This window comes from Sminthopsis crassicaudata, chromosome 1 (genome assembly GCF_048593235.1).
Source record: "Sminthopsis crassicaudata isolate SCR6 chromosome 1, ASM4859323v1, whole genome shotgun sequence".
Taxonomy (NCBI): Eukaryota; Metazoa; Chordata; class Mammalia; order Dasyuromorphia; family Dasyuridae; genus Sminthopsis; species Sminthopsis crassicaudata.
Window position 1 is genome coordinate 61,258,910 of NC_133617.1, and position 247,911 is coordinate 61,506,820.

A 247,911-nucleotide genomic window follows, 5' to 3' on the forward strand; every position below is an offset into this window, starting at 1 on the left:
AGTTTGATAACTCTTTGAGTATAGTCCAAAATTGTTCTCCAGAATGGTTGGATCTGTTCACAATTCCACCAATAATGTATTAGTGTCCCAGTTTTTCAACATCCCCTCCAACATTTGCCATTATTTTTTTCTGTCATCTTAGCCAATCTGAGAGCCGTGTAGATGTCTTAATTTGGATTTATCTGATCAATAGTGATTTAGAGCATTTTTTCATATGACTAAAAATGGTTTCAATTTTTTCATCTGATAGTTTTCTGTTTATATCCTTTGACCATTTATCAATTGGAGATTGATTTGAATTCTTATAAATTTAAGTCAATTATTTATATATTTATATATATTATTTATATATATATATATGAATATAAAAACATTTTGCCTGTTTATTGCTTCCATTGTAATCTTGTCTACATTAGTTTTGTTTGTACAAAAAATTTTAAACTTAATATAATCAAAATTATCTATCTGGTGTTCAATTATGAGTTCCAGTTCTTCTTTGGACACAAATTCCTTCCTCATCCATAGATTTGAGAGAGAAATTATCCTATGTTCTTTTAATTTGCTTATAATATCACTTTATGTCTAAATAGTGAACCCATTTCCACTTTATTTTGGTATATGGTGTTAAGTGTGGGTCAATGCCTAGTTTCTGAGATACTAGTTTCCAATTTTCCCAGCAGTTTCTGTCAAATAGTGAGTTCTTATCCTCAAAGGTAGGTTTTTGGGTTTGTAGAACACTAGATTGCTATAGTTAATATTTTGTCCTGTGCATCTAACCTATTCCACTGATCGATTATTCTGTTTCTTAGCCAGTACCAAATGGTTTTGATGACCATTGCTTTATAATATAATTTTAGGTCTGGCACAGCTAGGACATCTTCATTGGCATTTTTTTCATTAATTCCCTTGAAATTCTTGACCTTTTGTTCTTCCAGATTAACTTTGTTATTATTTTTTTCTAGATCTGTAAAATAATTTCTTGGGACTTTGATTGGTATGGCAATAAATAAGTAGATTAATTTATTGGGTATTCTTGTAATTTTTATTATATTTGCTCGGCCACCCATGAGCACTTGATATTTTTCCTACTGATTAGATCTGTCTTTATTTGTGTGGAAAGTGTTTTGTAGTTGTGTTCATATAGGTCCTGACTTTCTCTTGGCAGAAAAATTCCCAAATATTTTATTCTATCAACAGTTATTTTAAATGGAATTTATCTCTTTATTTCTTGCTGCTGGATTTTATTGGTAATACATAAAAATGCTGATGATTTATGTGGATTTATTTTGTATCCTACAACTTTGCTAAAGCTGTTAATTGTTTCTAGTAGTTTTTTAGTTGATTCTCTAGAGTTCTCTAAGTATACCATCATCTCATCTCCAAAGAGTGATAATTTGGTTTTCTTATTACCTATTTTAATTCCTTTAATCTCTTTTCTTCTCTAATTGCCAAAGCTAACATTTCTAATATAATATTGAATAGTAATGGTGATAATGAGCAACCTTGTCAGAATTTATTTTAAGGAAAAATTCAAAATAAAGTTTCAATATATATAGTTCATGCCATAAATTCATGAAAGCATACTAAGTGGGTTCCTATACCCATAAAATTTTCTTTTTTCTTTTTTAAAAAGCCTTTTATTTTCAAAACATATGCATAGGTAGTTCTCAACATTCACCCTTGAAAAACCTTGTATTCCAAACTTCTTCTCCTTCCCTCCCCCCAATCTTTCCCTTAGATGGCAAATGATCTATATCAGGGGTTCTCAAACTATGTCCCGCGGGCCTGATGCCATGGGCTGAGGACGTTTATGCAGTCCACCAGGTTATGGCAAATGGGCTGAGGAGCAGAAACAGAGTGTGAGTTTTTGTTTTTACTGCAGTACGGCCCTCCCACAGCCTGAGGGACAGTGAACTGGAGCCCTATTTAAAAAGTTTGAGGACCACTGATCTATATGCTAAATATGTGCAGTTTTATATGGATTTCCACAATTATCATACTGCACAAGAAAACTCAAATGAAAAAGCAAAAAAGAATGAGAAAAAAAATAAAATTCAAGTAAACAACAACAAAAAGTGAAAATGCTCTATTGTTATCTGTTATGGGCCACAACTCTGAACTTGAAACAAAATGCTAAGTCAGTGGAATTGACAGTGGAAAAGACAATGGTTATCTAGTTTAGCATGGTTCAGTATGATTGATTTAATCTTACAGCAAATAATGGTTTCCTAGTGATATAATGATTGGTTTATACTTAGTGTAGAGCATATAAGCTAGAAACCTCAGCTAGGTACATTCAGAGAGATTCATTCACTTCATCTCACACCACCTTGGTGGCAGGCTCAAAAATATAATGTTCTCTCTTTTGGTTTTCTTGGAGGTCTCTGGGAGCAGCCTTTGTTTTAGTTCAGTAATCACCACACAAATAGCGAGGGGTTAAAGTCCAAATCCTTTATTATCTCTTTCAAAGTTTTGTCTCCTTTCCTGGGGCCCAGTTAGCTTTCTTAAAAGCTTAACTCTCTCCTTGGTTCTGAGAGCTTGAACCTGTCTTATTTGCCCTCTGAATCTCTCCTAATTTCCAGCTCTGAATCTACCTACCTGAGGCTCCATTGTCTCTATAATTCCACTGACTTAGAACCTTGTAAGAATCCTTTGTTTCAAGTTCAGAGTTCTTGCACATAACAGTGATTCATACTCACTTCTCACTTTCCTCTCTCTCTTGGTGCAGATGGCTTTCTTCATCACAAGACCATTGAAATTGGACTGAATCACCTCACTGCTGAAAAGAGCCAATTCCATCAGAATTAATCATTATATAATCTTCCTTTTCACATGTAAGATGCTCTCCTGGTTCTGATCACTTTACTTAGCATCAGTTTATGTAAGTCTCTCCAGGCCTCTCTGAAACTATCCTGCTGATCATTTCTTATAGAACTATAATATTCTATAACATTCATTTACCATAATTTGTTCAGCCATTCTCCAACTGAGGGGCATACACTCAATTTCCAGTTCCTTGCCAGTACAAAAAGGGCCGTCACAAACATTTTTGCATATGTGGGTCTTTTCCCCTCCTTTATGATCTCTTTGGGATATAGACCCAGTAGAGACATGCTGGATCAAAGGGTATTCACAGTTTGATACCCTTTGGGCATAGTTCCAAACTGCTCTCCAGAATGGTTAGATAAATTTACAATTCCAGTAACAATGTATCAGTGTGCCAGTTTTCCCACATCCCCTCCAATATTTGTCATTATCTTTTCCTGTCATATTAGCCAATCTGAGACGTGTGTAATGGTACCTCAGAGTTGTTTTAATTTGCATTTCTCTGATCAATAGTGATTTAAAACATTTTTTCATATGACTTGAAATGGTTTTAATTTCTTCATCTTAAAATTGTCTATTCATATACTTTGACCATTTATCAAATGGAGAATGACTTGAATTCTTATAAATTTGAGTCAATTCTCTGTATATTTTAGAAATGAGGCCTTAGAGATTTAGAAAAATTTAGAAAAAATTTAGAAATGAGAACCCAAGGGTTCTGATAAAGGCCTCATTTCTAAAGTGGCAAGGAAACCATTTGCACACAAAAGGAAGTTGTTTATGTGTTAGGTTCTTACTAAGTGCTAATGAGATAATGAGATATTAGGTTCTTACTAAGTCGGTACTTAACAATTCTCTGGTTCCCACCTTTACTGGGAGTTTTACTTCTGTGACCTCCTGGGGAGGAGCTTGCATGCTTAGGAGGAGCAAGTTCATTGGTTGAAGTAATTTTCCCCAGAAGCCCTTGCTTTATGTCCCATTCTCTGAGAGGATAAAAAAGGGCAGCACTCCAGAGATAGGGAGAGTCTTGTCTGGACCAGACTTGAGGTTGCTCTCTGGAGGAAGAAGTCTCTCTTCTAGATCAGAGAGCGATCGGAAGTTTCTGGAGATAACAGCACATTACATTTATGTAGTCATGTATGTATTATATCCTATAATTAGCACATGTGCAGTATCCCATAGTTATGTAAGTATATTACATAAGCATATGGTATATAAGGTTCAGGGTTTCTTTGAATAAGCAGACTCTTGCTTGACCGTTCTCCTGATTCTGTCTCTTCACTCCTCACCCAAGATGAGGGCTTGGACTAGTTCCAAAGTCCTTATGTGAGCAAATCTGGACAGCCACCCTTCTGAACTTTGGAATGTGCTCATAGTTATCTGAAAGAATCTCAGGAATCATTAGAAAGATCATCATCCCTTAATTAATTAATGAGAGTCCTTTATGGCAGGTCTGTGTTTACTCTGGAAACTTGGCTAGTTCTTGGAATAAACATAATCCTTCTAAAGGAATGAACAAATATTTGTCTTGATGGGCCTTTTGCAATGGAATATTCTGTATCTGAGAGGACTACTCTGTCCCAGGGGTCACATATCAAATGAGAGTATTTAGTGTAGTGAATTCTTTGTTCTTAGCCTATAAAAAGTCCTTAGTGAAAAAGGACTTTGAGCATTCAGTCAAGAAGCCTTGTATGACTTGCTTAACAACTTCCTACTCAAGACTCTGAATAGCTGTTACAATGGATTCTCCTAGTCAAGGAATTCAGATGTTGGTGATTCCTTGTAGTAGTGATGATGTATATTGTATGTTGTCTATCTGTTTCTCATATTATCTTGGTGATCACCGCGTTTGTTAATTAAAATTTACTTTTATACTATGTTTCTTCTTTTCTTATATCTTGTTCAAATCAAGATTCTAAGCAGTAATAAACTTCTGTATTTCCTCCTTTTAAGTCTGTGCCTCTAAGTTTGTGTGAAGACCGCCATAGCTAGGTTAATCCTACAAGTGGAGGAGAAAAATTTAAAAATAACAAAAATTAATTTCAAAAAGGCAAAAAGAAAAAAAGTTTTGCTGTGTCCTATCTAAAACTATGTTATACATGTATTGGTCAACCTGCCATCTGGGGTAGGGGGTGAGGGGAAGGAGGTGAAATATTAGAACAAAAGGTTTTGCAATTGCCAATGCTGAAAAATTACCCATGCATTTATCTTGTAAATAAAAAGCAAAAAACAAAAAACTATGTTACAAAATTATAATCATCAAAACAACTTGACATTTGTTAAGAAATAATGGGCTGGAGGGACTTCTGGCCAACATGGCAGAAAGGACACACGCATCTACTTAAGCTCTGTCTTTTCTCTCAGAATAATTTATTTCATGACAAGTCTCAGAATTAGTGCTTGACTGAAAAAAACCCACAAATAATTACCAAGAAAAGGTATTGTCCAAATTCACCAGAAAAGATCTGTTTTTGCTCATGGGTGGGTTAGATTGGGCACAAACTGAAGGCAAACATCAGCAGCATAGCAGACAGTGAGAGTAAGGCAGGCAGATCACAGCTGAGCAGACTGGGGGTGGGGTGTGATCTCAGCCATTTCTGCAGGGAGAGATTTACTACAGTGTTGACTACTTTGCCCTGGCAGCAAGCCAGTTAGACAAGCAGAGAAGCTAAAAACACAGGGGGGTAAAGACTATAACCTTGAAAAGCTAGGGTCTCTCGGGACCTGGCCACACCCACCTGAAGTATCTCAGCACGTTCTCAGAGTCTCAGAGTGCAGGTGCAGTGCAGCAATTGCTGTCTTGCTAGTGCCTCATTGCTGCCCCCTGCAGTTTATAGAGGAAGCTCTGTAATACTATCCAACCCCCCACCCCACCCCCCAAAAAAATCAGACTGCATTTGTTTTTCCTGTTAGTTTGTTTTATTTCATTTTTCTTTGACAAAATGAGCAAAAAATTCAAACTGACTCTATTGATAGCTTCTATGCGGATAGAGAGCAGACTTTAAACCCTGAGGAAATTAAAAACAGACTGTCTCCAGATAAATCCTCAAAGGGGGTTTTGAACTGATTCTCAACACACAAGACTCTCATAGAAGAAATTAAAAAGCTCTTACAAGAGAGCTAGAAGGAAAATGGGGAAAGGAAAGGGAAGCTTGGCAAGAGAGTCTGGATACGTCATCCCACTCATTTAAAGATAGAGTGGATAAAGAAATCAAATCCCTGAAAAATAGAATTATTGAGTTGGAAAAAGAAAATAGCTCTTTAAAAAATAAAATTGGCAAAATGGAAAAAAAATTCCATATAATAAAACAACTCACTTAAAAACTCAATTGGATAATTAGAAAAAGATATAAAAAAAACTGAGTGAAAAAAGTAACTCATTAAAAATCAGAATCAAACAAATGGAAATGAATGACTCAAAGAGACACCAAAAATCAGTCAAACAAAACCAAAAAAATGAAACAATGGGAAAAAATGTCAAATACCTTCTTGGGAAAACAGCAGACCTGGAAAATAGATCTAGGAGAGATAACCTGAGAATTATTGGACTTTCCGAAAAATATGATGAAAAAAAAAAAAGGGCCTGGACACTATTTTCCAGGAAATTATCAAAGAGAATTGCCCAAATGTTATAGAAACAGAGGGTAAAATAAACATTGAAAGAATTAATCAATCACCTACTGAAAGGGACCCTAAAATCAAAACTCCAAGAAATATAATGGCCAAATTCTAGAACTATCAGAAGAAGGGAAAAATACTGCAAGCTGCTAGAAAAAATAAATTCCAATATAGAGGAGCCACAATAAGGATTACTCAGGATCTAGCAGCATCCACATTAAAGGATCGAAGGGCCTGGAATATGATATTCAGAAAGGCTAAGAAACTTGCAGCCAAGAATAACTTACCCAGCAAAAATGAGCATTTTTTTTCCCAAGGAAGAAGATAGTCGTTCAATGAAATAGTGAATTTCATCTATTTTTGATGAAAAAACTGGAAGTAAACAAAAAGTTTGATCTACAAATATAGAACTCAAGAGAAACCTAAAAAGGTAAAAAGAAATCTTGGGAAATATATTTCTACTATAAAGATATATAAAGAACACATATATACTTTTTTTTCTAGAAACTAGAGGTGGAAAGGAAATTGTACATGGAAAAGTATAAAGTGGGGGTACTACATCTCACAAAGAGGCAAAGGAAACCTATTATACCTCAAAGAATGGAGGAGGGCGGTGAACATAGTGTATATCTTATTGCCATCAGAATTGGTTTAAAGAGAAAAATATTAGACATATTCGATTTATGGTGAAACTTCTCCCACCTCATTGAAAAGTGGGACAGGAAAAGTGAAAAAAGAAGGAGTAAACTAATTGGAAAGGAATACAAAATTGCAAGGAAAAGGGATAAGATGGGGGAGGAACTCTAAGGTGAGGAGAAGGATACTAAAAAGGGAGGGCTGTGAGAAGCAAGTGGTGCTCAAAAGTTTAATACTGGGGAGGGGAGTAAGGGAGAAGGAAAAGAGAAAAGCATAAGAAGGGGTTAACAAGATGGCAAGTAATACAGAATTGGTAATTTTAACCATAAATGTGAATGGGGTAAACTCCCCCATAAAGAAGAAGTGGTTAGCACACTGGATTAAAAGCCAGAATCCTACAATATATTGTTTACAGGAAACACACTTGAAGCAGGCAATACATACAGAATAAAAGTAAAAGGTTGGAGCAGAATCTACTATACTTCAGGTAAAGTCAAAAAAGCAGGTGTAACCATCCTGATCCCAGATCAAGCAAAAGTAAAAATTGACCTAATTAAAAGAGATAAGGAAGGGAACTATATCTTGCTAAAGGATAGCATAGATAATGAAGCAATAACAGTATTAAACATATATGCACCAAGTGGTGTAGCATCTAAATTCTTAAAAGAGAAATTAAGAGAGCTGTAAGAAGAAATAGACAGCAAAACTATAATAGTGGAAGATCTCAACCTTGCACTCTCAAAATTAGATAAATCCAACCAAAAAGTAAATAAGAAAGAAGTCAAAGAGGTAAATAGAAAACTAGAAAAGTTAGATATGATAGATCTTTGGAGAAAACTAAATGGAGACAGAAAAGAGTACACTTTCTTCTCAGCAGTTCATGGAACCTATACAAAAATTTACCATATATTAGGACATAAAAACCTCAAACTCAAATGCAGCAAGGCAATAGTAAATGCATCCTTTTCAGACCATGATGCAATGAACATTACTTTCAATAAAAAGCCAGGGGAAAATAGATTTTAAAAAAAATTGGAAACTAAATAATCTCATGTTAAATAATGATTGGGTAAAACAGCAAATCATAGATATAATTAATAACTTCACCCAAGAAAATGACAATAATGAGACATCATACCAAAATGTGTGGGATGCAGCCAAAGTAGTAATAAGGGGAAATTTTATATCTCTAGAGGCCTACTTGCATAAAATAGAGAAAGAGAAGGTCAATGAATTGGTCTTACAACTAAAAATTCTAGAAAAGGAACAGATTAAAATCCCCCAATCAAACACTAAATTTGAAATTCTAAAAATAAAAGGAGAGATTAATAAAATTGAAAGTAAAAAAAAAACAACTTTGAATTAATTAATAAAACTAAGAGTTGGTTCTATGAAAAAATCAACAAAATAGATAAACCCTTAGTAAATCTGATCAAGAAAAGGAAAGAGGAAAACCAAATTGTTAGTCTTAAAAATGAAAAGGGAGAACTCATCATTAATGAAGAGGAAATTACAGCAATAATTAAGATTTATTTTGCCCAGCTTTATGCCAATAAATTTGATAACCTAAGTGAAATGGATGACTACTTTCAAAAATATAAGCTTCCCTGATCTACAGAGGAGGAAGTAAACTGCTTAAATAGTCCCATTTTAGGAAAAGAAATAGAACAAGCTATCAATCAACTTCCTAAGAAAAAATCCCCAGAACCAGATGGATTTACATATGAATTCTACCAAACATTTAAAGAACAATTAACTCCAATGCTATATAAACTATTTGAAAAAATAGGGATTGAAGGAGTCCTACCAAATTTCTTTTCTGACACAGACATGGTACTAATACCTAAACCAGGTAGGTTGAAACCAGAGAAAGAAAATTATAGACCAATCTCCCTAATGAATATTGATGCTAAAATCTTAAATAAAATATTAGCAAAAAGATTGCAGAACATCATTTCCAGAATAATATACTATGACCAAGTAGGATTTATACCAAGAATGCAGGGCTGGTTCAATATTAGGAAAACTATTAACATAATTGACTATATCAATAACCAAATTATCAAAAACCATATGATCATCTCAATAGATGCCGAAAAAGTATTTGATAAAATCCAATATACATTCCTAATAAAAACACTTGAGAGTATAGGAATAAATGGATATTTCCTTAAAATAGTCAGGAGCATATATTTAAAACTGTCAGTTAGCATCATATGTAATGGGGATAAATTGGAACCATTCCCAGTAAGATCAGTAGTGAAACAAGGTTGTCCACTATCACCATTATTATTCAATATTGTATTAGAAACACTAGTTTCGGCAATAAGAATTGAGAAAGAGATTAAAGGAGAAATAAAGGGCTGATTAGTAAAATAAACCAGGTATATTATATATGAATGTAAATAAGCATGAAGGCCTAGTATTTGATAAATCCAAAGATCCTAGCTATTGATGCTAAAATTCAATAGTTAGCAAAAACTGTTGGGAAAGCTGGAAATCAATCTAGCAGAAATATGCTTAGACCAACATCTAATACTATTAACCAGAGTAAACTCCAAATGGGTTCATGATTTAGACACTAACAGTGACATCATATGATAAACTATTATAGACTTGGTTCTTCTCATCAATTTAATGATCCAAGGCAATTTCAATAAACTTTGAATGAAAAATGCCACCTGCATCAAGAAAGAGATCTATGAAGTCTGAATGTGAATCATCAAGCATCATTTTTATCTTTTTTCCCCTTCTTTCTCATGATTTTTCCTTATTTGTTCTGATTTTCCTCTTCCAACCTGACTCATATGGAAATATGTAAAAATGAATGTACGTGTATAATCAAAAAATAAAAAATAAAAGTGACATCATAAACAAATTAGAAGAGTGGAGAAGAAATTACTTGTCACTTCTATAAATAAGGGAAGAATTGATGACTAAAAAGTGATAGAGAGCATTATAAAAAGTAAAGTGGACAATATTGATTTCATAAAATTTAAAAGATTTTGAGTAAACGAAGTCAAAGCATTTAAAACCAGAAGAGAAGCAGGTTAAGTAGGAAAATATTTACAGCAAGTGTTTCTAATAAATATCTTATTTCTAAGGTATATAAGGAAATTATTCCAACTTATAAGAATAGGAACTCTTCCCCAAATGATAAATGGTCAAATGATATGCAAAAGTAATTTTCAGAGGAAGAGATCTAACTTCTTGTTAGCCCTATGCAAAAAAGCTTCAAATCTCTAATAATTATAAGAATGCAAACTGAAACAACTCTGAGTTTTTACCTCTGGACAATCAGATTGGCAAAAGTCCTTCCAAATAAAATGTTGCCCTTATCATTCCTTACCCATTTCCTCTATCTTTATCCTATTCCTGTTAATACAAACACCCTTCTATAACCTCTATAACTTCTTATTCCCCCACCCTCTTATTTATTTATAAAATATATTTCTTCCCCAAAAAAGGCTTCTAAGACTTTTATACACTTCTAGATATATGTGCATCCATTCCTGATACCAGATCTCCTCCTCCATCTAATTTTTCTGTGTCATGCTCTCACATGTTATTCATATAACATAATTTTAAAACATTTTCCTACATGATTTTATTTTCTAGATCATAATACTCAACTCTAGCCCAATGTTTTTCCCCAAAATATTCAATTACTAGTGACAATATTAGACATATGGTTTACATTTTCATGTATAAAATATAAACTGTTTTATTGAATCCTTTGACATTAGTCTTTGATGCTTACCTCATATTTCTCTTGGATCTTGTATGTCAACTTTTCTATTAAGATCAAGTCTTTTCCCTACAAAATCCTGAAAGTCAGGCAATTCATGGAATACCCATTTTTGTTGTTCAGAATTATATTTAACTTTGCTGGGGATGATATTTTCAGCTGCAACCCTGAATCTTTTTCTCTTCTATACATGGTGTTCCAAGATTGGTGGTCTTTTAATGTTACTGCTGCTAGATCTTGTGAGATTTTAATTGTGACTCCAATGTGTTTGAATTTCCTTTTTTTCTTCCTGTTTTTAGTATTTCCTCTTTGACCTGGGGTTTTTGGAATTTGGACATTATGCATCTGTAGGTTTTCTTTGTTGGATCTCTTTCTGATAAATATCCTATTTCTAAGATATATAAGGAAATGATTCCAATTTATAAGAATAGGAGCCATTCCCCAAATGGCAAATGGTCAAAAGATATGCAAAAGTAGTTTTCAGAGGAGGAGATCCAACTTTTCAATAGCAAAATAGTGGTGACTGATGGATTTTTTTCTTCTATTTCTACTTTTTTCTCTTGTTTTAACAGTTGAGGACAATTTTCTTTAATTATTTCCTTTTTATTATTGTATCAAGATCCTTTTTTTGAGCAGCTTTCAGCTAGTCCAATTATCTTATGTTTTCTCTTCTTGATCTGTTCTCCACATCAGTTGTTTTTCTTATGAGATGTCTCACTTTCTCTTCTATTTTTTCATTCTTATTATATTCATTCTTATTTCTTGGTCTCTTATAACTCTTTGAATTTCTCTTGCCCAGTTCTAATTTTCTTTTGTTTTCTTTTTTTGTTTTTTTGTTTTTCTTTTTTTTAATTTTAAATTTTTTGTTTTTTTTTTTTCCCCCAGTTCTAATTTTCAAAGCATTTTCTTTCTTAAGATTCAGAATCTCCTTTCTAGTTGGTTGACTTTCTTTTTTATAATCTTCTTGTCCCACTGCTTCTTCACTCACTAAGTATGTGCTGGTTCCTTCTTGTCCAGTGCCTTCTCAGCAGCACAGCTGGACCTGGCATCCCTTATTAGCAGGGGTTCCCTCAATCTTCCACAATTCAGTTGTAGGAATTGCGAACATCCAGTCTAGCTCCTCTGAAGAGCTCTGAATAAGTCTTTGTAAGGATAAGCAATAGTCCTTGCCCCACGTTGTGGGGTGCCAATTTGTAAAGTTCTTGAATTGTGAGGGTCTGGTCATCTGCTCAATTATAATCCTTCTCTGGGAGGAGATCTGTAAAATCTTTTCCTCTGTGAGCAGGTTTCTTGGGAGCTCTGAATCTCCTCCAACTCTTGTCCTTCGCCAAATCAGACTGGTCTCCTTTCAGCCTGCCTAGAATGACAATTCTTTCTCAGAGTAGATTGATGTACTGATTGGAAGGTGAAAACTCCTGTGGCTAGTAGCCCCGGGAATCTCTCGTTTGCTATTTCAGTGGAGCTAATTTGAAGGTATTTACCCTTCACATGGGCCCAGCATCAGTCTTATTATCTTTCTTTAGATCTTGTTTGATTGTCCTAGGAGGATCACTGTTCTGTTCCAACTCTTATTTGTTTTTAAGGCTCTATGTTCACCCTGAGGTGCGATTTTGTCTTGTTTGTGGGGGAAATCTGGAGAGTTTGGAATTTTCTGACCTATTCTGCCATCTTCCCAGAATCCTTTTCCAGAGAAGAAGTTTAAAAAAAAATCTCAGAAGGAATAGAAAAAGGAGGGAGAGAAGCTTAGAGCAAAAGGAGTTTCAAGAAGCCAGAGGCTGAAAACATAGGATTTCATCTGAGACAATTGATTCTTTAGCATCTTTGCTGAAAAGTTTCTCATTAAAAAGGAGCTATTGCCTTGATGAATAGAAAGTCAAGGGAACTGCTGACTCCCACAGGTAATTAGAGAGCATTAAATCCTTACATTTTATGAGGAACTATTAGACCTTATGGCTCTTCATGGCACCTACAATTTTACAGAGTAGAAGACTCACTTGAGGGAACCTAACTGATCTATCACAATCTCTTCAATGAGAATGGCTTCTTAACCTGGAGCACATGGATCTACAATGATAATATGGATAGATATCAGATAGCTTGAGAACTCTCATTGGGAGAAATTACATACTTATTTTCACTAATTGCTAACTGAAATGTAACATTTACTTCAATTATGAATTTTGGAAACATTCTTTTAAAAATGGATTCATGGATTTTAATAATAGCTTTAAAAGGCTATTTAAGCTATTTAAATAGCTATGTAAGCTATATTTTAAGCTATTTATTTTAAGCTATTTAAGCTATTTTAAGCTATTATTAAGCTATTAAATAGCTATTTTAAGTTAGTAAAAAGTTTAATATTTGATGTTTCTTCCAATTCCAAAATTCTTTGTTTTGAGTGGGTGAGATCACCAATAGAGAGATCATAGAGAGAGATTGTTGTTTTATTCATCCTTCCTTCTAGAAGAAGACCAAGGACATGAGGAAGGTGATGTCTTGATTTGCATATAAAGTAGATTTAAGTGACTCAGAGCTATGCAAAGTCACCAATCTCAGTCCCTCCACCAGAGTTATCAGAGCTAAGTAGCAAGATATAGGTCAAGATGACTGGCAATAGCCTCAGGTGGGAGAATATGACTCTTTTAAGATCAGGTTTTTCTCAAGTCTTAGTGGAAGGAGAAGTGATGGGTCTAAGCACAGAATCTTGGGCAGAATATCCATAAAGAAGTGAGAGTCCAGGAAGAGAAGAAGGAACCAAAGAAAAAAATGAAAAGAATCAGTCAGAGATGAAGGAGAACCAATAGAACTATGTCAAAAATCAGAAAGTAAAAAGAAAGACATGCCCCTAAAATGAGGACTGATTAAGTAGGAAAAAGCTCACATATGCTGTATTTGAGAAAGGAATATAGAGTTGAGAACATAAAAATTGGATTGCCTGGGCATGGAGAGTGACTAAATGGGTGGCAAGTATGTGGACACTAAATTTTTTTGATACTCCAATATTATTCTATTTCTCCAGCTACATGCAAAGATAGTTTTCAACATCCTTCCCTTTTTAAGATTTTAAATTTCAAATTTTTCTCCCTCCCTCTTTTACCACACCTTCCTTCAAGACAGCAAACAATCCAATCAAAGTATCATCTTAACTTCCTTGATTTTAGGATTAGTTCTCCCCACTTATCTGTAAGCAGAGTATTAATTTTTTTTCTAACATTTCTCTTTCTTAAAACCCTTTAGTGAACATGATTTCTTTAATACAGAAATTCTTTTGCCTGACTTTCAAAGGTCTCTTTAAAAACTGGCATCATTTTACTCTTTCCAATTTTATTTATTAGAGATAGGATAAAAACTGTCTGCCTATACAAAGAGTATATAAAATATAAGAAATAATTAGAAGATATAAGTAGCATTCGGGCAAATAGATGACTCGGTGAACAAAGTACTAAGCCTGAAGAGATAAGACTCATTTTCCTGAGTTCAAATTTGGCTTTAGAACTATGTGACTATGAGTGAGCCATTCAAATTTGCTTGCCTCAGTTTCTCATCCACAACATAAGTTGAAAAAGGAAATGAAAAACCACTTTAATATTTCCACTAAGAAAAGCTAAAATAGAGTCATGATGAATTGGACAGGACTGAACAACAAAAATATCTTTTAGACTGTGAAGTACAAGTTGTAAATGAGCTTTTGAAAGACCAAAGACAAGAGTGAATGAGTTAAGGAGTCACAGGAAACTCCTTGGATGGAATGTAAGAGACAAAAATATATTAAGCAACTCAGTCTTCTCACTTTGAAAATATATAGAGAACTAAGTCAAATGTATAAAAATATAAATCATTCCCCAAGTGATAAATGGTCAAAGAATCATGAACTGACAATTTTCAAATGAAGAAGTTAAAGCTATCTACAGTCATATGAAGAAATGATCTAAATCATTATTAATTAGAGAATTGGATATTAAAAATAACTCTGAGATATCACCTAAAGCGTTAGGTGAGTTAGATAACTTAGATGAGAGAAAAGACAATGATAACATTGGAGGACATGTAGGAAAATTAGGACACTAATGCATTTTTAGTGTGAACTGATCTAGCCATTCTGGAGAGCAATTGGAACTCTTCCTAAAGGACTAAAAAGTTTGAATGCACACTACTTTTTAAAGAAAATGGGCAGTACTTAGTTTAAAATAGTAGAACAGAAGGAAATTTCTATTGGGTACTGGAGAATTAAATGAGTTTGTATACAGAAGCAGAAGAAAACACAAAATGAAGATAGATGGGATTGGAAAATACAAAAGCTCAAGCAGTTCAAAGAATGGAAATATGCCTTTATTATCACACCACATTCATATACTGTAATATGTTTCAGGATTCATCTAATTGTTCTTTCTGTCTAATCAGTCATTAATGCATATAATTTTTAAAAAACTGCTATTATTTATGCATTCATTGATATTGAGCTCAATGCTTTCTACATTCCTTCTTGATTCTGACACCTGGATTTCTTTACAAGACTATATCTTAATAGACATCGATGAATCGCCCCACATTGCTCCTTCTTTTAAATAGACCATCATTTTAGAGCTCTACTTTTGTCATGGATTTTACCCTAGTAAGTCTCATGGAAATCTTTGAGACCAAATGTGCCTCTTTGCATGAATAACTCATTTATTATGATTGTTGGCTATATTTTCACATTTTAAAATTGAAATCTGAGGAAATGAGTCTAATTTTTCTCGAACATGACTTTGAAATTCTGAGTGTTTTAATTACCAGTGTGGCAATTGTGGCAATTTTCTTTTATATATATATATTTATTTATTTATTTATGGAAAGACATAGAGCTCTTCCCCCTCTCTTCTTATTACTTTTCCTCCATAGCCTCTGACGGGAATATGAGTAACAATATGTAACAGTTACAGAAAGGTAGATTTTTTACTTAATCTAGTGTAATGAATAATTTTCTTTCAACCAAAGTAGTTAGTCAAATAATGGGAATTGCCAATTATAGCATAAGAAGTTCCCTATAATTGAAAGAATTCAAACGTTGAGTGACATTTTATCTCTAAAAAGGATTATCTCATTATATAAGAAAGTGGAGTAGATCCCAGATCTCTCCTATGATTTTTTGGAATTCATAAAAAAGAGAGCCAAGATTGATTCAAGTCATATCAAGCATTTATTAAATACCTACTTTGTCTTAGGCACTGAACTAGGTACTTTGCATACCAGACAAATATGAAGATAGATGGGATTGGAAAATACAAAAGCTCAAGCAGTTCAAAGAATGGAAATATCCCTTTATTATCACACCACATTCATATACTGTAATATGTTTCAGGATTCATCTATGAGACAGTCTTTACTTTCTAACAGTTTGTATTTTCTGGGGGCAGGAAAAATTCAAGATATATAGATTTATAGATAATATGCAGCAAATTTGATGGGAATGGGGTACAACATTAAAAATTGGGGAAATCAGAAACTGTTTTTGATGTTAGCACTTGAATTCAGCCATACAGCTCGGAATGGAAGATAGAAAAATGAGTATGGGCTTCTCTCTTTTCTATTCATGGCAATAGTTTTTTTTAAAAGATTATGAGGTGACATATGGAACATCCTTACAAGTAGGTGAGTTTGACTGTAATGGACAATATCTTGAGACAGTTATATGAAAACAGACCACAAACACATGTCGGACTTAGATTATGGGTAGTTTTAAATGTCACAGGAGAAGACATTTTATCCTAGCTATAGTAGAGAGCCAATGAAGCATCTTAAGATAAGTAGTTAAAAGATCAGAAGCATGTTTAAGGATAATGATGGCAAAACTGATCACAAAGCCATAGGGTTTTGTACAAATGTACCCATGTAATGTTTTATTGTCAAATGGAGATGATCATAGATTCTCAAAGGCCATATATGGTATCAGAATTCCAGTTCTGCCAAGTCCAAGTAAACTAGAAAGACTTTATTTATGGCATCAGGCAAAGGATAAATAAGCTTATCATGAAAGGCCTGGCCACCATGTGATGAATTTTTTGTTAAGCATTGGAAGTCATAATAGTCATCTGCAAAGGCCTGTAGGAGATGGGATCGAGATTCCTATTGATGAAATCCTTTTGATTTTCTTTATTTTTACTTTCTTTTCTGCATATATATATGTTTTACAGGTTAAAATACACTTTCATATGCAAAATTTGATTTGATGTACAGAGGAAAAAAAACATTTCATATGGTTAGGTCATAGGTCTTACAATTTCCATTTCAGAAGTCATGAAATTGAGGGATAAATATATTAACTGATTCACGAAGGCACACAACTTATAAATACTAAGCTGAAGTTTAAATCTTATCTTTGTTGCTTCATTTCCAGAAATTTTTTGAGCTGGAAAGTGTCATGAAGAAGCAGAAGAGATTCAGTCTACTATAATTATGGGGAAAATTTCAGGAATAAATAGAATAATATAATGGTCATATATGGTCAGCAAGAGAGACATGGCAAGGATGGTAGGGGCTTTGAGATTCATCAACCAACATTTATTAAACACTTATTATGTGTTAAATATTCTGCTAAGTTTTGGGCATTAAAAATGAGACAAAAGATGATTCCTGACCACAAGAATCTTACAATCTAATTGGGAAGACTACAGGCAAACAAATATATAACAACAGACTATATACAGATGAATAGGAATATTAAAAGAAAGAAGGAACTACAATTTAAAAAGACTGGGAAAGACTTCTAGTAAGAAAGGGATTATTTTTTAAAGTCTCTGAGTTAAAAGGAAGGAAGCCAGGAAGTGGAGTGGAGTGAGAGTCTTCTCGACATGGGAGACATCCTTAGAAAATGCCTGAAATCAAGAAGTGGAATATTTTATTCATGGAATGGTTAAAAGGCTAGTGTTTCTGGATATAATAATATATCATTGAGAATAAGATATTAGCATTATATACTTCAACAACAATACTATATGATGATCAATTCTGATAGACATGGCCCTCTTCATGAGATGAACCAAATCAGTTCCAATAGAGCAGTAATGAACTGAACCAGCTACACTCAGCGAAAGAACTCTGGGAGATGACTGTGAACCACTACATAGAATTCCTAATCCCTCTGTTTTTGTCTGTCTGCATTTTTGATTTCCTTCACAGGTTAATTGTGCACTATTTCAAAGTCTGATTCTTTTTGTACAGCAAAACAACTGTATGGATATGTATACATATATTGTATTTAACTTATACTTTAACATATTTAACATGTATTGGTCTACCTGCCATCTGGGGGAGGGGATGGGGGAAGAGGGGAAAAATTGGAACAAAAGGTTTTGCAATTGTCAATGCTGAAGAATTACCCATGCATATATTTTGTAAATAAAAAGCTATAATAAAAAAATAGAGAATAAGGTATTAGACAACTGGAAAAGTAAAAGGAAATTGGTTTATGAAGGGATTTGAATGTCAAACAGTGAATTTTATATTTGTTCCTAGATGCCATAAGGAATCACTGGCATTCATTCCTTAGGATGGATGACATAGTAAGACTTGCACTTTAGGAAAATCACTCTAGTGATCAAATAGAGAGGATGGATTTGATTGGGGAAACATTTCTGCCTCCCAATACTTTCCTCAGAAGTACTGCTCTCCTATATTTGGAGCTAACTCTTTCACTGAGAGAAGGCAATTCTGCTAATGAGCCTTCTAAGGGCATCTTTTATGTCTTTATTCCTTAGTGTATAGATGAAGGGATTCAACATTGGGGTGACCACAACATACATTGTTGAGGCAACTGTGCTCTTCCATGAAGACTTGGTAGTTGAGGAGCTCAAATATACTCCAAGTCCTGTGCCATAGAATAAGAAAACAACAGAGAGGTGAGATCCACAAGTGGAAAAAGCTTTATACTTCCCCTGGGCAGATGGGACTTTTAAAATGGAAGAACAGATCTGAGTATAAGAGAAAAGGAGTCCTGTGAGGGGGACTATACCCAGAAGCCCAGTAACCAAATACATCAAGAAAAAATTGATGAAAGTATCTGAACAAGAGAGTTTCAGAACTTCAGGAAGATCACAAAAGAAATGCTGAATTTCATGTTCTGTACAGAAGGAGAGCCGTGTTACCATCAGACTGTGAAGAAGGGAGTCTAGGAGGCTTATTATCCAGGAAAGCAGCACCAGCAAGCCACACACCCTGGGGTTCATGATGGCTGTATAGCGCAAAGGATGACAGATAGCCACAAAACGGTCATAGGCCATTACAGTGAGAAGGAAATGGTCCATACTAATAAAAACCATAAATAAGAACATCTGAGCAAGACAGTCTGCATAGGAAATGACTTTGTTTTGTGTCAAGATACTTGTCAACATCTTGGGTACTGTGGTGGATACCATACCGAGATCCACAAAGGACAAGTTGGAAAGAAAGAAGTACATTGGGGTGTGAAGGTGAGAGTCAGAGCCAATAGAAAACACTATGAGCAGGTTTCCAATCATTGTGACCAAGTACATACTCAAGAATAGCCCAAAGAGGGGCCCCTGCTGGTCTGTTTTTTCAGAAAATCGCAGGAGTATAAATTCACTGAATTTTGTTTGGTTTCCTGGTACCATGGGGCTGACTTTTCTGCTGTGAAAGAAAAACAAGAGAATAACATAAAGATGTAGGTATCCCTGAATATAAAACAGAAAGAACTCTGATTCTGACCAACTCTGACTTAGAATTTCTAGAATCTCCTACCTTTCCCCTTTATTACTTTTCTGATCTTGGAGAAGTCACTAATTCCACATTCTATCTCAATGCAAGACAAAGCACTTTGATCTAATGACCTCTAAGATTCCTTCCAATTCAAACAGTCTTTATAACTTGAACACACACATTTAGAAATAAATATTTTATGAACATCATCACAAATTTTCTCTAAGCATCAATGAACAAAGAACACTGAGATAAAGAAACTATAGGCAGGGCAAGATCATACCTACAGACAACAGCAGAGAGAGGACATTGATTTGGAATGACTGAAGATTGGACTGTATTTTTCAACAGAAATCATAAGATTACATGTGAATGTAACTGACTACATAGGTACATTGACTGTACCATGTCAAAAAAAAAAAGTCAACAACTACTACTCTACAACATGAATGTCAAGTGGGCATCTTACTTTTCTTTGACAAGTTCCAGGAAAAGGAAAATTCTCATCTTCCTGAGTCCATTCCATTCTGGATTTGCTCTTATTTTTCTTTCCACTGAGCCAAAATAGGCTTGTTGAAAACTTGAAAAGTTCTATCTGATGCTCTCAGTCTACCTTTGAGTGTTTGCAGAACAAATGTTTTTTCTCTCCCAGATAACATTACTTTAAAAATGTGCAAATTGTTTGCCCATACAGCAATATATTTTCTTTCCTTTATACTAAGGAACTCTTTAATTCCTTCAGCTGGTCTACCTAGGCTTTTGTCATCCTAATTGCTTTTTATTGCTATATTTATCCATAACTTGTAATAAGTTATATTAACCTTCCAATATTTGTTGAGTCTGTGTTATTCAGGTTTGGATGTGTTAGCTTTAGGCTGTAGTATATAAAAGGGCACTCTTATGAGAATCTGCTCCCTCAGCCTTGAAAGGGTTTGAGAACTACTTTGCAGTTCTGACTCCTATTCTCTAGGTGCTTCAAATTCAGATATTCTTCATTCTAAAGCCCATCCCAACTGAGAGTATATTTTATGCTCCTTTTCTTGTTATGTATGCGGTTTTGTAAAAGAAAAAAATTCTCACTGGAAGATAAGGCCTAGACTAACAATACTGTAGATTGAAATTATGTACAAATTTAAATAGGAGCACTTTGCCTAAAAAGGTCTTTCAAAAGGGAATGGGGTCAGTTTTTAAAGTTTCATGTAGAATTAACAACTTTATACATTTCAGGAATGCCTGATCTATTCTTTACACTAAGAAGAAGAGTGGGAAGCAGTCTGATTAAAAGAGAGAATTTCTAGAGTACTAATCCCTCTGAGCATTCCAGAAGCATATACTGAGCTCTTCCTACATGGTTAGATATTTATTTAACATTTACTATGTGCTAGACACTGTGCTAAGAGCTAGGGATACAAAAATAAGAAAAAAAGGGGGGTGAGGCAGGGAGGGAGAAATTACCAGTAAAAGGGCACAGATAGGAGACTCACAGGCACAGATAGGAGAACCAAGAGCAATTCACTGAGTTCTTTCCCAAAATGAGGAATTCTATGAAGGAACTCACCAATGGGAAAAGAAGAATGGTATGTAGGAATGTTTTCAGAGGTCCTGGGTACTGAGTCATGGCTTTGAAATCCAGAGGGTCAGAAACATAAGGAGAATGATGCATGTGCATTTTACAGAAAAGGTCAACACCTAGATGTTGCTTGAAGACCTTTCATGATCAGGAATCTACTATGTTCTGATAGAGCCCATTCATCTTTGGAAAGCTCCACTTGTAAGAAGTTGATTTCCCTGATGGATTGTTTTCTGAGATCAAGTTTAAATTTATATTTTTCCATGTCCTCTCTAGGCTAGGGAACATACATCTAATTTTATCAACTAGTCCTTCAGTTCAGAAGAGGTAAAAAGCAGAGCACTTATATATTATAGGTAGATATCTTGAAACCCAAAAGAGTTGAAGAAAAGGAGCTCTTCCTCAGTTTTGGGGTAGTATTGGTGGTAATAGCAAGACTAGACTCTGTTGGAATTGCTGGTCAATAAGAGAGAAGAATTCACTAGAAAAGTTGTCATGTCCTGGCTAATGCAGGTCCATACTGATTCATACTTACTTTATCTCCCACTAAGATCCTCAAGTCTTTTTCACATGTAGATATATTCTGGGTTTATTATTATAACCCATACTCATACCACCAAGTTAAAGCTCTAGAGAACAATGACTATCTTTCTAATAAAGGGTGTAACTCTTAAGCATTAGTGAATAGTTATCTAATAGAATTAGAAATAATGGAATCAGAATTTCATCTAATCTAGTCACTATCAGAAGCAGAAAGAGAGAAGAAAAGAAAGATGAATACAAGGTAGATAAGAGATGAGGAAATCAATCAAATTCACATTTGGACTCTAGGTAGAGAACCATAGGAAGTGGTGTGGGAGTTAAAGTGATAATAGCTATTGCTGAATTTGAGAAAACCAGAGGAATGTACATAGACATCACAATGATGGATCATATATCACATGTGTCTGTACAAAAGCAAAGCCAGTAGTCTTAATGACACAAGTAGAAGAGAATATAGGCCAATGGACTCAGTTTTCTTCCTGAATCACACTTAAATCATGAGGGTCAATACCAATACACACAAAAAAGGAAATTTTATTTTATTAATCTCCAAGGCAACTGTTCATTTTCCCTCACTTCAGAGTTGATTCTATTTGTTTGTCCCAACCATGTAGAGAGTCTCTGCCTATGTTGTCTCCCTAGGAGATCTAGATCCTTTATAAACACCTAATTTTTTTTTTTTTTTTCTCATCTTTCTTGTCATGGAAAATGGTTTGAGCCTGCCATCAGCTCCTATTTGGGCATGGAGTTTTTCCATTTCTGCTCTTAAACAAATACCCTGAGTGATGAACTCAGTTTACCATGCCTTTCAGAGGTCTGTGGAATCGGGGAATATATCAGTCATCTGTGGTTTGAATGGAAAGGGTATTACCATAATCTAGTACCCTGCGTTGAGTAGCTACATAATCCTTCTCTCTTTATTAAACTTTGCACTGGTGTAGTTGAGACTTACCTCTGACTAAAGTGTTTGGACTATGCTTGGCTCAGGTGCACTGGGCTAAAAAAATCTCTTAGCTTTGCTATTATGATAAAAATAAAATTTTGTCTTTCTGCAATGATTTAAGGTCAGCAATTCCACAAAAATGATCTAATTTGACTTAGAAAATACACTATGAACTCAATAGGAAATTTTTTATTCACCTAGGTGAATGCTTCCCACCTCTTCTTTCCTTCTTTCCCTTCTCAACATATCCCTTCTCAAAACACTTACTGAACATCACCAAGGGGAAAAGTTGACTATATCTTTGGAAGAGAAGATGAGGAAAGGCAGAATCTCTGGGTGCTGGAAAAAAATGGAGAGATTAAGGCAGTTGGATTGATATTTCTGATAGGTACAAGCAGACTTCCTCCTGATCTGAGTAGCTGTTATTTGGTCCTGTGCAGGAAGAATGAGGATGGGTGTTTGAATCTCTAATGCCTAAGAGGCTCATTTCCCCAAATTATTCATTAGAAAAATCATATAATTATAATTCTATTCCCTGTGCATCTAAGCTTCCAATGGGGCAGAAGACTGAGGAAAAATCCTCATAATATTGAAAGCTTGCCATCTTTGCCTGGGGAGTTAACAATACTGTGGAGATCTTGAGCAGGAAAGAACCTCACTTTAGTCTGAAACATCTCCTATGTTTCCAACAAGGAATCTACTGCTTTCCAGAGTATCCTATTCTGCTGTTAATTGCAAGAAAGTTTTTGTTTCTGCTGAGCCAAAATACATCTCCTTGTGGATTTGCCTCATTGTTCCTTAACAATTAACTTCTTGTTCCTATGATATAATTTTAAACCCATGAAGGCCTTGTTCAATTAGAGCCTTCTTTTATCTAACACATCACTAATTCATTTATTGGTCCTTATTCATTTTATTTTTGTCATTTGCCATTTCTAACATATTTTATCTAATTTAATTTGGCTCAATATTATAGCTATTTGAAGTTATTTTTCTTTAACTGAAATATTTCATGAATAGTTCAACATTGAATGTCAGCTCAAGTTGTTGATAACTCTTTTTAATAAATTCATTTCTTTTTTTGTTTTTTATTTTTGCTTTTTATTTACGAGATATATGCATGGGTAATTTTTCAGCATTGACAATTGCAAAACCTTTTGTTCCAATTTTTCCCCTCCTTCCTCCAACCCCCTCCCCTAGATGGCAGGTTGACCAATAGATATTAAATATGTTAAAGTATAAGTTAAATACTATATATATATATATATATACATATATATATATATGTATATATATATATATATATATATATATATACACACACACACACACACACACACACACACACACATATATCCATATAGTTATTTTGCTGTACAAAAAGAATCAGACTTTTAATAGTGTACAATTAACCTGTGAAGGAAATCAAAAATGCAGGCAGACAAACATAGAGAGATTGGGAATTCTATGAAGTGGTTCATACTCATTTCCCAGAATTCTTTTGCTGGGTATAGCTGGTTCAATTCATTACTGCTCTATTGGAACTGATTTGGTTGAAGAGGACCACGTCTATCAGAATTGATAATCATATAGTATTGTTGTTGAAGTATATAATGATTTCCTGGTCCTGCTCATTTCACTCAGCATCACTTCATGTAAGTCTCTCCAGGACTTTCTGAAATTGTCCTGCTGGTCATTTCTTACAGAACAATAATATTCCATAATATTCATAAACCACAGTTCATTCAGCCATTCTCCAAATGATGGGCATCCACTCAGTTTCCAGTTTCTGGCCACTATAATCAATTCATTTCAATTCATAAAGTTTCAATAATATTTAGTCATTCAAGTCCTTATTAGTAGGAGTAGGGTGTAATGGATAGAGTGGTGGGTTTTGATTAGAGAAACCGAGGTTTGAATATATTCTTTGATTACTACTAGCTATGTATTTCTGGGCAAAATGCTTAATTTATCAGAGTCTCAGTTTCTGAATCTATAAAATGTTAATAATAAACCCTGTATTGTATGATTTTTGTGAGGAACAAATAAATCTGTTTAAACCAATTTTATTGTTATTATTACTATTATTATGTAATGTGCTCTAGAGGCCCTCAAATCACCAAAATAATAGGCATTTTCCAACTCCTGGGGCTGACCCCACAAATATCCTTTTTTAAAATTTGAGTTGTTATGCCCTGGTTTCAAATTTTTTTTCCTGGAATTTCTCAAATGTAAGTTCCAGGTCTCATATAAAATCTCAAAGTAACAAATTTAAATTCTGTATGAAGCAACTGTTTTTCATTTCACAGAAAATCTAAAAGATACTAGGACTACTAGAAACTTTTAATCAAACACAGAAAGCATAAGAGATATTCAAACAACTCTGCCTTGGTGGTAATAACTAGAAACAGAAAACCCTCAGAAATCCTAGGCTCAGCTTGAAATGCAACTTGGTGATAATATTGGGGAGTGATTCTTTAATATTCTCTTGGGCTGCTCTTTCCAAAAATGTCCTGCATAGTTTCCTGTGGTTTGGAGATTCTTGAGAAAGGAAATATACTTTTGGGGGTGTCTGATCAAGTAATATCCTTTCCTGTATAGTCTGAACAGCTCTTAATTCCTTTTTCCCTTTGTAATTTGAATCCTTCAGCTATTGGAGTCCTTTAGGTTATCTTCTTTTTTTTTTTTAAACATATTTTTTTATTAATTTTTATAATTATAACATTTTTTGACAGTACATATGCATAGGTAATTTTTTTTTTACAACATTATCCCTTGTACTTTCTTCTGTTCTGAATTTTTCCCCTCCTTCCCGCCATCCCCTCCCCTAGATGGCAGGCATTCCCATACATATTAAATATCTTATAGTATATCCTAGGTACAATATATATGTGCAGAACCGAATTTTGTTGTTATTGTTGCAAAGGAAGAATTGTATTTGGAAGGTAAAAATAATCTGGGAAGAAAAACAAAACCAAAATAATAATAATAATGTTCACAGTTTACACTCATTTCCCAGTGTTCCTTTTCTGGATGTAGCTGATTCTGTCCATCATTGATCAATTGGAATTGGATTAGCTCTTCCCTATGTTGAAGATACCCACTTCCATCAGAATACATCCTTTAGGTTATCTTCTATCTCCAAAACTGGATGCCATTCTATATAAGCAATTTTCTTTTTCCTTTTGAACTTGAGAACTCTCAAACTCAGGCATATCCTAGAGCTATTCCTGGCTTAGAAAATCTGTCCTTGATGACTAGAAAGTAAGATTCTTGTCCTCTGCCCAAAAGTTTGGGATTAATAGTCATTGGGCTATCTGTAAACTATCTTCTCTGGCCATTTTGGCAAGTAGATAACCGTTTCCAACATAGGCCTTTCTGAATTAATCTCAATTAATGCCCTGATTCCTTCTGTCTCACTGTCTGGGTCAGTCTAATCTTCAGAACTCCACCAGAAAGTTCTATGATCTGTTCTATGCTGAGAAATCTGTGTAATTACTATGGTTCTAAGATAGCATTATCAGTTGTCAAGAGGGTTTTTATTCATCTATAGTATTAGAGATGCATTTTTTTCAATCTTTCCCTGAAGTCAAGCTCAGAGTTTAATTTAATTTTTATTTTTACTTACAGTTTTTTTTTTTTTGTTGCTGTTTTTTGTTTTACTTATTGGGCACACATTACTGTTTTCTTGCTTCTACTAATGTCATAGTGCATTAGTTCCTTCCTAGGTAATCTTTTAATGATTCTCTGAATTCTTCATATTCATCATTTCTTATAGTGGAGTACTGTTCCATTATATTCTTGTATTATATTTTATTTAGCTACTTATTTCCCACTTAAAAAGTATTTGCTTTGTCTCCAATTTTTTACTAATATGAAAAGTGCTGCTACAAATATTTTGGATGGGATCATGATCTCTGTTTTATATTTTCTTTGGGTTAAATTTCTATCATTGAAAGAAAATGGACATTTTAGATACTTTTAAAAATTGTAATTACAAATTGCTTTCCCGTTTTATTTGACTCAGTCAGAGCTCCATCAGAGAATATTAGCAACCCTATTTTCTCATAGCCCTCATTAAACTACTTAGATCTTTTAGTATCATTGCCAGTTTGTTAAGTGTGAGATGAAATCTCAGTTATTTTGATTGGTGTTTTTCCTTTTAATTGTAATTTATAGGAATTTATTCTATTATTGCCAATATTTTGCAGTTGTTTTTTTAAGAACTTCTTATTCTTACAAATTTGAATAAATTTACTATATCTATATGGGGTATCAGAAGTTTATCAGAAGTATTTATTAAAATTTTTATCCCAATTTTGGCTGTTTTCTTTCTCAATCTGCTTATATTGATTTGTTCTTGAAAAGTCTTCTTAATTCCATGTAATCAAAATTATTTTATCTTCTGATGTTTTTCTCTCTCCTTTGGTTAAAGAATTCCCTCTTTAGTTATTGCTTTTCATACTACACTGTCTTCTTTCTGCTCTTGTTGCCTTCTATAATTTTTTTTTAATGATGTGATCTTTTATATTCAGGTTAAATATAAATTTTGAGTTTAATGTTGTACATAGTTGTAAGGGCCCTTTAAATGGGCGGACACAGTGCATCGGGATTGAGGCCCAGAAGTAATTTCTGTGGATATTAGGACTGCCCTTGGGCGGGATCCTGGCCATATTGAGATAGCTTCGTAATGGGTGACTCTCTCGCTGATTGGCTGTGTGTGTGACCTCACAGGCCCTATATAAGCCCACTGCAGGCAGCAACCGCCCTCTTTAACCTCCTGCTGTTCACCCTGGCTCCTAGCCTGGGTGGCCAAGCCAAGATGGATAGCCGAAAGAGGTAAGGATTTTGGTAGTGAACACATGGGTCTTCTGACCAGGTGTTCACTCGGGAACCAACAAGTCAGGGCATCAGCTAGGGCATTATGTGAGTAGGTATAATAAAGGCTTTTAAGATTACACGTGGCTGTTCTTGAGTGCGCTACCGGTTATTAAGCTATAGATTCAAGAGATTGTGACCAGAGACCTTAGAAGGCCTCAGAGGAGGCGAGCCGGGTAGAGCTCACACTGCAAAGGACAGTGGTCAAAGGTACTCTGGTGGGTCTAGGACAGACTAGTAATTGTAACTGCCAGGAGAGCACGTTACAAATGGCGCCCAACGTGGTGGACGCATCAGGAATTATCAGGTTTTGAAAATATTTAATATTCAGAATTAAGATTCTGAAAGATCCGGTAGAAACGCCACTTAAGAGGGAAGACAGAGAAGCAATATGGACCCAGGTAAATCTGGGATCAGACTCAAGGACACAGCTGAACATAATGCTTATATCAAGAGGTTAAAGAGCCAGATGGAAGATCTTTTAACAAAGATCACCACTGAAGAACAGCAGGAAGCTTGTAATCAAGCTCCACAAAGGCTATCCCCACACCCAGTAAATAGAGCTAGGAGAGGGAGCAACCTAGAGCTAATGCGTATGTATGACAGTAGAGAGTATAAAATGCCACAGCAAGAGTTGCTGGAATTGCAGGTTAAACTACAGATGGAGATAGAGAAAGAAGAAAAAGCTAGGTTAATACAGATAGAACAGGAAGAGTTCAAACCAGTGGCTGAAACTAAGGAAGGAAATAAACGAATCACATGGACTTCAGTTGTAGAAATTCTTCTTAGCGTTTTGTTGGTTTACCTTGTGCATTGTTGTTTTAAGGAATTTATTGATTACTCTTTCATTGAGAAGAAGTTTAGTTCTTTTTATGTGCAAAGCTCAGGTTTGATTTTAAATCAGCCTTTGGGGAATTTTCCAATTCTTCTTCCCTCTGCCTCACCTTCTTGGGCCAAGGGAGAAGGGGGAGGAGGAAAAGGAAGGGCGATAATATCATCAGCACTGCCCATTAATCCATTCAAAACTCCTGTGTCTTCATTTCAAAGGACAGGAGTAGGCTTTATGCCCCAAGGCAAAAAGGAATTGTGGGGTATTGAGTATAATCAGAAAAGTTTTGAAAATACAGTTCAGTTAATTTCTAAGAAACCTTACAGGGATAAGACCTTGCAGTTAGAGAGAGTGGAGTTTTATACTTATAAAACTGCTAGGATCGTCTTTGGAGAGTTGGAACTCCTCTTTTCTTACCTCGTGGATTTTCCACTTCCACAGGTGAGCTTGATTTCCCAACCCCCTACGGGTACTTATAAAACAGTGTTTATGTCTAGAATGGGTTGGAAAATTGCTGTTTTAATCACTAGAATAAATAGACAGTGTGTGATCTTTGACCCAGGAGGAAAATATCAGATTTATTGATTCACACTCCTGGAGTACAATTCGGTATCAGAAACTCAAACTTTTATTTTTAGGCAAAAGAATTCAGGGATATAGCCAGAGTGTTCTAGTAAAGTCATTACTGCACAGACTATCCCCAAGATCTCTTCTAAACAAGAGAAGGGAATTTTGGGATATGTGATTGCTTACAATTTTAAATTTTGATTTTACATTTTTAAACACTTTTGATTTTACATCTTCAAAGTATTTTGATTTTACATTTTAAAGTTATTTTGGTTTTCATATTTTTAATATATCTATTCCGGTTTTACACTTTTAAACTATTTTGGTTTTACATTTTTAAATTCTTTGCCTTTTACCTTAGCAATGCACTTTGGGCATACACAGAAAGTGCAGCTAAGTGACAAACTGACTGGCTTTTGTCTGACTTTTGATCTTTTTGACAACAACTTTGTTTCCACTGTGATGTGGAAAGGCCTGGATGGCATTTGGAAAGGCCCAAGTTGGGCCCCGGGGACATTCCTTCCTAGGTGCAGATCCAGCAGCAGAGTTCATCCCCACCAGAGACATTTGTAACCTGGGGATCCAAGAGAAGGACCAGACAACAGTCCAGAGGGACCTGCCAGATGTCCGCAGCCCTTCAGACGCTGATGGCAGTGATGCCCCTCCTGACCGTGACCAGAGACACCAGACACAGTTCCAGTGTTGCAGCTGAAATGGACTGTTTTGGGTGATACGCAATATAAAGACTGTAAATGGACAATGGGCCTGCTTGCTTCTCCCGTGGCCACTTGCCATATGGTGGCCTGGGAAGAGGCTTTGCCCTATGCTTTCTATTGAAGGACTATGCTTTTAAATTAGTGGGTGAAAAACCAACACACCCACCTGCCGTTGTTATTGAGACAACGTTTCTGGACATGACTTTGCTTATGTGCACCTGTGAAACTAGAATTGCTCTAGGATTGTGAAAAGTGCAATAGAGAATTGTGATAAACTAGAATTGCTCTAGGATTGTGAAAAGTGCAATAGAGAATTGTGATAAGCTAGAATTGTTCTAGAATTGTGAAAAATGCAATTGAGAATTGTGATAAACTAGAATTGTTCTAGGATTGTGACAAGTGCAATTGAGAATTGTGATAAGCTAGAATTGTTCTAGAATTGTGAAAAATGCAATTGAGAATTGTGATAAGCTAGAATTGTTCTAGAATTGTGACAAGTGCAATTGAGAATTGTGATAAGCTAGAATTGTTCTAGGAGTGTGAAAAGTGCAACAGAAAATTGTAAGAAACTAGAATTGGTCTAGAACTGTGATAAATGTAACTAGAATTGTGACAACCTACCTACTAATATTTGTTAACTAGAATTGTGATGTTTTACCTTGTTGACTTCCCACCTCAGTGTTGACATCCTACCTCATTGGCATCCAACCTCTTTGGCATATTATCTCGAGTATGACTTTGATGAATGGGTTGAACACTTGGGCCACTGTTGAGCCTGGTTCTCATTGTCATACTTCTGTTTACTGATCTGCTGCTTTGTTCCTCCTTGGGCATAACACTCTGTCATCTCATGGACCAAGTGAACTACAGCTGGTGCTAAAAGTTTAGCTTGGTGAGATGTGCGGTTCCCGCAAAACAAGAGAAAGGGAATTGTAAGGGCCCTTTAAATGGGCGGACACAGTGCATCGGGATTGAGGCCCAGAAGTAATTTCTGTGGATATTAGGACTGCCCTTGGGCGGGATCCTGGCCATATTGAGATAGCTTCGTAATGGGTGACTCTCTCGCTGATTGGCTGTGTGTGTGACCTCACAGGCCCTATATAAGCCCACTGCAGGCAGCAACCGCCCTCTTTAACCTCCTGCTGTTCACCCTGGCTCCTAGCCTGGGTGGCCAAGCCAAGATGGATAGCCGAAAGAGGTAAGGATTTTGGTAGTGAACACATGGGTCTTCTGACCAGGTGTTCACTCGGGAACCAACAAGTCAGGGCATCAGCTAGGGCATTATGTGAGTAGGTATAATAAAGGCTTTTAAGATTACACGTGGCTGTTCTTGAGTGCGCTACCGGTTATTAAGCTATAGATTCAAGAGATTGTGACCAGAGACCTTAGAAGGCCTCAGAGGAGGCGAGCCGGGTAGAGCTCACACTGCAAAGGACAGTGGTCAAAGGTACTCTGGTGGGTCTAGGACAGACTAGTAATTGTAACTGCCAGGAGAGCACGTTACACATAGTAGAGGATATTGGTTCAGATTTAATTTCTGTAAAATTGCTTAACACCTTTTGTCATCAAAATTTCTTGTGAAATTAAAAACTGTTCTCCAAATATACCATATTCTCTTATTTATCACTGCTTTTAATTTGATTTTTGATTCTTATTTGTTTATAGCACAATTCTATTTTTATATTTTTATATGATAAATATAAAATAATTAGATGATTATTCCTTAAAAAATATAAAAAAAAATGCTATTCCCTGTTTTCATTTACTTTTTTCATTATTGTCTAAAAAAGGAATTTTTAAAAAATCCTGTTCTAGGAAGATTTATATGTGACTATATCATATCTTAAAAGAGCAATGGATAGTTATAGTTATGTAAAACTAATAAAGAAAAATTGAAATTTTCTTATGATTACAATTCAATAAAGTTAAAGCTAAGGAAAAGAACTATAGAATCTGACTACTAAGGAACATTGATAAAAACAACATTTATAATAAAATTTTAACAAGTCTGAAGTAGTATCCCCAAAGTTACTCATGATGACATGTGGTTTATGCTGCTGTTTGTGGAAATCATTAAACAATTAAAGAATGAAGTTATATTTTGACAGTACTTGAATCCTCCAGGTAACATTAATAAATATAAAAAATGTCTTGGATAAAATAGGACACTCATGTTTAAAACTCAGAAAGCAGAGGTACTATTGCAGCATTTTTTGAGAAAAGGGCCCAATTTGGACTTTTAAAATAAATTAAAATTTTTATTCTGAACTCAACAAATGGCTATTCAAATGGTCATTTCCATATGCCTACAAAATAGGGAAAGAGAATTATAAATGAAACTCCTGATCTCTATAACAGACATCACTTTCTAAAGTATATAAGATCAACTTTTAGTTTTCAAAGCAATATTGTTTTGTTTTATTTTTAGTTAGAAGGAAGATTTAGAATATTATATATGTATTGTAAAGGGCCGTAGATAGTGGGGAGCTCTGGAAAAGGTTTAAGACCCTTCAGCTCAGAGGGAACCTGCTGACAATCTCTGATTTGGCTCCCCATTTCCCTTTGGTGCCCAACTTCCTTCTTGAGAAGTCAGGGTGTGACCACCTGTATTCTACTTGAAGCAAGGGATACTTACAGTAAAGAAAGGCATTTACATATCAATAGTAGAGTGCTTATAGTTAGCACTCGTGCAGTAAGCTATGGTGATATGCTATAACAATCCAACTACCAAGATGAGACTTTATATACAATATGCAAAAATAAGAGCAGAATTGCTGTGGATGAACAAAAAAATTTGTAATCTCAAAGAAAATAATGGGAAAGTAGATATGAAGAGGGAATATCTATTTATTAATTTTTAGTTTATCTCCCTCTTTCTCCTTTGATTTTTAAAGTCTTTTTTGAATTTTATAATTTTTTGGGGGGGCAGATAGACATTTAATATTGTTCTTTGGGGTAGGAGAAGCTTTTTTTTTCAATGTCTTCCTTGTTCCTTGTAACTTTTTATGGTGGGGTTCTTTCTTTTTTTCCTACTCATTAAAAAATAAAAAAGCACTTATTAGTATAACTACCTTTCATCCAGGGATGGGGGTGGGAGGGAATGGTGTATCTGGTTTCACTTCAATTCTTCCTTTCTAAAAACTAGGAACTCCACCCTCTTATTGATGATGGTGGGGGCTGGGCCCAGATAGTCAAAGGGTGCCTTAGACCAGGATTTGTGAATCAAGGTCAGTCATGGGTTGGGCAATTAGAAAGGAATCTTAAAGGGCCCAATCCTCATCACTATGAGTGCCTGCTCTCAGCAGCTATTATGTTCTGAGGTTGCTACACTCATTTGTTGTGCTGGTTCCTTCTCACTCAGGATAACATCTCAGCAGCACAACTTGGACTTTCTTTTCCTTATCAGCTGAGGTTCCCTCAATCTTCTTGGATTCAGATCCTCGACTCTCCTGGCTGTATGGGAGTTGAAAGTTCCTGTGGTTCTGATTAGGCTATCTCTGTACCTCCGTAGTTCTAGGGCTCTTGCTTGCTGTTTCTAAGGAGCTAGCCTAGAGGTATTTACATTTCACCTGGGCTAAATCCAAACCTAAATCCTGGATCTTCTTTTAGTCTCTGTTCATGTACTCCCAGGATAACTTCTGTTTTGTCCCAAGTCTTATTTCTTCTTGTTGTCTTAACTGATGAGGTAACAGGGAACCTCAAAATGATGAGGTAAACACCAAATGATGAGATATATACCTCAATTGGATTAATTAAGGTCTAGTGGCAGGATTCAGAGTAAAGGGAGTCACTTGGAGCTCCCCTGCAACCTCCTTAGGATTCGGCGCAAGGATACAAAGTTAAGTCAGGTCTAGTGGTGCCGAGAGTCCCCTGTAAATGAATTTACAGGCTCCAAAACCTAGATGGGTAAAAAGATGTTTATTGCCAGGTTTGGAAGCAAGGTTAAGGTCTGGTTAGTAAAAAGCATTAGATAGAAGAAGATATACGCCAAAAGAGGCGGGGACAGAGGATCTCTGATGCAAACATCTTGGCTGGCATCTTTCAAATCTCTGACCAAAGATGATTCTAGCTTTGCTCTTTTTATCTGCTTGAAGAAGCCATATGGGCGGAGCTCAGGTTAATTCCTGGAAGGCCAGATTTTCAGCGGGCTTTTCAGATAAGGAAGAAACTGTTTTGGGGAAACCTGAGCAGATAGTTGGGATTTGGGTTATCCAAGCCAATTTCCTAAAATGGAAAAGAACAAGGAACAAAAATTTTTAAAAAATAAACTAAAACCTTATTCTAAACACATTTACAGGTGAATGATATCGAACCTTAAAAGAGCAATTGATATTTTTGTGAGATATGCTACTTTCAAAAACCGATAAAAGAAAAAAATATGAAATTTCTCTTGTGAGACCACATAATAAAGATAAAACTAAAAACAACAACAACAACAAAAAGACCTATAGGACAATATCACTACAGAATATTGAGTATTGTGATAGAGAGAGCCATCTACACCCAGAGAGAGGACTGTGGGAAATGAATGTGGAATACAACATAGCATTCTCACTTTTTTTGGTTGTTATTTGCTTGCATTTTGTTTTCTTTCTCCTTTTTTTCTTTTTGATCTGATTTTTCTTGTGCAACAAGATAATTGTATAAATAGGTATACATATATTGGATTTAACATATATTTTAATATGTTTAACATATGGGTTACTTGCCATCTGTTGGAAAGGATGGGGAAAGGAGGGACAATTTGGAACATAAGGTTTTGCAAGAGTCAATATTAAAAATTTATCCATGCACATGATTTGAAAATAAAAAGCTTTAGTAAAAAATAAGGAAAGGACATCCCTGAGAATTCATGTGAGTTGACCAGAAATGAGCAGGACCAGGAGATCATTATATACTTCAACAATGAAACTGTATGAGGATGTATTCTGATGGACTTGGCCCTCTTTAACAATGAGATGAACCAAATCAGTTCCAGTAGAGCTGTAATGAATTGAACCAGCTACACCCAGCAAAAGAACTCTGGGAGTTGACTATGAACCACTACATAGAATTCCCAATCCCTTTATATTTGTCCTCCTGCATTTTTGATTTTCTTCACAGGTTAATTGTACACTATTTCAAAGTCCGACTCCTTTTGTATGGCAAAATAATTGTTTGGACATGTATATATTGTATTTAATTCATACTTTAACATATTTAGCATATATTGATGTATTGGTCAATCTGCCATCGGGGGAGGAGGTGAGGGGTAGGAGGGGAAAAATTGGAAAAAAGGGTTTGGCAATTGTCAATGCTGTAAAATTACCCATGCATATATCTGGTAAATAAAAAGCTATAATAATAAAAAAAAAAAGAAAAAGGAAAAAAAAAGAACAAGCATTTGTATATGTCTGCAAGTATAGGAAGAGAAAACTGAAAATGAAACTCTAGGTCTCTATTAATAGACAGATTACTTTTTAAAAAATAATAACCACTTATTTTTCCAAATACACACAAAGTTTTCAACATTCACCTTTGCAAAACCTTGTGTTCCAAAATTTTCTCCCTTGTTCCTCTCTCCTAGACAACAAACAATTCACTATATTAAACATGGGCAATTCTTCTAAATATATTTCCATATTTGTCATGCTGTGCAAGAAAAGTCAAATCAAAAGGGGGAAAAACAAGAGAAAGAAAAACAAGCAGAGAAACAACATCAATATCAAGAAAAGGTGAAAATGCTATGGTTTAATCCACATTCAGTCTCCAAAATTCTCTCTCTGGATGTGGATGGCTCTTTCTGTCAAAAGTCTGTTGGAACTGACTTGAATAACTTCATTGTTAAAAAAAAAGTCCATCACAGTTGACCATTATATAATCTTGTTGTTGCTATATACAATGTTCTTTTAGTTCTACTTACTTCACTTAACATCAGTTCATATCTTTCTAGGCTTTCTATGCTTTTCTGAAATCAGTCTACTCATCATTTCTTACAGAACAATAATATTCCATAACATTCATATACCATAACTTATTTAGCCAACTGATGGGCATCCCACTAAATTTCCAGTTTCTTGCCACCACAAAAAAAAAGGGCTGCTACAAACATTTTTGCACATGTAGGCCCTTTCCCCCTTTTTATGATCTCTTTGGGATAGAGACATTGATGGATCAAAGCACAGATTACTTTTAAAAGTATATAATAAGATCACTGTTTAACTTTCAGAGTTATCCTGCTTTTCTTCCTTTATTGCTAGCTAGAAAGAACTTTAAAATGTGATATGTATATTTCTAAAAAGTTAGCATTTTTTTTTGCAGAGGAAGAAAGCTACAGGTATCCCAAATACTTTTCACCAGTATTTAACATCATTCAAGGACTGTTAATTACTGTCATAAGACAAAAGAAAAAAAAATTAAAGCTAAAAGCACTGATAGAAAGAAGACACAGTTTTTCCAATGTAAAAATGATAGTTTACATAGAAAATCCCAGAGAATTAGTTAAAACAAAAATAACGGAGGCAACAGCTTCAACAAACATGTCAAGATACAGATAACAATAAAAATTGTTAACACTTATAAATGTCAATAACAAAATCTAAGAAAAATAGTAGAAAGGAAAATCCTACTTAAAATCACTGCAAAATTTACCTGATATCCAGAAATAGATATACTAAGTAACTCTTAGGACAATGCAAACTGCTCTTTTAATATGAAGAATTACTTTATTGATGGGAGATATATTGATTGTTAGTAATTTGACTATGCCAACATAAAACATGCTAATTAAAATTAAATGACACATTTTGTGATATGGCAATCAAGCTATCATGATGGGACTTAATAGAATTATGTAAAATGATAAAATTGTTTTGGATAAAAAAAGAATGTAAACTCAAAGGAAATAATGGGAAAAGTAGTTGTGAAGAAGGAATGAAATTCTTACAATTTAAATTATGATATCAAGCAATAATTATAAAAATTATTTGGTACTTTTTCTATCAAAACATATAATTCAAAAAGAATCAGAAACAAATTCCATAGTATTTGATAAATAAAAGAACATAGTGCACTTGGCGAAGAGCTTCATTTCACAAAAATTTTTGACAAGTGCTTGAAAGTACTTTGACAGAAATTAGATCATTATCTGCCACTTCATACAATATTATGGTTAAAATATATATTCAACCTGAGTGAAAAATGTCATACCATTAAAAAATAGAAGACAAAAGTAGGAACAAGAAGACAAATAGACTTGCTCAGTCTATTGTTAACAGGTAAGCAATTCAGAATTATGATTAAAAATTACTCAACTGAATAAAATGTCTTTAAAATAAGAGAACTTGCTGTCATAAATGTGTTCCAAGAAAGCAAAGACATAAATAATGATTTTATCCATTAAAACTATTCATAATAGCATTTTTATATCAATAAAGAACTGAACAATTTCTCTTTGGGAAAAAGGAAGTTAAATAAAATGTGGTATAAGAGTGTAATTGAAAATCACTGCCCTATAAGAATGATGAGCATGGAGAATTCAGAGAATTATTAAAAGCTCATATAAACCAAGGCACTGTGACATAAGTACAAGCAGGAAAACAGTATGCAGAATGAGTTCAAAATGCAAATGGAGACAAAAACAAAAATGAACCTGACCTCTGAGCTTGGCCTCAGGGAAGAATTGAGAAAATGCACATCCTTTCTTTTTTAACAATAGAGAGTAGTATGAAATATCACATATTTTTGGAAATGATTGATATGTTTATGACCACTAGAAGTAGTTTTTTTTTTCCCCTCTTTCTGTTATAAGGTTAACCCAATGCATAAGTATGTATGGGGGAGGGTTGTGCATATATTTGAAAATAAATGTGATGTAGTTGTACAAAGCATAAAAAAATTCTCAAAAATATAAAAGTCTTCTCTAACTACAGATGATATATGATAAAATGATGAAATTGACATAGGCAAACATGAAGAATTCAAAGAAATATAGAGAGACCTTTATGAAATAATACACAATGAAAGCAGAACTAGAGGAAGTACATAAAAACTATATCTTATATAAGAGTAAAAATGACTGTGAACCTTTGGGCAAAAGAGCATAATAATGTAGAGAAAATTGATTAGGAATCCCTCTCTAATCAAGCAATTTGGTGAAGTACCCAGTCCAATTGTTGGGATAATATATCAACCTTTGTGGAGATGTAGCTGATGGGCACCTCTCCATCAAATGTATGTGTCTTAGTAAGATGTAATTGAGATGACACAAGAGTTCCTAATTAGTTTTTAACTGGAGTGGTCCCCAGATGCTTGGCTTGGCAGGATACAAAGTGACAAATTCTTGTTACCAGATCAACCCTTTTGTATTGATTTTTAAAAGAGAGTTATAGCACATTATTATCTTTATTTTTTACTTTTGCCCATCTTATCTTTCATTTGCTCAGAAACTGGACCAGCCTGGTTGTAAATAAATACAATTTTTTTATAATAAAAAAAAATAAAATTTGGGCCTGAACTCAGCCTGCCCTCAAACCTCTTGGCACCTGGAAATGGCTGTCTTTGAGCCATAGTAATTACATGCCCTCACCCATAGATTTCTCAGCACAGAACAGAAAGAAAGAGTTCTTAAGATTAGCCTGATTCAGTCCAAGAGAAGGAAACAATCAGGGCAATGATGGAATTCCTGAAAAAGCACATATAAAAACATATATGGGTTTGTCATTATGACCAGAAAGAATACATCACAATTTCTGTGATTACGACCTATATTGCAGAGGAAAAGAAAGTTTGAGTTCCTAGGCAGTATGATCCAGAATCTCACTTTCTAGTCCAAGATGGCAGATTTCCTGGTCCAGGATTAGTTTAAGAATGAACACTTAAGTTCAAGGGAAAAAAGAATGTTGTCTACAAAAGTTCACTAATGGAATCCAGTTTTGAAAATAAATAATAGCTAGAATGACCCCTGTAGATGTAGGGAGAGGAGAATTAAGAGCTTTGGATCTTGCCACCACAACTGTCTTAATTACAGAGAATCAAATTATTCAGGAACAATGGAAGGATGCAACTTGATTAAGAACTCACAAAATATGACCCCTTCCTGACAATGTCCAAACCACAGGGGACTATATAGGACTTCATGGGAAAGTGCAATCCCAAGGAATTTCAGAGGGTTGCTTCTCAATGGAGGCTTCCAAATTTCCAAATTGCCTTCCAAACAGAGTTTATTGCTATTGTGGGTTTTAAAGTGTTTTCTGCATGGACTTATGTCCTCCAAGGCAAGGTTGTTTGAATATGCTCTTAGTGTCTGCTTATAGGCTCCTGGAAATCCTAACATCTTTTACATTTCCTGTGAATTGAAGTAAAGATTGCTCCACACAGTATTTTAATTAATTACCTTGAGATTTTGTATGGAGCCTGGAGCTCACATTTGGGGAATTTCAGAAATTAACTACATCTAAACTTTATTATGAATTTTTCTTGAGAATAAACTTTGAGATTAGGGCATAATTATTCAAAGAAATAAGTTATATTTGGGGATTCAGTCCCCAGATTTGGATCAAGAATGTGTCATTTTGTGATCTGGAGGGGTCTCTGGATTAAATCATATAATATTAAGAAAAAAGAATAACAATAAAATGTATATAAAGATCTAGGTCATTAATTCCCTTAACATATATTATTTGATCATCAAAAAATTGTGTACTTTAGGGTTTATTATCAACATTTTATTGATTTAGAAACTGTGACTTAGATTAAATGACTTGACCAGAGCTGCAAAGTTAACAAATATCAAAAACTGCATCTTTCTAATCAAAACTCCTTTATTCACTAATGAGACCTTGGAATGACTAAAAATTATGGATTCTTTATAAATTGAAATGAATTTATTTATAAATGAACTTATTAAGCAAGTTTGATTAGTTGAGCAAATGATCAATGTTGAGTTTTTAATGAGACATTGAAGTGGTTTTTTTAAATAGAAAAAAAGATCTTGAACAACTCTGAAGGACTCAGGATGAAAAATGCTATCCATTTTAGAGAAATAACTGTTGAAATATAAATACATATCTAAATACATATTTTAACTTTATTTTTCTTCTTTTGGGGGGGAGTGGACTGTTTTCTTTTATAAAATGACTAAAACAAAAACACGTTGAGTATGACTATACAGATATAAAAAAAAAAAAATCTTGACATTGAGCCAAACTCATTAGATGAAATTTAATAGAAATAAATGTGTGGTCTTAGAGTTAAGGTGGGAAGGCAAATGATAAAGATAATATGTATGAGGATTAACTAAAAGAACTAGAGATGTTGTTCCTAGAGAATAGAAGGGTCAAGTTGGACACGAAAACTATCTTCATGGTTTTGAAATTATCTCATGTGGAAAAGTAACTTAATTTATTCTACTTGACCTCAGAAGACAGAACAAGGAAAAAGGAGGTCGATTTTGGCTTGGGAGAACCAAAAATTTTCTTCAATGAAAACATTACAATAATAGAATTGAATGCCCTGAGAAGTAGTGGATTCCTTATTGGGAACATAGTACAGGATTCAAATTGCACTGCAAAACCTCTGAAGTTCTTATTCAAAAGCTCCAAGTTTGGTAACTTCATGTTCAGTACTGGACCGCTCTCATTGTTATGAAGATTTCTGCCATAGTTTACTGCCCCTTAGGGACTTCAACTGTTCAAGGATAGGAAATACAATCATATTATTTTTCTAATGAAGAGTTGGGGGATTGAACTTCTCGAGCACTAGAAATATCACATATTCTTCCTATACCTCAAAGGATCAGATGAGAGCTCTCTCGGACCAGAAGGGTGTCTGCTTGTAGCTCCCTGAGATATCAACCCAACTACCTGAAAGTCTTTTCTGGGACCCAAAGCATCTTCCTTCCTTCCCCCATTACAATAGAGTCAGCCAAAACTGTCTTATGTGTACTAACTGGGAGGTAGAAAGTATTAAGAATGGAGTAAAAGCAGTGGGAAGTAAGAGAAAAGAGAAGAAGCCTATTGTTGCTCAGAAACTCCAGGAGATTCTCCCTAAGTCAACATAGATGAAATCATAGCCTGATATAGTTGATAGAGCAAGAAAATCAGACCTACTTCAGAGTCTACTGGAAAGTCTCCAAGTAGCCATAGGACAAAATTTGGAGAAAAAGCAAAAGAAAGTGGGGTAAGCCCTGAACTTTGAGATATCTTGAGATTTGATCCTTGTCAATAAAACTTTGTTCTAATTATTTTCATTTTTAGGCTATGAGTCATAAAATGAGGATCAAAATTTTATTATTGACTCCATGGTGGGATTTTTTGTGAGAGTCTAATGAAATCATCTTTGTGGAATTTCTGGGGTTACCTTAAATCATTTCATAAAGCTACATTCTTATTTTGTTTTGTGAAATTAGCAGAGATATTGTCCTATTATAGCTCAATCCATCTCAGCCAAAAGTAATCCAAACATCTTGGATAATCTTTAGCCAGAGTTTAAATCTCAGATGCACCAATGAGAAGTCTAGTAAAGAGAGGGATTATGCTCATAATCCCAGATAAAAGGTTGTAGGCTTGGTAAAGTCCTTTTCATATACACTGTAGATGATTCCTGTAATTCTACAGACTTCTGAAACATCATAAAGAAGTTTATCACTCAGGGCACAAGTCACAAGTAAGATAAGGACAAGGGAGGTAATGGAAGGAATTTCTACCTTGATAATAATTGATAAGTAGGCTGAAACCATTTCTAATCTGAAGGTAGTCAAAACATGAAATGGGATGGATTTCCTAGGGAAATTGTTAGCAAGAAATATATGAAAAGGACAAAGGCAGAGATTCTATAGCATTTGGAGTATAGTCCATTAATGTACCGATATATCTGATTGTCCTTTTATAGACATTATTATATGATTTATGAAAGATAACAGCCATACATACATATATATGCATACACACATACATATAAATGCATATTCCTTAGACTTTCTTAAATTCAGATGGAATAGTTGTCTTTTTGACTAACACCTCACATCCTATTGTCTGCTATTTATTATCCTAATGTAATTTTATTGATTTTGTCATCTCTAAATTACCTGGTCCATTTATTTTTTTTTCTTTCTCACTTTCTGCTTCTGAGAGGGGTTAGAATAGATGATGTGAAATTCTGATTTATTATTTCTGATTCTATTCTATTCATCTCTCCCAGTCTCCTTCCTTTTTACCTTCTACCCCTAATCCCATTCCTTTGTATGCTCAGACTTTTCTGGGAATACAGCTACAAAAGTAAATTTAAGAAAAATCACCAGTATATCTTGAATTCTACTATGAGGAACTATTTCTCTCCAGTAACTGCTTGGTACTAGGTTGTTTAGTGGTGCAACCATTCTGTGAACTAGCAACTTTGATCAATTGTCAGTTTTGTTTATGTTTATTGCCTTTGAAATTGTGGGAATGATTGGGCTTGGAGAAGAGAGACAGGGAAAGGAGTCCAAGGGATAGAAGAATTTTAAGAAATAGGTCAGATTGGATATGTAATATCATGATAAGTGGAGACAAATGCTTTTGAGCATTTGAAGGACTGTTATGAGAAAGTTTATATGTGTTTTTTTTTTGAGCCCAAACAGCAAAACTAGGAATAATATAAAGAAGTTGGAAAATAAAAACAAAACAAAACAAAAGTCTTCATTTTTTGTTCTCTTCCCATCTGTGCCTTTGAGTCTTCAGGCTCTTTCATCATGCCCTTGCACTGATACTTTTTATCTTACTGACTCACCCCTATTACTTCTTGTTTTTGTATATTCCTAACATTTATCACAGGGTCTATCACATAGTAAATGTTTAATAAATGTATGTTGCCCACTTAACTATGTAGGAAGAGTTCAATATGTGCTTTTAATAACTATATCGCATTTTCCATGGGTCATGTAGGGAGAATTCTTATTTAGGTATAGATTGGACTTTTGGGCATCCATTTCAAATCTGTGATTCAATGATTCTAGAATTCCCAGAGCTTTTAATGTTCTAGAAATTCTGGCTCTTTTACTCAGACTAAAAAACTAGTTACTATAAAGAACCTAGAGTGACCTTTTCCTTGTTTGAGGTTAATTCTACCCTTAAGTCTTAGATGTAGAACTGACTCCATTTTCTCTTGAAAGACCTTCCAAGGCTTACTAGTTCCATTGTTTCCTGCATCCATCTTCCATTCACAATATTATTAAGCCTTTGTCACATGTTCCAGTTATTTTTTTTTCTCTTTTCAAATCCATATACATCATAGGAAAGCAACTTAAAACATAGACTCGGTTAAGATGGACTTTAGAATATAGAATGTCAGTTTTGAGGGTTGATAGAATATGGTAGAACTAGAAGGTTTTATTGTTTAGAGCTCACAGAATACTCACTGGGCTTAGTGAGGTGCCCTTTTATATACATAGCCCTCAGCTATCACTTGGGAGCCTTAGCAACACAGGTCCATCAAATACTGGAATATTTGAATCTTTCCCACTACTAGCTATGTGTAACTACAGCATATAGGACAAATTAAAACACGCAAGCCCACAGATTCCTCCTCAAACAAGACTGGTAATTCATTTAAAAATGATTTGAAGATTTCTAGTAGACAATAAATTTCCTATGAGTCAACAAAATCCTTAACCTTCATTAAAGGAGTTATAACTTCCAATAAGAATCTGGAGGTGATCATCCCATTATCTTTGATCATAATAATACCTCAACTGAAAATTTGTGTCTAGTCCTGGGTATCACAATTTAGAAAGGATGCTGTTAATCTGGAGAGGAAGCAAGGGAGATCAACCATAATGGTGAATGGTTTATGTTGAAGAGCTGATGGAACTAGTTATGTGGCCTAAAGGAGAGAAAACATATGGACTGACTGTCTTCAAATATTGAAAGGGATTTCTTGGGGGAAAGAAATGGGATTTGTTTTTCAAAGACCCAGAAAGTAGATAGAAGGGGAGCAATGGATAGAACTTGAACACAGTCATATTTTGATTGAATAAAAAGGAAAGCGAGAGCAAACCCAGAGTGAAATAGATTGCATCAAGAAGCTGAGAGGTCTTCTTCTATAGAGGTCTTCAAGGAAAGTTGAAATGTCCACTTTCCAGGTATATTGTAGAATGAAATTTTTTTTGGTCATATTGTTTTATACTATGTGTCCTACGAGTTCCATTCCTTTTCTATGTGATTTTATGATTTCAGTTTAAAAATAAACAGTCCAAACTCTTCTGCCATGATAGATCATTGCCCTTTCTATTTGTTGTTGGCTACAGGAATGAATCTGCCCTACTCATCTCTTTCTTTGTTTAATGCCTAAGCACATTTTTTTCTGCCCCTTTAAAAATTTGTTTTATTTATTTTATTCCAAACTTAAGAAATAAGCGTTTCAATAACATAGTAGAATAGACAAAGCTATACATGCATTTGTAAATCTAAGTAGAATTTGCTTTTCTTTTAAAATATATAATATAGTTATTATAGTTATTGTATAATTCTTTTCCTTCTTTCTTTTTCTCCCCACTCCCATATCTCAGAGACAGCTACCATTAGATGCAAATATTAATGCAAATATGTTTTTGATGCAAATAAATATGTAAAATAATTCTCTCTATATATATATATTTATCAATTCTTTCTCATGATGCAGATAGAATAATTCTCCATATGTCCTTTGCAGTTAATCTAGGTATGTATAATTATCAAAATACTAGTCATTCAGAGTTGTTCTTAGAACAATATTGTTGTATGTGTGTTTATGTATATGTGTCTTTATACATATGCAAAATGGGAGAGGAATATCACTATGGATTATGAGATATACTAGGGAGGAAATCCAGTTGCCAGAGTCAATAATAAAAGTGGAGAGCACTGGTATAAAATCCATGGATGTATAAATAGAAAAAATTTTGTCATTATATGCAATAAAGGCTGATAAGACAGAAAGATGATTTACATGAGTTCATGAAACAGATCGTTGGATAGGAATGTGGCATAGTATTAAGGGCATCTTTCAGTTTTCTGGATTTCTGCTTCGCTTTTATTTTCTGAAAGTCTATATATATACTTGTGTGTTTGTGTAATGGTTTCTTGATTCTACTCATTTCATTCATTATTTTGTGCAAGTCTATCCATGTTTTTCTAAGATCATTGAGGTCATAATTGCTTATAGCAGTGTGGAATTAAATTGTGGTCATATATCAGAACATTTTCAGTTATTTCCCAATTGGTGAGCATCCACTGCTATAAATATTTTTGAACGATAGTTTCTTTTCCTTTATCCCAATTATCTTCCTTCCTTCCTTCCTTTCTAATAATAGCTTTTTATTTTTCAAAATGCATGCAAAAATAGTTTCCAGTATTCAACCTTGTAAAACCTTTTGTTTAAAATTTTACTTACTTCCTCCCTTCCTACCTTTCAGACAGCAAGTAATTCAACATATGCAATTCTTCTAAACATTGGCTGCTACAAGCATTTTTCCACCTGTGGGTTCTTTTTCCTTTTTAATGATCTCTTTGGAATACAGAAACAGTGGAGACACTGCTGGATCAAAGGGTGAACACATCTTGATAAACATTTGGGCATAATTACAAATTTTTCTCCAGAATGGTTGGATCAGTTTACAACTCTACCAACAATCTATGTGTCCCAGTTTTCCCACACCCCCTCCAAAATTTATCGTTATTTTTTCCTGTCATTTTAACTAATCTGAGAGGTGTGAAGTGGCATTTCATAGTTGTCTTAATTTGCAGTTTCCTTATCAATAGCTATTTAGAGCATTTTTTCAAATGACTATAAATGGCTTTAATTTCTTCATCTGAAAACTGTTCATATCCTTTGATCACTTATCAGTTGGGTAATGGCTTGTATTCTTAGAAATTTGAGTCAATTGTCTATATAGTTTAGAAATAAAGCTTTTATCAGAAACATTGGTTATAAATTTCTCTCAGTTTTCTGCTTCCTTTCTAATCTTGGCTGCATTAGTTTTGTTTGTACAAAATCTTTTAAATTTAATATAATCCAAATTATCCATTTTGCATTTCATAATGTTTTCCAATTCTTCTTTGGTCAAAAATTCTTTTCTTCTCCACAGATCTGAGAGATAGACTATCCCTTGTTCTCCTAATTTATTTATAGTATTACCCTTTATATCTAGATCATGAATCCCTAATTATCTTTCAAAACAGACCTAGTAGTGATATTGCTAGGTCAAAGGATATGGACAATTCAATAACAATTTAATAACTATCTATGCATAATCCCAGAGATTACTCAGAGATTGCTTACTAAAATTATGGGTAATTACAGTTCTACCAACAGCAAATTATATGTTCCATTTTCTTCTACATCCCCTTCAAAATTTTTCACTTTTCCTCTTCAATCATTTTAGCCAATCTGATATAAGTGATATCTCCAGGGTGCATTAATTTGCATTTCTCCAATCAATGATGACCTAGAGTCTTTTTTATATGGCTATAAATTGTTTTTACTTATTTAACAGAAAACTGTTTATAGTCTTTGATTATTAACAACTGAGGGATAGTATCACTTTCTTTATTTAGTGCTCAATGGTCATTGATGCTTTGAGAAAATTTGAGATTGTATTCATAAAATGTTCATTCCTAAATGTGATTTTTCCTAATTCAAAGACTATCTGAAATGGAAGGAGTCTTAGAGGTCATTTGGTCTAAGTCTTTCATCTTGCAATGAAATAGAAAGTAAAAATAGTGACTTGTCCAAGATCACAAAGGAAATAAGTAGTAGAGATAGGGATAAAATTGAAAAATTCTAAGTTGGAGCTTTGTTAGAATCAGAGTTCTTTCCATTTCATAAATAAAGATAACTGTATTTTAATATCATGTTCCTCTCATTTCTTTCCTTGAAGAAAAGTCAGCCCCATGATACCAGGAAATTGAACACAATTCACTGACTTTATCTTCTTGGGATTTTCTGAGAAACCTTATCAGCAGGGCCCCCTTTTTGGTCTGTTCTTAGGCATGTATTTGGTTACAGTGTTAGAAACCTGCTCATAATTTTGGCCATTGTCTCTGACTCTTACCTACACACCCCTATGTACTTCTTGCTTTCCAATCTGTCCTTTATGGATATCTGTATGGTATCTACTACAGTACCCAAGATGTTGGTGAGCATCTTGACAGAAAACAAGGCCATCTCCTATACTGCCTGTCTTGCCCAGATGTTCCTTTTTATGTTTTTTATTGCTTTGGATAATTTCCTCCTAACTTCAATGGCCCATGACCATTTTGTGGCTATCTGTCACCCTCTACGTTATGGAGCCATTATGAGCCCTCGGCTATGTGGCTTGCTGGTGCTGGTCTCCTGGGTAGTAAATTTTTTAAACTCCCTTCTTCACAGTCTGTTTGTAACATGTCTCTTCTTCTGTACAAACCCATGTAATTGAACACTTCTTTTGTGATCTTGCTGAGATTCTGAAAATTTCTTGTTCTGACACTCTCCTCAACTATGCCTTGCTTTATCTTGTCACTGGGGTGCTAGGTATGTTTCCCCTCACAAGGATCCTTTTCTCTTATACTCAGATCTGTTCTTCCATTTTGAAAATACCATCTGCTCAAGGTAAGTATAAAGCCTTTTCTACCTGTGGATCTCACCTCTCTGTTGTTTCATTATTCTATGGCACAGGGCTTGGAGTACATTTGAGCTCTTTTGCTAGCCACTCTTCCTGGAAGAGCACAATTGCTTCAGCAATCTACTCTGTGGTGACTCCGATGTTGAATCCCTTCATCTATACACTAAGGAATAGACATAAAAGATGCCCTTAGAAAACTCAGTAGCAGAACATCTTCCTCTCAATGATAGACCTGGCTCCTGGTACTTGGAATAGTATACTAACATTTCTGGGAAAAATAATGGGAGGCAAAAATGATAGATTCCTCAATCTTTCCCTACTTAAATCCATGCTCCATTCAGACAGTGACTTTTCCCTAAAGTAGATGTTTGACTCTGTCACCCTTCCCCTATTGAATGCCATTGGCTCCTTAGTATCTCTAGGATCACATACAAATTCTCCATCTGACATTCAAATTCCATCATAACATAGTCCCTCTCTACTTTTTAAGTCTTCTTATACCTTACTTGCTATTTCATACCTTTTTGCTATTCTGTTAACAGGACACCATTTCTTGGTTATAGGCATTTTCTTGGGCTGTTCTCCATTTCTAAAATATTATCTCTATTCAACTCCATATACTGGGTCCTTTTAAGTCCCAATTTAAAAAAATCCTATCTTTTACTTGAATCATTTCCAGCTCATCTTAATTCTAGTCTCTTCCCTTTGTTAATGATTTATTAATCTTTGTTAATATTTATGAACTTAATTTATTAATTATTATTATATTAAATGCTGTTAATATTGTATATGGTGTGTTTGTATATATTTGTTTGCTTGCCTTTTCCATTACTTTGTATGGCCTTTGAAGTAAAAAAATTGTCTTTTGTCTCACTTTGTATGCCCAATACTTAGCATAGTGATGACACGTAATAAATAGATGCTTAATAAATTTTGATTGATCAGTCTCAAGGTTCCTACCTTACTGGATCTCTCTGCTTTTATTGGTTATAAACAACCTTGATCTTTATTTTTTCCTATAGCCTAGCATTTCCACATTTTTGGTTGAACACATCCTATATCCTCAGGATTTTTTTCTAGCATAAAAAATACTGGATATGTAATAAGGAGGCCAGGATTTTAGTTTTCAGCCCACCACTTATGAGCTATGTGCCCTTGGCCAAAGTACTTAATATCTTTCTCAATTTCTTCATTTTTGAAATGGGATTTGGAAAATTGGTTCCTATCACCTAACTTTTTTTAGTACATCAAATTAAATATTGTATATGAAAGTGCTTTGTAAACTATCAAATGTAATATAACTACAAGAAAGGAAGAATAAATTAGAGAACATCTTACCTAATGAAATTTTCATTTCCAATTTTTGGCTGTTTTACTTCTCAGACAAATGTTCATTAGACGGAGTCAACCTACATCCCTAGACCTCAAGGGTACTAATGCTATCCTCAGAGGAAAATCAAAATGAAGAGAAAGGGTATACTTATATGTCTATCCACAAAGACAGATAGAATAAAAAGTTGCCACAAAATAGGAAGAGTAGTAATTAAAATATTCAGAAGTTCACAGTTTTGAGAAAGAGCAAGAGGATGATTACATATGTATAAACTCTCAGATTGCTTTCTGTCTTAGAGAATGGGAAGTTAAGAGATAGGGAGATGTAGAATTTGTAATTCAAAACTTTAAAAAGAATATTAAAAATTATTGAGGAAAATTTAAATATATTTTTAAAAGAGTAGAATCATTTCTTTTTTTAATTTTATTTAGAAATTTTTTTCCACAGTATAATATGCATGAGTAATTTTTTTTATAATATTATCCCTTGTATTCATTTTTCCAAATTATCCCCCCCTCCCTCTATTCCCTCCCCTTGATGACAGGCTATCCCATATATTTTACATATGTTACAATATAACCTAGATACAATATATGTGTGTAAATACCATTTTCTTGTTGCACATTAAGTATTAGATTCCGAAGGTATAAGTAACCTGGGTAGGTAGACAGTAGTGCTAACAATTTACATTCACTTCCCAGTGTTCCTTCTCTGGGTGTAGTTATTTCTGTCCATCATTGATCAACTGGAAGTGAGTTGGATCTTCTTTATGTTGAAGATATCCACTTCCATCAGAATACATCTTCATACAGTATTGTTGTGTACAGCGATCTTCTGGTTCTATTCATTTCACTCAGCATCAGTTGATGTAAGTCTTTCCAAGCCTCTCTGTATTCCTCCTGCTGGTCATTTCTTACAGAGCAATAATATTCCATAACCTTCATATACCATAATTTACCCAACCATTCTCCAATTGATGGACATCCATTCATCTTCCAGTTTCTGGCCACTACGAAAAGAGCTGCCACAAACATTTTGGTACATACTGGTCCCTTTCCGCTCTTTAGTATTTCTTTGGGATATAAGCCCAATAACAGCAATGCTGGGTCAAAGGGTATGCACAGTTTGATAACATTTTGGGCATAGTTTCAGATTGCTCTCCAGAATGGCTGGATTCTTTCACAACTCCACCAACAATGTATCAGTGTCCCAGTTTTCCCATATCCCCTCCAACATTTATCATTATTTGTTCCTGTCATCTTAGCCAATCTGACAGGTGTGTGTAATATCTCAGAGTTGCCTTAATTTGCATTTCTCTGATCAGTAGTGATAGAATCATTTCTTTAGCTATCAATTCAAAAATACACAAAGGTCAATAAGCAATATGAATTAGAAATTCTAATTCAAGGGGGAAAATTTGACCTCCCAGGTTTCTGTGAGATTTTGTAGAGAAAAATTCATTACTGGAATATGGCTTTGAAAAGGTTTGGTCTATTTTGATAAAACAGGATAAAAAAAAAGATTATGGAAAGAATGAAGGATTCCAAGAATCAGACCTGCCAATATTTTCCTCAGAAGTATCAGTATACTATTTCAGAGACCAGGACTCAGGAGACTATTCTGCTAATGAATTTCCTAATAGAATATTTTATGTTCTTATTTATTAGTATAGATGAAAGGGTTCAACATGGGGGTGACAACAGTACACATATTTTGAGTCAACTTTGATCTTTCAGAAAGTGCAAGTCGTTGAGGAGCTCAAAAATATTGCCCAAACATGCTATAGAATAAGGAAAAAGCATAGAAGTACACAGGGAGAAAAGACTTTATATTTATTCTGAGCAGATGAAAATTTTAAAATGGAAATATAGATCTGATTATAAGAGAAATGGATTCCTATGAAAAGCACAAGTCTTCTAAATTCAAGGCCTCAAGTTGTCTGCATGTATTTAAAGGTTAGGAGAACAGATTTGATGGGTTATGTTTGGTCCTAGGGAACAGAAGCAAAGGCCATAAATCAATAAAATAAAGTAGTCATATTAGATTCCATGAGACTAAATGAGACTAATATTGAGAACTATCCACAAACAGAATATACTACCTGGAGAAGTGGCAGTATGTCTATCCTCAGAAGTCTTTAGACAGAGGACAGGCAACTTCTTTTTGGATTTGTTATGATTGTCAGTATTAATTATATGCCAGTCAAAAATAAAATCAGAAATAAGGACAATCAATCTCTTGGCCATTGGATCTGATTCCCATCTCCACACCCCCATGTACTTCTTCCTTTCCAATCTATCTTTAGTGGACCTCTGTCTAGTATCCACCACAGTCCCTAAGATGCTTGTGAATATCTTCACTAGCTGTCAGAACATCCCCTATGTTTGCTGTTAAGGACCATGCCTAAGTGTGAAGAGACAAGTCAGTTCTCTGAAAACCCCCACTTCTGTGAATCATAACACACTTGAAAGAATTGCAACTCATGGAGGGGATGTGGGGAAATTGGGACACTAATACATTGCTGGTGGAGTTGCGAAAGAATCCAACCATTCTGGAGAGCAATCTGGAATTATGCCCAAAAAGTTATCAAACTGTGCATACCCTTTGACCCAGCAGCGCTACTACTGGGATTATATCCCAAAGAAATACTAAAGAGCGGAAAGAGTCATATATGTGCCAAAATGTTTGTGGCAGCTCTTTTTGTTGTAGCTAGAAACTGGAAGATGAATGGATGTCCATCAGTTGGAGAATGGTTGGGTAAATTGTGGTATATGAAGGTTATGGAATATTATTGCTCTGTAAGAAATGACCAGCAGGAGGAATACAGAGAGGCCTGGAGAGACTTAAATCAACTGATGCTGAGTGAAATGAGCAGAACCAGAAGATCACTGTACACTTCAACAACAATACTGTATGAGGATGTATTCTGATGGAAGTGGAAATTTTCAACATAAAGAAGATCCAACTCACTTCCAGTTGATCAATGATGGACAGAGGTAGCTACACCCAGAGAAGAAACACTGGGAAGTGAATGTAAATTGTTAGCACTAATATCTGTCTGCCCAGGTTGCATGTACCTTCGGATTCTAATGTTTATTGTGTAACAAGAAAATGATATTCACACACATGTATTGTACCTAGACTATATTGTAACACATGTAAAATGTATGGGATTGCCTGTCATCGGGGGGAGGGAATAGAGGGAGGGGGGGTAATTTGGAAAAATGAATACAAGGGATAATATTATAAAAATATATATATATATATAATAAAAAAAAATTTAAAAAAAAAAAAGAATTGCAACTCAGCCTTTACTGATGGAGATGTTGCTTATGAATTGGGAATGAAACACATTGGAGGCAAAAGGGAAGAGGAGGGAGGTCAGAGAATGCAACTGTCTCTCAGTCTTCTTGTATCATTATCATCCTCTCACATGAAGAGATCTGTTCTACTGGTCAGAAATATATCTCCAGCACCCACTAGTAGGTAGCTCTAGTAACACCCAGAAGCTACTAGCAAGTTGTTCTTGTAACAATTTGACATTAACATTAAACTGGCAATAATATAATAATCAATAATCAATAATATCAAAGTCATCATAATCTACTTATCAAAGGGCTCTAGAAGGATGGGCTTTGTGTAGAAGATTATTCTTGAGATGCTTCCTTAAAGAAAAGAAGGATTGAATTAGATATGAGGACAGAGTAAAGCTGAGAGTGAGGAATCAGTCAATGTAAATGTAATGTATGGAGTAGGGAGATACTGTATCTTAGACTGAAAAGATAGTATAACAGAAATTTTGTGCATATGTTGTTGTTGTATATTTGCTGTGAATGGTACCCTGATTGCCTCACATATCCAGTTAATCAAGTTTGTTCTGTAAGTGCTGATTTTTCTGAAGATGTGAAGTGTAATTACATATATAAAATAGATGATAGATGATTTTGCAAGGGATTACAGAATTTCTGATCCTTGGGAAGAATGTCCCTAAAGTGTTTAGCTAACCTGAATCTTCAAAAGAGTTAAATTTTGTCTCTTCTCTGTAAGGGAAAATCATCAAGAATTGTCTCACATGAGGCAAGATGTTAGAAAACTTACAAAGAAATTGAGAGGTGTATTGTAATAGAGAGCTTGTGGCTGTGATGATGTGAGAAAGAGATGAACTCCATCTGTCTATTGCCACAACCTGCATGATGGGCCATGATTGAAAATTTTCACCATGAAACAGAATCCAAACAATAGGTACCGTTTGAATGGGATTGAAGGAAGTTAGAGGTTTTGAAAATAACTCTACCTATTATACAACTGGGAATAGAATTGATGATCCTTTATTCCAGTCCTGTTTTTCTTCTGTTCCTACCATTCTTTCAATTGATATATATATATATTTTTGCTTTTTTTAATCCTTGTATCTGTTAAGAGTTTACTTTCTAAAGAACATAGTTTAAGATATTGTTTGCTTTGTACATATATTGGGTCTAACTAAAAGTACCCAAAAGATTGAGGATGGAACATGAGAGAACAACAAAGAGACGCCCCTTCTTTCTAAATTCCTAGAAAATTTCCTGGATGTAGGCTTGAAATAAACCAAGGATTTTAAAAATTGAAACATAACATTAAGCTTTCTCAAAGCAAAGAATCCCAAGTTAATGTGTACATAGATACTGAATCAATTAGGTTGTCAATAAACAGTTGTTAAATGTCTACTATGTGCCCAGCACTTTAATAAGTATTAGGAATACAAATAGTACAGTGAAAGAGAAAGCAGATCCTGCTCTCAAGGAGTTTACAATCTCATGGGTAAGACATCACACAAAAGGAAGCTAAAAGGCTGAAGAGAGGTAGAGGTAAGCCTTGATCTTCTAGATGGAAGGAGGTTTGATCATTAGCAAAAACTTTCACTCTTCTGTCATTCTGATAGTGCTGGCCTTAAGTAAATCTTCATTTTATTCTCGTGTGTGAGCAGATTTAAAAGAGTATTATTCTTCCCTCTTTCTCATGGGGAGGGAATAGAAGGGAGTTCCTGTGAGGAAAAGTCACTCCTATAGGAGACACATGAAGGGAGCTACTGAGAAAGAGAGAATGGTCCTGCCCCTAAGAACATGGGAGTCAAAGTCAGATTCAGACAAAGACAGAGAGATCCAGACAAAGCCACACACACACACACACACAGAAAGAGAGACAGAGACAGAGTGCTAATTTAGCTCTTCAGCTAACAAGTCCCACTTCCAATAATAACTAAAATTGGATTCTTGTGAAATTTTTGAGATTTCTGCTGTTATTCTTCCTCCATCGTAGGTGTTTTTAATAGTATCTAGGTTGGTGAACATGTATAAGCAATTTTCTCCCTCTCCTTCCTTTTCATTTTAAAGCTCATTAGATCAGATTTGTAAATCTTCAGAAAAATTCATTTCTCATCATTTCAAAGAAATTCAATTGAACCAATGTTTATTAAAGGCCAACTATATACAAGGCACTTTTCTAGGTGATGTGGATATAAAAACAAACCAAAAAACAAGTTCTTTCCTTAAGAGCTCATATTATACTAGGTAGAAAAAATATACAAAGATAGATACATGTACATAAAATACTTATGCATATAATATGCATATATACTTTAAATATACATGTAAATATGCAGATTCATAGATGCCTTTTATGTATGACCAAATCTTTTTTTATTCCCATGCTTTCTGCTTTATCCAGCAATTTTAATTATGATTTTTAAAAAAAAATTCTTCTTAATTTCCTGTTTCCAATATCTTCATTTTCCTTCCAAAATTCATCCTTACAATCCACAGTTACAATTATAATATAACTTGTGCTCCTAACATCATTGGTTTCTTTTTTTTTTTTTAGCAACTATTTACTAATTCCTTCAATTAGAATTGTTCCAAAGTGAATGTCACAAAGTAAATATTCTGCAGAAATTCATGGTTTTGACAAATCTTGGGAAGTTCTTTCATGTCCTGGATCTGTTCCTCAAAGATATAGATGTTTATGTTATTATTATGACATAGAGAAACCTTGGTACTCTTTACAGATAATTACTAACCATACTTATTTATCCATTTTCTCCTGATTTCTTCTGAGTGACCCCTCACCTTCCAGTGCCTGTATATCTCTGTCTTGAGGTAGAAATTGTTTCTTCTTCTTCAGAGAATCTAGCTTTCTTTTCCTCAAGAAGAGACACATATCAATTAATAATCTCCAAATGTTTGTTTAAATCTTTCTTATTTCCTTCCTTTTGGTACTCTCCCCCACCTTTCAATATGGTGAAATGAATTAGGCTATTCCTTGACTCTTTTAAAAAATATTTTATTTTCAATTTATGCAACAAAGCAAACATTTTCATTACACATCACAATAAAAAGATGATTACATATAAATGCAAATCAATCACATACAACTTGCTATTCCCTCCCAATATACAACAGTTATCATGCAAATTTCTTTTTTATATTTTTCTTCCCTCCCTCTCCATGCCCTAAAAATGATTACCATTAGAGGGGAAAAATATATATATATATATGTGTGTATATGTGTGTGTGTGTGCATGTGCAAAATTATTCTATCCATATTGTTTCTCTGGTTGCAGATAGCATCTCTCTTCATCTGTCCTTTATTTTTAATTTGTGTGTTTATAATAGTCAAAACGAATGAGTGATTCAAAGTTATTCTTAAAACAATATTGCTGTTACTGTATACAATATATTTTTGGTTCTGCTCACTTCACTCTTCATCATTTTATACAAATCATTCCATACCTTTCTAAAGTCATTGAACCTATCATTTCTTTTAGCACAGTAATATTTCCTCACAATCATTCATCACAACTTGTTCAGCCTTTCCCCCAATTTATGAGATTCTGAAATTTTTAGTTTTTTTGCCACCACCAGGAGAACATCCTATTCACATTCAAAGTTATATTTATAGTTGGAAAATTTCCCTTCATCTTATTTTTTTTACTCACTATTTTCTTTCTCAGACTCTCTTTTTCTTTGATTCCCCTTATCTTATCCCCTTATCTTATCTTCTCCCCTACCATTCTGTCCTTTCTTCACCCACACCTCCAAGATTCCCTCACCCTCTTCCTAATTCCCTAGTCAGCTTCCATGTACCCTTCAAAATTCCCCCCCAACCTCTCACCATATAGTCAAGAACCTCTCCCACCCTGCTTCCCAGTTCTCTTTTTTAATAAGTCATTTGTGTTTAAATGATTTGCAGAGCATCATGCAGCTAGTTAAGTGTCTGAGGCCATATTTGAATTCAAGTCCTTCTGACTTCAGGGATGCTCTATCTGCTGCACCAACTAGATGCCCCATCCTCTGGTTTTCTCATTTCTTTACTTGCTCAGAAAAGTTCTGCAAACTTCCAGATGAATGTTTTTTCCTCTTCAACCCAGATGAGAATAAGGGTTCAACATTTCCAGCCCTCCACTCCCACCTATTTCCTCTGTATTAATTTTTCCTTTCATACCCAATTTTTATAACATAACTTCTCATTTTTACTTTTTTTGCCCAATTTTTAGAATCACCCCATCATACACAACTCAACCCCAATTTTTCTTTCAAACTACGTTAGTAATGTCAGTTTTGAGAATACTGAAAACATTTTCATCTATATAATAAGTAAACACTTTGACCTTAATGAGTAACTTAAAATTAGATTTTTTTTATTGGGAGAGCCATCTGGTTTAAGTGATTTTCCCAAAGTCACAAAAAGCTATTTAAGTATTTAAGTATCAAATGTCTAAGGCTGGATTTAAAGTCAGGCCCTCTTGCCTCCATGATTGGTGCTTTATCCACTGTATGTATAATTAATCTTTAATGTTTTCCTTTTATGTCTTCTGGGCATCTTCTATTAAACTTCACTTTGGGTTCTGGTCTTTTTGTTAAAAATTAATCTCCAGTTTGTCAAACGCTCATTTTTTTTCATTTGGGATTATATTCATCTTTGCTAGATATGTTATTCTTTTATGAAACTTGAGCTGTTTTGATCTTTGAAATATAATGTTACAAGACACATTCTTTTAGAATAAAAGCCTGTGAAATCCTGGATCTATTTCTACAGTACTTCTATTTTTCCTGTTTTTTTTCCCCCAATATTTTCTCTTTTACCTTGGAATTTTGAAACAGCTCTTCCAGCTTTTTTCCCTTCAGTTTTCTTTTGAGAAGCTTGCCATCTCATTTTTATTTACTTTATTTCTTAAAATATAGTTTATTAATTTCATTAAATATTTCCCAGCTCCGTGTAAAATTTTTTTTAACATTCTTTTCTTTTTAAATTTGAGTTTCATATTCTTTGTCACTCCTGCACCAACCCTTATTGAAAACACAAGCAAAAGGCTATCAATTATACATGTTAAATTATGCAAAGCATAATTTCATATTAGCAATAATCTTTTGAGGTTGTCTACAAAAATTTGATCTGAATGCCGAAGTCTTTCACAACTACTCATTCTTACATTGATGTTACTGTGTACCACATTCTCGTGGTTCTACTCACTTTACTTTGCATGAGTTCCATTTTTTTAAAAAATAATCCTGCTCATCAGTCCTCATAACATAGTAGTTTTCTATCATATTCATTTGTAGAGTTAATGTTACAAATGGATGATTCCTACTTTTTGATGTGGACCAATGTATCAAGTTAATACATGACCAAATAAATAAAAATTGAAAAGGATTTCAAACCCACAATTTATTCAGCCATTCTTTAATTTATGAGCATCCTCTCAATTTCCAATTCTTTACCACCACAAAAAGAGCTATTATATTTTTGTACAAATGGTTCCTTTTTTTCATTTACTTTGATCTCTTTTGGGATACAGACCTATTCATGCTATTTTTGGATTAAAGGGTGTGCACAGTTTTTCTTTATTGTCCCTTCATTTTTAGGGAAACACTCTGTTATTTCAAATACCAAATAGAATATTGATATATTCTTTGAGACCCCTTTCTTTTTCTACCATGAATCAGACCAGCCTACATTTTGAGCATAGATAGAAATTACTTGTTTTTAGCAGAAAGACAAACTCTGTATAGTACTTAGGTCCCTGCATAATTCTGTGTTCTCCATACTTCCTAGGAAAAAAGATCCTCAGTCCTTTGTAATTTTTGCTAACAGGTCTTATAGTCATCTTCTATGAAGAACACATTGGTCAGAAACTTTTAACAATAGTGGTTTAGATTACCTTATGAGGTAGTGAGTTCCTCATCACTGTAAGAGGACAAGTAGGATTTAGAGTTACAAGAAAGTTCATGTATCATCTAATCCAACCTTTTAGATTTACAGATGAGAAAAATGAGGCTAAGAGCCGCTGACTAGTAAATAGTAGAATTCATATTTAAATCACATATAATTTAAGTCATACATAGTTAAAATTATATGTACTTGCTACAATTACACAGCTAGATGTTTGTATATTGTAAATACGATTCTTTCATCTGTAGGAGACTGACATAGAGGACCTTTAATGTCTATTGCAAAATTAAGATTCTGTGACTTCGTGTTTCCAAAGGGAAGGAGAAAGGTTCAATGGTAATGATAATATACCATTATTATTAATATTAACAATAATAGATGATATTCATACAGCAATTTAAAATTTCCAAAGCACTTTAAGGATATTTTTATATTTAATTTATACTTAATTATAATTTATAATAGAAAATAATAAATTTATAATGAATACAAATATTTAAAAATTTACAAGTATCTCATTAAACCCTCAGAATACCCTATTAGGTAGATCTTATTATTATTTCTACTGTAATAAATGAAATAAAGTGTTTTAAATGCCTTGTAATGCTTAAAGTACCATATAAATGTTAGCTATTCTTGTTAATTTTATAGACAAGAAATTGAGTATGTGAAGGGCAAAGTGATTTTCTTAGGCTGCCACATCTTGTAATAAAGTACAGTTTGAACTCACTTCTTTCTAGTGATTAGTCCACTATTCATTCCACTAGAAAATTCAGACTACTGGCTAATTCTTATGTTTTTTGTGCTCATAAAAATAATATCAATATCTAATCAGAACAAACAATTACACTGAATTCTTGAAGGTTTTACTAGCAAAACATAAGCTTGGGAGATTTGAGACATACTGGTGAAGCTTTGAGAATATGCTTAGATATAGACGAATATTCAAGGAACCATTTAATAAAAACAAGGAGACTGGCAACCAGTTAATTATTTTTTTGGATCATAAAGATAGTATATATTAAGGCTTCAGAAAATGGGCATTTGAGTTATTGGAAGAATCATGCATGGTAAAATATCTCAACTCTATCTTCTCTGTTTCTTTTGTTCTTCATGAAATTAGATAGAAAATTATAATTTTCTATCAAATTTCTAAATAATTTTTCATAATCATTTCATTTGCTTCATAGATCAGAATTTGTCCTATGGCAAAACAGCTGCTTTAATGTACATTACACAAAAGAAAAGATTGAGCTTCAGATGAATGGAATGACTTGCCTGAAGTACATTAATTATGACAGAGACTAGAACCAAGGTCTCCTACCACTAAACCTAGTGTTTCTTTAGAAGTAATAGGTGATATGACAAAGTGGATTGTGAAAAATAAGAACAATATTTTAAAAAAGTCCAGAAATAAAAACAATGAAGAACAGTTATTGATTGAGAAAAGGCTGTTCCGCTAACGAACCTCCTAAGGGCTTCCTTTATGTCCTTGTTCCTCAGACTATAGATGAAGGGGTTCAGCATGGGAGTGACTACAGAGTACATCATTGAGGCAACTGAGATCTTCCAAGAGGACTGAGTAGCTGAAGAACTCAGATACACTCCAAGTCCTGTGCCATAGAATAATGAAACAACAGAGAGGTGAGACCCACAAGTAGAAAAGGCTTTATATTTCTCCCCAGGTGATGGTACTCTCAATATTGAAGAACAGATCTGACTATAAGAGAAAAAAATTCCTGCAAATGGGAGAATACCTAGTAGACCAGTTACAAAATATACTAAGATGTTATTAATGAAGGTATCAGAACAAGAGAGTTTTATAACCTCACATAGATCACAGAAAAAGTGGGAAATCTCATGTTCTGTACAGAAGGACAGCTGCATCACCATTAGAATTTGAAGGATGGCACTTAGAAAACTAATAATCCATGATATCAGAATCAGGAGACCACAAATCTGTGGACTCATTATAGTGACATAGTGCAGAGGGTGACAGATGGCCACAAAGTGGTCATAAGCCATTGCAGTGAGGAGTAAATTGTCTGTAGAAACAAAAATCATGAAGAAGTACATTTGAGCAAAACATTGAGCATATGAGATGGCCTTATTGAGTGTTAGAGGGTTCACCAGCATTTTGGGGACCAAGGTAATAACTAGACACACATCTACCAGGGAAAGATTGGAGAGAAAGAAGTACATGGGAGTGTGGAGATGGGAATCAGAGCCAATGGCCAGCATGATGAGAAGGTTCCCAACCACAGTGACCATGTACATGCTGAGGAAGAGTCTAAAGAGGAGAAGGTGCTGCTCTGGGAATTCTGAAAGTCCCAGAAGGAGGAATTCTGACACAGTTGTTTGGTTTTCTGGTCCCATGCATCTGATATATCTGCAAGGAAAAAGATGTGAGAAACTGACAAAATGGAGATAGTTACTTCTCATTCTGTGATAGAGAAAACATTAGATTTGGACTCAGATGACTGAAGATTTACCACTTTTGTTATTTTAAGCAAGTCATTTCCCTTCCTGGGACTCAGTTTCATCTTATGTAAAATCAATTTGGACAAGATGATCCAAGGTACTTTCTGCTCTCACATCTTCAGAAACTCTTATAATTAGAACTTAGGTAGTTTATAAATGAAATTATAGAAACTCTTATTGATAATGTTCCTTTAAGGTCAAAATACATTGAGTTGAACATTATACTATATAAACTATAAAGTTACAATATGATGGAAGAAAGTAGAGCACAATATTTATCCAAATTATGAAAAGGAGATGACCAACAATTCAATGAAGAATTAATTAGAATCAAGTAAATACTCTTTTCCATATGAAAGAAAAAAATTAAATAAAAAATGTAATTAAAAAACCCCAATGAATTTAGGAAATGTATTATTGGTAGTTGTGGCAGATAATAACTTGACTTCAAAATATATAAGGATTTGTTATATTTAAAAAATAAGAGTGGCAGTCATCTCTGAAAACATTTTCATTTAATTTTCAAAAAAAGGTAATACAAATTGTTTTAAATTAAATATTATTTTACATTGAAATTTGCATTTTTTCTTCTCATATACCCTTCCCAGTTGAGAAAACAAGAAAACCAAAACCTGTTATAAACATGTGTAATCAAACAAAACAAATTCTTCCAATTCCCAATAATTATTTGAAAATACTTAATTTTGGAGCAGCTACTTGGTGTAATGGACAGAGCACCAGCCTTGAAGTCTGGAAGACCTGAGTTCAAATCTGACCTTAGACACAACACTTCTTAGCTATATAACACTGGGAAAATCACTTAACCCCAATTGCCAAAAAAAAAAAAGAAAGGAAATTCTTAATTTTACCAATAAAGAGAAAGATACAAATTAACATAGCTTTGAGGTACTATTTCAAACTCATGAAATATGTAGAAAATAACCAAAATTCAATACAAATAAGTTTGAGAAATGATAAGTGTACTCAGTTTTTGCAAATAGTATTGAATAATTTTAAAGTATTTTGGGCCAAAAATCTAACATTATAAAATATTGTTGTAACAGCTATATTTTGTGGAATAGACTTTGAGAGTGTTAAAAATTATTGATTCAAAGATTTTCATAGCATCATTAAATATAAACACAAGAACAAAAACATTGGAATAATTTTAATAAGACAATAGTTAAATAAATTGGGGAAAGTTATTGCTATGAAATATTACAAAGAATACAAAGAACTAAAGGAATACCTTTATCAAATTATGCAAAGTGAAAAAATAGAGGTACATGGTTGAAGAGCACCTTAGTTATTACCATATAAGAAGCAAGATGAATGTAAATGAATGGAATACTAATGAAGAGTTAGAAGTAACAAATGTTTTTATAATATTCTATACACTGAATATTATTAAGTGAAACTTTCCTATCTGGAAAGTTTATGCAATTGGTCAGACAATAAGCATTTACTAAATGCCTATTCTGTGGCAGGCACAAGTGCTATGAATGCAAAAAAGCAAAAATACATTTCCTACTCATGAGGAGTTCATAATATAAAGACAAAATAACAAATAAATATTTATAAAACATATTTTATACAGAATAAATAGTAAATGATCAAAAGAAGTATGGCAGTATGATTAAGAAGAATTGGGAAAAATGGAATTTTCATTGTCCTTAGTTTCCTGGAAACTAAAATTTGACATTTAGATAAAGGGTCCATTGGCTGTGCCTTCAGTCCTCTATTTTCAATCATTTTCCCAGAAAGATATTCTCTCCCACATCTCAGAGACAATACAACAATATTATTAAAATAAAATGATAGTAATATGTAACATTTATATAGTTCTAGCTATATAGTAGGTGCAGTGATAAACACTTTTCACTTGTTATCTTAGTTGTTTTTTACAAAAAACCTGGAGGGAAGATGCTATTATTGTTCTTATTTCACAGATGAAGAAACTAAGGTAAACAAGGTAAATGATTGGCCAGGATTATACAGCTAATATCTAAGGTTAGATTTGAATTTGTCTTTCTGATATCAGGGCAAGTGTTCTATACACTGTGTCATTTAGCTCCTCCATTTCAATATGCTTAAGGTGACATTTATTGAAATGCAAAACTAAATTGGATTTTATTTATGTTACTTTTAAATTTCAAAGTACATTAAAAAACAATATTCAAGTGAGCAGCCATGTAGCTTCAAAAAATATTTCCTGATGGTACAATTCCTTTCTTGAAGTCCTATACATGCTACCATCATATCAGTCTCTAAAACTTCATTTATAAAGTCATTATCTGGCAATAAATTTTGGCATAATCTTTCATCTTGACCATTTGCAAAACTATGGAGACCAACCTACAAATTTTCATATGTAATCATCCAAATTCTGCATTTCTCTAGGATATGTCCCTTTTCCCAGTGGGGACGGGGGCAACAACTACCCTGCACATGCTTCTTCAGAGTTTTAGGGACCATGTCTAGATTGCCCAAATCAAGTTCTGGGGGCAATTGGTTCTTATTTGTCTTTTAGTTTTCTTATTTAGAGAGAGAATTATGTTTTAAAGAACAATAGGTCTTGTTTCTAAGAGAAAAAAATTACTTTCCTACAATATCTGAAATGATAGAGAATCCACAGGACATGTGGTCCAGCTCAGACCTGAGCAATCAGTATTTCCTGATAAAATTTATGAAATCATCAGATTGATTTAGCCTTTCAAATGAGATTAAAATTATTCTAGTCCAAGATTCTAACTTTACTAATAATGAAATTCAAGTCCCAAGAAGTGAAGCTGCAGAAATGGGATTTAAATATAGGTGTGTAGCTCCAAATCCATTGCTGTCAAAACTCTCTGTTCATCAAAGATTAACCTTAAGAGTCTAGCTATTAGAAACTTATTATTTCATGAGATAATTAACTGGCTTTTAGAGCCAGAATAAACCTAAGCAATATCTAGTCCAACCTGTCTTTTGTTAGGAGTTCTCTATACTACAACTAAAAAGCAATCATCCTATCCTCTGCTTGATATAGTGATGAGGGAGCATTACTGGCTCCAAGGAAGCACATTTACAGATTTAAAAGATGTTAGAATCAGAGATCACTTAAGACTTGTCTTCTAGTTATAGAAAAAATCCTGTCTCCTGAAGCCCCAAGAGGTAATTATCATGCCTCAGCTGGAAGACTTCCAGGTTTAGTTCCATTGGTTCCACTGTCAATATAGGTCTCATTGTAAGCAAGTTTTCGTCCAGGACTCCCTGTCCTACAGGGATTTGAACTATTCAGGGAATGGAGTCTCAATGTATAATTTTTCTAATTGGGAGCTATGGGGATTCATCCTTGAAAGACCCAGAAACTATAAAATATTTATATTGTTCCACTTCTGTCTCACCTCAGGCCCTCAGATAATTTGTCACAGGTACTTAGGGATTGGAAAGACAATTGTATGAGTTTTCTAAAGAGAAATTGTCTTGAACAAGTCTGTATGTCCAATGAAATTTTAAATATTCTTTCTGTTTTCCACACAAAGCTCTTAAATAATCTGTTCCAAGTCAAAAGGCAATCTGCCTTTGCAGCCCAGAGACATTAGTCACCAAGTCATTGCTCTACCTCTTTTGGCGGGGTCAGCTACTGCCTTCCTTGTCTTTCCTGTCAACAATGCAGAATAAACAGAATAAGTCAACTCTGTCTTCTTGGTGATGGCCAGTAAGTGCTATGGGGGAAGCAAAGAGAAAAGGGGAAGAGTAGTGGAGGAGAGGAAAGGGTATGTAAATCTATTTTTTTTTTTTTTAGAAACCAAGGGAGTTAGTGCAAATCACAGTGTAGCCCAAAGCTTAGATCAAGTTAGCCCAGAGCCCAGGCCTGAATTTATGTGAAAGTCTCAAGAGTCTAGTCTAGGCTTGACTTTGGGATTGAGGAAGGGTTGTAAAGGCAGTGCCATGGAAGAAGCCCTAGAGTAGAAACTAAGAGATTGAGATTCAGCTCTCAGTCTTGCCACCAATTAGCCCTGTTCACTGTGGAACTGTGAATGAATCATTTTCTCTTTCTGGGTTTCAAAAAAGGATTCTGGGTTTTTTTTTGGTTTTGTTTTTTAATATAGATTTGCATGTGATCTCCTAGCTAATGGTCAGAATGAGTCCCATCCTTCATATGCTAAGAAAAGAACAATTGGCTCAAGTCATGTTCTCATTACCTGTTTGGACTATTGCAACAGTCTTGTAGCTAGTTTCTTTGCTCTTTTCACTCCAACACATCCTCCACTCAACTGCCAAGACAGTTTTTATAAACCATATATCTGACTATATCACTCTACTGTTCAATGAATGCCCTTGGTTCCCCATTGCCACAAGGATAAAATAAAGAAGTACTTTGATATTTCAACTGGCTCTTTATATATTTGGGTCTATTTATGCTTTCCTCCTCTCTGCATACTATATATTCCAGTTACACTTGCCTACTTGTTCCTTACACTTGGCATTCTATTTGTTCTCTGTGTTTTTGTACTAGCTGCCTCTACCCTTCCACTCCAATACTGGAATGCCCTGGCCTTTCACTTTCAGTTCAGTTTCCTTGGCTTTCTTCAAGATTCAGCCCCAAAGCTACTTTTAACAAGTGAACTTTCCCAGTTTTTCTCCACTTCAGTGCCTTCCCTTCTCAGGTGATTTCTCATATACTTTGTATATATTTTGCATATACTTGGAGATGACTTTTGCCTTCTTTAAATCCCTATCATTTAACACAGTTCCGGAAATTTAATTAGTAACTTTAACAAGCACATAATAAATGCTTGTTGGATGACTGACTGATTAACTCCCATACTTGGTAATTGAGTGACTCTAGAGAAGTCAGTGACCATTTCTCACTCAGATTTCTTATTTGCAAAAAAAGAAAAAAAGGTAAGGTAACACTAGTTTTTGAAGACCTTTGACTGACAGCTGGAGGAAATCATCTTTTATTTGGTAACAGAAAACCACTGAAGGTCATAAGATAAAGGTAATCAGATTTATGCCTAAGGCAAATAACTCTGGAGGGATATGAACAATGGATTGGGGTAGGTAAAGAGTGCAGTTGTGGAGAACTATTAATAGGTTGTTGTAAGAGTGCATATATCTGGTAGAGAAAACTATGAAAATAGGATTAGAGGTAAGTGTTAGAAATTTATATACCACCAAAAGAATTTGGCAACCTATTGGAGGGATAAAGGTGAAAGTAAAAAAATAATTCAAGCTAACAGTAATGTTTCAAACCTGAGAGATTTGTTGAATAGTATCACTATTTACATAAGCTCATCTAATTCCTTTTCAAAGACCTCTAGTAATGTGGAACCTGCCCTGCCTCAAACAGCCCATTCAATTTCTGGATAGAACTATTAGTTGTCAGGTTATTTATATAGAGTCAAAACCTTCCTTCTTGCAACTTCTACACATTGACCCTCATTCTACTCTCTTTAAAATGTCATAGTGGGAAATGTGTTTCTCTTGTGTGGAATGATGCTTCTTGGATTTAATCTTGGCATTAATCCCTATTCGCCTTGCTACACTGGATGCCAAATTGAAGCATTTCCTTCATTGATCTCAAGATCTTATTCTTATCTCCTTTCTTTTCCCCCTTTTTCCCCTTTGTGATGGGCTGTTTGCTTCATGCTTCACAGCTTGAAAATAGTCCCATTGCAGAATTACTGCTATGTATTCCATTGTCTTATGATAAAATTGTCCTTGCTCATTGTGAGGGCTCTCGCAGCTCAGGTAGAACTGACTTTCACCTCACTTTGTTAGGCTAAAGGGATGCTGATACTGTGAGCAGTTCTTGTATTTTAATTTATGTTGTCCAAGTTCCAAATGTGCTTAGTGGGAGTTTTGTAGGATGTGAAAGTAGGAATCTGCCTTTATAGAAATAAAAACATGGATAAGAGATATGATTTAGCCAGAATTCTACAGACAGCAAATGTTAGAGTTGAGATTCAAATACATATCTTCTAAATCTAAGCCCTGGATTCATTGAACTATGTAAGCAGTCTCAAGTTGTCTCCATAAATTTAAAGGATTATTAGGAGTACAAATTTGATTTGTCCTGTTTGTTCCTAATGCACAGAAGCAGGAGTGGTAACAGATTAACAAAGGAATCATCTTAGTCTCCATAAAACTTAATGAGACTAACAATAAGAGCTGTCCAGAAGTAGAATGGAGAGGTGATAGGAATCTATTTTTTGATATGCTAAAGTCAAGCCAATATTTATTATATGCCAGACACTCAAATTAAAAATATAAATAAAAATAAAGACACTTTATTCTGCCAAGGGACTTATATTCCAATAGTGAAAGACAATACATTAAAAAGGGCGGTGAAAAGCAGTGGGAATGGTGGTAATATGCCTTGATTAAAAGTATGGTAGAGAAATACCTATGGAGATGAGTCAGTAGCACAAACTCTACAAAAGCACTGGGCTCAGAAAGCCGTGATCTTAGGGGCCAAGGCTTCTGGAATTCTTTTCATAAATAGTTTGGAGTTGCTTGGTCACTAAAATCTCTTTTAAATCTCAAATTACATAACTTCACAATGACTGGATTTTAATTTCATTTTCTATTCTTATTTTTATCTGACACTTAAATCAATTAAATGGGACCAGGAAATAAAACAAGCATCTCAGAATTCTTCTTCAGGTTTCCCATAAAGCAAGAGCAACAGCTATTCATCTTTGGGCTATTCCTAGGTATATATATATATATATATATATATATATATATATATATATATATATATATATATATAAAATCACTGTGGTTGGGAACTTTCTCATTATGCTGACCTTTGGATCTGATTCTCACCTTCACACCCCCATGTACTTCTTCCTCTCCAACCTATCTTTTGTGGATCTCTGTCTAGTATCTACCACAGTCCCCAAGATGCTTGTGAATATCCTCTCCAACAGTCAGGACATCTCCTATGTTGGCTGCCTTACCCAGATGTATTTCTTTTCAGCCTTTGCTTGTATGGACAATTTTCTCCTTACTTTAATGGCTTGTGATCGTTTTGTGGCCATTTGTCATCCTCTGCGTTATGCTACCATCATGAGCCCACAGCTCTGTGTTCTGCTAGTTCTATTGTCATGGACTATTAGCCTTTTAGACTCCCTCCTTCAGAGTCTGATGGCTATGAGACTCTCCTTCTGTAAAGACCATGATCTCCCATTTTTCTTCTGTGATCTTCCTCAAATTCTGAAGCTATCTTGTACTGAAACTCTTATCAATAATATCTTAGTTTATTTTACAACTGGCCTGCTGGGTATTCTTCCCCTCACAGGGATTATTTTCTTTTATATTAAAATTTGTTCTTCCATACTGAGAATCCCATCACCTGGAGGAAAGTATAAAGCCTTTTCTACCTGTGGATCTCACCTATGTGTTGTTTCATTATTTTATGGCACAGTTTTTGGAGTGTATCTGAATTCCTCAGCTACCCACTCCTCCTAGAAGAGCACAGTTGCCTTAGTGATGTATGCTGTAATCACCCCCATGTTGAACCCCTTCATCTATAGCCTGAGGAACAAAGACATAAAGAATGCCTTGAGGAGACTCATGAGAAGACCAACCTTCTTTCAATGATGGGTCATAAACCTGAGCCTTGGAATGTGGTGACTGAAACCCAAAGCCTTGTATCAGAAATCTTGGTTTCCAAACATGAAGCCCAAGACTCTCTAGGATCATATCTTCCTGGCCCTGTCTTCTGTGTTTAATTTCAGATTTCATGAACTGCTTCATGACCTCTCTTTTTGGAGCTTCTATGATACTGACTTCTGGTTTGACAAATCCTGCCCCATCAGACAATCTGCTGACTACAAAGATATTTTGGACCTGAGATCAGAAGAACTGTGCTGTATCCCTGAATTCACTGTCTTTTCCTTGGCAAATTACTTGAGTTTCACAAACCACTATTTATTTATTTACCTTTTTAAATGAACATCTTAATAGCTCTCACCTTTCTTTCCTCTTTCACAGTATTTTTTTCCCTTTATTCTTGGCATTGCACGATATAGTATATGTGAAATAGTTTTATAAATTTCAATATAAAATATTTAATAAAAATAATAATTATTATTATATAGTTGTTATAAATATGACCTCATTTTATTTGCAAAATAACCATGAAAAATAGGTACTTTTAGTATCCTCATTTTACAGATGAGAAAATTGAGGCAGACAGAAGTTAAGATACTTATCCAGGATACTAGCAAGTTTCTGAGGATGCATTTGAATTCAGGTCTTCCAGATTCTAGGCCTAGCATTGTGCCATCTGAGTTTTACAATTTACAAGGCATTGGATTCAGCCAACAACAACAAACAAAAAGAACAACAACAAACATTTCCTATTATATTGAGCAATTCAACTTTTATACAGATAAATATTAGGTAAATTAAGGATAAGGGAGCACAAGGAACTAGTAAAATGAGAGAAAGCTTCTTATAGGAATTAAGTCTTGGAAGAAATCAAAATTTTGCATTAAACCATTAAAACCTAGAGTCAGGAAAAGCTGGATTCAAATGTGATCTCAGATATTTACTAGCTATGAAGTCCTGGGAAAGTTGTTTAACTTCTGTTTGACTTAGTTTCCTCACTTATAAAATGGAATTAATAAATTTCAGGAGACCAATCGAGCAGAGGTGGTAGAGAAGTAGTTCAGTGAGTCAGAAGTTGAAGATAGGAGTTGCAAAAATTTGTGTGTACAATAAAAAAAAAAAATATATATATATGTATATATATGACATAAAACATAATTATACATAATTATAAAGCATATAAAATAAATAAAATATAGGAGCACTATTAAAAGGGCTCCATGTAGAGAATTGTACATGAGATGTATCCTAAAGGAAGAGAAGGATTATATGAGTCAGACGTAAGGACAGATTAGAATTGATGGTGAGGGTTGGCCAATGCAAGTCATGGAAAAGGGAGATGCTGTATCTTAGAGTGTAGGAGAGGATGTAACATATTATGAGGCTGAAAAGTAGTATAACAACAGGATTGTGAAATACTTTAAAATATAGTCAGAGGAATTTATATTTTATTTTAGAGGCACTAAGTAGCCACTAGAGTTGATTGAATAGCTTGCTCAGTAACATAGATATACTTGTATTCTAGGAACATCACAATGGATACAAGAAATAGTAATAAGAGGGAGAGAGAAAAGAACAGAAGAATCCAAAGACTTCTCTTTAGTCACTCTTAAAAATGGAAGAAACAGCTTATCCAAGAATGAACTCTTGAGTATGACAATTCAAGTTATTCATTGTCAGAGTCCTCAGTGAAATGGTACGTATTCAATGAATCTAGAAACATATCACAGAGGAAACAAATAAAATTCTCTGAATATGTACTATAATAATGAAGCATATTTAAGTTCCAGGCAATGATGAAATACTTATGATTACAATCATATTGAAGTTCATTTTCTCCTACTCTAATCCATACTAACTTTAAAGATTTTCTCTAATTAGGCTCTTTTTGCTTGAAAGCAAGATTCAGTTTCTTCTCACATATACATATAGCATTCACATATATACATAGTATACACATATACTATTGTACAAATTCATAAATATCTATGTAGCTCTTGACAAATCATCTTTTCTTAAAATATATTCCTTACTAGTTTGTCCAGGCATGATGAGGTAAAGCTAATATTATTATTCTCAGAATTTCAGAAGATATATAGTGTTGCTCATCAAATTCTAGTGGCTTCCTGTTACTCCAAGGACCAAATATAAACTTCTTTCCTTCATAAACATCTAGACAAACTACTTTGTGTACAGGATAGCCTTTTCCATTCATTTGGACTGGCTATCTCCCACATCTCAAATGCACTTTCATCATCTATCAGAATCTTGAGCTTTCTTCAGGAATTAGTTCAAATACTATTTTATTTCAGTAATACCTTCATAGATATGCTTCTCACCATATTTACCAATTGATTATCAGTTAATTTCAATGAGTCAGCCAGATTTAATTATAAATGGACAGAAGTTTACTATTTAGATATGTACATAATATAAAATACACATCTATATTTTAAGAATTAGTTTGCTCATTTCTTCAGCAAATTATTTAATGCTTAAGCAAACTATTGAACTTAGGGGAAAACGTTCTCAAACTTCTAACTCTGAGTGTTCAAGAACTTTGGAGGGGAACCTCAACAACTTCAGTGAAAGAAAGGTTTCAAGGGACTCCCAGAACTGTGAACTCAGAAATTTTTTGAATTTAAAATCAAGTGTCTTGGATTTAGAATTATAAAATAATATGTCATTATTAATTAATTTATATAATTTATAAATGAAAAGTTGAAGATGACACTGAAATTGTGATCATGGATAACTGGGAGGACTTCAATGCCCTTAAAAATAAGAAAGTTGAAAAGAGAAAAAGATTTAGGGGAAAAGATAATGAGTTCTGTTTTAGATATTTTGACTTTGAGATCCCTATGGACTCCAACTGGAGATGATTTTAAAAAGATACTAGTCTCATCTTTAACTTTTCATTCATACTTACCCTAAATGTGAAGTCTAATGTCAAAACTTATCATGTTTACCCGTGTAGCACATGTGGTATATAGGCTGTTTTTTTCATTCACACAGTTCAGGCCCACATCACCTCCCACTAGTGCTTTAGCAATAGCTTCCTAAGTATTCTACTTATCTTAAATCTCTATTCATTCCAATCCATCCTCATCTCCAATGCATGAAAAACTTAGTAATCCTAGAGTTTACATTTTAAAAGGGGAAAAACACAGGTGAGTTTCAGCTCCATGATAGATGGAAAGGCCTTTTGATCCTTAAGGTATAGAAGCAAATTTCTTTAATGCCATTTCCATTATTAAGAACATATTTGTTTCTGATGTGGAACCATTTGATAGTACCCAAGATTTAGTTAGGGAGAATTTTCTTTGTTGGGTGTTAAGGAGGTTGAGCTTGTAGTTTCTGTGTTACATCTCTACATCATCCTTGATTGATGACTGAAAGAGCTTTGGTAAAAGAAGGGGAATAATATTATTACAGTACTATTGGTCTTGGGGTATCTTCATAAGTGATTTAGGAGAAGAGGGTGATGATGGTAGTGATCCTTGTATTTGTATTTCCAGTTATTGCTGTTGTTGTTGTTGATAGTCCTTGCATTCTCAGGTAGGGTAGGGGATATTATATTTGCATTTCTAGATGGAGGTGGTGGCCCTTGTATTTATATCTCATGTGATGATGGGGAGGGTTCTTTGTAAGAGGACTTGCCAACTCCCTTCCAGCCTTGGACATCACATGGGCTCAGGTAATTGGAGGGTAGCCTTGTAAGAGTGAACAAGATGGCGATGGGAGAAGCAATGTGGCAATTCCCAGGAGAGGCGTGCTGCACCTTGGAGGAAGTACCTTGAATACCCTTATTAGGAAAGGAATGCACACAATATATTTATGTGTAGCTTCCTGTAGAGAATCATTTATCTACTATAGGTTAGAATATGCTTATGTATGATATAGGAAGTAGGAGCATATATTGACATGATAAAAAGGACTTGCAGTCTTTGTAATAAATGGAGTCTTATGCCACCCTGGCTCTCGCCCCTCATTATTTACAGTTTTCGCCCTTCAAGTGGACAGGCAGTGCTGGTCACATAAGACCTGTTCCACTCAGGAGTTGGGGCTGTGACCCCCAAGAGCTTTAGGGGCTGGCCTGGAAGTAGAGGCATGAATAAGAAATTAAATTTTCTTATTAGAATTGTAAGCTCACTCAAATCTAACAGGCCTGAGCTTCTAAATTATGGGAATTTGACCGTTCCATGAACTCTATATGTCCTTGACAATAGATACCAGGAACTAGCCATTCCTAGGAATGTCTATGCTTAGGGTTGGGTGGCTTCCTCCCCGAGCATATACAATTACTAAGAAAATACGTCAAGATATAGACATATGGAATGAGTCAAAACACCAGATGGTCACACATGTATATGTGCCAGACTTCTTGGCTGAAAGCCCTCTTTGTCTAAGAGGAGCATATAAGATTAAGAGTCCTACATCTCCACTGAGTCTCATCCGTGGGGAGGACGCTTCGCCCGGAAAAATCTTTACACAATTCAAGTTGATTGAGGCTGAAACGGGACTCCCAGCCATTTGAGTTTTTGTGTAAGAATTGTACTCAGTATTGGGGATACAAATACTTAAGTGAAAGAGAAAGCCCTCAAGGAGCTTACAATTTCTTGAGATAAGGCTTCACACAAAAGGAAGTTAAAAGGCTGTGGCAAAGTAGAACTAAGCCACAGTCTTTCTGCAGTAAGGAGGAATTGTTATCAGAAAAGCTTTCACTTTTTTCTGCCATTCTGATACTGCTGGCGTTAAGTAAATCTCCATTTCTGTTCTCTCTGAGCAGACTGAAGAAAGTATTTTTCCTTCTTCTTCATAGAAAGGGAGCAGAGGGCAGTTCCCGAGAAGAAAGGTGACTCACACACACACACACCTCCCTAGAGCACTAATTTTCCTCTTTAGTTAAATAATTCCAACTCCCCGTAACTATTAAAATTGGATTCTTGTGAAATTCTGCTCATTTCTGCTGCCATTCTTTCTACATTGTAGCTGCTTTTAAAAATCATATCTAAATTGATGAACATGGGTAAGTTATTTCCTTCCTACCCCTTCCTTTCACTTTGAAGCTCAATTAATTAGGTTTGTAAATCTTTAGGACAAAGCTGTCTTATCATTTCAAAGAAGTTTAACAGAACCAAGATTTATTAAGGCCCATTCTATGCAAGTCACTTTTCTAAGTGTGTACTTACAAAGACAAATAAAGCAAAACAAACAAAAAAAAACCCCAATTTCTCTATTTAAGAGGTCACATTATACTAGAGAGAAAAAAAAGATACAAAGACAGGTAAATACATATATACACACACAAAATACATATGTGTATGATGTGATTATAAGCACAATTTGTTCAACTATTCTCCAATTGATGGGAATCCCTGCAATTTCTAGTTCTTTGTTACCACAAAGAAAGCTTCTAATAAAGGCTATTATTTCTTTGGATGATGTAATATGTTTTTATTTATATATATTCATATAAATATATTGAATTTATATGATTTATTTATATATTTAACTTATATGATAATTGATTTTGGAGAGAATCACAGAATTTCTGATACTTGTGGGAATGTGGTTAGGCTTTTACCAGTGTTTGTATACACAAGACTTTTAGAATCTTTAACACAAATCTCAGTCCCTCCCTTCCCTAAGAGAAAGAAGAACAGAAGATGTTTCAGAGAAAGTAATAATGTAAGAAAAAGTATAAACCATGAGAATTAGGAAGCAGAATTAGCAGAATGCAACAGAGAGAGGTTTTGACTAAAATGGTATGGGTAGAAGAACCTGAACATAGAAAAGTACTATGATATCAGGAAAGATCAAGATACAAATTTAGAAAAGGACAGCAATGCCAAAATAATTATGAGTGAAACCTCAAAGAAAAATGTAAATTGGTTTCAGATTAAAAAAAGAGAAATAACTCCTAGAAAAGCTCAAAAAAGATTTTAAAAGTCAAATAAAAAAGGTAGAATAAAAATGGAATAAAAAGGGAGTGTGCTGTAAGACTATCATAAAAAAAATATTCCATGGCTTTTTAAAAGAAGTACAGAAATGGAAAAGCATAGACAAAAATTAAAGGAAGAAAACAACTCCTTAAAAATAGAATTGTTGAAGAAAATAATTCCTTAAAAATGGGATTTGGCACGTTGAAGCTAATGATTCCATGTGATATTAAGAAACCACCAAAAAAGAAAAATCAAAAGAATGAAAAAATAGAAGGAAAAGTGAACTTCCTCAGTCAAAAAATAACTGACTTGGAAAATAGATTAAAGAGAGAAAATTTTAGAATTATTGGACAAGCCATGATAAAAAAAAAAAAAAAGAGTCTGAACATAATATTTCAAGTAATTAACAAGGAAAACTGCCATGTCTTAGGGCATGAGTGTAAAACAGAAATAGAAGGAATCTCCTGAAAGTGATCCCAAAATGAAAACTCCCAGGAATATTATAGTAAATTGCAGAGCTTGTAGGTCAAAGAGAAAATGTTGCAAGCAGTCTGAAAAAAAACAATTAAAATATCATAGAACTGATGACATGATGGTATACTTAGAGAACCCCAAAGACTCTGCTAAAAAGCTATTAGAAATAATTCAGAATTTTAGCAAAGTCGCAGGATACAAAATAAATCCACATAAATCCTCAGGATTTTTATACATTACCAACACAATCCAACAGCAAGAGATACAAAGAGAAATTCCATTCAAAATAACAGTCGATAGTATCAAATATTTGGGAATATATCTACCAAAGGAGAGTCAGGAATTATATGAGCAAAATTACAAAACACTTGCCACAAAAATAAAGTCAGATTTAAATACTTGGAAAGACATTCAGTGTTCTTGGATAGGCCGAGCGAATATAATAAAGATGACAATACTCCCCAAACTAATCTATTTATTTAGTGCTATGCCAATCAGACTCCCAAGAAACTATTTTAATGACCTAGAAAAAATAACAACAAAATTCATATGGAAGAATAAAAGGTCGAGAATTGCAAGGGAACTAATGAAAAAAAAGTCAGAGGAAGGTGGTCTAAGTGTACCTGATTTAAAGCTATATTATAAAGCAACAGTCACCAAAACCATTTGGTATTGGCTAAGAAATAGACTAGTTGATCAGTGGCATAGGTTAGGTGCACAGAACAAGATAGTGAATAAAAATAGCAATCTAATCTTTGACAAACCCAAAGATCCCAAATTTTGGGATAAGAATTCATTATTTGACAAAAACTGCTGGGAAAACTGGAAATTAGTATGGCAGAAACTAGGCATGGACCCACATTTAACACCACATACTAAGATACGATCAAAATGGGTCCAAGATTTAGGCATAAAGAATGAAATCATAAATAAATTGGAGGAACATGGGATGGTTTACCTCTCAGACTTGTGGAGGAGGGAGTTTGTGTCCAAGGGAGAACTAGAGACCATTATTGATCACAAAATAGAACATTTTGATTACACCAAATTAAAAAGTTTCTGCACAAACAAAACTAATGCAAACAAGATTAGAAGGGAAGTAACAAATTGGGAAAACATTTTTACAGTTAAAGGTTCTGATAAAGGCCTCATCTCCAAAATATACAGAGAATTGACTTTAATTTATAAGAAATCAAGCCATTCTCCAATTGATAAATGGTCAAAGGATATGAACAGACAATTTTCAGATGATGAAATTAAAACTATTTCCACTCATATGAAAGAGTGTTCCAAATCACTATTGATCAGAGAAATGCAAATTAAGACAACTCTGAGGTATCATTACACACCTGTCAGATTGGCTAAGATGACAGGAACAAATAACGATGAATGTTGGAGGGGCTGTGGGAAAACTGGGACACTGATGCATTGTTGGTGGAGTTGTGAAAGAATCCAACCATTCTGGAGAGCAATCTGGAATTATGCCCAAAAAGTTATCAAAATGTGCATACCCTTTGACCCAGCCATACTACTACTGGGCTTATACCCCAAGGAACTACTAAAGAAGGGAAAGGGACCTGTATGTGCCAAAATGTTTGTGGCAGCCCTTTTCATAGTGGCTAGAAGCTGGAAGATGAATGGATGTCCATCAATTGGAGAATGGTTGGGTAAACTATGGTATATGAATGTTATGGAATATTATTGTTCTATAAGAAATGACCAACAGGAGAAATACAGAGAGGCTTGGAGAGACTTACATCAACTGATGCTGAGTGAAACGAGCAGAACCAGAAGATCATTATACACTTCAACAATGATACTGTATGAGGATATATTCTGATGGAAGTGGATTTCTTCATAGAGAAGAGCTAATCCAATTCCATTTGATTAATGATGGACAGAACCAGCTACATCCAGAAAAGGAACACTGGGAAATGAATGTAAACTGTTATTTTTACCTTCTGAATCCAATTCTTCCTGTGTAACAAAAAATTCGGTTCTACACACATATATTGTATCTAGAATATACTGTAATATATTTAACATATATAAGACTGCTTGCCATCTGGGGGAGGGGGTTGGGGGAGGAAGGGAAAAAATCTGAATAGAAGTAAGTGCAAGGGATAATGTTGTAAAAAATTACCCATGCATATGTACTGTCAAAAAAATGTTATAATTATAAAATAAAATAAAAATTTAAAGAAAAAAAAATATCATAGAACTTCAGTGAGGATAATACAAGATTTAGCAGCTTCTACATTAAAGAATCAGAGAGCTGAGAATACGATATTCCAGAAAGCAAAGGAGCTAAGATTAGAGACAAGAATCACCTTCCAGTGAAAATGAGTTTAATCTTTCGGGAGACAATATTGATGTTTAGTTAAACAAGGACAGTCAAGCATTCCTGATGAAAAGACAAAGAGTTTGAACAAAATTTTGATCTTTAAATACAAGATTGAAACATAGAAAGAAAAACTAAGGATAATATATAAAGAATTTCAATAAAGTTAATTTTTTTATATTTTTACAAGGAAAGATAATAATTGTGACTTTTAGGAAATTTATCACTATAAAGGCAATTGGAAGGCATATATGTAGTCAGAGGGTGTGGGTGTGAATCAATTGTAAGGAGATGATATTCAAAAAAACCAAATTATTTCACATAAAAGAGGCCAAAAGAGGTATTTTAGTGGTGGTGAAGATAAGGGTCAATTACTAATAATCTGAAGTAAAATACTTGTGTGTGTGTGTGTGTGTGTGTGTGTGTGTGTGTGTGTGTGTGTGTGTATGTGTGTGTGTGTGTGTGAGAGAGAGAGAGAGACAGAGAGAGAGAGACAGAGACAGAGAGAGAGACAGAGACAGAGAGAGAGACAGAGACAGAGAGAGAGACAGAGAGACAGAGAGAGAGAGAGAGAGAGAGAGAGAGAGAGAGAGAGAGAGAGGAGAGAGAGACGAGCGCACCTAATTTTCCTCTTCAGTCAAGCACTTCAACTACCATCAACTCAGAAATTAATTTTTTCTTTTAAAATTCTGGTGATTTTTACTGCTATTCTTCCTTATAGTGTAGATGATTTTTATGGCAGCTAGATTAGTGGATGGATAGAGAGTTTTCTCCCTTCCCTTACTTTTCACATTAAAACTCATTTGGTTGGATTTGTAAATCTTCAATAGAAGAGATTTTTATCATTTCAAAAAAAATTCAATTCAACAAAGACTAATGTTTTAGATGCTTGGAGATACAAACACAAACCCAAAGTATTTCCTTCTAGTACTCACATAGTATAGAACAGATACACCATATATATAGATATATGAATATATGGCATATACAAAGTAATGCAAAGCTTGTTACCTATGCATAGCTAAATGTTCATCATTTTGAATTTAACCTGGTTTAGAAATCCTAATTATATTTTCAGATAGCTCCCTTTAAAATTGCTACTTCTTTCCAGTATCTGCACTTCTGTTTTAAAATTCATGCCTGCAATCAGTTGCTAGAATGCAAATATCATCTGTACTTAATTTTTTATTTCATATTTTCTCATTTTTAGCAGCTGTTTTCTAATTATTTCAGGCAGACTTCTGCCTAAGTGAATCTCTAATATTATGTAGAAATTGATGGTTTCTATAAAATTTTGGAATTTCTCCCTTGTGTTCTGAATCTATTGCCCAAGAAGACGGAAGATCTCTCTATTGGGAGAGATTGTGAGAGAGAATTCTCTTAGCAGGAAGTGATTAACCATATTGATTTCTCTCTTTGGCTTGTGTCTGAGAATGACTTCTCATCTGACAGTGCCTATAAATGCATATCTTGAGGGAAAAGAAGTTTTTTCCAACTTCCAATACAAGCCATTCTCCGATTGATAAATGCTCAAAGGTTATGAAAAGACAAGTTTCAGATGAAGAAATTAAAATCATTTCTAGTTACATGAAAAAATGCTCCAAATCACTATTGACCAGAGAAATGCAGATTAAGCCAATTCTGAGGTACCCCATACATAGTGATAAATATTGATTTTAGAAAACCCTTAGAGGAAAACAAAAGAGACTGATTAACTGAATTGGTGATTTAATGTTTTTCTAATAGTTGGTATATCAAAAAAGGAATCCAGATACAATTAATGACTATGAAATGGGATTATTATGATTAAACATCAAAAGGGATAGAGTTAAAACAAAGCTTTTTGAAAATACTATTAAATAAATTTTAAAAAACCCTCCAGCTAACTTGAGTTTTTTTTTTAAAAAGAAAAAAACAAAATTACCAAACTAAAAATGAACAAAATGAAGTCACATAAAAGAAGGTAAATTCACCATAGAATTTTTTCTGATAAAAAGAATTTTTATCAGAATGGAATTTACTATATATATTTATATGGTAGAAAAAGTAATAAATTAAAGAAAATACAATTATCTCTCCCCAAAAGATAAAATTCCCAAATTAATAGCACATGAGACAAACACCACAAGTGATTCAAACTCAAAATATACCATAAAGGTAATGTTAAGGGGATTGAGGGAAAACTGATCTAGATGGATGGAGAAGTAAATTGTATTAAAAACAAGGAAAAATGAATAGCTATGCTACATAAATTATTTATTTTTTTTTTTGTTGAGGCACTTCACAACAGTTAAGTGACTTGCCCAGGGTCACACCACTAGGAAGTGTTAGTGTCTGAGGCCTGATTTGAACTCAGGTCCTCCTGATTTCAGGACTGGTGCTGTGTCTACTGTACTACCTAGCTGCCCCCATAAATTATTTTCAAAAACTGAAAAAGAAATACCCTGTCAAACTCTTCTAACAGATAATTATTATCCTAATGCCTAAACTAGTGAGAGATAATGTAGAAAAAGAGACCAATGTCATTAATAAATATTGATGTAAAAGTTTCAGTAAAATCTTAACAAAAGAATACAGTATTAGAGGTTCACAAAAGTATTCACTCTGACCACAGTATCGTGTTTTTCTCTTTTCATCCTGATTCTTTCCCCTTACTGAGTAAAACTTTTGAAACTCAGACAAGCTCCAGGTTCTATCTTCTCTACCTGTTTGTTTAACATATAATGATAATGTTTTATGAAGAACAATAAAGATCAAGAAATCATTAAAAGGAAGACAGAAGATAACAGATATAATACAATTATCTTTACCACCACTCTTAATGCTTTCCAGTACTTTGTCTTCCACTACTGTAATATAAATTCCTTGACAGCAGAGATTGTCTTTATTTCTGCTTACATTTTTTTTTGAGTTTCAGGCATATATTAAATATTGATTTGACTATAGCATATGCAAAAAAGAAGCTGTCCACCTCTGCCTAAAGAAATCTAAGCACAGATACCCAACACCTTTTTAAGCAGCTCTTTACTCTTCTGGACAGCTCTCCTTTTTGGTCTCATTTAATCTCATCAAGAATAAAATGACTCCTTTTCTGTATCTACTCATTGACCTTACTTCTGTGCTGTAGGACAAGACAAATGTAATCAGTAATTTTTCTGACAACCCTTTAAATATATGAAAAACATTTGAGATTGCTCATACTATACAATGAATACAGGGTTTGAATTTAGAAGAGCTGTACTTGAATTCCAGCTCTAACATTTATTACCTGCTGTTCTGGGCCAGAACTCTGAACTTGAAACAAAGGATTCTTACAAGGTGCTAAGTCAGTGGAAATGATAGAGACAATGGTTATTTAGTTTAGCATGGTTCAGTATGATAGATTTAATCTTATAACAAATAATGTTTACTAGTTATATAATGATTGGTTTATACTCAATATAGAGCATATAACCTAGGAGCTTCAGCTAGGTAGATTCAGAGCTGGATATTCGGAGAGATTCAGAGGGCAGAGAAGACAGGAGGGAGCTCAAGCTCTCAGAACTAAGGAGAGAGATAGGCCTTTAAGAAAGCTTATCAGGCCCCAGGAAAGGAGACAAAACTTTGAAAAAGATAATAAAGGATTTGGACTTTAATCCCTGCCTACTCATGCCTGAAAAGAAAGCAAAAAAAAGACCCCCAAGAAAACCAAACAGAGAACATTGCAACCTGTATTATTATGGCCAACTAATCTCTCTTATTTATGTTTGATTTCTATAAAGACAACTACTAAATATATTTGGAATTTAGGGTACATGTATTAAAATGCAAAAAAACTGCTCTCAGGATGCACCCTTTCAGCCTATAATATATGGTGAGAGTCAGTTCTGCCTCAACTGCTAGAGTGCTCTATAGTGATCGAGGGCAAGTTTAGGATAAAATAATGGAGTATATGGAATTAATCATTCTCAGACTGTGAATAAAATAGCAAGTAATACTACCACAAGGGGAAAAGGGGATCAGATGGAGATTGCAGGGGTCTTCTTTGCTAACACAGAGACAGGAATCTCTTGCTTTGCACAGATTCAGATCTAGATAGCAGTGCTGAGTCACAGTACAGTTCCCTAGAAGCATCTCTGAAAACACAAACCCCTTATATAAACTCCCTGAACATTGGGACATTGCACCCTCCATAGAACCTTACTTTAACAAAGAGTTAAAAACCAAGTAATAGACTGGTGAAATAAGTAGACAAAAGAAAAAAGATTCTGACCAGAAAAAAAAAAACTCCATGGTAACTAGGAATATCAAAATACACATTCAGAAGAAAATAACAAAGTCAAAATGCCTACATCTACTTTTTTTTCTAAAAAAAAATTAGTCTCAGGCCATGGAAGAGCTCAAAAGGAATTTTGAAAATAAAGTAAGAGAGGTAGAGAAAAAAAATGGTAAGAAAAATGAAGGTGATGCAAAAGGAAGCACAAAAAGTCAACGAGGAGAATGTCTTTTTCTTCTTTTTTAAAATATTAGCTTATTTTCAAAATATATGCAAAGATATTTTTCTTTTTTATTAAAGCTTTTTATTTTCCAAACATATGCATGAATAAACTGGGAAAGCATTTCTGGTGTTAGAGACTCCTTATGATTCCACCCAGAAAAATGAGCTTTTTGCTATGCTCCATGTCTGTAAAAGATACCTTGAGCCCTTAATGGGCTCATCATATCAGACAGCTTATATACTGTCCAAGTGCTCAGAGGCACAGAGGATGCTGTCCTAAAACCTCAGAATTCTTCAATTGCTAACCTTCTTGCTGAACTGCAGCTGATTTTACAGACTAGGAAACATCCCATTTATGTCCTATATGTATATTCTCACCAATGCTGGGCAGGAGGCATATTTGCTGGCAATGAGATGGCAGACTGTAAGAACACTCCTTTTGTCATTAAACATTTATATACTTGCTTCTCTTCTCACAGAGCCCCTAATGCCATAAAGAATGACAATGTTCCAACTTATACCTCTAAGCAGATGGCCACCTTCTTCGCCACATTCGCCATTAAACGTGTCACAGGTCAGACCCTAGTGGAATGGGCCCATTGTACTCTAAAGGCTACCCTTATTAAACAGAAAAGGGGAGGAAGTAGACAGAACCCCCGATGGCCACACAGGTGGATGTCGATTAGACCTTATATACATTTTTGTGCCTAGACAGGGATACCAGCCCCTGTCCAGGAATGATACATTTGGCACAATCTTATAGACAGGACAGAAAATTAGGCCCCATGAAAACAGCACTTCAAGCGCCAAAGAACGCACAAAAGGTCATTTGGAAGGAAGAGGAAGGACATTGGCAAGGTCCCTCCTTAGTACTTTGGAGAGGTCTGGGTCTTGCAGGTCCTGATGGGGAAGGCTGTAGAATTCCAGAAAGAAGAACAAGGAAAGTTGCCCCTATTAAAACAGGGGCCAAAGAAGAAGAAAAGGAGATGACCCAAGAAATGCCCAAAACAGCCTCATAGAGGAGAAATGACTACTCTTGCCAGACTGGCTTAGTGATTGGATACAATATACTTCCCTTCCCAACCCCTTCTACTGTATCCCATGGGCTCTATGTAGCCATTTTTATATTGTTGTTTCTTTTGCTTTTGACTACTTTGCTAGGATGCTTTATATGTATTCTTTAAAAATTCTATAGAGGTACTTACGAAAGAGCTTCTCATTCTTCAACATGAGAACATTCAGTCTTATTAATAAAAAAGGGGGAGTTGTTAGGAGCAATGAGGCCCTGCTCTCTCTTTGAGATGTACCATGGAACCTGTACACCACAACAACAAATCAGTTGGTAGGGCAGCCCAGGAGGTAAAAAGGGGCTTGGCTTCTGACACAGGAGGTTGTGTCTGGCAGGAGTCAAACGAACTAATAGGCTTCTTTAGATGGTGAGGGGCGTGTCTTCTTGTTATATCTCCTCCTATGATGCAACAATAACGTCTGAGGGCTCTGCCTACTCAGGTCTGAGTGGGCTGGGCATGGGCTATCCTGAAGGAGAGATAAGATAAATAGACAGCCTTGTGCAGAGCTCACTCTCTTGTGCTCTTGTTTCCTGCTGCCCTTACTGAGAGGATGACTGAATAAAGACAGAATGTTTGCACTTTCTGGTGGGTCTGTCTCTGTGTGATCTGGGTTGGAGCCAAAAAGCAGGTGAGCTGGCCTAGTCACAGCCATTGAAGGATAGGCATATAGATTAGGCAATGGGCCAGGATACCAATATATGATATACAAGTTAAAATATATGTTAAATCCAATATATATATCAATATATTTATGCAATTATCTTGTGGTACAAGAAAAATTAGATAAAAAATAAAGAAAATGAGTAATGTTACACCCCTATGGACTACTCTAACCTGGTAGCTCCCCTTTGAGCTACTCTTAATGCCCATCCATCGACGGCACAGCTAGGCCACACTTACCCATCTTCGGGCACCAACCCGGATCCCACAGAGACAGACCACCAGGAGGTAGGGGTGAAGCAAAAGAGAACTTTATTCTTAGATAGCATATATTTATACCCCACTGATGATATGGGGGAAGGGGGAAGTCCTCTAAGAACCTGGCATAATGGGATTGGCCCAAGAAGAAGGAGGGAGGTGTGCTAGGCTTTGAGAGCACTAAGGAGGGAGGTGTGGTACTTGGAATCAGACAGTCTCATGGGGCTATGCCCCACCTTCACATAGGACTCGCCTTCACCTCAGAAACTGTCATCCTTCAGGTCCTCCCACATGCCTTGAACTGCATTCCTTGCTTCTAGAGGCTTTTTAATCCTTACAAGTAAGAAAACAAAATGCAAATGAACAACAACAAAAAGAGTGAGAATGTTATATTGTGATCCAGACTCAGTTACCACAGTCCTCTGTCTGGGTGCACATGGCTCTCTTCATCCCAAGATCATTGGAACTGACCTTAATCATCTCATTATTGGAAACATTGGAATTGCTGTTGCCAAGTACAATGATCTCCTGATTCTGCTTATTTTACTTAATATCAGTTCATGTAAGTCTCTCCAGGCCTCTCTAAAATAACCCCGTTGATTAATTCTTTTATTTCTCTTTCTTTCTTTCTTTCTTTCCTTTATTTTATTTTATTATTATTATTATTATTTTGCTGGAGCAATTGGGATTATACAGCTAGGAAGTATTAAGTGTCTGAGGCAAGATTTAAACTCAGGTCCTCTTGATTCCAGGACTGGTGCTCTATTCACTACACCACCTAGCTGCCCCTGATGATCATTTCTTATAGAACAGTAATATTCCATAACATTAATATACCATAACTTATTCAGCCATTCAGCAAGTGATGGGCATCCACTCAGTTTCTAGTTCCTTGCCACTACAAAGAGGGCTGCCACAAACATTTTTGCATATGTGGATCCCTTTCCCTCCTTTAAGATCTCTTTGGGATATAATCCTAGTAGTAACACTGCTGGATCACAGGGTATGCACAGTTTGATAACTTTTTGAACATAGTTCCAAATTGCTCCTCAGAATGCCTGGATCCATTCATAACTCCACCAACAGTGTCCCAGTTTTCCCACATCCCCTTCAACATTTATCATTATCTTTTCCTGACATCTTAGCCAATCTGAGAAGTATGTAATGGTATCTCAGAGTTGTCTTAATTTGCATTTCTCTGATCGATAGTGATTTAGAGCACCTTTTTATATCACTAGAAATAGTTTCAATTTCTTCATCTGAAAATTGTCTTCATATCCTTTGAACATTTATCCATTGGAAAATGGCTTGAATTCTTATAAATTTGAGTCAATTCTCTATGTATTTAAGAAATTAGACCTTTATCAGAATCTTTAAATGTAAAAATGTTTCTCCAATTTATTGTTTCCCTTCTAATCTTGTCTGCATTAGTTTAGTTTGCACAAAAACTTTTTAACTTAACATAATCAAAATTATCTATTTAGTGTTCAATAATGAGTTCCAGCTGTTCTTTGGTCACAAATTCCTTCCTTCTCCACAGACCTGAGAGGTAAACTATTCTACTTTGCTTATAATATAATTCTTTATATCTAAATCATGAATCCATTTTGACCTTATTTTAGTATATGGTGTTAGGTGTATATCAATGCCTAGTTTCTGCTATACTATTTTCCAATTTTCCCAGAAATTTTTGTCAAATAGTTCTTATCCCAAAAGCTAGGGTCTTTGGATTTCTCAAATACTAGATTGTCATAATTATTGACTATTTTGTCATTTTAATCTAACCTTTTCCAATGATTGACTACTCTATTTCTTATTCAGTACCAAATGGTTTTGATGACTGCTGCTTTATAATATAGTTTTAGTTCTGGGGCAGCTAGGTCACCTTCATTGGCATTTTTTTTTCATTAATTCCCCTGAAATTTCTGACTTTTTGTTCTTCCACAAAATGAACTTTGTTATTATTTTTTCTAGATCTGTAAAATAATTCTTGGGAGTTTGATTGATATATTGCTTTACGTATATAGATTGCTTTATGTAGGATTGTCATTTTTATTATATTCGCTTAGCCTACCCATGAGTACTTGATATTTTTTTTCCAACTGATTAGATCTGATTTTATTTGTGTGGAAAGTGTTTTATAGTTGTGTTCATATAGTTCCTGACTTTTCCTTGGCATATAGATTTCCAAATATTTTATACTATTGACAGTTATTTTGAATGGGATCTGTCTTTGTACCTCTTGCTGTTGGACTTTGTTGATAATATATTAAAATGCTGATGATTTATATGGATTTATTTTGTATCCTGTAACTTTGCTGAAGTTGTGAATTGTTTCTAGTAGTCTTTAGTTGATTTTCTAGAGTTCTCTAAGAATACCATCATATCAGCTATAAAAAGTGATAATTTGGTTTCCTCATTATTTACTCCAATTCCTTTAATCTCTTTTTCTTCTCTTATGGCCAAAGCTAACATTTCTAATACCATATTGAATAATAATGGTGATAGTGGTCAACTTTGTTTCACCTTGGTGATAGTGGGCAATCTTGTTGGGAATGGTTCTAGTTTGTCTCTATTCTATATGATGCTTGCTGATGGTTTTAAATAGATCTGATCATTTAAATAGTTACTGATCATTTTAAGGAAAAGTTCATTTACTCCCATACTCTCTTGTTTTTAATAGGAATTGGTATATTACATTTAGCAAATGGTTTTTCTGCATTTATTGAGACAATCATATGATTTTTATTAGTTTGTTTATTGATATAGTCAATTATACTAATAGTTTTCCTAATATAGTACCCCCCCTGCATTCCTCAATTTAAATCCTACTTAGTCATAGTTTATTATCCTGGGCATGACTTTCTGTAATCTCATCACTAATATTTTATTTAAGATTTTTGCATCAATATTCATTAGGGAGATTGGTATATAATTTTCTTTCTCTCTTTTACCCTATCTGCTTTAGGTATCAACACCATGTCTGTGTCATAAAAAGAATTTCTTAGGTGCCTTCTTTTCCTATTTTTTTCAAACAATTTGCATAGTATTAGAATTCATTGTTCTTTTTCACATGTAAATCCATCTGCTTCTGGACATTTTTTCCTAGGGATTTCATTGATAGCTTGTTCTATTTCTTTTTCTATAGTGGGACTATTTAAATAATTTAGTTCCTCTTCTCTTAACCTGGGCAATCTATATTTTTATAGATATTCCTCCATTTCACTTAGATTATTAAATTTTTGACACATAGTTTGGTTACATAAGTCTTTTCTATCTCAATTCAATTTTCTCCAAAGATCTATAATCCCTAAATTTTCTAACAGTCTATTTACCTCCTTAACTTCTTTCTTATTTATTTGGTCATTTGATTTATCTAGCTCTGAGAGAGCAAGGTTGAGATCCCCCACTAGTATAGTTTTGATGTTGATTTCTTCTTGCATCTCATTACTTTCTCTAGGAATTTGAATGCTATATCACTTGGTGCATATATGTTTAATATTGATACTGTTTCATTATCTATGGTACCCTTTATCAAGATACAGTTTACTTCTCTATCTCTTTTAATTAAATATATCTTTGCTTTTACTTGATCTGAGATCAGGATCACTACCACTGTGTTTTTTACTTCATCTGAAGTATAATAAATTCTGATCAAGCCCTTTACCTTTACTCCATGTGTATCACTCTGAGGGACTGGAAATGCTATGTAGTGGTTCACACTCATTTCCCAGAGTTCTTTTGCTGGGTGTAGCTGGTTCTATTCATTATTGAAAAAATGGAACTGATTTGGTTCATCTCATTTTTGAAGAGAGCCATAACCATCAGAACTGATCATCATATAATATTGTTGTTAAAGTCCATAATGATCTCCAGGTCCTGCTCATTTCACTCAGCATCAGTTCATGTAAGTCAGTGAATTTTTTCAATGGTATTTTACATTTTGATTCTAGGGCATTAAGGCAATACATAGGTCAAGGGCCCCTTTATTTCATAATATTAATGCAAAGACTTGAATTGGGGTGGCTAAGTGGTGCAGTGGATAGAGGATCTGCCCTGGAGTCAGGAAGACTTGAGTTCAAATCTGGCTTCAGTCATTTATTAACTTTGAGACTTTGAGCAAGTGACATAACCCCATTTGCCTCAGATGAAAAAAAAAAAAAAAAAAAGAAGAAATAAAAAGAAAGTAATAGAATTGTCCCAAATTACATAGGCAGTTAGTGGAAGAACAGAGACTTAAACTGATTGTTCTTAACTCTAAATTTCTCACTCTTTCCTCAAAACTGCACTAGCTTTCCATTGTTGGGCCATGGTAGATTCCGAACTTTCAGCTAGACCCAAGGCTGAATGAGACTGGACTTTGGGATAGATTGGGTGTGATTGGGTGTGATTGGGTTTGATTTGGATTTTCTTGGGGTCAATATGATTTTTCTGGATTTCTGAGGAAGAAAAGAATACCTCTTGCTTTTGCCTCCTTTCCTTGTAGATTGCCTTCCTCTACCTTATGGCACTTACTGAGCATCCATCAAGAAGCCACATTTCCCAGACCTTGCTTCTGTCATAGATTATTGTTATCAGGAAAGAAACTGTGGACATTAGCTATACTCTCAAGAAAGGATAGAGGCTTGACCTCAGGCACGAGCAATGATGTGTCAAGGAGGCACAAGTAGACTACCTTCCATCCTAGAACTGATGATTTCTTTGGGGGCAGTGTCAGGCAGGAAAATATTTGTGATTTCTAGTGACTTTGCTCAATGTCACACAATTGGAAAAGCCAGATTTTGAGTTCAAAACCTCAAATTCAAAATCCAGTTTCTTTTCCAGAGTAAAGAAGGAGAGAGTGGAGGTCACAATTTGAGGAGAATAGTAAAGTTATATAGCAGATGTCTTGTGAAATGTGATAGGGTAATCAGAGAAACTATAAACATTGAGATCCTATATAAGATTACACATTGATTCTAATTCAGAGTAAAAAACAACATATTTGTGCCCTTTACAACAAGAACTCCAGTATTGGTGGAATAGTCTGGGATTGTTGAAGGCAGAGATATGTAAGACCTAGAGATGAAATATATGATGCTGGGCACAATTGGCAGGATATGTTCACACCTAAATAAGGAAATTGAGAAACAAGAAAATGATCAGGTGAGAGTAATTGGGAAATTGAAGAGATTCAACATCATATTTCAAAAGAAATGATTAAAGAAGGTATTGCTGTTTTTTAAATATTTTATTTTTTTTACCTACATGAGGAATCTGACTGCACCAAATCAAAATAAATCAGAGTGGGAAAGGATAGCAACTTATTGTAATTCATCTTAAAACTGAGAAACTGTTTCTGAGAGGGGAAAATCCCCAAAGTGGTTCATCTACCTCTTGAAAAATAAATTATTAGCTAGGTAAAAAACATATTGCTTACTCTTCTTTCAGGAAATAAAAGGCTCAAGCAGAAGTGCAAGAAAATGAAGTATGTCCTTACTAATATACCTTACTCCTCTACTGTGGTCTATTTTCTTAAATTCAACTAATTCATCTTTCTGTGCAGTTGGGCGTTAGTGCATATAATGACATAATTCCTTGAACGCATGTGTCCATTGATCTTTATGACAATGAACTTTACTTTGCTTTTTCATTCTGGCCATTGGATTTCCTCACTCAAGTACCCTTGGTAATATAGAGGGTCAAAATTAAGTCACTTCATATCAAGCATTCTTTAAATGTCTACAATGTATTGAGTACTGGATTATGTATTTTGTATCCAAAATCAAATATGAAATAGTTTCTATTTTCTAAGAGCACATTTTCCATTGTGGAGTGAAAATTAAAGTTATTCACAGATAAGCAATTATGGTGTGCAATAAATTTGGTAGATGTGAAAGTAATACTAACAATGGTAGAAATTCTTGTTTTAATTAGCACTCAAATTAGTGATGAATAGAGCTATGGAATCCAAGATACAAAGATTAATATGGGTTGTCCTCTGTTCCTTGCATGAGAAACAGCCTGTGTAATGAATGGTTTGTGATTGGGAAGTGATGGGAACGTTGTTAGAAGTAGGTGAATTTGACTGGAATATAAAATATATATTGGTACACTGATGCAAAATGAGCCCAGGAACACATGTTGGAATAGATACTGAAGTGTTTTAAAAGTCTTAGGAAATGAATTTTTATCATTAAAATAATAGGGAGCCTATAAATAGGGATCTCCAGCTCAGACAAAGCACTTATCTAGAGAGTGGTGACCACCATGTGATGATTTTGTTTTTACCTTAGCAACTCATGATGACCATCAGTTTAGATATAAAGAAGATAGCACCTAGACCCACAATGATGAAATCTCATTTCATTTTCCCCTAATTTCTTTCTTCCATTCCTATAGGCTTCTATCCTTTCAAGTTTGCAAAATACTTTCATATATTTGATTTGATGTGTAAAAACAATGTTAGGTAGTAAGGTTTTCCAATTCTCATTTCAGAAATTTAAAAAAAATTGAGAAAGATATTAAGTAACTTGGTCAAGAACACATAGTTCATAAGTTGTGAGCTGAGACTAAAATCCTGCCTTTGTAAATCAATATCCAGTATTTTTTGAGGTAGAAAATATCCTGGGAAAGAGCAATGTGTTCAACCTGATGACTTTGGGCTACAAAATTCAGGAATAAAGGCCATGAAGGGAAAGATCAAGGTTATTTTTAATAAATAAAGGAAGAGTGAGTCAGTATAGTAGCCACTCTGAGATTTATAAATCAACATTTATTAAGAACCTGATATGGGTCAGTCATTGTGCTAAATTTTGGGGCGACAAAATAAGGCAACATACAATTCTTGACTTCAAGAATTTCACAATCTAATGGGGAAGGTAACATACAAACAAAGATATACAAACAAGCTACACATGAATAATAATGCTTAATATATTAATAAATAATAATAATGATTTGTGGATGGTTAACAAAGGTAGGAGACTAGAATTAATAGGAGTTAAAAGATGTTGCCAGTAAATGATGAGATTTTTTTTGATAATTTATAAATTTTATAATTATGATATTTTTTTGACAGTACATATGCATGGGTAATTTTTTTTACAACATTATTCCTTGTATTCACTTTTCCAAATTTTCCCCTCTACTCCCTCCCCTAGATAACAGGCAATCCCATATATATTAAATGTGTTACATTATATCCTAGATACAATATATGTATGTAAAACAAAATTTCTTATTGCTCGGTAAGAATTGGATTCCGAAATAATAAGTAGAAAGACAATAGTGCAAACATTTTACACTCCTTTCCCAGTGTTCCTTCTCTGGCTGTAACTGTTTCTGTCCATCATTGATCTACTGGAACTGAATTGGATCTTCTCTATATTGAAGATATCCACTTCAATTAGAATATATCTTCATACAGTATCTCTGTGAAGTATACAGTGATCTTCTGGTTCTGCTCTTTTCACTCAGCATCAGTCTCTCTCCAAGCCTCTCTTATTCATCCTGCTGGTCATTTCTTACAGAGCAATAATATTCCATAACATTCATATACCATAATTTACCCAACCATTCTCCAACTGATGGGCATCCATTCATTTTTCCAGTTTCTAGACACTACAAAGAGGGCTACCACAAACATTTTGGCACATACAGGTCCCTTTCCCTTCTTTAGTATTTCTTCGGGATATAAGCCCAGTAGTAGCACTGCTGGATCAAAGGGCATGCACAACTTGATAACATTTTGGGCATAGTTCCAAATTGCTCTCCAGAATGTCTGGATTCTTTCACAACTCCACCAACAATGTATTAGTGTCCCAGTTTTCCCACATCCCCTCCAACATTCATCATCTTTTCCTGTCACCTTAGCCAAACTGACAGGTGTGTCGTGGTATCTCAGAGTTGTCTTAATTTGCATTTCTCTGATCAGTAGTGATTTGGAACACTCTTTCATATGAGTGGATATAGTTTCAATTTCAAATGATGAGATTTCTTGAAAAAACTTAATTAAAAAAAAAAAAAAAAAAAAGCAAAAGAGGCCTGTAAGCAAAGTGGAGCAGAGAGAGCATTACAAACATGGAGAACTGCCTGAAAAAATGCCCACAACCAAGAAATGGAATAGCAAAAAGTCCAGTGACACTGGAGCCAAGAGTATGTGGTAGGGAATATGATATTAGAAGACCAGAAATGAAAATTGGGGCTTCATTATGAAGGGATTTGAATAATAAATGAAGGATTTTATATTTAATTCTAAAGGCAATTGGGATCCATTGGTATTTAGTGGAATAAATGTGACAGAGTGAGATCTACGCTTTAGGAAAATTACTCTAATGGTTAAAGGAAGAATAGATTTGAATGAGAGAAATGAAGAATTCAACTTTCTACCTCCCAATGTTTTCCCCAGAAGTAGCAGTGTTTCATTTCAAAGACAAGGAGTCATCCCCATCACTGAGAAGAGGCTGTTTTGCTAATGAGTTTCCTAAGGGCATTTTGTATGTCTTTATTTCTTAGTGTATAGATGAAGGGATTCAACATGGGGGTGACAACAGCATACATTGCTGAGGCAACTGTGGTTTTCCAGGAAGAGTGAGTAGCTGAGGAACTCAAATATACTCCAAACCCTGTGCCATAGAATAAAGAAACAACAGAGAGGTGAGATCCACAAGTAGAAAAGGCTTTATACTTACCCTGAGCAGATGGGACTTTTAAAATGGAAGAACAGATTTGAGTATAAGAGAAAATGATTCCTGTGAGAGGTAGGACGCCCAGCAGTCCAGCGACAATATATATCAAGATATAATTGATAAAGGTGTCAGAACAAGAGAGTTTTAGAACCTCAGCAAGATCACAAAAGAAGTGTGACATTTCATGGTCTTTACAAAAGGAGAGCCGTGTTACCATCAGACTGTGAAGAAGGGAATCTAGGAGGCTTATTATCCAGGAAATCAGCACCAGAAAGCTACACAACCGAGGATTCATGATGGTTGTGTAATGTAGAGGATGACAGATAGCCACAAAACGATCATAGGCCATTGCAGTGAGGAGGAAATTGTCCAAACCAGCAAAAACTATAAAGAAGTACATCTGGACAAGACAGTTAGCATAGGGGATGGCCTTGTTTTTGGTCAAGATGCTCACCAACATATTGGGTATTGTGGTAGATACCACACAGAGATCCACAAAGGATAAATTGGAAAGGAAGAAATACATAGGGGTGTGAAGGTGAGAATCGGAGACAATGGCCAACATTATGAGCAGATTTCCAACCACTGTGACCAAGTATATGCCCAAGAACAGCCCAAAGAGGGGCCCTTGATGCTCTGGTTTCTCAGAAAATCGCAGGAGAATGAATTCAATGAATTCTGTTTGGTTTTCTGGTACTATTGGGTCGACTTTTCTGCTGGGAAAGAGAAGTGAGAAGAGCATGGCATAAAAATACATTTATTCTTGTATCTTAAATGAAAAAACAGCAAACTCTGACTAATTATTTCTAGGTTCTTTCCCTTTCTCTGCAACTTATTGCCTTTCTGCTCTTAGATAAGTCACCATTTCTACATGCAACATAAACATAAGAGTAATGATGTGAACCTAAAAGTCTCCATAGTTCTTTTTAGTTCATACAACCTTTGGAGTATAAACAGCCACTTTTACAAATGAACACCCCATCAAATCATCTCTGAACATCAGTGACCATTGTGGAATAAAGAAATGAATACTATTCCCCAGTTGATCAACAGAAAAACGATATGAACAGGCAGTTTTCTAATGAAGATATCAAAAGAAATTGAAACCATAGGAAAAATGTTCTATACCATTATTGCTCACAGAAATGCAAAAACTCTTGAGTATAACTATACACCTATCAGATTGACCAAAGTGATTGAATAAGAATGCAAACATATTAGATTAGATGTAGAAAAATGGAGTATTAATTGACTATTGGTCAAACTATGAAGTGACTCCACCATTTTGAAAAGCATTTTGTAATTATGCCCAAGAACTTATTAAACCATCTATCCCCTTTGACCAAGCAATTCGATTATCAGGTCAGTTTGTAAAGAAAATTATGGAGAAAGGAAAACAACCTATATGTTGTAAAATATTTACATCAGATTGCTTTATGGAGGTAAAGAACTGAAAATTGTGGGTATGCCCAATAACTGGGGAATAGCTGAACAAGTAATGGTACGTGATCACCATCTGATATTATTGTGAAATAATGTTGTCAATGATCTTAGAAAAACATGAATGGGAAGAATCAATAGGATGTATAAATTAAGAGTAATAATGTTTTAAGCACAACTTTCAGTAACTAAGTTATTTTGTTTAAGTATTCACATTAATTACAAAGGATATATAAAGTAAAATTCTATCTGCAAATGGTGAAAGAATCACTAAATAAAAGCATGTATAAATGAATATAATATATGTAAATATATATATGTAAGTATACATATTTACATATATACACACACATTTTGGATCTAATGGTAGCTGTTTGTAAGATGAGGGAGGGAGAAAAAGAAGGAAAAAAGATACATGATGATTCTTACATATTAAAAAGAATAACACATTTTACTTAATAGATTTACAATTTTATGTATAGTCAGCTTTTTAAAAACTCTCCTATATTATGGTAATGCTTACTTGTTTCTTAAGTTCTGAATAAAATAGATTTAATTTTGAAATAGTACATAAAATGTACTTAAGCCTAAAAAAGGAAGACATGCTACAAGCAGGGCATGTCTACTTCTACATTCAATAGCAGAGTAAGAGAATGGCGAAGTTGTATGACAAAAAGTTTTGGGCTGTCCATTTTTTAATTTGAATCATAAAATCACATAGAAATGGAAAAGATCTCATAGGACACATAATATAAAAGGGTACTCACAAAAATTCCACTTTCTATTACACCTGGCAAATGGGCATCATATTTCCTTAAAAATCTCCATGAAGAAGAAACTCCCCTTTTCCTGAGAGAGCCTCTGAGTTTGGGTTTTTACTTTCCTTTCTATTGAATCCCAATATGCCTGTATTCAAGCTTTATATAATGCTCTGAGTCCTTGTAGAACAAATCTCATTTCTTTCCCATATAACATCTCTTGAAATATGTGAAACCATTCAGTGCATATTGCATGTTTTATCTCCTTTAGACCAAGTAACTCCAGTCCTTTAGCTCATCTAAATAGGCCCTTCAACATAATGATTGCTCTCCCTTTCATACTGTCCATATTTTCAATGTTCTTTCTAAATCATAGTATCCAGAACTAAACAGAAATTTCATATGAGATCTTAAAAGAACAAGATGATCACTTCCTTATTGAAAACTATAATTCTTCTATGCATTATTATCATTACTTTGCATTATATATCACTATTAACTCATATTAATTTAACTGTCTACTAGAAACCCTCACATCATTTTTTAAACTGAATTTCAGTTTTATATAAAAGGGAGTTTCTTTGGGCTTGTTTTTTTTCTTCCCTTTTTAATATACTATAGCTACATATAGTTGGTTGTAGATATATCAGTCTTCCAGTATTTTGAGAATCTGTATTGCTAAGGCTTTCCTGAGATAGTCAGACTATACATGAAAGGGCATTTCTCTGAGAATCTGCTCCATCAAACTTAAAAGGATTATGGGAGTTCCAGACAATATTGCCTTCCAGTTCTGGCTCATGTTTATAATACTTCTAAACTTTGACATTCTTCTTCATTGACCTTGTTCTTTAAGTTTCTTTTCCATTATGTATGTGACTTTGCAAAGGAAAAAAAAAAAGACTATAATATGTGGCTCTGGCTAACAATACTGTATATCGAAGAAAGATTGAGGATTAAATGGGAGTATTCTGTCTGGAAAGGTGTTTCTAAAAGGATAGAGTTAATTCTCCACCTAAGACTTGAGAGTTCAGTTAATTTCAAATAAGGACAGGACTATCTTGCATATTCTTTATGTTAGCAAGAAAAGGCAAGGACAATCTAAATAAATGAGACAGACTATCTAAAAGAATAATCACTCTGAGGATTCTAATAGAACCTCAGAATTGAAATGGATACCAGTTGCCCCTTAGTCCAACTAGACCTAAATAAGATTTTGCAAAACATGATCCATGGAAAATGTAATATGGCTTTTAAGGGCATATATCAAGCTCTTCCTACTTGGTTAGGAAGCGAAACTTTATTAAACATTTACTATGTGCTAAACACTGTACTAAGTGCTATTTACAAAAACAATAAATGACTGGGGGAAGGAGAGGTGAAGCATGGATAGTAAAGCATGGTGTCTCTCTTCCCCCAGCCCCTTAATCCCCACAATATTAAAAGCAGATAATTGTAAACTCACTGATAATTGATCAGAGTCTTTAGTTTACAGTATGGTTGCATTGTATACCATTAAACAACCTAGTACAAAACACTTCCTGGAGAGGAATAATTCCTCATAGTAGAATTCAAAAAATCTTTGCACAAACTGACTTTTATAGCTATAAACTCAGCATAAGCCTGAGCATTCAGAGAAATGGTGATAAGAATAGAAGGTAGAAAGGAAGGAGAGTGGGAAAGAGGAATATAAAATCGAATTAGAATAAGTCAGAATTTCAAATCATGTGATCTATCTCCTATCAGTACCAGGAAATGAGAAGGAAAAAAGACCAAGTAAACAAGTTGACTAAAAGATGAGAAAACATTATATTAGGATTATAGAGAGAAGACAGTATAAAGTGATGTGTGAGTCAGAGATAACTACTTCTGCTAAATTTAAGAAAATCTAAGGAACATTCATAAATATTCATAGTCATATATCATACAATATTAACACCCCTTATAAAAAGCCCAACCAGATATCTTGATACATTGGATGATACTCCAAGTACTATAGAGTTTCTGTCAGTGTCTTTATCATATATTTCTTCCTGAAAATCTCTCTAGGAATTTTAACCCATCCTATGAAAACTACACCTATTTCTATCTTGATATCATAAGAAATGGTTATCTGAGTAGGAAATCTGTCAATTATCTCACATTTGCTGATCCTATGACATGAAGCCTGAGTGACAGGTTTATTCTGCAGTGCATTTCAGAAGTATGTAGAATGACAGTAGTCATTTGGCTTTTGTATGAGAAAGGAATTAACATAATTTAATATCTTTATTATTGAATTAGGAGCATAACCCATATCCTTTTCTTGGGTTATCATTGATGCATCTGAGACTTACCTTTGGCTAAAGATTGTTCCTGGTGTTTGGATTATACTTGGCTGAGATGGATTGGGCAATAATGGAATCATATTTCTGTTATTGTAACAAAAAAAATTCTTTCTAAAAGAATTTAAGGTCACCAAAAAAAAAAAAAAATCCACAAAAAAAGATCTCATTTGAGTATTACAGAAAAAATACACCACAACATTAATAAGGAAATGTTGATACCCATTTTATGGCTCAAGAATCAATAATGACAATAATTAGAACAAGGTCTTATAAGCAAGCATAGAACCTGAACATGATTAAGAGTGTAGGGTTTATTCTACTTTCCTTTGCTTTTCCTCCAATCTTGGTCCTCTGCTGAACTCTGGGTTTGCAAGTAGACTCTGAATTAAGTGAAATTTTCTTGCTTTATCAATTTGGATTATGCTATTATCTGAACCATGTTGGGTTTGCTAAAATCTGCTTGAGTTTCTGCGCAACAACAGGTTCTTCTCTTTTCCCTTACTTTCCATTTCTTTTCCTCTCCCTTCCCAACAGTTCATACTTCCATTCACTTACTGAATATAACCAATGGGACAGATTTGCCTTACTGCATCTGTTGGAATGAAGGACAAGGAAGTCAGGTACTTGGTTTCCAGAAATAGTGGAGAGCTTTGGGCAGTTAGATTGATATTTCTTGGAAGTAGAAACAGAATCTGTCCTGGCCAGATAGCTATTATCTGTTCCTATAGAGGAACAAGAAGAATATTTGAAACTTCTAGTGTCCTAGAGGCTCAATTCCCCAAATCCATTATTAGAAAAATCATATAATTGTCATTCCCATCCCCAAACACCTGAAATCCCTATAGGGCAGGAAACTTTGGCAGAAATCTTCCTAACAGTTGGAGCTGTCCAGCTTCACACATGAAAGTACCAAGCCCTGGAGATTTGGTGAAGGAAAGTATCTCAGAGAGCCTTTAGTACAATCTGAATCATCTACTACATTCCAAATAAGGAATCCACTGAATCTCAGAGCATTTCATTTTGCTATCATCATGTTTTAAGTGCAATAAAGTTATTACTTCTGCTGAGCTCAAATCTTCTTGGTTTTTTTTTTTTTTTTTGTCATTCATTTTTGCATATGCAGCCCTGCAGAATAAATCCAATAACTCTTTCATGTTAAATAATTTCAAACCCATGAAAATGCTTATTATCTTAAGATACAGTCTTCTCTCTAAGAGAAATGTCTCCAATTTCTTTAATTGTTCTTCATACATATCATTTTGCCTTCCCAATCTGAGTCTAAGGGTATTTACTCCTATTAAATTTCATCTAATTAGATTTGGCTCAATATTATACCTATTCAAAAAATTAAATATACATATATTGTCATGTACAACACATTATATATGTATATAAAACTAAACATTATTATACATAATAACATGAAACATTTGTATTTTAGTCGTGTTATAAATAAAACTAGACCAGCCCAAAGCAGTTCTTTCTTTGGAACTCTTTCTCTGGATCACATTTTTCATTATGTCTTTCAGAGTAGTTCAACATCTTTTAAAATAAAGCAACCACTAAAATATTTCATTAACATTGAACATTTGGTCAATTAATCAAACTGGCTTGATTGCTCTATAGTTAAACCAATTAATTTGAATTCATAAAGTATCAACAACTTTTTTTCTTTTTCTTGCTGAGGCAATTAGGGTTAAGTGACTTGTCCAGGATCACACAGGAAGTGTTAAGTGTCTGAGACCAGATTTGAACTCAGGTCCTCCTGACTTCAGAGCTGGTGCTTTGTCCACTGCACTACCTAACTACCCGACAATTCATTCTTTTTTAAATTATATTTTCAAGATATATGCATGGCTAATTTTTCAGCATTGACAGTTGCAAAACCATTTGTTCCAACTTTTCCCCTCCTTCCCACCCCCCCAGATGGCAGGTTGATCAATACATGTTAAATATGTTAAAGTATAAATTTAAAAATATATGTATACATGTCCATTCAGTTATTTTTCTGTACAAAAAGAATCAGACAGAACAATTAGTCTGTGAAGGAAATAAAAAATGCAGATGAACAAAAATAGAGGGATTGGGAATTCTATGTAATGATTCATAGTCATCTTCCAGAGTTCTTGTGCTGGATGTAGCTGGTTCAATTCATTACTGCTCTATTGGAATTGATTTGATTCATCTCATTGTTGAAGAGGGTCACATCCATCAGAATTGATCATCATATAGTATTGTTGTTAAAGTATATAATGATCTCCTGGTCCTGCTCATTTCACTCAGCATCAGTTCATGTAAGTCACTCCAGGCCTTTCTGAAATCATCCTGCTGGTCATTTCTTACAGAACAATAATATTCCATAATATTCAAAAACCACAATTTATTCAGCCATTGTCCAATTGATGGGCATCCACTCAGTTTCCAGTTTCTGGCCACTGCATAGAAGGCTGCCACAAACATTCTTGCACATACAGGTCCCTTTCCCTTCTTTAAATCTCTTTAGGATATAATCCCAGTAGGAACACTGCTGGATCAAAAGGTATGCACAGTTTGATAATTTTTGAGCATAGTTCCAAATTGCTCTCCAAAATGGCTGGATGTATTCACTGTTCTACCAATAATGTATGAGTGTCCAAGGTTTCCCACATCCCCTCCAACATTCCTCATTATCTTTCCCTGTCATTCTAGCCAATTTGACAGTTGTGTAGTGGTATTTCAGAGTTTTAATTTGCATTTCTCTGATTAATAATGACTTGGAGCATCTTTTCATATGGCTAGAAATAGTTTTAATTTCTTTGTCTGAGAATTGTCTGTTCATATCCTTTGACCATTTATCAATTAGAGATTCTTGATTTCTTATATATTAGAATCAATTCTGTAAATATTTTGGAAATGAGGCCTTTATCAGAACCTTTGACTGTAAAATTGTTTTCCCAGTTTATTGCTTCTCTTCTAATCTTGTCTGCATTAGTTTTGTTTGTACAAAAACTTTTCAGTTTGACATAATCAATATTTTCTATTTTGTGATCAATAATGATCACTAGTTCTTCTTTCGTCATAAATTTCTTCCTCTTCCACAGGTCTGAGAAGTAAACTATCCTATGTTCTTCTAATTTATTTATAATCTCATTCTTTATGCCTAGGTCATGAACTCATTTTGACCTTATCTTGGTATATGGTGTTAAGTGTGGGCTAGTGCCTAGTTTCTGCCATACTAATTTCCAATTTTCCCAGCAATTTTTGTCAAACTGTGAGTTCTTATCCCAAAAGCTGGAGTCTTTGGGTTTGTTAAACACTAGATTATTAAAGTTATTCATTGTTTTTTCCTTTGAACTTAACCTATTCCATTGATTAACTAGTCTATTTCTTAGCCAATACCAAATGGTTTTGGTAACTGCTGCTTTATAACATAATTTTAGGTCTGGTACAGCTAGGCCACCTTCATTTGATTTTTTTTTCATTAATTCCCTTGAAATTATTGACCTTTTGTTTTTCCATATGAACTTTGTTGTTATTTTTTCTAGGTCATTAAAATAGTTTTTTGGGAGTCAGATCGATATAGTGCGAAATAAATAGATTAGTTTAGGTAATATTGTCATCTTTATTATATTTGCTCGCCCTATCCAAGAGCATTTCATATTTTTCCAATTGGTTAGATCTTTATCTGTGTGGAAAGTGTTTTATAGTTTTGCTCATATAATTGCTGATTTTCCCTTGGCAGATAGATTCCTAAATATTTTGTACTATCGGTAGTTACTTTAAATGAAATTTCTCTTTGTAATTCTAACTGTTAGATTTGTTAGTGATATATAAAATTGCTGATGACTTATGTGGGTTTATTTTGTATCCTACAACTTTGCTAACGGTGTGGATTATTTCTAATACCTTTTTAGTAGAATTTCTAGGGTTTTCTGAGTATACTGTCATATCATCAGCAAAAGTGATAATTTGGTTTCCTCATTACCTATTTTAATTCCTTTAATCTCTTTCTCAACTCTTATTGCCAAAGATAGCATTTCTAATACAATATTGAATAGTAATGGTGATAATGGGCAACTTTGTTTCACTCCTTATCTTATTAGGAATGGTTCCAATTTATCCCCATTATTTATGATGCTTACTGATGGTTTTAAATAGATCCTACTGATTAGTTTAAGGAAAAATCAATTTATTCCTATACTCTTAAGTTGTTTTTTTTAATAGGAATGGATGTTGGATTTTATCAAATGCCTTTTCTGCAACTGTTGGGATGATCATATGATTTTTGTTAATTTGATTATTGATATGGTCAATTATACTAATAGTTTTCCTTATATTGAACTAGCCCTGCGTTCCTGGTTTAAATCCTACTTAGTCATGTTGCATTATTTTGGGCATGATTTTCTGTACTCTTTTTGCTAATATCTTATTTAATATTTTAGCATCGATATTCATGAAGGAGATTGGTCTATAATTTTCTTTCTCTGTTTTAAACCTACCTGGTTTAAGTATCAGTACCATGTCTATGTCATAAAAGGAATTTGTTAGGATTCATTCATTCCCTATTTTTCCAAGTAGTTTATATAGCATTGGGGCTAATTGTTCTTTAAATGTTTCGTAGAATTCCATCTGGTCCTGGGCATTTTTTCTTAGGGAGTTGATTAATAGCATGTTCTATTTCTTTTTCTAAAATGTCATTATTTAAGCAATTTACTTCCTCCTCTGTTAATCTAGGAAGCCTATATTTTTGGAAGTAGTCTTCCATTTCACTTAAGTTATCATATTTATTGGCATAAAGTTGGACAAAGTAACTCTTTATTATTGCTCTAATTTCCTCTTCATTGGTGGAAAGTTCTTCCTTTTCATTTTTATGACTAACAATTTGATTTTCTTCTTTCTTTTTTCTAATCAGATTATTTACCAAAGATTTATCTATTTTATTGTTTTTTTTTTCATAAAACCAATTCTTAGTTTAATTTATTAATTAGTGGTTCACCCTCATTTCCCAGAGTTCTTTTGCTGGGTGTAGCTGGTTCTATTCATTATTGAACAAATGGAACTGATTTCGTTCATCTCATTGTTGAAGAGAGCCAAAACCATCAGAAATGATTATCATATAATATTGTTGTTGAAGTCTATAATGATCTCCTGGTCCTGCTTATTTCACTCAGCATCAGTTCATGTAAGTAGGTGAATTCTTTCAATGGTCTTTTACCTTCTGATTCGAGGACATTAGGGCAATTTTCCTTTATGATTTCCTGTAAGATAATGTCTAGGTTCTTTTGTTCATCAGCGCTTTCAGGAAGTCCAATAATCCTTAGATTGTCTTTCCTAGATCTATTTTCCAGCTTAGTTGTTTTTCCTAGGAGGTATTTCATATTTTCTTCTATTTTTCATTTTTTTTGGTTCTGTTTCACTGATTATTGAAATCTTATTGAATCATTCTCTTCCATTTGTTTAATTCTAATTTTTAGTGTATTATTTTCTTCAGTTACCTTTTTTAAAGCTCCTTTTGTATTCGGCCAACTGAATTGTTTTGTTCATTGCATTTTTTCCATTTCACATTCTGTTTTTCAATGAGTTGGTATCATTTTCATATCTATTTTGTAAGGACTTATTTCCTTTTTTTCATTTCATCAAATCTATTTTGTAGGGAGTTGTATGATTTTCCCATTTAATCAAATCCATTTTTAAAGAAGTTTTCTTCAGATAATTTGTTTTTCCTTTTTCATATCCTCTTGCAAAGATCTCATTCTCCTCCCTCCTATTTTTCTTTTAACTCTCTTTTAAGATCCTTTTTGAAATCTTCCAAGAAAGCCTTGGACCAGGTCATATCTTCCTTTGGGACTTCATCTGGAGTTGATTGGTCTTTTGGAACCTCAGAGTTTGTGGTCTGTTTTCTCTCTCTCTGCATAAAAATTGTCTATGGTCAGAGTTCTTTTTGCCTTTGTTCATTTTTTAAAAGGTTGAGATTTGCTCTTAAAGCAAAGGAGTGACAGTTTCTTTAGTTTGCCCTGGGGCCAGTATGTTTGACTGACTTCCAGTGCTGCATGATTATGGACAGGTGCTGAGTTCTTCCAGGGCTAGGCACCTTACAAGTTGCCTTTTGTAATTGCTTTAGGGTGATTTTAAAGCAAATATGCTAATTACCTGCTTGCAACCAGTCCAGAATAGCTGAAGACCCTCACAGAAGATTTCCTGGTGCATGGAAGCTGCAACACTCTGGCTTCTGGCCTCACCTACTTGCCCTGGTCTCCCTCTGCTGTGGTCTGAGTTCATCAGACTGTCCCCCTACCCATTTGAAACAGACCTGTTCTTAAATTTTTCCAAGGTATCTTTTTCTGGGAACATGTTGTACTCTAGATATTTGCAGTTTCTGTCACTCCAAAACCAGTTTAGAGGTTTAATCTACTATTGTTTTGAGAGAAGGTCAGTGGAGGTCACATAAAGCCTCTATTCTACAGCTGGGACCACAAATATAATTTTCAATTTAGTCATCACAGTGAGAAGAAAAAAAATCCAAAACCATGAAGAAGCATATTTGGGCAAGAAATTCAGCAGAGGAGATAATCTTAGAGGCTCTAGTGGATACTAGACTAAGATAAAAAAGACAGGGTGGAGAGGAAGGAATATATTGAGGGTTGTAGGTAGGAGTGAGAGCTAATGAACAACATGTTGAGAAGGTTCCCAACTACAGTTATCATATACTTGCCTAAGAATGGCCCAAAGAAGGGCAACTGCTGCTATGGCTTCTCAGAAAGTCTCATGAGGAGGAATTCTGATACACATGTTTGGTTTTCTGGTCCCATGCCTCTTGTGTATATACAAAGGAAAACATGCGGCAATAGACTAAAATTGAAATATATACTTCACATTTTGTAATGGAAAGAACATTAGATTGGGACCCAGAAGACTTATTTAAATTCCAAATCTGTCACTTAATGTCTATGTGATTTTAGGTTATTAATTCCTAAGTTATTGGACTCAATTTTCTCCTGTGTAAAATAAAGTTGGACTAGGTGAACTCAGTTTCTTTCCAGGTCTCACATCTCAGGAAATACTACTAACATAATTAGAATTTAAGAAATTATGAATGAAATGAAAAATCTCTTCTGAATAATAAAACTTTCCAAAATTACAAATGTTCTTTGAGCTAAACATTAAACACAGAGTGATAAAAAATATGAAAAAATGGAGCTTTAATTTAAAATTTGAAGCGAACATGATAGTCTTTCAACTCAACAAATTTTCAAATTGAGTTATATATAGATATATTCTCATGTATATGAAGTTTAAAATATATATATGAAATACAAAAAGTAAAAAGAAAAAATTGATAGGAGAAAGTATAGTAGCTAGGACAGAAAAAAGACTTTAAAATATATAAGGGACTGAGTTTTTAAAATCACAATGGTAATTTCAACAACAATGGATAAATGATCAAAAGATATGAGCAATTTTAAAAGAAATAAAATTCTAATCATTGAAATATTGTTCAATTTTATTGAAAATGAACGATGCAAAAATGTTTTAAAGATATAATCTCAATCCATAAAATGTGCTGAAAATAAAAAGAAACCAACCCAACATATGTAGTGTTAGGGATGAATAGGTATACACATTAATTGCAGTTATAATTACAAAGTTCTAAAATATTTTTGGATAGAAGTCTGAAACTAAATAATAAAAGCTTACAAATCAGTAACTTTTGCCCCAGTAACACCATTTTTGGACAATATCACAGAAGCACGAAAATATATTGATTCAAAGATTTTCATAGCATAATTCCATGTAAAAGCAAGATAAAAACACTGAATCACACTTAAAGTATGGGGCTAATTATTTTGTAATACATTATTGTTACTATGTACTGTTCATTTTAAATGATGCCTAGCAGAAAAAAAGGAGATCTATAAACATAGAATGTATTCATTATACTAATTCAAAAATAAAATAAATATAAATAAAGGCACAAAGAATCTTGATAAAGACTTCAAGGAATAAATTAGAATTTTTATATTCAAATAAATTATTTTAAATGTAAAGAGCACCAAAACAAGTTTATTTTGTCCTATTTACTTTATTTTTTATCTTTTAATATGTCCAAGCAGTAATTATCAACTGTGAAATACTTGGTTACTTTGATCAATATGATGATACATTTCTATTTCAAAAGACATCATAAAAATGCCATATACTTCCAGTAAGAAAAAGAATGAACTCAGGAACTTTTGAGTACAAATTGCAGCCCTTTGGGTTACTCTAACTGCCTACCTGTTGGTGGAATGGCTAGGCCAAACTTACCAGTCTTCAGGCACCAACCAGGATCCACAGAGACAGAATAATCAGGAGGTAGGGATGAAGTAAGAGAGACCTTTATTCTTAAGTAGCACATATTTATACCCCTCTGAAGAACTGGGGGAAGGGGAGGTCCTCTATGAACCTGGATGGGCAGGTCATAACAGGATTGGCCCAAAAGAAGGATGGAGGCCTTGCTAGGCTTTGAGAGCACTTAAGAAAGGAGATGTGATACCTGAGGTCAGACACCACCTCTTGAGGTTATGCCCCACCTCCCCATAGAACACACATGTGTCTCGGTACCTCTCATCCCTGATGTCTTCCCACATGCCTTGAACTGCATTCCTTGCTCCTAGAGGTTTTTTAACCCTCATACAAATGGAAGTATATATACATATATGTGAATGTATATATAAACAAATAGAAGTATAATTTTCTCCCATTATTTTTCTTACTATTTTTGAAAATATAGGTAATATGAGATGTGATTTCACAGGTATAATTGATATTATACTGGTTGCCTTCTCAGTGACCTTCTCTGGGGATTTATGTTTATGAGTCCTTTACATAAAGATTTATTAATTCACAGAAAAACTGTGCAATACATATGTCAAGGGCCCCTTTATTTCATAATATTAATGCAAAGACTTGAATTGGGGTGGCTAAATGGTGCAGTGGATAGAGGATCTGTCCTGGAATCAGAAAGACTTGAATTCAAATCTGGCTTCAGTCATTTACTAACTTTGAGACCTTGAGCAAGTAATGTAACCCCATTTGCCTCAGATGAAAAAAAAATGAAGAAATAAAAAGAAGGTAATAGAAATTATATAAGCAATTAGTAGCAGAACAGAGACTTAAATTGATTGTTCTTAAGTCTAAATTTCTCACTCTGTCCTCAAAACTGCACTAGCTTTCCATTGTTGGGCCATGGTAGATTCCGAACTCTCAGCTAGATCCAAGGCTGAATGAGAACTAGACTCTGGGCTAGATTGGGCATTATTGGGCGTGATTTGGATTTTGTTGGGGTTAATATGATTTATCTGGATTTCTGAAGAAGAAAATAATACCTCTTGCCTTTGCCTCCATTCCGTTTAGATTGCCTTCCTCTCTCTTATGACACTTACTGAGCATCCACTAAGAAGCCACATTTCCCTGGCCTTGCTTCTCTCATAGATTATTGTCATCAGGAAACTAGACATTAGCTATGCCCTCAAGAAAGGGTAGAAGCTTGACCTCAACCATGAGCAATTAAGTCTCAAGGAGGTACAAGTAGATTACCTTTCATCCTAGAACTGATGGTTTCTCTGGGAGCAGTGTCAGGCAAGGAAATATTTGTAATTTCTAGTGACTTTGCTCAATGTCACACAAGTGGAAAAGCCAGATTTTGAACTCAGATCCTCAAATTCAAAATCCAGTTTCTTTTTCAGAGTGCAGAAGGAGAGAATAGAGGTCAGAGCTTGAGGAGAATAGTGAAGTTATATAGCTGATGTCTTGTGGAATGTGATAGAATAATCAGAGAAACTATAAAAAATGAGATCCTACATAAGGCTACACATTGATTCTAATTCAGAGTAAAAAACAACATATTTGTGCTCTTTATAACAGAACTCCAATGTTGGTGGAATAGTCTGGGATTGCTGAAGGTAGAGATATGTAGGACCTATATGATGCTGGGCACAATTGGCAGGATATGTTCACACCTAAATAAAGAAATTGAGGAACAAGAAAATGATCAGATAAGAGTAATTGGGAAATTGGGGAGATTCAACATCATATTTCAAAAGAAATGATTAATGGAGGTTTTTTCCTAGATTAAAAAAGTAGGAAAGACCATAATGGTTGCCTTATATTTTAAATATTTTTACCCACATGAAGAATCTGAATGTACCAAATCAAATAAATCAGAGTGGGAAAAGATAGCAACTTTATGTAGTTCATCTTAAAATTGAAAAACTGTTTCTGAGAGGGGAAAATCCTCTGAATGGTTCATCTACCTCTTGAAAAATAAATTATTAGCCAGGTAAAAAACATATTGCTTACTCTTCTTTCAGGAAATAAAAGGCTCAAGCAAAAGTGCAAAAAAAAAAAAAAATGAAGCATGTCCTTAATAATATACCTTGCTCCTCTACTGTGATTTATTTTCTTACACTCATCTAATTCATCTTTCTGTTCAGTCAGCCTTTAGTGCATATAATGACATAATTCCTTGAATGTATGTGTCCATTGATCGTTATGATAATGACCTTTACTTTGCTTCTTCATTCTGCCCATTGAATTTCATTGGAGGTATCCTTGGTGATACCTCATCCCACATTTTACATATATTTTTTCTTTCAAATAGGATACATATTTTCAAAGCTATGGAGTCTGCAGTAACAAATCTCATGAAGTCATAGTAAGTCAAATTTGCCTCCTTTTATTAGTATCCTAATTTATATGGTTTGTTCCTCTTTGTGTATTTTTGAATTGGCATCTAATAAAATGATTTTTACTCTTTCTTTTTAAAAATGTATATTTTATTATTTTACAAATTAAATAATTTTGAAACATTCTTTTTAAAGTTTTGAGTTTTATATTCTTTCTCTTCTTCTCCCCTTCCCACTCCTTGGGCCAGTGAACAATTTTGACATAGTTTATACATGTGCAATCACAGTCTTATTCTTTCTTAAGATTGTGAATTTCTTTATATTTCAGTTACTATTCTTCTTATATTGTGACAAATGTTTATCCTATCTGTGTGAATAGTCTTTCACTTTTAAAAAATTTTCTTCTGAGGATAATACTGGTGCCTTTCAGTGCCTTGTATGTAGATAATGATTCAGGAGATTTAAGCTAATGAAAATTTCTTTTCAGAACTAAAGCAATCAGCTCAACAATGGGAATGGACATTTTAGAAGGTAAAATGTTCCCTGTTAATGAAAGATCCCAAGCCAAAAGTGAATGATCACTTTTTTTTCAGGAATATTTTAGATCTACAGATGATTATTTCCTGATTTAAGAAGCTGAAGGAGAGACCAAACTCTCTTCTGTGCTGTTGTGATTCATAAGAGAGAGATAGAGGATCAAAATTAAGTCAGTTCATATCAAGCTTTCTTTAAGTGCCCACAATGTATCACGTATTGGATTATGTATTTTGTGTCAAAAACCAAATATGATATAGTCTCTATTCTCTAAGAGCATATATTCCATTGTGGAGTGAAAATTAAAATTGTTTATAGATAAGCAATCATGAAGTGTGTACTGTAAATTTGGTAGATGTGAAATTAATACTAACAATCTTAGAAATTCTTGTTTCAATTAACACTTTTTTGTGTTAATTTTGTGATGAATAGAGCTATGGAATCCTTGATACAAAGATGAATATGGGTTATCCTCTGTTCCTTGCATGAGAAATAGCCTGTGTAATGAATGGTTCGTGATTGGGAAGTGATGAGAACATTGTTATAGAAGTAGGTGAATTTGACTGGAATATAGAGTATATGGAACACTGATGCAAAATGAGCCCAGGAACACATGTTGGAATTAGATTCTGAAGTGTTTTAAAAGTCTTAGGAAATGAAGTTTTATCAATAATATAATAGGGAGCCTATAAATCATCTTAGATAAACTTGTGACATGGCCAAACAAATGATTGAATGTAATAAAAACATAGATTATCATGAAAGCAAATATGGCACATGGAGTTGATCTTGGCTTTCCAAAGACTATGTCATTAGAGGTACAGTTTTTAGAAGTTCAACTAAAGAAAAGTCTTCACTGATAGTAATAGGCAAAGCACAAAGCCTGATCTCCAGCTCAGACAAAACACTTATCTAGAGAGTGGTGACAACCCTGATGATTTTGTTTTTACCTTAGCAACTCATAATGGCCATCAGTTTAGGCATAAAGAAGATATAGCACCTAGACCCACAATGATGAAATCCCATTTCATTTTCCCCTAATTTCTTTCTTCCATTCCTATAGGTTTATATCCTTTCAAGTTTGCAAAATACTTTCATATAATATATTTGATTTGATGTGTAAAAAAATGTTAGATAGTAAGACTTTCCAATTTTCATTTCAGAAATAAAAAAATTCAGAAAGATATTAAGTAACTTGGCAAAGAACACATAGCTCATAAGTCATGAGCTGAGAACTAAAATCCTGCCTTTGGGAATCGATGTCCAATATTTTTTGAGGTAAAAAATATGCTGGGAAAGAGCAATGTGTTCAACCTGATGACTGTGGGCTAGAAATTTCAGGAATAAAGTCCATGAAGGAAAAGATCAAGGTTATTTTTAATAAATAACAGAAAAGTGATTCAGTATAGTAGCCACTCTGAGATTCATAAATCAACATTTATTAAGAACCTGATATGGGTAAGTCATTGTGCTAAGCGTTGGGGCAACAAAATAAGGCAACATACAATTCTTGACTTCAAGAATTTTCCAATCTAATGGGGAAGGTAACATACAAAAAAGCTACACATGAATAATAATGCTTAATATATTAATAAATAATAATAAATTAAATTAATAATGATTTGTAGATGATTAACAAAGGAAAGAGACTAGAATTAATAGGGGTTAAAAGAGATTGCCAGTAAATGATGAGATTTCTTGAAAAAAAAACTTATTACTTAAAGAAAAAAAAAAAAAAAGCAAAAGAGGCCTGTAGGCAAAGTGGAGCAGAGAGAGCATTACAAACATGAAGAACTGCCTGAAAAAATGCCCACAACCAAGAAATGGAATAGCAAAAAGTCCAGTGACACTGGAGCCAAGAGTATGTGGTAGGGAATATGATATTAGAAGACCAGAAATGAAAATTGGGGCTTCATTATGAAGGGATTTGAATAATAAATGAAGGATTTTATATTTAATTCTAAAGGCAACTGAGAGCCATTGGTATTTAGTGGAATAAATGTGACAGAGTGAGATCTACGCTTTAGGAAAATTACTCTAATGGTTAAAGGAAGAATAGATTTGAATGAGAGAAATGAAGAATTCAACTTTCTACCTCCCAATGTTTTCCCCAGAAGTAGCAGTGTTTCATTTCAAAGACAAGGAGTCATCCCCATCACTGAGAAGAGGCTGTTTTGCTAATGAGTTTCCTAAGGGCATTTTTTATGTCTTTATTTCTTAGTGTATAGATGAAGGGATTCAACATGGGGGTGACAACAGCATACATTGCTGAGGCAACTGTGGTTTTCCAGGAAGAGTGAGTAGCTGAGGAACTCAAATATACTCCAAACCCTGTGCCATAGAATAAAGAAACAACAGAGAGGTGAGATCCACAAGTAGAAAAGGCTTTATACTTACCCTGAGCAGATGGGACTTTTAAAATGGAAGAACAGATCTGAGTATAAGAGAAAATGATTCCTGTGAGAGGTAGGACGCCCAGCAGTCCAGCAACAATATATATCAAGATATAATTGATAAAGGTGTCAGAACAAGAGAGTTTTAGAACCTCAGCAAGATCACAAAAGAAGTGTGACATTTCATGGTCTTTACAAAAGGAGAGCCGTGTTACCATTACACTGTGAAGAAGGGAATTTAGGAGGCTTATTATCCAGGAAATCAGCACCAGAAAGCTACACAACCGAGGATTCATGATGGCTGTGTAATGTAGAGGATGACAGATAGCCACAAAACGATCATAGGCCATTGCAGTGAGGAGGAAATTGTCCAAACCAGCAAAAACTATAAAGAAGTATATCTGGACAAGACAGTTAGCATAGGGGATGGCCTTGTTTTTGGTCAAGATGCTCACCAACATATTGGGTATTGTGGTAGATACCACACAGAGATCCACAAAGGATAAATTGGAAAGGAAGAAATACATAGGGGTGTGAAGGTGAGAATCGGAGACAATGGCCAACATTATGAGCAGATTTCCAACCACTGTGACCAAGTATATGCCCAAGAACAGCCCAAAGAGGGGCCCTTGATGCTCTGGTTTCTCAGAAAATTGCAGGAGAATGAATTCAGTGAATTCTGTTTGGTTTCCTGGCACTATTGGGTCGACTTTTCTGCTGGGAAAGAGAAGTGAGAAGAGCATGGCATAAAAATACATTTATTCTTGTATCTTAAATGAAAAAACAGCAAACTCTGACTAATTATTTCTAGGTTCTTTCCCTTTCTCTGCAACTTATTGCCTTTCTGCTCTTAGATAAGTCACCATTTCTACACGCAACATAAACATAAGAGTAATGATGTGAACCTAAAAGTCTCCATAGTTCTTTTTAGTTCATACAACCTTTGGAGTATAAACAGCCACTTTTACAAATGAACACCCCATCAAATCAGCTCTGAACATCAGTGACCATTGTTCAGTGGAATAAAGAAATGAATACTATTCCCCAGTTGATCAACAGAAAAACTATATGAACAAGCAGTTTTCTGATGAAGATATCAAAAGAAATTGAAACCATAGGAAAAATGTTCTATACCATTATTGCTCACAGAAATGCAAAAATTCTGAGTATAACTATACACCTATCAGATTGACCAAAGTGATTGAATAAGAATGCAAACATATTAGATTAGATGTAGAAAAATGGAGTATTAATTGACTATTGGTCAAACTATGAAGTGACTCCACCATTTTGAAAAGCATTTTGTAATTATGCCCAAGAACTTATTAAACCATCTATCCCCTTTGACCAAGCAATTCGATTATCAGGTCAGTTTGTAAAGAAAATTATGGAGAAAGGAAAACAACCTATATGTTGTAAAATATTTACATCAGATTGCTTTATGGAGGTAAAGAACTGAAAATTGTGGGTATGCCCAATAACTGGGGAATAGCTGAACAAGTAATGGTATGTGATCACCATCTGATATTATTGTGAAATAATGTTGTCAATGATCTTAGAAAAAGATGAATGGGAAGAATCAATAGGATGTATAAATTAAGAATAATAATGTTTTAAGCACAACTTTCAGTAACTAAGTTATTTTGTTTAAGTATTCACATTAATTACAAAGGATATATAAAGTAAAATTCTATCTGCAAATGGTGAAAGAATCGCTAAATAAAAGCATGTATAAATGAATATAATATATGTAAATATATATATGTAAGTATACATATTTACATATATACACACACATTTTGGATCTAATGGTAGCTGTTTGTAAGATGAAGGAGGGAGAAAAAGAAGGAAAAAAGATACATGATGATTCTTACATATTAAAAAGAATAACACATTTTACTTAATAGATTTACAATTTTATGTATAGTCAGCTTTTTTAAACTCTCCTATATTATGGTAATGCTTATTTGTTTCTTAAGTTCTGAATAAAATAGACTTAATTTTGAAATAGTACATAAAATGTACTTAAGCCTAAAAAAGGAAGACATGCTACAAGCAGGGCATGTCTACTTCTACATTCAATAGCAGAGTAAGAGAATGGCGAAGTTGTATGACAAAAAGTTTTGGGCTGTCCGTTTTTTTATTGGAATCATAAAATCACATAGAAATGGAAAAGATCTCATAAGACACATAATATAAAAGGGTACTCACCAAAATTCCACTTTCTATTATACCTGGCAAATGGGCATCACATTTCCTTAAAAATCTCCATGAAGAAGAAACTCCCCTTTTCCTGAGAGAGCCTCTGAGTTTGGGTTTTTACTTTCCTTTCTATTGAATCCCAATATGCCTGTATTCAAGCTTTATATAATGCTCTGAGTCCTTGTAGAACAAATCTCATTTCTTTCCCATATAACATCCCTTGAAATATGTGAAACCATTCAGTGCAAATTGCATGTTTTATCTCCTTTAGACCAAGTAACTCCAGTCCTTTAGCTCATCTAAATAGGCCCTTCAACATAATGATTGCTCTCCCTTTCATACTGTCCATATTTTCAATGTTCTTTCCAAATCATAGTATCCAGAACTAAACAGAAATTTCATATGAGATCTTAAAAGAACAAGATGATCACTTCCTTATTGAAAACTATAACTCTTCTATGCAGTTTAACCTTGTTTTTATTGTTAGCTACTTTGCATTATATATCACTATTAACTCATATTAATTTAACTGTCTACTAGAAACCCTCACATCATTTTTTAAACTGAATTTCAGCCTTATATAAAAGGGAGTTTCTTTGGGCTTGTTTTTTTTTGTTCCCTTTTTAATATACTATAGCTACATATAGTTGGTTGTAGATATATCAGTCTTCCAGTATTTTGAGAATCTGTATTGCTAAGGCTTTCCTGAGATAGTCAGACTATATATGAAAGGGCATTTCTCTGAGAATCTGCTCCATCAAACTTAAAAGGATTATGGGAGTTCCAGACAATATTGCCTTCCAGTTCTGGCTCATGTTTATAATACTTCTAAACTTTGACATTCTTCTTCATTGACCTTGTTCTTTAAGTTTCTTTTCCATTATGTATGTGACTTTGCAAAGGAAAAAAAAAAAGACTATAATATGTGGCTCTGGCTAACAATACGGTATATCGAAGAAAGATTGAGGATTAAATGGGAGTATTCTGTCTGGAAAGGTGTTTCTAAAAGGATAGAGTCAATTCTCCACCTAAGACTTGAGAGTTCAGTTAATTTCAAATAAGGACAGGACTATCTTGCATATTCTTTATGTTAGCAAGAAAAGGCAAGGACAATCTAAATAAATGAGACAGACTATCTAAAAGAATAATCACTCTGAGGATTCTAATAGAACCTCAGAATTGAAATGGATACCAGTTGCCCCTTAGTCCAACTAGACCTAAATAAGATTTTGCAAAACATGATCCATGGAAAATGTAATATGGCTTTGAAGGGCATATACCAAGCTCTTCCTACATGGTTAGGAAGCGAAACTTTATCAAACATTTACTATGTGCTAAACACTGTACTAAGTGCTATTTACAAAAACAATAAATGACTGGGGGAAGGAGAGGTGAAGCATGGATAGTAAAGCATGGTGTCTCTCTTCCCCCAGCCCCTTAATCCCCACAATATTAAAGGCAGATAATTGTAAACTCACTGATAATTGATCAGAGTCTTTAGTTTACAGTATGGTTGCATTGTATACCATTAAACAACCTAGTACAAAACACTTCCTGGAGAGGAATAATTCCTCATAGTAGAATTCAAAAAATCTTTGCACAAACTGACTTTTATAGCTATAAACTCAGCATAAGCCTGAGCATTCAGAGAAATGGTGATAAGAATAGAAGGTAGAAAGGAAGGAGAGTGGGAAAGAGGAATATAAAATCGAATTAGAATAAGTCAGAATTTCAAATCATGTGATCTATCTCCTATCAGTACCAGGAAATGAGAAGGAAAAAAGACCAAGTAAACAAGTTGACTAAAAGATGAGAAAACATTATATTAGGATTATAGAGAGAAGACAGTATAAAGTGATGTGTGAGTCAGAGATAACTACTTCTGCTAAATTTAAGAAAATCTAAGGAACATTCATAAATATTCATAGTCATATATCATACAATATTAACACCCCTTATAAAAAGCCCAACCAGATATCTTGATACATTGGATGATACTCCAAGTACTATAGAGTTTCTGTCAGTGTCTTTATCATATATTTCTTCCTGAAAATCTCTCTAGGAATTTTAACCCATTCTATGAAAACTACTCCTATTTCTATCTTGATATCATAAGAAATGGTTATCTGAGTAGGAAATCTGTCAATTATCTCACATTTGCTGATCCTATGACATGAAGCCTGAGTGACAGGTTTATTCTGCAGTGCATTTCAGAAGTATGTAGAATGACAGTAGTCATTTGACTTTTGTATGAGAAAGGAATTAACATAATTTAATATCTTTATTATTGAATTAGGAGCATAACCCATATCCTTTTCTTGGGTTATCATTGATGCATCTGAGACTTACCTTTGGCTAAAGATTGTTCCTGGTGTTTGGATTATACTTGGCTGAGATGGATTGGGCAATAATGGAATCATATTTCTGTTATTGTAACAAAAAAAATTCTTTCTAAAAGAATTTAAGGTCATCAAAAAAAATCCACAAAAAAAGATCTCATTTGAGTATTACAAAAAAAAAATACACCACAACATTAATAAGGAAATGTTGATACCCATTTTATGGCTCAAGAATCAATAATGACAATAATTAGATCAAGGTTTTATGAATGCATAGAACCTGAACATGATTAAGAGTATAGGGTTTATTCTACTTTCCTTTGCTTTTCCTCCAGCCTTGGTCCTGGGCTCAACTCTGGGCTTGTAAGTAGACCCTGACTTAGGTGAGATTTTCTTACATTATCTGAGCCATGTTGGGTTTGCTAGAATCTCCTTGAGTTTCTGTACAGCAACAGGTTCTTCTCTTTTCCTTTACTTTCCATTTCTTTTAGACTCCCTTCCTAATACTTCCTACTTCCAATCACTTACTGAATATAATCAATGGAACAGATTTGCCTTACTGCATCTGTTGGAATGAAGGACAAGGAAGTCAGTTACTTGGTTTCCAGAAATAGTGGAGAGCTTTGAGCAGTTAGGTTGATATCTCTTGGAAGTACAAACAGAATCTGTCCTGGCCAGCTAGCTATTATCTATTCCTATGGAAGAACAAGAAGAATATTTGAAACTTCTAGTGTCCTAGAGGCTCAATTCCCCAAATCCATTATTAGAAAAAGCATATAATTGTCATTCCCATCCCCAAACACCTGAAATCCCTATAGGGCAGGAAACTTTGGCAGAAATCTTCCTAACTAACATCAAAGTACCAAACCCTGGAGATTTGATGCAGGAAAGTATCTCAGAGAGCCTTCAGTACAATCTGAATCATCTACTACATTCCAAATAAGGAATCCACTGAATCTCAGAGCATTTCATTCTGCTATCATCATGTTTTAAGCTCAATAAAGTTATTGCTTCTGCTGAACTCAAATCTTCTTTGTTTTTTTTTTTGTTTGTTTGTTTTGTTTTGTTATTTTTGCATCTGCAGCCCAGCAGAATAAATCCAATCACTCTTTCATGTTAAATAATTTCAAACCCAATAAAATGCTTATTATCTTAAGATATAGTCTTCTCTCTAAGAGAAATTTCTCTAATTTCTTTAATTGTTCCTCTTACATATCATTTTGCCTTCCCAATCTGAGTCTAAGAGTATTTACTTCTATTAAATTTCATCTAATTAGATTTGGCTCAATATTATACCTATTCAAAAAATTAAATATATATATATATATATATTGTCGTGTACAACACATTATATATGTATATAAAACTAAACATTATTATACATAATAACATGAAACATTTGTATTTTAGTCATGTTATAAATAAAATAAATAAAACTAGACTAGCCCAAAGCAGTTCTTTCTTTGGAATTCTTTCTTTGGATCACATTTTTCATTATGTCTTTCAGAGTTGTTCAACATCTTTTAAAATAAAGCAACCACTAAAATATTTCATCAACATTGAACATTTGGTCAACTAATCAAACTGGCTTGATTGCTCTATAGTTAAACCAATTAATTTGAATTCATAAAGTATCAACAACTTTTTTTCTGTTTCTTGCTGAGGCAATTGGGGTTAAGTGATTTGTCCAGGACCACACAGTTAGGAAATGTTAAGTGTCTGAGACCAGATTTGAACTCAGGTCCTCCTGACTTCAGGGCTAGTGCTCTGTCCACTGCACTACCTAACTGCCCAACCATTCATTCTTTTTTTAATTATATTTTCAAGATATATGCATGGCTAATTTTTCAGCATTGACATTGGGTTTATTTTGTATCCTACAACTTTGCTAACGGTGTGGATTATTTCTAATACCTTTTTAGTAGAATTTCTAGGGTTTTCTGAGTATACTGTCATATCATCAGCAAAAGTGATAATTTGGTTTCCTCATTACCTATTTTAATTCCTTTAATCTCTTTCTCAACTCTTATTGCCAAAGATAGCATTTCTAATACAATATTGAATAGTAATGGTGATAATGGGCAACTTTGTTTCACTCCTTATCTTATTAGGAATAGTTCCAGTTTATCCCCATTACTTATGATGCTTACTGATGGTTTTAAATAGATCCTACTGATTAGTTTAAGGAAAAATCAATTTATTCCTATACTCTTAAGTTGTTTTTTTAATAGGAATGGATGTTGGATTTTATCAAATGCCTTTTCTGCAACTGTTGTGATGATCATATGATTTTTGTTAATTTGGTTACTGATATGGTCAATTATACTAATAGTTTTCCTTATATTGAACCAGCCCTGCGTTCCTGGTTTAAATCCTACTTAGTCATGTTGCATTATTTTGGGCATGATTTTCTGTACTCTTTTTGCTAATATCTTATTTAATATTTTAGCATCGATATTCATGAAGGAGATTGGTCTATAATTTTCTTTCTCTGTTTTAAACCTGCCTGGTTTAAGTATCAGTACCATGTCTATGTCATAAAAGGAATTTGTTAGGATTCATTCATTCCCTATTTTTTCAAGTAGTTTATATAGCATTGGGGCTAATTGTTCTTTAAATGTTTGGTAGAATTCCATCTGGTCCTGGGTATTTTTTCTTAGGGAGTTGATTAACAGCATGTTCATTTCTTTTTCAAAAATGTCATTATTTAAGCAATTTACTTCCTCCTCTGTTAATCTAGGAAGCCTATATTTTTGGAAGTAGTCTTCCATTTCACTTAGGTTATCATATTTATTGGCATAAAGTTGGACAAAGTAACTCTTTATTATTGCTCTAATTTCCTCTTCATTGGTGGAAAGTTCTTCCTTTTCATTTTTATGACTAACAATTTGATTTTCTTCTTTCCTTTTTCTAATCAGATGATTTACCAAAGATTTATCTATTTTATTGGTTTTTTTTTCATAAAACCAACTCTTAGTTTTATTTATTAATTCAATAGCTTTTTTTTTTTTTACTTTCAATATTATTAATTTTTAGAATTTCAAGTTTAGTATCTGATTGGTGGTTTTTAATTTGGTCTTTTTCTAGTTTTTTAAGTTGCAAGCCCAATTCATTGATCTTCTCTTTCTCTATTTTATTCAAGTAAGCCTGTAAAAATATAACATTTCCATTTATTACTACTTTGGCTTGCATCCCACACATTTTGGTATGATATCTCATTATTGTTATTTTCTTGGGTAAAGTTATTAATTATGTCTATAATTTGCTATTTCACCCAGTCATTTTTTAAGATGAGATTATTTAATTTCCAATTACTTTTTTGTCCCTATTTTTTTATCCCTAACTTTTTGTGGAATGTAGTTTTTATTGAAACGTGATCTGAAAAGAAAGCATTTACTATTTCTGCCTTCCTGCATTTAATTTTGAAGTCTTTATGTCCTAATATATGGTCAATTTTTGAATAGGTTCCATGAACTGCTGAGAAGAAAGATACTCCTTTCTGTCACTATTCATTTTTCTCCAAAGATCTATCATACTTCATTTTTCTAATATTCTATTTACTTCTTTATTTGTTTTGTGGTTTGATTTATGTAATTCCGAGAGTGCAAAGTTGAGATAGTTTTGTTGTCTACTTCTTCTTGCAACTCTCTTAACTTCTCCTTTAATAAGTTAGATGCTATACCACTTGGTTCATATATGTTTAGTATTGATAATGCTTCATTGTCTATGCTACCCTTTAGCAAGATATACTTTCCTTCCTTATCTCTTTTAATTAGATCAATTTTTGCTTTTGCTTGATCTGAGATAAGGATGACGTTTTCTACTTCACCTGAAGCATAATAGATTCTGCTCTAGCCTTTTACCTTTACTCTGTATGTAACTCCCTGCTTTAAATGTGTTTCCTGTGAGTAGAGTTCTGACTTTTGATGCAGTCTGCTATCTGCCTCCACTTTATGGGAGAGTTCATTTCATTCACATTTACAATTAAAATTACTAATTCTGTATTTCCTGCCATCTTATTATCTCTAGATTATGCTTTTCTCTTTCTGGCCACTCTAACCCCCTTTCCCAGTATTAAACTTATGGGCACCACTTGCATCATGCAGTTCTCCCTCTTTAGGATACCTCCCTCCCCCCTTTGAATCCCTTCCCCTTTCTTATACCCTTCCCTTATTACTCTTTTCCTTTTCCCTTTTTCTCTCCCACTTTTTAATGGGGTGAAAGGAGCTTCAAATATGTCAATTATTTTCTCTTTGAGCCAACTATGATGAGAGTAAGATTCACACAGTGTTCCTCCCCTTTCTAAATTCCCTAAGATATGATAGGTTTCCTTTGCCTCTTCATGGGATGTAGTTTCCCTCTTTCCCTTTTTCTGATACTATCTCCTTTCGATTTCTACTTCCCTTTTTTATGTTATATCAGTAAAATCAAATTATTCATGTACTCTCTATGTATATCCACAATAGAAATACAATAATCAAGTGTTCTTTTTACCTTTTTCTGCTTCTCTTGAGTCCTATGGTTGGAGATCATTTTTTTTTTATTTAGATCTGCTTTTTGTCCTTAGAAACAAATGGAATTCATCTGTTTCACTAAATGACCATCTTCTTCCATAGAAGAAAATGCTCAGATTAGCTGGGTAGTTTATTCTTGGCTGCATTCCAAGTTCTTTTGCCTTTTGGAATATCAAATTCCAGGCCCTTTGATCCTTTAATCTGGAAGCAGCCAGATTTTGAGTGATCCTTATTGTGGCATTTCGGTATTTGAATTTTTTTTTCTGGCTGCTTGTGATATTTTTTCCTTATTTTTTTAGTTCCAAAATTTTGCCACAATATTCCTTGGTGTTTTAATGTTAGGGTCTTTTTCAGAAGGTGTTAGATGAATTCTTTCAATGCCTATTTTACCTTGTTATTCTATTACATCTGGGCAGTTCTCTTTGATGATTGCTTGTAAAATAGTATGCAGGCTCTTTTTTTCATCATAATTTTTGGGAAGCCCAATGATCCTCAGATTATGTCTCCTAGATCTATTTTCCAGGTCTGTTGTTTTTCCAAGTTGATATTTAACATTTTTTTCTAGTTTTTATTTTTTTTGGTTTTGCTTCAATGATTCTTGATGTCTCAATAAATCATTCATTTCTATTTGTTCAGTTCTGATTTTTAATGAGTTATTTTCTTCATTAGCTTTTTAAAAAAAAAAAACTTCTTTTTTATATGTCCAATTGAGTTTTTAAATGAGTTGTTTTGTTCTATGGATTTTTTTTTTTTTTTTTTGCATTTCACTTATTTTTTTCCTTTACTGAGTTATTTTCTTTTTCTTGCTCACAAATCCTACTTTCTTGGGAGTTCTTTATCTTTTCCAATTCACAAATCCTGCTTTCCTGGGGGTTCTTTACCAGTTCACAAATTCTGTTTCTCTATACTTCCTGGGAGTTCTTTACTTTTTCCAATTCACATTTCAGGAAGTTGTTACTCTCTTGCATAGCTTCTCTTTCCTTTCCCCATCTTTCTTCTAGTTCTCTTTTAAGATTTTTTATAGTTTCTTCAAGGAGAGCCTTTTGTGTTGGGGACCAGGTTATATCCCCCTTTGGGGTATTGTCTGGAGATTGTCTGCTATTAATCTCCTTGGTGTTGAAAACCTGCTCTCTTTTTGTATAGAAGCTATCTATCGTCCTTTTGATTTTTTTACTCACTTTTTAAAAAAAGCATTTAGGGTCTGCCTTCAGGGCAAGGAGGTTACCAGCTTCCTCTGCAGAGCAGGGATAGGTGTATGGAGAGTAGTTGTCCTGTCAATGGGCTGCAACAAGCAGCCAAGCTGCAGGAGTGTTCTGGGAGTGCTCACATTGGAAGTGACTAGGCCTAGGTATCACAGCCGAGCTGCTAAGAAGTGCCTTGCAAGGAGCCCCGTTTTGAGGATTAGCGACTACCTTGGGGCTAGAGGCTAAGCAGCAAAATTTGGGTATTAGCAGTTGCCCAGCAAACCACAAGGCACTGGGAAATGTCTCTGCCTGGGTAGCATAGTTGAGCTGGGGAAATTCCACTGCCCCAGGCTGAACCCCTCACTGTGCAGATTAGATGCTGCCTTGAGCTATGCCCCCTGACTTGTAGATTTGTGACTGCCCTCCACAAAAGCCCCTAGCTGCAGAATGCCACTGCAGAGCTGTGTTATGGTCTGCATGAATCACTTCCATTCCTGGATGGGCACAGCCAGATCCTGTTAGTCTCTGGTGTTCTTCAGAGTACTCTCTACCCTAGGCTCTAATTTCTCTGCTGGTCCTCTACTCTGCAATGAAAATAAAGGAGTCAGCCTATGGCAGAGAGCTCTCTGTAAACCTTCCAACCACAGAGGCCACCCCTGTTGCTGCTTCGCTCCAAATGCTAGCCTCTTATTGTATCCCTGCCTGCACTGGTCTTTTCCCACCACTCAGGACAAACCTTTTCTGGTGATCTTCCAGATTATTTTTGGCTGGTGAATTGTTACACTTCCAATCTTTGTGAATTTCACCAGTCAGCGCTATTTTTGAGGCTGAATTTAATAATTAGTAATGAGGGTATGAGAGAGGCTTAGGAAGTCATGTGGGCCTTCTCCGCCATCTTGGCTGCACCCCCAATACATGTTAAATATGTTAAAGTATATGTTAAATACAATATATGTATACATATCCATACAATTATTTTGCTGCACAAGAAAAATCAGACTTTGAAATAATGTAAAATTAACATGAGAAGGAAATAAAAAAATGCAAGCAGACAAAAACAGAGGGATTGGAAATGCTATGTAGTGGTTCACCCTCATTTCCCAGAGTTCTTTTGTTGGGTGTAGTTGGTTCTATTCATTATTGAACAAATGGAACTGATTTGGTTCATCTCATTGTTGAAGAGAGCCATAACCATCAGAAATGATCATCATATAATATTATTGTTGAAGTCTATAATGATCTCCTGGTCCTGCTTATTTCACTCAGCATCAGTTCATGTAAGTTGGTGAATTCTTTCAATGGTCTTTTACCTTCTGATTCGAGGACATTAGGGCAATTTTCCTTTATGATTTCCTGTAAGATAATGTCTAGGTTCTTTTGTTCATCAGGGCTTTCAGGAAATCCAATAATCCTTAGATTGTCTTTCCTAGATCTATTTTCCAGGTTAGTTGTTTTTCCTAGGAGGTATTTCATATTTTCTTCTATTTTTCTTTTTTTTTTGGTTCTGTTTCACTGATTATTGAAATCTTATTGAATCATTCCCTTCCATTTGTTTAATTCTAATTTTTAGTGTATTATTTTCTTCAGTTACCTTTTTTAAAGCTCCATTTGTATTTGGCCAACTGAATTGTTTTGTTCATTGCATTTTTTCCATTTCACATTCTGTTTTTCAATTGAGTTGGTATCATTTTCATATCTATTTTGTAAGGACTTATTTCCTTTTTTTCATTTCATCAAATCCATTTTGTAGGGAGTTGTATGATTTTCCCATTTAATCAAATCTATTTTTAAAGAAGTTTTCTTCAAATAATTTGTTTTTCCTTTTTCATACCCGCTTGCAAAGATCTCATTCTCCCCCCTCCTATTTTTCTTTTAACTCTCTTTTAAGATCCTTTTTGAAATCTTCCAAGAAAGTCCTGTGAAATGCGGACCAGATCATATCTTCCTTTGGGACTTCATCTGGAGTTGATTGGCCTTTTGGAACCTCAGAGCTTGTGGTCTGTTCTTTCTCTCTCTGCATAAAAATTGTCTACGGTCAGATTTCTTTTTGCCTTTGTTCATTTTTTAAAAGGTTGAGATTTGCTCTTAAAGCAAAGGAGTGGGGGACTTCCGGCCAAGATGGCGGCGTGGAGGCAGACAGCTGCTTGAGCTCCTCGTTTTCTCTCAGAACTTACTTCATGACAAGCCTCTGACTTAATGCTTGACCCAGAAAGAAATCCACAAATAATCACCAAGAGAAGACATCCTTGAAAGTCGCCAGAAAAGGTCTGTGTTTGCTCGGGGGAGGGCCAATCAGACTGGGCGCAGACTGAGGGCAGACAGCCAGAGCAAGACAGGCAGCTCACACAGCTCAGACCGGAGGGGGAGGGGTGTGATCTCTGCCTTTTCTGTGAAAGGGCTTTTGCCCCAGTGTGGATGCTCCCTCTTGGCAGCAAGCCAGGAGCAGTGGAGAGGGTGTAAACACCAGAGGTGAAGATTAAAACCCCAGAAAGCCAGCGTCTCTCAGAGCCCGGCCACCCCCAACCCCCACCTGGACTGACTCGGTGCGTTCTCAGAGCCTCAGAGCGCAGACTCAGTACAGTCTTTGCTGTTCTGTTAGTGGCTCTCTGCTGCCCTACCCCCAGTCTGTAGAGGAAGCCCATTAATACCATCCAGCCCCATCCCCCGCAAAACAGACCAATTGTTTCTCTTTTCAGTTTGTTTTCTTTGATTCCTACTCTGACAAAATGAACAAAAAATTCAAAAGGGCTCTAACCATTGACAGCTTCTGTGTGGAGAGGGAGCAGACTTCAAATGCTGAGGAGACTAGGAACAGACTGTCCCCAGATGTATCCCCTGGGAGGGAAATAAGCTGCTCCTCAATACAAAAGAACCTCATAGAGGAAATCAAAAAGGCTCTCACAAGAGAGCTGGAAGAGAAATGGGAAAAGGAAAGGGAAGCTTGGCAAGAGAGCCTGGAGAAGTCATCCCATGCATTCAAAGACAGAGTGGATAAAGAAATCAAATCATTGAGAAACAAGATTAGTGAGCTGGAAAAAGTAAACAACTCCAAGGAAAACAGGATTAGTGAGCTGGAAAAGGTAAACAACTCCAAGGAAAACAGGATTAGTGAGCTGGAAAAAGAAATCAGCTCTCTAAAAAATAAAATGGATAAAATGGAAAAAAAATTCCATAGAAGATAAAAACTCAATTGGACAATTACAAAGAGATATAAAAAAAGTGAGTGAAGAAAATACATCATTGAAAATTAGACTGGAACAAGTAGAAATGAATGACTCAAGGAGAAACCAAGAGGGAGTCAAGCAAAACCAGAGAAATGAAACAATTGAAAAGACTGTCAAGTACCTTACCAGAAAGACAACAGACCTGGAAAACAGATCCAGGAGAGACAATTTGAGAATAATCGGACTCCCTGAAAAATGGGAGGAAAAAAAGAGCTTGGACACCATTTTAGAGGAAATTATCAAAGAGAACTGCCCAGACGTTTTGGAAACAGAGGATAAAATAGACATTGAAAAAATTCATCGATCACCTACTGAAAGGGACCCTAAAATCAAAACGCCAAGAAATATAGTGGCCAAGTTCAAGAACCATCAGACAAAGGAAAAGATATTGGAAGCTGCTAGAAAAAAGCAATTCAGATATGGAGGATCCACAATAAGGATAACCCAGGATCTAGCAGCGTCCACATTAAAAGAACGCAGGGCCTGGAACATGATATTCCGAAAGGCTAAGGAACTTGGTATGCAGCCAAGAATAACTTACCCAGCAAGAATGAGCATCGTTTTCCAGGGAAGAAGATGGACATTTAACGAAATAAATGAATTCCATCTATTTTTGATGAAAAAACCAGACCTACATAAAAGGTTTGATCTTCAAATACAGAACTCAAGAGATTTCTAAAAAGGTAAAAAGAAATCTTGAGAACTATACTTCTGTCAAAAAAATATGTAAAGAACATATGTACAATTTGTCTTAGAAACTAGAGGTGGAAAGGAGATTATATCATAAAAAAGTGTAAAGTGGTGGTACTACATCTCATGAAGAGGCAAAGGTAACCTATTATATCTGAGAGAAAGAAAGGAGGGAGATGAACATAGCGTGTATCAATAGACATATTCAATTTATGGTGAAACTTCTTCCACTTCATTGAAAAGTGAAAGGGAAGGAGTAAGCTAAGGGGAAGGGAATACAGTAATTTCAAGGAAAAGGGGTAAAATAAGGGGAGGAACTTTAAGGTGGGGGAGGGATCCTAAAAAGGGAGGGCTGTGAAAAGCAAGTGGTGTTCACCAGCTTAATACTGGATAGGAGGGTAAAAGGGAAGGAAAGGGGAAAAGCATAAGCAGGGGTTAATAGGATGGCAAGCAATATAGAATTAGTCATTCTAACCATAAATGTGAATGGGGCAAACTGCCTCATAAAGAGGAAGCAGTTAGCAGACTGGATTAAAAGTCAGAATCCTACTATATGTTGTTTACAGGAAACACACCTGAAACAGGGTAAGACATTCAAACTAAAAGTAAAAGGGTGGAGCAGAATCTATTACGCTTCAGGCAAAACCAAAAAAGCAGGAGTAGCCATCCTCATCTCAGATCAAGCAAAAACAAAAATTGATCTAATTAAAAGAGATAAGGAAGGGCATTATATCCTGCTAAAGGGCAGCATCAATAATGAAGCAGTATCAATATTAAACATGTATGCACCAAGTGGTGCAGCATCTAAATTCTTAAAAGAGAAATTAAGAGAGCTGCAAGAGGAAATAGATAGCAAAACTATAATAGCGGGAGATCTCAACGTTGCACTCTCAGAATTAGATAAATCAAACCACAAAATAAATAAGAAAGAAGTCAAAGAGGTAAATAGAATACTAGAAAAGTTTGATATGATAGATCTTTGGCGAAAGCTAAATGGAGACAGAAAGGAATATACTTTCTTCTCAGCAGTTCATGGAACCTATACAAAAATTGATCATATACTAGGGCATAAAAACCTCAAAATCAAATGCAGTAGGGCAGAAATAGTAAATGCATCCTTTTCAGACCATAAGGCAATCAAAATAACATTTAATAAAAAGCCAGGGGAAAATAGACCAAAAAATAATTGGAAACTAAATAATCTCATACTAAAGAATGATTGTGTAAAACAGCAAATCATAGACATAATTAATAACTTCACCCAAGAAAATGACAATAATGAAACATCATACCAAAATGTGTGGGATACAGCCAAAGCAGTAATAAGGGGAAGTTTTATATCTCTACAGGCCTACTTGCATAAAATAGAGAAAGAGAGGGCCAACGAATTGGGCTTACAACTAAAATTGCTAGAAAAGGAACAAATTAAAAACCCCCAGACAAACACAAAACTTGAAATTCAAAAAATAAAAGGTGAGATTAATAAAATTGAAAGTAAAAAAACTATTGAATTAATTAATAAAACTAAGAGTTGGTTTTATGAAAAAACCAACAAAATAGACAAAACCTTAGTAAACCTGATTAAAAAAAGGAAAGAGAAAAAGCAAATTGATAGTCTTGAAAATGAAAAGGGTGAACTCACCACTAATGAAGAGGAAATTAGAACAATAGTTAGGAGCTACTTTGCTCAACTTTATGCTGATAAATTCGATAACTTAAATGAAATGGAAGAATACCTTCAAAAATATAGCTTGCCCAGATTAACAGAGGAAGAAGTAAGTAGTCTAAATAGTCCCATCTCAGAAAAAGAAATAGACCGAGCTATTAACCAACTTCCTAAGAAAAAGTCCCCAGGACCAGATGGATTTACAGGTGAATTCTACCAAACATTTAAAGAACAACTAACTCAGAAATGAGCAGAACCAGAAGATCACTATACACTTCAACAACAATACTGTATAAGGATGTATTCTGATGGAAGTGGAAATCTTCAACATAAAGAAGATCCAACTCACTTCCAGTTGATCAATGATGGACAGAAATAACTATACCCAGAGAAGGAACACTGGGAAGCGAATGTAAATTGTTAGCACTACTCTCTATCTACCCAGGTTACTTATACCTTCGGAAGGTAATAATTAATGTGCAACAAGAAAATGGTATTTACACACATATATTGTATCTAGGTTATATTGTAACACATGTAAAATGTATGGGATTACCTGTCATAGGGGGAAGGGAGTGGAGGGAGGGAGGGGATAATTTGGAAAAATGAATAAAAAAAAAAAAAAGAACAACTAACTCCAATGCTATGTAAACGATTTGAAAAAATAGGGATTGAAGGAGTCCAACCAAATTCCTTCTATGACACAGACATGGTACTGATACCTAAACCAGGTAGATCGAAAACTGAGAAAGAAAACTATAGACCAATTTCCTTAATGAATATTGATGCTAAAATCTTAAATAATATATTAGCAAATAGACTTCAGAAAATCATCCCCAGGATAATACACTATGACCAAGTGGGATTTATACCAGGAATGCAGGGCTGGTTTAATATTAGGAAAACTATAATATAATTGACCATATTAATAATCAAATTAATAAAAACCATATGATCATCTCAATAGATGCAGAAAAAGCATTTGATAAAATCCAACATCCATTCCTGCTAAAAATGCTTGAGAGTATAGGAATAAATGGACTATTCCTTAAAATAATAAGGAACACATATTTAAAACCTTCAGTAAACATCATATGTAATGATGATAAACTAGAACCTTTCCCTGTAAGATCAGGAGTGAAACAAGGTTTCCCACTATCACCATTACTATTCAATATAGTACTAGAAACTAGCCTCAGCAATAAGAGCCAAGAAAGAGATTCAAGGAATTAGAGTAGGAAATGAGGAAATCAAATTATCACTTTTCGCAGATGACATGATGGTATACTTAGAGAACCCCAAAGACTCTGCTAAAAAGCTATTAGAAATAATTCAGAATTTTATCAAAGTTGCAGGGTACAAAATAAATCCACATAAATCCTCAGCATTTTTATACATTACCAACACAATCCAACAGCAAGAGATACAAAGAGAAATTCCATTCAAAATAATAGTCGATAGTATAAAATATTTGGGAATATATCTACCAAAGGAGAGTAAGGAATTATATGAGAAAAATTACAAAACACTTGCCACAAAAATAAAGTCAGATTTAAATAACTGGAAAGACATTCAGTGCTCTTGGATAGGCCGAGCGAATATAATAAAGATGACAATACTCCCCAAACTAATCTATTTATTTAGTGCTCTACCAATCAGATTCCCAAGAAACTATTTTAATGACCTAGAAAAAATAACAACAAAATTCATATGGAAGAATAAAAGGTCGAGAATTGCAAGGGAACTAATGAAAAAAAAGTCAGAGGAAGGTGGTCTAAGTATACCTGATTTAAAGGTATATTATAAAGCAACAGTCACCAAAACCATTTGGTATTGGCTAAGAAATAGACTAGTTGATCAGTGGCATAGGTTAGATTCACAGGGCAAGATAGTGAATAAAAATAGCAATCTAATCTTTGACAAACCCAAAGATCCCAAATTTTGGGATAAGAATTCATTATTTGACAAAAACTGCTGGGAAAACTGGAAATTAGTATGGCAGAAACTAGGCATGGACCCACATTTAACGCCACATACTAAGATACGATCAAAATGGGTCCAAGATTTAGGCATAAAGAACAAAATCATAAATAAATTGGAGGAACATGGGATGGTTTACCTCTCAGACTTGTGGAAGAGGAAGGAGTTTGTGTCCAAGGGAGAACTAGAGACCATTATTGATCACAAAATACAAAATTTTGATTACACCAAATTAAAAAGTTTCTGCACAAACAAAACTAATGCAAACAAGATTAGAAGGGAAGTAACACATTGGGAAAACATTTTTACAGTTAAAGGTTCTGATAAAGGCCTCATCTCCAAAATATACAGAGAATTAACTTTAATTTATAAGAAATCAAGCCATTCTCCAATTGATAAATGGTCAAAGGATATGAACAGACAATTTTCAGATGATGAAATTAAAACTATTTCCACTCATATGAAAGAGTGTTCCAAATCACTATTGATCAGAGAAATGCAAATTAAGACAACTCTGAGGTATCATTACACACCTGTCAGATTGGCTAAGATGACAGGAACAACTAACGATAAATGTTGGAGGGGCTGTGGGAAAACTGGGACACTGATGCATTGTTGGTGGAGTTGTGAAAGAATCCAACCATTCTGGAGAGCAATCTGGAATTATGCCCAAAAAGTTATCAAAATGTGCATACCCTTTGACCCAGCCATACTACTACTGGGCTTATACCCCAAGGAACTACTAAAGAAGGGAAAGGGACCTGTATGTGCCAAAATGTTTGTGGCAGCCCTTTTCATAGTGACTAGAAGCTGGAAGATGAATGGATGTCCATCAATTGGAGAATGGTTGGGAAACTATGGTATATGAATGTTATGGAATATTATTGTTCTATAAGAAATGACCAACAGGAGAAATACAGAGAGGCTTGGAGAGACTTACATCAACTGATGCTGAGTGAAACGAGCAGAACCAGAAGATCATTATACACTTCAACAATGATACTGTATGAGGATGCATGCTTATGGAAGTGGATTTCTTCAACATAGAGAAGAACTAATCCAATTCCAATTGATTAATGATGGACAGAACCAGCTACATCCAGAAAAGGAACACTGGGAAATGAATGTAAACTGTTATTTTTACCTTCTGAATCCAATTCTTCCTGTGCAACAAAAAATTCGGTTCTACACACATATATATTGTATCTAGAATATACTGTAATATATTTAACATATATAAGACTGCTTGCCATCGGGGGAGGGGGTTGGGAGAGGAAGGGAAAAAATCTGAATAGAAGTAAGTGCAAGGGATAATGTTGTAAAAAATTACCCATGCATATGTACTGTCAAAAATGTTATAATTAAAAAATAAAATAAAAATTAGAAAAAAATAATATTGCTGTTACTGTATACAATATATTTTTGGTTCTGCTCACTTCACTCTTCATCATTTTATACAAATCATTCCATACATTTCTAAAGTCATTGAACCTATCATTTCTTTTAGCACAGTAATATTTCCTCACAATCATTCATCACAACTTGTTCAGCCTTTCCCCCAATACCACTACACACTTGTCAGATTGGCTAAGATGACAGGAACAAATAACGATGAATGTTGGAGGGGCTGTGGAAAAACTGGGACACTGATACATTGTTGGTGGAGTTGTGAAAGAATCCAACCATTCTGGAGAGTAATCTGGAATTATTCCCAAAAAGTTATCAAAATGCGCATACCCTTTGACCCAGCCATACTACTACTGGGCTTATATCCCAAGGAAATACTAAAGAAGGGAAAGGGACCTGTATGTGCCAAAATGTTTGTGGCAGCCCTTTTCATAGTGGCTAGAAGCTGGAAGAGGAATGGATGTCCATCAATTGGAGAATGGTTGGGTAAATTATGGTATATGAATGTTATGGAATATTATTGTTCTATAAGAAATGACCAACAGGAGAAATACAGAGAGGCTTGGAGACACTTAAATCAACTGTTGCTGAGTGAAATGAGCAGAACCAGAAGATCACTATACACTTCAACAACAATACTGTATGAGGATGTATGCTGATGTAAGTGGATATCTTCAACATAGAGAAGAGCTAATCCAATTCCAATTGATTAATGATGGACAGAATCAGCTACATCCAGAACACTTATATTATTATAGAACTGTTATTTTTACCTTCTGAATCCAATTCTTCCTGTGCAACAAAAAAATTCAGTTCTACACACATATATTGTATCTAGAATATACTGTAATATATTTAACATGTATAAGACTGCCTGCCATCTGGGGGAGGGGGTTGGGGGAGGAAGGGAAAAAATCTGAATAGAAGTAAGTACAAGGGATAATGTTGTAAAAAAAATTACCCATGCATATGTACTGTCAAAAAAAAAGTTATAATTATAAAATAAAATAAAAATTAAATATAAAAAAAAAAAAAGCAAAGGAGTGACAGTTTCTTTAGTTTGCCCTGGGGCCAGTATGTTTGACTTACTTCCAGTGCTGCATAATTGTGGACAGGTGCTGAGTTCTTCCAGGGCTAGGCACCTTACAAGTTGCCTTTTGTAATTGCTTTAGGGTGATTTTAAAGCAAATATGCTAACTACCTGCTTGCAACCAGTCCAGAATAGCCGAAGACCCTCACAGAAGATTTCCTGGTGCATGGAAGCTGCAACACTCTGACTTCTGTCCTCACCTACTTGCCCTGGTCTCCCTCTGCTGTGGTCTGAGTTCATCAGACTGTCCCCCTACCCATTTGAAACAGACCTGTTCTTAAATTTTTCCAAGGTATCTTTTTCTGGGAACATGTTGTACTCTAGATATTTGCAGTTTCTGTCACTCCAAAATCAGTTTAGAGGTTTAATCTACTATTGTTTTGAGAAAAGGTCAGTGGAGGTCACATAAAGCCTCTATTCTACAGCTGGGACCGCAAATATAATTTTCAATTTAGACATCACAGGGAAAAGAAAAAAATCAAACACCACAAAGAAGCATATTTGGGCAAGAAATTCAGCAGAGGAGATAATCTTAGAGGCTCTAGTGGATACTAGACTAAGATAAAAAAGACAGGGTGGAGAGGAAGGAATATATTGAGGGTTGTAGGTAGGAGTGAGAGCTAATGAACAACATGTTGAGAAGGTTCCCAACTACAGTTATCATATACTTGCCTAAGAATGGCCCAAAGAAGGGCAACTGCTGCTATGGCTTCTCAGAAAGTCTCATGAGGAGGAATTCTGATACACATGTTTGGTTTTCTGGTCCCATGCCTCTTGTGTATATACAAAGGAAAACATGTGGCAATAGACTAAAATTGAAATATATACTTCACATTTTGTAATGGAAAGAACATTAGATTGGGACCCAGAAGACTTGTTTAAATTCCAAATCTGTCACTTAATGTCTATGTGATTTTAGGTTATTAATTCCTAAGTTATTGGACTCAATTTTCTCCTGTGTAAAATAAAGTTGGACTAGGTGAACTCAGTTTCTTTCCAGGTCTCACATCTCAGGAAATACTACTAACATAATTAGAATTTAAGAAATTATGAATGAAATGAAAAATCTCTTCTGAATAATAAAACTTTCCAAAATTACAAATGTTCTTTGAGCTAAACATTAAACACAGAGTGATAAAAAATATGAAAAAATGGAGCTTTAATTTAAAATTTGAAGCGAACATGATAGTCTTTCAACTCAACAAATTTTCAAATTGAGTTATATATAGATATATTCTCATGTATATGAAGTTTAAAATATATATATATATACATATATATATATGAAATACAAAAAGTAAAAAGAAAAAATTGATAGGAGAAAGTACAGTAGCTAGGACAGAAAAAAAGACTTTAAAAATATATAAGGGACTGAGTTTTTAAAATCACAGTGGTAATTTCAACAACAATGGATAAATGATCAAAAGACATGAGCAATTTTAAAAGAAATAAAATTCTAATCATTGAAATATTGTTCAATTTTATTGAAAATGAATGATGCAAAAATGTTTTAAAGATATAATCTCAATCTATAAAATGTGCTGAAAATAAAAACAAACCAATCCAGCATAGGTAGTGCTAGGGATGAATAGGTATACACATTAATTGCAGCTATAATTACAAAGTTCTAAAATATTTTTGGATAGAAGTCTGAAACTAAATAATAAAAGCTTACAAATCAGTAACTTTTGCCCCAATAACACCATTTTTGGACAATATCACAGAAGCACGAAAATATATTGATTCAAAGATTTTCATAGCATAATTCCATGTAAAAGCTAGATAAAAACACTGAATCACACTTAAAGTATGGGGCTAATTATTTTGTAATTCATTATTGTTACTATGTACTGTTTAATTTAAACCAATATTTAAAGAACATTAAATAGTTGAAAAAGTGATAATGTTAATGACCTTTACTTTGCTTCTTCATTCTGCCCATTGAATTTCATTGGAGGTATCCTTGGTGATACCTCATCCCACATTTTACATATATATTTTTTTCAAATAGAATACATATTTTCAAAGCCATGGAGTCTGCACTAACAAATCTCATGAAGTCATAGTAGGTCAAATTTGCCTCCTTTTATTAGTATCCTAATTTATATGGTTTGTTCCTCTTTTTGTATTTTTGAATTGGCATCTAATAAAATGATTTTTACTCTTTCTTTTTAAAATGTATATTTTATTATACATTGAACAGAAAGATGAATTAGATGAGTTTAAGAAAATAAATCACAGATTTTTAAAAAAATAATATAAAATTATTGTTGCTACATACTATTTATGCAATTTGAACCAACTTTAAAGAGTAATAAATATTAGAAAGAGAACGTTTTATAAATAAAGGAGAGTTATATGCATAAAACATACAAGTTATGATCATTCAAAAAGAAAAGTGAATATAAATAAATGAGCAAAGAACGACATAAAAACTTCAATGAAGTAAATAAGAATTTATACATTGAGATTTATTATTTTAAATGTAAATAGCTCCAACTAGGATTAGTTGGTTCTATTGACTTTTTTTTAATATGTACAACATATTTACAACATATCTATTTGAAAGGATTCATGATGAAGAAAAAGCTATGCATTTCCAGAAAGACAAAGAACAAAGGAACTCTGAGTACAACTAGAAGTATAAATTTCTCTCACTATTTTTCTTGCTATTTTTTGGAAATATGATTAATATGAAATGTGATTTCAGAGGTATAGTTGATATTATACTGCTTGCCTTCTCATTGATTACTGTTTATGAGACAGTTCCATAAAATTTTATTAATTCATAGAAAGACTGCAATACATAAGGTAAGTGCCTCCCTATTTCATTATATGAATGCAAAGATCATAACTGAATGACTAAACGGTGCTTTGGAGTCAGGAGGACCTGAGTTCAAATTTGGCTTCAGTCATTTATTAGCTTTGAGACTTTGAGCAAAACACACAACCTCAATTGCCTCAAATATAAACATGAATAAAAGCAAAGAAGGTAATTGAATTGCCCAAAATCATAAAGGTAGTCAGTAGCAAAACTGGGACTTAAATGGATTGTTCTTGACTCTGAATCTCTGGCTCTTTCCCTAATAATATACTACCTTTCAATGTTGGGCCATGGTAGATTATAGACTTTCGACTAGACCCCAGCCTGAATGAGACTGGACTCTCGGCTAGATTGGACCATGAAGTGAGTATTGTTGGGCTTGACATGATCGTTCTGAATTTCTGAGGAAGAATACTTCTTGCCCTTGCCTCCTTTCCTTTCATGTATTTCCCTCCCTCCTGGCACTTACTTGGCATCACCAAGAAGTTACATTTTACTGATCTTGCTTCTGTCCTAGATTATAATCATCAGGAAATAAAACATTAGCTCTCCCACAGAGAAAAGGTGGAGAGATGACCTCAGGTATGAGCAGTGATGTCTCAAGGAGGCACAAAGAACTACTTTCCATCCTATAACTGATGGTTTCTTTGGGCCCAGTATCAGGTAGAGAAATATTTCTGATTTCTGGAGTCCTCAGAGCTCTTCATTAGACTTATATTAATAATTGTCTTTCCATTCTTGAAATATGTCAACTCCCTATAGGTCAAAAGGAACCCTGGCAGAAAACTTCCTATTAATGACAACTGTGCAACAAAGAACTTGGATGTCTTATGGGATAGTAAGCTACTTGTATTTGGTGATCTTCAAGAGAATGTTATTGGAGAGTTTATATGAATTATTGTAGACAATTTTCATGATTTGAAAAGGGCTTAAACTAGATAGACTCTGAAGTTCCTTTGAGCTTTCAATATGAAAAATCTATAGATCTATAAATGAATATCCTTATAAAGTAATGAGACAACCTTACAGTAAATGCCCTAAAAGAATAAAATAATTTCATATCAGATAGTATAAGTAGATTTTTTTCCTTAGGAAAGTGGTTGATGCCTGAAATTGCTTCCATGTTTTAATGGTGTGCCTCATCATGCAATGAATTCCCTTCTATGGGATATCTATAAGCATAGGGTGAAGGCATACTTTTTATTGTGGAAAATGACCTAGATTTGGAGACAAATGAACTTGGTTCCTATTCTAGTTCTGCTGCTTATTTATATTGGGCAAGTCACTTCTATATTTTAGGCTTCTGTTTCCTTATTAGAATAATGAGATGGGTGTCTACATGAAATTTAAGTCCCTCTTCCAGAGTTATGTCCTATAATCTGTAAGGAATTACTACTTAAATATAAATTATATTAGATAACTTCTGACATTCTTTTCAACTCTGAGTGCCTATTTTCCCATATTTAGAACTAATTTTTTTTTTTTGCTGGTGACTCATCTAGTTCTCCAGATAGACATAGAATCTGAAAATTGAATCAGTACCTCCTCTCAAGAAAGTACATTCTCCTGAAAAAAACATGTACATATATGAGAATATATAGAATACAAGGAAATTTAGAGGGAAGGAAACAGAATTTAGGAGGAATCAGAAAATGTTTCATGTAGAAGGTGATATATGAGTTCATCTTGCAAGAGGTAAGAATTTCTATGATTTGGAGGATTTATGTGGAAGGAGTGGTTGGAAAACTGCTCATACTGGCTATTGACTCGCTCACCTCCACACACACACATGTACTTCTTTTTGAATCTGTGGTTTACGAATTTCTGTGTGGCCTCTACCCCAGGATGAAGGTGAAAATATTGATACAGTACAAATTGTTCCCCTATGCTGACTATCTTTTCCATGTGTAATTTTAATCACTCTGCTCCTCACTTCAATAGCTATGACCATTTTGTGACTTTCTGTCACCCTCTACACTGTGTACATCACTGGTTTTAGTCTCCTGAATAATAAGCCTTCTAGGTTCCCTTCTTAAAACTGTGATGTTACCACAGCTCTCTTGTACAGACCATAAAATTATTAACCTAAAACTCTTGTTCTGACACCATTATCAATTATTACTTGGTATATATTGTAACTGCACTACTAGATATTCTCCCCCTCACAAGAATTCTTTTCTCTTAATATATTTTCTTCCATTTTGAAAACCCATCTGTTCAGGCTAGGTATAAAGTTTTTTCTCCCATTAGACCTCACCTCTCTGTTGTTTACTTGTTCTATGGCAAAATTTTAGCAGAGTACTTTAATTCCCCAATTAACCACATTACCTGGAAGAATACAGTTGCCTCAGTAATGCCTATTCTGTGATCAGCCCTATGTTGACCCCTTTTATCTGTACCTTAAAGACAGCTTTAATAGGATAGTCTCCTCTCACTGATAGCAATAGATTTTGACCCTTGGAATAGGATACTCCTACATTTTGGGGAAATATTAGGGAGCAGAAATCTTGTATTCCTCAATTATTTTACTACCACAGTTAAAATGTCCCTTTTTATTACATAAATATAATAGAATGAACATTTTGGTAGCATAGTGCAATAGCAATGATTAATTGCATATGAAATTGAAAATCTATTATGAAGAATTTGCTATTCCTTTCAATTAAACAGCAAAATTATTATGGAAAAGAAGACTTTTTTCTATCCTTCCTCCAATCTGTCTCAAGATGGCTACCATTAAATAAAAATATGTATATAAACACGTGGATGTGTAACATTATTCTGTAAAAATTTCTACTAATCAATTATTTCCCTGGACACAGCATCATTTTTCATATATCCTCTATAGTTAATTTGAGTATAATAGTCAAAATACCATCTACTCAAAGTTGCTTTTAAAACAATGTTCCTGGAATTGTATACAATGTTCTTTTGGTTCTGCTGATGTAACTCTTTATTATTTCATATTTTCCTAAGATCATGAAGCTCATCATTTTTTATAGAACAATAATATTCCAGCATAATCATCTACTGCAACTAGTTCAGGCATTCCCATATTGATAGGCATCCCTGAAATTTCCAGTTCTTTACTACCACTAAGACAATTGCTGTAAATGTTTTAGAATAGGTTATTTTTCTTCTCCCACCAATCATCTTTGGGGGGAAAAAAACTTGGTAGTAGTATTGCTGGGTCAAGAATATGAGTAATTTAATAACTTTTTTGAATAATTCTAAATTTTTTTCTAAAATGATCAGGTTCTTTTCCTGTTTCACTAAGTAGTTTAGGAAACAGACCTAATAATGGATGAAAGGATTTATGGACCTTTATAACCACAAGTGTTTTCTTTTGGGTACTGGAAAACTGAGCAGGTTTGCAAAAAGAGGAAAAGCAGCCAGTAAAGGAAAGACTAAAAGTGCAAAGGGAGAGAAAATGAGATCAGAAAATTAAAATAAAAAACCTCAGGCAGAATTCCAGCCAGCTAAATAAGGATTCAGAGGAAAAGTCAAAGAATTAAATCAACACTCATCATGAAAGGATTGGTTTTTGGAAGCAAAAGGAAAGAATACTTTTCTTGAATTTGAATGTAATGAAAAAAAGGGTCAGGGTGCAAGACTTTTGAGATGTACAAGAGGGAAATTGAGAGTGATCACTTTAATTGGTCTCAATTTTTTCAAAGAAATAAGCAAAATGAAAAAATCAATATAGAAAAGATAACTTTTAAACAATATTGTCCAAATTCTTCATTTTGCAGATGAGGAAATTGATGTTACAAGAAATTCAGTGACTTGCTCAGCATCAGACAGGTAGAAGAGCATGGTTTTGAACTCAGATTCTAAATATGATTTCCTTTCCAGCATGAGGATAAGGAAGAGTAGAGGTCAGAGTTTCAGCTGAATGGCAAAGTTATATAATAGATGCCATGTGAAATGTGATATGGTAACCAGAGTCAAAATAAAAAGTGCTGGTTATCATTGAGGTCCTAGATAAGGTTACACATTGATTCTAATTCAGAGTACAGAACAACACATTTGTACCCATTACAACCAGAACTCCATTGTGGTAAAATAGTCTGGAATTGCTCCAAGCAGAGATATTTTGGACCTAGAGATGAAACATATGGTTCTGGGTGCAACTGACTTGGCATGCTCACAATTTAGGAAGGAAATTGAGAAAGAAAAATATGACCAGGTAAGAATAACTGGAAAATTAATAAGATTCAAAATCATATTCCAAAAAAATGTTTGATGGAAATCAGGATGTTTTTTCAGATTAAAAAAGTGACAAAGATCAAAATGGTTGCCTTATATTTTAAATATTTTTACCTATATGAGGCATCCAACTTCATAGAATCATAGTATAGCAAAGTAGGAAAGAATAACATTTTCCATCAGAACTGAGCAAGTGTTATTTTGAGGAAAACTTTTTGTATTTTATCTACCTATTGAAAAATAAATTATTAGCAAAGTCAAAGAAGGATTGGTTTCTCTTCATTCAGAAAATAAAAGGCTCAAACAGAAGTGAAGAAAAATGAAGTATATCTTTACTAATATACACCATATACCTCTGCTGTGATCTATTTCTTTACCTCATATAATTCATCTTTCTGTTCAATGAGCCTTTAGTGCAAGTAATGACAAAACTCCTTTTATTTATGTGTCCATTGATCTTTACTTTTCTTCTTCATTCAGGCAACTGGATTTCCTCACTATAATATCTATGGTGATACCTTGCTCCACGTTTTACATATACTTTTTAAAAAAAAAACAAACAAACAAACACATATCTTTTTAGAATCATATTCCGGGTCATAGAGTTGACACTAACAAGTCTGAAGTCATAGGAAGTTAAACTTGCCTCTTTTTATTAGTATCTATAATTTATAGAGTTTGTTGGTCTTTGTGCATTTCTGAATGAACATCTGAGAAAAGGAATCTTACTCTTTTTTTAAAAAAATGTATATTTTATTTTTCCCTAATTACATATCAACACAATTATTACCCATTCCTTTTAACGTTCTGAGTTCCAAATTCTGTCATTTCCTCTCTCTCTTTTCTCCTCCTTGGGCCAGTATGTAATTTGATTTATACTTACATGATCACAGTCTTTTTCTGAAGACTGTAAATTTCTGAATATTTCAGTTACTATTCTTTCTGTATTGTGCAACCCTTTATCCTATCTATCTGTGTGGCTAGACATTTAGGTATAATCTTTCACTTCTTTTTGATTTTCCTCTGAGGATAATATTAGTGTTTTTCAGTGCCAGGAATGTAGATTTTGAATCAGGAGATTTAGGCTAATGAAGCCTTTTTCCCAGCTAAAGTAGTCAGTCAAATCATAGGAATGAATCATTTATAATTTAAGATATTCCCTGTAAATGGAAGAGATCAAACAAAAAATGAATGATCACTTTTTCAGGGACAATTCAGATCTAGAGATGATTGTTCCTGATTTAAGAAGCTGAAGGAGAGGACATCCATTCTCTTCTGTGCTTTTGGGATTCATAAGAGAGAGAGGGCCAAAGTTAACTCAGTTCTAATCAACCATTCTGTAAATGGCTACAATGTGTCAGGTACTAATTTATGTACTTTGTATCCAAAACCAAGAGTGAAACAGTTTCTATTCTCTAAGAGAATACATTCCATTATTAAAGGTGTATACAGATAAGCAATCATGAAATGTGTATCTGAAATTTGGTGGATGTGAGAGTAATACTAACAATTAGGAAAACTGGTAATTCTTATTTCAGGTGGCACTCAAACTCAGTGATGAACAGAGCTAGGGAATCCTAGATACAGAGGTAAATATGGTTTCCCCTCTGTTCCTTGCATGAAAAACAGCCTGTGTAATGAATGGCCCTGAAGGGAGGTATGACAAGATTATTACAAGTAGGTGAGATTGACTGGAATACAGAGTATGTTGGAACACTGATGTGAAATGAGCCCAAGAATAAATGTTGGAATTAGATTGTCAAGGTTTTTAAATTCACAGGAAAAGAAATTTTAGCATAGATATAATAGGTAACCAGTAAATCATCCTAACTTGAGACATGGCCAGACCAATGTTTGAGTGTGATGAAAAGAAATATCATGAAAGCAAATAGACTTTCCACAGATAAAGACATTAAATGTCTCATGGAGTTGGCATTTCAAAGACGATGTTGTCCTTCCTTAAGTTTTTACAGGTTCAATTAAAATGTCTTCACTGACAGTTTCAAGCAAAAACAAAAAAAGTTCATCCTGAGAGCACTGGTCCCCATGTGATGATTTATTTTTTTGCTATAACAACTCATAATGGCCATCTTATTACACATGAAGGAGATGGCCCTTAGACCCTACTGATGAAATCCCATTTCATTTTCTCTAATTTTTTTCCTGTAGTTTTATGTCATTTCAGAGTTGATAAAGTGCTTTCCTATGCCACATTTAATTTGATGTACAAAAAAAGTTAGGTAATCAGGCCATATCTTCCAATTCCTGCTTTAGAAATGAAAAATTGAGAGAGAAAGATATTAAGTAACTTGGTCAGGAGCATACAACTCATAAAAGGTAAGATGAGAACTAAAATACTGACATTGTGACTCCATATCCAGTATTTTATTGAACTATAAAACATCCTGAGAAAGAATGTGTTCAACCAGATGCCATTGTGATAGAAACTCCATAAATAGAAATGAGGGCAATGTCAAGGGTGTTTTTAATCAGTAAGAACATAGTAAATCACTATGGCAGGAATTCTGAGATTGTTAAATCAACACTTATTAAGAACTTACTATATGTCAGTCATCGTACTAAATTCTGGGGATACAAGATGTATCAAAATACAATCCTTGACTTCAAGGATCTCACTAATCGAATAGGGGAGGTAATATACAAAGTAATCTCTACAAACTACACACAAGACTAATAATGCTTAATATATTAATAAGTAATGAATTAAATTAGTAATGATTTAAAATAATTCATAAAGGAAAGGCACAAAGGTACAAAGGCACAAAGATTTTCAGTAAATGATAAGTTTTTTTAAAGTGTGACTTAAAAAAAGCAAAATAAGCCAATAGGTGGAGATGAGCAGAGAAAACATTCCAGACATGACAAACAGCCTGAGAAAATGTCCAGAAGCAAGAAATGGAATTTTTTTTGTGCTGGAACTCTGTCTTCCCAGAAATCAGCCAGAGTCAGGATAATCAAAAGTCTTTATTCTTGGTCTTTTGAGGTCTTGGTCAGGGAATTAGATCTAGCAATCTCCACACCTCCTTCCTCTCTCTCCAGCCCCAGGAGAATGCCTCAATTTCCTCCTCCTACTCCACCCACACATGTCACTTCCCCTCCTTTGTCCACACCCCTGATCCAACCAGCACCAAATAGTTGGGGAGGGTCATCCTTCAAACATGTTAATAGAGAATTGTCCAATTGGCAATTAGTCTCACATGCTCCATTATCCAAGTGCATTTGCTGAGTTCTAGCCCTTTACATTTTTGGATCTCATTTGACTCTCATAAGAAAGCCTTACCATGAAGTTAATAAGGAATTTTTGATATCCATTTTATGGTTCAGGGACCAAGAATAAAAATAATCAGAATAAGGTCTTATGGGCAGTGGTGAAACCTGAATATGACTAAGATTATAAGGCTTATTCTACTTTTTGTTGCTTTTCCATTAACCTTGGTCATGGGCTGAACTCTGGACTTTCAAATAATGTTTGAATAGGTGAGTTTTCTTGCTCTATCAAAGTGACATGCTATCATTTCAGCTATATTGGGTTTGCTAGAAACTTCTTGAATTTCTGAGTAATAATAGATTGCTTCTCTTTTTCCTTACTTCCCATTTTTCTTATTCTCTCCCTTTCCAATATATCCTATGTCCAATCACTTACTTAATATAATCAGTGGCAAGTTTACCTCACTGTGTCTGTTGGAAAGGAGGATAAGAAAGACAGATGATTTGGGTCCCAGAAAATGTGAGGAATTTTGGGCAGTTGGGCTGATATCTCTGGCAAGTACAAGCAGACTCCATCCAGGCTTGAGTTAGCTAGTATCTGATGCAGTAGAAGAAAAGGAAGAATATTTGAGATTTCTAGTGCCTAAGAGGCTCAACTCTCCAAACTCTTTATTTTTAAAAAAAATCATATAATTGTGTTCCCTATCCCCAAACACATGAATTCCCTATGGGGCAGAAAACTTTGGCAGAAATTTTCCTAACAGTGAGAGCTGTCCAGCATCACAATAAAGGTATCAAACCTTAGGGATCTGGAGCAAGAAAGTACCCCAGAGTCTTCAATTCAATCTGAATCACTTTCTGTATTTCCAATAAGGAATCTACTCCATTTCAGGGTGTCACATTCTACAATTGTAGTATTTTAATTTCAAGAAAATTTTTGCTTCTGCTGAACCCAAATCTCCCTGTGGGTTTATCTCATTGCTCCTCATTGCATCTTCTGGAACCAAGCAGAAAAATTCAATCACTCTTTCATGTCAAATCATTTCAAACCCATGAAGATACCTGTCACTTCCAACTAACATCTTCTCTTTTCTAAGACAAATATCTCAAGTTCATCTAATTGTTGCTCATACATATTATCTTTGCCATTTACTTTCACAATCCAAGTTTAAGACAGGACATTCATTCTTCTTAAATTTCATCTAATTAGATTTGACTCAATATTATATCTGATGAAAATCTTTTTTTGATATACATGTATTGTTGTTGCTGTTGTCCTTTGTTTTCAAAGAGGACCAAAATCACATAACTATGTTAGAATTGAGTTACAGTATGTCCAGCTATAGATGATCAGGCCAATAAGAATTTATAATGCTCTACTGTTTTATACAAATTGTCCACATGATCATTTGGTATAGCTTCTCTCATTTTGCATATTTCTTGTTTTCTTTGGGCCAATTCAATTCTGTTTGCTCATATAGTACAACACCTTCTCTAAAAAGGGCATGCCATGCAGGGTGGTAAGTTATACAATATCATACATAGTTATGTAAAATAAATATTTTTAGTTATACTATTAAAAAAAACCAAGATCCCACCCAAAAAAAACTTCAAGGAAAATAAACTTTAAAAAGTATTTTCTTAATTCATACAAAAGCCACTCTTTCTTGGGAATGGATAGCTTTTTTCATAATGTCTTTCAGAATTTTTCAAAAATTTTAAAAATAAAGCAACCATTTAAACATTTCATGAAAATCTCAACACTGAACATTTAGTCAACTTATCGAACTGACTTGATTTCTCTATTTAAATCAATTCCTTTCAATTCATAAAGTGTCAATAATTTTTTAATCATTCCAAGGTATTATTAGGAGGAGTACAGTGTATTAGATATAGAGGTTTAATTAGAAAGATCTGAATTTGAATACAGCTTTTGATACTTATTGTTTTTGCATCTCTGGGCATATCACTTAATCTACTTGAAGTTTCAATTTCTGAATAAAGAAAGGTGACAGTAAAGCCAATATTACATAATTTTTGTGATGGTCATGTAAAATAATATAAACAAAACTGACAACTTAAATCACTACATACATATTTTGTTGCTATTTTTGTTATTATTACTATAATTATATGATGTAATCTAGAGACCTCACAAATCAACAAAATGATAGTTACTTGGTACACTCTTTGGAGTTGAACCCTCAAATTCATTTTTTATTTGATTTGTTATGCCATTGTCTCAGAATATATTCCTAAGAAAAAAATCAAAATAAAGTTTAAATGGAGTTTATTTATTCAATTCCCCAAATGTGGGCTCAAGATCCCATACATACTCAAATGCAGGGTGGAACAACATTTGTTTCATCCCAAAGAAAATGTAGAAGCAAAATGTTTCAGGACCCTAAAACAGACACTGTGAAGATATTCAAACAACTATGTCTTGGAAGTCATTACAAAATAGTGAAAACACATTACCTTTAGAAGTCACTGCTTTCAAGGTGACTTGGGGGTATCATTGAAAAACAACTGCCTGACATTGTCCTGGGTTTCTCATTCCCATAAAGTTCTACATAGGTGCTTGTGGGTTTGAGGCTCAGAGATGGAAACTTATTTATATCCTTCTCATTGGACTTGAAGAGTCTGAATAATTCACTATAATAGAAAGAGTTGTTGTGGTAATACTCTAAGCAAGTAATTCCCCTCTCTCTATGTAATTTTAGTCCTTCAGCTATAGGGGTCATTTGGGCTATCTTCTATCTCCAAAATGGATGGCTTGTATTTCAGGACCATTGAAGACAGTTTTCTTATTTCTTTTAACTCTCCAACTCAGGATTATTCTTTTTTTAATAAGGTTTTTTATTTTCAAAACACATGCATAGATACTTTTCAATATTCACTTGTGCAAAATCTTGTGTTCCAATTTTTTCTCCCTTCCCTTCCCTAGACATCAAGTAATCCAATATATGTTAAACATGTCCAATTCTTCTATCATATTTCCACAATTATCATTCTCCACAAGAAAAATAATATCAAAAAGAAAAAAAAATTAGAAAGAAAACAAAATCCAAGCAAACAACAACAAAGTAAAAATACTATGTTGTAATCCACACTCAGTTTTCACAGTCCTCTCTCAGGATGTAGATGACCCTCTTCATCACAAACCATTGGTACTACTCTAAATCATCTCATTGAAAGCAGCAATATCCATCAGAATTGATCATCATATAATCTTAGGAAGTGAGATTCTGAGATCACAGGGCCTAAGAACTCAGTTTTGTTTTTCTTCTTCACTAAAGACTGTGATCACAGGAATTGTGAACTATCCTCCCCCCTTGCTCATATATGCTTGCTCATATAGCACAACACCTTCTCAAATAAGGGCATTCTGTTATCATAGGTGAATATTATAGAAATATATTAAGTACTAAGTACATGTATTGAACTACCATTGTCCTTATCAATTCCACTAACTTAACACCTTGTTTCAAGTTCAGAATTCTGGCCCATAACAATAGTATGCTTCAATATGCACTCAGACTCCATATTCTTTCTGTAGATATGGACAGCATTTTCCATCATAAATCTTTTAGAATTGTCTTAGATCATTGTATTGCTGAAAAGAGCAAAGGCTATCAAAGTTAATCATCTGTAAAATGTTGTCACTATGTACAATGTTCTCCTCATTCTTCTCAGTTCACTCAGTATCACTTCATGTAAATCTTTTCAAGTTCTTATGAAATGTGCTTGGTTATTTCTTATGGAACAATTGCATTTATTTTCTAATTGATGGATATCCTTTTGATTTTCACTTCTTTGCTACTACAGAGCTATTATAAACATCTGTGTACATGGAGGTTTTTTCCCATTTTTATGCTCTCTTTAGATAAAGACTCAGTTGCAGAGGATCACAGATAGTGGGGAACCCTGGGTGAGGTATACGACCCTTTAGACCAGTAAAAAGAACCTTACTGACATGTCTTGTTTGGCTCCCTATCCCCCCTAAATACATCTCAACCTTCCTGAGAAGTCAGGGGGCATGATAATCTGTGTTGTAATTAAATCAGAGTTATATTAAAATGGCAAGGAAGCATCTGCATACAATACCAAATTGTTTATGTGGTCTTACATGCACAGTATCGTTAAGTCAGTGCATGCACAATGTGCTATAGTTATGTAAATGTATTAGGGTATAAAAGACTGAGAAAATTTTGAATAAATGGATTACTGTTTGACCATCTTAGTGAGTTCTACCCCTTCACTTCTCAGCCATGATCAGGATTCGGTCTGGTACTGAAATTCTCTAATCAGCAGGTCCAGACACCCAGTAAAGATATTGCTAGATCAAAGTCCTTTGGACTTAATTAAAAATTGTTCTCCAGAATGGTTGTATAAGTTCACAATTCTACCAAAAATGCATTAGTGTCCTATAATGTTCTCTTCTCTAAATTGTAATCATTCTCTGTGGAGCAGGTTTCTTAGGGAGCTTCTGGAGGCAGCCTTAGCTTCATTTCAGTTTCAATAATCACTTCAAATGCAGCCAATAGTTAAAGTCCAAATCCTTTATTGTCTCTTCCAAAATCTTATCTCCTTCACTTGGGACTCAGCTAGTTTTCTGGAGGCCTTCCTCTCTCCTTGGTTACCAAGAGCTCTTGTCTGAATGTCTCCACTCCACCCAGCACAAAGGTAGAAGTGGGAATGAATTTCACTCTTAATCTCCTGAAGTTCTCCTTGGCCCTCTCCTGAAGTTCTCCAAAGTTCTGAGAGCTTCTCGCTTACATGTTCCATACTGAGTATACACCAATCATTATATCACAAGGAAACCATTATTTGTTGTAAGATTAAATCAATGCTAAATTAGATTTAACCATTGTCTCCTCAATTCCACTCAGTACCTTGTTTCAAGTTTTGGCCCATAACATCTCCTTGTAGGGTCAGGTCAATCATACTGAACCATGCTAAATTAGATAATTATTGTCTCCATTCATTGCAGTGACTTAGCACCTTGTAAGAATCCTAACAGTGTCCCAATTTTCTTCACATCATCTCCAGCATTGATCATTGCCCCTTTCTGTTATATTAGTCCATCTCATAAGTGAGGTGATATTTCAGAATTATCTTAAATTGCATATCTCTAATTAACGGTGATTTAAAATATTTTTTCATATGACTTTAAGTATCTTTAATTTCTTCATCTGAAAAATGCCTCTTTATATCCTTTTATCATTTATCACTTGGGGAAGATGATGTATTCCTATAAATTTTATTCCATTTTCTATATTTTTAAAATATGACTTTATCAGAAACATTGTGGTAAAAATTGTGCCCTAGCTTTTTGCTTCTTTTATATTTTTCCTTGTATGGGATTTTTTTCTATAAAACCTTTTTAATCTAATGTAATCAAAATTATTCTTCTTATATTTCATAATGTTCTCTATTTTCTTGTGGTCATAAATTTTTCTCTTTGCTACAGATTTGATAAACTATCCTTACTTTCCTAATTTGCTTATGATTTTATTTTTCATATCTGAATCATGTTTCCATTTTGACCCTATCCTGATTTAAGATGTGAGATGTAGTTTAATGTCTATTTTTTTTTTTTTTTTGCCATACCATTTCCCAGTTTTACTAGCAATTTTTGTCAAAGAGTGAGTTTTCATTCTAGAATATTGGGTTTATCAACCAGTAGATTCTTAGTTATTTACTACTGTGATTTGTGTGCCTAATTTATTTCACTAATCCACCACTCTATTTCTTAGGAATTTGTTTCAATGATTAACATTTTATATAGTTTTAGATCAGGTGTGATTAGGTCCCCTTACTTTCTTTATTTTTCATTATTTTCCTTGATATATTTGATGTTTTGCTATTCCAGATACATTTTGTTGTTTTTTCCTAGCTCTATAAAATATCATATTTATTATATTAGTTCAATCTACCATGAGCAATTGACATTATTAAACTTATTTAGATTTGACTTTATTGCATGAAAAGTGTATTGTAATTCTGTTCATTTAGTTCTTGCACTCATCTTGGTAGGTACGCTCTGAAATATTGTGTATTGTCTCCCATTACTTTAGTTGGAATTTTCCTTTCTCTCTCTGCTAAGTTTTGTTGGAACTACATAAAAATGTTGGTTATTTCTGTGGATTTATATTTTATCCTGCAACTTTGTTAAAGTTGTTAATTACTTAAAATAGTTTTATTAATTTTTTCTCTAGATTTTTCTAATGATAGCATCATAGCATATCTATTTTTATTTATGTTGTTGCCTAGTTTGATTCCTGAAATTTCTTTTCCTTCTCTATTCCCGAAAGCTAACATTTGTAATGTCTAAACTAGCTTTCTGGAGGTTCTCTGTAGGGGCCTTGGTTTTTGGGTGGAGAAGTGATGAAGGTAAGAGAGCCACCACGAGGCTAGTTAAGATGGAGTCTGGACCCTGGAGTCTCAAGTCTTTTCTGTGTCCGTGTCTGAGTCTGGGTCTGAGTTCTGAAGTCTTTTCTCTGCCTGTGTCTGAGACTCTCAGTTCCCAGGACTCTCAGCCCTTAAATAACTTAATAAGATTACATCACTAAAGCAACTGAGCATGTGTCAACTGTAGAACCATTATATGGTTCTACATATAAGTACATGTGAACTAGAGAACCATTATCTCATCAATCACACTGAGTAAACACCCTGCTGTAAATATCCTTGTTTCAAGTATACTTTCCAGAGTTCTGGCCCTCTACAGACATTTCTAGTAAAATAATGAATAATAATAGTGCTAATGGGCATCTTTGCTTCACCCATGATCTTATTGGTAATTAGTTTATACTACTAATTATTTTGAAGAAAACTTCTATACTATCTAATTTTCTTTTGTTTTATTTTTAAATAGGAATAACTGTTATATTTTACAAAAAGATTATTAAATTAAATAGATTAAATAGATAATTATATGATTTTTGTTATTGTTAAGATCAATTATGCAGATAGTTTTCTTAATATTGAATCAACTTTACATTCCCAGAATGAATCTCACTTGGATAAAGTGTATCATTCTGGTGATAAATTATTATAATGAATTTACTTATATTTAATTTTAAAAATTAAAGCAATATTCATTAAAGAGATTGGTCTATAATTTTCTTCCTCTGTTTTGGCTCTTCCTGGTTTATGCTTCAGCACCATGTGGTAGAACTTTTTTGACTATTAAAGAAATAATTTATATTGTATCAGAAGTAATTGCTCTTTAAGTAAAATGCACTCTTGAATGGAAATTTTTTTCCTAGAGGGTTCATTGATGATTTGTGCAACTTCTTTTTTTCTGAAATATTCAACAATTTCACTGAGTTTGCCAGATTTATTGGCATACAGTTGAGCAAAATGTCTTCTAATTATTGTTTTAATTTCTTTTTTGTTGGTGAGCAATCCATCTTTTCAGTTTTTTTTTTATTTTATAAAAGCAGTTTCACTTTTTCTTTATTTTTTTCTAATCAAATTAACAAAATTTTTTATTTTTTCTTTATCAAAAACCTCCTACATTTATTTATTAATGTAATAACTATTTTCCTTTAAATTTTATTTATATCTCTTTTGGTTTTTAGAATTTCTAATTTGAAGTTTAATTTGGGTTTAATTTGTTGTTTTTCTAGATTGTTTTTAGTTGTATACCCAATTCTTTTACCTGTTTTTCTATTTTATTTATGTAACCATTAGCAGCTATAAAATTTCCCCTAAAATCTACTTTGACTACATCTCATAAGTTTTGGTATGTGGTCTCATTGTCATTCTCTTGGATAAAATTATTATTTCTGGACTTCTGGCCAAGATGGCAGAGAGGAGCCACACAGCTGCTTGAGCTCTGCGTTTTCTCTCAGAATTTACTTCATGACAAGCCTAAGAATTAATGCTTGACCAGAAAAGAAACCCACAAATAATCACCAACAGAAGACATCCTTGAAATTTGCCAGAAAAGGTCTGTGTTTGCTCGGGGGAGGGGACAAACAGATTGGGCACAGGCTGAGGGCAAGCAGCCAGAGAGAGGCAGGTAACTCACATTGCTCATACTGGAGGGGGAGGGCTGTTATCTCTGCTGTTTCTGTGAAATGACCTTTATGCCAGTGTAGATATTCCATCTTGGCAGCAAGCCAGGAGCATCAGAGAAGATGTAAACACTGGAGGTAAAGAATAAAACCCCAGAAAGCTAGCATCTCTCAGGACCCGGCCACCCCCACCCCCACCTGGAGTCACTCAGAGCATTCTTAAAGTCTCAGAGTGCAGACACAGTGCAGCCATTGCTGTCCTGTTAGTGCCTCACTGCTGTCTCCCAAAGTCTATAGAGAAAGCCTGGGAACACCATCCAGCTCCATCCCCCCCCCCCCCCGAAACAGAACAATTGTTTCTTTTGTAATTTGTTTTCTTCGATTCCCACTCTGACAAAATGAACAAAAAATTTAAAAGGGCTCTAACCATTGACAGCTTCTGTATGGATAGAGAGCAGACTTCAAACCCTGAGGAGACTAAAAGCAGACTGTCTCCAGAGGAATCCCCTAAGGGGAATATGATCTATTTCTTAATACACAAGACTCTCATAGAGGAAATCAAAAAGGCTCTCACAAGAGAGATAGAAGAGAAATGGGAAAAGGAAAGGGAAACTTGGCAAGAGAGTCTGGAGAAGTCATCCAGAGTGGTTAAAGAGATCAAATCACTGAGAAATAAAATTAGTGAGTTGGAAAAAGAAAACAGTTCTCTAAAAAATAAAATGGATGAAATGGAAAAAAATTCCATAGAAGATAAAAACACAATTGGACAATTACAAAATATAAAAAAGTGAGTGAAGAAAATACATCATTGAAAATTAGAATTGAACAAGTAGAAATGAATGACTCAAGGAGAAACCAAGAAGTAGTGAAGCAAAACCAGAAAAACGAAACAATTGAAAAGAATGTCAAGTACCTTATTAGAAAGACAACAGACCTGGAAAACAGATCCAGGAGAGACAATTTGAAAATAATCAGACACCCTGAAAAATGTGAGGAAAAAAAGAGCTTGGACACTATTTTCCAGGAAATTATCAAAGAGAACTAGATGTTTTGGAAACAGAGGGTAAAATTCATCGATCACCTACTGAAAGGGACCCTAAAATCAAAACACCAATAAATATATTGGCCAAGTTCAAGAACCATCAGACAAAGAAAAAAATATTGGAAGCTGCTAGAAAAAAGCAATTCAGATATGGAGGAGCCCCAATAAGGATAACCCAGGATCTAGCAACGACCACATTATAGGAACAAAAGGCCTGGAATATGATATTCCGAAAGGCTAAGGAACTTGGTATGCAGCCAAGAATAACTTACCCAGCAAAAATGAGCATTGTTTTCCAGGGAAGAAGATGGACATTTAACAAAATAAATGAATTCCATCTATTCTTGATTAAAAAAAACCAGATCTGCACAAAATGTTTGATCTTCAAATACAGAACTCCAGAGATTTCTAAAAAGGTAAAAAGAAATATTGAGAACTATATTTCTGCCATAAAGATATGTAAAGAACACATGTATAATTTGTCCTAAAAACTAGAGGTGGAAAGGAAATTATATCATAAAAAAGGGTAAAGTGGTGGTACTACATCTCATGAAAAGGCAAAAATAACCTATTATATCTGAGAGAAAGAAAGGAGGGGGATGAACATAGTGTATATCAATAGACATATTCGATTTATGGTGAAACTCCTTCCACTTCATTGAAAAGTGGGATGAAAGGAGCAAGCTAAGGGGAAGGGAATACAGAAATTGTGAGGAAAAGGGGTAAAATAGGGGGAGGAACTTTAAGGTGGGGGAAGGATACTAAAAAGGGAGGGCTGTGAAAAGCAAGTGGTGCTCACAAGTTTAATATTGGGGAGGGGGTTAAGAGGGAAGAAAAGGAGAAAAGTATAAGCAGAGGTTAACAGGAGGGCAAGCAATATAGATTAATCATTTAACCATAAATGTGAATGGGGTAAACTCCCCCATAAAGAGGAAGCAGTTAACAGACTGGATTAAAAGCCAGAATCCTACAATATGCTGTTTACAGGAAACACACCTGAAACAAGGTGATACATTCAGAATAAAAGTAAAAGAGTGGAGCAGAATCTACTATGCTTCAGGTGAAGCCAAAAAATCAGGGGTAGCCAGCCTTATCTCAGATCAAGTAAAAAAAAAATTGATCTAATTAAAATAGATAAGGAAGGGCATCATATCTTGCTAAAGGGTAGCAATGAAGATAATGAAGCAGTATCAATATTAAACATATATGCACCAAGTGGTGCAGCATCTAAATTCTTAAAAGAGAAATTAAGAGAGCTACAAGAAGAAATAGACAGCAAAACTATAATAGTGGGAGATCTCAACCTTGCACTCTCAGAATTAGATAAATCAAAGCACAAAATAAATAAGAAAGAAGTCAAAGAGGTAAATAGAATTCTAGAAAAGTTTGATATGATAGATTTTTGGTCAAAGCTAAATGGAGACAGAAAGAAGTACACTTTCTTCTCAGCAGTTCATGGAACTTATACAAAAATTGATCATATTCTAGGACATAAAAACCTCAAAATCAAATGCAGTAAGGCAGAAATAGTAAATGCGTTCTTTTCAGACCACAATGCAATAAAAATTACATTCAATAAAAAGCCAGGGAAAATAGACCAAAAAATAATTGGGAACTAAATAATCTCATATTAAAGAATGATTGGATGAAACAGCAAATCATAGACATAATTAATAACTTCACCCAAGAAAATGACAATAATGAGACGTCATACAAAAAGGTGTGGGATACAGCCAAAGCAGTAATAAGGGGAAGTTTTATATCTCTACAGGCCTACTTGCATAAAATAGAGAAAAAGAAGGTCAACAAATTGGGCTTACAACTAAAAATGCTAGAAAAGGAACAAATTAAAAACTCCCAGACAAACACAAAACTTGAAATTCTAAAAATAAAAGGTAAGATTAATAAAATTGAAAGTAAAAAAAAAAAACTGTTGAATTAGTTAATAAAGCTAAAAGTTGGTTCTATGAAAAACCAACAAAATAGACAAACCCTTAGTAAATCTGATTTAAAAAAGGAAAGAGGAAAAACAAATTGTTAGTCTTAAAAATGAAAAGGGAGAACTCAGCACTAATGAAGAGGAAATTATAACAATAGTTAGTAGCTACTTTCCCCAACATTATGCCAATAAATTTGATAACCTAAGTGAAATGGATGACTACCTCCAAAAATAAAGGCTTCCCAGACTAACAGAGGAGGAAGTCAATTATTTAAATAGTCCCATTTCAGAAAAAGAAATAGAGCAAGCTGTTAATCAACTCCCTAAGAAAAAATCTCCAGGATAAGATGGATTCACAGGTGAATTCTACCAAAAATTCAAAGAACAGCTAACTCCAATGCTATATAAACTATTTGAAAAAATAGGGATTGAAGGAGCCCTACCAAATTCCTTTTATGACATAGACATGGTACTGATACCTAAACCAGGTAGGCTGAAAACAGAGAAAGAAAATTATAGACCAATCTCCCTAATGAATTTTGATGCTAAAATCTTAAATAAAATATTAGCAAAAAGACTCCAGAAAATCATCCCTAGGATAATACACTATGACCAAGTGGGATTTATACCAGGAATGCAGGGCTGGTTCAATATTAGGAAAACTATTAGCATAATGACTATATCAATAACCAAATTAACAGAAATCATATGATCATCTCAATAGATGCAGAAAAGCATTTGATAAAATCCAACAACCATTCCTACTAAAAACACTTGAGAGTATAGGAATAAATGGACTATTCCTAAGGAGCATATATTTAAAACCGTCAGTAAATGTCATATGTAATAGTGATAAACTGGAACCTTTCCCAGTAAGATCAAGAGTGAAACAAGGTTGCCCACTATCACTATTACTATTCAATATTGTATTAGAAATGCTAGCCTTGGCAATAAGAGTCGAGAAAGAGATTAAAGGAATAAGAGTAGGTAATGAGGAAATCAAATCATCACTCTTTGCAGATGATATGATGGTATACTTAGAGAACTCCAGAGATTCTAATAAAAAGTTATTAGAAATAATCCACAATTTTAGCAAAGTTGCAGGATAAAAAATAAATCCACATAAATCCTCAGCATTTTTATACATCACCAACAAAATGCAATAGCAAGAGATACAAAGAGAAATTCCATTCAAAACAATTGTTGATAGTATAAAATATTTGGGAATCTATCAAAGGAAAGTCAGGAATTATATGAGCAAAATTACAAAACGTTTGCCACAAAAATAAGTCAGATTTAAATAATTGGAAAGACATTAAGTGCTCTTGGATAGGCTGAGTGAATATAATAATGATGACAATACTCTCTAAACTAATCTATTTATTTAGTGCTATAACAATCAGATTCCCAAGAAACTATTTTAATGACCTAGAAAAAATAACAACAAAATTCATATGGAAGAACAAAAGGTCGAGAATTTCAAGGGAATTAATGAAAAAATAATCAAATGAAGGTGCCCTAGCTGTACCTGATCTTAAACTATATTATAAAGCATCAGTCACCAAAACCATTTGGTATTGGATAAGAAATAGACTAGTTGATCAGTGGAATAGGTTAGGTTCACAGGTAAGATAGTGAATAAAAATAGCAATCTAGTGTTTGACAAACCCAAAGATCCCAACTTTTGGGATAAGAATTCATTATTTGACAAAAACTGCTGGGAAAATTGGAAATTAGTATGTCAGAAACTAGGCATGGATCCACACTTAACACCACATACTAAGATAAGATCAAAATGGGTCCATGATTTAGGCATAAAGAACAAGATCATAAATAAATTAGAGGAACAGAGGATAATCTACCTCTCAGACTTTTGGAGGAGGAAGGAATTTGTGACCAAAGGAGAATTAGAGATCACTGTGTGCAATGACAGGAATACAGGGCAAAGGTCATGAGCTGCATTGGGTTAGGTAGGCAGGAAGAGGTAAATTAAAATCCTTCCTCAAGCACTAACTGTGTAGCCCTAAAAGCAAGTCTTACTAGAGTCTATTGATTGGGAGAAATAATAACCAACTTACCAGGATTGTTTCATCAAATTAGACAATGCTTCTCAGACCTTAATAGTATATAAATATTAGTAATCCTCCTCCTCACCACCACAACCATCATGACCATCATCATCATCATCATCATCATCATCATCATCATCATCATCATTATTGTCTTTCACAGACAATCCATTTATATCTACCAACTTAACCAGACAGCCTATATATTGATCTTTCTTTCTGTCTTTTTTCCTTCCTTTCTTTTTCCTTTCATTTCTCCTTCCTTTCTATCTATTAGTCCATTCATATTTATATCTATCTACCAATTTACCCATTCATCTATCCATCCATCCATCCATCCATCCATCCAATTGTTCATCTTTCTTTCTACTCATGCATCTACCTATCTGCCTTTATGCCTTTCTATTTATCTTTCTATCTACTTATTCATAGCAAACAATATGGTGGGAAAAGCCCTGATTTAGAGCCTAAATTTCCAAGTTTAAAGCCACACATCTACAGAGAAATGAATACTAAGTGTTTGTAAAGTAGGTGCAAAGTAATTTCAAGAGGAGCACTAACAACTGAGGGGTAGGGGAGGAGAATCAGAAAATGTAGCTTATTCATTAAATAAGCAGATCTCAAGAGCCCACTATGCACAAAGCAATTGGGTCTTAGAGGATTGAAAAGAAAGTAGTAGCCTGTTAGGATTACTAGGTGAGAACTCAGGTTGTCTGGATAGTGACAAGGTGAGAATTCAGGTTGGACAATTACAAGGTGAGAACTCAGGTTGACTTGATAGAAGGAGCAAGCTCATTGGCTGAAGTGGTTCTTCCCAGAAGCCCTTGCATTATCCCACGCCCATTCTCTGGGAGAATAAAAGAGAGGATACCCAGAGATAGAAGAAGACTCTGCATTGCATCAGGCTTGACGGGGCTCTCTACAGGAAGGGAAGTCACTTCTCTGGACAAGAGTTAACAGCAACTGCCTGGAGACAACGGTTCGCTACAGGAAGAAGAATCTGTTGGAGAGATTTGAGTAGAAGACACAGCAGATCTCTTCCCAGAGAGTGATCCAGCAGCTTCTAGAGACGACAGCTCGCTACAGTAGCCCCTGTATTCATAAAGTTTACAGTTTATAGAAGAAAGTGGGTAAGGCTATAGAAGATATTTAGTAAGTAAGATATTTAGACAAATATGTAATATTGCACAAAATTATGTGGCTCTCCTTCCTGCTTCAAATGCATTATCAGGAAGCTTGCTGTATTGGGTAGCATTTTAGCAGCTATCCTCCAGTAAATGCCTTTCTCATTCCCCAGACGCTCCAAGCCATACCAGACCCACCAGCTATCTCTACCTCACACCACAGGCTCGCTATCCCCTGCTTTTTCCACCAATTATATTTTTCTTCTCTGTCCCTTGAAAAATGGCCTGCAGTGACTTCCCCATATATCATTCTAATATCTAAGGCAGGCTCTCACTTGACAATCCATATTTCCTATCTCTCAGAATTTATTTGGAATGCTTTAGCTAAGGAATTAATTATTGCCAAACTGCCACTCCCACAGAGAGTATAAATAAGAATAAATGTCTCCTCCCTCTAACAGGCACGTCCTCTGGGGAAGTCAATAAACAAATTCAGGCAGCTGGTGCAGACAGCCTGGGACAAAAACCCATGGCATTTTCTTCTCCTGGCCACATTCATTGGATGAGGTAGAAATTAATAATACAACGGTACCTTTGGGTCTTTAGAAAGTAACCTCATTTGGGATGATTGGGGATATTATTCCTTCTTTTACGCTCTCCCTTCCCAACACTCTCTGCCTCCAATCACTTACAGTATATAACCAGTGGGAAAACTTTGCCTCTCTGTATCTGTTACAATGGAGAACAAGAAAGGCAAATATTTTGGGTCCCAGAAAAAAGTGCAGAGTTTGGGCAATTGGACTGATGTCTCTGATAAGTACAAGCAGACTCCCTCCTGACTTGAAATAAATGGTATTTGATCCTGTGGAGTAACAGGAAAAATATTTGAAATTTCTAATGCCTAAGAGGCTTAATCCCCCAGACTTTTTTTTTTTTTTAGAAAAAAATTATATACTTGTATTTTCTCTCCCCAAACACTTGAACTCCCTATAGGCAATAAACTTTGGCAGAAATTTTCCTCTGAGAGCTCTTTAGCATCACATGTGAAGATGCAAAACCCTGGAGAACTAGAGTAGGAAAGTACCTCAGAGAGTCTTCAGTCTAATCTGAATCATTTGCTATATTCTCAATGCATCTTAAAGCATTTCATTCTACTATTGTGATGTTTTAATTGCTAGAACGTTTCTGCTTCTGCTGAGTCCAAATCTCCTTGTGGGTTTACCTCATTGTTCCTCATTGCATCTTCTAGAGCCCAGCAGAAAAGTCCAATCACTTTTTCATATCAATTCATTTCAAGCCCATGAAGATAACTTGTTGTCTCCAACCAAAGTCTTCTTTTCTCTAAAACTAATATCTCAATTTCATTTAATTGCTCCTTCTGCATATTATCTTTGTCCTTTGTCTTCACAATTCAAGTCTAATACAGAATACTCATTCTTATGAAATTTCATCAAATTAGATTTGGCTCAATATTGTAAGTAATCAAAATCTTTTTAAAAACATACATGTATTGTTTTTGTTGTTTTTGCACTTTGTTTTCAAAGAGAACCAACATGGAATCACTATGGCTTCCTTCCTTTTCCTCCCACGTGTCCTGACTGCAGCAGGGCCACGTGGGCCAGGGGAAAGAAACTGCTATTTAGTGAAATTCATTGTTTTAAATATGATGGCAAAAGTAGTTTTATATTATTGGGAATTTAAAGCTGTGTTTGGGATTTTAAGTTAAAATATAGGTTATTAAAACAAAATGCCAGTAGCTTAACTTAGGGGAGGTTGTGTTTGTATCTCCCTACTTAGATGGTATGTTGTTTTCTAGAAGTATTGGGTAATTTGTAACTGAGCTATGCCTTAAGTATTTGTCAGCTCTGTTGGGCATGTATTAAGTTTTATGAAATTTGGGTCACTTATTTGTGAACCTTGAAGTGTAAAGTTTAAAAATATATACATATATATTTACTTAAAGACATGGGACAAGAAAGATTGATTTGCAAAAGCAATTAATAGTTTAAATGGAGCTATGATATATTGGGTCAGGAAGCATGGTGGTGTGGGGGAAGGGTGACCATGTGGAGAGGGACCTACCTGATCAGGTATTGTAATCCCCCTCCTCCCATTAAGTATAGTAGTTTTGTTTTATTTTTGGTTTTGCTTTTTTTTTTTTAATAACTGCACCTCCTTGCTGATTTAGATATTAATTATTTCTGCTGTTTAAAGGAACAGCCTACATTCATATGGTGTTAATAACTGAATGTTTTCTTTTTATTTTTCAAGTCTATAGCTATTCTAAGGAGTTTGTTGGAACTGTAAGTTTTCTGAAAGCAATTCATTTCTACTAAGATCTCATCTGACTAAAGCAAATTATTTAATGTTTATTTACGTGTGTGATAGTCTCCTTGTTTAAAGATTATTTTAATCTGATCTGATAATTTGATAGGGTTATTTGCAAAAATTTAATCTTTTTCAGAATGAAGAGAGTATTAATGTTAAATCTGAAAGATCTGAAAGTTTCTTTTCTGTGAGAACAGGATGGACAACATGCAATTTAGAATTTTTCTTTGTATTGAATATTTTGAAGGCAATAATCTGTGTAATGTTAAACCTAGAAGCATCTACTTAGAAATGAAAGATAAACTGTATAATCTGTGAATATTCTAGGATGAATCTTTACTATGATTCCTGAGAACGAGATTCACCTGAAGCCTTGATTAATGATAATTGCTGTAGGAGATAAAATCTTTTGGGACTGTAGCTAATATTTACTTGAAGTTTTGAATTCAGGTATAACTATTTGCATAGGTCGTCAAACTCCACCATCTGGAAATAGGATGGTTAAAAATTAGGACAGCTACCTGAAGTAAAACTGCCTTAAATAAATCATGCCCCTGATTTTTCCTCTTATGTCTGTAATCAGAGCAAGTGGTCAGTGAGATATACAGTACTGGGACCATTCACAGTTTGCCTTTTTTTTTTTTGAGACAAAGCTGGCAATCTCTGGAACCCCACTCTTAGACTCCTGACTAGAGATCTATATTGTCTTCAGATGCGGTTTTCATGTTTTGCATGATCATGGGGAGGGGCTATCTGGAAAGAACTTTTGACACTCAAACAATCCCCTATTAAGTAAGCAGAGAAAATGAAATGAAGGAGTATTCAGTTAGAACAATATTAAATTAGAGGGCTGGAAGGGGAAGGAAACTGAGATTTCAACTGGTCAGGAAATTGGGAAAAGCTGATGTATTATTTCAGTTCAGGCTGAATTGGAAACTATTTTACTTTTTGCTTACCTCATCATTTTGGTTCCCTGACGAATTTCAATGTGTCTGACTGTGGCTGATAAAAAGAATAACAACTTGAAAAAAAAACCCTTATCATAGGTCTGCAACAAATAATCCATATGAAAATTTGGAGTAGCTTCTCTAATTTTGTATATTCACGTTTCTGTTTTACTCATACAACACAGAACCTCTGATAAGGGCATGTCACATATGGCAATATGATATACAATGTTATACATGGTCACGTAAAACACATTTTTATTTTAGTCATGTTTTTCTTGGGTGATCTTTTTCAGGAAACGATTATTATTTTGCCCTCAAGTTCTGGAATATCAGGGCAGATAACTGATGATTTTTTGAAGAAGACTGTCTAGGCTTTCTTTGTTTTGACCATGAATTTCAGAGAGTAAAATAATTCTTTAATTATCTCTCCCAGATTCATTTTTCTGTGCTGGTTGTTTTTTCCATGATGAATTTTACATCTTCTCTTTTTTCATTTTTGTTTGTTTTTTGCTTTCTAATAAAGTCATTAACTCCCATTTGCTCAATTCTAATTTAAAAAAAAAAACTATTTTCTTCACTTAATTTTTGTTTTCTTTTTTTCATTTGGCTAATTCTACTTATAAAGGTGTTTTCTTCAGTTTGTTTTTTATTGTACCAATTGTATTTTTAAGGAATTGTTTTCTTCAGTAAATTTTTGGTGCTTTCTTTTTCAAACTGTTAACTTTTTCTTCCATAATTCTCACTTCTTTTGCAATTTTTTTCCTCTCCCTTTCCCATTTGACTTTTAAAATCCATTTTGAGCTCTTCCAAAAAGGCTCTTTGTGTTGAGAGTAATTCACATTCCACTTAAAGTTTCCACATAGGAATGTTGATTTCTTCTGAGTTTTTGTTTTGATCTTCCCTGTCATCACAGTACTTTTTATGCTCAAGCTTGTATTTGATATGGGCAAAAAAAAAGAGTTCCGCCTCATTGCTAGCAAAGAGGTTTCTTTCTTGCCAGTTATTCAACTCTCTTATCATTTGTGGGCTGAGGCATTTAGAATCTGCCACTGTTGCTACCCCTGCCACTGCCACTGCTGTTGTTACTGCCACTATTGCTAATTCAGTGACTCCCAAGGCATCCTCTTCATTTGTTGGTATTCCAAGGCCCTCTCACTCTAGTGCAACATAATGTTCCTGCTGAATCTTCTCGTTCTACTCACTTTACTTAGAATCAGTTCATGTTAGTTTCTCTAGAACTTTTGAATTCAATTCTTATAAAATAAGAATATTCCATAAATTTCATATACCATAACTTAGCCATTCTGTAACTGATGAGCATCCACTCAGTTTCCAATTCTCTTTTTTAATGATCTTTTCGGGATACAGGCTCAGTAGAGACAATACTGGATCAAAGAGTCTGCACAGTTTAATTGCCTTTTGGGCATAGTTCCAAATTGCTCTCCAACATCATTAGATCTCTTAACAACTCCACTAACAATATATTAATGTCCCAGTTTTCCTGCATCCCCTACAGCATTAATCATTATTTTTTTTCTGTCATCTTAACCAATCTGAAAAGTGTGAAGTGGTACCTCAAAGTTATCTTAATTTGCATTTTTCTATTAATACTGATTTAGAGTACTTTTGTCCTGTAACTAGAAATGGTTTTAATTTCTTCATCTGAAAATTATTTGTTCTTATTCTTTTACCATTTATCAATTGGAGAATGACTTGAATTCTTATAAATTTGAATCAAGTTTCTATATATTTTGGAAAAGAGGCCTTTATTAGAAGCCTTGGATGTAAATTTCCCTTCCCCCATTTTCTTTTGTTTGTATAAAACCTTTTTAACTTAATATAATCACAATTATCCATTTTACATTCCATAATTCCATTCCATACTTCAATTCTTCTTTGGGCAAAAATTTATTCTTTCTCTACAGATATATGAGGCAGACTATTCTTTGTTCTTCTAATTTGCTTATAGTAACATTCTTTTTTTTATATATCATAGTTTTTATTTACCAGATATTTGCATGACAATTGCCAAACCTTTTATTCCAATTTTTCCCCTCCTCCCCCCAACCCCAGATGTTAGGTCAACCAATACATGTTAAATATGTTAGAGTATAAATTAAATACATTATATGTATACATGACCAAACAGTTGTTTTGCTGAACAAAAAGAATCGGACTTTGAAATAGTGTACATTTAGCCTGTGAAGGAAATACAAAATGCAGGTGGACAAAATTAGAGGGATTGGAATTTCTTTGTAGTGGTTCATAGTCATCTCCCAGAGTTCTTTCACTGGGTATAGCTGGTTCAGTTCATTACTGCTCTATTGGAATTGATTTGGTTCATCTCATTGTTGGAGAGGGCCACGTCCATCAGAATTGATCCTCATACAGTATTGTTGTTGAAGTATATAATGATCTCCTAGTCCTGTTCATTTCACTCAGCATCAGTTCATGTAAGTCTCTCCAGGCCTCTCTGAAATCATCCTGTTGGTCATTTCTTACAGAACAATAATATTCAATAATATTCATATACCACAATTTATTCAGCCAATCTCCAATTGATGGGCATCCACGTAGTTTCCAGTTTCTGGCCACCACAAAAAAAGGGCTGCCACAAACATTTTTGCACATATAGGTTCCTTTCCCTTCTTTAAGATCTCTTTGGGATACAAACCCAGTAGCAACACTGCTGGGTCAAAGGGTATGCACAGTTTGATAACTTTTTGAGCATAGTTCCAAATTGCTCTGTAGAATGGCTGGATGTATTCACAGTTCCACCAACAATGTATCAGTGTCCCTGTTTTCCCACATCCCCTCCAACATTCTGCATTACCTTTCCCTGTCATTCTAGCCAATTTGACAGGTGTGTAGTGGTATCTCAGAGTTGTCTTAATTTGCATTTCTCTGATTAATAATGATTTGGAGCATCTTTTCATATGACTAGAAATAATTTCAATTTCTTTATCTGAGAATTGTCTGTTCATATCCTTTGACCATTTATCAATTGGAGATTGGCTTGATTTCTTATAAATTAGCATCAATTCTCTATATATTTTGGAAATGAGGCCTTTATCTGAAACTTTTACTGTGAAAATGTTTTCCCAGTTTATTGTTTCCCTTCTAATCTTCTCTGCATTGATTTTGTTTGTACAAAAAATTTTCAATTTGATATAATCAAAGCTTTCTATTTTGTGATCAATGATGATCTCTAGTTCTTCTTTGGACATTAATTCATTCCTCTTCCACAGATCTGAGAGGTAAACTATCCTATGTTCCTCTAATTTATTTATAATCTCATTTTTTATGCCTTGGTAATGAACCCATTTTGACCTGATCTTGGTGTACAGTGTTAACTGTGGATCAATGCCTAGTTTCTGCCATATTAATTTCCAATTTTCCCAGCAATTTTTGGCAAATATTGAGTTCTTATCTCAAAGGTGGTGTCCTTGGGTTTGTCAAACACTAGTTGTTAGAGCAATTGATTATTTTGTCCTTTGGACCTAACCTATTCCATCGATCAACTAGTCTATTTTTCAGCCAATACCAAATGGTTTTGGTAACCACTGCTTTATAATATAATTTTAGATCTGGTACAGCTAGGCCACCTTCATTTGATTTTTTTTTTCATTAATTCCCTTGAAATTTTTGACCTTTTGTTTTTCCATATGAACTTTGTTGTTATTTTTTCTAGGTCATTAAAATAGTTTTTTGGGGAGTCTGATTGGTATAGCGCTAAATAAATAGATTAGTTTAGGTAGTATTTTTCTAATTGGTTAAATCCGACTTAATTTGTGTGGAAAGTGTTTTGTAGTTTAGCTCATACAGTTTCTGATTTTCCTTTGGCAGATAGATTCCTAAATATTTTATACTATCAGTAGTTACTTTAAATGAAATGTCTCTCTGTAACTATAAGTGTTGCATTTTGTTAGTGACATATAAGAATGCTGATGATTTATGTGGATTTATTTTGTATCCTGCAACTTTGCTAAAGGTGTAGATTATTTCTAATAGCTTTTTAGTTGAATCTTTAGGGTTCTCTATGTATACCATCATATCATCAGCAAAGAGTGATAATTTGGTTTCCTCATTACCTAGTCTAATTCCTTTAATCTCTTTCTTCACTCTTATTGCCAAAGCTAGCATTTCTAATACAATATTGAATAGTAAAGGTGATAGTGGACAACCTTGTTTCACCTGTGATCTTAATGGGAATGGTTGAAATCTTTCCGCATTACATATGATGCTTATTGATAGATAAATAGATGCTACTAATTATCTTAAGGAAAAGTCCATTTATTCCTATACTCTCAAGTGTTTTTAATAGGAATGGATGTTGGATTTTATCAAATGCTTTTTCTGCATCTATTGAGTTGATCATATGATTTTTGTTAATTTGATTATTACTATGGCCAATTATACTGATAGTTTTCCTAATATTGAACCAGCCCTGCATTCCTGGTATAAATCCTATTTGATCATGATGTATTACACTGGGGATGATTTTCTGGAGTCTTTTTGCTAATATCTTATTTAAGATTTTAGCATCAATATTCATTAGGGAGATTGGTCTATAATTTTCTTTCTCTGTTTTCAACCTACCTGGTTTGGGTATCAGTACCATTTCTGTGTCATAAAAGGAATTTGGTAGGACTTCTTCATTCCCTATTTTTTCAAATAGTTTATATAACATTGGAGCTAATGGTTCTTTGAATTTTTGGTAGAATTCACCTGTGAATCCATCTTGTCCTGGAGATTTTTTCTTAGGGAGTTGATTAACAGCTTGCTCTATTCCTTTTTCTGAAATGGGACTATTTAAGTAATTGACTTCCTCCTCTGTTAGTCTGGGAAGTCTTTATTTTTGGAGGTAGTCATCCATTTCACTTAGGTTATCAAATTTATTGGCATAAAGTTGGGTAAAGGAACTCCTTATTATTTCTCTAATTTCCTCCTCATTGGTGGACAGTTCCCCGTTTTCATTTTTAAGAATAACAATTTGATTTTCCTCTCTTCTTTTTCTAATTAGATTTATCAGAGATTTATCTATTTTATTGGCTTTTTCATAAAACAAAATCTTAGTTTTATTTATTAGTTCAATAGTATTTTTACTTTCAGTATTATTAATTTCTCCTTTTAATTTTAGAATTTCAAGTTTAGTATTTGATAAAAAGTTTTGGGTATCACCGGTCAGGCTGTGTAAGTGCCCTGCAAGGGGCCCCACTGTGAGGATTACTGGCCGCCATGGGGCTAGAGGTTAAGGAGCAAAGGTATCATTGCACCCCCACAAATGCTCACTTTGAGTATTTGCGATTGTCCTGTCCCTCACCACACTGGAAGTCTTTCTGCCTGGGGAGCATAGTCAGGCTGGAAAAATTCCACTACCCTCAACAAGCCCCTCACTATAGAGATGAAAGGCTGCCTTGGGTTGTGCTCCTGCTGTGCGGGACTGTCCCCCACCCTGAGCCCCTCACTGCGGAATGCCACAAAGAACTGTGTTATGGTCTGTGTTAGGTCACTTCCTTTCCTGGGTGGCCTAGCCAGATGCTCTCAGGCTCTGGAGTCCCTCAGAGTACCCACTATTCCAGGCTCCAACTTCTCTGCTGGTCCGCTACTCTGCCACCAAAGCAAAGCAGTCAGGCTACAGCAGAGAGCTCTATGTAAACCTTCCAACCACAGAAGCCACCCCCACTCCAGTTTCTATCCCTGCCCTGTGCTGGTCTGCTCCCACCACCTCAGGTCAAACCTTTTCTGGTGATATTTCAGATTCTCTTCCACTGGTGAGTTTTTGTATTTCCAATCTTTGTGGGTTTTGCCAGTCAAGCGCTGTTTTTGAGACTGAATTAAATACTTGGTAGAAAGGGAATTAGAGAGCTTAGAAAGTTCTGTCTAGCTTCTCTGCCATCTTGGCTCTGCCCCCTATAGTAACATTCTTTTTGTCTAAATCATGAATCCATTTCAACATTATTGTGGTATATGTTGTTAGGTATAGGTCAATGCTTAGTTTCTGCCATACTTTTTTCTAATTTTATTAACAATTTTTGTCAAATAGTGAGTTTTTATCCCAGTAGCTGGAATCTTTGGGTTTATCAAACACTAGATAACTATAGTCATTGACTATTGTGTCTTGTGAATTCCACTAATTGACTATTTTCTAGCCAGTATCAAATGATTATGATGACCACTGCTTTGCAATTTTAGGTCTGGTTTGCATTTTTTTCCATTAATTTCCTTGAAATCATTGATCTTTTGTTCTTCCAGATGAACTTGGCTATTATTTTTTCTAGCTCTATAAAATAATTATAATTTTTATTATATTAGCTCAAGCCTACCTCTGAGCACTTGATATTTTTCCAATTGGTTAGAACTGACTTTATTTGTGAGAAAAGTGTTTTGTAACCAAATATATACAAATAAGCTACACACAAACTTAATAATATTTAACATATCAATAAATAAGAAATTAAATTAATAATAATTTGTAAGTGATTAACATATTAAAGAGACAGGAATTAAGAGGGGTTGGGAAAGGTTTCCAGTAAATGAAGAGATGATTTTCTTTGTTCTTATTGGTTTTTACTTTATTTTTAATAATAGTTTTTTTTCAAAACACATGCAAAGATAGTTTTCAACATTAACCTTTGCAAGACTATGTGCTCCAAAGTTTTTTCTTCCCTTGACCACACTACCCTCCCCTAGACAGCAAGTAATCCAATATAGGTTAAACAGGTAAATTTTTTCTAAATATATTTCAACATTTATCATGGTGCACAAGAAAAATCAGGTCAAAAAGAAAAAAACTAGAAAGAAAGAAAAAGCAAGCAAACAAAAACAAAAACAATAAAGGTGAAAATGCTATGTCGTGATTTCACATTAGGTCAAAATAGTACTCTTTCAGGATGCAGATAGTTCTGTCACAAGTCTATTGGAATTGGCCTGAATAACTTCACTGTTTTTTTTTCCTTTTTGTTGGATATTCATGCTTATTTTTAATTTGTTTGTTAGTAGCTTTGTGTTATCTTCAAAACATAGGCAAAGATAGATCCCAAAATTCATTTCTGAAAAAAGTTTTGTTTAACTGATTCTTTTTTTTTAGAGGCAGAATATATTATTGAAAAGCTTCTTTTTTATTTTTATTTTCATTTTTTATTAAAGATTTTTATTTACAAAACATATGCATGGGTAATTTTTCCAAATACCCTTGCATAACCTTTTGTTGCAAATTTTCCCCTCTTTCTCCCCACCTCCTCCCCTAGCTGTCAGGCAGTCTAATACATGTTACATATGTTGAAATGCATCTTAGATCCAATATATGTACACTTATTTATACAGTTAAAAATCAGATCAAGAAGGAAGAAAAAGAAAAACTAAGAAAGAAAACACAATGCAAGCAAATAACAACAGAGAATGAGAATGCTATGTTATGTTCCACACTCTGTTCCCACTGTTCTCTGTCTGGGTGTAGATGGCTCTCTTCATCACTGCACAAGGGGAACTAGTTTGAATCATCTCAATATTGAAGAGAGTCATTTCCATCAGAATTTATCATCATATAATCTTGTTTTTACATCAGTTCATGTAGGTCTCTCCAAGCCTCTCTAACATCATCCTGCTGGTTGTTTCTCACAGAACAATAGTATTCCATAGCATTCATATACCTTAATTTATTCAGTCAATCTTCAATTGATGGGCATCCACTCAGTTTCCAGTTTCTTGCCACTACAAAGAATGCTACCACAAGCATTTTTGCACATGTGGGTCCCTTTCCCTCCTTTAGAATCTCTTTGGGATATAATCCTAGTTGAAACACTGCTGGATCAAAGGATATGCATAGTTGGATAACTTTTTGAGCATAGTTACAAATTGTTCTCCAAAATGGTTTGATCTGTTCACAGTTCCACCAACAATGTGTCAGTGTCCTATTTTTCCCACATTCCCTACAACATTAGTCATTACCTAACTTTTCTAGTGTTCTATTTACCTCTTTAACTCCTCTCTTATTTATTTTGTGGTTTGATTTATCTAGAATCAATCAAGCAAAACCAAAACAAATGAAAAAATAGAAAAAAAATGTAAAACACCTAATTGGGAAAACAACCAACCTGGAAAATAGATCTAGGAGAGACAATCTAAGGATTATTGGACTCACTGAAATACATGATAAAAAAAAAGAGCCTAGACACTATTTTTCAGGAAATCATCAAAGCAAAATGCCCAGATATCATAGAAACAGAAGGTAAAATGACCAATCAAAAAATTCACTGAACACTTCCTGAAAGAGACCCCAAATTTAAAACCCCAAGGAATATCATAGCTAAATTTGAGAGCTATCAGACCAAGGTAAAATATTACAAGCAGCCAGAAAGAAACAATTCAAATAACAAGGAGCCACAATAAATATTACTCAGGTTCTAGCAGCTTCCACTTTAAAAGATTGAAGGTACTAGAATATGATATTATGAAAGGTGAAGGAACTTGGAATGCAGCCAAGAATAAATTACTCTGAAGAAAATTGAATGGAGACAGAAAAGAGTACACTTTCTTCTCAGCAGTTCATGGAATCTATACAAAAATTGACCATATGTTAAGACATAAAGACCTCAAAGTCAAATGTTTGACTGATTCTTGAAGTCTTGAGTCATTCAATTCAATTTGTTCATTTATAATTTTTAGTGTATTATTTTCTTCAGTTATTGTTTTAGCTCCTTTTGTATTCAGCCAATTGAATTGTTTTGTTCATTGCATTTTTTTTCCATTTCACAAATTCTGTTTTTCAATGAGATGGTATCTTTTTCATATGTAAGGAGTCATATGCTTTTTCCTTTTCATCAAATCTATTTTGTAGGAAACTATATGCTTTTCCCATCCCTTCTTGCAAAGCTCTCATTTCCTTTCCCCATTTTTCTTCTGTCTATTTTAAGATTCTTTATGAAATCTTCCAAGAAAGTCTTGTGAAATGGGGACCAGCTGATATCTCCCTTTGGGATTTCATCTGGAATTGATTTGCTTTTAGGAACCTCAGGATTTGAGGTCTGTTCTCTTTGTCCATAAAAGCTGTCTATGGTGAGAGTTCTTTTTGTTTTTTTCCTCTTTTTTTTTAAAGGTTTGAGGTATGCTCTTAACACAAAGGAGCAACAGCTGCTTTAGTTTGCCCTGGAGCAGTTTTGCTGATTGACTTCTAAGGCTGGGGATTGAGATTAGGTCCTGCATTCTTCCTGGGCTCAATGGTTTATACTTTGCCTTTTGTAATAAATCTACTAGATCACCCACTTGCAATCAGGACAGAGTAGTCTGAGTTTCACAAAAGATTCCCAGGTTGTGGAAGCTGCAATGCTCTGGCTCCCTGCCCCAGTTCCTTGCCCCAAGCTCCCTGTGCTGGGCTTAGCATACTGTCCCCCTTGAAATAGAACTGTTCTGGAGTTCTTCCAAGGTATTTTCTTCTGGAAATGTGTAATACTCCAAATATTTGTGCGTTCTGTCATTCCAAAACCGCTTTAGAGGGTTAATCTACTTTTGGTTTGACAGAAGGTTAGAGGAGGTCACAAAAAGGCATGTCTGCTCTCCTCCAACTTGGCTCTGCCTCCCTGAGATATAATTCTACACCTCTCAGATTGATTAAATGGTTAAATAAAAAAGGAACAAATATTAGGATATATGTAGAAAAAGTAAAATATTAATTGAAGCTGCATAGTGATGCAACCATTTTGAAAAGTATTTTGGAATTATACCAAAAAACTTATTAAATGGTCTATACCCTTTGTCCAAGCAATAGTACTACCAGGTCCTTTTGCAACAATAATTATGAAAAAAACAAAAGAACTTATATTACTAAAATATTTATAACAGATTGCTTTGTGGTGACAAGAAATGAATATTGTATATTTGCTCAATAGCTAGGAAGTGGCTGAGCAAGTTGTGGTATGTGATCACCATCTAATACTATTGTGCTATTAGAAGTGATGTTCTCAATTATTTTAGAAAAACATGGATAGACTTACATGAAATGAGAAAAACCAAGAGAATGTTGTATACATTAAAAACAATGATGTTGTAAGAACAATTTTAACAAAGTATTTTTATTAATTTAAACATTCAGATTAACTACAAATGACATATAAAATGGCATGAGATCTGAATCCAGAGAAAGCAATGATAAATAGAAGCATCTAGAAAATTATTTATATGTGTATATATATATATATATATATGTATAAAAATATACACACATTTATATATATTTAGATCTAATGATAGGTATTTCTATGAGGAGGAGAAAAAAAGAAAAAAAGAATTACATGATAACTTTACTATATATTTAAAAGGAATAGTAAGTTCATTTAATAAATTTACAATTTTGTATATCTTTATTCTGTATATACTTGTTAATTCTACTCTTAAGACTTGTTGTTTGGTCTTAAGTTCAGAATAAAATAAATTTAAATTTTGTTAAACAGCACAAAAAACTTTGCTTAAACATGAAAAAGTAAGAGTTACTATGGGCAGGGGAGCTCCACTTCTATAAACAATAGCAGAGAAAATAGGGAACTTGTACAGAAGAAGGGTTTGGGCTGTCCATTTTTAAATTGGAATTATAAGATTACCTAGAAATGGAAAGGACCTCATAAGAAACATAATAAAAACTGTGCCTCACAAATAAAAAAATCACACTCCATTTTGCCTGGCAAATGGTTGGGTTTTTTTGTTTGTTTTGTTGTGTTTTTTGTTTTTAAGCTTATTTTGTCTTCCATGTCGCTATTAAATCATAATTATTTCACTGTCTACTGGAAATCCTCACATCTTTTTTAATTGAATTAGTCTTTTATAATGTGACAGTCTATGAGCTTGTTTGTTTCCCCCCTTTTAAATATGCCATATCTATACATAACTGATAGTAAGAGGGATCAGCTTTGTGATATTTGGTGAGTTTTTTGATAAGGCTCCCCTGATATTGTCAAGAAATATATATATTTTTATATATGAAAACCATTTAGTTGAGCATCGACTCAATCAAACTCAAAAGGGTTTGGGGGGCTCCAGATAATAACACCTTCCATTTCTGACACATGTTCTATAATCCTTCTTAAAACTCTGACCTTCTATATTATAAAACTCATTCTTCCTGCCTTTGTGTTTTAAGTTATTTTTCTTTGATGCATATGGCTTATGATGTATATGCATAGAAAAGGAAAAAAAAAAGTTCTTGGGAACTCTAAACTCAGAATTATTCTTAAGCCAACATTGACCTACAAAATCTGCCTTCTTTGGCTGTGAAACAAGATTTTGAAATCACACAAAACTAAGAACTTAAACTTTCTTTTCCTTTTCACTAAAGGTTGTTATCACAGGAATTGTGAACCATTCTTTCTGGCAATGATGACAAGCACTTGTCTCTTTTCACCACATGCTTATTCAGAAACTTTATCATCATTCTGATTGCTTCCTTCTATAGGGCTGAGTTTAGCCAATCTAAATATTTTTTCTTTTAGAATTTTATATTTCCCCATCTACCTGTAAAAGCATTCGGGATAGTATGTTTATTGTTTATTCATTAATACTTAACATTTACTTTTATAAAATTTTTCTTTTCTTTTTTCTTCATCCTTTCCCTTACACATCCCCCAAATGGTAATCTGATATTGATTATACATGTATATTAATATTAAACATATTACTCTATTAATCATATTGTGAAAGAGGACCCAAAACAAGAAACAAAAACCACAAGAAAAGAAACAATAATAAAAAGTGAAAATCATAGCTTCGATTGTAAAGGGCTGGAACTGAGCAGATGCACTTAGATAACCCAGCACTTAAAGCTAATTACCAATTGAACATTACTCTATTAACATATGCTTGGAGAATGACCCTGACCAACTATTTTGTGCTGGATCAATCTATGAGTGTAGACAGAGAAGTGTGAGAGGAATCAGAGAGTGGAGTAGGACAAGCAGGATCATTCTTTGATGGTGGAAAGAAAGAAAGAACCTGTGGAGATTCCTATATCTATTCCCCTGATGGTGACCCCAAAAGACCAAGAATAAAGACTTTTGCTTATCCTGACTCTGGCTGATTCTAAAGTATCCAGGGTACTAACACGGTCATTACATTTGATCTTCACTGAGACTCCATAATTCTTTTTGTAGATATGTATAGCATTGTCCATCATAAGTCTTTTAGAACTGTTAATCTATGCTCTTACTTATCAAAGTAGATCATGTTCTGTTTCTTTTCATTTCACTGAGCATCAGTTCATGAAAGGCTTTTCAGTTTTTTCTTTCTGAAATGTATCTACTCATTTCTCATAGAACAATAGTATTCAATAACATTCACATATTAATTTTTTTCAGCCATTTCTCAATTGATGGGCATTCCCTTGCTTTTCAATTCTTTACTACTACAAAGAGAACAGCTATACAATTTTTGTACACATGGGTTTTTTTCAATTTTTTTTTCCTGAGGCAATTAGGTTTAAGTGACTTGCCCAGGGTCACATAGCTAGGAAATGATTTTTTTAAAATTATTATCTATTTAGAATAGAGACCCTGTAGAGCTATTGCTGAATAAAAAGGCATGCACTAGCCCTTTGGGCATAATTACAAAATTGTTTTCCAGAATGGTTAGAATAGTTCACAACTCCATCATCAATGCAGTAGTTCCAAATTTTTACCACATCTGCTCCAAGAGTGATAATTTCCCTTTTCCATTTTATTAGCCAATTTGATGGCTGTGAGGTGGTATTTGAGAATTGCCTTAATTTGCATTTCTCTAATCAATAATTATTCAAAACATTTTTCATATAACTATAAAAGTCTTTAATTTCTTCATCTGAAAATTGCCTGTTCAATTCCTTTGTCCATTTATCGATTGGGGAAGGACATGTATTCTTATAAATACCTTTTTATATTTTAAAAAATTAGGCCTTTATCAGAAACACTGGCTGTAAAAAATGTTTCTCCACTTTTTTTTGCTTCCTTTCTATTCTTTCTTTTATAGGAACATTTTGTACAAAAAAAACTTTAATTTAATGTAATCAAAATTATTCATCTCTCATTTCACAATGTTCCCAATCGCTTTGCTGGTCATAAATTCTTCTCTTTGCCATAAATCTGATGGTATTATACTTGCTTTCCTAATTTGCTTATGTTATCACCCTTTATGTTTAAATCATGTACCCATTTTAAATCTGTTTTGGACTAAAGTGGGAGATTTAGGTCAATGTCCTGTTTCTGCCATAATATTTTTCAGTTTTGCTAGCAGTTTTTGTCAGAGAGTAAGTTCTTATCCAGAAGTTGAATCTTTGGGTTTATCAAACAGTAGATTGTAATTATATTTATTTGCTACCATGTTTTGTGTACTTAACTTATTCCACTGATCCACCACACTATTTCATAACAGAGTACAAACTAATTGTAATAATTGGCACTTTCTAAAATAGTTTTAGATTAAGTATGGCTAGGTCCCTTTTGTTAATAGTTTTTTCTAGCTTTATAAAATATTTTGGGAGTTTAGTATGGTACTGAATAAATAAATTCATTTAGGCAAAATTGTCATTTTATTATAATATTTACCCATGAGCAATAGATAATATTTTGAACTAATTAGATCTTACCTTCTGTAAAGAGTGTTTTAAAATTCTGTTCACAAAGTTCCTGGGTTTGTCTTAGCAGGTAGACTCCTAAATATTTTATATAGTCAACCATTACTTTATTTTTTAAAATATTATAACCTTTTATTGACAAGATATATGCATGGGTAATTTTTCAGCATTGACAATTGCAAAACCTTTTGTTCCAATTTTTCCCCTCCTTTCCCACCCCTCCCCTATATAGTCTACCGTTACTTTAAATGGAATTTCTCTTTCTCTCTCTTGCTTCTGGGCTTTTTGGTAATACATAAAAATGTTGGTGATTTTGTGGGTTTATATTTTATCCTGCAACTTTGTTTAAGTTGTTAATTTTTCAGTTGACTCTCTAGGATTTTCTAAGTATGTCATCATATCATCTTTAATTTTATTGTAATTATAGCTTTCTATTTAGACGACATATGCATAGGTAATTTTTCAACATTGATCCAGGAAAACATTTTGTTCCAACTTTTACTCTCCTTCCCCTAGCCCCTTTTCCTAGATAGTGCATCATATCATCTTTAAAGATGTTTCATTTTATTGTAGTCTGTTCTAATTCCTCTAGTTTTTTTCTTTTAATAGTTTTTATTTACCAAATATATGCATGGGTAATTTTACAACATTGACAATTGCCAAACCTTTTATTCTAATTTTTCCTCTCCTTCCCCCACCCCAATGTCAGTTTGACCAATACATGTTAAATATGTTAAAGTATAAATTAAATACAATATATGTATACATGCCCAAACAGTTGTTTTGCTGTAATCAGACTTTGAAATAGTGTACAATTAGCCTGTGAAGGAAATCCAAAATGCAGGTGGACAAAATTAGAGGGATTGGGAATTCTATGTAGTGGTTCATAGTCATCTCCCAGAGTTCTTTCCCTGGGTGTAGCTGGTTCAGTTCATTACTGCTCTATTGGAACTTATTTGATTCATCTCATTGTTGACAGTGCTCTTCTAGGAAATGTGGGTATCTGAAGATCTCAAATACACTCCAAGTCCTGTGCCATAGAATAAGGAAACAATAGAGAGGTGATATTCACAAGTGAAAAGGCTTTATACTTGCCTTGAGCAGATAGGATTTTCAAAATTGAAGAACAGATCTGAGTATAAGAGAAAAGGATCCCTATGAAGGACAGAATAGCTAAAAGTCCGGATAAAGTATATAACAAGATATAATTGATTAGGCAGGTGTCCTCAAACTTTTTAAATAGGTGTCCAGTTCACTGTCCCTCAGACTGTTGTAGGACTGGACTATAGTAAAAACAAAAGCTCACACTCTGTCTCTGCCCCTCAGCCCATTTGCTGTAACCCAGAGGGCCGCATAAACGTCCTCAGTGGGCCACATCTGGCTCATGGGCTGTAGTTTGAGAACCCTTGTTCTAGGGAGTAATCTGGAAGAGTTTGAGAATGGAGCTTTAATACTTATAAACTTACATAATTATAAACTTCCAATAACATGATTGTGCTATTAATTTTGAGTTAATCAATTAAGGAATAAGGACATTAAAATGCCCTTAGGAAACTCATTAGCAGAATATTTTCCTCTAACAGATGAGGCTGGCACAGGGTCTTTGAAATGAGACACTGGTACTTTGAGAGGAAATTATTGGGAAATAGAAATTTTGGATTCTTCATTTCTCTCCCCACTCAAATCTTAAAGTGATTTCTTCTAAAGTATTAAGTTTCGCTGTCATTCTTCCCCTACTGAATACAAGTGGCTCTCTATTGCCTCTAGGATCTAATACAAAATCCACTATTTTATATTCAAATCTCTTCATAAACAAGCTACTTTTTATCTTTTTAATAATACTTTATTGAAAACTTTCCCCAACCACACTTACTTCTAGATCCTTCCCTTTGTTCAGTATTTATTAGTCATTGTTAATGTTTATTTACCTAATTTATTAATTATTAATCTATGGAGCATTATTAAACTTGTATATAATTTGTTTGTATATTTGCTTCCCCTATTAGATTGTTAATACTTGAGGTCAAAGGATTGTCTTCTGCCTCATTATATACCTCTAGTACTTAGCATTATGACTGATATATAATAGCTGCTTAATCAATAATTATTAATCTTTCTCACAGCTCATATTTTTCTGGCTCTCTCTGCTTTTATTAACTATAATAAACATTGATATTTACTCTTGTGGTTTCATATCTTGAAGTTTCCACCACAATGGCATCTGGTTTTATGTATATATATCCTTATTCCCCAGGATGTTTTCTAGCTGACTATCAAATGACATTGTCAGATTTTAATTCTCAATTTACCACTTATGAGCTATGTGTCCTTGGCCACATCACAATGTCTGTATCTATCAATATCTTCATTTTTACAATGGAAATTGTTAGACCTACTCTGATTACCTAACATTTTGTACATTCAATCAAATATAGCATATTAAAGTGCTTTACAAACTTTGAGATACTATATAGCTTTAAGAATAGAAGAAAAAAATTAAGTAAATTTAGTATGGGATTTCTTCATGGGAAGCCTATGTGCCAACTCCTCCACGCCTTAGCAGATGGGTATTATGAGTTCCTGTGGTTAAAAAAAATCATCACATGATGGCAAATGCTATCAGGATGAACTTCTCTATGCTTTGCTTGTTACTAAAGGGCAAGTCTTTTTGTTTAGTTGGATCTGGAAGAACCAGCCTCTGATAATGCAATCTTTGAGAAACTAAAGTTAGATCATAGAAAGTAAGATGCCAATGAAATATTGAATGTCTACATATGTAGAAAATACAATTGCTCCCATGGTTATCCTTGTTTTAATCACACTCACACATTGGTTTGATCATCTCACAATTTGTTTTTAACTATGCCTCACTGGCTCCCTATTATAGCAAGGATAAAAAAAAATGTCATCTTCTCTGACAATTAAATCCTTCATAAACTAATTCCAACATATATTACTGGGATAATTTTAAATCTGTGTCCAATATGCATTGTACTTCAGTCAAATTAACCTTCTTGTAGCAATGTTCCCATATCTCTCTTTAGCTCTATTACACAGATTGTTTCCCATGCATGGCATAGAGGTGAGCCCATATTCACCTCTGTATCTTGGATTTTCTTATTCCATTCATGGCTATATTTGAATGTTAATTTCAACAAAAACACCTAATTTACCCAGTTGTTAGTAATATCTCTTCACCCAACAAAATTGCTGCATATATCTCATTTTTCTTATTTGTGTACATCTTGAATTTTTCCTGTCATAAACCTCTAAATATAAATAAATGCAAACCTCTTGGAGAGTTTAGACTGTTTTATAATTGTTTTTGCATACAAAACATAAAACCCAATATCTGGCACATTGTAGGCAATTAAAAAGGACCTGATATGAATTGACCTTACCTAGGCCCTCTTTTTCTCTTATGAATCCTCAAATCAAAGAAGAGACCTTGGATGTCCTCTACTCCAACTTCTTAAATCATGAAATAACAATTTCTGAATCCAACATGCCCCTGAAATAGTGATCATTCATCTTTAGCTTAAATTCTTTCAATTACAGGCAACATTTTAACAACTGGCTGCTTTATTAGTGAGAAAAATCTTCATTAGACTGAAACAAAATCAACAACACTGAAACTCAAGATTACTAAAATTATCTTCAATGGAAAAGCAAAAGGAAGAAAGAGAGAGGATGTGCCAATATGTCTATCCACAAAGATAGAGAGGACAAAAATTTTCACTATGAAAGAATAGTAATGAAAGTATTCAGGAGTTCATAGGCTTCAGAAAGTGTAAGACTATGATTGCATTTGCGTAAAATATATTACTCACTTCTTCAGGGAGGAGTGAGATAAAAGAAAGGAGGGATAGATTATAAAACTGAAACCTTTAAAAAATATTTTAAAAGCCATATGAAAAGATCCTCCAAGTCATTATTAATCAGAGAAATGCAAATTAAAACAACTCTGAGATACCACTACACACCTGTCAGTTTGGCTAGAATGACAGGGAAAGGTAATGTGGAATGTTGGAGGGGATGTGGGAAGACTGGGACACTGATACATTGTTGGTGGAATTGTGAATACATCCAGCCATTCTGGAGAATGATTTGGAACTATGCTCAAAAAGTTATCAAACTGTGTATACCCTTTGATCCAGCAGTTTTGCTACTGGGCTTATATGCCAAAAGAGATTTTAAAGAAGGAAAAGGTACCTGTATATGCAAGAATGTTTGTGGCAGCCCTCTTAGTAGTGACCAGAAACTGGAAACTGAGTGGATACCCATCAATTGGAGAATGGATGAATAAATTGTGATATATGAATATTATGGAATATTATTGTTATGTAAGAAATGACCAGCAGGATGATTTCAGAAAGGCCTGGAGAGACTTACACAAACTAATGCTGAGTTAAATGAGCAGGACCAGAAGATCATTATATACTTCAACAACAATACTATATGATGATCAATTGGACGTGGCCCTCTTCAACACTGAGATGAACCAAATCAGCTCCAATAGAGCAGTAATGAATTGAACCAGCTACACTGGGAACTCTGGGAGATGACTATGAACCACTATATAGAATTCCCAATCCCTCTACTTTTGTCTGCCTACATTTTTGATTTCCTTCATATGCTAAATGTACACTATTTCAAAGTCCAATTCTTTTAGTACAGCAAAATAACTGTATGGACAAGTATATATGCATTGTATTTAACTTATACTTTAACATATTTAACATGTATTGGCCATCCTGCCATCTTGGGGAAGGGGTGGGGGGAAGGAGGGGAAAAGTTGGAACAAAAGGTTTTGCAATTGTCAATGCTGAAAAAATTGCCCATGCATATCTTGTAACTAAAAAGCTATAATAAAAAAGATTGTTTGAACGTGTAATAAAGGAAAATAAAACATATTTCATATTATATTATTTATATTATATTCTTTAAAAAGAAAAAAGTAAGATTCATCATAGGAATGCTTATTAGTTGGGAAATAACCGAATTAATTGGTATATAAGATTTTGACACAATACTATGGTTTATTAAAAAATTATCAACTCAATGATATTAGGAAAAAATGAAAAGACTTGCATTAAATGATGAAGAGCATAATAAGTAGAATCTAGGGAAGTATATAGTATTAGCAATATTATTTTAAGAATAAGTATGAGTGATTATTTCAAATCTTATAAATACCCACATTAAGTACATATGAAGAAAGATACTATTTGCAGAAAAAATTGATAAAATAGAAATATTTTGAATAATTTTATACACAAACATGCTCATACATAAATGTGTATACATGTATGTATATACTTATTTGTATTTAATGGTAACTATCTTCAGGGTGGAATGGAGTAATGATAGAAAAAATGAATTTTACAGGATAATTTTGTTGTTTATTATAAAAGTATTATAAATTGTGCAGTTTTATGCACAGTAGATTTGCAGTTTTATGCACAGTCATCTTTTTAATTGTACCATGCTATGGAAATTAATTTTTTATCCCTTACATGTGTCTTAATATAATAAAAAGGAAAAAAATTAAGTAAGTGTAGAAAGAATTAGGTAACTCAAGATTTCTATCTCCCAGTATTTTCCCCAGAAAAAAACAGAATACTTTTCCAAGGACCTGGGTCTAGTCCCATCACTGAGAGGTGGTCATTCTATTAAATGAACCTTCTAAGGCCATCTTTTAAGTCCTTATGTTTTTAGTTTATAGATAAAGGGGCTCAATATGGGAGTGACCATAACTTATATTGCTGTGGCAACTGTGCTCTTCCTGTAAGGATGGGTAGTTGAGGAGCTCAAATATACTGCAAAAACTGTACCATAGAACACATAAACAACAGAGAGGTGAGGTCTATAGGGAGAAAGGGCTTTGTACTTGCCTGAGAACATGGGACTTTTCAAAATGGAAGATCATGAGAAATGATTCCCTGTGAGGTTGAGAATATCCAGCAGCCCAGAAAGAAAATATAGCAAGACATAATTGATGAGTGTGAGAACAAGAGAGTTTTAGAAACTCAGCAAATTCATAAAAGAAGTGTGTAATTTCTTGGTTTTTACAGAAAGAGACCCATGTTACCACCAGACTGTGAAAAAGGGAATATGGAAGGCTTATTTTCTATGAAAGGGGCACTAGCAGACCACACAGCCTAAAGTTCATGATGGGTATATATCATAGAGGGAGAACGTCTCAAAATAAACATGGACATTGCAATGGGGAGGAAATTCTCCAAAGCAACAAAAATCATGAAGAAATACCTTTGACAGATGAACCAAATCAGTTCCAATAGAACAGTAATGAACTGAACTAGCTACACCCAGCAAAAGAACTCTGGGAGATGACTATAAACCACTACATAGATTTCTTAATCCCTCTATTTTTGTCCACCTGCGTTTTGGATTTCCTTCACAGCCTAATTGTACACTATTTAAAAGTCCGATTCTTTTTTGTACAGCAAAACAACTGTTTGGACATGTCAAATCATTACATTTGTTCAATAATGAAGAGAACCAGCTACACCCAGTGAAAGAACTATGGGAAATGAGTGTGAACTATAACAGCATTTCCAATCCCTCTGTTTTTTGTCCCCTTGCATTTTTTAATTTCCTTCTCAGATTAATTTTACCTTATTTCTAAGTCTGATTTTTCTTGTGCAGCAAAATAACTGTATGGATATGTATACATATATTTCATTTAACATATACTTTAACATGTTTAATATGTATTGGTCTACCTGCTATCTGGGGGAGCAGGTGGGAGGAAGAAGGGGAAAAGTTGGAACAGAAAGTTTTGCAAGGGTCAATGCTAAAAAATTACCCATTATCTTGTAAATAAAAAACTATAATAATAAAAAAGAATTAAAAAACAAAATAAAAAGTTACTGGCCATCATTGAGATCCAAAATAAGGTTACACACACATTTCCAGATGGAAAATCAACACGATTTACACATACAGCTAGAACTCCATTGATATTGGAATAGTTTTGTATTGCCCTAGGCAGAGATATATAGGACTTAGACCTCAGGTCAGACATTCTGTACATAGGCTGCTTTGTTTAAATAGGTCATTCCTTTTCAGATGTCTATTCTCGTCATGGATTTTCTCCTAAAAATCTCATGAAAGGCTAGGAGGCCATATTTGCTTCCTTATATTACTATCTCTAATTTATATTAGTTTTTGGATGAGTTTTATGGAAATTTTTTGCCTAATGTCACACTGTCTTTTCAATGGGAGAGGGTGTGGAGATGGAGGAAAAGAGAGAAACTGTAACTCAAAGTTTCAAAAAACAAAGGTTAAAAAGTGTTTAAATATGTTGTTTGTGGGTCTTTGTGCATTTCTGAATTGAAATCTGAGGAAATGTTTTGTCCTTTCTTTTTAAAAAAACATTATTTCATTTTCCCCAATTACATGTTAAAGCAATTTTAAACAATGTTTTTAAAACTTAGAGTTTCAAATTCTATTCTACCTCTTTCTCACCTATTCTCTCCCTGAGACAGTAAACAATATGACATTTTATATATGTACAGTCATAGTCGTCCTCTTTCTTAAGATTCTGAATTTCTAAATATTTCAATTAGCATTCTTCCTATGTTGTGACAACTTTTTATCCTATCTATTTTTATGGATAGATATAAATATATCCTTTCCCTTCTTTTTTGATTTTCCTCTAAAGATACTGTTACTGCCATTGAGATCCAGTGATGTAGATTTTAATTCAGGAGATTCATTCTAATGAAGATTTTTCTCACAACTAAAGTAGTGAGTCAAACAATGGGAAAGGACATTTTGTTAGGTAAGATGTTCCCTAAAATTGAAAAACAAAAAAAGCAATCCAAATATGTTGTTTGCTGGGACATTTTAAGTCTGGAGATGATTGTTTCATGATTTAAAGGCTGGAGAAGAGGACAGATATCCAAGATCTCTTCTGTGATTTGGGAATTCTTAAGAAAAAGAGAGAGGGCCAAGGTTAAGTCAATTCATAGCAGTTGTTCTTTAAATGTCTACAATGTTTCAGGTACTAGGTTATGTGCTTTGCATGCAAAAGCAAATATGAAAGTCTCTACTCCCTGAGAGCCATTAGTTTATTGTGGCAGAGAAGATTACAGATAAACATAGATTAGAAAAGTGAAATGTATGCAGTAAATGTAGTTAGGGAATCCAAGATACAAATATGAATATAGGCTACCCTCTATTCCATGCATGGGAAACAGTCTGTGTAATGGCTCTGAAGGGAGAGATGGTCACATTGTTACAAGTGGGTGAGTTTGCCTGAAATACTGAATATATTTGGGCAGTGAAGTCAAATCAACCTAGGAACATGGGCTGAAATCATATGACGAAGGATTACAAACACAATAGCAGATGATATTTTATTCTAGATCTAAAAGGGAGCCTGAGAAGCATCTAAAGCAAAGTTATGACATGACCAAACCAATGTTTGAATATGCTGAAAACAAAATCATTATAGCAATTGCACTTTCCCCGATTGTATATTTTCAATGCCTAATTGTCCCATGGAGTTGGACATTAGCTTCTCAAGGACAGTATCATTAGAGGTCCAGTTCTTCTAGGTAGAACTAAAGAGAAAGACTTCACATATACTGGAAGGCTCATATTGAGATCATTAACAACTTTTTTTTTAACCACAGCAACTTATAATGGCCATTGGTTTAGACATGGAAAAGATAAAACCTAGATCCTCAATGGTGAAATCTCAGATCAGTTTTCCCTTAATTCTTCATTTCTTGTGTTATATAGCAATTTATAATTTACAAGCCATTTTCATAAAGTATGTTTGATTTTTTTTGTACAAAAGCAATGTTAGAGAGACAGGACAGGTCTTCAAATTTCCAGTTCAGAAATGTAGAAATTTTGAGGGGGGAAAAACATTAAATAACATGTCCATGGAGCACACCTCATAAGTGGTAAGAAAAGACTAAAATCCTGGCCATATCACTCCAAATCAAGCATTTTTTAAACTAGAAAATATCCAGAGAAAGTATAATGCATTCAAACAGATGTTATTGTGATATAAAATCCAAGAATAGAAGCCATGAGGGAAAAGATCAAGGCTGTTTAAAACCAAGAGCAGAGTGAGTCATTAAGGTAAAAATAGTGAGATTGATCAGTTAACATTTATTAAGCACCCACCATATATCAGCAACTGTGTGCTAAGTAAGTATTGGGGATACAAAGTGAGGCAAAAGACAGTCCTTGACCTCAAGGATCATACAATCTAATGGGAGTGGCAGCATACAAACATGTATAAACCAGTGGTATACAAGATTAATAGTGATTAATATATTGAGAGTTAATACGTGAAAAAAATGAATAATTATTCATAAATTATTAATAAAGGGAAGGCACTAGAACTGAGAGAGTTGGGGAAAACATCCAGGAAAAAGTAGGCTTTTTTTTTTTTAATTTGGGACTTAAAGGAAGCAAAAGAAGTCAGTAAGTAGAGTTGAATACAGAGAACATTCCCAATATGGGGAATAGCCAGAGAAAGTGCCCAGAGCCAAGAAATGGAATGTGTTATTCATGGAATAGCAAAGAGGCTAGTTTCATTGAAGCTAATTCTTCTAAAGATTTTGCACACTTTTGTGCACAGTATACGATTTTACACACCACTGGAATACCTTTTAATCCGCAAGGTCAGGCAATAGTAGAGAGAAGAAACAGAGACATTATGACACTCCTCCAAAAACAAAAGAAAGGGGGAGCCATAGGTAACCCTAGAGAACTCCTAAATTTAGTTCTCTATACCATTAATTTTCTAATTTTTGACAAAGATGCACTGGCTCCGGCAGACAGGTTTTATAACCCACCAGAAGGTCAGTGTCCAGTGCGAGCAGTTCCACAGTCCTTAGATAATCACCAGGTGATGTGGAGAGACCCAGAAAGTGGTGAATGGAAGAGACCAGATAGGTTAACTGCCTGGGGGAGAGGGTTTGCTTGTATTTCTTCAGAAGGAGAAGGAATCAGATGGGTGCCAACGAGTCGTATTTGCCTTGTCCACCAGAGAGAGACAGAAAAAGAGAAAGACCTCAAAACAAAGGAGAAAATCTAAGAAACATCTGACACTGAAAGAGCATGGCTAATAAGAAGACTGTTAAAGAACTTTAAAACCAGCAGGAATCATTGGATTTCCTAACACAAGATGAGACTAATGGACAATGGACTTATGGACATTTATAAATTCTCAATTTGTGATTATTTGATCATGTTATTTGTTACATACTTCTAGTATGTATTATGTTACTATGTTACTATGTGTTTATGTAATCTATGTAATTATGTGTAATGCCTCCCATATTGATGGATTTATGTTTTAAGGTCATGACCATCCTATGTTCTAAATCAAAAGAAAGGGGGAGATGTTAGGTTCTTACTAAGTGCTAAGTCGGTACTTAATAATTCTCTAGTTCCAGCCTTTAAGGGCAGTTTTAGCCCTTTGAACATTCTGGGGAGGAGCTTAATGTTTAAAAGGAGCAAGTTCATTGGTAAAAATAATTTTCCCACAAGCCCTTGCATTATCCCATGCCCATTCTCTGGGAGAATAAAAGAGGGCGGCACTGTAGAGATTGAGAAGTCTACTCTGAACCAGAGTTGGCAGCTCTCTGGAGGAAGAAGAATCTGGCTGAGAGATTGAGTTGAGACAGAAGATGTCCTCCCAGAGAGCAATCGGCAATTTCTGGAGACAACAGAACTTTACACATGTGGTAGGGAGTAAGGTTTTAGAAGAGTGGAAAGGTAGAGAGTAGTTAGGTTATGAAGATATTTGAATGTAAAACAGATGATTTTGCATTTGATCCTAGTAGCAATAGGGATCCCATGGCATTCAGCGTGAAAGGATAAGAGAGTGTAATAGTATTTACTTCACTGAAAAGAAAAAATGGAGGATAAATTTGAGTGGGGGGAAATTGAAGAATCCAAGATTTCTTCCTCCCAATATTTTCCTGAAAAAAGACCATTGTCCATTCCAAATACCAGGAGCCAAACCCCATCATTGAGAAGAAAATATTCTGCTAATTAGTTTCCTAAAAGCATCTTTTATGTCCTTGTTCCTTAATGTGTAGATGAAAGCATTCAGCATGGGCAGCATGTTGCATCAGCACAGTATACATTGCTGAGGCAACAGTGCTCTTCTAGGAAATGTGGGTATCTGAAGATCTCAAATACACTCCAAGTCCTGTGCCATAGAATAAGGAAACAATAGAGAGGTGACATCCACAGGTTGAAAAGGCTTTATACTTGCCTTGAGCAGATAGGATTTTCAAAATTGAAGAACAGATCTGAGTATAAGAGAAAAGGATCCTTATGAAGGACAGAATAGCCAAAAGTCCGGATAAAGTATATAACAAGATATAATTGATTAGGCAGGTGTCCTCAAACTTTTTAAATAGGGGTCCAGTTCACTGTCCCTCAGACTGTTGTAGGGCTGGACTATAGTAAAAACAAAAGTTCACACTCTGTCTCTGCCCCTCAGCCCATTTGCTGTAACCCAGAGGGCCTCATAAACGTCCTCAGTGGGCCACATCTGGCTCATGGGCTGTAGTTTGAGAACCCTTGTTCTAGGGAGTAATCTGGAAGAGTTTGAGAATGGAGCTTTAATACTTATAAACTTACATAATTATAAACTTCCAATAACATGATTGCGCTATTAATTTTGAGTTAATCAATTGGAATTCACTAGTTTCTAGGAAAAAAAAAAAAAAGTAATTCCTAAGGTTGAATAGTACAATTTGTATAAAATAGCATGCCCCACCAAAAAAAACAAAATAGTGATATAATTTACCACAGATACAGAGATCATCCAGGGTAGCACAGCTTGGGAAAGTCCTTTGGATAAAGGTTCTTTTTTGCTCTTTAAGGATAATAATGAAATTTCTCCTAGGCATGCTAAAATGGCTGCATGTGCTTTTCTCAGTCTCAATTCTACAATTATTAGGAAGGTTTTCCTTCCATCAAGCAGAAAAAAATATTTTTTTGCAATTTCCATGTATTATTTTTATTTGTCCTTTCTGAGGATACCTAAACACACCTAATCTTTTTCATAAGAGTTCTTCAAACAATTGAAAGCATTTTTCTTCCTCTATCATGACATCACATATCCAATCTTTCCTATTGCTTGAATCCCTTCTACTCTTTTTGAGATTTTTTCTCTGTCTCATTTTCTCACAGCCCAATCATTTCCACATCTTTAGAGGGAAATAAATACACTAACAGATTATAGTTGATCATACTCTTTAGTGCACAATATGGTTGCCTTGTAAAAAACTAACCAATCTAGTACCAGACACTTCCTGGATAGGAATAGTTTCTCATACTAAAATTCAAGAAATGCTAGTTACTTTTAATAAGCTAGTTTTTGTGGCTCTAAACTCAACAAAATCTGAGCATAAAGAAGAATTGTGACAGCAATTGAAGGTAGAAAATAAGGAAAGTGCAAGAGATGAATATAATAGAATTAGAAGATATAAATCAGAATTTCAGATTATCTACTCTAACCCTTAATAAAAAGAAAAAATACCAAGTTGATAAGGTAGTTAAGAGAAGGCAAAATCAATAAAATTACATTAGAATAATATAGAGTAGACAATAGAAAGTGATGTGTGTCAAAGACAACTGTCCCTGCTGAATTTTTTTAAAATCTACACAATGTGCATATCCACTGCAGTGATCTTATATACATCATATAATAATGTCTCTAAGTGAGACAACAAGAAATCTTTGTAAAGCAATGGATTATATTCTAAATACCAGAGAACTTCTGGAGTGTTTATATGGTATGTTTCTCTCTGACATACTCCCTAGAAATTCTAGCCCAACCTCTGAAAACATATTATGCTTTTGACTACTTTCAGATCAGAAGAATTGTATTTAGCCTACTTGTCAGTATTATTAGGGTAGGAAGTCCTTCTATCATTTCCCCTGCCCTCAGCCACACTCCCTGACTCTATGACTTGTGCCCTGAGTGATAAGATCAGCTTATAGCACCTTTCAGAGTTCTGTGAAATCACAGATGTCCTCTGTGATATATATGAAACTAATCATAGCATAACTGAGTAACTTTTTTTCTGGAATTAAGGGCATCATCCTTCTTTCTTCCCATTGATTCATCTAAGACTTACTTCTTGCTAAAGATTTTCTCTGGTGTTTGGATAATACTTGACTGGGATAGATTGTACCCAACAGACTCCTTTCTCTGCTATTGTGGCAAAAATAAAAATTTATCATTCAAAAATTATTTAAGTTTGTTTTGTAAAATTCCACAAAGATGATTTTATTTGACTCTTACTAAGGAATTTTTATTCCCAATTTTATGGTTCAAGACCCAAGAATGAAAATAATTAGACCAAGATCTTATTGACAAGGATGGAACCAAACATTATTCAGAAAATAAAGCTTATTCTACTTTCCTTTTATTTTCTTCCAAATTTGGTCCTACGCTGAATTCTGGGCTTTTAAATAAACTCTGCAACAGGCCAGATTTTCTTGCTCTATGGACTACTTTAGGCTATAATTTCATCTGGGCTGGTTTGGGATTCTCAGGGTTTTTTGCAAGTTTCTGAGTTTCTGAGCAAGATCAGGCTGCTCCTCTTTTCTCTTACTTTCCACCTCTTTTATTGTCTCCCTTCCAAACACTTCCTATCTCCAAAAACATACTGAAAACAAACAATGGGACAAATCTAACTATATCTGCTGGAATGGAGAATGAGGAAAATAGATACTTTGGGACACAGAAAAAGTAGTTTCATGCAGTTGGACTGATATCATTGAGAGCACAAGTAGGCTCCCTCCTAACCTGAAATAACCTGTATCGGTTCCTTAGGAGGAACAAGAATGATAGTTGAAATTTCTACTGCCTATGAGGCTCAATACTCCAAAGTCTTAATTAGAAAAATCATATAATTGTATTGACTATCCCTGAACAGCTGAACTCCTTCTGGGTCATGAAATGATTACAGAAAAGTAAGAGTTGTCCAGTATCACACATGAGATTATCAAACCCTAGAGATCTCGAGCAGGAAAGTAACTCAGAAGCTCTTCAGCCCAATTATATTTCCCAACAAAAAATACACTGCTTCTTAGGCATCCCATCCTGAAAATTTTTGCTTCTGCTGAGGCCAAATCAGCAACCTTGTAGATTTACCTCATTGTTCCTCATTGCATTTTCTGAAGCCCAGTAGAAAAAGTCCAATCACTCTTTCACATTAGATTATTTCAAAATCATGCAGACATCTTTCATGTCCAACTAAAGTTTTCTCTTCTCTAAGAAAAACATCCTAAATTTCTTTACTTAGTCCTCATCATTTGCCTTTCCAACCCAAATCTAAGACCAGTTATTTATTCCTATTTAATTTTACTTAAATTTGGCTTAATATTATAACTGGTCAAGATTTTTTTTTTTGGTTATACATGGATAGTCATGCAAAACACATTTTCATTTTAGTCTTGATATCAAAGAAAACAAATCCCCCCAGAAACCTTAGGAAAAATAAAGTTTAAAACTATGTTTCAATCTTTGTTCATACTCCATCACTTCTCTGAGATTAGATAACATTTGTCATCATAAGTCCTTCTGTTGAGGTTAAGAAGGGGACTTCAAAAGTTTGGAGTCACAGACCAGTGTCTTGAGGTGTTACAAAAGAATTTTCAAGCTTGAACCCATTTCTTATTCAAAGGGCAAATTTTTTATTGTAATTGTAATGCCATTACATATGGGCTAAGTTCCAAAAGAAATTAGCAAAGAAATAGGAGCAAGGAGACACATGTATCCAGATTTCTATCATTGACATGCTAATTCTATATCTTATAGGCAGGGCAATGGAGTAGTCTCTGGAATTTGGTTCTCAATGCCCAGATTACCACTGACCAGATTCTCAGTGAGCAATGAATTGAGGAGTGACTCTGGAATATGGTTCTCACTGACCAGGTTATCAGTGAGCACTGAATTAAGTAATGGTCTATTCAGAATTAGACAGATTGTTGTTTTAGATTGGGAGTGTGAAAAGTCTCTGAGACAGACTCCAAAGCCAAAAGATTTAGGATTACTGATTTGTTGTTAAAGTAGAACCCCCTCTAAAATCAAAAGATCATAAAATCATTATTGTTTCCTCTAGAAGCTATATTACATCTCTTCAGAGTTGTTCGTTCCTTTAAAAAACCACACACACACACACACACACACACACACACACACACATACACACACACACACACACTCTTAAATATTTCATGTAAACCTCAGCATCAAACATTTGCTTAAATAATCAAAGTTGTTCAATGACTATTTAAATCAATACATTTCCATTAAACAAATACGAACAATTTTTCATTCACTCCAAGTTATCATTAGGAGAGGTACAATGTGGTGGATATAGAGATTTTTATTCAAAAGATTTGGGCTTGAATTCAGCTTTTGGTATTTCCTAGCTTTGCATCTCTAGATAAGTCATTTAATCTTCCTGGACCTCGCTTTCTGAATGAGTAAAATGTTGACAATAAAACGCATATTACACATTTTTATAATGATTAAATAAAATAATGTATGTTAAAGAAACTAAAAACCTAAATTCTTTTATACATACTTCACTGTAACTGTTTCTTATTGTTATTATTACTATAAGAATATGGCATCAAGAGGTCCCACAAATCATCGACAATGATTGATTGCTGTACTGCAATCTTGAAGAGGATCAAAATGACATCAATATATTAGAATAAAGTTGCATTGGGTCTTACCATGGCTAATAAGAGAAATATGAGCTTAAAATGTGCTGCCACATATTGGACACAAATAATCCATATAAACATTTGAGGTAGATTCTCTAATTTTGCACATCTTGCATTGCTTCTCCTAAATAGAACTCCTATTCTGCTTTGCTCATAGAGAACTTCACTTTCTATTTTGACAGAACACCTAGGTGGATAATACTATGCCAATGTTTCCCCTGTCATGCAGTGAATTATGAAATTCTCAATAGAGAATTTGAGTGTCCTTAGATTGCTTTTTCACATGAGAGCTTGCCCTGTGTGAGTTCTCCAACAAAAGAGTTGTTTTGTCATGGTTAGAGAGCTTTTAATTAGAAAGATGTAGGTTTGAATACAATTTTTGATACTTACTAGTTTTGCATCTCTAAGCAAATTGTTTAATCTACCTGAGCCTCACTTTATAAATTGATAAAAGGTTGATAATAAAAGCTACATTACATATTTTAGTGATCAAATAAAATAATATATAAATAACTAAAAACTTAAATCCCTATATACATGCTTTACTGCTATTGTTTCTTTTTGTTATTTTTATTGTAATTATATAATGTCATCCAGAGAACCTACAAATCACAAGAACTGGTTGGTTATTTCTTGTTCTCAAAGAGGACCAAAATTATATCACTATGTTAGAGGAAAGTTTCAGTGTTTCTGCCTATGGCTAATAAGGAAAACAAGCTCTGCCACAGTTTGGGCATAAATAGTCCACATAAGCATTGGCAATAGATTATCTAATTTTGCACATCTTAAATTAATTCTGAGTTCTTTCTACTCTGCTTTGCTCATAAAGCACAGCACCTTCTATAATTATGGCATACGTGGCTGGGCAATACTTTGCCACTATGTCCCCTGTCATTCAATCAATTCTAAAGTACTTAATAGAGAACTTGGGGGTATCCATGGATCACTTTTCTTATCCACCACATGAGCACTTTCCCTGTGTAAATTCTTCATAAAAAAAAGATGTATTGGCAAGCATATGTTTGGCATTCAAACAATGTGCCCAGCCTAACAGAATTGTGCTCCCTGCAGCAGAATTTGAATACTCTGCAATTTAGTTTGAGAAATGACCTCAGTGTCTGGAATCTTATCCTATGAGGTGATATTCAGAATCTTCTTAAGACATGTCATCATGAAACTGAGAAAATAACTGATGAACTTTTCTGGGCAAACAAATTTTGACATAATTTTTCATAAATCCTTGTGACTGAAAAGATCTAAATTCTTCATCAGATCTATGGATGTGTTTAGATCTCTATTCTCTTCCTCACAGGAGAACCTGGAGTGATATGCAGGAAACAACATATCAGCTATTCCCTGGTCCTTTCTAAAGTGACACCGACTCTCAGCTAGATAACCTTAGGATAAGTTTATTAAGGAAGACTCTGGGAAATATTTGCCAGCAATGACTAAGACAGATTCCCCTATGATTGTTGCATGGAAATCTATACTCCTAATCTTTACAGAGTTGGATAATGGAGGCATCTTTAAATCACTGAGACATAATTTCCTCTTGTCATATTATCTGAAAATTTTCAATCTGCTTTTGTAAGAGCAAGGGACTTCCACCTTGTAAATCTCAGTTGGAAGAAAAACAGCATTAGGTATTTTCCTCATGAAAAAAGTCTAATGGCATTCTTCATTTGGAATTTCAACTAAGAAGGAATTGATTTCAACCTGAGATCAGTGGCTTATTGATGGTGGTCTTCTGAGAACAATATGAAAACTTTCATCCCAACTCTCTAGGATCAAGTATTCATCACTAATCAATGTGACTCTATCAACATTAAGTAATTTAACTAAAGCATAAGTTGTTGGCTCTTAAATAGCCTGCACTGCATCATAGCTGTACTTTAGATTGTTACTATTAGCACACAATAAGGATTACTCAGGATCTAGCAGTGTCCACATTAAAGGATTGAAGAGCCTGGAATCTGATATTCTGAAATGCTAAGGAACTTGGTATGCAGCCAAGAATAACTTACCCAGCTAAGCTAAGCATTTTTTTCCAGGGAATAAGATAGACATTCAATGAAATAGGTGAATTCCAATTTTTTCTGATGAAAAAAACAGAGCTAAACAAACAGTTTGACCTCCAAATATAGGGCTCATGGGAAGCATAAAAAGGTAAAAAAGAACTCTTGAAAACTGTATTTCTGTTAAATATTAAATAATAATATATGTTAAATAATAATAAATGTTAAAGAGAACATGCATAATTTGGTTTTACTGTTATAATATGAAAAAGGATCTAGAGGTGGAAAGGAAATTTTACCAGAAAAAGGGAAAAGTGGATGTACTACATCTCACAAAGGGGCAAAGTAAATCTATTTTATCTGAGGGAAAGAAGAGAGAGGGATGAACATAGTGTGAATCTTACTTTCATCAGAATTGACTCAAAGAGAAAATATTAGATATATTCGATTTACAGAGAAACTTCTCCCATCTCATTGAAAAGTGGGAATGGAAAGGGCAAAAGGGAAGGGATAAGATAAATAGAAGGGAATACAGTAATTGTAAGGGAAAGGTTTAAGCAAAGGGGAGAGATTCTAAGGGTGAGAGAGGGATCCTAAAGAAGGATGGCTGCGTAAAGGAAGTGATTATCATAAGTCTAATACTGGGGAAGGAAGGGAGAAGGGGGAAAGGAAAGAGAAAAGCATAATCTGAGTTAATAAGATGTCAGGAAATGCAGAATTAGGTTTTTTAGCAATAAATGTGAAGGCATAAACTCCTTCATAAAGCAGAGGAGAATATCAAACTGGGTTAAAAGCCAGAATGCTACAATATGTTGTTTACATGAAATATATTTAAAGAAGGGCAATAAATATGGAATAAAGGTAAAAGACTGGAGCAGAATTTACTATGCTTCAAGTGAAGCCAAAAAAGCAGGGGTAGCCATCCTGATCTCAGATTAAGCAAAAACAAAAATTTATCTAATTACAAGAGATAAGGAAGGGCACCATATCTTGCTGAAGGATAACATAGATAGTGAAGCAATATCAATGCTAAACATATATGCACCAAGTAGTATAGCATCTAACTTAAGGAGAAGTTAAGAGAGCTTTTAAAAAAATAGACAGCAAAACTATAATAGTGGAAGATCTCAACCCTGCACTCTCAGAACTAGATAAATCAAACTCCAAAATAAATAAGAAAGAAGGCAAAAAGGTAAATAATACTAGAAAAATTACATATGATAGATCTTTGGAGAAAATCAAATGGAGACAGAAAGGAATACAAATTCTTCTCCACAGTTCATGGAATCTATACAAAAACTGACCATATATTAGGACGTAAATTAAAATACGGAAAGACAGGAATAATAAATGCATCCTTTTCAGATCAAGATGCAATAAAAATTACATTCAATAAAAATCCAGGGAAAATAAACCAAAATGTAATTAGAAACTAAATAATCTCATCCTAAAGAATGAATGGGTGAAACAGCAAATCATAGACACAATAATTTCACCCAAGAAAATGACAATAATGAGACGACATACCAAAATGTGTGGGATGCAGCCAAAGTGGTAAGAAGAGGAAATTTTATATCTCTAAAGGCCTACTAGCAAAAAATAGAGAGAGAAAAGCAAGAATTAGATAGTAACTGAAAAAGCTAAAAAAAAGAGCAAATTAAGTCCCCCAAACAAAAAATAAACTAGAAATTCTAAAAATAAAAAAAAATTATTTTTTAAATTAATTTTATAATTATAACATTTTTGACAGTACATATGCATAGGTAATTTTTTTACATTATCCCTTGTACTCCCTTCTTTCCGAATTTTCCCCTCCTTCCCTCCACTCCCTCCCCTAGATGGCAGGCATTCCCATACATATTAAATATGTTATAGTATATCCTAGATACAATATATATGTGCAGAACCGAATTTTGTTGTTTTTGTTGTTGTTGCAAAGGAAGAGTTGGATTCAGAAGGTAAAAATAACCTGGGAAGAAAAACAAAAAATGCAAATAGTTTTACACTCACTTCCCAGTGTTCCTTCTCTGGGTGTAGCTGATTCTGTCCATCATTGATCAATTGGAATTGGATTAGATCTTCTCTATGTTAAAGATATCCACTTCCATCAGAATACATCCTCATATAGTATTTTTGTTGAAGTGTATAATGATCTCCTAGTTCTGATCATTTCACTCAGCATCAGTTGATGTAAGTCTCTCCAATCCTCTCTGTATTCATCTTGCTGGTCATTTCTTACAGAGCAATACATATACCATAATTTACCCAACCATTCTCCAATCAATGGGCATCCATTCATTTTCCAGTTTCTAGCCACTACAAAAAGGGCTGCCACAAACATTTTAGCACATTCAGGTCCCTTTCCCTTCTTTAGTATTTCCTTGGGATATAAGCCTGGAAGTAGCACTGCTGGATTAAAGGGTATGCACAGTTTGATAACTTTTTTGGCACAATTCCAGATTGCTCTCCAGAATGGTTGGATTCTTTCACAACTCTGTAAAGTTCTGTTGTCTCCAGAGACTGCCGATTGCTCTCTGGGAGAAGATCTGCTGTCTCAACTGCCGCCAACTTTGACCTCTAGTAGAGACTCCTTTTCTTCCAGAGAGCTGCCCCAACTCTGGCTCAGACAAGACTCTTAACTTGCTCAATGGTGTCTTCTTTTATCCTCTCAGAGAATGGGCATGGGATAACGCAAGGGCTTCTGGGAAAAATTACTTCAACCAATGAACTTGCTCCTCTTAAACATGCAAACTCCTCCCCAGGAGTTCACAGGGGTAAAACTCCCCTAAAGGCCAGAACTAGAGAATTGTTAAGTTAACTTAGCACTTAGTAAGAACCTATCATCTCATTATCTCATTAGCACTTAGTAAGAACCTAACACAACTCCATCAACAACTCATCAGTGTCCCAATTATCCCACATCCCCTCCAACATTCATCATTATTTGTTCCTGTCATCCTAGCCAATCTGACAGGTGTGTAGTGGTATCTCAGAGTTGTCTTAATTTGCATTTCTCTGATCAATAGTGATTTGGAACACTCTTTCATATGAGTACAAATAGTTTCAATTTCATCATCTGAAAATTGTCTGTTCATATCCTTTGACCATTTATCATTTGGATAATAGCTTGATTTCTTATAAATTAGAGTCAATTCTCTGTATATTTTGGAGATGAGGCCTTTATCAGAACCTTTAACTGTAAAAATGTTTTCCCAATTTGTTACTTCCCTTCTAATCTTATTTGCATTAGTTTTGTTTGTACAAAAGCTTTTTAATTTTCTATTTTGTGATCAATAATGATCTCTAGTTCTCCTTTAGTCACAAATTACTTCCTCCTCCACAAGTCTGAGAGGTAAACTATCCTATGTTCCTCTAATTTATTTATGATGTCGTTCTTTATGCTGAAATCATGGACCCATTTTGATCTTATCTTAGTATGTGGTGTTAAATGTGGGTCCATGCCTAGTTTCTGCCATACTAATTTCCAATTTTCCCAATAGTTGTTTTCAAATAATGAATTCTTATCCCAAAAGTTGGTATCTTTGGGTTTGTCAAACACTAGATTGCTATAACTGTACCCTGTTTTGTCCTGTGAACCTAATCCACTGATCAACTATTCTATTTCTTAGCCAATACCAAATGGTTTTGATGACTGCTCCTTTACAATATACCTTTAGATCAGGTACAGCTAGGCCACCTTCATCTGATTTTTTTTTCATTAATTCCCTTGAAATTTTCGACCTTTTGTTCTTCCATATGAATTTTGTTGTTATTTTTTTCTAGGTCATTAAAATAGTTTCTTGGGAGTCTGATTAGTATAGCACTAAATAAATAGATTAGTTTAGGGAGTATTGTCATCTTGATTATATTCACTCGGCCTATCCAAGAGCACTTACTATCTTTCCAATTATTTAAATCTGACTTTATTTTTGTGGCAAGTGTTTTGTAATTTTGCTCATATAATGCCTAACTTTACTTTGACAGATATATTCACAAATATTTTATACTATCGACAATTATTTTGAATGGAATTTCTTTTTGTATCTCTTGCTGTTGGATTGTGTTGGTAATGTATAAAAATGCTGAGGATTTATGTGGATTTATTTTGTATTTTGCAACTTTGTTAAAGTTATGAATTATTTCTAATAGCTTTTTAGCAGAGTCTTTGGTATACCATCATATCATCTGCAAAGAGTGATAGTTTAATTTCCTCATTACTTTCTCTAATTCCTTTAATCTCTTTCTTGGATCTTACTGCCAAGGCTAGTATTTCTAGTACAATATTGAATAGTAATGGTGATAGTAGGCAACCTTGTTTCACTCCTGATCTTACTGGGAAAAGTTCCAGTTCATTGCCATTACATATGATGTTTACTAACGGTTTTAAATATATACTCCTGGTTATTTTAAGGAATAGTCCATTTATTCCTATCCTCTCTAGTGTTTTTATTAGGAATGGATTTTGGGCAGAGCCAAGATGGCGGAGAAGATACTCGCGATTTTGTGAGCTCCCTTCTTCCCTCAATACCAATTAGATAAATCAGCCTCAAAAATAGCGCTGGACTGATATAAACCACAAGGACTGGAAGCACGACTTACCAGCTGAAGAGAATCTGGAGTTTCAACAGAAAAGGTTAGTTCCCAGGGGAGGAAAAAAAAAAAAAGAGGCCAGCACAGATGGTTGGGTGGTGGCACACTGCGCCGATCGCGCTGGGGAGGGCTCTGGGATCAGAGAAGCCACTGAGATAGAAGAATCTGGCAAAGGCTGTTAGCTCTTCTCTGCTTATAAAACAGCAGTTCAGAAGAGAAATTAAGTCACTTTAAAATATAAGCCAGATACTAGAACCACCCCAATCTGGAAGTAACTCAGCAGATCTCGGCACTGTGGGTGTGGCCGACTTAGGCTGTCCAGGCTTTCACCTGGGGGTAGTTAAGAGATTGAAAAGCGGGTGGTAACTCATAGTGCCTTGCTCGGCTGGAGGCTGTGGAACTCAGCCCCAGAAGTCCCAGAGAAGTGGAACCTTTGAACTAGGGACCGCAGACACTTCCAGTTTGAGTGCAGGGGCTTTTCAAGTCATCTGCTGCTGACATCTACGCCCCATCGGGACACATAGGCTGGGCTTTCTGTCGCCTTTACTGTTCAGTCTTAAACCTCAGGAAAGTTGCTAGGACACACAGCACTCTCAAAGTGCAGCCCTGCTAAATACTGCTGGGGCACTTCCAGGGAGGGGGTGGGGAACTCTCTCCCAGAGCTCTCTCTTAGCTCAGGCGCAGGAGCTGCTGCATCCATCTGGTCTGGGAGGAAGCTGGTAAAGAAATAAATAAATAATTTCCTACCCCAGGGACAGACCCCAAAAGATTTTTTAAATATGAGTAAAAAGCAAAGAAAAACAATCGACTCCTTCTACACAGAGAAAGAGCGGGTATCCAACCCTGAGGAAGTTAACAGCAGAGAGTCAGCAGATAACAACCTAAGGGGGAACGATTCCTGCACCCCATCACATAACTCTCTCCTAGAAGAGACTATTAAAAAGTTAAGAGAGTTTGAAGAAAAATGGGGAAAGGAAAGAGAAGCTATGATAGAAAATAACAACATTCTGAAATTGGAGTTGGAAAAAATAAAGAATTCACAGGAGATGCAGGGAAACAAAATTTGTGAATTAGAAAAGGTTAAAAAATCACAGGAAAGTAGGATTTCTGAATTGGAAAAGATAAAAAAGTCTCAAGAAAATAGGATTTCTGAATTGGAAAAAGAAAATAATTCTCAAAGAAAATATTAGGGAAATGGAAAAAAATTCAATAGAGCAAAATAATTCATTTAAAAACGAAATTAGGCATTTACAAAAAGAACTAAAAACTGTGAATGAAGAAAATAACTCCTTAAAATTCAGGATGGAACAAATAGAAATGAATGATTCATTGAGAACCCAAGAATCAGTCAAACAAAACAAAACAAAACAAAACAAAAAAAAAAAGCTGGAGAATAACGTCAAATACTTACTGGGAAAATCTATAGACCTGGAAAATAGATCTAGGAGGGATAATCTGAGGATCATTGGACTTCCCGAAAACTATGACCAAAAAAAAAAGCCTAGATTCTATTTTACAGGAAATCATCAAAGAGAACTGTCCAGAGATAATAGAAACAGAAGGGAAAGTAGATGTCGAAAGAATTCATTGAACTCCTTCTGAAATAGACCCTAAAAAAAGAACACGACAGAATATTGTGGCTAAGCTGCAGAATTACCACACAAAGGAGAAAATCCTGCAAGCAGCTAGAAAAAAACAATTTAAATACCAAGGTGCCACAATAAGGGTCACACAAGATCTGGCTGCCTCCACATTAAAAGATAGAAGGGACTGGAACCTGATATTCCAAAAGGCAAAAGATCAAGGATTGCAACCAAGAATAAACTACTCAGCTAAGTTTAGCATCTTTTTCCATGGAAGAAGATGGTCATTCAATGAAATAGAGGAATTCCATATGTTTCTAAGGAAAAAACCAGACTTAAACAAAAAATTTGATCTACATCCACAAGACTGAATAGAAACAGAAAAAGGTACACAGAACCCTTGAGAACTGTATCTCTGTTGTGGATATATAGAAAGTACGCATGGATAATTTGATTTTACTGATATAAAAGAAAAAAGGGGAGGTTTAGTAAAGAGAAGGGGGTAGTATCAGAAAAAGGGGAAGGAATGATAAAAAGAGGGAAACTACATCCCAGGAAGAGGCATAGAAAATACACTATATCTGAGAGAATTTAGAGAGGGGGAGAAACATTGTGTGAATCTTACTCTCATCAGAAGAGGCTCAAAGAGTAAATAATTAACATATTTGTTTTACAGAGAATTCTCTCTCACCTCATTAAAAGGGGGGAGAAGAAAAGGGAAAAGGAAAAGGAGAATAAGGGAAGGGACGAGGAGGGAGGGAGGAGGGATACTAAAAAAAAAGGGAGGGCTGCGCATCACAAGTGGGGTCTATAAATTAAATATCGGGGAAGGGGTTCAGGGGGGTCAAGGGAAAAAGCATAATCTGGGGATAATGGCAGGAAATACAGAATTAGTAATTTTAACTGTAAATGGGAATGGGATGAATGCTCCCATCAAACGGAGACAGATAGCAGACTGGATCAAAAATCAGAACCCTACAATATGTTGTTTACAGGAAACACACTTAAAGCAGGGAGATACATACAGAGTAAAGGTAAAAGGTTAGAGCAGAATCTATTATGCTTCAGGTAAAGCCAAAAAAGCAGGGGTAGCTATCCTTATCTCAGATCAAGCAAAAGCAGAAGTTGATCTAGTTAAAAGAGATAAGGAAGGAAACTATATCCTGCTGAAAGATAGCATAAATAATGAAGCCATATCGATACTAAACATATATGCTCCAAGTGGTATAGCATCTAACTTTCTAAAGGAAAAGTTAAGAGAATCACAAGAAGAAATAGACAGTAAAACTATAATAGTGGGAGATCTCAACCTTGCACTCTCAGATTTAGACAAATCAAACCACAAAACAAATAAGAAAGAAATTTTAAAAGTAATTAGAACATTAGAAAAACTAGGTATGATAGACCTTTGGAGAAAACTGAATGGCAATAGAAAGGAATATACTTTCTTCTCAGCAGTTCATGGATCCTATACAAAATTGACCATATATTAGGACATAAAGATCTCAAAATTAAATGTAGGAAGGCAGAAATAATAAATGCCTTCTTCTCAGATCACAATGCAATAAAAGCTACACTCAGTAAAAAGTTAGGGGTAAATAGACCAAAAAGTAATTGGAAACTGAATAATCTTATCTTAAAGAATGACTGGGTGCAACAGCAAATTATAGAAACAATTAATAATTTCACCCAAGATAATGACAATGATGAGACATCATACCAAAATCTGTGGGATGCAGCTAAAGCGGTAATAAGGGGAAATTTTATATCTTTAGAGGCTTATTTGAAGAAAATAGAGAAAGAGAAGATTAACAAATTGGGCCTGCAACTTAAAAAGCTAGAAAAAGACCAAATTAAAAACCCCCAACCAAAAATTAAACTTGAAATACAAAAATTAAAAGGAGAAATCAATAATATTGAAAGTAAAAAAACTATTGAATTAATAAATAAAACCAAGAGTTGGTTTTATGAAAAAGCCAATAAAATAGATAAACCTTTGGTAAATCTGATCAGAAAAAAAGAAAGAGGAAAATCAAATTGTTAGTCTTACAAATGAAAAGGGGGATCTTTTCACCAATGAAGAGGAAATTAGAGAAATAATAAGGAGTTACTTTGCCCAACTTTATGCCAATAAATTTGATAACTTAAGTGAATTGGATGACTTCCTCCAAAAATATAGGCTTCCTAGATTAACAGAGGAGGAGATAAATTGCTTAAATAGTCCCATTTCAGAAAAAGAAATAGAACAAGCTATTAATCAACTCCCCAGGAAAAAATCCCCAGGACCAGATGGATTTACATGTGAATTCTACCAAACATTTAAAGAACAATTAGCCCCAATGCTATATAAACTATTTGAAAAAATAGGGGATGAAGGGGTCCTACCAAACTCCTTTTATGACACAGACATGGTACTGATACCTAAACCAGGTCGATCGAAAACCGAGAAAGAAAATTATAGACCAATTTCCTTAATGAATATTGATGCTAAAATCTTAAATAAGATATTAGCAAAAAGACTTCAGAAAATCATCCCTAGGATAATACACTGTGATCAAGTAGGATTTATACCAGGAATGCAGGGCTGGTTTAATATTAGGAAAACTATTAGTATAATTGACAATATTAATAATCAAATTAATAAAAACCATATGATCATCTCAATAGATGCAGAAAAAGCATTTGACAACCATTCCTACTAAAAACTCTTGAGAGTATAGGAATAAATAGACTATTTCTTAGAATAATCAGGAGCATATATTTAAGACCGTCAGTAAGCATAATATGCAATAGAAATAAACTGCAACCTTTCCCAGTAAGATCAGGAGTGAAACAAGGTGGCCCACTATCACCATTACTATTCAATATAGTACTAGAAACGCTAGCCTCGGCAATAAGAGCCAAGAAAGAGATTCAAGGAATTAGAGTAGGAAATGAGGAAATCAAACTATCACTCTTTGCAGATGACATGATGGTATACTTAGAGAACCCCAAAGACTCTGCTAAAAAGCTATTAGAAATAATTCAGAATTTTAGCAAAGTGGCAGGATACAAAATAAATCCACATAAATCCTCAGCATTTTTATATATCACCAACAAAATGCAACAGCAAGAGATACAAAGAGAAATTCCATTCCAAACAAATGTTGAGAGTATAAAGTATTTGGGAATCCATCTACCAAAGAATAGTCAGGAATTATATGAGAAAAATTACAAAACACTTGCCAAAAAAATAAAGTCAGATTTAAATAATTGGAAAGACATTCAGTGCTCTTGGATAGGCCGAGTGAATATAATAAAGATGACAATACTCCCCAAACTAATCTATTTATTTAGTGCTATACCAATCAGACTCCCAAGAAACTATTTTAATGACCTAGAAAAAATAACCACAAAATTCATATGGAAGAATAAAAGGTCGAGAACTGCAAGGGAACTAATGAAAAAAAAGTCAGAGAAAGATGGTCTAAGTGTACCTGATCTAACGCTATATTATATAGCAGCAGTCACCAAAACCATTTGGTATTGGCTAAGAAATAGACCGGTAGATCAGTGGAACAGATTAGATACAAAGGACAAAAAAGGGTACATTTATAGCAATCTAATCTTTGACAAACCCAAAGATACCAACATTAGGGATAAAAATTCATTATTTGGAAAAAACTGTTGGGAAAACTGGAAATTATTATGGCAGAAATTACATATGGATCCACACTTAACACCATATACCAAGATAAGATCAAAATGGGTCCGTGATTTAGGCATAAAGAATGAGATAATAAATAGATTAGAGGAACAGAAAATAGTCTACCTCTCAGACCTGTGGAGGAGGAAGGAATTTATGACCAGAAGAGAACTAGAGATCATTATTGATCACAAAATAGAAGATTTTGATTACATCAAACTAAAAAGTTTCTGTACAAACAATACTAATGCAAACAAGATTAGAAGGGAAATAACAAATTTTAGCATCAATATTCATTAGGGAGATTGCTCTATAATTTTCTTTTTGTTTTCAGCCTACCTGGTTTAGGTATCAGTACCATGTCTGTGTCATAAAAGGAATTTGGTAGGACTCCTTCAATCCCTATTTTTTCAAATAGTTTATATAGCATTGGAGTTAATTGTTCTTTAAATGTTTGGTAAAATTCACATGTAAATCCACTTGGTCCTGGGGATTTTTTCTTAGGGGGTTGGTTAATAGCTTGTTCTATTTCTTTTTCTGAAATGGGAATATTTAGACTATTTACTTCTTCCTCTGTTAATTTGGGGAAGCTATATTTTTGAAGGTATTCTTCCATTTCATTTAAGTTATCGAATTTATTGGCATAAAGTTGGGCAAAGTAACTCCTAACTGTTGTTCTAATTTTCTCTTCATTAGTGGTGAGTTCTCCCTTTTCATTTTTAAGACTAACAATTTGCTTTTCCTCTTTCCTTTTTTTAATCAGGTTTACTAAGGGTTTGTCTATTTTGTTGGTTTTTTTAATAGAACCAATTCTTAGTTTTATTAATTAATTCAATAGTCTTTTTACTTTCAATTTTATTAATCTCTCCTTTTGTTTTTAGAATTTCAAGTTTCGTGTTTGTCTGGGGGTTTTCCTTTTCTAGCATTTTTAGTTGTCAGCCTAATTCATTGAATTTTTCTTTCTCTATTTTATGCAAGTAGGCCTCTAGAGATATAAAATTTCCCCTTATTACTGCTTTGCCTGTATCCCACACATTTTGGTATGATGTCTCATTATTGTCATTTTCTTGGGTAAAGTTATTAATTATATCTGTGATTTGCTGTTTCACCCAATGCATTCCTTAGCCTTTTGGAATATCATGTTCCAGGCCCTTCATTCCTATAATGTGGACGCTGCTAGATCCTGGGTTATCCTTGTTGTGGCTCCTCCATATTTGAATTGATTTTTTTCTATCAGCTTCCAGTATTTTTTCCTTTGTCTGATGGTTCTTGAACTTGGCCACTATATTTCTTGGCATTTTAATTTTAGGTTCCCTTTCAGTAGGTGATGGATGAATTTTTTCAATGTCTGTTTTACCCTCTGTTTCTAAAATGTCTGGGCAGTTCTTGTTAATAATTTCCTGGAAAATAGTGATCAAGCTCTTTTTTTCCTCATATTTTTCAGGGAGTCCGATTATTCTCAAATTGTCTCTCCTGGATCTGTTTTCCAGGTCTGTTGTCTTCCCAATAAGGTACTTGACATTCTTTTCCGTTGTTTCATTTTTCTGGTTTTGCTTGACTACTTCTTGGTTTCTCCTTCAGTCATTCAATTCTATTTGTTTGATTCTGATTTTCAATGATGTATTTTCTTCTCTCACTTTTTTTATATCTTGTTGTAATTGTCCAATTGAGTTTTTAAGAGAGTTTTTTTCTTCTATGGAATTTTTTTCCATTTAATCAATTTTATTTTTTAGAGAGTTATTTTCTTTTTCCAACTCACTAATCCTGTTTTCCTTCGAGTTGTTTACCTTTTCCAGTTCACTAATTTTGTTTCTCAATGATTTGATTTCTTTATCCACTCTGTCTTTAAATGCATGGGATGATTTCTCCAGACTCTCTTGCCAAGCTTCCCTTTCCTTTTCCCATTTCTCTTCTAGCTCTCTTGTTAGCACCTTTTTTATTTCCTCTATAAGAGTCCTGTGTAATGAGGAGCAGATCATATCTCCCTTAGGGGATTCCTCTGGAGACAATCTGCTTTTAGTCTCCTCAGGGTTTGAAGTCTGCTCTCTATCCATACAGAAACTGTCAATGGTTAGAGCCCTTTTAAATTTTTTGTTCTTTTTGTCAGAGCAGAATCGAAGAAAACAACTGACAAGAGAAACAATTGGTCTGTTGGGGGGGAGGGGATGGGGCTGGATGGTGTTACTGGGCTTCCTCTACAGACTGCGGGAGACAGCAGTGAGACACTAACAGGACAGCGATGGCTGCACTGAGTCTGCACTCTGAGGCTCTGAGGCTCTAAGAATGCTCTGAGTCACTCCTTGTCAGGGTGGAGGTAGCCAGGTCCAAGAGACACTAACTTTCCAGGATTTTATTCTTTACCTCCTGTGTTTACACCTTCTCTGCTGATCCTGCCTTGCTGCCAAGATGGAATATCCATACTGGAGTAAAGGTTTTTCTGCAGAAACTGCAGAGATCGCACCCCCTCCCCACTCCGGTCTGAGCAGTGTGAGCTGCCTGCCTCACTCTTGCTACTTGCCCTCAGCCTGTGCCCAGTCTGTTGGTCCCCTCCCCTGAGCAAACACAGACCTTTTCTGGCAAATTTCAAGGATGTCTTCTGTTGATAATTATCTGTGGGGGGTTTTTTCCCAGTCAAGCATTAATTCCAAGGCTTGTCATGAAGTAAATTCTGAGAGAAAACTCGGAGTTCAAGCAGCTGTGTGCCTCCTTGCTGCCATCTTGGCTGGAAGTCCTAATCTATTTATTTAATGTTATAACAATCAAACTCTCAAGAAACTATTTTACTAACCTAGAAAAAATAACAGCAAAATTCATCTAGAAGAACAAAAGGTCAAGAATTTCAAGGGAATTAATGGGAAAAAAAGCAAATCTAAAACTATACTATACCAAATCTAAAACTATATTATAAAGCAGTGGTCATCAAAACCATTTAGTACTAGCTAAGAAATGGAGTAGTTGATCAGTGGAATAGGTTGGGTTGACAGAACAAAATAGACAATAACTATAGCAATCTAGTGTTTAACAAACCCAAAGACCCCAACTTTTGGGATAAGAATTCATTATTTGGCAAAAACTGCTGGGAAAATTGGAAATTAATATGGCAGAAACTAGGCATTGACCCACACTTAACACCATACACCAAGATAACATCAAAATGAGTTCATGATCTAGACATAAAGAATGATATTAAAAGCAAATTAGAAGCACATAGGATAGTTTACCTCTCAGATCTGTGGAGGAGGAAGGAATTTGTGACCAAAGAAGAACTAGAGATCAATGAAATCATTATGGATCACAAAATAGATTTGATTATATTAAATTAGAAAGGTTTTGTCCAAACAAAACTAATGAAGACAAAACTAGAAGTGAAACAATAAACAGGGAAAACAGTTTTACATTCAAAGATTCTAATAAAAGCCTCATTTCTAAAATATCTAGAGAACTAACCTAAATTTATAAGAATTCAAGCCATTCTCCAATTGGTAAATAGTCAAAGGATATGAACAGACAATTTTCAGATGAAGAAATTGAAATTATTTCTAGTCAAATGAAAAGGTGCTCCAAATCACTACTGATCAAAGAAATGCAAATTATGACTACTCTGAGATAACATTATACACCTGTCAGATTGGCTAAGATGACAGGAAATGATAATGACGAATGTTGGAGGGGATGTGGGGAAAACTGGAACACTGATACATTGTTGATGGAACTGTGAATGGATCCAACCATTCTGGAGAGCAATTTGGATCTATGCTAAAAAAGTTATCAAACTGTGCATATCCTTTGACCCCCACAGTATTTCTACTGGGCTTCTATACCAAAGAGATCTTAAAGTAAGTGTGCAAAAATGTTTGGGGCAGCCCTTTTAGTAGTGACAAGAAACTAGAAATTGAATGGATGCCCATGAATTGGAAAATCGTTGAATAAATTATGGTATATGAATGTTATGGAATATTATTGTTCTGTAAGAAACAACTAGCAGGATAATTTCAGAGAGGCCTGGAGAGACTGATGCTAAGTGAAATGTGCAGGATTAGAAGATCATTATACATGGCAACAACAAGACTATATGATCAATTCTGATGGACATGGCTCTTTTCAACGATGAGATGATTCAAACCAGTTCCAGTTGTTCAGTGATGAAGAGAGCCATTTACACTCAGAGAGAGGACTGTGAGAACTGAGTGTGGAACACAACATAACATTTTCACACTTTCTGTTGTTGTTTGCTTGCATTTAGTTTTTTTCTCAGGTTTTTTCCCTTCTTGATCCGATTTTTCTTGTGCAGCAATACAACTGTATAAATATGTGTGTGTGTGTGTGTGTATATATATATATATATATATATATATATATATATATATATATATATATATATATATATGATGTAACATATGTTTAAATATATTTAACATTTTTGGACTACCTATCCTCTATGAGTGTGAGGGGAAGGAAAGGAACATTTGGAACAGAAGGTTTTGCAAGGGTCAAAATAAATAATAAATAAATGTGAACCCCCAACTAATCTGATTTTTTAAGAAAGTTAAAAACAAAATAAGCAAACTAAAAATTAACAAGGTGAAGTCACATGAGAGAAAGTTCTGATTAAAAAAGAATTATTAGAATTTACTATATACATTTATAGCACAGTAAAAGTCAGAACTTACCAATTCTTCTTATGTAGCAAAATAATTGTATGGATATGTATACATATATTGTATTTAAAATATACTTTAACATATTTAACATGTAGTGGTCTACCTGCCATCTGGGGGAGGGAAGGAAGGAGGGGGAAAATTGGAACAAAAGGTTTTGCAATTGTCAATGCTGAAAAATTATTCATGCATATATCTTGTAAATAAAAAGCTATAATAAAAAAATCCACAGATACCTAGATCCAAGTGGAAGAAGTGAAAAGTCAGAACTTTAAAAAATGCACAATTGTGTCCCCCAAAATGATTAAATTCACCAATTAATAGCACATGAGATATACATTTTAAGCAATCAGATCTCAGATAGGAAAACTATGCAATAAGGAAAGTATCAAATGGGTCAAGGGGAAAGTGGTATATAAGGGATTTAGAGGTAAATTCCATTTAACACTTAAGAAAAAAATGAATATGTTATATAAATTATTCTCAAGAATTGAAAAACAAACATCATGCCAAACTCCTCTATCACACAATTATAATGTATGTCAAAAAAGCCTAATGAAACTTATCCTGCAATACAGGACTCAGATTTTCCATAGGAAAGGGAAGATCATGCAACTATCCTCAACCCTAATTAAAACACATTTGAAATTTTGTATTCAGTTGTAGGCATCATGATTTAGAAAGGATACATATATTCTAGAGAGAATCCAAGAAAAAAACAACCAAGATGTTGAAGGACCTAAAAAGATCAACTGAAGGACCTAAGGGTTCTTAACCTAGAGAAGAGGAAATATATGGAGATTGGCATTTGTCTTTATTTAGTTAAAGGGATTTAGGTGAGATAGAAATGTGATTTTTTTCTGTAAGGATTCAGAGGGTAGATTAGGGTATTGAGTAAAATTTGAAAACAGACATATTTAGCTCAATATAAAAATTCCTCACAATGAGAGTTTCTCCAGAATATAATATGCTCCCAGGGAAACCAAGGAGGTTTCCCTTCCATGGTCACATTCAAAGGTGGATATTGTAGAATGGATTATTTGTGGAGAACAGCTTGGTCTTATGTATCCCATGAAATCCCTTCCAGTTCTATGTGAGTTTCTTATTCTTAAAGAATGCATCTATCATGCCAGATTGATGTCCTCACTCTTTGCTGTTGATTACAGGAGTGGATTATCTGGACACATTATCTTCTTTATCCCAGTGCTTAACTTTTATTTGAGATAACTTTTGTAAATTGGTTATTTCTAAATATATCTTCCTGTTTCAAATACTCTTTGAAGCGGAATGAATTTTGGAGTTTATTTCGTTCCAGTTCATGTTGCATTAGGGGAAATGTGAAAGTAGTGACTTGTTCAAAAATTATAAAGGTACTAAGTGGCAAAGATACGGAATGAACCAGGAACAGGGAATTTCAAGTTAGTCTGTTATTCATTCCACTTTATATTCAAGAATAACTTCATTTTAAAGTAATTCTCTTCTTGCTTCTCTTTGCCAGCTGGTTAATCAACCCCAGTGTACCAGAAAACCAAACACAGTTCACAGAATTTATCCTCCTGAGATTTTCTGAAAAAACAGAACAGCAGGGGCCTCCATCTTTGGGAAGTTTATACATATATACTTGGTCACAGTAATAGGAAATCTGCTCATAATGTAGGCCATTGGCTCTGACGCTCACCTCCACATCCCCCATGCACTTCTTCCTTTCCAACTTGTCCTTTGTGGATCTTTGTGTGGCATCCACCATAGTCCCCAAGATTATGGGGCCCTGACACTAATTAACACAACCCTCAATGCTGTTTTGCTAAGAAATATTTCTTTATGGGTTTTGCTGCTTTGAACAATTTCCTCCTCACTGCAATGGCTATGAGCATTTTGTGACTACCTGTCACCCTCCATACTATGTGGCTTGCTAATGTTAGTCACCTGGATAATAAATCTTCTGTAGGCCTTTCTTCACAGATGGTAACACACCTAAAGATATATTATTAAATAAATATATATATATATATATATATATATATATATATATATGCCATTAGACACAAATAGGTATATTAATATGTATGTGTGAATTTATCTATAAATATTTCTATTAATTAATTTTTTTGTCTGAATGCAGATTGCATTTTACTTCATATGTCCTTTATAGTTAATATGGATATTTGAAATACCAAAATAAGTTCTTCATTCAAAACTGTTCCTAAAACAGTATTGCTGTTGCTTTACACAATATTTTCTTGGTTCTGTACTTTTCATTCTTCATTATTTCATGTTTTTTTCTAAGATCATAAAGCTTATCATTTTTATAGGATAGTAATATTCTATCACAGTCATATACCATGATTTGTTCAGCCATTCCCAAATTGATAGTCATCCCTGCAATTTCCAGTTCTTTGCCACCACAAAGAAACATTTTAGAGCATGTAGGATTTTTTTCCCTTTTTCCCTAATCATCTTTAGAAACAATCCCAGTACTAGTATTGCTGGGTAAAAGGGTAATTTAATAACTCTTTGGGCATAATTCCAAATTCTTCTCCAAAATGTTTGGATCAGTTCATAATTCCACCAACAATGAATTCATATCCCAATTTTTCCTTTAACATTTATTAATTTCTCCTTTAATCATTTCAGCTGAACTAGTAGGTTCAAAATGATATCTCAAGGTTATTTATATTTGTAGTATTCTGTTCAGTTATGATTTGAAATGTTTTTTCATATGATTATAAATTGTTTTGAATTCTTCTTTTGAAAACTTTCTTAATATTCTTCAACCATTTTTCAATAAGAGAATGACCCATATTCTTTTGGCTTTAATAAAGTTCTTTATGTATTTTTGATATGAGACTTTAATCTAATAAACTATTTATAAACTTCCCCAAATTTTCTGCTTTCTTTCTTATCTTGAATGTTGTTTTTCAAGAACTTTTTAATTTAGTGTAATCGAAATTATTCATTTTATGCCTTTTTTTCTTTCACGCTATTGTTTATTTGTAAATTCTTTGCCTATCCATAATTCTATGTTCTTTGTATAACATATATATGTCTGTATATGTGTAATGCATATATACGAAAGTATATAATACCATAGGAAACAATTCAATTCCATATATGAGTTCTCTTTCTGTTCTTTCATAGGTCTTTCTAATTGATTGAAATATGTATGTAACTTAGTCATTCACATTACTCTCCACAAAATTTATTACTATTACTGTATTCAACATTCTTTTGGTTCTGTTTTATTTTTCATTATTCCATGCAAATCTTTTTATGTTTTTCTAAGATCAATCTGTTCAACATTTCTTAGAGCACAGTAGCATTCCATCACAATCATATACCACAACTTATAATAGGCATCCCCTCAATTTCCAGTTCTTTGACACCACAACAAATGCCGCTGTAAATATTTAGAAAGTATAGGTCCTTTTCCTTGTTCCCTAATTTCCTAATTAGGAAACAGACCCAATAATGACATTGCTGGATTCAAGAGTGTGCATTTTTTATAACTCAAAGGGGATTTCTATTGGGAACTGGAGAATTGAGCAAGTAGAAACAAAGCAGCCAGTAAAAAGGGAAAGACTTTAGTCTTTCAAAAGGAGGGGAGATGGGATCAGAAAATAAAAAAATCAGACAACTATTTTTACAAGGTTATTTGAATGTGAATTCAGAGGAAAAGTAAGGAATTGGGTCATCAGCAAAGATATTAGCTCTAGGGACGATTATTTTATGATTTAAGAGGCTGGGGAGAGGACATCTGTGATTTGGGGATTCCTAAGAGAGAGAGAGGGCCCAAATTAAGTCAATTCATATCAGATGTTTTTTAAATGCCAAGAATGTGCTAGGTAGTATGCTATATGTTTTGTCTTCACAAACAAATATGAAAGTCTCTATTTTCTAATAGAGGAAAAATTCAAGATGTACCCATATAAACAAAATGAAATGTATGTAGTAATTTGATAGTCTGGGGTAATGCTAACAACTGGGGAAATTAAACATTCTTCTTGGACTAAGCTCTCAAATGTAGAAATAAATGGAGTTAGGGAATCCAAGATATAGAGGCAAATTTGGACTCTTCTCTGTTCCATGTATGGGGAAGAACCTGTGTAAGGGCTCTGAAAAGAGAGAGATGTGAAAATTGTTACAAATAAGTAAATTTGACTGGAATACTGAGTATATTGGAGCAATGATATGAAAGTCCATGAACATCAGTTAGAATTAGATTATAAAGGAATTTTAAAGTCATAGGAATTCCTATGTTTCCCTATTTATAATAAGGAGCCAGGGAAGCATCTTAAGCAAAGCTTTGATTTTGCCAAACCACTGTTTGAATGTGATAAAAACAAAAATGATCATGACATCAATTGCAGTTTCAACAGATGTATACTTCCAGTATTTCATTGGCACATGGAGTTGATCATAGTTTCTGAAAGACTATGTCAAGTATTTCCAAAGCCAACTAAAGAAAAAGACTTCTGTTTATCTGAAGGAAGGGAGAGGAGAGGAAGAAAAAGTTGAAGCACATGGTTTTGCAAAGATGAATGTTTTAAAAAAAACATCTTTTTATGTATTTTGAAAAATAAAATATTATTAAAATCAAAAAAGGTGGAGCGTATCTAATTATAGAAGAAAAAAGACTTCACCTTTAGAATCAGGCAAAGCACATAGAGGCTCACCTAAAGAACATTGGCCAGCAAGTGAAAATTTTTCTTTTTACCACAGTAACTCATCATAGCTGATTTCTTTGACATGGAGGAGACCCCCAATAATGAAATTTCATACCTATTTCCCCTAATTTCTTCCTCCTTTCCTGTAGCTATATAGGATTTTATAATTTACAAAGCATTCTCATATACTAACTTTGATTTGATGTACACAAAAAAGAAAAGCTAAGTAGTCAGGGTATATCTTCCAATTTCCATTTCAAAAATTGAAAAAGATATTAAGTTGACCATGAGGACACTCATAAGTAGTAAAATAGGACTAAAACCCTGGCCATATCCAGCAGTTTTTTAAGCTAGAAAATATCCTAAGGAAGCAAAATATGTTCAACCAGATGTCACTGAGGCCATGAGGGAAAAGGTCAAGGTGCTTTATAATCAATAAGAGCAGAATAAGTCATTAAGGTAGGAACACTGAGATTAATCAGTCAACATTTATTAAGCACCTACTATGTATAAGTCATTTTGTTAAACATTGCAGATACAAAATGAAGCCAAAGACAGCCCTTGACCTCAAGGATCACACAATCTACTGGGTGAGGCAACATACCAACAAATACGTATAAACTCTATTTAAGACTAATAGTGCTCAATACATAAATAACTAATAAATTAAGTTAATACAATTAATAATTATTAATAAATTATTAACAAAGGGAAAGCATTTTCCTATTTATAGGAATGGCTTCCAATAAAAGATGGGATTTTTAAAATTTGGAACTTAAAGAAAGCAAAAGAAGCTAGTAGGCAGAGTTGAGTAGAGAGAATATTCCAGATATAGGGTACATTTTAGAAAATGCCCAGAGTCAAGAAATGGAATCTGTTGTTCATGGAATAGGATAGAACCTAGTTTCACTGAAGTTAAGAGTTTATGATAAGGAGTAAAATTATGAAGGGAATTTAATGTCAAACAAAGGATTTTGAATTTGACCTTAGAGAGACAATAAGGAGTCACTGACATTCAATGGATTGAAGAGTGACAGAATGAAATCTATATTTTAGGGAATATAAGTAAAACTGGTAAATGGTGAAAGATTTGAGTAGGGAGAAAAACTGAAGAATCCAAGATTTCTGCCTCCCAATATTTTCATGCAAAGGACCAGTGTCTCATTCCAAAGATGATGAGCCAATTCCATCACTGAGAAGAAGTTATTTTGCTAATGAGATGCTTAAGGGCATTTTTTATGTCTTTATTCCTTAGGGTATAGATGAAGGGATTCAACATGGGGGTGACCACAGTATACATTACTGAAGCAACTGTGCTCTTCCATGAAGAGTGGGTAGTTGAGGAGCTCAAATACACTCCAAGTCCTGCACCATAGAATAAGGAAACAACAGAGAGATGAGATCCACAGGTAGAAAAGGCTTTATACTTACCCTGAGCAGATGGGATTTTCAATATAGAAGAGCAGATCTGAATATAAGAGAAAAGGATTCCTGTGAGGGAGAGAGTACCCAGTAGTCCAACTAAAATATATATCAAAACATAATTGATAAGAGTATCAGAACAAGAGAGTTTAAGAACCTCAGCAAGATCACAAAAGAAATGTGGAATTTCATGTTCTGTACAGAAGGAGAGTTGTGTTACCATCAGACTTTGAAGAAGAGAATATAGAAGGCTTATTATCCAGGAGACCAGCACCAACAGGCCACATAGCCTAGGGTTCATGATGACTGTATAGCGTAGAGGATGACAGATAGCCACAAAACGGTCATAAGCCATTGCAGTGAGGAGGAAATTGTCCAGAGTAACAAAAACCATAAAAAAGTACATCTGAGCAAGACAGTCAGCAAAGGGAATGGCCTTGTTTTTTGTCAAGATGCTCACCAACATATTAGGCACTGTGGTAGATACCACACAGAGATCTACAAAGGATAAATTTGAAAGGAAGAAGTACATGGGAGTGTGGAGGTGAGAGTCAGAGCCAATGGCCAACATTATGAGCAGGTTTCCAACCACTGTGACCAAGTACATGCCCAGGAACAGCCCAAAGAGAGGTCCGTGCTGTTCTGGTTTTTCAGAAAATCGGAGGAGGATAAATTCAGTGAATTGTGTTTGATTTCCTGGTATTATGAGGTTGATTTTTCTGCTGAGAAAGGGAAGTGAGAAGGGTATAACATGAAAATCTGGTTATCTTTGTAAATGAAATAGAAAGAACACCAAGCTTTCATTTAGTATTTCTAGGTTGTTTCCCTGTCTCTGTCACTTATTACCTTTGAGATCTTAGACAAGTCACCATTTACACATGCAACCTCAAAGCAGGATGTGAAACTAAAGATATCTACAATCATTTCCAGTTCATTGAGTCTTTGAAACATGAACAATCACATTTAGTAGTGAACAGTTTATGAATATAATCTGAAACTTGTTCAAAGCATCAATGATCATTGAACACTGAGATAAAGAGAGGGATAATATTCTCCAATGATACCTGGATATGAAACAGGCAGTTTTCTCATGAAAAAATCAAAACAACTTATAGTTATATGAATAATGCTCTAAAATGTTATTGCTTACAGAAATACAAATTAAACAACTTTGAGATATTATTTTACACCTACTACATTGGCTAAAATGATTGAACAGGAAAGCAGCATTTTTTAATGTGGATATGGGAAAAGTGGACTATTAATTCATTGCTGGTGGAACTGTGAACTGAAACCCATTTTAGAAAGTAATCTGAAATTATGCCCAAAGAGTTATTAAATGGTCGATATCATTTGACCCAGAAATACAACTACTAGGTCTGTTTTCAAAGATGATTACGGAAAAGGGGAAAAAACTCTATATGCTCTAAAATATTTCTAGCAGTCTCTTTGTGGTGACAAAGAACTGAAAGTTGTTAAGATACCCATTAATTAGGGAATATCTGAATTAGTTATGGTATACAATCACGAAGAAATACTACCTTGCTATAGGAAATTATGACCTCAATGATCTTTTAAAAATGGATAGACTTAGACAAAATAATGAGAGAAATAAGAAGAACCAAGAGAATATTGCATATAGTAAGAGTGATATTGTTTTAAGAACAACTTTGAGTGACTAAGTCATTTTGATATTTTAAGAACCCAAATTATATACAATGGAAATATGAAGGAAGATGTTATCTACGTTCAGAAAAAAAAACTGATAAATAGAATGATTTGACAAAAATACGTATTTTATACATATGCATATATATACATATATATATATTATACAAACATATTTAATATTTGCATCTAATGGTAACTGTCTTCAGAGCAGTGGAGGAAAGAGAATTTAAAAAAACAATAGTTATATATCATTATTACAATTTTTTAAATAGCAAGGTTTACTTAATAGATTTATAAATTCATGTAATCTTTTTTATTCTATTATGTTGTGGAAAAGCTTATTTTATTTCAAAATTCACAAAATAATATAATTTTTAAAAAATTTAAATGACACCAAAAAATTTGCCTAGACATTAAAAAAAAAAAGAAAGAAAGAGCTATTAAGGGCAGGGCAAGTCTTGTCCAGCACCCAATTGCAGAGAAAAAACATTGAGAACTGATATTATAAAAAGATTTGGGCCACCCATTTTTTAGACTGAATCAGTTTCCATAAAAATGAACAGGACCTCATAATAAATAGAATATAAAACTTTTCCACAAAAAAAAAATCCATTCTACATTATGCTCATCAAGTGAACATTTCTTCTTTTCTTAAAGACCTCCATGGAAAGAAAAACTCTGTTTCCTGAGGCAAAACATTCTACTCTGGATTTCCTTTCTATTGAACCAAAATGTGCTTGTTTTCAAAATCTGTCCAATGATCTCAGTCTACTCTCTGCAGAAAAAAAAATTCCATTTGTCTTCCACTTAACATCCCTTTAAAAAATTGAACACAGTTACCCTTATCTCATTTGTTTGGTCTCCCAAAGTTCAAGTAACTAAATTCTTTAGTTGATCAACATAAACCCTTCACAATCCTGATTGTTCTCCCTTGCATCCATTCTAAACAATCAATCCTTTCCAAATTGTGGTACCCGGAACCAAACAAAATTTCAAATGAAATCTTAATATGGCCAAGGACAACTAGATAATCACCTCCTTCTAATTGGAAGCTATAACTCCTTTAATTCATGTTAAGTTTTTAGGTTTTTATGGTCTGCCATATCATTATTAACTCATAATGACTTTACAGTCTACTAGAAATTCTCACATAATTTTTAAATGAATTGGAATCTTGTATGAAGGGAGAGTCTATGGACTAGTGTGTTTTCTCCTTTTTATATGCTGCAACCACACATAGCTGGCAGTAAATGAGATCAGCCTTCCAGTATCTGACAAACCTGTGTTGCTAAGCCTCCCCTGATGTAGTCAAGGGCTGTACATAATGAAAAGGCAACTCTCTGAGATTCTGCTCCATTAGCCTTGAAAGATACAGAGATCACCAAACAATAATGTCTTACAGTTATGACATATATTCTATAATCTCTCAAAACTCTGACATTCTATATTCTACCGTCCATCCCACCTGACCCTCGGTTTTCATGTATGTGGCACTAAAAAGGAAAAAAATTCACTGCTATATGTGCCCCTGGGTAACACTACTGTGGATAGAAAATGGATCCAGGATTAAATGGGAGTATTTAGTCCAAGAAGGTGTTTCTAGAAATAATGGAATCAATTGTCCACATAACACTGAAGGGTAGAATTAATTAGGAACAAGGGCAGAGACATCTATTATGTTCTTTATATTAGAATAGTCAAGAACAATCTGAGTAAAAGAGACAGAAATTTTAGGCAGATAGGCCCTCTGTGAATTCTAGAACCAGTGAACCTCAGAATTTAAATGAACCCCAGAAGTTATTTAGTCCAACCTAGCCCTAAATAACCTATTAAAAATATTATGTGGCTGAGAAAAGCAAAAATAAATTCTTCTTACATGGCTAGGCACACAACATGAATTTATTAAAATTTTACTATATAGCAGACATTGTACTAAGTAATAGGGACATAAAAACAAGAAGTAAAAGTGGTGAGCAGAGAGGAGGAAGGTACCAGTACAAGGGGATGATTACAGAGCCTGGAGAGTCAGAGACATAGACAGGAGAATAAAGAATGGCAAATCTGAGCCCAAAATGGGGAACTCACCAATGTGGAAAAGGAGGGTGACATGATGATATGAGGTTTGAGGGTGAAATACCCTAGACATTGACTCATGATTATGAAATCCAGAGTCAGAAACACAGCAGGGAAAATGATAAAAGGTCATTTTACAAATGAAAAGTAATCCAGCTGTTGCTTGAAGACACCCCTTGAGCAGGAACCTACACCTTCTGATAGAGACTATCCTATAAAATTTGTCCACTCTAGGCTAAGGAAAACAGGTTTAATTCTTCTTACTAATTCTTCAAATACCTAAAGATAGTTACCACTTCAGAAGAAATAGAAGCAGACTACATATCTATTATAGGCAAATGCATTGAAACCCCAAAGAGAGAATACATGACAAAATGAAGAAAAGGGATTTATTTCTTCTTCATTTTGATTATGTTGGTGATAATAGTAGCAAGAATATATTCTCCTGGAGATGATGAATTGTAAGAGAAAAGAATCACCTAGAAAGTTTAAAGTGTCGAGGCTAAATATGGTCTGTGCTGATTCATACTTATATCCCTACTAAGAGCCTCTAGTCTTTTTCACATTTGTAGGAAATACTCTGGCGTTACTCTCCTAATTCACACTCAGATCAGCAAGTTTTGTCCCTAGAGGACAACAACTATCTGGAGTTTGTGGATAGTTCTCTAATATTTATAAACTAAAATACTTATAGACTTCCATCATTATGATTACTCCATTAATTTTGAGTTGATATCAGTTAGACCTCACTGGTTTCTAGGAAAAAGCAATTCTTAAGGTTGAATGGCACAAACAGTTTGTATAAAACAACACACACCAAAAGAAAAACTGGCAGTGATATACTCTCCCAGAAGTATAGCGATCATTGAGGGAGAAGTGAGGCTAAATTTAGAGTATTTGTTACAAGGGGAAAATAAAGCTTGGCTAAGTACTTTTTCTAAAGATCCTTTTCTCCTTTACATGCAGCCCTAATGAAATTCTTCCTAGCGTGCTATAATGTCTGCCTGTATTTCTTGTAGAGTCTCAATGCTGAAATTATTAGGAAGGTTTTCCTCTATCAAACTGAATGTTTAAAGTTTTCACGCATTATTCTCAGTTCAATTCTCTGACGTCATGCAAAACAGACCCAATCTTTCTCATAACAAATTTTTGAAATCTTTTTTCCCCCTGTCACGATATCATATATCTAATTCAAAATTTTGCTTGAATACTTCTACTCTTTTTTTTGGCTCCTTTCTCTGCCTCTCATCCCCCAGCCCTTTCAACTCCACATCTTTAGAGCTAGATAAATGCATTCACTGACAGTTGATCATGATCGCTAGTTCAAATATGTTTGCACTGTATACAACTATACAACCTGATACCAGACACTTCCTGGATAGGAGTAGTTTCTCTTAGTAGAATTCAAGAAATACTAGTTACTTTTCACAAACCTATTTTTGTTCCTGTAAATTCAGCTAAATCTGAGCATGCAGAGGAATGGGAATAGGAATAAAATGTAAAAAGGAAGGATAATGGTATAGGGATATATAACAGAATCAGAAGAAATAAATAAGAATTTCAAATCATCTTCTTACCCTTAACAGAAGGAGAAAGAGAGAAGGGAAAAAGACCAAGTGGGAAAGGCGGCTTAGAGTTGACAAAATCAGTAAAATTACATTAGGGTACTAGAGAAAAGACAATAGGAAGTGACATGTAAGTCATCTTCTGCTGAATTTAAGAAAACATAAGGAATGTGCATTTAAGAAAATATAAGAAATGTGATTTTTCACACATCACATAGTAATGTCTCTAAAAAGGACAACAGCTATCTTGGCACATAGATGAACTACATTCCAAATATTATAGATTATCACATATTTCTTCCTGATAATCTCTCTACAAATTCCACACCAACCTCTGAAATCTCCCTAGGTTTATGGTTATCTCCAGATAATAAGAAATGTTTTTAACTTCACATCAACTGTTATTAGGGTAGAAAGTCTTTCCATTATTTTCCCTACAATTCCTGACCCTGTGACTTGTGCCATGAGTGATGAGCTCAGCAAACAAAAAAGCCTTTCAGGGGTAGCTTCACAGGAATCACCTACACCTTGTATGAAACTAATCATACTATAGCCCATTACCTCTTATCTTATACTTTTATAACCCCTTTGTGTTTACCAGGCTTTCCCTTGGTGTATCTGAGACTTACCTCTGGCTAAAGATTGTCTCTGGTGTTTGGATTATACTTGATTGAGATGGACTGGGCCACAATGGACTCATATCTCTGTTATTGTGACATAAATAAAAATTTATCGTTTTGAAATGATTTTAGGTTCATTAAAAAAATTTTCACAAAGATGATCTCATGTGACTCTCACACACACACACAAAAAAATACCATGAAGACAATAAGGAATTTTCGATCCCCATTTTATGGCACAGGGCCCAAGAATGAAAACAATTAGACCAAGGTTTTATTGGCAAGGAAGAAACATGAACAAGACTCAGTGTGTAGGGCTTATTCTACTTTCATTTGTGTTTCTTCCATACTTGGTCCTAGGCTTTCAAGTAAGCTCTCAAGCAGGTCAGATTTTCTTGCTCTATTTGCTACCTTAGGCTTTAAATTCATCTGTTCTGGATTTGGGAGAATCTCCTTGAGTTTCTGAGCAACAACAGGCTACTTCTCTTTTCTTTTGCTTTCCACTTCTTTTAGTCTCTCTTTTCTCAACAATTCCTACGTCCAATAACTTACTGAAAATGACTAATGAGACAGGTTTGATTATCTGTTGGAATGGAGGACAAGGAAGGCAGATTCTTTGGGTTCCAGAAAAAGTGGAGAGTTTGGGGCAGATATTTCTGTGAGGCATGTACAGACTCCCTCCTAACCTTAAATAACTAGTATCTTAGTCCTAAAGAAGAATAAGAAGGCTATTTGAAATTTCTAGTGCCTATGAAGCTCAATCCCCCAAACTATTCATTAGAAAAATCCTATATTTGTATTTCCTATCCCTGAACAGCTGAACTCCTTATGGGAAATGAAACAATTATAGAAATCTTCCTAACAGTAAGTGTTATCCAGCATCACATATGAAGTTACCAAACCCTGGAGATGTTGAGTAGGAAAGTAACTCAGAAGTTCTTCAGTCCAATCAGAATCATTATCCCATGTTCCTAACAAGGAATCCTCTGCTTTCTATGGTATCCCATTCTGTCATTGTACTGTTTTAATTGCAAGAAAGTCTTGACTTCTGCTGAACCCAAATGAGTACTGCTTATAGTTTCCTCCTTGCCTCTAGAGCCCAGAAAAATAAGCCCATCATTCTTTTGCATCAGATTATTCCAAACTCATGAAGACACTTTTCATGTGCAAATAAATTCTTCTTTTCTTTAGGAAAAAACATCTCAAGTTTCTTTATTTTGTCCTCATCCACATTATTGTAATTTGTCTTTCAAACCCAAATAATAAGACCAGACATTTATTCCCATTTAATTTCATTTAATTAAATTTGGCTCATTATTTGAAGTGGTCAAGATTTTTTAGTTATACATATGTAATCATACAAAACATTATCATTTTAGCCACGATATGTAAAAGAAAACAGACACAAAACTCTAAGAAAAACAAAATTTAAAAGAATGCTTTGATCTTTGTTCACACTTTATCAGTACTTTCTCTGGGAATAGATAACATTTGTCATCACAAGTCCTTCAGAGTTTTCAAATTTAAAAAACAAACAAACACTTAAATGTTTCACAAAAAGCTCAATATTTAACATTTGCTAACCTCTTAAAAGTTCTTCAATGTCTATTTAATTCTGTTCATTTGCATTCATAAAGTATTAATAATTTTTAGTTATTCCAAAATATCATTGTAATTCATAGAGGGATTTTGATTAAAAAGATCTGAGTTTGAATATAGCTTTTGACACTTATTAGCTTTGCATTTCTGGGCAAGTCACTTAGTCTATCTGAGCCTCACTTTCTGAATAAATAAAATGTTGATAATAAAACCTATGTTACATATTTTTATAACACTCAAATAAAATAATAGAAAGGAAACTAACAACCTAAATCCCTACATACATGATTTATTGCTATTGTTATTATTACTATAATTATATGTCATCCAGAGACCCCACAAATCATGTTTGATTATTGTCCTTCATTCTGAAAGGGTTTCAAAATGACATCACTATTTGGAGTCAAATTGAAGTGTGTCTGACTGTGACTGATCAGAGCAATACAAGCTTGAAATGCTCAGACCAAAACATCCATATGAACATTTGGGGTGGCTTCTCTAAATTTGCGCAGCTTGGGTTATTTCTGAGCAACTTCAATTATTCTTTACTCATAGAGCACAGTACCTTCTCTAATGAGGGCACATGTCTCCCATATCATACAATCAATTCTAAAATTCTTAAGAGAGATCTTGAAAGTGTCATATTACTTTTTTCAACCACCCTGTGAGCACTTGTCTTCTGTGAGTTCTCCATAAAAATCTCTTTGGCAAACATACATTTGGCAATTTAAAAATATGTCTTGTCCAACAGAATTCCACTCTCTACAGTAGAGTTTGAATGTCGGGCAGTTTAGTTCGAGAAAGACCTCAATACCTGGTACTTTATCCTCCCAGGTGATTTTCAGAATCTTCCTAAGACAATTCAAATAAAAGGAATTATGTTTCCTACCATAGTGCTAGTCAAGTATCCCAGTTACACGGGTATACAAAAATGATGTCAGTACAATGGCTTTACCGCCTTTCCCTTTGGTAATTTGGTAATACCACTCTTCTACTCTTTCCAAAGATTAAGTTAGTTCTGGCAATGCTTGCATCGACTTCATTATCAATGTGGATATCACTGAAGAGTTTACTGACAAGGTAAGTGAAGTTATTCACAGTATTCAAAACTTCTCCATTTGTTGTAACCAATGGTTTCACTTTTGGATGGTGTAGTATTGCTGATGGAGTATCTATGTTTTCTTGGTATTGTTAGGTCAAAATTAGCACAAGCAATAGAGAAATGGTTCATATTTTATTACATCTCAGCTATGGAGGCTACATAGAATGTACAATGCAAAACAAAAAATAGTATGTACCATTCCCTTCACTTCAGTATTGGCATGTACTCTTTTCAAGTTGAAGAAGTTACCATTAGTGTAGCATCTGACCTTGATGCTATGTTTGTTCTTATTGAAGACATTCGACAACATGGCTGAAAACATCATGGTAAAAAGCATGGGAACAGGCACACAAGCTTATTTCACTCATTGTCCATTGTCTAGAATCCCAAGCAAGCATGCCATCATGAAATTAAGAAAAATTCTTACAAACTTTTCTGAGAAACAAAATTGGACATAATTTTCCCATAAACCCTCATAACTGAAAGTATTAAAAATCTTAGTCAGATCTATAGATGTGTATAGACCTCTATTCTATTCCTGACATTTCTCCTAGAGTTAACAGGCAGCAAGCACTATATCAGCTTTTTCTCAGCCCGCTCTGAAGTGACACTGGCTCTCATGTAGATGACCTTCTTTCACGTGTAGGAGCAGCCTATTCAGGAAGACTGACAAGAATTTGCCAGCAAGAACTAAGATAAATCCTTGTGATTGTTGCAGGGCAATCTCTTCCCTTTACCTTTACAGAGATGGACAATGGAGGCATCTTTTAACTACTGAGATCTCCTTTTTTCATAAAATCTGGAAATTTTCAGTCAGTTTTTGTATGAACAATGGCCTCCCAATTTTGTAAATCTCAACTGGAATAGAATCAGCACCAGGTTTTGCCACATGAAAGAAGCCCAATGGCATTCAAAACTTCTTCAGTTGGAAACTCAACAACAGAAGGATTGACTTCAATCCAAGATAAATGGTCAATGGCTCAGCTTTAATTGATGACTGTCTATTGAGAACTCTATGGAATATTCAGCCCATTTTTCTAGGATTATTTTCTTATCACTAATCAATGTAGCTCTTTCACCCACTATGTAGATGAAATGCACCATAGGTCATTAGCCCATAATAGCCTTCAGTACAACATAAAAGCACTTTGAATTATAACTATCAGCATAAAACTAAATTTTACCTTCCTCTTTACTGGCCCCAAAAATCCTGCATCTTTCTAGGTTTCAATTATACTTTTATTTTGATGGAATTTAATTCCCTTCTTACAGATGGAAGAATGTTCTTTGGTATACTCTGTGGGGCACTCAATTTTCATTTTGCAGCTTTTGAATTTCCCCAACTTTTTTCTCAAACCAGTCTTGATTTTTGCAAGTGTTCTGACCTAGATGAGCAAATGCAGTTCTGTACACCAAATCTCTGAAAGATGACACTTTTCTGCTCATCTGTTGCCAACTCACCCTCTGAATTAGCAACAAATTGTTGGCTCTCTGAAGCAATCTAATCTGTTGACGTTAATTCTTCTGGTTGTCTGATATTCTTTTTGCTTTAGTACCACCATTTTTGCTGAATGTGAAGATTTTACTTGGAGAAGATAAGTCTATGATCGGTCCAGCATTCTGTACCACACATTGTGTTGATCATGATCACTCTCACATTATGTCTCTCTTCTCCTTATATTCATATAATCTATTAAACACCAAAGATTGCTGCAATGGTGCATCCATGAAGTTTTACTGCATTTAAATAAATGAAATATAGTGTTGGTGATGAGAAGGTCATGAATTGCACAAGTCTACAGTAGTAAGTAACCATTGCTATTGCTGTTTCTAACTCTATTCTTCCCAAGGACTCCCTGTGATGTCTGGTAGTCAGAGACTATTCTAGCATCAAAGTAAACCAGAATGATAAGCTTGACTTCTTTTGAGATATTGATGATAAGAGTCTCCAGGTCTTCATAAAAACATTTAACCTCATCAGAGTTTGCCACAAGATACATAGGCACTGATGGTGGTGGCATGGCATTTTCCAGAAAGTGGCAATTGCATTATCATGAGCCTGTCAACATTCCTTTTTGGTAGGCACACAAGCCTGTTTACTAGATTAGTTTTGGTTGCAAATTCTACACCAGTTTTACAACACTCCCCTTCACTGTGCATATTCCCAAAAAATGTGTATCCAGCTCTAACTTCAAGCTGGTTTTCACTTGCCAGCTTTGTTTTACTCAGGACTGCTATTTGGATGTAATAATACCTGTTGAGTTTTCTTACAAGAATTGCTCATCTTTCAGGTCGATTGGATTTTGTGCTGTCTTTTTGTGTGTACCTATTTCATGTACTGATGGCGAGTGAAATCCACTTTACAGACATTTTGTGCATTTTTTATGTTTATACTACAGGGTAGAGTCCCCATCTGCTGTGGCAATCAGGCCAGGGTTGAGTAAGCAGATATATTAAACCACCTTTTCTAGCCCCTTCCTCACACCTTAAAGTAATCAGTGCAATCCTTAAAAAGCTGGTTAGACACCCAGAATTGTTTCAAATCTCACTATTACTTTTAGAGAGAAGACTACCCTATAGCTTGGGCCACCTGTGTTCAAGGTTGTGGCTACCTGCTGCTTCATCACTCACCCATCACCACAGGATTTTGAGGTTGACAGAGATAGTAAGATGGAATGGGTTTTGTCTTTTGATCCATGTATAAATTGGATTTAAGCAAATCAGAGTTGCATGAAGTCATCAACCTCATTCTATCTTCCAGAATCCTCACCATCCAGTGGCAAGACAAAGTTAAGACAAGTGGTGATGGCTCAAGATGAAGTGGATGACCTTGGTGTCTTTAGTGTTTAACCAAGCTCTAAGTGTGCCCACTTCATCTGCTTTCATGGTCATTGCACAGATTGTTCTCATTCACCCATTCTACCAAGAGAAGTTTTCATATGCTTGGGGTAAATATCCCCCAACTCACCCTAGGGGTTGAGATTCCTAGTTACCCTCAATATGCCAAAAAAAGTTGACCAGGATGTGGCCACTGTACATGCTACAGCTCCTTGAAACCACAGCTGAGAATTAGGTAGATAACATGGACATCAAAGGTGGAAAGCATCCCTCACAGCAAAAAAGATGTTTTTCCCAGACACACCCTACACCTTAATTAATCAAAATTGCCCAATAAGTCTATTTGATTTAATTCATTTAAATTCATTAAGTATCAATAATTCTTTGTTCATCCCAATATGTCATTGGAAGGATTACAGTGGAAAATAGATAAAGGAGTTTTGATTAGAAAGATTTGGGGAAGATTCTGGGAAGATAGCAGAGTAGATCAGAAAATTTCAAGATCTCCAGATTTCCCCCACAAACAAAACAAACTTGCTCCTCAGGCTAAACATAGAAGAGTGAAAAACAAAGAAGAATTGGGGAGGGCCGGGAGTCATCCTGGAATAATCCAAGAAGGCCCAAAGGGAAACCTCAGGACAAGTTTTAACCAGTGTGAAGTGCAAATACCTCAAAGTTAGCTCCAGAGAAAAAAGCAAGTGGGAACCCTAGGGCTAGATGATTTCCAGCTAGAGCTTCAGCTGGAACCACAGAAACTTTTACTTCCTAGACAATGTGTGGAATGAGGGACCTAAGTTTGGGAAGCAACCTCTGCTGATAAGGAATGTCAGTTCTAACTGTGCTGCTCAGATACAGCCCCAGGTGAGAAGACACCAGAATACTAGGAGAGGGAAGAAGCAGTAGAGTAGACATATTGCTGACATTGGACACTTGCAGAAGGATGGAGATTTTGATTTGGAGTTCTAGGTCAGAGGGGATAGCTAAACTAATGGCACAATTCTCTCCTTTAGGATTAGAGGTGCTTACACTAATAGCTTTTTTAAAAAATGAAACAGCAAAGAAGAAAGAACCCAACTCTAGTAATTTACTATGAGAACAGGGAAGAGTTGGGTTTATCTTCAAAAGAGGACAGTGAAATTTTTAAAAGCTTCTTCTATACCAAAGAATAAAGTTAAATGACTACCTGCCCAGAAAGAATTTATAGAACTCAAAAAAGACTTTAAAAATCAAGTGAGAGAGATTGAGCAAAAAATAAAATTAACAAAGAACCATCCAAGAAAAACAAGATTATGAATAAAAAATTAACCAACTACAAAAGGAGATTCAGAGTCTTAAAGAAGTAAATAATTCTCTGAAAAACAGAATTGGGCAAGTGAAGCTACAGAAGTGGGCCAGAAAAACTGAGACCAAAAATAATGGAAAAAAATTAAAGAATGAAAAAAATAGAATAGAATGTAAAACATTTAAGAAAAACAGGCAGAACAGATCAAGAAAAAATCTGAGAATAATTGTACTGCCTAAAAGTTGTGAAGAAAAAAAAGAACCTTGACACAACAATGCAAGAAATAGTCAATGAAAATTGTCCTGGAGTGATAGACAATGAAGGGAAAGTAGAAATTGAAAAATTCCATTGATCACCATTTCAAAGAGATCTGTTTATGAAAAACACATAGGAATATCATTGCCAAATTTCAAAATCCCCAGATCAAAGAGAAAGTTTTGCAAGAAATAAAAAAAATGTATATATATATGATATTTTTGACCACATACCTAATTCTTTTGTTTCCTGGCACATATTATTCCAGAATATGTGGTATTTTATTGTGGCAGCTGATAAGTTCTGTACAATTCCAAGCTCTAGCATATTTAAATTTTTTTTATTTCTTGCAAAACTTTCTAGATGTATATATATATATGATATTTTTGACCACATACCTAATTCTGTCTTCTATTTTCAAAACTGGGTATAATTCAGGAATGATGGAAGCAATTTTTTTTCCCCTGATGTTGAGAACTCTCAAACTCAGGCTGATTCTTTAGCTAATCCTGACCTAGAAAATCTAAAATTCTAGGATCACACTGCCAAGGAACTCAAATTTTTTCCCTCTATATTACAGATTGTGATCACAGAAATTGTATACTAACTTTTGCAGCTATGCTGACAAACACATATCTGTTTTCATCATGTGCTTCTTCAGGAAATCTATCATTGCCTTGATTGCTCCCCTTTCTTGGGCTAATCTCATTTATTTAGTATTTTCTGTTCCCCACTTGCATGTAAAAATAAATTTCAACATTTGTTTTCAAAACTTTAAGTTCTGCGAAGGACTCCTACCAAATTCCTTTTATGACACAGACATGGTACTGATATCTAAACCAGGTAGTATGTAAACAGAGAAAGAAAATTATAGACCAATTTCCCTAATGAATATTGATGCAAAAAATCTTAAATATTAGCAAAGTGATTACAGAAAATCATCCCCAGAATAATAAACCATGACTAAGTAGGATTTATATCAGGAATGCAGGGCTGATTCAATATTAGGAAAACTATTAGCATAATTGATTCTATCAATAATCAAATTATCAAAAAGCAGATGATTATCTCAATAGAGGCAGAAAAAGCATTTGATAAAATCCAACATCCATTCCTATTAAAAACACTAGAGAGTATAGGAATAAACAGATTTTCCTTAAAATAGTCAGAAGCATCTATTTAAAAGCATTTAAAAGCATATTCCCATATGTAATGGGAATAAATTGGAGCCATTCCCAATAAGATTAGAGATAAAACAAAGTTGCCCATTATCACCATTACTATTCAATATTGTATTAGAAATGTTAGCTTTGGCAATAAGAGAAGAAAAAAAGATTAAAGGAATTAGAGTAGATAATGAGGAAACCAAATTATCACTCTTTGCAGATGATATGATGGTATACTTAGAGAACCCTAGAGAATCAACTAAAAAAAACTATTAAAAATAATACACAACTTTAGCAAAGTTGGAGAATACAAAATGAATCCACATAAGTCATCATAATTTTTACACATCACTAACAAAATAAAACAGCAAGAAATACAAAGAGAAATACCATTTAAAATAACTGTTGATAGTATAAAATATTTGGGAATCTATCTGCCAAGGGAAAGTCAAGAACTATATAAGCAAAACTACACAACACTTTCCACACAAATAAAGTCAGATCTAAACACTTGGAAAAATATCAAGTGCTCTTGGATAGGTTGAGAGAATATAATAAAGATGACAATACTATCTAAATTAATCTATTTATTTAGTGCTATAATAATCAAACTCCCAAGAAACTATTTTACTGACCTAGAAAAAAATAACAAAATTCATCTGGAAGAACAAAAGGTCAAGAATTTCGAGGGAATTGATGGGGGAAAAAATAAATGAAGGTGGCTTAGCTGTACCAGATTTAAAACTATATTATAAAGTAGCTGTCATCAAAACCATTTGGTACTGGCTAAGAAATGGAGTAATTGACAAGTGGAATAGGTTAGGTTCATAGGACAAAATAATCAATGACTACATTAATCTAGTGTTTGACAAACCCAAAGACTCCAGCTTTTCGGATAAGAATTCACTCTGACAAAAACTGCTAGGAAAATTGGAAACTAGTATGACAAAAACTAGGCATTGACCTATACATAATACCATACACCAAGATAAGGTTGAAATGGGCTCATATCTAGACATAAGCAAATTAGAAGAACATAGGATAGTTTACCTCTCAGATCTGTGGAGGAGGAAGGAAATTGTGACCAAAGAACTATAGATCATTACTGATCACAAAATAGATAATTTTGATTATGTTAAATTAAAAAGGGTTTGTACAAACAAAATTAATATAGAGAGGAGTAGAAGGGAAGCAATAAATTGGGAAAACATTTTTACATCCAAAAGTTCTGATAAAGCCTTCATTTGTAAAATATATAGAGAATTGATTCAAATTTATAGGAATTCAAGCCATTCCTCAATTGATAAATGGTCAAAGGATATGATCACACAATTTTCAGATGAAGAAATTGAAACTATTTCTAGTTATATGAAAAGGTGCTCCAAATCATTGATCAGAGAAATACAAATTAAGACATTCCTGAGATATCACTACTCTCCTCTCAGCTAAGATGACAGGAAAATATAATGACCAATGCTAGAGGGGATATGGGAAAACTCAGACACTGATACATAGTTGGTGGAACTGTGAATGGATCCAACCATTCTGGTGAGCAATTTGGAACTAGGCTCAAAAAGTTATCAAATTGTGCATACCCTTTGATCCAACAATGTTTCTACTGGGCTTATATCCCAAAGAGATCTTAAAGGAGGGAAAGGGACCCACGTGTGCAAAAAATGTTCGTGGCAACCTTGTTTGCAGTGGCAAGAAACTGGAAACTGAATGGCTGCTCATGAATTGGAGAATGGCTGAATAAGTTGAATGTTATGATGTTATATGGATATTATGGAATATTATTGTTCTCTAAGAAACAACCAGCAAGATGATTTCAGAGAGGTCTGGAGAGACTTACATGAACTGAGGCTAAGTGAAATGAGCATAACATGATAACAACAAGATTATACGAAGATCAATTCTGATGGACATCATTCTCTTAAAAAATGAGATGATTCGGAGGGTGGAGCAAAGATGGCAGAGAAGATACACGCGATTCTTTAAGCTCCTTTCTTCCCTCACAACCAACTAGATAAAATCAGCCTTAGAAATAGTGCTGGATTGATAGAATCCACAAGGACTGGAAGCACGACTTACCAGCTGAAGAGAATCTGGAGTTCCAACAGGAAAGGTCAGCTCCCAGGGGAGGAAGAAGAAAGGCCAGCATAGACGGTTGGGTGCTGGCACACTGCGCCGATCGCGCTGGGGAGGGCTCTGGGATCAGAGAAGCCACTGAGATAGAAGAATCTGGCACAGGCTGTTAGCTCTTCTCTGCTTATAATACAGCAGTTCAGAAGAGAAATCAAGCCACTTTAAAATTTTAAAACCAGATTAGATCTTCCCAGATCCTGGGGGTGACTCAGCAGATCTCGGCACTGTGGGTGTGGCTGACATAGGCAATCCAGGCTTTCACCTGGGGGTAGTTAAGAGATTGAAAAGCGGGTGATAACTCATAGTGCCTTACTCGGCTGGAGGCTGTGGAACTCAGCCCCGGAAGTCCCAGAGAAAGTGGAACCTTTGAACTAGGGACCGTGGTTTCTGGCAGACACTTCCAGTTTGAGCGCAGGGGCTTTTCACGTCACCTGCTGCTGACATCCACGCCACACCGGGACGCATAGGCTGGGCATTGTGTCGCCTTTACTGTTCAGTCTCAAACCTCAGGGAAGCCGCTAGAACACAGCGCCCTCAAAGCACAGCAGTGCTAATCACCTGTGAGGCACTTCCAGGGAGGGGGTGGGGAACTCTCTCCCAGAGCTCTCTTTTAGCTCAGGAACAAGGGCTGCTGCATCCATCTGGTCTGGGAGGAAGCTGATAAAGAAATAAATAAATAATTTCCTACCCCAGGGACAGACCCCAAAAGATTTTTTAAGTATGAGTAAAAAGCCAAGAAAAACTATAGATTCCTTCTACACAGAGAAAGAGCGGGTATCCAACCCTGAGGAAGTTAACAGCAGAGAGTCAGCAGATAACAACCTAAAGGGGAACGATTTCTGCCCCCCATCACATAACTCTCTCCTCAAAGAGACTATTAAAAAGTTAAGAGAGTTTGAAGAAAAATGGGAAAAGGAAAGAGAAGCTATGATAGAAAATAACGTTCTGAAATTGGAGTTGGAAAAAATAAAGAATTCACAGGAGATGCAGGGAAACAAAATTAGTGAATTAGAAAAGGTAAAAAAATCACAGGAAAGTAGGATTTCTGAATTGGAGAAGATAAAAAAGTCTCAAGAAAATAGGATTTCTGAATTGGAAAAAGAAAATAATTCTCAAAAAAATTAGGGAAATGGAAAAAAATTCAATAGAGCAAAATAACTCATTTAAAAATGAAATTGGGCATTTACAAAAAGAACTAAAAACTGTGAATGAAGAAAATAACTCCTTAAAATTCAGGATGGAACAAATAGAAAGGAATGATTCATTGAGAACCCAAGAATTAGTCAAACAAAACAAACAAAAAAAAAAAAAAATGAAAATGAAAAGCTGGAGAATAACGTCAAATACTTACTGGGAAAATCTATAGACCTGGAAAATAGATCTAGGAGAGATAATCTGTGGATCATTGGACTTCCTGAAAACTATGACCAAAAAAAGAGCCTAGATTCTATTTTACAGGAAATTATCAAAGAGAACTGTCCAGAGATAATAGAAACAGAAGGGAAAGTAGATGTCGAAAGAATTCATCAAACTCCTGAAATAGACCCTAAAAAAAGAACACCACGGAATATTGTGGCTAAGCTGCAGAATTACCACACAAAGGAGAAAATCCTGCAAGCAGCTAGAAAAAAACAATTTAAATACCAAGGTGCCACAATAAGGGTCACCCAAGATCTGGCTGCCTCCACATTAAAAGATAGAAGGGCCGGGAACCTGATATTCCAAAAGGCAAAAGATCAAGGATTGCAACCAAGAATAAACTACCCAGCTAAGTTTAGCATCTTTTTCCATGGAAGAAGATGGTCATTCAATGAAATAGAGGAATTCCATATGTTTCTAAGAAAAAAACCAGACTTAAACAAAAAAATTGATCTACATCCACAAGACTGAAGAGAAACAGAAAAAGGTATACAGAACTCTTGGGAACTGTATCTCTGTTGTGGGTATATAGAAAGTATGCTTGGATAATTTGATTTTACTGATATAAAAGAAAAAAAAGGAAGGGGTGTAGTAAAGGGAAGGGAGTAGTATCAGAAAAAGGGGAGGGAGTGATAAAAAAAGGGAAACTACATCCCAGGAAGAGGCATAGAAAATACAACATATCTGAGGGAATTTAGAGAGGGGGAGAATTATTATGTAAATCTTACTCTCATCAGAAGAGGCTCAAAGAGTAAATAATTGTCATATTTGTTTTTCAGAGAATTCTCTCTCACCTCATTAAAGGGGGGAGAGGAAAAGGGAAAAGGAAAAGGAGAATAAGAGAAGGGACGTGGAGGGAGGGGGGAGGGATACTAAAAAAAAAAAAAAGGGAGGACAGCGCATCACAAGTGGGGTCTATAAATTAAATATTGGGGAAGGGGTTGAGGGGGGTCAAGGGAAAAAGCATAATCTGGGGATAATATGATGGCAGGAAATACAGAATTAGTAATTTTAACTGTAAATGTGAATGGGATGAACGCTCCCATCAAATGGAGACAGATAGCAGACTGGATCAAAAATCAGAACCCTACAATATGTTGTTTCCAGGAAACACACTTGAAGCAGGGAGATACATATAGAGCAAAGGTAAAAGATTGGAGCAGAATCTATTATGCTTCAGGTAAAGCCAAAAAAGCAGGGGTAGCTATCCTTATCTCAGATCAAGCAAAAGCAGAAGTTGATCTAGTTAAAAGAGATAAGGAAGGAAACTATATCCTGCTGAAAGGTAGCATAAATAATGAAGCCATATCGATACTAAACATATATGCACCAAGTGGTATAGCATCTAACTTTCTAAAGGAAAAGTTAAGAGAGTTGCAAGAAGAAATAGACAGTTAAACTATAATAGTGGGAGATCTCAACCTTGCACTCTCAGATTTAGACAAATCAAACCACAAAACAAATAAGAAAGAAATTTAAAAAGTAAATAGAACATTAGAAAAACTAAGTATGATAGACCTTTGGAGAAAACTGAATGGTAATAGAAAGGAATATATTTTCTTCTCAGCAGTTCATGGATCCTATAAAAAAATTGACCATATATTAGGACATAAAGATCTCAAAATTAAATGTAGGAAGGCAGAAATAATAAATGCCTTTTTCTCAGATCACAATGCAATAAAAGCTACATTCAGTAAAAAGTTAGGGGTAAATAGACCAAAAAGTAATTGGAAACTGAATAATGTCATCTTAAAGAATGACTGGGTGAAACAGCAAATTATAGAAACAATTAATAATTTCACCCAAGATAATGACAATAATGAGACATCATACCAAAATCTGTGGGATGCAGCTAAAGTAGTAATAAGGGGAAATTTTATATCTTTAGAAGCTTATTTGAAGAAAATAGAGAAAGAGAAGATTAACGAATTGGGCTTGCAACTTAAAAGGCTAGAAAAAGACCAAATTAAAAACCCCTAACCAAAAATTAAACTTGAAATACAAAAATTAAAAGGAAAAATCAATAATATTGAAAGTAAAAAAACTATTGAATTAATAAATAAAACCAAGAGTTGGTTTTATGAAAAAGCCAATAAAATAGATAAACCTTTGGTAAATCTGATCAGAAAAAAGAAAGAGGAAAATCAAATTGTTAGTCTTACAAATGAAAAGGGGGATCTTTCCACCAATGAAGAGGAAATTAGAGAAATAATAAGGAGTTACTTTGCCCAACTTTATGCCAATAAATTTGATAACTTAAGTGAAATGGATGACTTCCTCCAAAAATATAGGCTTCCTAGATTAACAGAGGAGGAGATAAATTGCTTAAATAGTCCCATTTCAGAAAAAGAAATAGAACAAGCTATTAACCAACTCTCCAGGAAAAAATCCCCAGGACCAGATGGATTTACATGTGAATTCTACCAAACATTTAAAGAACAATTAGCCCCAATGCTATATAAACTATTTGAAAAAATAGGGGATGAAGGAGTCCTACCAAACTCCTTTTATGACACAGACATGGTACTGATACCTAAACCAGGTCGATCGAAAACTGAGAAAGAAAATTATAGACCAATTTCCTTAATGAATATTGATGCTAAAATCTTAAATAAGATATTAGCAAAAAGACTTCAGAAAATCATCCCCAGGATAATACACTATGATCAAGTAGGATTCACACCAGGAATGCAGGGCTGGTTTAATATTAGGAAAACTATTAGTATAATTGACCATATTAATAATCAAATTAATAAAAAACCATATGATCATCTCAATAGATGCAGAAAAAGCATTTGACAAAATCCAACATCTATTCCTACTAAAAACTCTTGAGAGTATAGGAATAAATGGATTATTCCTTAGAATAATCAGGAGCATATATTTAAGACCGTCAGTAAGCATAATATGCAATAGAAATAAACTGCAACCTTTCCCAGTAAGATCAGGAGTGAAACAAGGTTGCCCACTATCACCATTACTATTCAATATAATACTAGAAACACTAGCCTCGGTAATAACAGCCGAGAAAGAGATTCAAGGAATTCGAGTAGGAAATGAGGAAATCAAACTATCACTCTTTGCAGATGACATGATGATATACTTAGAAAACCCCAAAGACTCTGCTAAAAAGCTATTAGAAATAATTCAGAATTTTAGCAAAGTGGCAGGATACAAAATAAATCCACATAAATCCTCAGCATTTTTATATATCACCAACAAAATGCAACAGCAAGAGATACAAAGAGAAATTCCATTCCAAACAAATGTTGAGAGTATAAAGTATTTGGGAATCCATCTACCAAAGAGTAGTCAGGAATTATATGAGAAAAATTACAAAACACTTGCCAAAAAAATAAAGTCAGATTTAAATAATTGGAAAGACATTCAGTGCTCTTGGATAGGCCGAGAGAATATAATAAAGATGACAATACTCCCCAAACTAATCTATTTATTTAGTGCTATACCAATCAGACTCCCAAGAAACTATTTTAATGACCTAGAAAAAATGACCACAAAATTCATATGGAAGAATAAAAGGTCGAGAATTGCAAGGGAACTAATGGAAAAAAAAAGTCAGAGGAAGGTGGTCTAAGTGTACCTGATCTAAAGCTATATTATATAGCAGCAGTCACCAAAACCATTTGGTATTGGCTAAGAAATAGACCGGTAGATCAGTGGAACAGATTAGATACAAAGGACAAAAAAGGGTACATCTATAGCAATCTAATCTTTGACAAACCCAAAGATACCAACATTAGGGACAAAAATTCATTATTGGAAAAAACTGTTGGGAAAATTGGAAATTAGTATGGCAGAAATTAGATATGGATCCACACTTAATACCACATGCCAAGATAAGATCAAAATGGGTCCATGATTTAGGCATAAAGAGGGAGATAATAAATAGATTAGAGAAACAGAAAATAGTCTACCTCTCAGACCTGTGGAGGAGGAAGGAATTTATGACCAGAGGAAAACTAGAGATCATTATTGATCACAAAATAGAAGATTTTGATTACATCAAACTAAAAAGTTTCTGTACAAACAATACTAATGCAAACAAGATTAGAAGGGAAATAACAAATTGGGAAAATATTTTTAAAAGTAAAGGTTCTGACAAAGGTCTCATTTCCAAAATATATAGAGAACTGACCCTAATTTATAGGAAACCAAACCATTCTCCATTGATAAATGGTCAAGGGATATGAACAGACAATTCTCAGATGATGAAATTGAAACTATTCCCACTCATATGAAAGAGTGTTCCAAATCACTACTGATCAGAGAAATGCAAATTAAGACAACTCTGAGATACCACTACACACCTGTCAGATTGGCTAAGATGATAGGAACAAATACTGATGAATGTTGGAGGGGGATGTGGGAAAACTGGGACACTGATACATTGCTGCTGGAGTTGTGAAAGAATCCAGCCATTCTGGAGAGCAATTTGGAACTATGCCCAAAAAGTTATCAAACTGTGCATACCCTTTGACCCAGCATTGCTGTTATTGGGATTATATCCCAAAGAAATACTAAAGAGCGGAAAGGGACCTGTATGTGCCAAAATGTTTGTGGCAGCTCTTTTTGTTGTAGCTAGAAACTGGAAGTTGAATGGATGTCCATCAATTGGAGAATGGTTGGGTAAATTATGGTATATGAAGGTTATGGAATATTATTGCTCTGTAAGAAATGACCAGCAGGAGGAATACAGAGAGGCCTGAAGAGACTTAAATCAACTGATGCTGAATGAAATGAGCAGAACCAGAAGATCACTGTACACTTCAACAACAATACTGTATGAGGATGTATTCTGATGGAAGTGGAAATCTTCAACATAAAGAAGATCCAACTCACTTCCAGTTGATCAATGATGGACAGAGGTAGCTACACCCAGAGAAGAAACACTGGGAAGTGAATGTAAATTGTTAGCACTAATATCTGTCTGCCCAGGTTGCATGTACCTTCGGATTCTAATGTTTATTGTGCAACAAGAAAATGATATTCACACACATGTATTGTACCTAGACTATATTGTAACATATGTAAAATGTATGGGATTGCCTGTCATCGGGGGGAGGGAATAGAGGGAGGGGGAGTAATTTGGAAAAATGAATACAAGGGATAATATTATAAAATATATATATATATAATAAAAAATTAAAAAAAATAATAATTTCAAACAGCATGAAATTATTTCCATAGCAGGCAACATTTTGGAGCAAAGAGAAGCTGTCGTTTAATTTGTCAACATTTACAGATTGATAGACTGTGTTAGCTTGACTGCTGTGGTAAATGTTCCTGATAAAGATTCCAAAGTCATTAAGATAATTTACCTTATTCACAGAAATGATCCATGGTTATAAATCATGTCATGCAAGGTAACCAGCTTCAGACCAAGCTTATTTTGTTAAAAACAAAGTTGAGAAAACATGGTCTTATGAGTTGAAAAGGAGGGGACCTGGAATAAGAATAACATAATACATATGTTTGCTAAGTTCTAAAACCCATGATGTGTGTGTGTGTGTGTGTGTGTGTGTGTGTGTGTGTACATTCATGTATGTATGTATAGGTATATATTCCCTTTAACTAAAATCAGAAAACTCAAAAATCTTTTTTAAGGAGTCTATCTGTGAGATTTTTGAATATAAGTGTTTTAAGGAGCTTTTTTCTCTTTTTTGTTATTCCTTTTTAATTTTAAATATTAGAGAAAGTTATTTTCATTTCTGGAATGTGTCAAGTTTTTTCCAGGGAATTAAAGTTTTTTCATCATGGGAAAAAAAAAAAAAAAAAGATGCTCTCTCTAATTGAAAGAGGTCAAGCCAAAGTTGTTGTTTTCAGGAACTTTTTAGATCTAGGAATGATTATTTCATGATTTAAGGGGCTGGAGGAGAGGACATACAAGATCTCTTCTGTGATTTGGGGATTCTTAAGAGAAAGAGAAAAAGCCAAGGTTAAGTAAATTCACATCAATCATTCCTTAAAAGCCTACAATGTGCCAGGTATTGAATTATGTGCTTTGTATGCAAAAACAAAGATAACAGTTTCTATTCTCTAGGCTTTTATATTCAGTTGTGGCAGGAAAAATTCAAGATGTCCACAGAGAAGCAAAAATGAAATGTATGCAGCAAATTTGGTGGGTCTGAGGGTGATACTAATAACTAGGCAACCCAGACATTCTTGTTTGAGTAGAACTCAAACAGCAGTGAATGGAGCTGGGAAATACAAGATACAGAGGTGCATTTGGGCTCCCCTCTGTTTCATAGATAGGAATCAGCATGTATAATGGCTCAGAAGGGAGAAACGGGAACATTGTTATAAGTAGATGAGTTTGACTGGAATAATGAGTATATTGGGCAGTCATATAAAATCAGTCCAAGAACATAAGTTGGAATTAGATTATAAAGGGTTTTAAAAGTTATAAGAGATTAAATGTTTTCCTCAAATCATGAATGCTCTCTACAATATTCCACATAAGCAGTCCCTTAACATCTTCTTGAAGATCACCCGTGTTGACTAACTTACTGCTTCATAAGGCAGTCTATTCCATTGTTATAAAGCTCTTATTGTTAGAAAGCTTTCTGCTAGGGTTCTCGGTTGTCCCAGAGGGAATTAAGATGCTCCAGGAAAGGAAAGACAATTCGATGACTTGTCTAATGAGGAGCCATGGGGATGAGTCTCTATGACTCTAGAAATGACAAATATTCCCTTATCTGCCACTGCTCCCAGGGCAACCATCTGTTCTAGGACAAGAAATAGTTTATTTGTGCCTCACTGAAACATCATTCTTCATGCCTAAGGCCATCTCTCTTTTCTCTGCCTTCCTTCCTGATAACATCTAGCACAGAAGAAAGATTAGTCAAACGTGGCTTCTTGGTGATGACCAGTAAGTACTATGAGAGAAAGAGAGATGATATGAAAGAAGGGAAGGCAAGGTCAAGAGGTACTTCTTTTTTCCTTAGGAATCCAGTAAAAATCATGGAATGTCCAAAAAATCCAAATCAGAGTCCAGTTTGGTCCAGAGTCCGAGCCTTGAGTCTAGCTGAAATTCTAAGATTCACCAAGACCCAAAACTGAGAGTCATTGGAAAGAGCCCTATACTCAGAGTAAGGAAAACTCAATCAAACTCCAGTCTTCCTACTGACTCATTATAGGATGTGGGTGATTTAATTTTCTTTTCTGTATTGACACTATGAATGGGATAGTACCTGCCCTGTGTATTTTAAAGTTATACTGGAATTAAATATTTATAAGTTTGCAGAAATATTTGTTAACCTTAGAGCATTTTAAATAGCTATTATTATCATTACAGTAGGAGGGATCAGAGTCCAGTATGGATCAGTGCTCTTAAGTAAATATATCCGAGATTCCAGAAAGACTCTGACAAACAACACATAAAGAATTTTGCATTGTGATGCCTACCAAAAACAGAGGGGCTCATGTCCTGTTCCCAAAGACAGAAACTGGGCCCATGGTTAGGTCTTCTCACACAAACATTTTGACTCTACAAAGCTGAGAGAAGTCTAGTAGATTAAGCTTTGCACTACCCAGAGTGCTGCACTACCCACAAAGCTAAAAGAAAGATGTGTCAAAGAAGAATTATATTTCCTACAAAAGTTAATGAGGTGCTTAAATCTATTTTTTATAAGCAAAGGTAGTACAAGAAGAGAGAAGAATGCAGGAGGATTGGAATTCCTAGGTCCACTGTCAAGGAGAAAGTTATGACAGCTTGGGAAGAGCTAAAAAATTGGATTGAGGTACAAGCAATTGAAGCAAGCAGGAATTGTTAGGGGCCCTAGAAAAGAAAAGTAAAAATCATTTTTCTTATGAGTATTACTGTTAGACCTATTGTTACAAGAGTGTTACAACAGACTGTATCAGAAGACCTTGATTTTAGTCTTTGCTTGTCACTGACTATCTGTGTGACTTCAGACAAGTCATTTTTATTCCTCACATTATCTCGGTGTCATTACTTGTAAAAACATGCTGTTGGAATAAGATTATTTTGATACCCTATGTTATAAAGATGTATCCATTTTGACATTTTGTTCTAGGGCTTTCTATCTTCTGATAATCTATCTATACTTTAAGACCCCTTTCAACAGTAGACATTTGTTTCACTAGATGATTTTTTTTCTTGAATTTCCTTTCTTTCCTCAACCCAATGACTTCCATACCCCTTCCTTAAGCCCTAGAATAAGTCTGATGCTTATTTTTCACTAGTACAGAATTCAATCACAGGAGAAGTGCTTTCTAGGTTGCTTAAATAGTGATAATCTGTTGTAGTTTCTTGTCTTTGCCCCACATTAAATAAGAAATATTTATTAAGTACTTTTTCCAGGTACACTCATCTATGTCATCTCGTACATGTCACTTCTCAGTATCAGTTTCATCAACTGTACATAGTAATAGGCTAGATGATTTTAAGATACCTTTCATATCTAAATACATGACCCCATCTTATAATCCTATCTAGAAGGTTTATCCAGCTATGAGGCCCACATAACTAACTCCATGGAAACTTGAATTTGAGATCTAGAAAGAAAATATAACATCTGTTACCTTATTCCTACCTTTGGCATCAACTCCCCAAAGATAATATTCTCTCCCACATTTTCTGATCTTTTCCATTTCCCTAATTTTTTTCTCTTGCTTATTGATCCCCACTGGACTCTTTTCTGTTCTTTCAACTCAAACCATCAGCATTACCAACATTCTTGCCTATTGTTCCAAACTACAAACATAAAAATTCTTTGTGCATTCTAATTCCTATGAAGTCCAGTATTTTATCAGTGAGGGTATGACTTCTATGGATATAGTTGATAGCACTCTCAGGAGTGGTAGACACCTGTGAAGGACTTTATAACCAAAAAAGATTCCCCACTCATGTTCAATCCAGTTATGATTTAACTAATTGATCATTTTATTATAACCATAAAGTCTATCAGTGGCTCTTTACAGATATCATATTATAAAAAAGACATTCATATATTGATTATGAGCCAGTACTGCTTTGTATAAGTAACTATCTCAGATTTAAATTGATTTGTATAATACATTTAACCATATTTTCATGAACATCTTCCCTCATGGCATTTATTCACTCTGTTGTCTTTTTCTACCCCTTGTCAAACTGCCTCTATTTTCATTATGTTTTCTCAGTATTTTCTTTTCCTCTCTCCCCTTCTCTTTCCCTTCCTCTCTCTCCATCCTTCCTTCCTCCTTCTTCCCTCTCTTTCTCTGTCTCTATCTCTGTCTCTCTCTGTCTCTCTGTCTCTGTCTCTCTCTTTCCCTCTGTCTCTCTGTGTCTCTCTCTGCCTTTGTGTATCTCTCTCTATCTCTCATCTCTTTCTCTGTCTCTCTCTTTCTTTCTGTGTATGTTTGTGTGTCTTTGTCTTACCTCTCTCTGGCATGGGCATGTTGGTATTTGGTCTTCATAGAAAAAGGAATAAACATACACCTCTCTTGGCTACCTTCCCAGCATTTCAGTCTTTGAGGGCAACAAATAAAGAAACATAAATGTCAGAAGTCCCCCAAGGAGCCTCCCAATGAAGCCAAGTACAACCCAAAAATCAGAAGTGTAATGTTTGTTCTCTTTTCTAAATTGTAATCGTTCTCTGTGAGCAGGTTTCTTGCTGAGCTTCTGGAGGCAACCTTGGATTTAGCTCAGTTTCAATAACCACCTCAAATGCAGCCAGGAGTTAAAGTCCAGATCCTTTATTTTCTCCTTCAAGTCTTGTCTCCTTCAAAATAGACCTGTTAGCTTTCTTAGAGGCCTATCTCTCTCCTTGGTTCCCGAGAGCTCTTGTCCAAATGTCTCCAGCCAGCACAAAGGTGGAAGTTGGAATGACTCTTGACTCCTCCTCCCAGAGAGTGGGCTTGTGGGTTTCAGTGGGCTTGTAGGAGCTCCTTAAAATTATGCTCTCTTAAAAGAATGCATCTTGTGGAAAATTTAGTAAGTACATTACTGAATAGAGAACTGTTAAGTACCATGCTAAATTAGATAATTATTGTCTCCATTCCATTCCAGTGACTTAGCACTTTGTAAGAATTCTAACACAGAAACTTACTGGTGTCAGACATACTCTATCAAGGCTACTAAAGCTATCATAAGATTTCACACCAGCAGACACTCTATAGCTACCATCAAGAGGGTTGCCTTCTTTTTGATTCCCCCCTTACATATTGCTGCATACTTCCATAATTGTAGAACTCAGAGCTATTCCTTGTAGTACTAACAACTTGCAGTTCTTTGGATCATGGTCCCTGGCTTCAGTCCTGAAAATGGGACTTAGGAACAAAGAATAGCAGAAGTAACAGGGGTCTTAATGGAACCCAATGAAACCAAGGAGACCTAGTGGAAATTAATGAGGAAATTAAAGCTAGACGAAGACAAATGAGTTACCTATGATAACAGAGAGAGTAAATGCCAGAGATCAGAGACTTTTAACTCCAAAACCAGTCCATATCTGAAGTTCTGTTCTGTCTGGGGAGCACATTTTAGAAGACATTGATATGCAGGAGAATATCTAGGCTGAAGCCAATCAAGATGTTATTAATACTACTGTATCCATTATATCCACTCCATCACCTATCCACCACCCATTTCAATGATATGTTCACCTTTTATGCATGCTCTGATAATCATCTTTAGTACTATTCATCCCTTCTCTCTTTCTTCCTTACTCCCATAATTAGAGGAATACTTCCTTATTTCATTCTTAACTAAAATGCAGCCAGAAAGATAAAGAGCTTGAATTTGAAGTCAGGACTCATGACTCCAAACTTCTTTGTTCTTTCTAAAATATTTCATCATAACTTTGGTTCTATGGATTCTAGTATTTCTTCCATTTTATTTACTTTTTTTTTTTCTGAGGCAATTGGGGTTAAGCCCCGGGACACAGCTAGGAAATGTTAAGTGTCTGAGAACAGATTTGAATTCAACTCCTCCTTCCTTGAGGGCTGGTGCTCTATCCACTGAGTCACCTAACTACCCAATATTATTTACAATTTTTAGTATCTTGCTTATTGCTAGAGATTCAAGATTAGTTTTTTTTCTGAATTCTGAAAGCAATGGACATCTTTCCTTACCCTCATTTTGTTCTATTATATCTACCTCCATATGCTAAGCCTTAAGTCACTAAATGTTTACTAATATTCCCTGATGAGTAATTGCTATTTTCTAGCTTACATTATACCTCTGATAAGCTAAATTAATTGCCACTCCCTGATGATATTATGTGCCTACCTATCTCTTGGTCTTTCACATGAAATTACCTATTTCTTGAATGTACTTTTCCAAAACCAAATAGTCCTCCCTCAAAGGCTACCTTGATAACTTTTTCCATGAAAATTTCCTTAGTGTCTCCAAAATAGTGATTCTTCCTTCTACAATCTCTCATCCATTTTCATTTAACTTGTTCTGTTCTCATATTCTGCATAGAATCACAATATTGGCATAATAAGTCAATCTGAAAAAGGTAAAATAGCATTGGTCTTAGAGAATTTGGAATTTGGAAAAAAAATTAATTAAACTATATGCTACAAAATAATACCGAGTAATCCTGTCTTTGAGAAAAAAAAATAAGACAATATACATAATTCATTTCATTGAAGAAGTTAGGGACTGAGAAATAGCAAATATATTGTCAGACCCAATAAATGTATTTGATCAATTTTGATGAGTTGTCATTTTTCTAGAAAAAAAATGTGAGTTGCTATTGTTCAATCCAGAATATAAGTATTTTCTCCTACCAATGCAGATCTTAATCCTTCCATGTCATAAAAAACAGTTTCATTAGATTTTTGCCCCCAAAAGAGCATCAACCAAGGACTAGCATCTGTTGAATATCTTTGCTTGAGGCTTTTTTGAGCTGGGTAGAATGTAACAAAGATTAAACTCTATTTCTCCTGATTTTGAGAATCTAAGATTACCTACTTGCTATGATGAAAAGTTGAGTGAATAAATAAAGTATTTGAATAATAAAAATTATAATACATAGAACATAATATTAACATAGCTGGCTGATCTTTCATACACAATCAGGACAAGGCAATATTTTGATTTTTAATAAAAATTTGCGCCTATATACAAGGAATAACATATGTGTGATTTATTGATTACAATTAAATAAGATATGCTTTTGCTATAGCCAGAAAAAAATGCTCATTTCAAAAGACTACTGAGAAGCCATATGTATATAGGAGGTATCTAGGAAATAATATTATTGGGAACTTGTAGAAATTACCTATATACAAATATCTGAAGAAAATCACTCAAGAGAGATTAAATTGTAGAGAGCCAGAACTCTGAAGAATTATACTTGAAAGAACTATACTTGAAACAAGGTGTTGATGAGACAATGGTTATTTAGTTTACATATATACTAAGTACATAATATGGTGATATAATGGTTCTCTAAGTTCACACATATATAGTGTGCTGTAATGATGTAATTGTAATAGAGTATATAAGGACCAACAAGGACTGGAAGAGAGACATTCCATATCCCACCATCCTGGTGGCTCTCCTGCTTTCTGCATTCCTCCACTAAGACCAAGGGCCATCTGAAGTTCCCCCAGAAAGTTAGCCCGGCCCCAGGGAAGCCCCTGTTGCATTTTGGACATAGGGTTTTGAGTCTTGTTCTCCCACCCTGTGCTCTTACTCTATCTCTATGCCAACAGTGAGCTTTCAGATGCCCTTCTTAACCACACTGAAAGCATTGACGAGTCTCTCTGGAACTCCATTGCCAACAGGGACCCCATCTTCCCATGCTCTGCATCATAACCTAAGTATAAAAGGCATTTGTGCACAGCATCTTATGATCTCCTCTAAAGGAGCATCTTTGTGTCGTTCTAGTATAATTCTTCTACAAACCTCATTAGCATTTTCTCTGGCAAGTTGTTTTATCATTATTCCTGTTGCTACATTTTCACCAATAGTTCATATGACAAGCTGTCTGAAGACATACTTCGAAATTAGCAAAGGATTTATTTGGATGTTCACGAAAATATCTTCTTTGTTTAAGCTCAAGCTTTTGGATAGCTTGTTTCTTGGGTATACACATCACTTTAGACAATGACCTCTTAAACTTTTTCCATTTCTGACCCCTTTTTGCCCAATAAATTTTACATAATCCCAGCCATATAAATATATAAAATAAATAGGCAACTCAACATATAGTGGTAGCAATCATAATTTTACAACTCCCACATTCAATTATGAAACCCCATAAGGACTCATGACCCACGTGCAACAAGATTTGCTTTAGAACATATCAACCTTGAGTAATCTCCTTGGATCCATGGATGAAGCAATGCTGATGCTGATTTCAGAATCTTGGATTCACAACCTCTCTCTGGTCTCTGTCTTTGTTTTTTGTTTTTTTTTGCAGGGAGGGGTCAATGAGTAATGTTGATGCAGATGTTCTTTTGCTTTCTTATTATCCCCCAATTCTGAAAGCCCCCTCTGCAGAACAAACTTCCCTTCTCTCTCTCATCTCCCTTCTCTCTTTTCAGTATCCTCCTCCCTCCCATAACTGGGAACTCTTTCCACTTGAGCAGATTTTGTTCTCACTATATATCTTCTTTTTAAATATATATAACCAACATTTTATTTTAAAAAACATTGGAAATCAATAGAACAACTTAAGTTTATTGATCAGCTATTTATATTTAAGTAAATAATTTCAATGTATAAAATATTAAACAACTCTTGTTACTTCTAATTCCTCACCAGAATTCCATTCATTGTCATTCACTTTGCTTTTTCTATGGTAATAATAAGCGTGTTCTCCACTGATGTAGTTTTATTTTTTTTCATTTTGCATTATTTGATAAATGTCTTACTGTAGTTTTTTGTATTCTTTATAATTGCATTATATTATTCCATAACAATTCAACAAAATTTATTTAATTATTGTCCTATTGTAATTGTTTCAATGTTTTTATTCATGCATTTATATTTAATGATGCTATGAAAATATTTGAATCAATAATGTTAACACTCTCATATTTTTTCCCAAAATATAATTAGAATAATTATTATGCAATGTTAGATTATTGTTCAAAAATATTTTAGAGTTTTGCAATTAGAACTGCAAAGAATGAGTATATCTATATTTGCTCAAAATTACTGATATTGAATTTGGTTATTTTCTACCTATTTCATGTGTTTGAGGTAGTACCTCAAAGATGTGTTACTTTCTGATTATTGGTGAAATTGAACATTTCCAAATATTAGGAATTTGAAGAATTTGTTTTCTTTGACTATACATGTTTGTAAGCGAGATCTTGTTTTTCTTGCTTTCTCAATTGATTAAAGTAGGTGAGAGGGAGAGAATGCAAAACTCAAAATAAAATAACATTTACTTTAAAACAATTTGTATTCATTTTTTGAAAGTGTTGCCATGTTTTATTGAGATGTTTGCTAATGTGACTTTTAAAATACCAATTACTTATACATAGTTTGGATGTTGAATTATTATCTGTCACACCTACATTTCCCAATCTATTGGGGGCTTTTTGGTTGTTGTTTTTAATTACATTATTTTATTTTAAAGATTTTTTCTTTTATGTGGGAAAAAAAAAAACATCTGTTTGATTACAATTAATACTTTATTGAATTATTGATATCTCCCTTTCATAATTGAGATAAATGTTCTACTCTACTTTCTTCCATCATTTTGTAGTTTCATATTTTACATAATTTAATGTTTAATTCAATATAGTTTGACCTTAAAGGAATATTACCTCTGAGAAGAGTTTTCATAATTTCATTTCTAAGTTACTTAAGTTCTAAGTATGGTTTGTGGAGTTCCCAAAGATATGAGAACTGAAAAATAATTTAGAGATCACCTAACCCAACTCCATTTTATTTATGAGGATATTGAGGCCTATGAAGGGAAATGACTTGTCTAAAATAACAAAGGCAGTAGCTCTTAGACTTAAACTTCAGTCATCTGAGTTTAAATCTAGTGTTCTATCAGAGAATGATAGGTGACTCTTTCCATTTGTCAACTTCCTGTATCTTTTTCCTTGCAGATATATCAGATGCATGGGACCAGAAAACCAATCAAGTGTGTCAGAATTCTTCCTCCTGGGACTTTCTGAGGAGCCAGAGCAGCAACTGCCCCTCTTCGGGCTCTTCCTCAGCATGTACATGGTCACTGTGGTTGGGAACCTTCTCATCATGCTGGCCATTGGCTCTGACTCCCATCTTCACACTCCCATGTACTTCTTTCTCTCCAATTTGTCCCTGGTAGATATCTGTCTAGTGACTACTTTGGTCCCCAAGATGCTGGTGAACCTCCAAACACATACTAAGGTTATCTCCTATGCTGGATGCTTTACTCAGATGTACTTCTTCATGATTTTTGCTTGTTTAGACAACTTACTCCTTACTGTGATGGCCTATGATCGTTTCGTGGCTATCTGTCATCCTCTGCATTATGTCACCATAATGAATCCACGGATTTGTGGCCTCATGGTTCTAATGGCATGGACTATTAGTCTTCTAAACTCCATTCTCCAAATTCTAATGGTGATGCGGCTGTCTTTCTGTACAGAACGAGAAATTTCCCATTTTTTCTGTGATCTTGGTGAAGTTATGAAACTCTCTTGTTCCAATACCCTTATCAATGACATTTTAGTATATGTTGTAACTTGTCTGCTAGGTGTTCTCCCCTTCACAGGGATCCTTTTCTCTTATACTCAAATTTGTTCCTCAATATTGAAAGTGCCATCATCCAGGGGGAAATATAAAGCCTTTTCTACCTGTGGGTCTCACCTCTCTGTTGTTTCATTATTCTATGGCACTGGACTTGGAGTGTATCTGAGTTCCTCAGCTACTCAGTCCTCTAGGAAGATCTCAATTGCCTCATTGATGTATTCTGTTGTCACCCCCATGCTGAACCCCTTCATCTATAGTCTGAGGAACAAGGACATAAAGGAATCCCTGAGGAAGTTTATTGACAGAGCAGCTGCTTCTTAATGATTGCATATGGCCCTGGGAATGTCTCTGGGTTCCAAAGTCTGGCAATAAGAAAACGTGAATTCAAACTATGAAGCCTAGGACTAGGGTCCTGCTTAACTGGCTGTGTGATCTCTTTACTGTTACTAATAGAGTTTATTACATCTATTTCTGGACTTTCCTTGACATTGCACTCTAATATTTTCACAACCTACTTTGTGTTAACACTCATTCCTGCTAAAGAAGCACTAGATTTAGTATTAGAAGATCTTAGATCTAGTCTTTGGATCATAATTAATGTAGTTTGGGCAAGTTATTTCATTTCTCTGAGCCTCAATATTTTAATTTATGTAATGGACATTACAGCAGCCTTCTTGCCACAAATTCTGGTGTATGGATCAAATGAAATGCTATGTGAAAAAGCTCACAAAATGTTGTAAAATTCCTATCAGATTTCAGGAAGAACAAAAGATATAGAGAAGAGAAAGTTGGGATTTTGTTACTACACATTATTCTTCCATCAACTCAAATGTCCATTTTCCTACACCTTTGTATGTGGTCTTCATGTGCTACATTAGCCAAAAAAAAATCATTAATGGGTTGCCAATTTTTTTTGTCTTTAACTAATGGTTCCTTGGATATCAGTACATATTTGAGCTTATTCTCAAAGCCTCACAATATTCTAAAATCCTACAAACTTGTGTTTTGCTAGCAAAACTTCTAAGAATCCAGTGTAATTGTCTATCATGATTAAACTCTAGAACTATTTTTGCAAGTACACAAGGCATAAGGATTTGCTAGGAGACATCATTTCCTGATAGACTGAGAAATGACATCATCAGAAAGATATGAATTCAAACTGTTCCAGATCCTTATAAACTGTGGGACCCTAAGCAAGTCACTTTACAGCTTACATGCATGCTCAATTTCTTCATCTATAAAATAATAACAATAGCTCACATTTATATAGTACTTTAAGGGTTGCAAAATACTTTACATGCATTTTTCACATGTTACTATAGAAATAATAATAGCATCTACCTAAATAGTGGTGTAATAAAAGTCAAATAGATATTTGTGAAATGCTTTGCAAACCTTAAAGAGCTATATGAATACTATCTTACTGTTATTAATATTAATAATGATGATGTTATTATTCTTGGACCTTTCTTCTTCACCTTGGAATCATGAAGTCATAGAAATCTATTTCTGCAATAGACATTAGAAGTCCTCTATGTCAATCTCTGACAAACAAGTCTTCTTTACATATTGTACATATGTAAACGTTTAACTGTGTAGTTGTAGGACTTTAAGTAACATTATGGCATAAAGTGAAATTCTATTATTTACTTATTTAGTGACCTTGGGCAAATTGCATTTTCTTCATCTGAAAACTCAAAATACTAGATTAGATGATACATAAGCATTCTTCTAGCTCTAAATCCTACTTATGTTTTTACAGTGATACGGGACACACTACCCCACAAAGTAGTCCAGACCACTATTGTTGGGCATCTCTAACTGAAATGTTCTTCATGGAAGTTGACTACAAGAACTGTTAGCAAAAATTACAAAGGACTGAGGATCTTATTTCAGAAAATATGAAGAACACAAATAATTATGCAGGGACCGGAGTAGTATACAGTATTTGACTTTCTGCCAAAAATAATTAATGTCTGTTTATACTTAAAGTGATTCATTTTAAAAAAGGAAAGTGACTTCAAATAATTCATCTTCACTCTCTTGGGTATTGGAAGCACAAAATGCCTAAAAAACGAGAGCTATAAAGGACTATAAAACTGTACATAGCACCCAGCAATAGCAGTACTAAGCCTGTATCCCAAAAAGATCAAAGTAAAGGAAAAAGAACCATTATACAAAAATATTTATAGCAGCTCTTTTTGTGGTGGCAGAGAATTAGAAATTGACAGAATATTCACCAATTGGGAAATGGCTAAACAAATTGTGGGGTTTTTTTCCCAATCCTTTTCAATATTTATTTGTTTCAGTCACTTAGAAACTTGATACATAGGTCCATATCAAAAAGTAAGTTCTATCAACTTGTAACATCAACCTTACAAACTAATATGATAGAAATCTACTGTAGTATGAGAAATGGTGAGCAGGATGGTTTCAGGAAAGCCTGGGAAGATATCGGAATCCACACAAAGGGAGAAGAACATTGTACATAGTAACAGCAACTCTGTAAGTATGATCAACTGGAAAGACTTTGCTACTCAGATCAAGACAATTGTCAAATTAGCAAATATGGCTTAACATTTTGCATGACTTCACATGTATAATCAATATCATATTGCTTGCCTTATCAGGGAGATATGGGGCAGGAGTGAGGGAAAGAATTTAAAACTTGATTTTTTTAATGTTAAAAAGCTTTAAATGTAATTAGGAAATATTTAATGAAATTAATATAATGCATTTTTTAAAATAAAATATCTAAACATGAGGGGGAAAGCTTCAGTCTCAATAGAAAAACTGAAAGAACCCAGGGGAAAACTGAAAGAGCTACATTTCAGAATTCCCAGGTTAAAAAGAAAATATTGTAAAGAAAAGAAAAAAATTAAATACTGTGGAAATGCAGCTATAATTTCACAAGACCTAGCAGCTTTCACTCTAAAAGGCCCTAGGCCTTATAACATTATATTTCAAGGAGCAAAATAACTGGGATTGCAGCCAAGAATAACTTATTCAGCAAAGTTGAATATAATTCTGAATAGAAAAAACTGAAAAGCTTTAGGTATTTGGCACAAAAAGACTAGAACTCAATGAAAATTTTGATAGAAAATATTTGGAGGAAGCATTATTATAGGGAAGCTAGCTGGTACAATGGATAGAGCACTAGCCCTGGAGCCAAGAGAACTTGAGGACAAATTTGACCTCAGTTACTAGACATTTATTAGCTGTGTGACCTTGGGCAAGTCACTTAATGCAAATTACCTCCTTCCCTAGGGGGGGAAAAAGGTTAATTATAAGAAACTCATTGAGGTCAATTTGCCTATTACATATATATGATATCGGTATTCTTAAAACTGATGTCATTATTAAGGTAGTTTCAAAAAAAGGTTGGGGTTGAATTGTGTATGATCGGGTGCTTCTGAAAAAACAATTGGGTAGGAAAAGATAAAAGGGAGCAGTTATATTACTATCAAAAGAACTAAAACAGAGGAAGTAGGTGGATGGATGGAAATGTTGGAAGCTTGCTCTCATCTGGGTTGAAGAGGAAACAACACATACATCTGGAAGGAAATGAAAGTCTTCTGAACACGTAGAGAAGTGAGAAAACAGCGATGGGGCAGCTAGCTGGCACAATGGATAAAGCACCACTCTGGAGGGAAGAGGACCTGAGTTCAAATCTAACCTCATACACTTGACATTTACTAGTTCTGTGACCACGGGCTAGTCATTTAACCCTAATTTCCCCTTTAAAAAACTGGGGAACAGGATTCTGGGGGATTTTGAGGGTTGGGGAGTTTGGAGGCAGTTTTGGAGAGGAGTGAGAGTCTGCTGTAGGGGAGGGCATGTGTGGGTGAAGTGAGAAATGGGAGAATAAGGTAAAACGGATAGAATAAAAAGAGAGGCTGAGCAAGAATATAGTGAACAAAAATAAGAGAGGGAAATTTGCAAATTATAATAATAACTTTGAATGCTTGTTAAGGGTACCAAGGTTTTTCTGTCATAATAAGAGTATAAACATCTTCTCTCTCCCTGAAGAATAGATCTAAGAAATGAGAGAAAATTTCCCAAGATTTGTCAAAACTGTCCATTTCTGTGCAATACTGGAGATTCACTTTGGCACAATTCTAATTAAAGGAATTAATAAACAGTTGTGAAAATGAAAAAGTCTTCAATGACACACTAATAACGTTAGTAGCACAAGTTATGTTTTAATTCTAGTTGTTGATTGTAAGCATGAATTTGGGGAAGGGGAATGCAGATATTGGAAGAACGAACCAGAAATTTAAGACGAGTCTGAGAATAAAATGTTTATTTCTGGATAAAGCAGAAAATGTAGCTATTCCCACCTTCCCACATAAAAAGATATTGTCCATTCATAAGAGGCACTTACCAAGCTGTGTATTTGTACAATATGTGTATTGTATATGTGAATATAGGTATTTATCTGCTTTGCACATTTTTCCTCCCCAGTATAATGTGAGCTCTGAAGGAAATACATTGTTTTATTTTGTTTTGTTTGTCTGTATCCAAGAGCACCTAAAAAAAATACCTTCTACATGGTAAGACTAACAAATCTTGGTTCAATTGAATTTCTTTGAAATGATTTTTAAAACTCGTTTTCCTGAAGATTTATAAAGCCAATCCAATGGAGTTTAAAGTGAAAAGCAAAGTGGAGGAAGAAAAATTACTTACCACATTCACCAACCTAAATAGAATTTTTTAAAGCATCTACAATG

General features: G+C 34.4%; 6 protein-coding genes and 2 pseudogenes across 6 annotated transcripts; 3 read left to right on the top strand and 5 right to left on the bottom strand.

Moving 5' to 3' along the window:
- Positions 1-18,498: 18,498 nt before the first annotated feature.
- On the bottom strand, positions 18,499-19,437 carry LOC141552108 (olfactory receptor 7C1-like). Its single transcript, XM_074284554.1, has one exon. It carries the CDS (start codon positions 19,435-19,437, stop codon positions 18,499-18,501), a length of 939 nt encoding a protein of 312 aa, XP_074140655.1.
- A 27,014-nt stretch (positions 19,438-46,451) lies between these two features.
- On the top strand, positions 46,452-47,388 carry LOC141552114 (olfactory receptor 7D2-like; annotated as a pseudogene).
- Positions 47,389-59,033: 11,645 nt separating this feature from the next.
- Positions 59,034-60,102, bottom strand: LOC141545998 (olfactory receptor 7C1-like). The gene has a single exon (XM_074273501.1). It carries the CDS (start codon positions 60,075-60,077, stop codon positions 59,034-59,036), a length of 1,044 nt encoding a protein of 347 aa, XP_074129602.1. The 5' UTR covers positions 60,078-60,102.
- Positions 60,103-66,792: 6,690 nt separating this feature from the next.
- LOC141552119 (olfactory receptor 7C1-like) lies at positions 66,793-67,897 on the top strand (annotated as a pseudogene).
- Positions 67,898-91,445: 23,548 nt separating this feature from the next.
- LOC141546074 (olfactory receptor 7A10-like) lies at positions 91,446-92,426 on the bottom strand. The gene has a single exon (XM_074273624.1). The coding sequence runs from the start codon at positions 92,424-92,426 to the stop codon at positions 91,446-91,448; it is 981 nt and encodes a 326-aa protein (XP_074129725.1).
- Positions 92,427-109,538: 17,112 nt separating this feature from the next.
- Positions 109,539-163,052, bottom strand: LOC141552182 (olfactory receptor 7A10-like). The gene is made up of 3 exons (XM_074284638.1): positions 162,994-163,052; positions 130,777-130,881; positions 109,539-110,493 (listed from the first exon to the last, which is right to left on the bottom strand). The coding sequence occupies exons 1-3, from the start codon at positions 163,050-163,052 to the stop codon at positions 109,539-109,541; spliced, it is 1,119 nt and encodes a 372-aa protein (XP_074140739.1).
- Positions 155,459-243,502, top strand: LOC141564388 (olfactory receptor 7C2-like). Its single transcript, XM_074306826.1, has 2 exons — positions 155,459-155,491; positions 242,395-243,502. The coding sequence occupies exon 2, from the start codon at positions 242,567-242,569 to the stop codon at positions 243,500-243,502; it is 936 nt and encodes a 311-aa protein (XP_074162927.1). The 5' UTR covers positions 155,459-155,491; positions 242,395-242,566.
- On the bottom strand, positions 209,541-210,645 carry LOC141552183 (olfactory receptor 7A10-like). The gene is made up of 2 exons (XM_074284639.1): positions 210,620-210,645; positions 209,541-210,492 (listed from the first exon to the last, which is right to left on the bottom strand). Exons 1-2 carry the CDS (start codon positions 210,643-210,645, stop codon positions 209,541-209,543), a joined length of 978 nt encoding a protein of 325 aa, XP_074140740.1.
- Positions 243,503-247,911: the final 4,409 nt, after the last annotated feature.

Coding starts and splice junctions, on each gene's coding strand:
- LOC141552108 (XM_074284554.1), bottom strand. CDS start 19,437: ATGGTACCAGGAAACCAAACAAAATTCAGTGAATTTATACTCCTGCGA.
- LOC141545998 (XM_074273501.1), bottom strand. CDS start 60,077: ATGGGACCAGAAAACCAAACAACTGTGTCAGAATTCCTCCTTCTGGGA.
- LOC141546074 (XM_074273624.1), bottom strand. CDS start 92,426: ATGCTCTTCTCACTTCTCTTTCCCAGCAGAAAAGTCGACCCAATAGTA.
- LOC141552182 (XM_074284638.1), bottom strand. CDS start 163,052: ATGGCGGCCAGTAATCCTCACAGTGGGGCCCCTTGCAGGGCACTTACA. Junction 130,882..162,993: donor GCACTTACACAGCCTGACCG/GTGATACCCAAA, acceptor TTTCAATTTTAG/TCTATTGCCACATGTTTTCC. Junction 110,494..130,776: donor AGACTTTCTGAGAAGCCATA/GCAGCAGTTGCC, acceptor TCTCTTTCCCAG/CAGAAAAGTCGACCCAATAG.
- LOC141552183 (XM_074284639.1), bottom strand. CDS start 210,645: ATGGTGACTTGTCTAAGATCTCAAAG. Junction 210,493..210,619: donor ACTTGTCTAAGATCTCAAAG/GTAATAAGTGAC, acceptor CTTTCTCAGCAG/AAAAATCAACCTCATAATAC.
- LOC141564388 (XM_074306826.1), top strand. CDS start 242,567: ATGGGACCAGAAAACCAATCAAGTGTGTCAGAATTCTTCCTCCTGGGA.